The sequence below is a fragment of the Somniosus microcephalus genome, chromosome 26, assembly GCF_052327205.1.
Source record: "Somniosus microcephalus isolate GS21.2 chromosome 26, FLI_Smic_1.0, whole genome shotgun sequence".
Classification (NCBI taxonomy): Eukaryota; Metazoa; Chordata; class Chondrichthyes; order Squaliformes; family Somniosidae; genus Somniosus; species Somniosus microcephalus.
The window spans coordinates 33,100,784-33,389,141 of NC_141012.1; the positions used below are offsets into that span (position 1 = coordinate 33,100,784).

At 46.1% G+C, this 288,358-nt stretch overlaps 1 protein-coding gene across 1 annotated transcript; it reads right to left on the reverse strand.

Moving 5' to 3' along the window:
* Window positions 1-27,699: 27,699 nt before the first annotated feature.
* Window positions 27,700-191,310, reverse strand: LOC147100391 (otoancorin-like). Its single transcript, XM_085968054.1, has 25 exons — window positions 191,165-191,310; window positions 156,715-156,815; window positions 153,464-153,498; window positions 141,315-141,481; window positions 139,616-139,794; window positions 135,861-135,979; window positions 125,596-125,732; window positions 124,545-124,656; window positions 123,268-123,483; window positions 120,008-120,175; window positions 118,201-118,347; window positions 116,620-116,675; window positions 114,702-114,807; window positions 99,625-99,743; window positions 87,275-87,413; window positions 60,076-60,269; window positions 59,852-59,945; window positions 58,331-58,496; window positions 53,383-53,564; window positions 40,068-40,220; window positions 38,973-39,121; window positions 33,240-33,379; window positions 32,190-32,287; window positions 30,932-31,073; window positions 27,700-28,410 (listed from the first exon to the last, which is right to left on the reverse strand). Exons 2-25 carry the CDS (start codon window positions 156,776-156,778, stop codon window positions 28,340-28,342), a joined length of 3,153 nt encoding a protein of 1,050 aa, XP_085824180.1. The 5' UTR covers window positions 156,779-156,815; window positions 191,165-191,310; the 3' UTR covers window positions 27,700-28,339.
* Window positions 191,311-288,358: the final 97,048 nt, after the last annotated feature.

The window sequence follows — 288,358 nt, forward strand, 5'->3', positions numbered from 1 at the left end:
CTGAGTAGTAATCTGTTGTTTCAGTTGCAGTTTGAACCATGTTGAGTAAACACCTGTTGTACCGTTCTCTGCAGTCCTTTTCTTATTATTACACGGATGTAACATTGGCGACGAGCAAGTTTGAACCTACCTGCAACTCTGCATCACCTCCCAGGGATTGGCTCCTGGAGAACAGTGGAAGAAGGTCGAGTCCAGAAGCACGGGCGTCGACCACGGGCAACCGCCCAGTCATCCAGCGGAGATTTGAGCATCGCAGGGGAGGCTGTCGAGAGCCAGGCTTGGCTTTCCAGTCACGGTGGTCCAGCGAAACGGGCTGGCAACAGGTACTGCGCAGACCCTTCCCGGACAGCGACGGGCTAGAGCCCGACTGAGCGGCACGGAAAAAGGCCGAGCAGCGTCGACGGGGGAGAGAGAGAGGGCAGAGCGCACAGGGCGCAGCCGGTGTTCAGGACCGAGCGGCGTCAACGGGGGAGAGAGGCGAGACAGAGCAGAGCGCAGCCGGTGGTCAAGGGCCGAGCAGCGTCAATGGGGGAGAGAGGCGCGCAGGAAAACGCGAGGCGCTGCCATTGCCACGAGGACCGCAGAGAGCGGCATTGGCAGCAGTGCAGGAGCAGCGCACGAAACCCACAGGGTGTCGTCATTTGCCACGAGTACCGCCGAGAGCGGCGTTGGCAGCAGCGCGGGAGACGCCATTTTAAGCCGCAGCGGGGAAGAAAGGAAAGCGCGGGAGACGCCATTTTAAGCCAGTCTAACCATACCCAAAAATGCCGAAGAGTGGCATGAAATAAAGAATAGATTTGCCTTCCAAAGCTAGGCTTTATTAACTTTAAAATCTGCAGCACATCTTTCCACATCCAGTCCCAACCAAAGCTGGAAAAGAACTGAATTTAAGGTGGCCACCACACATCATGTGACATCAACTACCAATGAGATTACAACATATATCCCAAGGCAGTTAACAAACAACCAATCACAATACTTTTACTAAACAAGGAATAATCACCACATGGCAGTATTACAGCGTTCGACAATGAAGTCGAAGATTGGACAATATATGTCGAACGCATAGAAGTATACTGCAAGGCAAATGAAGTGCCAGATGACAAGAAAGCGCTGGTATTGTTGAATTCAACGGGTGCAAAAACGTATAGCTTACTACGAAACCTAGTAACCCCAGAGAAGCCAGTAGAAAAGGATTTTGAAAACATAGTGTCAATCCTACAGGACCACTTAAACCCCACACCGCTGCTGATAGCAGAAAGATTTAAGTTTCACAAAAGGAACCAGCATAAAGATGAAAGTAATGCTGAGTATTTAACGGAACTGCGCAAGCTATCGAAACACTGCCAGTTTGGAACGGGACTAGCAGATACTTTAAGGGACAAGTTTGTGTGTGGGCTTCAAAGTGAAGGAACCCAGAAACGGCTTCTATCAGAAAAGGATCTTACGCTGGACAAGGCTTTCAGCATTGCAGTATCACACGAAGCAGCAGCACGGGGCGCTGCAGAGATACAACGGAGACCGCAAGAATATGGCAGAAATGAAATGTCATACGGAACAGTGAAGTGCTATCGCTGCGGCAGAACAACACACGACCATAATGATTGCTGGTTCTGTAAGGATTTCGGGGGCTTCGTTTAAACTGGTTTAAGGTAATCTACCTGGCCAGCAGTCTTTTTGCTGCTGCACTCTAAACCAATTTACAAACAGCGGTTTCGAATCGCTACCCCTCCTTTAGTTCTGAGCGGAGGAACTTATAATTAATGATATTAAAACGGAACACGTGGTTTGGATGAGAGAAAATTATCAAGCTTTATTAACTAAAAGAAACTACAATCACAATATCAAACTATCCCACACGAACACAGTAAAATTGTAAAACTATATATCAAGGGGGTACACACGGCAAAAACGAGGGGTACAATGGCTACAATGTTATTTAAACAATCTTAGCAATTCCCTTAAATCACCATCCCCCCTTAACTCCTGCTAGGTTGCCTTGTTGAGAGTCAGAAAATCTCTGCTCACATGGTCCAGCGAAGAGAGAGAGAGAGAGCTCACCTTATCGTCCCAGGAAGTCAAGAGAAAGAGCTGGCTTCAGCATCTATCTTTATACCTGGTGAGCCCCCCTGCCATTCTGCCTTGCAAGGGCTGTGTGCAAAATTAACCCCAAAGCTGTGATAGGCTAACTCAAAGTGGTTAGATTGAGTTAATGTGATTTTCAGAGCTCCCTTTGCTGAAACAAAAGGGAGATCCATCTGCTCCATTGTCCAGTACTGGGTGTCTTAAAAATCCTTTCAAATGTTAACGCTTCCCATTTAAGATACAAAAAGTCACTTCTGCAGTTTAGATGTCCTTTGGATCCACTCAACATACAAACAAATGCTAATAGCATTCAATTGCTTTGTAAACAAAGCATTGTCCTTTGTCTTCATTGAACCTTACTTCCAGACACAGAAAGCTGCATTCCAAACCTCTTTTGTCCTTCAGCCATGTGGTGTGACAGCCATTTTATCTTTGGAAACTTAAAAGCACCTCACTCAGGGATCCTTTAATCAAAAAAATGAATCTTCAGAACTGTAGATTATTGCGAATTCTTACAGTCCGCCCTTGGATACTTCCAGCTTGCTTGTAGTATCCTCTTGAAAAAATGAGCAATGATTTCTGACCCCCCACAAACAACCATCCCCTGTATTTACCTAATAGCTATCTGCCACTGATCCCCGTCCCGTCTATTCCCCTTAAATTCAAGAAAAAAACCATGGTACGGTAGGCATCTTACAGATACTTCAGTTTTCACTAAGGGGTCTCATACCCCTACACGCTTGTAAAATTATACAGTGTAAACCAAATTTACAATCACCTTTTTTTTTTACATCATAAGTTATTACAAAATGTTGCAATCTTAGTTACACAATGGACTCAAAAATTATCGCAAGCATGGAGAGGGTCCTACGCCTCTGCTCAACTTGGAGTTGTCACAAACTGGTCCCAAGCACGGAGAGGACCTCACGCCTCTGCTCAACTTGGGGCTGCAACACAAAATACAAAAAATCATTAAACAACATGCTTAAATGAACCCCGATCATGACGTGCCGATGATGGGTCGCGAAATTCAAGTGGGTATTGTTCATCCCACTCGGGCAGTAAAAGTACCTTCCACCCCGCTATGATCAGCTTAAACTTTAAAACAGGCAGAATGGATTTACCGACCAGCCTGTTCCGCCAGCCCCGAGCCGTTCCCTTGTCCTTTTGTGGAGGCGGGGTACCCCTCACGTTTAAAATTACCTTCCACAGACCGAGACCAGGGAGTATGGGATCTCATGACTCCCAGTCCCTCCCCCTCCCGTCTTCCCTCGACTGGCTGCAGAAAATGATGGGTGCCTGTGTGGCGGCACTCCCTGGCCCCACACCGATCCGGCCACCCACTCATCCTTCCCAGCCACAACTTATCTTCTTTGCCCGTGGGCCCCCGGGTGAGTTCCTCCCTCCCCCGACCGCACCCACGCGACTCTTGGGTCTCCCCCTCCTCTATACAATCATTCCCGGGCCATCACCACCCACCCCCGGGGAATACGTCCCTATGACCAGGCGCCCGCGCTTCCCCACCGTGACTCCTCAACAGCGAGGTCTCCCGCACGTGAACTTCGGTCAGGATAGTGCTGGGTTGGGGGCCATACCCCACCCAGCTGGGGCCATCTCCTCCCCGTAGGAGGAGTAGGCAAGTTCCTCCGGACTCTGTCCGGTTTTTCCCGAAGATCGCTGCGGGGTCTCCTGGATTCGTCCAGTGGCGAGGTGATCCCCAACATTCCGTATCTTCATTCAATGTCCAGCTCGGGCTGGGCGAACATGGCTGCTTCATTTTCCCATCTCCTGCAAAAACTTAAAAGGGACATGCAGCCAGGTCTCACTGACCTGCTGCCTTAGGTGGAGACATGGTCGGGTCCCTCGACCTCGGACCAAAACACAAACATTTTGCACACATGTAAACTTAAACTCTTTAAACATACCTAATAAACTAGTTAAATCAACAAAACTTAAAATACCTTAAAAGCACGCTATATACACTCACATAGCTATAATACAAATGCCGCCCGTCTCCGGACGGCCAGTCTAATCTCTGGCACTGTCGCAGATTGCTGCTGGCTGCAGCGAAGCTGGACTGCCTCCTGTCTCTGGTCCCTCGCAGCTTATGGCTGTTGAGTGGGGACCCCTGTTCTCTGGCTTTTCCCTGGCTCGGGAAACCACCCTACTCCACTGTAAAGTGGGTGACCATGCTTTCTTAGGCTGGGGCACCCGCTGAGACCTTCTGAGGGGTGTCTCTATGGGGGAAATTTTGGCTGGCGGACCCTGAGCTTGGGTCACAGCCCCAGCTGGCTGGGAACCTTCTCCCCCATGTCCAAATAGCCCGCACTGTATAATGTACCTGGCAGCCTGCCGGTGCAAATCTCTCTCTGGGTTTGTCTGCTCTTCCCTGCCCACTCCTGTGCTGGGGGCAGGTATACTCTCACCACCCGCAGCTGGTGGCTGGAAATTTTCCTCCCCATGTTTAAAACCTGGTGTCAGCTCCCTCCCTATGTCTCCTGCAAGAGGGATTGCTATCCCTGCCCCCGCAGGGTCCCACATCATGGGGGGGACCCCTCTAGAAGCGGGCTGGGAAGCTGGCTCCTTTAAATAGGCCACAGTGCCTGTCTTTACAGGCGGTGAACTTGAACTTGCCTTGTACAATTTTTCTGAATTTCTCTGTGCCCCATCCCTGCCTGTAATCACTGCCACTGGCCCGGACCCATATGGGTCCCAGAAAGTGCCTGCACGTGCACTCTCTTTGACCAGCATACCGGCCAGTCATTGTGGGGAGGCAGAGGTGGGCGAGGGGGTTGCAGCACCATTGATGGCTGCTACCTTTCCCTGGTTGGTCAGGAGAGACCGCATTGCTTCCAGTAGCGACTCGACTGAGGCGGGGGAGATTCCTGTCTCTACTCTTTGGGCTGGGGCTGGGGGATTCTTTCCCTTGCTATTCTTCCAGGAATTCTTACAGTCTTTTCTCCAGTGACCGTCTTTCCCACACCCATAGCAATTTAACCGAGCCTGGGAGGGACTGTTCCCCTCCTGGTGCCACTCTTTCTTATACTGAGCCCCAGGTTCAACCTCGTGGACTTTACCCTTCTGCTGGGGGCTCTCACCATTCCTCCCATTCCTAAATGTCACCATGAGCTGCCGGATTACAGTCTCTTCGGTTACTAGGGGGTCTCGGGGGTCAAACCATGCGTTGGCCTTTGCTCTTATCTGGGGCAGGCAATTGTACACCAGGCAACGAAGCCATTGGGTCTGCTGCTGCTGGTTCAGCTGTGCCCTATCTTGTCCCCCTGTACATGCACGGTTGTAGACTGGCCACAGCCTGTCTGCAAATGCCTGTGGAGTCTCCCCTTCCTGCTGCAGGGTTCTCCCTACGCGATCGAACGGATTGCCGTCGTTCGCACCCATGGCTTCCAGTATTTCCTCCTTCAGGTCCTCAAAACCCTTCTCTCCTCTCTTGGCCTCAGCCGAAAGGGTCTGATAGAGCTTACTATCCACAGAGAAAAGCAACATTCTGGCTTTCTCTTCATCATCACAGCCGTTAACACCGGCTGCCTGGTCTACTTGTTGGAAGTGCAGTGAGGGGTCTCCCTTTTCAGAGAGCATGGGAATATGTTTCACCATAACCCTGAGCTGTGGGGTATCATAAGGGACCAGATAGGTATTCTGAACAGCCCCTGGGTCATTATTATTCACGGGCTGACCGTACCTCCGTTGTCTAAGGGGGTACACTGGTCCTGGTCCCCGCCTGCCTAGCGGGACCTGCTGGCGTTCTCCTACCACCCCATTGTCCACCCCTCCTTGCTGCCAGAGCTCCTCAAAACCCGGAGCTGTGGGCTGCTGACTTGGGATCTCTAATTCCCTAGCCAGCCTTTCCCTGGGTGTTGCCTGTGGGGCGGTTTGATTTGGGCTGCCAGTAAAATCCAGCTGACCTGCCTTCGGGCTGATCATGCAAATCATTCCCCTTGCTGCCTTTAAAGCCACGTTAAGACTTTCTATCTCTGCCCTACAGGGGCCATGATCTGCTTCACCAAACCTGGCATTCTCTTCCCGCAGTCTCATCTCACTGTCCCTCGCCTCTGTGACTTCCTGCACAAGGCGCTCTATAAATGCCTGGCATTTCGTGACCTCTAGTGTGAGGCGTGCATTCTCTTCCCGCACCCTCATACCACTAGCTCTGGCCTCTTTAAACTCCTCCTGCTCTCCCATCACACCCTTCCTAACCCAGCCACCTATACCCCGATAGGTGAGCCTACACGCTGCTGCTAACATTCGCAGGGCTACCCACATACTGAAAACGAGAGAAACAAGAGCTGATGCTTTCACCAGATCCAGACCACTTATTAAATCAAAAACTGCCTCCACTCCTACCTGGCTCGCCATTGTAAGGATTTCGGGGGCTTCATTTAAACTGGTTTAAGGTAATCTACCTGGCCAGCAGTCTTTTTGCTGCTGCACTCTAAACCAATTTACAAACAGCGGTTTCAAATCGCTACCCCTCCTTTAGTTCTGAGTGGAGGAGCTTATAATTAATGATATTAAAACGGAACACGTGGTTTGGATGAGAGAAAATTATCAAGCTTTATTAACTAAAAGAAACTACAATCACAATATCAAACTATCCCACACGAACACAGTAAAATTGTAAAACTATATATCAAGGGGGTACACACGGCAAAAATGAGGGGTACAATGGCTACAATGTTATTTAAACAATCTTAGCAATTCCCTTAAATCACCATCCCCCCTTAACTCCTGCTAGGTTGCCTTGTTGAGAGTCAGAAAATCTCTGCTCACATGGTCCAGTGAAGAGAGAGAGAGAGAGAGAGAGAGAGAGAGAGAGAGAGAGAGAGAGAGCTCACCTTATCGTCCCAGGAAGTCAAGAGAAAGAGCTGGCTTCAGCATCTATCTTTATACCTGGTGAGCCCCCCTGCCGTTCTGCCTTGCAAGGGCTGTGTGCAAAATTAACCCCAAAGCTGTGATAGGCTAACTCAAAGTGGTTAGATTGAGTTAATGTGATTTTCAGAGCTCCCTTTGCTGAAACAAAAGGGAGATACATCTGCTCCATTGTCCAGTACTGGGTGTCTTAAAAATCCTTTCAAATGTTAACGCTTCCCATTTAAGATACAAAAAGTCACTTCTGCAGTTTAGATGTCCTTTGGATCCACTCAACATACAAACAAATGCTAATAGCATTCAATTACTTTGTAAACAAAGCATTGTCCTTTGTCTTCATTGAACCTTACTTCCAGACACAGAAAGCTGCATTCCAAACCTCTTTTGTCCTTCAGCCATGTGGTGTGACAGCCATTTTATCTTTGGAAACTTAAAAGCACCTCGCTCAGGGATCCTTTAATCAAAAAAATGAATCTTCAGAACTGTAGATTATTGCGAATTCTTACAGTTCAAGGACAAAGTGTGCAGACAGTGTGGAAAACTAGGACACATAGCAAGAGTCTGCAGGTCGGGAAAGAAAACAAGCAGCAAGAAATCTCCACAGGAGAAGTACAAGAAGGTACATAAGGTGACGGAGAGTAGTTCAGACGAACAGAAGAGTGATACAGACTCCGGAAGCAAGGAGCTGGGTTGTCTGAAACTACATAATGTGATCAAAACGGAGGATCACCAAACTATCTGGGTCATGCTCAAGATAGCAGGAGTCCAAGTGAAACTGGAATTGGACACATGATCAGCCCTAACAGTCATAAACCGAAGGGACTACAAGCCGCTATTCTCAAACATACCCTTGAGGGATACAAAGATTGTCTTGAAGACGTACACGGGGCAAAAAGGCTACCCCAAAGGAAAAATAAGGGTGAACGTTATATATAACGGCAAGGAAATACCAAAAATGGACCTATATGTATTGCCAGATGGAGGACCACCACTACTAGGATGTGAATGGATCCGGAAGATACAGCTAGATTGGCATTCCATACAAGCACTGACTGTAGATGCCAAAAAGGATGACGACGTCACACCTGGACGACTGTCAAAAATGCTAACTGACGCACAAGAAGTGTTCCAGCAGGGGCTCGGAACACTAAAAGGCATAACAGCGACAATCAAAATAGAGGAGAATGCAAGCCCAAAGTTTTTTAAGGCCAGACCGGTACCTTATGCGGTCCGTCCAGCCGTCGAAGCAGAGCTGGAAGGTTTGGAATGTTCAGGAGTACTGTCCAAAGTGGACTGGAGCGAGTGGGCCACACCCATCGTTCCTGTAATGAAGAGGTCGTTGAGTAATACGCCTGGGGAATCAAAGAAGGTTCGCACCTGTGGGGACTTTAAGGTGACAGTGAACCCACTGCTTCACACTGTAGAATATCCGCTTCCGCGGATTGAAGATATTTTCGCCTCGCTATCTGGAGGGAAACGCTTCACTAAGATTGATCTGGCCCAGGCGTACCTGCAAATGGAGGTAGAAGAAGCCTCGAAACAGTACCTCATGATCAACACTCATAAAGGTCTCTACCAATACAACCGGCTGGTGTTCGGGGTAGCATCAGCTCCGGCTATTTGGCAAAGGGCAATGGAACAAGTCCTGCAAGGGATTCCAGGGACCCAGTGTTATTTGGACGACATCCTGGTCACGGGCGAAAATGACAGTGATCACCTCGCCAACCTGGAGCAGGTGCTCACTAGATTGAAGGAATATGGGCTCCAAGCTAATCGCCACAAATGCGAGTTTTTCCAGAAGCAGATTTCGCATTGTGGCCACGTTATTGATAAAGAGGGGTCACATAAGTCCCCTGAAAAGATTGAGGCAGTAGTCAAGGCTCCAGCACCGGAAAATGTGTCACAACTGAGGTCGTTCCTCAGGCTGGTGAACTACTACCATAAGTTCTTGCCGAATTTGTCTACCATACTACACCCACTGAACACCCTACTGCAAACGGGGGTACCATGGAAGTGGAGTGACGAATGTAAACGAGCTTTCCAGAAGAGCAAAGCATTGATCACATCAAAAGAGGTGTTGGCTCATTTCAACCCAGCACTACCAATTCGGTTGGCGTGTGATGCATCACCCTATGGCATTGGAGCGGTGCTGTCGCACAAATTCCCGGACGGCTCGGAGAGGCCAGTAGCCTTTGCATCTCGGTCACTAACCTCAGCCGAGCGTAACTACGCCCAGATTGACAGGGAGGCCCTCAGCCTAGTGTGGGGAGTGAAAAAGTTCAATCACTATCTGCACGGGCAGAAGTTCACCTTGCTGACTGACCACCAACCACTTGTCTCCATCTTTAATCCAAAGAAGGGCATTCCGTTGATGACTGCGCAATGGCTACAAAGATGGTCCCTTTTTCTAGGGGCGCATCAATATGAAATCGAGTATAAGGGCACGAAACAGCATGGAAACGCTGATGGGCTATCACGCCTGCCACTGCCTACTGCGGAGGAAGCACCAGCAGTGGACCCTGTCGAAATATTTCATTCGACTATAATTGAATGCTTGCCAGTAACTAACGCTGGTATAGAGAAGGAGACCCGAAATGACCCGACACTGTCTCGCGTATATGATTTGACGGTGAAGGGATGGCCAGCACATGGCGACTCACTGTTGCCAGCATTCTCATCCAGAAGAGAACAGCTGTCAGTATGCCAGGGGACCTTGATGTGTGGATCCCGAGTGGTAATTCCACCCAAGTTAAGGGAGAGCGTGCTCAATGAGCTTCACGAAGGTCATCTGGGAGGGATGAAAATGAAAAGCCTTGCTAGGGCTTATGTGTGGTGGCCGGGGATCGATCAGCAAATCGAGGACCTGACAATGAGCTGCTCAGGATGGCAGAAGGTCCAAAATGCACCACCACATGCCCCTCTACACCCATGGGAGTGGCCCTCATCTCCATGGCAATGGGTGCATATTGATTTTGCTGGCCCATTCATGGACTCAATGTTTTTAATAGCCGTGGATGCGCACTCGAAATGGCCTGAGGTGATCAAAATGTCCTCCACCACCACGGAGAAAACTATTGCAGTCCTATGGACCATTTTTGCCAGGAACGGCTTGCCAGAGCAGATTTGCTCTGATAACGGACCACAGTTTGTGTCCGAAGAGTTTCGAAGATTTATGAAAAGGAATGGGGTAAGGCATTACACATCCGCCCCGTATCATCCAGCCACAAATGGATTGGCTGAGAGGTTCGTACAAACCTTTGAAAAAGCAGTAAAGGCCATGTGCGATGACGACATTCCACTGCAGCATAAGGTGGACAATTTCCTGTTAGCCTACAGAAATGCGACACATGCAGTCACCAACCAGGCCCCAGCCATGATGTTCTTTAAGCGAAGGTTGAGATCTCGTCTGGATTTGCTCAGGGAAATGTACGAAGAGATGTTGAGAGTAAGCAATTCCAGCACATCAATGAGAAGCCAACAAGGAGCTTCAATGTAGGGCAACCAGTCTTGGCCCGTGACTACCGAACAGAGAAATGGCAACCAGGAACGATATGCACATGGCAGGGGCCACTAATGTACACAGTGGACGTTGGGGAGAGCATCGTGAGACGCCATGCTGACCAGATCCTAGAGTCACAGGAACGAGTCAACCCCATGCCTCGCCCATACGTACCTGATGATGATCCCGACGTACAGGTAGCATCTATCCCAGAAACAGTAGCATCGGAAGCTGATGAACCAACCGACGACAGGGAGCCAGAATCGCCTCCGCACCAAAAGCAAGACACTCGGGAAAGGCGCTATCCAGAAAGGATCAGGAAGCCTCCCCAAAGACTGAATTTATAAATGGACTATTTTCAGCTAATGTTGCATGTTAAAAGTGTTAATTGTAATTAGTTTGATATTTAATTGTTAAATGAGTGTTATGGTACTGTTAATCTAAAAGGGGAGGAATTGTAATGTATGTACCTTTAAGGGGGGGACTACTTTCTACAGCTCATGTATACTGTAGTACCGGCAGTGACCACACCTGTATATAACGCTGAGTAGTAATCTGTTGTTTCAGTTGCAGTTTGAACCACGTTGAATAAACACCTATTGTGCCGTTCTCTGCAGTCCTTTTCTTATTGTTACACGGACGTAACAGAAACGGCCACCCAGAGGATCCTTAAGGCTATGATTGACAATTAAATTGCCTGCTAGCGCTCATTAAAGAGGCTGCACACCATTTTGGTGGCTAGCACTTCAATTAACGGCCTCTCCTAACAGCAACCAGCTGAACAGGAGTAAAGAAGTCGTAGCTGAGGATTTCGAGCGCTACTTAAAATCATGCTCAGCTTATACTGTTCACTTGCTGCTGGAGGTTTGAAGAGGACTTTTGAGACAATGCGAGACTTTCTGCGACACTTTGTCAAGACTTCACCAACTCTATCCACATTTTTCCCAAAAATTCTCTGAGGACTTCATCTAAAGAGAGTGGGTGCTGTGCTACTCCACCTGATTGGACACCTTATAGAAGTCACCAGGAGAAAGGGAGTGCTTGGTCATGGGCATCTTGCTAGGGGTCCCCCTTGGACTGGAGGAGGAATGGGAGGAGGACATGAGGCCAGGCAGAGCAGCACCAGCTGCTGCAGGACAGAGTGACAGGAGGGCGAGGTGGATTCCTTCCCCCCTCCCCTCCCCGCTCCCCCCTACCCACAGTACAGGACATCCCTCCCCTCTGGATCTCCTCCACCAGGACCTCCAGTGCGCCCTCTGCCTCGGTCCCTGAGCCATCCTGAAATGTTCCGTTGTGTGTCAGCGGGTGCACTCCACACTTTCAGTAGAAGTGTGTGCGTGGAGCCCACATACACCGCTGCACAAAAATTGCTTCTAATCAGCGTTTGAGTGCTAAACCTGCAGCTGTCCGTTTGAGCGCCTCCAGGTAAGTTGAAATTATGGCAATCAGCAATTAGCCCCAAAATTGCGGGCTAAAACCAAACTTTCAAAAAGGTGTAATAACAACAGAAAATGCTGGAAACACTCAGCAGGTCAGGCAGCATCGAGGAGAGAGAAACAGAGTTAACGTTTTGGGTCGAGGACCCTTCATCAGAACTGGAAAAGGTTAGAGAAGAGCTATTTCTAAGCAGGGGCAGGGAGGAGGGGAGGAAAGAACAAAGGGAAGGTCTGTGACTGGATGGAAGGCAGGAGAGATTGACTGACAAAAGGGATGATGGTGCAAGGCAAAAAGAGAGGTAATGGGACAAATTAAGAAACAAAAGATGACTCTAGATGATGTATGAACAGCGATGGCAGAATCATCAGCAGCTACCATGTGAAAAAACAAGGGGAAATTAAAAAAAAAATTTTAGGGGGCAGAGTTTATAGTCTGAACTCGATGTTAAGTCCAGAAGGTTGTAAAGCGCCTAATCAAAAGATGAGGTGTTGTTCCTCGAGCTTACATTGAGCTTCGTTGGAACAGTGTAAGAGGCCGAGGATGGAGAGATCAGAGTCTGAGTGGAGCGGAGAATTAAAGTGACAGGCGACCGGAAGCTCGGGGTCACGCTTGTGGACTGAACGAAGGGGTTCCGCAAAGCGGTCACCCAATCTGCGTTTGTTTTTGCTATTGTTTCAAAAAGGTGTGTCTTCTTAGCACAGCGCCCACTTAGCGCCTGTTTTCACCCTTTCACCAGGACAACCCTGTTTGCTTATGAAACCCTTTTATCTATTAAAAGAAATAAATGTAGTTATTTGATGCAAGATGCAAATGTTTTCTTTATTACATTCAGCATATCCCACAGGTGGGCTCTTTGTAGCTCATTGGCTTTTTATTGTGGAACCTGAAGGAAGGTCCTTTGTAATTGTGTTTCTTCTGTGCATCAACTTTCTTTGGGCAGTTTCTATCCATTTCCCACCCTGGCTCCTTCCTGCATACAGTATCTAATTATGAAAATGCACAGTAGACCGCTTTTATCTTTCTTTACCAGGCCGAGTAAAGTAAACAAACCTAAAATTATACAGTTTGAAATGTAAAACATGCTATTATAGTATCATCATCACCGAGTAGGCCAGTGCATTCTGTCTGCAACACAGTTAGCGGTGGGGGGTGGAATCCACGCTTTTAATCTTTGGAATTGGCCTGTAGTCGTTCCACAGACTGCCTCTGCAGACGAACGCAATGACTCATCCCTAATTAGACTAAGTGAGTGAAGGACAGGATCTGCAGGCAGCAAAAATATGAAAAGCAATCACACAGCTTTGAACATGCTACAGCAGAAGGTTGATGCAGGAAAAGTGTTCCTGTGTGTTCCAATTGGAAAGACATTTAGAGGCACTCAAAGACATGTTTGTGCGAGCGTTAAAGCTCAGAAAATGTTCCTGAAGGTTTGAAGGGGGGAGGAGGGTGTAATTTATTTCCTTTCCTAATTGGAGGTGGGTTTAAACTCTGTTTTATATTTGCAACAGGGATAAACCCTGTGGCCTACAAAACTTGCACATGTGACCAGAGTCCATTCTCCTCTGTAACCATAGACGTTAACTAAGCTCATTAAAAAAGAAATTGGTGACAAAGATATGTATTTTTACAGGTTTCTGTACTGTCTGCGCTGTCAGTTTGACTGTTGGATTTTAAGACCACGGAGGAGGTTCATCAAGTTTACAGTCACAAGAGATTTAAAAAGTGTAAGAGAGACAGTGAGAAACAGTAGCAGGTAGGTGCAAAAATTGTGAATCTGTCAACTACTGCATAATTATTAATTTGTGTGAGATTAAACCGGGAAATCTCCTTTTGCTTGCTTATAATGAAACCCTGTTATGACAATTCAAGAGTCAGTTCTGTTACATTATATTTGCATTATATACAAAACATAGAGCAAATATTATCTTTCACAGAGATTATACCTATACCATCAGATGTCTCAAACAGTATCATCAAGCGCACAGAGACAGGCATTCTTATCTTACATACCCCATAAGCAATGTTATTGATGCTGGTCAAGTATCATTCATTATACAATTTAGCAGCATACACAGTATTGGAGCTTATAATGGCCCTGAAATTAGGATCGGGAGCTTGCCGCGCGTGCAAGCCCCCGATGTGCACTTACCCGGCGCGCTGACATTTCAATCCTGGCCCGCATTGCATTTCCTCTCACTGGCCCACTTGAGGTCCTGCCGCGCTGTGCGTGCGTGACCCAGCGGCATACTTAGTGCGATGAGCCAGCTGGGATCACGTGAGCACAGGGCAACCAATGGGAGGTTGCAAAAGTTCATTCATGAGTTTGATAGTGAGAGCTGTCAAACTCATGAAAACTCCTGGCCCCACAACACTACTTAAACTTGAAAGAAAATTAAAAAAAACATTGCACTACTTAAATGAACCATAAAGAACTGTAAAAAACTATTTCAAACAATAATTTTAAAATTTGAAAAAAATTATTATATAAAAAATCAGGGCTAAAACTAAACTTACCTTACTGTAAATTCTTTAAAAATAATAAACCTGTGGAAAAAATTTTATAAATTGTATTAATAGACCACTTACCTGTAAAACTAAGTACTTACGTGTGGTTTTTCAATGCGTAAAAACCGGAGGCCTTTACACATGCGCAACTCTCTAAAAATAAAGGAAATCCAAGTCACACGCGCTGCCTGTGTAGTCGCACGCGTTCAGCCTCTTAACCCCTTGGGTCAGAGGAGAGGAAATGCCGGTTTTCCCCGCATGCGCTGTGCATGCTGAAAACCGGCAATTCCTCCAGGCACACGCGTGAGTACCCCGTCCGTACTCACACGTTGGGAGAGGAATTACTGGGCCGATATCTATCAGAATATAAATTAGTCATTTAGAGGTATGTGTATGTGAGCAGCATATCCCAAATTTTGACCACATAAACCTCCTATTAAACAGACAAAACTAATGATATCAGTGGTCTAACCACTGACGTATCTTATATCCACACTCCTCCATGTCCTTTCCGTATTGATATTCCATTCCTGATCACTGCGAGAAGTGTGCATGTGCGGACATTGACTGAGGACACAATCCGACTCAGCAGTGATGCCTCTTCACAGTTGAATAGCCTGCTGACAGTCACTATCAAGGCATGTACGTGAATAATGACCAGTCGGGCGAGGTTCTGGAAGGTGACCAGTGCATGTAGAACTGTACTAGCAAAGTGTAAACGCCTTCAGGAGAAGAGGGGCAGGCGGAGAAAATTAATGAAGCAAATGGGTGAGGAAAAAAGACACCATTTTGCAATTAGGGTTGTTCTTACAACCAGAGATACTGACTATGTTGTCTGGACACTGAGTTAAAGGATTCTTAGCAGATGCTACATCAATAACGAATACAGGATGAAACCTGCCATTGTACTGACACTCTTTTATCAAGGAGTATGCGGCCACATGAGAGAGGTAGCCAATGCTTGATGAAACCTGACACCACAGTGTTATTATTGCTGATAAACAGAAATACACAGCTGCCAGGAAACCTGAAGAATTGAAACAGAGGATCAGTACTGATAGTGCCTCTGCAAACCTTGCTCACCTCCACGCTTGTATCACCATCACTGCTAAAGAAACCCTCTTCCATGCCTTTGTCAGTTCTATTTTCAGCTTCTCTTATGTTCTTCAGCTGCCCTGAGCTCCATTCTAAGTAAACTACAACTCATCCACTCTGGTATTACCACCATCAACTTCCATTGAACCCCCATCCCACAATTAATGGAATTGAAGATCCATGTCCTCATTTACAAAACCCTCCCTGGGCGTGTCCCTCTTACCTCGAGCCCTGTATGCCAATGGTGCCCTTTGCTCTTTTAACTCTGGCATCTGCCCACCGCACCCCCCACAATTCTGCTCCATCTTCAGTGACTTCAGGCACCCAATGTCTTGCTACCTCTCTCTCTTCCTTCAAAAGGATCCTCAAAACCGACCTCTTTAACCATGGATTTGGTCAGCTTCCCTAATTATTCCTCCATACACATAATTATTTCACACCTATTTTCACCTCTAGGAAATGCTTTGGAGGTTTAACTGTATAAAAATGTGCTACATAATTCTTGTTGATGTGAGTTGCTGAGTTTATTTCACAAATGTGACCATATCAGTCGCAAATGCCGGGACGGAAAAAAAACCCGAGAGGCTATCACTGCTGGTAAAATATATTATGGACAGAATATTTTCATGACTTATGTGAATTTCGTGCTCATCAAGGGAAGGGATGTTAATGCTGGAGAATACAATGTCTTGCATTTTGGAAACATCAAGCACTCCCAGGTCAGGTAATAGAGAGAAAGTGAAGTATCCTCAAATCTGCAATATGCATCAACCTCAACCTTAGTAGAACACCCCTGCTGCACCAATATGACTTATTTTCCATTCTCCATAGCAGCCAGCTTGTGACCTGTCTGAAAAAGACTAACAATTTAGCGATAATCAGTGCCCAATTGCAAAAATATTTTTCCTAAACATTAAATTTTATTGAATTTTTAATTGCAAAGAAAACATTTTTAAATGATCAGTGACACTCCCACTAGCCACAAGCTGACTGGCAAGAGCAGGACTCCAAGGGACAAGGGCTGATTGAGTAGGGTGATACGCAGCCACTATTGCTATTGGCTGATAAAACTGGAATTCTAATATTATATTGAAGAGTCTTCTTAGGCAGTCCCTCGGAACCGAGGATGACTTGCTTCCACACTAAAAATGAGTTCTCAGGTGACTGATGAGTCCAATGCGGGACCTACAGTCTCTGTCACAGGTGGGGCAGACGGTGGTTGAAGGGGTGGATGGGTGGGATGCTTGGGTTGACGTGCGCTCCTTGTACTTGGCTTCCGCTTGCTCCTGGCGAAGAGACTCGAGCTGTTTGACGCCTTCCCGGATGCTTCTCCTCCACTTTGTGTGGTCTTGGGCCAGGGATTCCCAGGTGTTGGTGGGGATGTTGCACTTTTTCAAGGAGGCTTTGAGGGTGTCCTTGAAGTGTTTCCTCTGCCCACCTGGGGCTCTCTTGCCGTGTCAGAGCTCTGAGTAGAGCGCTTGTTTTGGGAGTCTGGTATCGGGCATGCGGACGATGTGACCTGTTCATTGGAGCTGATCGAGCGTGGTCAAAGCTTCGATGCTGGGCGAGAACACTGACGTTGGTGTGCCTATCCTGCCAATGGATTTGCAGGATCTTGTGGAGGCAGCGTTGGTGGTACCTCTCCAGTGCTTTGAGGTGCCTGCTGTACATGGTCCAAGTCTCTGAGGCTTACAGGAGGGCGGGTATCACTACTGCTCTGTAGACCATGAGCTTGGTGCTGGGTTTGAGGTCCTGGTCTTCAAACACTTTCTTCCTCAGGCGACCGAAGGCTGCACTGGCACACTGAAGGCGGTGTTGGACTTCATCAGTGACGTCTGCCCTTGTTGACAGTAGGCTCCCGAGGTATGGAAAGTGGTCCACGTTGTCCAAGTCCTTGTCATGGATTTTGATAATCGGGGGGCAGTACTGTGTGGCGGTGGCAGGTTGGTAGAGGACCATTGTCTTACAGATGTTTAGTGTAAGGCCCATGCTCTCGCACGCTTTGGTGAGTTGTTGACGATGGTTTGGAGTTCGACCTCCGAGTGCAAGCATCGTCTGCATACTGTAATTCAACGACAGAGGATAGGACGACCTTGGATCTGCAGTAACATTTACTCAATTTTAGATTACTTAAAGATAAAGGAACCAGACAATAATGTGAAATCCCAAGGCACTTTAAAATTCTTTAATGGGAAAGTATCAGTAGATAAGGATGCCAAATATTATTATCTAACACTACTCGCAAGCACTAACACTTGATGCTGGAATATTCTTTACATCACTAAAGGGCTTCATAATGAAATGAGCTGCTTAATTCCATAGTGTGTTGAAAACCCAATCCAAGCTGGGAACCAGAAAATCCCATGTAGGGAACCACAAGTTCATATTGTAGTTTATGTTTATCAGATTATTTTAGGCTACTGTACTTACCCACATGGGGCCTTTGACCTCCCATTTAATCCATCCGACCCTTGCGTATAGAACCATTCAGATACACACACAGTCCTACATCTCTTGCTATGCATATTAAGCATAGACTGAGAAAAAAATTAACCCAATAACTGAGCAAAAAGTCTTACAAAAGATCTTCTTCTTCTTCTTAGGCAGTCCCTCGGAACCGAGGATGACTTGCTTCCACACTAAAAATAAGTTCTCAGGTGACCTGGCGATCGAAAAAGGTAGACACAGACAGACCCGGCTACCAAGAGAGGACAGGATATGCTCTCACTGCAGTCAGGGAGTGGTGGAGACAGAGATGCACTTCCTCACAGCTTGTAGAAAATATCAGGGCAAAATATGCCCGGAATTCAGAAATTTGAATGACGACCAAAAACTCCCATACCTACTAGGGGAAGAGAGAAATTGCATAACACTAGCGGCACACTATGTTACAGCTTGCCATAAACAGAGGGACAACCAGTAAATATAAGAAAAGAGTATATATAAATTATATGAAAGTATATATTTATACACTCAGGGATATATCTGTTTATACACTGTATGGATAGATCTGTATTTTTGTGAACAAACATGAATGTTTTCTGATGCTTTGGCAACATAAGATGTAACTTGTCATGCCAATAAAGCGATTTGAATTGAATTGAATTGAATTGACTGATGAGTCCAATGCGGGACCTACAGTCTCTGTCACAGGTGGGGTAGACGGTGGTTGAAGGGGCAGGTGGGTGGGGTGCTTGGGTTGACGTGTGCTCCTTGCGCTGCCTGCGCTTGGCTTCCACTTGCTCCTGGCGAAGAGACTCGAGGTGTTCGGCGCCTTCCCGGATGCTTCTCCTCCGCTTTGTGCGGTCTTGGGCCAGGGATTCCCAGGTTTCAGTGGGGATGTTGCACTTTTTCAAGCAGGCTTTGAGGGTGTCCTTGAAACGTTTCCTCTGCCCACCTGGGGCTCTCTTGCCATGCCGGAGCTCCGAGTAGAGCGCTTGTTTTGGGAGTCTCGTATCGGGCATGCGGACAATGTGACCCGTCCATCGGAGCTGATCGAGCGTGGTCAAAGCTTTGATGCTGGGGATGTTGGCCTGAGCAAGAACACTTACAAAAGATACAGAAGTTGTTGTTGTCACTCTTCACTGACACACGGGGCAGTTTTCAACTGTCGACTGCCCGTTTTTCACCTGCAAATGATTAACTTTGTGATGGTATTGGTTGTCTCTTCATATATGTTTTTAATTAAAGTAATTTTAGTTAATGCATCTTTGTGTTCAACTTCCTCAGTGATGACTGGCTAGAAGGAGTATTGCACTAAACGTATTGTGTTCCAGTTCTGATTGGTTTGACTTGCGTTAATATCATTTGGATTGGGTTATGTAAAATGACTAAAAGACAATCTAAATTTGACCTCTTGCAAACCTGAGATATGAATGGTAAATCTCAAGTTCAATTCTCTGATGAGTAAAATACTTTTAGTTGTTGATCAAGTGAATTTATCGAACACAATTTTCTTTTTATTGGTAGATTTTCAATATTCTGAAATTGTGACCTGTTGCACTAGAATTTATACATTGTGAAGACTGGGTATGAGGCTAATGTTTTGTACATGGGGACATGATTTAACTAATACCTTTCAGTTAATATTATTTATATATTTTATGGATTTACCAGTCACGACAATCTTACGAATTTCCTCGTTCCCCACTACAACACATTCCAATGAATGCTGTTTCGCTTTCTTTGAATTAGTGGTAAACTTAAGCATTCTTTAGTGTTTATAAAATTATCATGTAACTAAAGGTGTAAGCACATGGAAAACAATATATCAAGTGAGTTTGTTGTGCAACAGCAGGAAATTGTTACCTAATGGCAAGATTTATCAAAGATTTTCACGTTAAAGGCCACAGATGATGCTGTAAGATTTGCAAAATTTCTGCATCTCCCCGAAGGTTATTATCAATAAAAGGGACCCTGCATGGACATTTTAAAATTAAAAAGGGTACCCAAGATGGTGTCCGTGCCTCGTGGCAGAAAGCCTGTGGGATTCCAAAATGGATTCTGCAGTGCAGACAGCTTGGGAGAAATCGAAACTAAGGCTGCAGGTTTTCTGTGAAGAGAAACTTTGTGTTTTGGAACGAGACAGGACTCTGAATTATGCATTAGACTGAATTGGAGACAAATCTAATTGCAGTTTAGGCCGATAGTTAAGGCCATCAAACAGTCTGCATATATTATCGGAAACAGATTAACACAGCCATCGAGGCTGGACAAGCCCATCAAAGAACTTTCAGGACAATACAAGTCAATTATCAGGCCGGTAGATGCGATTACCGGCCATCTAAAAACCCAGTTAGTATGAATTGCTACCATTTTAAACTAGCCCGCCAAAATTAAAACAAAGAACTAACCTGATTTGGCGCGAAGATAAGGGTTTTCGATGAAGGTATAATTGAAGGCTCCGGGTAGCATTGAGTAGGTTTGTGAGGTCAGTTAGTTCGTTCGTTCGGAGGAGGTTCGTAGAGTTCGTTGGTTGGTGTGCTGGTGCTGCTCCTCGGGCCCCTCGCCCTTGTAGCTACCGCTCTTTCCCCGCCCCGCGCTTACCCCCTGGCCTTTGCCCGTGCCCTTTTTCCACTCTATCTGGAACTGCCCCGGCACTGGGTCGGGCAGACACGGACAGATTCAGGCCAGGCGAGGCGGGACGCGACGAGGGGAGAAGGGAAAACCACCGAGGGGCAGACCGGCTGGAGGAGACCAAACGAGGTTAGCACTGTTGCCTCACAGCACCAGGGACCCGGGTTCAAATCCGGCCTCGGGTGACTGTCTGTGTGGAGTTTGCACATTCTCCCCGTGTTTGCATGGGTTTTCTCCGGGTGCTCCGGTTTCCTCCCACAGTCCAAAGATGTGCGGGTTAGGTTGATTGGCCATGATTTAAAAATTGGCCCTTAGTGTTAGGGGGGATTAAATATGTGGGGTTACGGGGATAGGGCTTGGGTGGGATGGCTGTCAGTGTAGGGACCGGGTGCTAGGGTTTGGGTGATCAGCCATGATCTCGTTGAATGGTGGAGCAGGCTCGAAGGGCCGAATGGCCTACTCCTGCTCCTACCTTCTATGAGGGGAGGCTTTGAATCATCGGGCCTTCAGCCTCGGCCGACCTTCGAATATCTGCACATTAACTCAAACTGGCAGCTGTCGACGAAGAATCATCCCTGCAAGGTAAAGTACCCAAACAGAGACTTTGACTTTGGGGTACTCGAACCTGGACAACGCCCTTGCAGCACCCGGAGACCACGTGATGACGGCAGGCTCCAGAGAGCACCAAGAGCGAACCCTGAACCCCACCGCTGTTTTGAATTGAGCAAACCCCGTTTTTGATTGGTGAGCATAGATTCTGACCCCTCATAACTTAATCTAGTTAGGTATAGAGGGTGGGATAAGGAAAAGGGGATTGTTAAGATAGTTGTTTTCCCTCGATGTGCCGTGTGTTCCCCAATCCCTGTATAAGTGCATTTGCCTGTAATGTTATAGTGGTAACTTCTTTTAAGACTGTATTAATTTTTCCTGTTCAATAAAATCTTGGTTTTTGCTTGCATCCAAACCACCTGTCCACCTGAGTTTTCTGTATCGCTGCCTGTACCTAAGTCCGGGGTCTAGAACGCAGGGGCGTGGGAGCGATTTGAACCGCTCACAAACAGTCAGGGGCATAACTGACTGGGTGCACGCGCCACACCCGACACTAACTTGGCAGGGGGATGGGATACAGAGGGGAGCTGAAATAGGGGGTGATGTGCTGCCAATTATAGAGAAAAAAACAAGTCAGCTTGGTAGACAGGGCAAACATATAAGGGCAAGGCTGGATGGCATCTATTTTAATGCAAGGAGTCTTGCAAATAAGGTGGATGAACTGAAGGTGTTGATAAACACATGGGAGTATGATATTGTTGCTATCACGGAGACATGGTTGAGGGAGGGGCAAGACTGGCAGCTCAATATTCCGGGGTATAGAATCTTCAGGCGAGACAGAGGGGGAGGTATAAGAGGAGGGGGTGTCGCAATATTAATTAAGGAGTCAATTACTGCAGTAAGGAGGGATGACATATTAGCAGGTTCCTCTAATGAGGCCATATGGGTGGAGCTTAAAAACAAAAAGGGGGCAAGCACTTTGCTGGGAGTGTACTATAGGCCTCCAAACAGTCAGGGGGAGATAGAGGAACAGATATGTAGGCAAATCTCAGAGAAATGTGCAAATAATAGGGTAATAATAATGGGGGATTTCAACTTCCCCAATATTAACTGGGATAGTCAGAGTGTGAAAGGCTCAGAGGGTGTAGAATTCTTAAAGTGCATCCAGGAGAGCTTTTTGAGCCAGCATGTAGAAAGTCCTACAAGAGAGGGGGCGGTACTGGACCTAATTCTAGGGAATGTGGCTGGCCAAGTGGAAAAAGTGCTAGTAGGTGAGCACTTTGGTGATAGTGACCATAATATGGTAAGATTTAAGGTGGTCATGGAAAAGGACATGAATGGGCCGGAAATAAAGGTTCTAAATTGGGGGAAGGCCGATTTTAATAGGATAAGGCAGGATCTGGCCAAAATGGACTGGGATCAGCTACTTGTAGGAAAATCCGCATCGGAGCAATGGGAGGCTTTCAGAAGGGAGATTGAGATCATACAATGGCAACATGTTCCCGTAAAGGTCAAGGGTGGTTCCAAAAACCACAGGGAACCTTGGATGTCAGGGGGTATGCGAGAATGGATTAGGAAAAAAAGGAGGGCTTTTGGCAGATACAAAAGGCTAAAGACAGAGGAAGCCCTAGAGGAGTACAAAAAGTGCAGGGGGATACTTAAAAAAGAAATTAGGAGATCAAGGAGGGGCCATGAAATAACACTGGCGAGCAAAATAAAGGAAAATCCTAAGATGTTTTATAAGTATATTAAGGATAAGAGGATAACTAGGGAAAAAATAGGGCCCATTAGGGACAAAAGTGGCAATCTGTGTGTGGAGCCGGAAGATGTAGGAGGGGTTCTAAATGAATTTTTTGCATCTGTTTTCACTATGGAGAAGGACGATATAGACATAGAAATAGGGCGGGGGGACTGTGATATGCTCGAACATATTAACATCGAGAGGGAGGAGGTATTGGCGGTTTTAGCTGGACTAAAAATGGATAAATCCCCAGGCCCGGATGAAATGTATCCCAGGCTGCTGTGTGAGGCAAAGGAAGAGATTGCGGGGGCTCTAACACATATATTCAGGACCTCTCTGGCCACAGGGGATGTGCCAGAGGACTGGAGAACCGCTAATGTAGTACCATTATTCAAGAAGGGAAGTAGGGAGAAACCGGGGAACTACAGGCCAGTGAGCCTAACATCAGTGGTAGGAAAATTATTGGAAAAAATTCTGAGGGACAAAATTTGTCTCCACTTGGAGAGGCAAGGATTAATCAGGGATAGTCAACATGGCTTTGTCAAGGGAAGATCATGTCTGACTAATTTGATTGAATTTTTTGAGGGGGTGACTAGGTGTGTGGATGAGGGTAATGCAGTGGATGTGGTATACATGGATTTCAGTAAGGCCTTCGATAAAGTCCCGCACAGGAGACTGGTCAAGAAGGTAAGAGCCCATGGAATCCAGGGTGCCTTGGCACATTGGATACAAAACTGGCTTAGTGGCAGAAGGCAGAGGGTGATGGTCGAAGGTTGTTTTTGTGACTGGAAGCCTGTGGCCAGTGGGGTACCACAGGGATCGGTGCTGGGTCCCTTGCTGTTTGTGGTCTACATTAATGACTTGGATATGAATGTAAAAGGTATGATCAGTAAGTTCGCGGATGATACAAAAATTGGTAGGGTGGTAAATAGCGAGGAGGGTAGCCTCAGTCTGCAGGACGATATAGATGGGTTGGTCAGATGGGCGGAACAGTGGCAAATGGAATTTAACCCGGAAAAGTGCGAGGTGATGCACTTTGGGGGGACTAACAAGGCAAGGGAATACACAATGAATGGTAAGACCCTAGGCAAGACGGAGGGTCAGAGGGATCTGGGTGTGCAAGTACACAGATCCCTGAAGGCGGCGGAACAGGTGGATAAGGTGGTAAAAAAGGCATATGGGATACTTGCCTTCATTAGTCGAGGCATTGAATATAAGAGCAAGAAGGTTATGACGGAGCTGTATAAAACACTGGTTAGGCCACATGATTGAGGTGTACAAAATTATGAGGGGCATAGATAGGATGGATGCTGAGGAGCTTTTTCCCTTAGTAGAGGGGTCAATAACTAGGGGGCATAGATTCAAGGTAAAGGGCGGGAGGTTTAGAGGGGATTTGAGAAAGAACTTTTTCACCCAGAGGGTGGTTGGAGTCTGGAACTCACTGCCTGAAAGGGTTGTGGAGGCAGGAACCCTCACAACATTTAAGAAGCATTTGGATGAGCACTTGAAATGCCACAGCATACAAGGCTACGGACCAAATGCTGGAATATGGGATTAGATTAGACAGGGCTTGATGGCCGGCGCGGACACGATGGGCCGAAGGGCCTCTATCCATGCTGTATAACTCTATGACTCTATGACTCTATGACCCCCTACAACGCTTGTAGTCCTAGTGACTGCAATCTCTCTTTTGTCCCTTTGTCATGATGTAGCAGTTCCTCATGCACTTTAAGTTATTCCATTTATCCTCTCTCGAACTCTAAATGTAATTTAAGCTAACCCCTGAGTAACCTGTTTTAAATTTCAGGCGGAGAGCACACCACCCCCGCAATTCATATCCGTGATTTATTTTTAATAACATTTGCTAATCTCTGTCCCACTGTCACAACGGTATATGTGAGAGTTAAAAAGAAAAAAAGGGGGGTTACTGTTTCAAAGTCAAGAATCCCACTCAAAATATAAACCTATTCAGAGCTCCTTCCAAAATGTTAACCTCTCTCTCGCTCTTTTAGCTTCTGATTAACCAACTGTGCATTTCCAGCTTATTCTGGTTTTATTATGCTGGCAAAGTTATTAGGATGCAACTTGCAGCTCACAGAAAATATCAAGAGTGAAATCTGAAAGTACGCGTATAATCAAAGAAAGGTCATTAATCAGACTTAAATAAATCCCTGAGATTGGACGACAATTAGAAAACCTGTAAATAATGAGCAAACAGCACAGCAACAAGGTTAAGAGGAACTAATTCATCAACTACCACTTCAGTATTGATTTAGCAAGCAAATTGAATAACGGTTACACCATTAATAATTACAGCCGAGAGCATTATTATACTGCTCGTGTCCAATTCTTTATTTTTTTAAAAGACAGAAACATATTTGTGATCACAGTGAATAAAATCATTAAGCAATGTCCATGGCCATTCACGTTAACAGTCCAACTTTTCTTTTGCAACATTATGTCTGCTGTACATTCATCATTTGAAAACAACACAAAAACTTTTTTTCAACAACATTATGGCAGCATGAGTGGCATGAATACAATAAAGAGCTTCTGCTTGAGTTAAATGTATAAAATAATGCATTGTCATCCTGCAATACTTTACGCAAAGTTACCTGATCTGACACAGGCAGCTGGATTATTTTTTTGTATTTAACCGATTATTTATTGTATATACATACCACTCAACATTTAATATACATAAGTAAGCATATCCATCCTATTCTCTGCGCTCTGAGAAAAACAGTTTAATCAGGCTGAAATGCTAAATCTGAACCTTCATGTGTTAGGACACAGTTATTTTCGAGTGTCGATGACTGACAATAGCAGCCAATAGTCTTCAGTGGCCAGTGTTGACAGACCTTAGCACAGAGACTATTACCGGACATCAGTAAAGATATGGCCTGCATAAATCAGATACAGTATTTTCCTGGCTTTTGAACTTAATTTTCTCTAAGGGCACTTAGCAACTTAAAAAAAAAACTAACATGATTATTTACCTTAGCCGTTAAGTGGAGTCAATGTATTTATGAGAATGCAATAATGTACAAACACCACACTTCTGGTCACTTCCATGAAAAAAATGCTTAACAAAATAAAAGTTTGATTATAAGTTAACTGCGAGAAAGCTTTTCTGTTGTCTTTTTAGGCATAGAACTCATGTTGCAGTCAATATAAGCCCACTGAAAATGAATATGCTCATTTATTTAGCCCTTACAAAGAAACCCCAGCTTGTGCAGTGTGCTGCTTTCCATTGTAACCTATGTGGGAAGCAATATTGATATTGCTTTAAAAGATGAGATTATTTTAGTGTAATGTGCTCTTATTGATGTGAGGACTGTCCATATGTTATATTATAATGAACACAATTTAAAATCCTTTTTCAGAACATTTCTGGGACAAGAGATAGAGGGAGTGAAACTTGCCTTGGCTCGGAGCGCAAAGCGGCAACAGCCAATCGGCAGCCCGTTTTACACTCCGCCCGGTTTTATTTTTTATTTTTCATCGACTTTATATTACCTTTGTCCGCTATTTTAATAGAGGTCTATTTTAAATGAGCTAATGGCCCAGATATTCCGATCCCTACGCGCTGTGTACACACCCGTAGGGACATTGGAAATGCTGGTTTCAGGCATGCACAGCGCATGCGCTGAAAACCGGCATTTCCAATCTGTCAAGAATGCTCTTGACAGACCCTCCGGCTGCCCTGGAGAAGATCCTCTGCGGGCGGTCAGTTCCGTTTTTTGGAGAGCCTCCGCCTGCAGAAAACCCTTACAATTCTTACACCTGGTAAAAGCCAGGATAAGAGTTGAAAAAAGTATTAAAAAAACATTTTTTTCACTGATATATCATTTTAAAAAAACAGTAAAAAAGGTAAGTTTATTTTTAGCCCCGTAAATTATTAAGTTTTTGTTTAAAATATTTAATTTATTGTAATTTCAAGTCATTTTGAAAATTTGATTAAAAAAAAAATTTATTTAAAGTTTTACTATGTTTTTGGGTTGATCCCCATTCATATATTTGACAGGTCTTCCTGTCAAGTGTATGAAGGGCGATTTCCTTCTGTGATTGGCTCCCCATGGCCCACGTGATCCCAGGGACGCTGTGAACCGCCTGCGCTTCTGGGATACATGGTCCCTGCGCACTTGGAGCTTGGAGAGGCCCAGGATCGGAAGCGCGTGCGTCCCGGGAGCCCTCAGGTAAGGGCGTAGAATTTTCCAGATTTCAGGCTTTCACACGCGGGAAGCCTGCGATCGGAAAATACGGGCCAATGGGTGTCAAAATATCAAATAGAGGACCATTATATGACTATATTAAGTATTCACTAACATGGGCAACAGAACATTCTAGCTTGCACAAGGACAGCTGATCATCTATGTTCTTGTGCTGACTCGGCACCAGGCCTCAAAGTGGGACAAATGAAACCTGGTGGTATGGCCAACATTTAGTCTGGCCACGTTGTAAAGAATGTAACGTGAAAAAGTAAATTTAATTGAACAAACTGCGGTTTTTCTGTCAGCCTTTAAAGGAACAGCGCCCCATTCCCTATCGCCTTACCCATACCACCCAAGCTTCAATAAAGGTCAGATTTTTTTTTTGAGTTAATGGAGGAAGCCTATCTTCAAAATGTGTGTTCCCAAATGGGCCAACCCCACCAACAACATTTTAATAGTTTTGAATTGCTGCTGAGATAGAAAAAAACGATGAAAGTGATGAGCAAAAACGAGCAGCTGGTCCAGCAAGCCTGCCCCACACTCCTGATGCCTGCAGCACATGACTACACACTAACGCCCCCCCCCCACAACCCCTTCCCTCCCCACCCACCACAGCTATGTAATCTCCTGGAAGAAGCACATAAACAGAGAAAAATCCAGGCCCAACAAGGGAAAAAGTACACTGCAAAATTCCTCTCCAACCCCCTCAGTCCAAGAGATCAGATCGACCAAGTGTCGTCTATAAAGCCACTTACCTTCGCTATGATGCGATCTCTGACCCCAATCAAAAGGTTAACGGAAGAGCAAACCAGCAGTGACCACATACATTAGCTCCTTCTATTCCCTATCACATGTTGGCCGTAACACCAGCGGGTTACTATTTACTAGCAATAAAACTCCCTGCACTACACGTCTTAAATGCTATAAACCAAAATGCACGGGTTTCTTTCAGAAATGGCTATCACCATCTTTCTCATTTTACCTAACGCAAGATTTGAGCTGACTGGCATTTAAAATTAAGTAGAAGTTACTAACAGGATGTACTATTTCGTATTTTCAGTTTTAGCAGATTTAGAGAGAAAATCCATCTCCTTATCTGCAGCATTTTATGTGGGGACCCAATTATCTCCGTAATGCTAATAGGCAGGAATTTACAGTGGTTTATAATTGTATTATTTTTAACCTGAAACTTCAATGGATAATTGTATTTGGGCTTTGCTTGACGTAGCTCCCGATTCTTGAGTTCACGTTTTAATGAAGTGCCGCAGTCAAGCTGAGAGCCAGAAGGGTCAACATCATCGCAGGGTTCCAGTAGATAGAGCCTGATCAGAAAAAAGAATCAGAGCAATAAGTTCGAATGAAAAGCCAAACATTGTCTATGTAATAACATTTTAATACTCAATATTTGCTGAATAAACCAGATTAATCAATTTTCATTTTGCTGCAAATGGGGTGACTGGCTTTATTAACCCTTCCTGACGTCACCACAATCTGCTTCCATTCAGCTAACTGGGTTTTTTAATGGAAAAAGTAGACAAGGGAAGGTAAATGGTTTTATACAAGCAACATCATTATGAAGGACAGGTTAATCTCGTGGACATGCATTGCTGCAAGAGAGCGACTAATTTATGTTTGCTATTTGGAGAATTTGTGGTATAACCACTTGTCAGAAGTAGATTCACTGTTCGATGTGGCGATAGCTAATGAGATTTATACAGTGAAAGTGGCCGGTAACTGGACTGACATTGTCAATGTAATACAACACCACACAGATAATTAAAGATGCAAAAACAATGACACATGCAGGGCCACATCACTATATTATGTTGAGTTTCACTCATCTTGGCAGAAGACAGTCGGCTGAATTTTCTGGGGTGGTAGCGGGCACGCTCGGTGGTGGGTCAGGTGGGAAAGTTGTTATATTTGACAGCGGGTCAGGAACTCACTGTCATCTTGCTCCCATGCACCTTTCCCACAGGCGCATCTATCATCATGGAGCCGACCCGACCTGCAGCGGCGGGGGACCCAATTGAAATCATTATGAGGTACTTTAGAAGCACTTAAGAATCTTGTCCCCACTACTTTTGGGATTCACACAGCTCGGGAAACACGCCTGTCAACCTGAGGCATGAGTTCTCTAGCCATTGCTCCAGCTGATTACTTGAGAGCATGGAAAACAAACCAAAATAAAAAGATGTTGATTACATCAGCTAACAGATTGATGGAGATTCTCTTCTACTTGAGAAGCTACTGGTAAATGTTAATTCGGGAATTCCTGAAGGGATGTAAGTGCTACCCTGGATGGTGAGGGAAATACATTTTTCATTGGCCATTCTTGGCTGTTGCCTTCCAACTCAACAGTAATTGCAGTGAATTGATCTGCACTATAAAAAATGACATATACCATTTAAATACATTTGTGTGTTGTTTCTGGTCAGGTTTTTCTCACAGTATACTGTGATTGTCCAGTTACACATTAAATCAAGTCATCAACCGTAACAATTTCAGTCTCGTCACTCATTCCACTAGTTCAATTTTCTTTCAGTCCCTGAATATAACTAATTTAATTTTTCAGTCTCAGACTTTAAGGTGAATGTCTGCAGAGGTTCTCTCACTTGTCCATTGTTAACTTCAACAGAAGAGCTGCAGAAATCTCAGAAACACATTGTAAGCACCACTTACACTGTTTCTCAGGGATTCCACAGCTCTTCCATTGAACTTGCATAAGATTGTAAATCCACTCCTTTACAATTACATTTAAAATCTGCTTAATTTTCTGTATTACCGATACACGCACATCTTTTATTTGTACCAGTTACTGCTAAAAAAGTCTATAGATTTGTGACTAAAGCACAAATAACTTCCCAATTAATGTACTTTTTAAATTATGTTCTTGATCATATTTGTAGATGGCATCATATTACTTAATGATAATATTATTTAAATATTTCTTTGTCAGTCATATATAATTCTATCCTCCCAAATGCTTCCCCTCCATTGGACATTAGGCCCACACATGCTAGTCTCCTATATAAATTGGCAAGTTGTTGATGGCTCATGGTAGAACCATACAAATGTAGGGTGTGATATAATTTAGCCTCAGATTGTATATTAACGAGCTCTGAATGTAACCAAATACTGCACACAAAGGGATAGGACAATCTAGGCATATTTGTTGCTCAAAATGCTCCACCAACATCTATAAAGAATATATAAAGCTATAAAAATATCCCTTCACATTTAAAACAGTGAATTGTCATAACTCGGCAAAGACTTGAAATTTCCAGTCAGTTCATTTTAACTGGAGAGTAAAACCAGGAAGGGATATTTTTATAGCTTTATTTTGCTTTCTGTATGCTGATTAAAAAGTGAATTTATAATCCTTGTTTTTTACATCCTGCTTTGCTATCTGTGAGAATTCTTCAATCTGATTGGCTGATCAGCCTGCCTGATGACTTCACTGTTGCTGGACGCTACAGCTCCCCTATAGATGGCATCAGATTCAAACTCACGTCAGAATAGAGGAAATTGGCACTCTAGAGCCCGCTAAATCTTTGTTGGTAGCTTTTTTCAAGGTCAGCGGGGAGCGCTGTCCCTTCTCTGCTGACTGAAAAATCCAGGCCATTAGGTTTAACTCCATTTTATCAACAAGGCAATTGTTCAAGTACTCAATCAATGGGTTAGCCCAAAGTTTGAGTACTGTACTGTTCATAACAGCCCTACTTAGGCAGGTTCAGGGGTGCTCATGATCTGTATTCATGTAGCACCAACTCTGCTCCTTAGGTATATAAGAGCATCTTACAAACTTTATCACTGAGACTCGATTAAAAAGCCACTGCTCACCTGCACCACCAATGACTCTTGCATATCCCGCATTTTCATTCAAGGCTTCAAGCTGTTCTTTTGACATTGCTTTTTTCTGTGCTTCAGTTACAGCGCCATAATTTTGTGGTCCCAAATTTCTCAGTTGCTCAATCTTCATAGCCTAATGTAATGGGAAATGAGAAATTTCTGTCAGCTTTATAAGAACAATTGCATCTGAATTCCATTCAGATGCTCCCCACAGGCGATTTAACCAAAACATTTCACCGAAGTGACCCATTTTGAACAGAAGTCTAGCAAAGGATTACAAAAAGCAAAATGCAAGCATCAACAAATTGACACACCTGCTACACACCTTATTACACCTTATTAGGGAACTTTCAGTCACTGCCAATTCCTGGAAGAGCCAGGGATAGCCAGCTGTGAAAAATCCTATGGTAGATCCGCCATCTTGATGACCAAAGGCAAACAAGCTGCAGCAGACTCAGTGGGACAGATTTCCCTGTTCCTATACCTGGGTGTATTAGATTGACTTGGTTATTACTACAACCGAACCTTGATTGTTCATCAAGGGGATGGGGACTGGGGGTGTCTCCTATATTATGGTGATATTTAAGGTTCCAATGAATTGTATGGTGGAAGGCACAAGAGTGAGGCAATAATATCACTGGGCACCTCTCTAATTATAAATAAGATAAAGGGGGTGAAATTTCATTTCGGCAAGGGTTCAACATGGGCAGTAGCGGATCAGCGGCCCATTAAACACCTCCGCCGATTTTCATTTCTATTGATTTCAGTTATTCGGTCCTATGAAGTAAATAGGACCCCGACTGTTATTTTAGGTTGGATCTGGTTGGTATCTGCGTCGTGCAGGCTCCGACCAGCGATGGAGCCAAAGAGCCCCACCAATGGTAAGTGTTGAACCCCGATGTTCCGCAATCATGACCTCTTTCCCCTTACGACTTCCCTCGTTGGCGACGCCCGTTTGTTGCTCCACAGCTCGCCTGCCAGATTTAAATCACTGGGGGGCCTCAAAATCACTGGGGGGGGGCCTCTTCACTGTTGGAATGGCCGGCCGACCAGCGCGCTCCGCCAGTCGGCTGCCGAAAAGTGAAAATAGACCGCAAGATGTTTCAGAGTGTGTTAAAAGCCAATAATAACCCTCAACTGTGTTAAAGCAATGTCACATGTTCCCTAGCACATGTTTTTTTTCTATTTTGGTTCCTTCCAATAATCCAGTTTCCCATATAATATATTACAGAGTTACTACGACACTTACCGAAAAAACTTTGGGAGGGAATTGGGAAACAGCTGCTGGTGTCAGGAATGAAACTGCGGATTTATTCAGTTTGGACACTTCTTCTGCGCTGAGCCCAGCTACAAAACAAAAAGGTGCAAGATTGTTCATAATTGGATAGATCAGGACATTATAAAGCATGTTCAGCACTTCCAACAGTTGCTGTACAACGAGCAGCTTACTCCACCTTGTGCTGTACACACGATGGCTGCTCCAGAGGCAGCAAGGCAGAAACCTGAGCGAGTGGAAGGGAATCTGTCTATTATTGACCGACTCTCCAGCAAAATCTTTGTTGAGGAATGGGAAACTTAGTCATTCCTGCCAGTTCTCTTAAATTCCTCCCCTGATCAATCATGATGCTCCGTACTGTCTTTTTTTTTTACCTCTTATGCCCAATTTCCATTACAGTGCTCCAACAAGATTTGGCCTATTGTTTCCAATAGTTCAGGGGTCAAGAATAAGAGGTATGAAGATGTGGAATTCACTCCCAGGGCTACTGGTAGAGGCAGAGGGCAGGATTTTCATTGGGCCGTGGAGGCGGGATTGGAGGCGTGTTGGGGGTTAAAATCCTGAAATCGGGGGGCATGAACTCATCCCGCCCCAACCCGCCTCCACGCCAGTTTCATCTGATATTTCATCTGTCAAAAGATCTTGACAGATAAAATGTCAATCTGTGACGTCACCTGTTGCCGGGTGGCCCTTAATTGGCCTGCTGAGCCCGCTGGGCGGGCTCAACAAGGTCAATCAAGTGAAAATCGCGTGTGTTGGCTAGAACTCGCTGGAGGCGGGACTACAACCCCAAAAGTTGTAGTCCCGCCTCCTACCCACCTCCTCAATGAAAATCCAGCCCAGAAAGTGCCAACATTCAAGATTAAATTGGATAGGTGGAAGATGGAAAAAGGGTTGAAGGGATATGAGGATAGGGTCAATAAATGTGTTTGCAATTATTTGCTCATTTGGAGGGTAAACAACAACAGGAACTGATTGGTCAAAAGGCCTATTTCCGTTTTGTAACTTCTATGTATTCCTTACCTGCTACTACTCCTATCTCTTGTAACTGTGCTCCAGTCCACGTTCTAACATTGGGAAATGCCTCGACTGCTTTTTCCTTCAAAGCAGTTAGAGTCTCTGTCTTAGGACACATCTTATTCCCAATATCCCTGGCAGCAGAGCTGTGGGATATAATACAAAGCAATGTGTGAGAGTTTGTTATTGTCAGCAATGCTTAGTACAGATGATTTGCTTCAAATTTAGCGTGATGCAGTGAAGCAAAATCTGATCCTCACAAGCCAGTAAAAAATACAAACACTGACACACAAGTACATTGGTAGGCAACTGCAGGGAATGTGCAAGTGAGATCAATGAATGCCATCAATTTCAGTTCAACTTGAATGAATTACATGAACCTTCTCCATTTATTTAACCCTGTGGAAGATATTTAATATAATGCACCCTCCAGTGTGTCAATGCACCATACAGACCAATAAGATAGCTGGTCTCAGCCAGGATGGAGGTAAGCATGTTGCAGTGAACCATATGCCCCAGTGGTAGGAAGGTGAGAAAGAAAATCCACCGTGATTCCCACTCCAATTGCTATCCAGCGACCTCTACTGGAAGTGCACGTGTGTGGACATTCAGAACGTACTCAACTATGATGTGCTCCACATTGACTAGCTCACAATGGAGCATGGCTGCTTGGGTGAGGTATTGGAAAGCTAAGGTTGTGGAACTGTATACTATTCAGAGTCAGCACTGCAAGAGACGAGGGAGGAAAAGGAAAGAAAATTGTAAAAACAAAACACTTAGGCCTAGAATTTCAGTATAGCCAGTTTTGGGGCGCTAACGTTAGCGCCCGCCCGATGTTAGCGCCCGCCCCAAAGTTGCGCCCCCTTGCCGGAAATTCAGTGGCTTCGCCCTAAGAGGTTGCTGGAGCGCTAAAAGAGGCGTTCCACTACTATCTTTAGGCGCTAAGCCGGCGGTGCAGAGGGATAGCGCCGAGGCGGGGCGCAGCGCGGGTGCGGTCATTTTTTGATTGACAGCAGGCCCCGTGGCGCCGACCAGCTCTTAAAGGGGGAGGGGACGATTTGGTCTGCTGCCACGCCCTGCACACTGCAGCTTTGCAAATAGGCCTCAACACTGCTGCTCAGCCCCAGGGAGTCATGGCAACGCCAGAGAAGGCCCGTGAGCGTGCCCTGCGCTTCTCAGAGCGTGATCTGGCAATAATGGTGACAGCTCTGGAGAAGAGGCGCAGGATCTTGTTCCCAGAGACTGGGAGGAATCCTAACCACCAAGAATACACCAGAGCCTGGAAGCAGATCGCCAACAGGGTGACGTTCACCGGCGATGCCCCCAGGACCCACAAACAATGTCGGAAAAAATACAACGACCTGACCAGGATTGTCAGGGTGAGTACCCTTTCCAGTCTCCTCCTCATTCTTGCATGTACACCTGACATGATGGGCAAAGGGAGCTGAAAGGCCCAATGGTCAGCCCTCAGCCAGCAGCTTTGGGACAGTCATGAGCATCAATTGCCCATTCTGCACTCTACACTCTGGCCAAGCTATTCCACCATGGGAGGCAGTGCACAGTACATGAGGGCTACACTCTGGCCAAGCTATTCCACCATGGGAGGCAGTGCACAGTATATCAGGGCTACACTCTGGCCAAGCTATTCCACCATGGGAGGCAGTGCACACTACATCAGGGCTACACTCCGTACTTACAGCCCGTCCTTTCTCTTGCAGGCTAAAGTTGCCTATAATCGCCAGGCCCGTGCCAGGACCAGGGGAGGCCGCGCCAAGCTGCGGAAGCTCACTCCCCTGGAGGAGCGCGTGAGTGGGCTCATGGGAGCCCGGCTGATCGTGCCCACAGCGTGCGGAGTAGCCGACCCTCCACTGCCCGGCAATGGTAAGGACCTCGCCTTTTGGCCCTCTCGCGTCGCACTTGCGCATCCGAGCTACCTCCTTTGCCACTGTTCCACCAATGCGCTGAATGCCACCAGTCCTGACTCCCTCGCTGATGCCGTCTCCTCACTCTGAAGCTACTCTTGTGCATTCCTGCTTTCAGCTGGTGACGACCAGGTCCCTGAAGCTGCCAGTGACAGCCCCTCCGAGCAGGAGGAGGAGGAGGAGGAGGAGGAGGAGGAGGAGCAAAAGCAAGCCGGACCATCAGGGGAACACTCAGGTCCCGCAGGAGAGGACGAAATGATTGACACGTCCTCACTGGACGAGTGCCTGGACCAACTGTCGCAGGGGATTGCAGCTGCTGGGACCAGTGGCGTCCAGCCACCCAGGAGCCCTGCGCGTGGGCCGCGGCCTTCCCCCCAAAGGGGGGAAGGATCAGAGGGGAGTGCAGTTGATCGGGACACTCGCCGCCACCAACGTGGCAAGGTTCCCCTAGTTCGGTCCCCTGCTCCCCAGCGGGAGAGTTCCGACTCCAGTCCGGACACCTTCACCTCGGAGGAGGCGCGGAAGCTGGACAAGATGGCCGAGGATTCGGATCGGCGCCACATGGAGCTCATGCGCGTGGTGGGGCGCATGCCTGAGGCCATCGAGTCGCTGGCGACCAGTGTACGCGAGTTCGGGGCATCAACTGCCGCGAGTGGCCGCATGCTCACTGATGCCGTCAAGTTCCTGGCGGGTGTGATGCGGGCGCACACCAGGACAACAGGGGCACTCACTGCTGCCACACGCGCTGTCTCAGGCAGGCATCGCCAGGGCACCCGCCGTGCTGCAGCATCCCAGTGAGACGCCCCTCGGCTGATTGGTGCGGATCCTGCAGTGCGGGCCCGGCCGAGTGCCAGCGCGCCACAGCACCAGCCAGCGCATCCCAGATGCCAGCTTGCCCACATTGCGCCATCCGTCGCCGCCACTCCCCCACTGGGGCGTCAAGGGCAAGCGGCTGGAGCTGATGTTGGCCAGGCTCAGGTGCGCCACTCAGCAGCCGGCCCCTCGAGGCCCAAAGGCCATGTAGGCCGCCCCCCAAGGGCATCTGGCGGAAGGACATCTGAGCCTCAGGCGCCTTTCCCCAGCCTCGCAGCAGCCACTGGGCAGAGCTTGCAAAGGAGCAGCAGGCCGGGCAGGGGAGGCAAAAGGCTGGACAAGGTCTCGCCCTCGCGGGCCACTCAGTAGAGGGTGTGGCCAGCTTTCGTTTTATATGGCGGTGGCCATCTTTCTTTTGCCCATGGTTGTTTGGTTCATGGGCTTATTTTTTGCGTTAAGGCCGAGGTTGAGGCCAGGTTTGTACAAATGTGGAGTTACTCCTCCCCAGTTTGTGGGAATGAGTCGTTTGTTGGGCTTTTTGTGGGGCCCGTTGAGTGTTTTTGGGGATTCATGTGGGAAGGGGTTTTCATTTTTGTGTAATAAATAATTATCTTTATTCATAGAGTCTCCATGGTTGTTCTTGTTAGTGTTTGTTGGCTTCGCCGGCTGAGGGCTTGCGGAGCGGCTGCATTCATCTTCCCTCATGGCCACAAGGCATTCCCTGACAGGGGGCTTAGAAGTACCGTGTAATAAGGTGGCGTCGCGCGGCCCTTGGCCCTGGTCGCTCCCTCCTGGGAACGTACTCCTCCTCCTCCTCCTCCTCCTCCTCCTGCTCCTCCTGCTCCTCCTCCTGAGGTGCTGCTCCAACGTCAGGTGGCAGTGCCCGAGTCCTGCGGATAGCCAGGTTGTGTAGCATGCAGCAAACTACCACAAATTGGGAGACCCGGTCCGGCGAATACTGCAGAGCTCCTCCAGAGCGATCAAGGCAGCGGAACCGCTGCTTGAGGACCCCAATAGTTTGCTCGATGATGTTGCGGGTGGTTTGATGGCTCTCGTTGTAGGCCTCTTCAGCAGCGGTCCTGGGCGCGCGGAGCGGGGTCATGAGCCAGGTACACAAAGGATAGCCTTTGTCCCCGAGTAGCCATCCTCTTGGGGGAGGCTGTGCCTCGAACATGTCATGCACAGTACTCTGCCGCAGGATAAACGCATCGTGGCTGCTGCCTGGGAAGCTGGCATTGACAGCCATGATGCGCTGCTTGTGGTCACACACCAGCTGCACATTCAGAGAATGGTAGCCCTTCCTGTTGCGAAACTGCTCGCCATGCTCCAGAGGTGCCCGCAAAGCCACATGCGTACAGTCAATGGCGCCCTGCACCAAGGGGAAGTCCCCGAGTCTTGCAAATCCCAATGTGCGCTGATGCTGGCTCTCCAGGGCCATGGGGAAGGAGATGAATTGGCTTCTCCTTCTGAACAGTGCTTCAGTCACCTGGCGGATGCAGCGATGCGCGCCGTACTGGGAGATGTTAGCTATGTCCCCAGCAGCGGATTGGAAGGAGCCGGTGGCATAGAAGTTCAATGCCACCGTCACCTTCACTTCCACCGACAGAGACGTCCTGCACCTGAGCTTTGGACGCAGATCTCTGCGAAGCAGGTGGCAGATCTCTGCAATCACCTCCTTTCGGAATCGGAGCCTTCTAACACATCGCGCGTCAGTCATGTTGAGGTAGGAGCGCTGCTGGCGGTATAGCCTGACTGGGTAAGGCCTACGTGGCCGACGCCTGTAGCCCCCTCTGCCTCTAGCCCGGGCTGCCCCTCTCACAATGCGTCTGCGAGCCCTACGGACATGGCGCTGCAGCTCCGCGTTGGCACCCCATGCAGCCCCCATCAAATCCTGGCAAACAGTCAAATTCCCAAAAGGCCACTTGCAGCGCTCTGGCCTGAGTCCAAAAATACCTGAGCTGTTCCTGCTTGAAACCAGTTAGCTATCCTCCATGTTGTGTGTCCAGAAATGCGTTGCACAAGAGTGTTTGCTGCAAAATGGCTGGCCTTTATACTGGAGGGTACGTCCCCTTTAATTTGCGCCCCCCGGGGCCCGCGCTGGTTGTGTTGTGTTCCTTTTTTCAAACGCTCCGGCCGCCAGCCGCACAATGGGGTGGTCCGACTGAAGTTTGGAATCGGGGCGGCCAAAGGGCGTTGCACGAGGATGTGACGTCATTTTCTGCGCGCGCATCCGGGCGGGCGCTAAACGTTGCGCCGGCGCTAACGGCCAACTTAATTTGGGGCGAGACGCAAACTGCGCTGCGCCCGGCCGCAACACGCATAGCGCCCGACATTCACTTTTCTTTAGGCGCTAACTGCTGGCGCAACCAACTGAATTTCTAGGCCTTAATGTGTGCACATTGGTGAATGAGGTTGGTTTGATCTCAGGATAGGATCAGGCTTGGCTGTTATGCCACTGTGGTTGAATAGCCAAATGGCATTCACTGTCAAGGCGGACACATGAAGAACGATCACTAAGACGACGTACTGGAGAGCAACTGGCATTTATGGAACCACTTTGAAGGAAGGAATGGAGGAGTGGGCAGAAAACTGGATGGGTTAAATTGGTTGGAAAAAGGAACAAGGAAAAATGGACCAAGAAAAGGGTATCAAAAATATTCTTTCCACAGACCATAGACAATCTACCCTATCATCAACTTTACTCCATCTTTTTTAACTAATGGAACTCCACCAGTTCTGCCCTGGCTCCCACAGATGAGATCAGTTCACTCTCCGCAATGCCAAAAACCATCAAATTTCATAGTGTGATTGAGCATAGAGTCTGTACTTCTCCCGAGAGCCTTCAAACCCATCCCCACCCAAATGCAGCTCTTTTTTGAAGTACGTTGCCCAACACCACATCAACTGCTTTCCTGGGGGTTTCCACGCATGCATTACTTGGACAGTTTTGTGGATAATATTCATGAAAAGACCAAAAGAACAATGACTGTTGAGTTGCTTTTACCTGTAGGCTGTCGCATTAATGTTCTTGATCTGATCTGACTTACGGGTACAGAGGAAGTAGCCCATACCAACCAGATCTGTGCTACTGAGGGTACTGTCATCTCGACCATCCAAGAAGTTCTGCACGATAGTCTTGGCTCGTGAGGAATACTTCAAAATAAAGAAAACCTCCGTAAATCATCACTTCTTGCATGCAAAAATGTAATTGTACTGCTGAAAATTCATCACAGCAAATTTGTATATGTTTATCTTTGAGAATCCATCGTGGGAAGGTATGAAACGTGAACAGAATAATTAGTATCATGAAGGGGCATATTTGTACCTAGAGGTATGGCAAGACCATATGTTGCACTCAACACCATTTGTTCCTCTGACTGTAGATCACTGCTTCATTCCCTTTGCTTGAACATTGGAGGTTGATTTGTTTTAGTCACTACACCTGTGATCTCTGGAATTCTCCCCTAAACCAATTCCACCTGGTTACCTCCCTTCAAAAGCTTCCAAAACTTTAAGGGGTATATTTTTTGTTTTCAACCCCTCTGGCCGATCCTTTGTAAAGCCCACCATTGTTTCCTCTAATATTTTTTGACCCACGCTGCCCCTTTAATGGGCTGCACGGGCCATTGGAAATCCCACGCATGCACGGTTTTTCTATCGAAAAGCCGGCTCACTGCTGCGCGGGACCTGAAGAGCGCTGCACAGCCACGCGGTCATGCAGCTTAAAGGGAGCATTGAAGCCCACCAAATTCTTCATTCTATCAGTGAAATGAATGGAATAAAAGTCAGGCATGTTCTATAATGGGTGGGCAATCTGCTCCGCCATCTTACTGCCCAAGCGGTGAAACAAAAATCTACCCCAATCTTGTCAACAGTGTCTTTGGTGAGTTGTTCTTCTTGAACAATAAATAAAACTACTTGTTCTAATTACTCTCATATCCTTCCTAATGGTAACTCTTTGAAAGTCAGGATGCAATTCAGGGCTATTTGAAAACATTTCCAGCTACGGACTTTTGCCTGAGATAAAGCACTTAAAAATAAATGACTACAAAATGGCTGTACATGTGATATAAATGTTAAATCAGCAGCCCATCCTCACCTCATCACTGGACCATTCCTTGTAATCGGAGATTGCACCAATGGTATCAATATCAGGTTTAGTGAAATACGTCTTGACATCTTCACCGGTGAACCCAAATGTGATCTTCTTCAGAGACGCAAGCTGGTCATTTGTGAAATTCTTGCCAAAAGCCTGAAGAGACAAGAATCAGATATGTATATAACAACAACTCCTCAGACAATGAAGCAGTCCATGCCCGCATGCAGCAAGATCTGGACGATATTCAGGCTTGGGCTGATAAGTGGTAGGTAAAATTCATGCCACACAAGTGCTAGGCAATGACTATCTCCAACAACAATCTTCAATGTTTGAAACTCCTCCATCACCATCCCTGGGCATGTCCTATCCCACCAGCATGGCAGACCCACCAGGGGTGGTAGCACAGTGGTATACAGTCGAGAAGGAGTGGCCCTGGGAGTCCTCAAAATTGACTCTGGACTCCATGAAGTCTCATGGCTTCAGGTCAAGCATGGGCAAGGAAACCTCCTGCTGATTACCATCTACTGCCCTCCCTCAGCTGATGGATCAGTACACTGCCATGTTGAACACCACTTGAAAGAAGCACTGAGAGTAGCAAAGGCACAGAATGTACTCTGGGTGGGGGACTTCAATGGCTTGGTACTACTGACCGAGCTGGCCGAGTCCTGAAGGACATAGATGCCAGTCTGGGCCTGCCACAGAGAACCAACACGAGGGAAAAACCTACTTGACCTGGTCCTCACCAATCTACCTGTCGCAGATGCATCTGTCCATGACAGTATTGGTAGCAGTGACCGCCGCACAGTCATTGTGGAGACGAAGTCCCATCTTCACACTGAGGACACCCTCCATCGTGTTGTGTGGCACTGCCACCGTGCTAAGTGGGATAGATTCAGAACAGATCTAGCAGCTCAAAACTGGGTATCCATGAGGCACTGTGGGCCATCAGTAGCAGCAGAATTATATTCCACCTAATCTGTAACCTCATGGCCCGGCATATCCCTCACTCTACCATTACCATCAAGCCAGGGGACCAACCCTGGTTCAATAAGGAGTGTAGAAGAGCATGCTAGGAGCAGCACCATGTGTACCTAATAATGAGGTGCAAACCTGGGGAAGCTGCAATACAGAACTACATAAATGCTAAAAAGCAGAAGCAGCATGCTATAGACAGGAGTGATCCCACAATCAACGGATCAGATCAAAGCTCTGCAGTCCTGCCACATCCAGTCGTGAATGGTGGTGGACCATTAAACAACTAACGGGAGAAGGAGGATCCATGAATATCCCCATCCTCAATGATGGTGGAGCCTAGCACGTGAGTGCAAAAGACAAGGCCGAAGTGTTTGCAACCATCTTCAGCCAGAAGTGCCGAGTGGATGATCCATATCGGCCTACTCCTGAGGTCCCCACCATCACAGAAGCCAGTCTTCAGCCAATTCGATTCACTCCACGTGATATCACAAAATGGCTGAGCGCACTGGATACAGCAAAGGCTATGGGCCCCAACAACATCCCGGCTATCGTGCTGAAGACTTGTGCTCCAGAACTAGCCGCGCCTCTAGCCAAGCTGTTCCAGTACAGCTGCAACACTGACATCTATCTGACAATGTGTAAAACTGCCCAGGTATGTACTGTCCACAAACAATAGGACAAATCCAACCTGGCCAATTACCGCCCCATCAGTCTACTCTCAATCATCAGCAAAGTAGTGTAAGGTGCCATCGAAAGTGCAATCAAGCGGCACTTGCTCTTCAATAACCTGCTCACTGATGCCCAGTTTGGGTTCCGCCAAGACCACTCGGCTACCAACCTCATTACAGCCTTGGTCCAAACATGGACAAAGGAGCTGAATTCCAGAGGTGAGGTGAGAGTAACTGCCCTTGACATCAAGGCAGCTTTTGACTGAGTGTGGCATCAAGGAGCCCTAGTAAAATTGAAGTCAATGGGAATCAGGGGGAAAACACTCCACCGGCTGGAGTCATACCTAGCACAAAGGATGGTGCTTGTGGTGGTTGAAGGTCAATCATCACAGTCTCAGGAATCACTGCAGGAGTTCCTCAGGGCAGTGTCCTAGGTCCAGCCATCTTCAGCTGCTTCATCAATGAAGTTCCCTCCAACATAAGGTCAGAAATGGGGATATTCGCTGATGACTGCACAGTGTTCAGCGCCATTCACAACTCATCAGATAATGAAGCAGTCCATGCCCACATGCAACAAGACCTGGAGAACGTTCAGGCTTGGTTTGATAAGTGGCAGGTAACAATCGCATCACAGAAGTGCCAGGCAATGACTATCTCCAACAGGCGAGAGTCTAACCACCTCCCCTTGACATTCAACGGCATTACCATCGCCGAATCCCCCACCATTAACATCCTGGGGGTCACCATTGACCAGAAACTTAACTGGACCAGCCACATAAATACTGTGGCAACAAGAGCATGTCAGAGGTTAGGTATTCTGCAGTGAGTGTCTCACCTCCTGACTCCCTGAAGCCTTTCCACCATCTACAAGCACAAGTAAGGAGTGTGATGGAATACTCTCCACTTGCCTAGATGAGTGCAGCTCAAACAACACTCAAGAAGCTCAACACCATCCAGGACAAAGCAGCCCGCTTGATTGGCACCCCATCCACCACCTTAAACATTCACTTCCTCCACCACCAGCGTACCGTGGCTGCAGTGTGTACCATCTACAAGATGCACTGCAACAACTCGCCAAGGCTTCTTCGGCAGCACCTCCCAAACCCGTGACATCCTCCACCTAGAAGGATAAGGGCAGCAGGCGCATGGGAACACCACCACCTCCAAGTTCCCCTCCAAGTCTCACACCATCCTGGCTTGGAAGTATTTCACCGTTCCCTCATCGTCGCTGGGTCAAAATCCTGGAACTCCCTCCCTAACAGCACTATGGGAGTACCTTCACCACAAGGACTGCAGCCGTTCAAGAAGGCGGCTCACCACCACCTTCTCAAGGGCAACTAGGAATGGGCAATAAATGCTGGCCTTGCCAGCGATGCCCACATCCCTTAAATGAATTTTTAAAAACTTGCATTTATATAGTTCCTTTAACATAGTAAAACATCCCAAGACGCTTCTTAGAACCATAATTAGACAAAAATTGACACTGAGGCAAAGAAGGAGATATTAGGACAGGTGACTAACAGCTTGGTGAAAGAGGTAAGTTTTAAGGAGCACCCTAAAGGAGGAGTAAGGTAAGAGAGGCAGAGAGGTTTAGGCAGGGAATTCCAGAGTTTAGGGCCCAGACAGCTGAAACCACAACAGCCAATGGTGGTGCGAAGATAATTAGGGATGGGCAAGTTGCCAGAATTGGTGGAGTGCAGAGATCTCAGAGGATTGTAGGGCTAGAGGGGATTACTGAGATTGGCGAGGGGCGAGGCAATGGAGGCATTTTAAAACAAGGATGAGAATATTAAAATCAAGGTGTTGCTGGACCGGGAGCCAATGTAGGTCAGCATAGAATTTGTAATTTATGCTCAGTTCTGAATCTAACACAAAGTTATATTGAAAGAGTACTAACCATGTTAACCCAAGATTTAAACATTTTCTTTGGTACACTAACAGTGATGGACACTGTATGGGAGATCAGTTTATATTGGTGCTCTGATGAAAGTGAAATGAGCAAATATATTTAAAATTAATTCTGTTTTACTCGATTAATTCAGCAAGTTCCACAGAGCTCCATTATACAGCCCCCATAGGGTCTGAGTGGCACAGGCATTACAGCTCAAGCAAAAAGTTCATCGAATCATACTGCACAGAAGGAGGCCATTCATCGCACCGTGCCTGTGCTGGCATTTTGAAAGAACTATTCAATTCGTTCCATTCCCCTGCTCTTTCCCCATAGCCCTGCAAATCTTTCTTTTTCAAGTATATATCAAATTCTCTTTTGAAAGTTTCTACTGAATCTGCTTCCACCACACTTTCAGGCCATGGATTTCAGCTGAGCTAAGAAACTTTGCCCGGTTGAGGTAATTAGTTAATTTTGGAGATTTATGCTATTGCTACATGATTGGGCAGGTTTATATTGAGGTCTCTGATACTAGAGGCAGAGAGGTTTAGGCAGGGAATTCCAGAGTTTAGGACTTTAAGATGGTTTAACATTGAGCCAGATTTTGCTGTCAAAGTAACGGTGAGGCTAATGACGCTCGCCGTTATTTATGCGTAAATGGTACAGCAACTTCAGGCGAGGAGCAGATGCGCGGTTAACCGTGAATATCCAAAAGTTGGTGTCCGAGTTGCGCTGCTCCTCTGTTAGCTTCGCAAAAACGTCATCTTGCTGTCCGCCTCAACATTGAAATGCATTGAATGGCATGAAGTTGCTGTATTTATTCAGTGGACACAATCTAAACTTGTCACAGAAAGTTAAGTCATGTCATTTCAAGCGTAGGTACCGTTTAAACATCATGTTAATTGTTAATTGCTGCCAATCAACTCTCTGGCAGTGAAAATTAACTATTACAGTTGTGGACTCAATGCTTCATCTGTTAATTGTTGGAGATTTTTAAAACCTCAAATTTACAACATTTTATTTTTTCCTTTGTCTCTTTTCTCTCTCTCTCTAATCCAATCTCTTTCCCCCGCTTTAATTCTCTTTCTGTACCTGATTTGACATTGTATTGACTCACTCTGAAGTCGTTATAAAAGAAAATCAGGCACAGTGTAAAACAGGCTGCCGATTCATTATCTCCTTTTCTTCGCTACTGCCCAAGATGAATTTCACGAACTTCCTCCCTATATTGTTTTACAAAAACAGCACCATTACACTGTATAATGCATTTTTCTACTGCTAAAGTGCACCTGTCTATAACTTAAGACCACAAGGTGTAATGGCTCTACCTTCCTGTGCAAATTAGAGGCTGATTGTTCAAAGGCAGATTTCCAAGTTAGTTACAGGTCTCGCTGACTTTCTTATATTAATACTTTATTTACGTAAGACCCCACCTGAAGTATTGCATTTAGTTCTGAGCACCGTACCTCAGGAAGGATATATTGGCCTTAGAAAGAGTACAGCACAGATTTACCAAAATTAAACTGCGGCTAAAAGGATTAAATTATGAAGACAGGTTGCGTAAACTTGGGTTATATTCCTTTGAGTTTAAAAAGATGAGGGGGTGATCAAAAATTTGAAATGATAAAAGGACTCAATAGACTAGATACAGGGAATTTATTTGCTCTGATGGAGGAATGCCTGAAGAAGAGGGCACACTCTCAAAATTAGCACTAGGCCATTCTGCAGTGAGAACAGGAAGCACTTTTTCACCCAAATGATTGTGGAAATGTGAAACTCTGGCCCCAAAAGGCTGTGGATGCTGGGTTAAATAAAATTTTCAAGGCTGAGATCGACAGGTTTTTACTAGGTAAGGGTATCAAGGGATATGGATCAAAGGGGGATAAATGGAGTTAAGGTACAGCTCGGCCGTCATCTAATTAAATGGCGGAACAGGCTTGAGGGGCTGAATGGCCTACTGCTGTTCTTCTGTTCCTATCCTTCCTGGGATTTTCAGTCCATTGAAATCAACTGACTTAATATGAAATAAATGGGAAATGATTCTCCCTAAACCGCTCATTAATGGCTATAATGAATAATGCAGCAGGAATTTGAATTAAACACTCAACTCTTGCCTCATGTTTTAATTAACCCTTTATCCTGTATTTCACCGTAACAGATACTGGATCATTCACTGTGGCCTCGCCACTAAAAGTATGATTAGCAACGCGGTATTAAAAATCGGTCTAATCTCATAACAATCTATTTAGTAAAAATTATTTGTTCCGCCTCCAGTGAAAGGGACAGTTCTAGCTTCCTTTGTGATTTTCATAAAACTACCCCTTTCGTTCTAGGCTGCTTCATCGTAGCAGCCACTGTATGCCATAATAATTAGACTTACAAACTTAATAGTCAACCTAAATCACATTCTCAATTAGCCTACAAGTTAATGCCCAGGGCTGACAGTTAATTTTTCAGTCCCTTCTCTGACCCTCTCTCCTCTAAAACGCCATTTACACCTCATTATTCATGTCGAGCCTCTCTTGTCGTTCTGAATTGCTTTTCCTGGTTATGTAATATTTCTGTAACCTTCATCAACATGTTATCTCAAAGGCCCAGAACTCAGTCAATTTTTCTTTCATTTTCTTCAGGAATATTCAGTAAACAAGCAGCTTTTGCCTAGAGTAGAGTTGAACATATAAAACCTGATTGATAGCTCCAGCCTCGCTCAAATACAAGAAAGATAGTTGTTATATTTGTCGCATAAATAAGTGAGTTGATTGAGGAGATAAAAGTGTTTATATTGACGGAGCTTTAGAATCTACATAAGCATCTGGAATCCTCAATCAGTTCTCTTACTCATCTAGTCCACATACTGGGCCTTTCTTTTGTACAGCGAGAGCAGTCAAAATTGACTAGCTCCCAAATCAGTGTTTTTCATTAACTTTGTGTTGAAGGTCTATTGTTCAAAGGCAACTCTCAGTGATGCTCCAACATGCTAATGAGTAATGGGACATGGGTCTGTGCATGTGATCTTTCACATACTGAGCTCCTGAGTTCAAACTGAGCAGTCTGCTGAGTGAAAGCTGGGGCTGTGGACTGCAGAACTGACTCATCCATAAAAACTGTGGCCTGGAAATTCTTGAGTCCCCGATGCAGCGGCCGAGTTGTGGTGAGACAGGACTTGTATCCGCTGAGATTGGAGGAAGCTGACTCCACCAGAAATCCTGAGCTCGGCTAATGTAAATACTGCTAGCAGAACAAGGGCAAAAGTCCCACCAGCAGAGGGTCTAGATATATTGGGGAAGGGGGAAGGAGGTGGACCATGTACACAACATCTGCATTAACATCTCAGAGGATGATGTGGAAGAGTTGCTGGCCCAAAGTAGAGAATGGAGGGATGTAATTGTTGGAACACCAGGGTAGAAACCATCACATGCAGCAGCATGGGCCATGTGGAAGGAGGCGGCTGTGGCTGTGAATAGGGCATCCATAACCCCAAGAACACCCTTGCAGTGGCAAAAGAAGCTTAATGACATTACTGGGTCAGCAAAGGTAAGAGTGTTTTCAGATGAATAACAGTGCAGTTAAATAAATCACAGACAATTTAATGGACGTTCCCTAGTACAATAATCAAGCATTTCTCTTTGGGGTATCAAATGGCACCATGTTCCTTGACCTACAAGCTAACTCACTTGGTAGCACTCATGTTAAGTATCTCACATCCTGTAAGGCATGCGAGCACATTGAAATTTCACACCCTAGGCCCATGTTCCCTTACATCTACTATTGCTCCAGAACTAGCCGTGCCTCTAGCCAAGCTGTTCCAGTACAGCTACAACACTGGCATCTATCCGACAAAGTGGAAAACTGCCCAGGTATATCCTGTCCACAAAAAGCAGGACAAATCAAACCCGGCCAATTACCACCCCATCAGCCTACTCTCAATCATCAGCAAAGTGATGGAAGGCGTCATCGACAGTGCTATCAAGCGGCACTTAGTCACCAATAACCTGCTCGCAGATGCCCAGTTTGGGTTCTGCCAAAACCACTTGGCTCCCAACCTCATTACAGCTTTGGTCCAAACATGGACAAAGGAGCTGAATTCCAGAGGTGAGGTGAGAATGACTGCCCTTGACATCAAGGTAGCACTTGACCGAGTGTGACATCAAGGAGCCCTAGTAAAACTGAAGTCAAAGCGAATCGGAGGGAAAATGCTCCACTGGCTGGAGTCATACCTAGTACAAAGGAAGATGGTTGTGGTGGTTGAAGGTCAATCATCGCAGCTCCAGGACATCGCTTCAGGAGTTCCTCAAGGCAGTGTCCTAAGTCCAACCATCTTCAGCTGCTTCATCAATGACGTTCCCTCCAACATAATGTCAGAAATGGGGGTGTTTGCTGATGACTGCACAGTGTTCAGCGCCATTCATAAGTCCTCAGATATTGAAGCCGTCCATGCCTGCATGCAATAAGACCTGGATGACATTCAGGCTTGGGCTGATAAGCGGCAGGTAACATTTGCGCCACAGAAGTGCCAGGCAATGACTGTCTCCAACAAGCGAGAGTCTAACCACCTCCCCTTGACATTCAACGGTACTACCATTGCCAGATCCCCCACCATCAACATCCTGGGGGTCACCATTGACCAGAAACTTAACTGGACTAGCCACATAAATACTGTGGCAACAAGAGCAGGTCAGAGGCTAGGTATTCTGCGGCGAGTGTCTCACCTCCTGACTCCCCAAAGCCTTTCCACCATCTACAAGGCACAAGTGAGGAGTGTGATGGAATACTCTCCACTTGCCTGGATGAGTACAGCTCTAACAACACTCAAGAAGCTCAACACCATCCAGGACACAGCAGCCCGCTTGATTGGCACCCCATCCACCACCTTAAACATTCATTCCCTCCACCACTGGCATACCGTGGCTGCAGTGTGTACCATCTACAAGATGCACTGCAGCAACTTGCCAAGGCTTCTTCAGCAGCACCTACCAAACCGGCGACCTCTTCCACCTAGAAGGACAAGGGCAGTAGCCGCATGGGAACACCACCACCTCCAAGTTCCCCTCCAAGTCACACACCATCCTGACTTAGAAGTATATCGCCGATCCTTTATCGTCGCTGGGTCAAAATCTTGGAACTCCCTCCCTACCAGCACTGTGGGAGTACCTTCACCACACGGACTGCAGCGGTTCAAGAAGGCGGCTCACCACCACCTTCTCAAGTGTAACTAAGGATGGGCAATAAATGCTGGCCTTGCCAGCGACTCCCACATTCCATAACAAATAACAAAACTATCATACATTCAATGAATCCTGACTGGTTGTGACTGAAGGATTTGGAGACTGCAGCAACCAATTAATACTATACTGAAGAAGAAGACAGCACACAATGCCAGGCAATGGAGGTGGAAGTGCCAATATCCAGCTTTTAATGCCACATGAAGAAGAAGCAATGGCAATAATTGGCTTCAACTCTGGCCTGGAAGTTTGGGATGGCGATGTGGGAGTTTTTAGGGGGAATTTTCCCAGCCCTGAGGAGGCAGGTTTGGAGGCGGGACTGCCAGGAAAGTGGCAGAAACTGGGAGCAGGTACCGACCCCGTTCCCAACCCGCCTCCGTGCCATCTTCCCGGGAGGCGGGTCCCCGACTCGCGCAGGGACCCGTTTCCTCGTGGCGGGAAGATGATTAGAGCCAATTAACTGCCTGTTAACAGGTAGTTAACAGGCAGTTTTGATGCTTTTCCCCATTTTACCCTCACAAGTGCGGGCTTCCCAATGGCTGCAAACCTCGCCAGGGTCAGCGAGGCGAGCAGTGGGTCTGCGGGGCTGAGAGGGGTCGACATGTCAGATGTCGAGGTGAGTGATGGGTGCAAGTGTGGGCAGGTATGTACAAGAGGTGGGTGTAAAGTTTTTAAAAAAGTTTCCTTACCTTTGCTTCTTTCTGCAGGCTTCAACTGTTGAGGATTCGCAGGTTCCTCATCTCAGCGGCAGAGATGACAGAATGACTGCTGCATTCTCAGATTCAGCAGCCATCTGCTTTCTACTGAGGAGAGAGGTTTTGGTGAGCCTTTGTGTAAGGGCTCACTTTAGAACAGAGATTGTCAGTGTTTGACAGCTTCTCAAAACTGTCAAACGCTGACAATTGATCTGTCAAAATTTTTTCGACAGATGAAGCGTCATACGCTGACGTCATCTGTCACCGGCTTTCCCTTAATTGGCCGGTAAGCCCGCAGGACGGGGCTTAACAAGGCCAATCAAGGGAAAATAGCGTGGGTTCGTCATACATCGCTGGGGGCGGGACTAGAACCCGGAAGGCAGCAGTCCCGCCCCCAACTCGTCTCGGCTGGCAAAATCCAGCCCTTTGTGTCTTCAGTGGATTTGTGAGATAATACACTGTTTCATATTTAATGTTCTGATGTATTCTTCAATCTCTTCGCCAGTTACCATTTTCCTCATAAGAGATCCACAGAGTAGCTGATTGAGATAGAATGTTACTCAGACACACCAAAAGTTACCAGGGCTGCATTTTTCCTCCAGAGGCTGCAAGCCAGGGTTCAGCTGAGAAGATTGCTGAAGAGCAAGGCCTTGCAGTCCCCGCTACCTCTGGCAACACTTGCAACCACTCACTTTCCCCTATATTGACCCTCCCTTGCACCCAACAGCCCAGAGACAGCCACTGAAGGGGCTACAGATAAATGTAGCTGAGGAATAATCACATGGTGAGACACAGAGCACAAGGGAAGCCAAAGGATACAAATGTGAAAGTGGAGCCTGATGAAGTTAAGCAGAGGTGTAAGATGTGTTCACCCCCGACTGCAGAGCAAGGGGATGATGATCTCAGGGTTCTGCCATGAAAAGAAAGATGCTAGCAGAGCATCAGAAACATAGAAACATAGAAGATAGGAGCAGGAGTAGGCCATTCGGCCCCTCGAGCCTGTTCCGCCATTTAATGAGATCATGGCTGATCATCCAAATTCAGTACCCTGTCCCTGGTTTCTCCCCGTATCCCTTGATCCCTTTAGCCTTAAGAAATATATCTAACTCCTTCTTGAATATATTTAATAAGTTGGCCTCAACTGCCTTCTGTGGTAGAGAATTCCACAGGTTCACCACTCTCTGGGTGAAGAAATTCCTCATCTCAGTCCTAAATGGCTTACCCCTTATCCTTAGACTGTGACCCCTGGTTCTGGACTCCCCCAACATCGGGAACATCCTTCCTGCATCTAGTCTGTCTAGTCCTGTTAGAATTTTATAAGTTTCAATGAGATCCCCTCTCATTCTTCTAAACTCTAGCAAATATAAGCCTAATTGACTCAATCTCTCTTCATACGTCATTCCTGCCATCCCAGGTATCAGTCTGGTGAATCTTCGCTGCACTCCCTCCATGGCAAGAACATCCTTACCTCAGATAAGGCGACCAAAACTACAGACAACATTCAAGGTGTGCTCTCACCCAGGCCCTGTACAACTGCAGCAAGACATCCTTGTTCCTGTACTCAAATCCTCTTGCTATGAAGGCCAACATACCATTTGCCTTCTTAACCGCCTGTTGCACCTGCATGCTTACCTTCAGCGACTGGTGCACAAGGACACCCAGGTCTCGTTGCACTTCCCCTTTTTCAATCTATTGCTGTTCAGATAATAATCTGTCTTCCTGTTTTTGCCACCAAAGTGCACAACCTCGCATTTATCCACATTATACTGGATCTGCCATGCATCTGCTCAATCACCCAACCTGTCCAAATCATACTGGAGTTTCTCTGCATCCTCCTCACAGCACACACGCCCACCCAGCTTTGTGTCGTCTGCAAACTTGGAGATATTACATCTAGTTCCCTCGTCTAGATCATTAATATATATTGTGAATAGCTGGGGTCCTAGCACCAATCCCTGTGGTACCCCACTAGTCACTGCCTGGCACTCAGAAAAAGACCCGTTTTTTCCAACTCTTTGCTTCCTGTCTGCCAACCAGTTCTCTATCCAAGACAGTACCTTACCCCCAATCCCATTTGCTTTACCTTTGCACGCCAATCTCTTATGCGGGACCTTATCGAAAGCCTTCTGAAAGTCCAAATACACCACATCCACTGGTTCTCCCTTATCTATTCTACCAGTTACATCCTCAAAAAATTCCAGTAGATTAGTCAAGCATGATTTACCTTTTGTAAATCCATGTTGACTTTGTCCGATCCTGTCACTGCTTTCCAAGTGCTCTGCTATTACATCTTTTATCATAGACTCTAGCATTTTCCCCACTACCGATGTCAGGCTTACCGGTCTATAAGTCCCCGTTTTCTCTCTGCCACCTTTTTTAAATAGTGGAGTTACATTAGCTACCCTCCAATCCATGGGAACTATTCCAGAGTCTGTAGAATTTTGGAAGATGACCAGCAATGCATCTACTATTTCTAGGGCCACTTCCTTAAGTACCCTCGGATGTAAATTATCAGGCCCTGGGGATTTATCGGCCTTCAATCCCGTCAATTTCCCTAACACCATTTCCCTACAAATACTGATTTCATTCAATTCCTTCAGGCACATGTGAAGGTTCTGCTTGGCTTTCCTGAGATCTGCGGCTAATGGCTGTGTTAATGGTGGAGCCCACTGTCCTGTTGTGTGGCAACTTCTAAGAACATTTCAACTCATTGCAGAGCAGCCTGGAGAAAATGGTTCTCCACTGGTTTTAATCTAATCACCCAGTTGGTATCATTAGTTTAGCTAGAAAATTGGATACTATAAATTTGCTTGAATAACAACGGTCACCGTGCTTCATTGCGTGAAGTGCTTTGAGAAGTTGCGACGAGTTAATGGGGCCCTTTAAATGCAAGACGTGATTTTTCATTTAAGAAGGCTTTGCTGCAACAACAGTTACAAGTTAAAGACAATTGGATTGATAATGATACGACAGAATGTGAAAGCTCACCACTGTCTGAGAGAGTTCCCTTCACCCTTCCTCCACAAACTGTGCAACACTGCGGTATGAACTGCTGTGTGTATCCTCATTATAAACACAATGGGGGTGATCTTCATCTGCTGACTGTTCTATTCATGCAGAAAAATAGGGCAGTAAGCAGGCACAACTTTTAAAAAATCCCCTACTGCCTGCTGGCTGCCCTAGGTCCACCCAACTCAATTATTGCGCTCCCACCCAAAACAGCCTTATTAGAAATATTTATATCGGAGTCCAATGCCATTTATAGGGCGAACACGTGGTCATAGAAACATAGAAGATAGGAGCAGGAGTAGGCCATTCGGCCCCTTGAGCCTGCTCCGCCATTCAATGAGATCATGGCTGATCATCCAAATTCAGTACCCTGTTCCTGCCTTCTCTCCCTATCCCTTAAAGGGACCACCTCAGGGTGCTCCGAAAACAGCCTGAAAAAAGTGGTGCCGCTGATTTTTTTGGAGGACCGGAAGAAGGACCATGAAGGCTCCTCCGGGTCTCACGTAAACCCTCCCACCCGCTCCTGGCTGCTCATTGTTCCTCCCTCACACCCCCCCCCTCCCCCGCCCAGGTTTGCTCACTCCCCCTTAAGGCAATACTTCAGTCACGATGCCAGAATTCCCATCCCATCCGATTGGCAAGCTGCCTGTCAGCACCTCGCAACTAAATTATGCAGAAGACCACCAACCATGAAAATGGTTCAGGCCTCTCTCTCGCTGGTGCCATCAGGTAGGTTGTGCGATTGCGCTGCCAGCTGCCCACCTTTGGCGCCCCCCCAATGGTTTTGAATGTATTCACAATTGTTGCTACGGACACAACCAGAGCATTTCTTCTCCCATCATTATTTCAACTCCTCACCTGCAAGGCCTTCATTGTTAAAGCTTTCAGCTGATCACTATTGAAACCTGTGACCTCAGTCAGTGTGTCCAGAGAATCCACGAAGTCTTCGACTGAAATGCATTCCAACTGATCAGCAGTCCACAAGTTGTTTGCTTCACCAAGAGCTTCAATTTCCTCTGAGGTGGGACATTTTTTCTGCCCTGGAAGTTAAAAAATAAAACAAAGGATAAGAAGAAAGATATTTACCTACTCTGATGTTTAGTTCTGGTGGTGTCACATTAAAATCACAATTCTTGAAAATGGAATGCAGGATCTATGCCATATCGACCCAGGATCTTTGCAACAGTTTGACTGGCAATTCAGTTCAAAGCAAGTCCTCTGGTCAACTTTAGCAAAGTAATGGAGTTAAGATTATTATTTATGCTCTTGGACTGATTTCTCAAATTCAATCATCATTGGTAATGGACAGGGTCTCACAGGATAGGCACAGGTGATGATGCCAATTCAGTCCATCCATCCAGAAAGAGCCTACAGACTCCCAGCACACCTTCCAACTGTTTGCTCAATTATTTCAGGATTTTGCTTCTACTACCTTACCCAGAGGTCAATCCCATGTGGTGAACATTCTTTGTCTGAAGAACCTACCTGACATTTGCCCTAAATTTGCCTTTCAGTCATTTGAACTTTGCCCCTTTATCTTACTGCTGTAGGAGTGCTTGAACTCCTAACGAAAGTACTGAGACTGAAACTAGCAGTTAACCAAACGTGGTTTAATGCACTAGTAAAAGTTACAAACAAAAACACAGGAGAAACTCTATACAGGTCTGTACACCAGCTGGTTCCACGAGGACTGAGGGGGAACGCCTCTCCCCTCTGACCTCATGGCGTCATCACGTTTCCCGCCGTTGGGAACGTCGCGTGACCCGCGTGATGACATCATCGCGCTGGATTGCCATTTTACCGAACCCGCGCTGTTTATACAGAACAAACACTTAAAGGTAACAAGCTCCTGTTAAAGGCAATTATATACATTACTGCAAGAGTCTCTTGGTGGCTTTGCCACACTGTCATGTTTTAACTTGAAGTAATGTTCCTGATTTACTTTGTCTATAATATGTACTATCTTCTATACCTAACAGATCCCCCCTCTTCTCAGTGCCTCCTTTCAAGGTTGAAAAGCTCAAACCTTCCCAATATTTCCTCATAGCACAGTCATTGAATGCATTCTCTGCTCTGCACTACCTCCAGGGCTTGATTGTCTCCATTGTATCTCGATGACTAGGAGGCAACTGAGAAGGGGTCCTTAAAGAAGTACATAAGAGAGTAAATGATATGGAAAAGGTAAATCCATCCATTCATTCATTCATTTAAAAAGGAAAACATAGGCGCCCATCACCCCTGAGGTAAAACCATTTTACAAACAGCTTGCACAATGCAGAAAAGGGTTCTTTTTTAAACTTCCTCTCATTTCAGTTTTGCAAGCACAAATTAGAATGCTTGCATTATGGACTGGCAGTGCAGCCTGACAAAAACATTGCACAGGATTTCCTCCTTGTACTCTCGTTGTTTTGGGCATATAGCTCAGCATTCTATCTGCTTTTTGATTGCTGTTTCATTGTGATTGCACATGTTAAGTGCCAAATAACCAGTCATTGCAGAATTGACACTATCAAGGGTTCAATAGAGCAGAGGATTTGCCTTACCTAAGATGTAATTTCAATGCAATTGATGTGAAGGGCAGCTAGATTGAGCTTGGAGTGAAAAAAGTAATGGTTGTAACAAACAATTTCAGCACCATGGTTAGTGGGAGTAACTATGGTTGGAAACAAGTTTAAGAAAGAAACTGGGACAATACTAAAGCTGCAAAACTAGGCAGAATAAATTAATCTTTGAGACTTCATTAGAGCCCTCCATGCTATATTTATGAAGATTATGGTTTCACCGTTCCCTTACTACTTGCAACGGGTCAATATAAACTGTGCTGGCAGTATTTCATAAAGCAAATTCAAACCTTTCCTGATTAGAGAGGTTTCTTTTCTCAATCACTTTTTTAATAAGCAAGTACGAAATTTTAAAATTTCAACAGACAGGAGTGCTGGACGCAGGGAACAGGCTCATGCTGGCTGTGTAATGTTGGGATTATAAAATTCTTAGAAGCAATGCACAAATGCTGCTGCGACCCTTTTTGGAGTTAACATGCCGTGATTTCGTCGACCGAGGCGGACCAGGGGCGGCCGGGGTCGGTGTCGCAGTCCCAGCCTGTTGCTTACTGCAGCCCGCATTCTCCAAGTGATTTTTCGTTGATTGGGCTTGTTAAACCCGCCCTGCGGGGTTCTTGGCCAATTAATAGTAAGTGGGTCTGATTACATCATTTGATGACACATCATCAGTTGGTTTCCTTCAAGGGGCCATTTCCAAATTGATTTTGACAGTTGTGCTGTCAGTGTTCTACAGCATTGAGGTGCTGCAAACACTGACGAGCACTGCACAGAGGTGCACGGCTGCACCCAGACTCTCCCATGACTCCCTCCGTATGCTTATGGAGGGAGTCACAGCATGCAGGGAGGTTCTCTTCCCTTCCCATGGGCGGAAGAAACCTGCCCCAGGACACCAATGCAGCCTGGTTGCACATTGCACAGGAGGGCAAAAGCAGGGATGTGGTCAGGAGTCCCTGGCTGCAGTGGTGCAAACCTTTCAATGATCTCAGTAGATCATGAAATGTTACTGCAAAGCCACACTCAAACTCACCCTGCTGTGCCACTCATCATATGCCCATTACGCTGCCTTCCCTACCCTACTCCTGCACATCCTTACTCACACCAACATCCCTTGCACCTCCACCCATCCCTGTCTATCTATATTATCACTTCCCCACCTCACTAGCCACCCCTCACACTCACCTTCATCCTACTCTAATCATACCAACTAACAACACACAAGGGTAGCCACTTGGGTGTTTAATGCAATGTTCATGTAAAGTTTCTATTAATGTGGTGTCAAACATTGAAACCTTAATTTTGAACTTTGCATTCTTGGACAGATTTGTGTGCACCTTTGGAAGTGGCTTAGTGAGTTGCAGTGAATGATGATGGTAGCCCCCTGCAATGGTGATGAGTGTGAAAGGAATGGCTTGGGCATTGTAGGGATACTTTATGGTTGGTTTTGGGGCTGATCGTGGAGGGATTCAGAGGACCAAGATGAGATTTTTTTCAAGGGCACCGATGTTGCTGGACTAGATGGCAGCTGAAGTTGAGATGGCAGAAGCGATCTGTCAATGGTGAGAGAGCTTGCTCCAAGGAGGTGACGGTACATATAGAGTTAACACCACACACTTACAGCCTCCAGACAGATCAAATGTGTCAGCCAAATCCTGAAATCAGACACCTCTGACATTTGCAAGTGAACAGATGTGAAAAATAGCAACAGGTCTAGGAGAAGGAGTCCGTCTACATGCTTGTGTAACAAGACCTTAAATTTGTCCTTTATAAATGGGTTTATGGTTTCGATACACAAAGTGCATTGAGGAATCATCTTCCTTTCCCCACCCCAATATTATGAGATTCCGAGTTCCGATCAGCAACATTCACATCATTCACATATAATTAATTAACGTGCTTGCACTACATTTCTATGTGCTTTATTTTTACAGAGGTAAATTGGATTAAAAACTGGTTTAGAAAAGAGGAAATTGGAAAATTGGGGCTATTTTCATTAGAACAGAAGAGATAATGGGGTGATTTGCTAGACGTGTTTAAAATTATGAAAGATTGGGACAGCGTCAATAGAAACAGGCTGGTGTAGATTTTCAGCTTGCCACCCAGGAATAAAACTGCCAAAGTGGATCGGCTGCCTGTTATAGACTGCCTGATTTTAATTTCCATTGTTTCCAGTAGTCGAGGGATGTAGCATGAGGGGACATAACAGTAAATGCAAGAGATTTAAGACAGAAAGCAAGTTAGAAATTAGGGATACCTAAAAAAATATATGGTTACGCAAATTAAATTGTGACGCAAATAATACTGTATTTAAATGCTTGTATTAGAGCTCGGGACAAGTAAAGGGTTAATGTATAAGTTGTATTTTACTGGAACTGTTTAAGTTTTGTTTTCCTGGAAACTTGTATTAGAGCTTGAGATGAAGTGTCTTCAGATTATTATTAGATTTAGATGGATAGTTGCTTAAAATTTGCTCATGTTTTCAGTTCCCTGTGGATGTGATAACATTCTGCACCAAGGCAGTCATATATGACCTTGCCGCCCAGGCTAGCTGTCAGCTATTTGTAAGTTAGGATTTTTGACTTTGCTTAATGTATCTTCAATTTGGCCAACAAAGGCCCAATTTATGTTGTTTCCATTATTGCTAATAACCATATTATAATGCTAAGTTAGGACTGGAGTTCGTTTAACAGAATTGCTTGCAAAGATTTGCAGAAGTTAATTAGTACAAGGACATAGAATAGAAGGAATTTATGGGAGTTAATGTATCATCTCAAGATGTAATAAGCACTCCTAAAAGAAAGCAAATAGTTTTAACCTCAACTTTGGTGTCACCTAGTTAGTATTTATAATTATATTATATTCTACAGGCCTTGGTATTTCATCCAGGTTTATCAATGAAAAATATAATTTCCCCTAATCTAGTTACATTTTTATCATGACCGCCTGAGCATTAAGCTTCTCATTAGCAGAGAGCAGAGGGGGAAATCAGATGGGGAGTATCCCATGTTGGTTATAGACCTTCCCCGATTTTTCTCTCATTACCTGAAATGGAAGGACAATCAGGTGGGCGCTGTTACTGACATGCAATCCTCTCAAATTTTCCACTCTGCGCTCTGCCCAGCAGATGCTTAATTCCCAGGTGGCAAAGACAAAAAAACTCCTCCATACTGTGACCAAAGTGCTGATTCCCCCTTGTTGTCCTTCATGATGTTTCTGGTCCTAAGGTCAGCAACCTCTGTGATACATACCTGTTGCCCGTCTTCTCCTGCTGGTATCTGACTTATTGTTCAGAATATCGAAGAGTTTCCAATAAAGTGAAGAGAAGTTGGGGGAGTTGTCAAAATCAGGAGGGATGAAATTCTCAGCAGACTTGCGAGAGGAGAGGATTTCCTTGAGGGCTGCTTTGATGTCATCCTAAAGAAAAAGCCAATGTTACAAAATGAAGTCCACGATAAACACATTTTATAATAAAGGATAATTGGTGTCATAAATCGCAACTTCTACAAGAAGTAACTCAGGAAGTACTACTGGACGTCCAGTTGAGGGCGCCGTCCGAGGAGTATAAATACTCGGGCGTGGGCCCAACTTGGCCAGAGACAATCTGGAAACAGGAAGCTAGTGACTACTAACTAGACCTCCATGTTTTGTTACAAGTCGATTAAAGCCTTGCTTTATGTTCAACCAAGTGCATAGTGAGTCTTTATTACGTCAATTGGCATTTGACTAAACCCAAAAAATACATGGTCCATAGGCATACAATGATTAGACATGAATTAGCAAAGGGAGAGTTAGAAAAAGCCCTGAAAGTAATAATGGACAATGTCCAGATAAAAAGTCATAACAGTTAGAAAGGTTATTAGAATGCTTGGATGTATAGGCAGAAAAGTAGAATACAAATTTATAGACGTCACATTGAGGCTTTACAATGCATTGGCTAGATCACTTTGTAAATATTATGCTCACTTTTAGCAAGCAAGCCACAAAAAGAAATACAAATGATGGAAAGGCTACAGAGAAGAGCAACAATAATGATCCCAAGTATAAAGGAAATGGGGGAAAAACTGGACTACACTATCTGATGCATCCAGCCATGGCACCACTGTGATACTCTCCTCACACCCCTTTAAGGCAAGGCATGGTTAGGACAGTAGAACTGCTATTGTCACAAAACAAATTTAAATACCACAGCTGTCTTTTGTTCAATGATATGACAAGGGTCAGGGCTTTATTATATGATGTCCTATTCTCATAAATGTATAGTGCCTCTTTGACCAAGCTTTTGGTTACCTTTGCTACACTCTTCTTTGACTTGGCATCTATTTATCTTATGCTGCTGTGAAGTACTTTGGGATATCTTTCTACATTAAAGGCATTATAAAAATGAAATTTGCTGTATTTAGATCACAGGTTTGAGGGTAAATTAAATTTTTTTCTCATACGTTTACATATTTGGTCATTACACGTCAATTCCTTCTCCCTGGAGATGAGGGTAAATTTACTGATCCCGCATTCCCAGCAGGGAGCCAAGCTCAACGGGAGTACGGGTTGGAGAGTCAGTGATATAGTCTTGTAGCCCCATTCCCATTTGCTCGCCCGGTGAGCATGGTTCCTTTCTGGGAGCATGAGGAGTCGGTGACTGTGGCTGATAAATTTCAGCAACTAACACGTGACATATAATCCAAGCCTGATCTTTGTTACTCAGCACATGTCAGTGCAGGTATCCAATGTAAAATACCTATGGTGAGGCCCAGTCATGGTAGTCTACTTACATTGTTGGGGATCAATTTAAAATCATCAAGCTGTAGAACGGCCAGCAAACCATGTAACTGAATCAGTTCATCAACAGTCCAGTTTGCGAGAGGCCTGGGTTTAAAAAAAGGAATATATTTTATACAGACAGAAGTTCACTCACATTTATCATATGCATTAGTTATGCAAACCCTGAAAACCTTTTGTCTAACTAAAACTGTAGTTAACTCTGCTTTGTACTTACGGATAGGCTGACAGGATCTTCGCTCTAAGAATATTTTTCTTCTCTTTATCAAATCGTCCACATTCACGGAGTTGATCAACAATCGCAGGGAACACAGTTGTGTTTAAGTTTTTAATTTCTTCAGCACTGAATGCACAGACCAGGGAGCCCAAGCTGTTGCCTTGGTCCTCTGTCATTGAGGAAGCAGTCAAATTCTGTCAATGAACAATGGAACAAAACCAGTGAGTAGCTCAAATAGAAAATCACTACATCAGCTTTTTTGGGGGCATAAAATTCAGACATCGCGAATTACCTCAGTTGTATAAGGGCAGCATAGAAATACATAGAAGTTGCAAAATAAAACGGGCTATTAGGCCTAACTAGTCGCTGTCAGCGATTAGTGCCCCCTCCCCCTGCACCATGTGAGCAACCCATTCTATTCATATTTACCTGTCCAATTTCCATATCCCTTCAAACACTTTTCTTTCATCCACTTATCCATTCTAATCTTAAATGTTGACATAGTTTCCGCCTCAACCATTAACCCTAGAAGTGAATTCCACAGCCTCATAACTTCCAATGTAAAGAAGTTTCTCCTGACCTCTCTCCTAAATCTCTTACATTAAACCTTGTTTCTCTGGCCCATTGTTCTTGACCCCTCAACTACTGGAAACAGTCTGATTCTATCTACCCTGTTCCGTCCTTTCATAATTTTAAACACTTCTATCATATCTGTGTTGTTATAAGGGAAAAAGATTCAGTTTTTCCAAGTCTTTCTCAGTACAGGAAACTTTTTTTTATCCGGCACCGACGGGACCGACGTGGTGCCGGTTCGTCAAAAATTCCGGATAACCGAAAGCTATAGTAAAAGATACGGAGAGCTGAGAGCTCCGTATAAAGCAACAAACCCTGTTGCTTAGCAACAGGTTCAGAACAATGGCCACAAGTTCCAAGCGTCTCTGTAGCTTAGCAACAGCTGCAGCCACACCCTTGCACAGCAACAGATCGAGGAAGGCAAGTAGAATATGAAGTAAAACTTACCTGAACCTACTCCTGAATTTTGCCGGTTAACCGAGATTTCCGGTTATTTAGGTGCCAGTAAATCAAAAGTTTCCTGTACTTGTGTTTTCTCATACCAGGCAGCATCCTAATGAATCTACATTGTGCTCTCTCTAAAGCCTCAATATCCTTCCTATGGTGTTGAGCCCATACTTCAGAGTACCCTAACTGAGGTCTTATTAAGGTTTTAAATAGGCTCATCATTAGCTCTTAGTCTTTATATTCTATAGAACTTGTGATAAAACCTAGAATTCTATTAGCTTTTTTCACACCCTTATCAATCTGATATTTATATTTAATGTTCTATAAACCTTACCCTCAAATCCCTCCACTCTTCCACAGCACCAAACTTAGTCCCATTCAGAGTATAATTACTGCTGTTATTTTTGTTCCCAAATAACATCACCTCACCCATATCAACATTGGAATTCCATCGACCACTTTTTAGCCCATTCGCCCATCTTATCAATATCCCTTTGCAGCTTCCTTTGGTCTTCTAAAGAATTAACTATACCTTTTATTTTGGTAGCATCAGAAAATTTCAGCACCAGCTTCTGTCAGCCGATATCCAAATCATTGATAAATACAGTGCACGTAAATGGCACCAGAACTCAACCATTAACCACTTCCAACCACTCTGAATACTGCCATTAACCTCCTACTCTGTGTTCTCTCTGCTAACCAATTTTTAATCTAATTTACAATCTCCCATGTGGTACCTTGTAAGAAGTCACACAACACCAGGTTATAGTCCAACAGCTTTATTTGAAATCACAAGCTTTCGGAGCGCTGCTCCTTCTTCAGGTGAAGTGGAGAAATGCATAAAGACACAGCTTATATAGTCAGAGAATCATGTCAGATGTTTACAGGTAACCTTTCCAACTGCCATTTATCACACCTCGGCAGGGAGATAATCACAGCAGTCAAAGGCGTGAATGGTGTCCAAACAGGTCAGTCAGGGAAACATTACATCAAAGAACAATGAGGTGGGGTCACAAGGGGTCAAATATTGCAGATGCTGGGGTCTGTATGAAAAACAAAAAAAACAGACAAAAAACATTTTTTTTGGCTGGAAATCACAGCAGGTCCGGCCGCATCTGTGTAGAGAGAACAAGCCAATGTCGACTCGAGTCTGGATGACCCTGCATCAGGTGGGGTTACATGTAGCGTAACATGAACCCAAGATCTCGGTTGAGGCCATCCTCATGTGTGCGGAACTTGGCTATCAGTTTCTGCTCGACGATTTTGCGTTGTCGTGTGTCTCGAAGGCCACCTTGGAGAATGCTTACCCGAAGATCGGAGGCTGAATGTCCTTGACTGCTGAAGTGTTCCCCGACTGGGAGGGAACACTCCTGCCTGGTGATTGTTGCGCGGTGTCCGTTCATCCGTTGTCGCAGTGTCTGCATGGTCTCGCCGATGTACCATGCTCCGGGGCATCCTTTCCTGCAACGTATGAGGTAGACAACGTTGGCCGAGTCACATGAGTATGTACCATGTACCTGGTGGGTGGTGTCCTCACGTGTGATGATGGTATCTGTGTTGATGATCTGGCATGTCTTGCAGAGGTTGCTGTGGCAGGGTTGTGTGGTGTCGTGGTCGCTGTTCTCCTGAAAGCTGGGTAATTTGCTGCGAACGATGGTCTGTTTGAGGTTCGGCGGCTGTTTGAAAGCGAGTAGTGGAGGCGTGGGGATGGCCTTAGCGAGGTGTTCGTCGTCATCGATGACATGTTGAAGGCTGCGAAGAACATGGCGTAGTTTCTCCGCTCCGGGGAAGTACTGGACGACGAAGGGTACTCTGTTGGTTGTGTCCCGTGTTTGTCTTCTGAGGAGGTCTATGCGATTTTTCGCTGTGGCCCGTCGGAACTGTCGATCGACGAGTCGAGCGTCATATCCCGTTCTTACAAGGGCGTCTTTCAGTGTCTGTAGGTGTCCATCGCGTTCCTCCTCGTCTGAGCAGATCCTGTGTATTCGCAGGGCTTGTCCATAGGGGATGGCTTCTTTAACGTGGTTAGGGTGGAAGCTGGAGAAGTGAAGCATCGTGAGGTTGTCCGTGGGCTTGCGGTAGAGTGAAGTGCTGAGGTGTCCGTCTTTGATGGAGATTCGTGTGTCCAGGAATGAGACTGATTCTGAGGAGTAGCCCATGGTGAGTTTGATGGTGGGATGGAACTTGTTGATGTTATCGTGTAGTCTTTTCAGTGATTCTTCGCCGTGGGTCCATAGGAAGAAAATGTCGTCGATGTATCTGGTGTATAGCGTTGGTTGGAGATCCTGTGCAGCGAAGAAGTCTTGCTCGAACTTGTGCATGAAGATGTTTGCGTATTGGGGTGCGAATTTGGTCCCCATGGCTGTTCCGTTTGTTTGGGTAAAGAACTGGTTGTCGAAGGTGAAGACATTGTGGTCAAGGATGAAGCGGATGAGTTGTAGGATGGCGTCTGGAGATTGGCTGTTGTTGGTGTTGAGTACTGAGGCTGTCGCAGCGATGCCGTCATCGTGGCGGATACTGGTGTAGAGTGCCGAGACGTCCATCGTGGCGAGGAGTGTTCCTGGTTCAACTGGTCCGTGGGTGCTGAGCTTCTGTAAGAAGTCTGTAGTGTCGCGACAGAAGCTGGGGGTTCCCTGTACGATGGGTTTCAGGATGCCCTCAACATATCCAGAGAGGTTCTCACACAGGGTTCCGTTGCCTGATGCGATAGGACGTCCAGGTGTGTTGGCTTTGTGTATCTTTGGGAGGCAGTAGAAGTCTCCCACGCGGGGAGTACGTGGGATGAGAGCATGTAGGATGCTTTGAAGGTCTGGATCGAAGGTTTTGATCAGTCTGTTGAGTTGGCGGGTGTGTTCTTTGGTCGGATCTGCGGGTAACTGTCTGTAGTATTCCTGGTTGTCCAGTTGTCGGTATACTTCTTTGCAATAGTCCGTTCTGTTCTGTATGACGATGGCACCTCCTTTGTCTGCTGGTTTGATGACGATGTTGCGGTTGGTCTTGAGAGCGTGGATGGCGTTGCGTTGTGCTCGGGTGACATTCTGGACTGTCTTGTGAATGCGGCTGATGAATCTGGCGTTGATGCATCTCCTGACAGCTTGAGCATACATGTCAAGCTTAGGGCAGCGACCCTCCGGAGGGGTCCAATTTGACTCTTTCTTCTTCGGTCGCTGCACTGCGGATCCCTCTGTCTGCTGTTCCGGATCATTGATTGTCTCATTGGGTTCGCTGCTGACATCTTGGGATTTGTGGAAGAATTCCCGGAGCCTCATTCTCCTGATGAATTCCTCTGTGTCTGCCGCGAGACCGATGGGGTCCATTTTGGTGGTGGGGCAGAAATTGAGCCCTCGGCTGAGAACTTCAATTTCGTCTGGTTGAAGGGTGTGGTCGGACAGGTTGACGATGGATTTCCCTGTGGTTTCAACCGTGGTACCGGGGGAGGCTTGGTTGCTGCTGCTGGTGATGCCAAGTTTCTCAAGCTTCCTGTTCTTGGTGTGCATGTAGGTAGCGTAGTTCCGTTGCCTTGTTTGTTTGGCGGTGTCTCGTAGCTGGTCTGCTGTGTCCTGAGCACAGGCTGAGAACATGGACTCCATCTCGGTTTCGAGGTTGCGGCGTCTGCTGTAGAGCTGGTGTACGAGATGGTTGAGGAGTGTGCGAGAGGTACGACGGCAGAGTCTCTCAGCGTAGTCTGTGTTGTAGGTCGACTTGAGTGGGTTAGTGATCTGTAGTCCTTTCGGGATCTTGTCTGCTTTCTTGCATCTCTGTAGAAACTTGATGTCTGTGTCGATATGCGCGATCTTCTTGGAGATCCTCTCCACTTTGAGCCGGCAGTTTGTGGTGTCGATAGTAGCCATGGTGTGGAGATGCCGGAGTTGGACTGGGGTGGACAAATGTAAGAAGTCACACAACACCAGGTTATAGTCCAACAGCTTTATTTGAAATCACAAGCTTTCGGAGCGCTGCTCCTTCTTCAGGTGAAGTGGAGAAATGCATAAAGACACAGCTTATATAGTCAGAGAATCATGTCAGATGTTTACAGGTAACCTTTCCAACTGCCATTTATCACACCTCGGCAGGGAGATAATCACAGCAGTCAAAGGCGTGAATGGTGTCCAAACAGGTCAGTCAGGGAAACATTACATCAAAGAACAATGAGGTGGGGTCACAAGGGGTCAAATATTGCAGATGCTGGGGTCTGTATGAAAAACAAAAAAAACAGACAAAAAACATTTTTTTTGGCTGGAAATCACAGCAGGTCCGGCCGCATCTGTGTAGAGAGAACAAGCCAATGTCGACTCGAGTCTGGATGACCCTGCATCAGGTGGGGTTACATGTAGCGTGACATGAACCCAAGATCTCGGTTGAGGCCATCCTCATGTGTGCGGAACTTAGCTATCAGTTTCTGCTCGACGATTTTGCGTTGTCGTGTGTCTCGAAGGCCACCTTGGAGAATGCTTACCCGAAGATCGGAGGCTGAATGTCCTTGACTGCTGAAGTGTTCCCCGACTGGGAGGGAACACTCCTGCCTGGTGATTGTTGCGCGGTGTCCGTTCATCCGTTGTCGCAGTGTCTGCATGGTCTCGCCGATGTACCATGCTCCGGGGCATCCTTTCCTGCAACGTATGAGGTAGACAACGTTGGCCGAGTCACATGAGTATGTACCATGTACCTGGTGGGTGGGGTCCTCACGTGTGATGATGGTATCTGTGTTGATGATCTGGCATGTCTTGCAGAGGTTGCTGTGGCAGGGTTGTGTGGTGTCGTGGTCGCTGTTCTCCTGAAAGCTGGGTAATTTGCTGCGAACGATGGTCTGTTTGAGGTTAGGCGGCTGTTTGAAAGCGAGTAGTGGAGGCGTGGGGATGGCCTTTGCGAGGTGTTCGTCATCATCGATGACATGTTGAAGGCTGCGAAGAACATGGCGTAGTTTCTCCGCTCCGGGGAAGTACTGGACGACGAAGGGTACTCTGTTGGTTGTGTCCCGTGTTTGTCTTCTGAGGAGGTCTATGCGATTTTTCGCTGTGGCCCGTCGGAACTGTCGATCGACGAGTCGAGCGTCATATCCCGTTCTTACAAGGGCGTCTTTCAGTGTCTGTAGGTGTCCATCGCGTTCCTCCTCGTCTGAGCAGATCCTGTGTATTCGCAGGGCTTGTCCATAGGGGATGGCTTCTTTAACGTGGTTAGGGTGGAAGCTGGAGAAGTGAAGCATCGTGAGGTTGTCCGTGGGCTTGCGGTAGAGTGAAGTGCTGAGGTGTCCGTCTTTGATGGAGATTCGTGTGTCCAGGAATGAGACTGATTCTGAGGAGTAGTCCATGGTGAGTTTGATGGTGGGATGGAACTTGTTGATGTTATCGTGTAGTCTTTTCAGTGATTCTTCGCCGTGGGTCCATAGGAAGAAAATGTCGTCGATGTATCTGGTGTATAGCGTTGGTTGGAGATCCTGTGCAGCGAAGAAGTCTTGCTCGAACTTGTGCATGAAGATGTTTGCGTATTGGGGTGCGAATTTGGTCCCCATGGCTGTTCCGTTTGTTTGGGTAAAGAACTGGTTGTCGAAGGTGAAGACATCCTACAACTCATCCGCTGCATCCTTGACCACAATGTCTTCACCTTCGACAACCAGTTCTTTACCCAAACACACGGAACAGCCATGGGGACCAAATTCGCACCCCAATACGCAAACATCTTCATGCACAAGTTCGAGCAAGACTTCTTCGCTGCACAGGATCTCCAACCAACGCTATACACCAGATACATCGACGACATTTTCTTCCTATGGACCCACGGCGAAGAATCACTGAAAAGACTACACGATAACATCAACAAGTTCCATCCCACCATCAAACTCACCATGGACTATTCCTCAGAATCAGTCTCATTCCTGGACACACGAATCTCCATCAAAGACGGACACCTCAGCACTTCACTCTACCGCAAGCCCACGGACAACCTCACGATGCTTCACTTCTCCAGCTTCCACCCTAACCACGTTAAAGAAGCCATCCCCTATGGACAAGCCCTGCGAATACACAGGATCTGCTCAGACGAGGAGGAACGCGATGGACACCTACAGACACTGAAAGACGCCCTTGTAAGAATGGGATATGACGCTCGACTCGTCGATCGACAGTTCCGACGGGCCACAGCGAAAAATCGCATAGACCTCCTCAGAAGACAAACACGGGACACAACCAACAGAGTACCCTTCGTCGTCCAGTACTTCCCCGGAGCGGAGAAACTATGCCATGTTCTTCGCAGCCTTCAACATGTCATCGATGACGACGAACACCTCGCAAAGGCCATCCCCACGCCTCCACTACTCGCTTTCAAACAGCCGCCTAACCTCAAACAGACCATCATTCGCAGCAAATTACCCAGCTTTCAGGAGAACAGCGACCACGACACCACACAACCCTGCCACAGCAACCTCTGCAAGACATGCCAGATCATCAACACAGATACCATCATCACACGTGAGGACCCCACCCACCAGGTACATGGTACATACTCATGTGACTCGGCCAACGTTGTCTACCTCATACGTTGCAGGAAAGGATGCCCCGGAGCATGGTACATCGGCGAGACCATGCAGACACTGCGACAACGGATGAACGGACACCGCGCAACAATCACCAGGCAGGAGTGTTCCCTCCCAGTCGGGGAACACTTCAGCAGTCAAGGACATTCAGCCTCCGATCTTCGGGTAAGCATTCTCCAAGGTGGCCTTCGAGACACACGACAACGCAAAATCGTCGAGCAGAAACTGATAGCCAAGTTCCGCACACATGAGGACGGCCTCAACCGAGATCTTGGGTTCATGTCACGCTACATGTAACCCCACCTGATGCAGGGTCATCCAGACTCGAGTCGACATTGGCTTGTTCTCTCTACACAGATGCGGCCGGACCTGCTGTGATTTCCAGCCAAAAAAAATGTTTTTTGTCTGTTTTTTTTGTTTTTCATACAGACCCCAGCATCTGCAATATTTGACCCCTTGTGACCCCACCTCATTGTTCTTTGATGTAATGTTTCCCTGACTAACCTGTTTGGACACCATTCACGCCTTTGACTGCTGTGATTATCTCCCTGCCGAGGTGTGATAAATGGCAGTTGGAAAGGTTACCTGTAAACATCTGACATGATTCTCTGACTATATAAGTTGTGTCTTTATGCATTTCTCCACTTCACCTGAAGAAGGAGCAGCGCTCCGAAAGCTTGTGATTTCAAATAAAGCTGTTGGACTATAACCTGGTGTTGTGTGACTTCTTACATTTGTCCACCCCAGTCCAACTCCGGCATCTCCACACCATGTGGTACCTTGTCAGAGAATTTCCTAACATCCATGTACACTACGGGTTGGATTTTCATTGAGGAGGCGGGTAGGAGGCGGGACTACAACTTTCGGGGTTGTAGTCCCGCCGCCATCGAGTTCGAGCCAACCCACGCGATTTAGACTTGATTGACCTTGTTGAGCCCGCCCAGCGGGTCAGCAGGCCAATTAAGGACCATCACAGGTGAAATCACAGATCGAAATTTCATCTGTCAAGACCTTTTGACAGATGAAATATCAGCTTTTCACAGCTCTTTGAAGCTGTCAAACACTGACAATCTGTACTCTAGGTTAATTCCTTCCTCTCAGGATGATTTAGAGATCTCCCCGGAACAGAAAGCAGAGGCTGCAGATTTTGACAGCTCGCGGCCATTCTGCTTTCTGTGCCGGTGAGACGAGGGACTCCCGAGACCTAAAGGAAGGAAGGCTGTAAAGGTAAGTAAAGGTTAGTAGAACTTCTTTAAACACTTTACACAGACCAAACACACTTACCTCTCCGCTCATGCACCCATCACTCACCTGAACACCGGACATTTCGACCTCTCCAAGTCCTTCATCCCGACGGCCCGCCTTTAGCTAACTTGGCATGGTTTGGAGCCGTCGGGAATCCCACATTTCAACAATGAAAATAGGGATTAGGCTAAAAACTGCCTGTTAACTACCTGTTAGCAGGCAGTTAATTGGCACTAATCCCCTTCCCGCCTCGGGGAGGCGGGTCCCAGTGTGGGGCGGGTACCCGCCTCCATTGAAACTGCCATGGAGGCGGGTTGGGGGCAGGATGGGGTCGGGACCCCCGATTTCGGGATTTTAAACCCCCACACGCCTCCAATCCCGACTCCACGGCCCAATGAAAATCCAGCCCTACATCCGCTGCATTTCCCCATCTACTATGTCTGTTATCTTCTCAAAAAATCAATGAAACTTGTCAGGCACGGTTGTTGCTTTTTAGCACTGATGGAACAGTATTGTAGCTGTTAGGCCACCATACGTTTTGAACTTAAACCTTGCCCAAACTAATGAGCTGCGAGTCTCATCTCTCTCTGCTGGAGAGATTGCCCATGAAATGAATTGAGTCACTCTCACACTAGTTCTTAATGAGCCAGGGCTCACAACATTATAACTGTTTACAATTTGGCAGTAAGTAGGCAATATAATTTAAACAGGCCTTCCGGATGGTGGCGGTGGGAGATGTGAAAATGTACAGAAACTCGGAGCTTTTCTGAGCTCAACTGAGATTAACTGGACCTTTACGCTGCAACAGATCGGGCTGTCCCCGATGTTCTTGATACTGGTGCTGGGTGATCTGAGTGAAAAAGCACCGATGACCATAAGCATTCACCTAAATAAAGGATTTCATTTATTGTGAGTTTTAGTCACTGCACTAAAGCCTCCTGAAGTAGTCAGCCACATTTGCTATACTTTTACTCCTGTTTTCAGATATTTTCCCAAAATTGGAAGAAAACAACAACAAAAAACAGTTCTTGGCTGACCACGACAGGCTTGGTTAAACCAAAACATTCTTATAACCTCTTTCCCCACTGGCTATGGATAGTGGTACTAATAAGTCTTCAAAAAAACTTACACTATCATTCTCTTTCTATTCTTTCACTCTTGTCCCCCTCTCTCACTTCTTCACTTCTACTTCCTTCTTTCCTCTTTCACTTTCTCTTTTGTCACTTGTCTCTTTCTCTCTCCCGCACACTTCATTGCTGTTTCACTCCATTTCCTCCACCACTTCTCTCGATTCCTTTACTGCACTCTCTTCTCTTTGCTTCTCTCTCTCCCCTCTTTCACTGCTAGCTTTCTCATTCTCTTCTTTTACTTCTGTGCCTCTCTTATTTAAATTACAATGGTAGGTTTAGTCCAAAATGGTTTCAGTTTGCATCGGTGTTTTAGTCATAGTGCAAATGCAGCGTAAATCCATAGTCAGGACTCAGGATCCAACCTGTCACCAAAGCAAAGCAGACGGAGACTCTCTGGAGCAAGAAGTCTCACTCACTTGGTTTTGAGTTTGGGCCTTTAGCATCAGGGCAAATTCAAAACTGCTTGACACCAATGCAAAACTTGGTGGGGAAAATTCGGTTGCTTTGCATCTCCCGTTAGTGCCCAATGGGGCGCAAAGCAACTAGCGCCTGGGCGCGATGCCACCAACGCTTCCCGCGAAATTCAGCGGGAGGTTAGAGGTGGTGCTAACCGTTAGCGCCCTGCGTGCTGCACTGCCGGTGATGACATCATTGCCTTGTGCAGCGCCCCCCTCGCACCCCGGCTGCGATCTTCGGTAGCGCCCCCTGACTTACCGCCAGATGCTATGTCCAACGGGGTCAGGGCGGCCTACCTGCGGCCGGGGCAGCGCTATTTAAAGGCAATGTGCCGGGCGGCCATTTTTTGTTTGTGGCCGCCTGCCAGCACCTGCCTCCGCTCCCATCCCCGGCCTCCTGACCGCCCCCCCCACCCCGCGTAGTGCCGGCTGTGCTCCATGAGCCCAGCATTTCTTTTAAGTGCCAGGCTCTTTTGCCGGCACTCTGATCCCTGGTGGCCCAGCTGGGCCCCGGGTCTCGCTGCGCAAGGCCCCTTCCCTTTAAGAATGGGAGGAAGGCCTGCAATATGGCAGCACGATGTGCCGCAGCGAGTGACGCTGTGGCACGTTGCGCCGCAATAGTCCCTCGCAGTGCCCCAAGAGGGAGGCGGGGTGCTTCCAGTAGCACCCCGCTTCCCTCTTGGGGCGCTACCACTCAATTTCCGCCATGGGGGCGCTAATTTTTCCAGTGCTAAAAGTAGCGCCCAGGCGAAGTTAGCACCCCAAAGGGGGCACGACTCAATTTCTCCCCCTAGGAGTGTAAATGCATCCTTACTCTCCTCCTTCACCTATGTCCCTCTCCTCCTTCACTTCTGTTTCTCTTTTTCCTCTCTTACTCTTTTTACCTCTGGTTCATGATTGTAACACTTTTTTCTCGATTTTCTTTAGCAGTCGTCCAATCGAGTGGGGAGATTGAGAGTTGAAGCAGGGGAGGCAGTGAAACGGGTACCAGCGGAATGTGCATTAGGATCAGGAGAGACAGGTTACACAGATTAGGAGTTGAGTGAGATGTGATAGCACACCAGGAGTTAGACCGCACAGTTTGAGAACCATTGATGTAGAGAGCCCAATTATAACTTCCCAACCATTCATTTTCAGCTCTAGTTTTGACTGTGCAGCAAATAAAGTCAAATCAGAAAATCGATTTCATTTCCAACTTTGAAATCAATATTTTTCATCCCTGTAACTTCCTCTTGAACAGGTTTTGACTATCCTGAGGGATCCGTCACACTGTGATTGTTGCCAAGCTTTGTGAGGAACTGGAATGAGGGTAATTCAGTATGTTATCTGGCTCCCAACTGGGAACAACACAAAGGTTACTCGAAATTCCACATAGAAGTGAGCTAAAAATAGAATTGAGTGCACTGCATCACAGGGGCAATTTGTGACAGAAATGAGTCGCAAATGGCCTTTCAACATTGCATCTGTTTGAAGATTGGCCTTTGTGCTTTAGGCTATGGATGGTCATGGATGATTATGAGCAATACAGTTTCATTATGAAGTAAAAGTAATAAGAAGATTATAATCAGTCTTAATAATCTGACCTTGTTCAATAAAAATGACAGTTATCCGATGAAGGTAGGCATTTGTCAAGTAAACCAAACAGGCAGTCACTGCACCGCAATATTATTTCAGTAAATAGTTCCTTCCATGTTAGGTTCAGAATAAATTCAACAAGCCCAAGAATCAATACAGCTGTGTTTGTGGTATATAGTTAATTATATTCTCTATAAATTAACAGAGGTCTTGAGCATCATGGACATTATCAGTTATCTGTTTTGTTTTCCAAAAACCAGCAGGGTATATTAATGGATTTTGCAATTGTGGCATGCAAAACGCACATTGATAATGTACTGCAATTATACATCATTTTAAATTTAAATCAGATTCAGAGTGATGAAACCATCAACAGTGCCCACAGAGTTAATTAAGGTGCGAGAACAAAGGTGATACAATATTCATTACAAAGTCACAAGTGAATCACATAAGCCAACCTCATAAGTGAAATAAATATGGTATTGTTTCAGCTTCCATCCAAAAATTGATTTTTAAATTATTTTGATTTTAACGTGAAGGGAAACTGTCACAAATTGTAACATTTGTGCTGGGTTAATCTTAAACTGTTAAATGAAAGATCAGCAGCAGACTGGCTGATTGTGCGTGGAAGAGGCCCAAACACCACATCCTGAATTAGCATAATTAGTTGACTTTTTTTTTGAAGGGAATAAATTATCCTCAGCAGTGTGAAATTCTGCGTCCTGTTACAGCTAACAAATTTGTGTTTCTAGAGTTTCGTTGGTAGGTTATTTCTCTATGGATTGATGTCAGATATGAAGAGCTGGAATTTTTGAAATTTATTTCTGCACGCCGCAGACTGTGATTTTCCGCTCATTAAAATGCAGATATGTCTGCGTTGTCCTATGGATCAATAATGTCTGGAGAATATATACATAAAAGCAGCCAGGTAATAGGTTCCAGATGATGGTGCGGCAGCACGAAATGGCTGATAGCGAATCAGCAGCCCGTTTTACACTCCGCCCAATTTTCTTTTCTATAGATCATAGCCTCGGCCCCTATTATGCTTTATATTTTTTATCCACACTTTTGGTTTGTGGCTTTTCCTTTTTTTTCTCTCTCTCCCACATGTCAGCTGTCCATCACTCTGCCGGCGCATTTCACACTTCATTTAGAGCCATTGTCTGTCTCTTTACCTGTTCTATTACTATCGCGTCTCCCCTTGAATATCTCTTAATGTCTCTTCTTTCATCCCCTCCCCCATTTCCCAGCCCCCAAACTGTCTTTTGATTCATTTCCTGCCTTTTCTCTCAGTTCTGTAGAAGGGATTCGACCCGAAACATTGACTCTATTTCTCTCTCCACGGATGTTGCCTGGCCTGCTGAGCTTTTCCAGCATTTTCTGTTGTTATTTCTTTTCTATTGAAGTTTTGCGCTGCGGCCCGACGCGAATTTCTACTTCAATATGTGTTAGTCTTCTCAGTCACATTCCGTGGTGTCATCTTCTAATATTGTGTTGTTAATACGACAGGAAGCTGCGCTGTTTTTCCTTTGATTGTCATCGAATCTAAGAATGATACAGCACAGAAGGAGGCCGTTCGGCCCTTCATGCCTGCGCTGGATGTGCCAGAGCCATCAGCAAAATTATAAAAGAAGAGAATCTTTCTGTGCATCAAGGCTGACATCCATATTGATCCATAGAACATCACAAGCATTTTCACATCTGGCAACTTTATCTCAGGACTGTATTCTCTTCACTAAGGAACAAAAGGTGGTTCATTTGTTTCAGACTAATAAATTGTTCCATTTCAAGAAACTGCAGCAATAGCTGAAATAGGTTTTGCTGCACTAATAGAAAAGGGTAAAGTAAATCCCTGTGGACTCTCCCTAGATCATTTGGTGTGCTGTATAGGATTTCTTATACCTACATTTGCTTATATCTAAATTATTCATTTGTAAAGAAATGGAACTGGTTGGTTTAAGCTCCATGAAATGTGTCTAGTACCTTCCACCCTGTGATATATACTAAATACAATTTTAGTGTGCAGTATTACTACTTAACAGGGTAATTACTGATTCTGTACAATGTAACATAGTGCATACCCTATTTAATGTCGAGGGGTAGTCTTCTCATTGGTAGCCTGGGTACAGCCTTTGAGACAGAAATGGAAGGGGGAGTAATTTTCATCTAAGTTTTGCCCTTTGTGCGCCAGTTTATCTGGGCATAACGATGATGAATATTTGGTAGAGACCTGATCTTCATGATCTCCACGAAGTTTGTTCTGTACGTGCATTTCCAGGTTTCAGAAAACCAAGAGAAAGGAGCACCCAGTTAAAATAGGCAGGAGCTTCATTCTCATCGAATTAGGGGAGGGTGAGCTCATTTGTTCCGATGTCAGTGTGCAGAATTGCGCCAGTACTTACAATCTACCCCATGCTGTTTTAAAAGCCTGAGATGTAACTATTTCTGATTACAGAATTGATTGTTCAAATATTTTGATTGGAGAAGGGAGAGTAATCTTAAAGTAAAATTCATTACTGACACTTATTTACTCCTTTTATTTTCTCTCCCTTCCCCCCACCCTCTCTCCTGAAACCACTGACTTTTGTTGGGGCAGAGTCTTACAGGCCCTCTGTAATGCCAGCCAAGTGGTCATTCCTAATATGTGAGCCGAATCAGAGTGTTATCAGGCTATTTGACCAGGAAGGGTGTTGCAGCCAAGCCTGATCCTGCTCTCACCCGAAACCCCCACATGCTCTTTTTGGTCGGATTTCAGTCCTAGTTTTCAACAGCAGGAACCTTGGCTGAATCTTCTTTTCTCTATGCGAGGGCACTAAGATGATTCCAGTACCTAACCATCACCCTGGATTTCAGCTAGCAGAGCATAGACCAAAGGTTAAATATGTGACTGTCTTGGTTCATATAGCTCAGGACCAGTCCAACCCCAAACATTGCATTTACCCATTAAGCCACCAGGGGAGCTCACTGTATTAAAGTTTGACAATTAGATTTACTATGATACAGAATCTGTTTAAAAACAATTTAAGATACAAGGATTAACCATAGAAGCAAATCATTTTTCCCAGTTAAGACAACTTCAGGATTTAGGGTTCTGCTGATTTCTGCGGTAACCTATAAACCTACTCCAGGAAGTAACTGTGCACCTTGTCAATAGTGCTTTATTGAGTAACTTAGTAAGAGAGGGGACTTAAAGTAATGTCTCCACAGGAGGCAAAGTCAGTAATAGAATCAGTAACACCTCTCACACTATTTCAATGTTTTCATGTACATATACTGAAGCAACAACAGAAAATGCTGGAAAAACTCAGCAGGTCAGGCAACATCCGTGGAGAGAAATTTGAGTTGACGTTTCGGTTCGAACCCTTCTTCAAAACTGGAATGAAAAGAAACTGGATTGAAGGCAGGGCTGCGATCAGACAAAAGAATAAAAGAAACAAAAGAAGTCAAAGAGATTAGAAGCTTGCAGAATTCCCGTTCTACCTGGACCCCTCCCCCTGGCCTCTTACCCTCTCTAGATCTTTTCATCGCTAACTGCCGCCGTGACATCGGCCGTCTCCATTTCTCTGCTCCCCTCACTCACTCCAACCTACCTCCCTCTGAACTTGCAGCACCCCATTCTCTTAGATCCAACCCTGACATTGTCATTAAACCCGCTGACAAGGGTGGTGCTGTTGTTGTAAGGAATGACCCAGACTCTGCCTCGCCTCACCACCAGAGGGCTCCATGAACTCTCTTAATTGTGTCTTTCTTTATTCATTATTGTATTCACCTGTGCATTGTTAGATGCCTACTATTTAAGTGGTGTTCACTTTATGTTCTTTGCTCAGTCTTGAGTTGCACTGCCTGGAGATACCGCTTTCTGGTCTGCTTGCCTGTATTCTGTACTGTTGTTATTTTGTTTATGTCAAGTAAAGTCTACCTTTATTTTGCAACCTTACCTCTGCCTCAGTTTGCCTTACTGCAGTTGGGTCCACCGAGTTCCGGTCCTTACAGCAAGACTGAGCCAAAACATGGACCCAGCAGAGAAGGACCAATGGCCAAGACAAGTTTCTGAACAGCTACAACTTATTTTGAACGAACTGCAGTGTCTCGCCACGGCAGTCTCCCGAAACCAGAATCTGCTGGAGGGCCTCGTCATCACTTTCCATCAGAGCCAGAAACAGAGTCAGGTGATCCAAGCCGCTCCTGCACCGTTACCCGCTCCTACGGTTTCGCCTTCTCCTCTGAGAGAACCCCGATTACCTGCACCCGAGCGCTACGACGGTAACCCAGGAGGATGTCGAGGTTTCCTAATCCAATGTTCCCTGGTTTTCCAACTGCAGGGTTCATTATTTCCCAGTGACTGTTCCCGAGTGGCCTACATCATTTCGCTACTTACCGGCAAGGCGCTTACCTGGGCTACAGCCGTCTGGGAACAGCAAACGCCGGTATGTTCAAACTACCAACTTTTCTCGGAAGAAATGAGAAGGGTCTTTGATCACCCTGTCAGTGGGCGAGAGGCATCTAACAGACTACTTCGGCTTCGCCAGGGGGTTCGTAGCGTTGCGGACTACGCTATTGAGTTTCGCACTCTCGCTGCTGAAAGCCAATGGAATTCGGAGGCGCTCATCGCCACCTTTCGCCACGGTCTCACGGATGAGATCAAGGACGAACTGGCTTCCAGGGATCCGGTGAGTGATTTGGAGTCTCTTTTTGATATCTCCGTTCGTGTGGATAATCGTCTCCGTGAGAGGCGAAGAGAACGCCACTCCTTTTTCACTCCGTTTCCAGAGACCAGAGCTTTTCCTGCTTCAAAGCCATCTGAGAACCTCCGAGCCATCCCGAGTCCATCTTTGACCGATCCAGAGGAGCCCATGCAGGTGGGAGTAACCCGCCTCTCGCAGCCCAAACATGATCGCCGAATGAGAGAGGGATCTTGTCTCTGTTGTGGGAAAGCTGGCCACTTCCGCTCTTCCTGTCCAGATTTGGTGGGAAAAGCCAGGGCTCATCCAGGACGGAGGGACCTGAGATGAGCATAACCATCCCTTCCGACCCCACTGTTTCTAGGGTTTTGCTGGCATCCTCCCTTTTCTGGGACAATCAACAATATGATCTTAAGGCCATGGTGGATTCAGGGTCTGATGGTAACTTCATAGATCTGGGGTTAGCTAAACAGCTCAAGATTCCCCTGACCCATCCTGATCACCCCCTCACTGTTGTTGCCCTGGATGGAAGACCCCTGGGCTCTGGAACCGTTCACCATCATACTGCCCCTCTGTGTTTGGGCGTGGAAGGACAACATTTTGAGACCATCCAATTCTCCCTTATCCACTCTTCCCAGTTTCCATTAATTCTGGGTTACCCTTGGTTGGCCTGCCATAATCCTCGCTTAGATTGGGCCACCGGCTGGCTTACGGAATGGGGCTCCGCCTGCCATACTACCTGTCTTCGCGCCAAGTCTCCTTCCCAGCCCCAGGAGTTCCCATCACGCTCTGAATTGTCCCGAGTGCCACCCGAGTATGAGGATCTAAAAGAGGTCTTCAGTAAGGTTCGAGCCACATCACTTCCCCCTCATAGGCCATATGGCTGTGCCGTTGACCTCCTGCCTGGGACATGCCCACCTAGGGGTAGGATCTTTCCCTTTCTGCTCCTGAGACCGCCGCCATGGAGGAGTACATCCGTGACGCCCTCGCCGCTGGCTTCATCCGTCCGTCCACCTCTCCTGCTGGTGCCGGTTTTTTCTTCGTGAGTAAGAAAGATGGAGGTCTCCGTCCCTGCATCGACTACCGTGGCCTTAACCGGATTACTATAAAGAACCGTTATCCTCTTCCACTCATGTCGACGGCCTTCGAGCTACTTCAGGGAGCCACGGTCTTCACAAAATTGGACCTCCGCAACGCCTACAACCTCATCCGCGTCCGCGAAGGGGACGAGTGGAAGACGGCATTCAACACACCCACTGGGCACTATGAGTACCTGGTTATGCCCTTTGGATTGACCAACGCCCCTGCTGTGTTCCAGGCGCTCATCAACGACGTTCTCCGAGACATGCTGAATCGCTTTGTTTTTGTCTACCTGGATGACATTCTCATTTTCTCCAAAACTCTTCACGATCATGTCCAGCATGTAAGACAAGTCCTGCAACTTTTGTTTAACAACCTCTTGTTTGTCAAGGCGGAGAAGTGTGAATTTCACGTTTCCACAGTTTCATTTCTGGGCTTCATCATCTCCAGCGGCAACATCCAAATGGACCCTGGCAAGACCCAAGCTGTCCGAGATTGGCCACCACCCACCTCTCTCAAACAGGTGCAACGTTTCTTGGGGTTTGCTAACTTCTATCGGAGATTCATCAGAAACTTCGGCACCATTGCTGCCCCTCTTAACGCCCTCACCAGGATCGCCTCTACCCGGTTCAGTTGGTCCGCTGAGGCTGCGCAGGCTTTCGAGGATCTCAAGCGGCGCTTCACGTCTGCTCCTGTCCTCGTTATTCCGGATCCCTCACTCCCCTTCATTGTCGAGGTGGATGCCTCGGATATAGGAGTGGGCGCCGTTTTATCCCAACGGTCTAACGACAACAAACTGCACCCTTGCGCCTTTTTCTCTCGCCGACTCACTCCCGCTGAACGAAACTACGATATTGGGAACAGGGAATTACTGGCAGTTAAGTTGGCACTGGAGGAGTGGAGACATTGGTTAGAGGGTTCTAAACACCCGTTCATTGTCTGGACTGACCATAAGAATCTGGCCTATATCCAGGAGGCCAAACGACTTAACTCTCGTCAAGCTCGCTGGGCACTGTTATTTAATCGTTTTGACTTTGTCCTGTCATATCGTCCAGGTTCCAAGAATCTCAAGCCTGATGCTCTCTCCAGGCAATTTGATCCACCCGAGCGGGAGAGACAACCAGAACCTATTATTTCTACTTCCCGAATTGTAGCACCGGTTTGCTGGGGAATCGCGACGCTGGTCAGAAAGGCGCAACAGAGGGAGGCAGACCCTGGCAACGGCCCACCTGGTCGCCTTTTTGTCCCCAACACGACTCGCTCACAAGTCCTGCAGTGGGGGCATTCGTCGCGACTCACCGGTCATCCAGGCGCATCCAGGACGCTGGAGTTTCTTCGCAGAAGGTTCTGGTGGCCCACCATGGAGAAGGACGTAAAGGCGTTCGTGGCAGCTTGTGCCATTTGTGCACGAAACAAGAACCCTCGATCTCGCCCCCAGGGTTTGCTGCATCCTCTCCCCATTCCCACTTGCCCCTGGTCACACCTCTCGGTGGATTTCATCACAGGCCTTCCACCATCTCAAGGCAACACTGTCATTCTGGTCATCGTAGATCGCTTCTCCAAAGCCTGTCGTTTTCTGCCCTTGCCCAAGCTTCCCTCAGCCCAAGAGACAGCCGAGCTCATGGTCCAGCATGTTTTCAGGTTATTCGGTTTGCCCCTTGACATCGTTTCTGACCGTGGTCCACAATTCGCCTCCCGGTTTTGGAAAGCCTTCTACAAGCTCATTGGAGCTACTGTCAGTCTTTCCTCAGGTTTCCACCCTCAGTCGAACGGTCAAACAGAACGGATCAACCAAGACCTGGAGACGACCCTGAGGTGTCTCGTGTCCGCTAACCCTGCGACCTGGAGTCGTCACATCGTCTGGGCTGAGTACGCGCACAACACGTTGCGCTGCTCCCCCACAGGACTGTCGCCGTTCGAGTGCCAGTTCGGTTTTCAACCTCCACTGTTCCAAGAGCAGGAGCTCGAGGTGGGGGTCCCGTCCGCGGAGAAGTTTGTCCAGCGTTGTCGGCGGACCTGGAGGAGAGCGCGGCTGGCCTTGCAACGAGCTTCTCGACAACGGCAGATCCAGGCCAACAAGCGGCGCAGACCGGCTCCTTCATTCCGTCCTGGTCAGAGGGTTTGGCTTTCTACGCAGGATCTCCCGCTGCGAGTGGAGTCCCGCAAGCTGGCGCCCCGTTTCATCGGCCCCTTCATGGTGTTGAGAAAGGTCAACCCGGTGTCCTACCGTCTCCAGCTACCCTGCTCCATGCGGATTCATCCTACCTTCCATGTCTCCCGGCTTCGGCCAGTGGCCAGCAGTTCCCTGGCGCCCGCCACGAGGCCTCCTCCTGCTCCCCGCATCATCGACGGCCAGCCTGCTTACACGGTCCGTCGCCTGATGGACTCTCGCCGGGTTCGCGGGGGCCTCCAGTTCCTGGTGGACTGGGAGGGATATGGTCCGGAGGAACGCTCTTGGGTCCCGGACCGGGACATCCTGGATCGCGATTTAGTACGGAATTTTTTTCGTCGTCACCATGGACCTTCTGGGGGAACGTCAGGGGCCGTTCCTAGGGGGGGGGCTCCTGTAAGGAATGACCCAGACTCTGCCTCGCCTCGCCACCAGAGGGCTCCATGAACTCTCTTAATTGTGTCCTTCTTTATTCATTATTGTATTCACCTGTGCATTGTTAGATGCCTACTATTTAAGTGGTGTTCACTTTATGTTCTTTGCTCAGTCTTGAGTTGCACTGCCTGGAGATACCGCTTGCTGGTCTGCTTGCCTGTATTCTGTACTGTTGTTATTTTGTTTATGTCAAGTAAAGTCTACCTTTATTTTGCAACCTTACCTCTGCCTCAGTTTGCCTTACTGCAGTTGGGTCCACCGAGTTCCGGTCCTTACAGTTGTTGTTTGGCGTACTGACCTCTACCTAGCGGAAGCTGAACGCCAACTCCCCGACACCTCCTCCTACCTCCACCTGGACCATGACCCCACTACCGAACATCAAACCACCGTTTCCAAGACTGTCACTGACCTCATCTCCTCTGGAGATCTTCCCCCCGCTGCCACCAACCTCATAGTTCCCAACCCCGCACAGCCCGCTTCTACCTCCTTCCCAAGATCCACAAACAGGACTGCCCTGGTAGACCCATCGTTTCAGCCTGTTCTTGCCCCACGGAACTTATCTCTTCCTATCTTGACACTATCTTTTCTCCCCTTGTCCAGTCTCTTCCCACCTACATCCGCGACTCTTCGGACGCCCTCTGCCACTTTAACAGTTTCCAGTTTCCTGGCCCCAACCGCTTCCTTTTCACCATGGACGTACAATCCCTCTACACCTCCATCCCCCACCCGGATGGCCTGAGGGCGCTCCGCTTCTTCCTTGAACAGAGGCCCGACCAGTCCCCACCCACCACTACCCTCCTCCGCCTGGCTGAACTTGTTCTCACATTGAACAACTTCTCCTTTAACTCCACTCATTTCCTCCAAATCAAAGGTGTTGCCATGGGTACCCGCATGGGTCCTAGCTATGCCTGCCTTTTCGTGGGCTATGTGGAACAATCTTTGTTCCAGTCCTACTCGGGCCCCCTCCCTCACCTCTTTTTCCGATACATTGATGACTGTATCGGTGCCGTTTCCTGCTCTCGCCCCGAACTCGACAATTTCATTCACTTTGCCTCCAATTTCCACCCTTCCCTCACCTTCACATGGTCCATCTCTGACTCTTCCCTTCCCTTCCTCGACTTCTCCATCTCTGGGGATAGGTTATCGACCAATATTCACTACAAGCCCACTGACTCCCACAGCTACCTGGACTACACTTCCTCCCACCCCGCTTCCTGTAAGGACTCTATTCCATTCTCCCAGTTTCTCCGTCTCCGCCGTATCTGCTCCGACGATGCCACCTTCCACACCAGTGCTTCAGACATGTCTTCCTTTTTCCGCAACCGAGGATTCCCCTCTACCGTGGTTGACACTGCCCTCGACCGTGTCAGTTCTATCTCCCGCACTTCTGCCCTCACCCCTGCCCCTCCCTCCCGGAACCACGATAGGGTTCCCCTTGTCCTCACCTTTCACCCCACCAGCCTCCACATTCAACGGATCATCCTCCGGCATTTCCGCTACCTCCAAAGTGATCCCACCACCAAACGTATCTTCCCCTCCCCTCCCCTTTCAGCATTCCGCAGGGACCGCTCCCTCCGAGACACCCTAGTCCACTCCTCTATCACCCCAAACAGCCCTTCCCCTTCACCTGGCACCTTCCCGTGCAAGCGGAGGAGGTGTAACACCTGCCCCTATACCTCCCCCCTTCCCACTGTCCAGGGCCCCAAACACCCCTTCCAGGTGAAACAGCGATTTACTTGTACTTCTCGCAATCTAGTATACTGTAGTCGCTGCTCACGATGCGGTCTCCTCTACATTGGGGAGACCAAACGCAGATTGGGTGACCGCTTTGCGGAACACCTCCATTCAGTCCGTAAGGGTGACCCCGAGCTTCCGGTCGCCTGTCATTTTTATTCACCGCTCCATTCCCACTCGGACCTCACCGTCCTTGGCCTCTTGTATTGTTCCACGGAAGCTCAACGTAAACTCGAGGAACAGCACCTCATCTTCCGATTAGGCACTCTGCAGCCTTCCGGACTCAATATCGAGTTCAACAATTTCAGATCATAAGCTCGGCCCCCATTTCATTTTTTCTTGTAAATTTTCCACTCCTTTCCCCCCCCCCCCTTTCCTTTTGTTTCTCTCCCACACCTGGCAGCTATCTTTTGCCCTGCCAGTACACTTTACACCTAATCTCAGCCTATTACCATCTCGTCTAGCTTCTAATCTCTTTTACTTCTTTTGTTTCTTTTATTCTTTTGTCCGATCACAGCCCTGCCTTCGATCCAGTTTCTTTTCATTCCAGTTTTGAAGAAGGGTTCGACCCGAAACGTCAACTCAAATTTCTCTCCACGGATGTTGCCTGACCTGCTGAGTTTTTCCAGCATTTTCTGTTGTTGTTTTGGATTTCCAACATCTGCAGTATTTTGCTATCGTACATATACTGAAGTATTGATTCTGTAAGTCTTCTCCCCACCCCGCCATACTTTTCTCCTTTGTTTGTTTCTTTGAATTTCTTTTTACTTAAGTCATCTTGTTGAGATGCCAGTGACGAATATAAAATGAAACCATTTTGTGTTTTTGGGTGTGCAATCCAATTTGAGTATAACCACCTTGTCCTTGGATCTATTTTAGGCAATTAGAATAAAACCACTCTTAATAATGTTGCCCTGAGCGAAAGCGAATACGGCCAGGAGGTAGGCACAGAAATGTCTGTAATCCACATTCCTTCATGCCAATGAAGCACCATGCCAAGTCAAAGTGTTACACGTCGGTCAAACTGTGCAAAGAACAATGAAGAGGAGCGAGCAGGTGGACTACATGTAAACTCGGTCTTCTCGGATTTTTGACTTTATCGCCTGGGCATTAAACATTTCCTGGGTGAACCAAGGAGAAGAAAATCGTGCGGGAAGGTTCACAGACCACTAACGATACCTGCCTGATTTTCACTCTATTTTAATCAGTGGAAGGAAAATTGGACATTTTCAGAAATGTCCTCATTTTCAGCATGCAATCCTCCCCGCCAGATTTTCCTCTCTGCGGTCTGTCCAGGAGATACTTAATGCCCAGGCAGGTGGTAAAGACGAATATCTCCCCCATAGTCTGTCATGCACTCCACTGACCTTAATCTGGCTGAACATTGATTGACTGCCACCTTATGGTTGCAAGTCAGATCATGCCAGAGTGGACGATAATGAAATGCAAAAACTGACAGACTTTTTAATAGAATGTTTACTGCAGAGGATAATTTGTACAATCCAGAAGTCAGTGAATCCTAAATTGGAAACTGAAGCATCTCCAGATGGACACTTACTTACTCATTCAGTTGGCAGATGTTATTTACCAGACAAACTATGCATCTGTCATTGGCAATTCAGAATTGAAGCTTTGGGCTACACTTTAAACATGGCACTAAATTATAGTTCTAACATGCAATGACATTACTGAAATCAAAAACTAGTAAGACACTTCAGCTAATAAAACTTTTTAAAAGCTTTCGGTTTGGTTGTAAGATCTTGCTGCATTCAAGCAGAAGTACCATGACTGCAATTTTTAAACCGCTTCAGACCTCAACAACTGTCTCGAGGAGATGCACAAAACCAGGGAGACTGAGAGAAAAAGAACCATGGTCCTTCTATGGGACTGATGCTGTCTAAATGACAGCTCTGATGAGATGGCACATTTTGATTTCTCAAACCTCCTGACTAGAGGCTTATCTCTGTGCAGTGCAGTGGTGCATGTGTGTGGAGGTCATGACCATGATTTGGACTAAAATCAGAAGCTAGCGGCCCAGTACGCCATTCCAGTTCTTGCCTCATATAGGCCTTATAGTACTGCCTCTTCAAATCCGGTTATTTCTCTGGCTACGGTGCTCTCCCAAGATTAACAATAGACTAAAGAATGCCTTCAGAACATGGTTCAGTCCTTTGCCTACCTACTTCTCATCGTGTTTCCCTATCTGACAGCTAGGGCATGTTTTTTTTCTGAGGTCGACTGGAGTGGAGGGATTAGAACTGGATGACTTATGGGCTATCAAGCACAAGGCAAAAGTGTACTTGATGGAGCTACCATCATACCAAGAAGCAATACTTGAAGCAGTAATTTTTCTACAGACTCTGGCAGTGGTCCCTGATGTGCTTCACTCCATTGTGTGCCATTTTCTTATTCAAACATAGAAACATAGAAGATAGGAGCAGAAGTAGGCGATTCGGCCCCTCGAGCCTGTTCCACCATTTAATGAGATCATGGCTGATCATCCAAATTCAGTACCCTGTCCCTGCTTTCTCCCCATATCCCTTGATCCCTTTAGCCTTAAGAAATATATCTAACTCCTTCTTGAATGTATTTAATAAGTTGGCCTCAACTGCCTTCTGTGGTAGAGAATTCCACAGGTTCACCACTCTCTGGGTGAAGAAATTCCTCCTCATCTCAGTCCTAAATGGCTTACCCCTTATCCTTAGACTGTGACCCCTGGTTCTGGACTCCCCCGCCATCGGGAACATCCTTCCTGCATCTAGTCTGTCTAGTCCTGTTAGAATTGTATAAGTTTCAATGAGATCCCCTCTCATTCTTCTAAACTCAAGTGAATATAAGCCTAATCGACCCAATCTCTCTTTATACGTCATTCCTGCCATCCCAGGTATCAGTCTGGTGAATCTTCGCTGCACTCCCTCCATGGCAAGGACATCCTTCCTCAGATAAGGCGACCAAAACTGCACACAACATTCAAGGTGTGGCCTCACCAAGGCCCTGTACAACTGCAGCAAGATATCCTTGCTCCTATACTCGAATCTTCTCGCTATGAAGGCCAACAAACCATTTGCCTTCTTAACCGCCTGCTACACCTGCATGCTTACCTTCAGCAACTGGTGCACAAGGACACCCAGGTCTCGTTGCACTTCCCCTTTTCCAATCTATTGCCATTCAGATAATAATCTGTCTTCCTGTTTTTGCCACCAAAGTGGATAACCTCGCATTTATCCACATTATACTGCATCTGCCATGCATCTGCCCAATCACCCAACCTGTCCAAATCATACTGGAGTTTCTCTGCATCCTCCTCACAGCACACACGCACACACGCACACATGCACACCCAGCTCTGTGTCATCTGCAAACTTGGAGATATTACATCTAGTTCCCTCGTCTAGATCATTAATATATATTGTGAATATCTGGGGTCCTAGCGCGGATCCCTGCGGTACCCCACTAGTCACTGCCTGCCACTCGGAAAAAGACTCGTTTATTCCAACTCTTTGCTTCCTGTCTGCCAACCAGTTCTCTATCCAAGTCAGTACTTTACCTCCAATCCCATGTGCTTTAACTTTGCACGCCAATTTCTTATGCGGGACCTTATCGAAAGCCTTCTGAGAGTCCAAATACACCACATCCACTGGTTCTCCCTTATCTATTCTACCAGTTACATCCTCAAAAAATTCCAGTAGATTAGTCAACCACGATTTACCTTTTGTAAATCCATGTTGACTTTGTCCGATCCTGTCACTGTTTTCCAAGTGCTCTGCTATTACATCTTTAATAATGGACTCTAGCATTTTCCCCACTACCGATGTCAGGCTTACCAGTCTATAATTCCCTGTTTTCACTCTACCACCTATTTTAAATAGTGGGGTTACATTAGGTACCCTCCAATCCATGGGAACTATTCCAGAGCCTATAGAATTTTGGAAGATGACCAGCAATGCATCTACTATTTCTAGGGCCACTTTCTTAAGTACCCTAGGATGTAGATTATCAGGCCCTGGGGATTTATCAGCCTTCAATGCCATCAATTTCCCTAACACCATTTCCCTATAAATACTGATTTCATTCAATTCCTCCCTCTCATTAGACCCTATGTTCCCCAACATCTCTGGAAGGTTATTTGTGTCCTCCTTTGTGAAGACAGAACCAAAGTATGTATTTAATTGGTCTGCCATTTCTTTGTTGTCCATTATAAATTCCCCTGATTCTGACTGCAAGGGACCTACGCTTGACTTCACCAATCTTTTTCTCTTCACATATCTATAGAAGCTTTTACAGTCAGTTTTTATGTTCCCAGCAAGCTTACTCTCATATTCTATTTTCCCCCTCTTAATTAATCCCTTTGTCCTCCTTTGCTGAATCCTAAACTGCTCCCAATCCTCAGGTTTGCTGCTAAACACTATTAGAATCTACTTTTCCGTAACTACTTGCTCCATTCATTTATTTTACATCTATTGAATAAAACTTCTTCCATAAACCTGTAGATACCATACTCTTTACGTTTTGTTAGTGGCCATAATTTATACCCTGGAACTGTGGAGAATAGTGGGAGAGGTTGGGGTTGGCAGTTTCTGCAAGGAGAGGTTGGAAGCTGGGATGGGAGGCATTCAATCTGGGGTCCAGCTGAGAGGGGCAGGAGTGGATGCCAGAGAAGGATGGACGGATGCTAGGGCTGAGAAATTTTAAAGCATATATATTCTTGAAAAAATAACGTATTGAAGCAACTGCAAAAAATGTATTGCACTTAATAAGTTACACTTTTTATGTGAATTTGACCAAGTACTTAAAAATCCAAAAGGTTGGGGTGATGGTGGGGTGGGGTTGCGGTGGGAGGTTGCTGGTGTCAAGGATTGTAGAGAGAGGTTAAAGGTTGTGAGCAGATTCAACTGCTGCATTTGCGGGGCCAAAGGTACACAAAAGAGATGGAGTGAGTACCCTTCTCAACAAATGTTACTTGATCCACTAACTAAAATTAAAACTGAGAGTGACGCATGTGATGTAGATTCCTAGGCAACACTCGGATGGAATCCCAAGATTGCTGCTTGGGAGAGCACCACACCAATTACGTGACTTACTATTATTTTAATAGTATTTGCAGCACACTAAAATTTGGATCTCATAACTTCTACAAAACTTACCAGGCAATCTGTGGCATAATCGAGGAGTTGTTTACGTCTGGGTGAACTTCGGGGCAGCATAGTAATATTGACCTGGCTTATTAGCTCAACCATGTTGGAGCACAAAGATCTTGGAATAAGCTTCAATTCCTTAATACTCCTGAAACATACAAGTCATAAATGTGACAACAACAATCACGAGTATTTATATAGTGCCATTAAAGCAGGAAAAAGATGCGTAAGGAAATAACGGACACCAAGTCAAAGAAGGAGATATTAGGTCTAAAAAGCTTGGTCAAAGAGGTGGCTCTGAAAGAAGGAGAGGGAGGTAGAGAGGTGGAAGGGTTTAGTGACAGAATTCTAGAGCATGGGGCCTAGGTGGCTGAAGGCACGGCCGGCAATGGTGGGGCGAAGGCAAGGGGGAGATGTACAAGTGGCCAGAGTCAGAGGAATGGAGAGTTCTTGGAGGGGGGCAGGGGGCCCTTTTTGTAGGGTTGGTGGAGTTTACAAACATAAGGATATCTATACACAAAGACAGTAGTCAGACACAACTGACAAGTCACAAGTTTAAATCTAAATAATCATTTTTCAAGGCCAGAGAGGTTGTTCAGCAGTAATTATGACTTACTGCGCTGTTAAAAACTCAGATACACCTCATTGAACATGGCTTAACATTTTCAATGGTTTTTACAGCAAGAATAGTGCATAAAAGGTTGAAGTTCACGTCAAATCACTGATTCGGTCTTGATTGCAACTGTGAAGACTGCAACAGCGCACCCTGTGGAGGAGTAGAGTACTACTGCCAGCAACTTCCGGATTTCCGCGTTTAACTGCGCATGGGTGGACACCAGAAGTTGCTGTCAGTCTTACAAAGTAATGAGGCGGGCGCTGACAGTTTCGCCGTCATTACAACTGCAAATTCCGGGCGAATAAGTTTTTAAAAAATCAGAAGTATCTGCTAACAGGAAAAAATCTTTTTGTACTCTCTGAAACAGAAACTGGGAAGAGCTGGCTGTCTCAGTGACATCATCACCTTGCAAAAAAAAGTTACATTCTGACTCCAGAATCACTATAGTAAATATAATGCTGTTTAGTGAGTACCAATTAATTTGAGAAGACATGTTGATACAGTTATTGGAGCTACCTATTAAGCCATATTTATTCAATCTTGAATATTTGCATTAATAAATGGGAAGGAAACCACGATACACCCGCATGTTTACTGGAGAGTTCCATCCAGACAAAAGATAAGACTGGAAAATGACAAATTTCAATTAAGTGAGTAAAATTTGAAGAAGTAATGATAGCAGAGGTATTATCACACATTGAAAGACCTTTGGGGGCTGACAGAGATGATTGACAGAGAGCAGGATGCAGGCACTGTAAGATGCCAGCAGTAGAAATCAATCCGAAAAGTGTTATCCATCAGTTTCGGTGTCTAATGAGAAAGTGCCTGAAATTCTGCCTCTGGTAAATGTGATTATTATGAATTTGTGGCAGAGAAGGTAGAAAACAGCCTGAATACAACATATATTAACAAAAAAAAGTAGGATTGGGAGAAAATCTGGGGATGAATGATATTGGCAGGACACACTTCACAAAGGAGCTATTAGTTACAAAGTGCAATTCTGCTTATCTTTCAAGCTATAATTTAGAATGAAGTGAGAGGTTCCCAAACCTCAAAATTAAACATTATGAGCGAGAAGTTCGGGAGTGGGATTGGAGAGAGATTGGGGGCCAAGGAGCCTGGAGGTCGGGGGTCAGTAGGAGCACTCCATCTGCAGGGCTGGTTCCCTGGCGTGCAGCCTGCAATGGCGCTGGCTGAATCAGGGCAAACCAATCTTGCAGCGGGGACCTCAAGCATGTGTTTGGCCACTTATTTCCATATGCAGCGGGCCTAATGTCTGCTTCAGGTGTGGGTAAAGGACACCTCTTGTTTGTCCTTACCCAATATAGCAGGTGGTACACTTCGGGTTGGAGGTGCGCACGTGCTTCCTGCCCACCATTTTGGAGACATAGGAGGCCACCGAGCATCTGAAAAACGGGTGCTACGCAGCTCAATTTCTCTGCCTATTTGTTTATTCTTTCAATTACATTTTTTTTTCATTTTCAGCATCCACTATCAACATCATATAAGCATGGATCATATGCACAGTGAAGTCCTACCTATATTGTCCCAACAATGAAGCTTAACACCAGAAGAGCACCCCATATTTAGCACTACATATACTCACAAGCACCATCCTGTGGTCTTTCTGTATAAGATTGCCAATTAATATAAAATGGTAACTAACTTTGCATTTTGGACTTGCATTTACACTTGACATTTCCCAATTTTAAGTAACATCCTATAGCCAGTAGATGGAGGGAATTTTCATTTCATCAGCCTAAGCTTCGATCCCAGGTTTTGGACGTGAAAGGCAAGTGTTCTGTCCCACTGCACCAGTTCGTCCATGAACCCCTTACAATATCCCACATAGTGCAGTTATACTGCATTTTGCATCGTTATGGAGTGATTACTGCAGTACAACTGCAACCAAACTGGCATAACATAGGCATTTTGCATCAAGTGTGAGACCATATTGAGGGGGTCGCCTCACATTGCTTCAGCTTTATTCTCTGTCCGCCCCCAAAGGTCTTTCAATGTGTGATAATACCTCTGCTATCATTACTTCTTCAAATTTTACTCACTTAATTGAAATTTGTCATTTTCCAGTCTTATCTTTTGTCTGGTTGGAACTCTTCAGTAAACATGCTGGTGTATCTTGGTTTCCTTCACATTTATTAATCAACAACCAGTGCACAGCTAGCTTTTTATAATGTAATTTTAAAACAAGCTCAAAGACTTACTCTTTTCCAAGATTATAATTTCAACAGGTGTTGAATGGCAGTCATGAGAGGACTACATGTACATGGGCACCAAGCTCTGCCTCCTTCTGACTAGTGCATGGGGCAGTGTAACTCAGTGCTTCCCACTCGCACTGCTCAAAAGCAGATACCAACAGTACACCGGTAACATTCATTTTCATCTTATAGAATTCAACAATAGAACTGGACAAAGAGTTATTGCTAGTGATATGTGATAAGGAATGGAGGCTATTTGAAAAGTGGTAAACAACACTCAGTACTTGAAAACGTCAAACCTCTCCTGCCAAAAATCTGAAATGTCTTATGCATAAGACATCTGCACATTATAGAGCCACTGTTTCTGACAGCGTTTTTGGCTCATGTCTCATAGGAAATTTGCCTTAGGACCTCTGAAATGAATCAGTATTTGCCTTGAGAATTAGAATACATCAATCTAATGTAATATACCACTGAAGCATGGTATAGTGTATTGTTCAATTATTGTTGAACTGAAGCATCTCCATCATTCAAAACTTTGTTCAATAGCAATAAAGATGTTTCAATTTTAACCTTGAATTTGTACTTGTGCTAGGATGCGCGGCATGTCATTAATTTTTTTTTCTGTAGCAATAATCTTCAACCAACAAGAAAAACTGGAATCAGTTAATAAAAGAATGCAATAGCATATCATTCAATAGTGCCTGCTCATCACTCAGTAACAGATAACAGTACAGAATTTCAATGATGTTGGTGTAAAAGAATGCAGGTAGCAGGCTGCTCCATGTAAAATCCAGCAAGTAAAGTTTGCGTAGGTCTTTTCCCATTCCTTTTTCCAAAAGCACGGGACCATTTCAAAGACATGTTGGCTGCACTCTGAGGCCTTGAAATGAGGCTATGGGATAATGGCATTGGAAAACTTACCTTGTCCTGGCCAATATTTATCCCTCAACCAACATAACAAAACCAGATTATCTGGTCAGAATCACATTGCTGTTTGTGGGAGCTTGCTGTGCGCAAATTGGCTGCCACGTTTCCCACATTACAACAGTGACTACACTTCAAAAATACTTCATTGGGTGTAAAGTGTTTTGAGACATCTGGTGGTCATGAAAATGCTATATAAATGCAAGTCTTTCTTTCTCTCTTTCTTTCTCTCTTTCTTTCTTTCTTTCTTTCTTTGTTTTGTGTGAGAAAAGTAAAGTTTTCATCCAACAGCAAATAGAGAAAGTTTCTTAATTTTATGTTGTGCTCTTTTGTGTTAAACTTGAAAGTAGAAACAGGAGTCAAGCTATGTACAGGAAACTGGATCTTATTGATTGTGTGAGCCCCGGCCGATATGGAGGTGAAATTTTCTAGGGCGGTGGCGCAACGCGGACGATAGAAAATCGGCAGCTCGTTGCCATAACAGAAAATAAAATTGGGTTAATGCCTTGGCTAAAATAGCAGAGAGAGAGGGATTTCAGAAGAAAGCAGTAAATGTTCCAACATTTTTATTCCACTGTGTCAATTCAAAGAATATATGAGAACAACCATATGGTTATGATATAAAATTCAACTGAAAAGAGCTGAAACAGAGATTGGGGATCCGAGGTTCTGTCCTTGATTTGTGCTCTGTTAACTGATCTCAGCCTTAACACCCTTGTTTTGATGTGGGAAAAGTTTGGCAAAATTCCTATTTCTGACTACTAATAGTGACCCCTGCTGGAAGTCCACATGTTTACAAGCTCAGGTTTTTATGAATAATAGGAAAATAGGAACAGGAGTAGGCCATTTAGTCACTCAAGCCTGTTAGTCATAGAGTCATAGAGTTATACAGCACGGATAGAGGCCCTTCGGCCCATCGTGTCCGCGCCGGCCATCAAGCCCTGTCTAATCTAATCCCATATTCCAGCATTTGGTCCGTAGCCTTGTATGCTATGGCATTTCAAGTGCTCATCCAAATGCTTCTTGAATGTTGTGAGGGTTCCAGCCTCCACAACCCTTTCAGGCAGTGAGTTCCACCCTCTGGGTGAAAAAGTTCTTTCTCAAATCCCCTCTAAACCTCCCGCCCTTTACCTTGAATCTATGCCCCCTAGTTATTGACCCTTCTACGAAGGGAAAAAGCTCCTTAGTATCCATCCTATCTATGCCCCTCATAATTTTGTACACCTCAATCATGTCCCCCCTCAGCCTCCTCTGCTCCAAGGAAAACAAACCCAATCTGCCCAGTCTCTCTTCATAGCTGAAGCGCTCCAGCCCTGGTAACATCCTGGTGAATCTCCTCTGCACCCTCTCCAAAGCTATCACATCCTTCCTGTAGTGTGGCGACCAGAACTGCACACAGTATTCCAGCTGTGGCCTAACCAGTGTTTTATACAGCTCCATCATAACCTCCTTGCTCTTATATTCTATGCCTCGGTTAATGAAGGCAAGTATCCCATATGCCTTTTTTACCACCTTATCCAGCTGTTCCGCCGCCTTCAGGGATCTGTGTACTTGCACACCCAGATCCCTCTGACCCTCCGTCTTGCCTAGGGTCTTACCATTCATTGTGTATTCCCTTGCCTTGTTAGTCCCCGCAAAGTGCATCACCTCGCACTTTTCCGGGTTAAATTCCATTTGCCACTGTTCCGCCCATCTGACCAACCCATCTATATCGTCCTGCAGACTGAGACTACCCTCCTCGCTATTTACCACCCTACCAATTTTTGTATCATCTGCGAACTTACTGATCATACCTTTTACATTCATATCCAAGTCATTAATGTAGACCACAAACAGCAAGGGACCCAGCACCGATCCCTGTGGTACCCCACTGGCCACAGGCTTCCAGTCACAAAAACAACCTTCGACCATCACCCTCTGCCTTCTGCCACTAAGCCAGTTTTGTATCCAATGTGCCAAGGCACCCTGGATTCCATGGGCTCTTACCTTCTTGACCAGTCTCCTGTGCGGAACTTTATCGAAGGCCTTACTGAAATCCATGTATACCACACCCACTACGTTACCCTCATCCACACACCTAGTCACCCCCTCAAAAAATTCAATCAAATTTGTCAGACATGATCTTCCCTTGACAAAGCCATGTTGACTATCCCTGATTAATCCTTGCCTCTCCAAGTGGAGGCTAATTTTGTCCCTCAGAATTTTTTCCAATAATTTTCCTACCACTGATGTTAGGCTCACTGGCCTGTAGTTCCTTGGTTTTTCCCTACTCCCCTTCTTGAATAATGGTACTACATTAGCGGTTCTCCAGTCCTCTGGCACATCCCCTGTGGCCAGAGAGCTTCTGAATATATGTGTTAGAGCCCCCGCAATCTCTTCCTTTGCCTCACACAGCAGCCTGGGATACATTTCGTCCGGGCCTGGGGATTTATCCATTTTTAGGCCTGCTAAAACCGCCAATACCTCCTCCCTCTCGATGTTAATATGTTCGAAAATATCACAGTGCCCCCGCCCTATTTCCATGTCTACATCATCCCTCTCCATAGTGAAAACAGATGCAAAAAATTCATTTAGAACCCCTCCTACATCTTCCGGCTCCACACACAGATTGCCACTTTTGTCCCTAATGGGCCCTATTTTTTCCCTAGTTATCCTCTTACCCTTAATATACTTATAAAACATCTTAGGATTTTCCTTTATTTTGCTCGCCAGTGTTATTTCATGGCCCCTCCTTGATCTCCTAATTTCTTTTTTAAGTATCCCCCTGCACTTTTTGTACTCCTCTAGGGCTTCCTCCGTCTTTAGCCTTTTGTATCTGCCAAAAGCCCTCCTTTTTTTTCTAATCCATTCTCGTATATCCCCTGACATCCAAGGTTCCCTGTGGTTTTTGGAACCACCCTTGACCTTTACGGGAACATATTGCCATTGTATGATCTCAATCTCCCTTCTGAAAGCCTCCCATTGCTCCGATGCGGATTTTCCTACAAGTAGCTGATCCCAGTCCATTTTGGCCAGATCCTGCCTTATCCTATTAAAATCGGCCTTCCCCCAATTTAGAACCTTTATTTCCGGCCCATCCCTGTCCTTTTCCATGACCACCTTAAATCTCACCATATTATGGTCACTGTCACCAAAGTGCTCACCTACTAGCACTTCTTCCACTTGGCCGGCCACATTCCCTAGAATTAGGTCCAGTACTGCCCCCTCTCTTGTAGGACCTTCTACATGCTGGCTCAAAAAGCTCTCCTGGATGCACTTTAAGAATTCTACACCGTCTGTGCCTTTCACACTCTGACTATCCCAGTTAATATTGGGGAAGTTGAAATCCCCCATTATTATTACCCTATTATTTGCACATTTCTCTGAGATTTGCCTACATATCTGTTCCTCTATCTCCCCCTGACTGTTTGGAGGCCTATAGTACACTCCCAGCAAAGTGCTTGCCCCCTTTTTGTTTTTAAGCTCCACCCATATGGCCTCATTAGAGGAACCTGCTAATATGTCATCCCTCCTTACTGCAGTAATTGACTCCTTAATTAATATTGCGACACCCCCTCCTCTTATACCTCCCCCTCTGTCTCGCCTGAAGATTCTGTACCCCGGAATATTGAGCTGCCAGTCTTGCCCCTCCCTCAACCATGTCTCCGTGATAGCAACAATATCATACTCCCATGTGTTTATCAACACCTTCAGTTCATCCACCTTATTTGCAAGACTCCTTGCATTAAAATAGATGCCATCCAGCCTTGCCCTTGTATATTTGCCCTGTCTACCAAGCTGACTTGCTTTTTTCTCTATAATTGGCAGCACATCACCCCCTATTTCAGCTCCCCTCTGTATCCCATCCCCCTGCCAAGTTAGTTTAAAGCCCCCCCAACAGTGCAAGCAAACCTCCCCGCAAGGATATTTGTCCCGCTCTGGTTCAGGTGCAACCCGTCCGACTTGTACAAGTCCCACCTTTCCCAGAAGCAGGCCCAGTGATCCAGGAAACTAAAACCCTCCCTCCTGCACCAACTCTTTAGCCACGCATTCATCTGTTCTATCCTCCTATTCCTATACTCACTAGCACGTGGCACTGGGAGTAATCCAGAGATTACAACCTTTGAGGTCCTGTTTTTTAATCTGCTACCTAGCTCCCTAAATTCTTGATGCAGGACCTCATCCCCCTTCCTACCTATGTCGTTGGTCCCAATGTGGACCACGACCTCTGCCTGCTCCCCCTCCCCCTTAAGAATGCCCTGTAGCCGCTCAGTGACATCCATGACCCTGGCCCAAGGGAGGCAACAAACCATCCTGGAGTCACGTTTGCGGCCACAGAAACGCCTATCTGTTCCCCTTATGATAGAATCCCCTACCACTATTGCTCTCCCACTCTTTTTCCTCCCTTTCTGAGCAGCAGAAGCGTCCCTGGTGCCAGGAAGCTGGCTGCTGCTGCCTTCCCCTGGTGAGTCATCCCCCTCAACAGTATCCAACTTGGTATACCTGTTTGAAAGGGGGATGTCCGCAGGGGGCCCCTGCACTTCCTGCCTGCCTCTGTTGCTCCGCCTGATGGTCACCCAAGTTCTTTCTGCCTGTGCAGCCCTACCCTGCGGCGTGAACAACTCGCTAAACGTGCTATCCACGACCCTCTCAGCATCACGCATGCTCCAAAACTCATCCACCCGCAGCTCGAGCGCCGCAATGCGGTCTACAAGTAGCTGCAGCTGGATGCATTTACCGCACACACGGTCGCCAGGGACACTGGCAGCGTCCCTGACTTCCCACATGGAGCAAGAGGAGCAGAACACGGGGCTGAGCTCTCCTGCCATGACTTACTCCTTTAATTAATTAAAAAATTTATTCAATACCCCAGTTACAGGTATACTCTAGGGCGCTTTATTTACCAACTGTCCCCACTACAACACAGAGACCCTAGAAATTTAACACCACAGAATTCAAGCTTGTATTGAAAAGAGAGAAATACTCACCAACCAATCACTTACCGCCATTCAATGAGATCATGGCTGATCTGCGGCCTAACTCCATATACCCGCCTTTGCCCCATATCCCTTAATACCGTTGGTTAACAGAAATCTATCAATATCAGATTTAAAATTAACAATTAACAATTGACCCAGCATCAAATGTCATTTGCGGAAGAGAGTTCCAAACTTCTACCACCCTCTGCGCATCGAAGTGTTTCCTAACTTCACTCCTGAAAGGTCTGGCTCTAATTTTTCAGTTATATCCCCTAGTCCTAGATTCCCCAACCAGCAGAAATAGTCTCTCTCTATCTACCCTATCAGTCCCCCTTAATATCTTGAAAACTATGATCAGATCAACCCTTAAACTTCTAAATTCCAGGGGATACAACCCTAGTTTGTTTAATCTCTCCTCACAATTTAACCCTTCAGTTTGTTTAAACTCTCCTCATAATTTAACCCTTCAGGTCTCATTCTAGTAAATCTACGCTGCACCCCCTCCAAGGCCAATATATCCTTCCTAAGGTGTGGTGCCCAGAACTGCTCACAGTACTCCAGGTGTGGTCTAACCAGGGCTTTGTATAGCTGTAGCATGGCTTCTACCTCTTGTATTCTAGTCCTCTAGATATAAAGGCCAGCATTCCATTAGCTTTTCTCCATTTAGAAAGTACTTTTTAGGTCCAAAGTGGTTGACCTCACATTTGCCTACATTGAGATCCATTTGCAACAGTTTTGCCCATTCACTCAATCTATTCATATCTCTTTGTAATTCTATGCATCCATCTACACTGCCTACAATGCCGCACATCTTTGTGTCATTGGCAAGCTTGGATATGCGGCTCACTATCCCGTTATCTAAGTCGTTAATAAATACAGTAAATAATTGAGGCCCCAACACAGATCCCTGTGAGATGCCACTAATCACAACCTGCCAATTAGAGTACCTGCCCATTATCCCTACTCTCTGTCTCCTGCTGCTCAGCCAATCTCCTAACCAGGTCATTTAATTTTCTCTCCATTCCATGAGATTCAACTTTAGCTAACAGTCTCTTATGAGGGAATTTATCAAATGCCTTCTGGATGTCTACATAAATAACATCCATAGACATTCCCCTCTCCACAACTTTGGTCACCTCTTCAAAAAATTCAATCATGTTCGTCAAGCATGACCTACCCTTTACAAATCCACGCTGGCTCCCTCTGATCAGCTGAAAATTTTAAAGGTGTTCGGTCACTCCATCCTTAATTATAGACTCTAGTAATTTCCCGACAACAGATTTGAGGCTAACTGGTCTACAATTGCTTGGTTCCCCTCTCTCATCTTTCTTAAATAGCGGAGTGACGTGCAATTTTCCAATCTAAAGGAACGGTTCTTGAATCAAGGGAACTTTGGAAGATCATAGTTAGAGCATCTGCAATGTTCTCACCTACTTCCTTTAAAACCCTGGGATGAAAACAATCTGGTCCTGGGAATTTGTCACACTTCAGTGGCATTATTTTCTTCATTAGTGTTAATTTGCTTACATTAATTTTGGTGAGTCCCCGTCCCTGATTCAATATTAGTTTCCTTGGGATGTTCGGCACACTATCCTCTTCCTCTATTGTAAATACTGACGCAAAGTAATTATTTAACATGTCCGCCATTTTCATACTTTCATTCAAAATTTCCCCATTATCAGTTTTTATGGAGCCCACGTTGCTTAATCACCCTCTTATTCCTAATATAATTGTAAAAGATTTTTGTGTTTATTTTGAATCCCTTGCAAGTTTCTTTTTGTACTTCCTTTTAGTAGCTCTTACTATGGGGGCGATTTTGTCAATGGGTGGGCATTGGAGGCGGGATTGCTGCTTGTTGGGTTTTAGTCCCGCCTCCATCGACTTGTGGCCAACCCACGCTATTTTTCCTTGGTTGACCTTGGGCTTAGCAGACCAATTAAGGGGAAGCTGGTTACAGAGAACATCAGCGTATGACGTTTCATCGGTCAAAGATTTTTGACAGATGAATTGTCATCGTTTGACAGCTCTCTGTGTGAAGATGTCAGACACTGACATTCTCTGTTGTTTGATGAGATTTTGTATTCAAGACTCATTAAACCTCTTTCCTGAGCAGAAATTAGATGGTTGTTGCATCGGAGAATGCAGCAGCCATTCTGTCATCTCTACCGGTGAGATGCGAGAGTCTCCGCATCCCCAACTGTTGAAGCCTGCAGGAAGAAACAAAGTTAAGTAAACATTTTCTATCACTTTTCACTCATTTCACACACTTATATCTCCACACTTGCACCCATCACTTACCTCCACAGTGCAGTTTTGGACCCCTCCAACCCCCACAGACCCACTGCTCGCCTCGGTGACCCTGGCGGGGTTTCCCGACGTCGGGAATCCCACGCCTCTGCTGGAAAAATGGGGATAATCCTCTTAACTGCCTGTTAGCTACCTGTTAACAGGCAGTTAAGTGGCTGTAATCTCCTTCCCACCTCCAGGAGACGGGACCCGGCGCGGGTCGGGTACCCGCCTCCTGGGGAGATGGTACTGATGGGTAACCACCCCCAGATTCTGCCATTTTCCCGGCAGTCCCGCCTCCAAACCCGCCTCCCCAGGGCTGGCAAGATCGCGCCCTCTCTGTTTTGTCACCCTTTGCTGTTCTTTGTACCTCTCCCATTCACCAGGACCTGTGCTTTTTTTTTGCATTCTTGTATGCTTTTTCTTTTAATTTTAAGTGGCCACTTGCTGGGGAATGCTTGGAATCATACCCCACTGTCGCATTGCAGGATTTTTGATCAGTGTTTCATTCACAGAAATGATTCGGGAATGAATTATGTGGAGGTTAAAGACAAAGTGAACTGGCACAGGTTTAAAAAAACTCAAAGGCTGCATGCATTGAAGATGTGAGTTAAAGCTAGACAAACCAGTTTGTGGAATGCTGGGCTCACTCTTCTTATTGCACTGGTGGAGGGCAATCGCCATCACCAATTCAGAGGTAGGCTTGAGCCCCCTTCTTAGAGGGCACAACCAATGAAAACTGTAACTTAACCAAAATTAAAAGGAAACTTAACAAGTTAAATCAAAATTCTATTCCCCGGGGTGTTGATGCACTCCAGTCCCTCTGGTGCCCACTGGTCGCGGACGGCCTCAAGTGTGTCGGTGGACACCGTGTGCTCCATCTCCAGGGACACACGGGTGCGGAATGTTGAGCTCATAGCCTCCTTCAAATGGAGACAATGAGCGTCAATTGACTCATTTCAAAATCATTTAGGCACGAGGGACCCTATTCAGGTTGAGAATAGCAGGAGATGGTTTCTCGAGCCCCACATAGGGGAGCAATGTAGCTGGTTTTATTGACAGGCCTACTGGTGGATCACTAAATAGGGAAGAATTCAAAGGAACAGGTCTCCCACTTGATGGGAGTACAGAAAGGGGAAAAAAAACACCCGAGCCAGTCAGTTTTGAAAGAGGAGTCTACAAGCTTCAGGCCTTAGATGCAGGAGGTCAGCTTTTGCAGTTAAAAGTTTTCTAGAAAGGAAAGTAATGCCTAAAACAAGTTAGTCAGTTCACAAAATGGCTGGTCAAGTGGTTTACTATTTTTTTCTAATTTTTTGAAGAATTTGAGGTTGAGCGAAGAAAGTGACAATGACTTACGGCTGAAAAATCATGTATGAGACCAGGAACTCATTAATGTCATCTAGTGTCAAGTTGCTGAAGTAATTTGGTCTTCTGGCAATCTGGTTTTCAAAGAACTTGCTAGAAAAACAGCGAATCTGTGAATGACATAAGCAGTGTCAATATGTTGATGAAATATGCAAGGGAGACATTGCTAACATAGTTAATACTCAACAGATCTGTAACATTGCTGATTATGGAGCTTTGCCCACACAAAGTTTTTGAAAATATAGCAATCTCTTCGACTGTCTATAGTATATCTTAAGCTTCAGGATGTTGAGATAAGCAATGTTTTCTCATTCAAAAGAATAATACTGGCAGTGTTATACATATATTTTTTTATTCATTGATGGGATGTGGGCGTCGCTGGCTGGCTAGGACTGCATTTAGTGCCCATCCCTAATTGCCCTTGAGAAGATGGTGGTGAGCCGCCGCCTTGAACCGCTGCAGTCCATATGGTGTAGGTACACCCACAATGCTGTTAGGAAGGGAGTTCCAGGATTTTGGCCCAGCGACAGTGAAGGAACGGCGATACAGATCCAAGTCAGGATGGTGTGTGGCTTGGAGGGGAACTTGTAGGTGGTGATGTTCCCATGCGTCTGCTGCCCTTCTCCTTCTAAGTGGTAGAGTTCGCGGGTTTGGAAGGTGCTGTTGAAGGAGCTTTGGCGAGTTGCTGCAGTGCATCTTGTAGATGGTACACACTGCAGCCACAGTGCGCCGGTGCTGGAGGGAGTGAATGTTGAAGGTGGATGAAGTGCCAATCAAGTGGGCTGCTTTATCCTGAATGGTGTCGAGCTTCTTGAGTGTTGTTGGAGCTGCACTCATCCAGGCAAGTGGAGAGTATTCCATCACACTCCTGACTTGTACCTTGTAGATGGTGGAAAGGCTTTGGGGAGTCAGGAGGTGAGACACTCGCCACAAAATTCCCAGCCTCTGGCCGGCTCTTGCAGCCACAGTATTTATATGGCTGGTCCAGTTCAGTTTCTGATCAATGGTAACCCCCCAGGATGTTGATAGTGGGGGATTCAGCGATGGTAATGCCATTGAATGTCAAGGGGAGATGGTTAGAGTCTCGCTTGTTGGAGGTGGTCATTGCCTGGCACTTGTGTGGTGCGAATGTTACTTGCCACTTGTCAGCCCAAGTCTGAATGTTGTCCAGGTCTTGCTGCATATGGACACGGACTGCATCAGTATCTGACGAGTCTCGATTGGTGCTGAACAGTGTGCAATCATCAGCGAACATCCCCACTTCTGACCTTATGATGGAGGGAAGGTCCTTGATGAAACAGCTGAAGATGGTTGGGCCTAGGACACTGCCCTGAGGAACTCCTGCAGTGATGTCATGTGATTGAGATGAATGACCTCCAACAACCACAGCCAACTTCCTTTGTGCTCGGTATGATTCCAACCAATGGAGAGTTTTCCCCTTGATTCCCATTGACTTCAGTTTTGCTAGGGCTCCTTGATGCCACACTTGATCAAATGCTGCCTTGATGTCAAGGGCAGTCACTCTCACCTCACCTCTTGAGTTCAGCTCTTTTGTCCATGTTTGGACCAAGGCTGTAATGAGGTCAGGAGCTGAGTGGCCCTGGCAGAACCCAAACTGGGCGTCAGTTAGCAGGTTATTGCTGAGTAAGTGCCGCTTGACAGCACTGTCGATGACACCTTCCATCACTTTGCTGATGATTGAGAATAGACTGATGGGACGATAATTGGCCGGGTCGGATTTGTCCTGCTTTTTGTAGACAGGACATACTTGGGCAATTTTCCACATTGCCGGGTAGATGCCAGTGTTGTAGCTGTACTGGAACAGCTTGGCTAGGGGCGCAGCTAGTTCTGGAGCACAAGTCTTCAATACTATTGCCGGAATGTTGTCAGGGCCCATAGCCTTTGCAGTATCCAGTGTGTTCAGCCGTTTCTTGACATCACGTGGAGTGAATTGAATGGGCTGAAGACTGGCATCTGTGATGCTGGGGACCTCAGGAGGAGGCCAAGATGGATCATCCACTCGGCACTTCTGGCTGAAGATAGTTGCAAATGCTTCAGCCTTGTCTTTTGCACTCACGTGCTGGGCTCCACCATCATTGAGGATGGGGATATTTTTGGAGCCTCCTCCTCCTGTTAACTGTTTAATTGTCCACCACCACTCACGACTGGATGTGGCAAGACTGCAGAGTTTTGATTTGATCCGATGGTTGTGAGATCGCTTAGCTCTGTCTATCGCATGTTGCTTCCGTTGTTTGGCATGCAAGTAGTCCTGTGTTGTCGCCTCACCAGGTTGACACCTCATTTTTCAGTATGCCTGGTGCTGTTCCCAGCATGCTCTCCTGCACTCTTTGTTAAACCAGGGTTGTTCTGGGCATTATGTGACATTCTGGACATTTTTACATGCAGTAGCACACTCTGGTGGTGGTTATTGTGTTAGCAGTGTGTTTGTATGAAGCAGAGGTCATTTGACCTTTGTTCCTTTCTTCCTGTGTGAGGTCATTTGACCTTTGTTCCTTTCTTCCTGTGAGAGGTCATTTGACCTTCGTACCTTTCTTCCTGTGTAATACAGGAAGTAGAATTCCAGGAAGAACCTGGCAGTAATGGAGGATTCCATAAGGGTTTCACAATCCAATGTAATCTGATTTCATATGTTAGGCCAAGCGCAATATCTGTGAGTATCTTTGTTTCTTAGCATAATAGCAACGTTGTCAGAGTAGTATTTTGATAACACTATGTTTATAAAAGGTTAATATTTGATAGTTATAGAAGTTAGTCCAAATGTTAGTTAGTTATACAATTAGTCTATTCTACTGTTGTAAATATGTTTATATCTTATGTAATATCAAATGTATAGTACTCAGTTTATGTACAAAACATACTTTATCTTTGTTTACAGTTTCACAAAATCTGTTCAAGTAAAGGCTTCAAACAGCAAATGGCTTCACGAAGAATTATTTGTTTAACTTGCTGGATAACCAGGTAGGAGCATGTCTAGCACGGCCAGTACAAGGGTTGATCTCCCGGCTTGATGGTAATGGTAGAGTGAGGGATATGCTGGGCCATGAGGAAACATTTCATAGTAAACATGTTTATTGGGGAAATAGTTCACCACAATAATACATATGCTCTGAGAAGTGTTCCACAAATATAAAAATTGGGCGATCTTTAAATTCTCATGTGATAGACATCTCTTACTGCAATAAAGATCTCACCCAGTGATCAACATTCAGTTCTCTTTCAGCACTACATAACCTCACAGAAACTTGTCACAGGGTGACTGTGAAGAGAGTATGCTGGGTGACACTGGGGAGAAGCTTTTGGTGACTGGGAGGGGAAGTTGGTGGCACTGGGGAGGGGCAGTTGGTGACTCCAGGAGGGACAGTTGGTGACTCTGTGGGATACTGTGTGGAGAAGAAGCTGGATGATCTGTCAGGGAGGAGAGCTGTGTAACGTTGTGGAGAGGAAGCTGGATGACTATCTATTTAGCTTAAAGAACAGCTATCACTGTGGTCATTTCTTCATCAGAGTAATATTCCATGAATAAACCTTTAGGTTGTGACCCAAGTTCATCTATTAGAAATGGGTGAAGAGGGAAATGTGGACATTGGCAGGATTTTCATTGGGCCATGGAGGTGGGATTGGAGGCATGTGGGGGGTTGAAATCGTGAAATCGGGGGGCACAAACCCATCCCGCCCTAACCCACTTCCATGCCACTTTCAAAGGAGGCGGATATCCGACCTGAGCTGGGAGCCGCCTCCCAGAGGTGGGAAGGGGATTAGTGCCAATTAACTGCCTGTTAACAGGTAGTTAACATGCAGTTTTTAGCCTAATCCCTATTTTTATTCCTGAAGTGTGGGATTCCCGATGGCTCCAAACCACACCAAGTTAGCGAGGCGGACCATCGGGCTGAAGGGCTTGGAGGGTTCGAGATGTCCGGTGTTCAGGTGAGTGATGGGTGCATGAGTGCAGAGGTAATTGTGTTTGGTGTGTGTAAAGTGTTTAAAGAAGTTTTATTACCTTTACAGCCTTCCTTCCTTCAGGTCTCGGGAGTCCCTCATCTCACCGGCACAGAAAGCAGAATGGCAGCGAGCTGTCAAAAGTTGCAGCTTTCAGCTTTCTGTTCTGGAGAGATCTCTAAATCAGCCTGAGAGGAAGGAATTAACTTGGAGTACAGATTGTCAGTGTTTGACAGCTTCAAAGAGCTGTCAAACGCTGATATTTCATCTGTCAAAAGCTCTTGACAGATGAAATGTCAATCTGTGACGTCACCTGTTGCCAGGTGGCCCTGAATTGGCCTGCTGAGCCCGCTGGGTGGGCTCAACAAGGTCAATCAAGTGAAAATCAAGTGGGTTGGCCACAACTCGATGGAGGCAGGACTACAACCCCAAAAGTTGTAGTCCCGCCTCCTACATGTCTCCAGTATCAAAATCCAGCCCATTGTTTTAAAAATAAACACAGAAACATTCCACTGAGGAACAAAAACTCCACGGGAAAAGTGATCCAACCATGGCTAACTAAAGAAGTCAAGGATAGCATTAGATTGAAAGAAGAAGCTTATAATGTTGCAAAGAATAATAGTAAGCCTGAGGATTGGGAGAGTTTCAGAAACCAACAAAGGTTGACCAAAAAATTGATATAAAGGGAAAAAATAGAATATGAGAGAAAACTAGCAAGAAATATAAAAGCAGATTGTAAGGGAGCGATCTACCCAGCCCTGGGGAGGCGGGTATGGAGGCGGGACTTACGGGACCGCGCCGGGTCCCATCTCCTCGAGGCGGGAAGGGGATTAGTTGGCAGGCTGTAACAGGTTGTTAATAGGCAGTTTTTTGGCTTATCCCTATTTTGAGCCCTAAAGTGTGGGCTTCCCGACGGCTCCGAACCTTGCCAGGGTCAGCGAGGCGAGCCGTGGGTCTGCGGGGGTCGAAGGGGCCGAAAAGTGCACTGTGGAGGTGATTGATGAGTGCAAGTGTGGAGAGGTAAGTGTGTGAGGTGACTCTAACGTGTTTTAATAAGATTACTTACCTTTGCTTCTTCCTCCAGGCTTCATCCCTTTAAGCTGCGGAGCTGCCACATCTCCACGGCAGAGAAAGCAGAATGGCTGCTGCATTCTCTGATGCAACAGCCTTCTGCTTTCTGCTCAGGTAAGCTTTTTAAGTGAGTCTTTAATAAAGGACTCAACTTAGAAGACAGATTGTCGGTGTTTGACAGCTTTACAGAGCTGTCAAACGATAACAGCTCATCTGTCAAAAAATCTTGACAGATGAAACGTCATACGCTGATGTTCTCTGTCACCGGCTTTCCCTTAATTGGCCTGCTAAGCCCGCTGGGCAGGCTTAACAAGGTCAATCAAGGGAAAATAGCGTGGGTTGGCCGGACATCAATGGAGGCGGGACTAAAACCCGACAAGCAACAGTCCCGCCTCCATCACGCCCCCATTGATAAAATCACCCCCGAAGAGTTTCTACAAGTATGTAAAAAGGAAAAGAGTAGCAAAAGTAAACGTTGGTCCCCTTCGAGGCTGAGACAGGAGAAATTATTATGGGGAATAAGGAAATGTCAGAAACGTTAAACAAATATTTTGTATCTGTCTTCACAGAAGAAGACACAAAAAGCATACCAAAAATGGTGGGGAACCAAGGGTCTAATGAGGGTGAGGAACTTAATGTAATTAATATAAGTAGAGAAAAAGTACTAGAGAAACTAATGGGTCTAAAAGCCAACAAATCCCCTGGACCTGACGGCCCACGTCCTAAGGTTCTAAAAGAGGTGGCTGAAGAGATAGTAGATGCATTGGTTTTGATCTTCCAAAATTCCCTAGATTCTGGAATCGTCCCAGTGGATTGGAAGGTCACAAATGTAACACCGCTATTCAAGAAAGGAGGGAGAGAAAAAGCAGGGAACTACAGGCCAGTTAGCCTCACATCAGTCATCGGGTAAATGCTGGAATCCATTGTTGAGGAAGTGGTATCAAGTCACTTAGAAAATCATAACATGATTAGGCAGAGTCAACATGGTTTTATGAAAGGGAAATCATGTTTGACAAATTTATTAGAGTGTTTTGAGGATGTAACTAGCAGGATAGATAAAAGGGAACCAGTGGATGTAGTATATTTGAATTTCCAAAAGGCATTCGATAAGGTGCCACATAAAAGATTATAACAAGATCATGGGGTTGGGGGTAATACAGTCGCATGGATAGAGGATTGGTTAACAGACAGAAAACAGAGAGTAGGGATAAATGGATCTTTTTCAGGTTGGCAGGCTGTAACTAGTAGGGTGCCGCAAGGATCAGTGTTGGGGCCTCAGCTATTTACAATCTATATTAATGACCTAGATGAAGGGACCGAGTGTAATGTATCCAAGTTTGCTGATGATACAAAGCTAGGTGGGACAGCAAGCGGTGAGGAGAACACAAAGAGTCTGCAAAGGGATATAGATAGACTCAGTGAGTGGGCAGTAAGATGGCAGATGGAGTATAATGTAGGGAAATATGAGGTTATTCACTTTGGTAGGAAGAATAGAAAAACAGAATATTTTTTAAATGGTGAGAAACTTTCAAATGTTGGTGTTCAGAGAGATTTGGGTGTCCTCGTGCAAGAAACACAGAAAGCTAGCATGCAGGTACAGCAAGCAATAAGGAAGGCAAATGGCATGTTGGCCTTTATTGCAAGTGGGTTGGAGTATAAGAGTAAGGAAGTCTTGCTACAATTGTACAGGGCCTTGGTGAGACCACACCTGGAGTACTGTGCACAGTTTTGGTCTCCTTATCTAAGGAAGGATATACTTGCCTTGGAGGCGGTGCAACGAAGGTTCACTAGATTGATTCCTGGGATGAGAGGGCTGTCCTATGATGAGAGATTGTGTAGAATGGGCCGATACTCTCTGGAGTTTAGAAGAATGAGAGGTGATCTCATTGAAACATACAAGATTCTGAAGGGGATTGACAGGTTAGATGCTGAGAGGTTGTTTCCCCTGGCTGGAGTGTCTGGAACTAGGGGGCATAGTCTCAGGATAAGGGGTAAGTCATTTAAGATTGAGATGAGGAAGAATTTCTTCACTCAGAGGGCTGTGAATCTTTGAAATTCTCTGCCCCAGAGGGCTGTGAATACTGAGGGGGCGATTTTCCCACTGGAAGCGAGATGGAGGCGGATTTCAGTTTGGGTGGGTTTGAAACTTGCCTCCACTGATAGGTTTCAAAAATGTGCGATTTTCCCATGATTGGCCACTTGATTTCAGAGGTGTGGGATGCCCTCGCTCAATTAGTGTTTTGGAACTGAAACTCGCCTCTGTTGACAGCACTTTTCCAGTCTGATTTTATGGCTTCTTGCTCCCTTGGCTCATTCCACAGCATTTCTATGTCTCCTGCACCACCTCCAACATCTTTTGAGAACCCACTATGTCCAATTCCATGTCAAGAGCCTACCCGAGGCTCTCGGATGAGGCGCTGCAAATGTTGTTGGAGGGGGTGACAACTAGCATGGAAGTGCCCTTCCACTCATCTTGGAGGAAGACGCCTGCCAAAGAAACCAAGGCTGTGTGGGTACAGCTGGCAAGGGATATAACCTCCAGATCTGTGTGCAGATTGGGAGACTGTTTCTGTGTATTGATGAAATGCCATCCCTGTTGGAAAGCATTAAAATGATTTGAAGCCAAAATGTTGGCCTTATGCCATCTGTTCTTTCGCCTTAGGCAGCTCCACATTGTGGGCACCGCCACACTTGCGTTGTCAGGTTGGTGGCCTAAGTGAAAGGAGGCCAGAGAGTCCATTGTCAATGATGTCACAGGATGGAACCAAGGACATGTGCCAACTTAGGCAACCTATGCAAATCTGGCCATGATAAGTTCATCCCTTGCATCCCGGGCAGCCATGTGCTCGCGTGCTGCTGCTGCTGCTGGTCGGTACACCAGCGCTCTGACCTCCTCCTCCTCCTCCTCCTCCAGATCCTCCTCCTCCTCCTCCTCCTCATTTGAGGTCCATGCAGAAAGAAAACAAATGCTTCACATGCTGCTTGTAGATACCTCCTTTGGGGAAGTGCTCATTGCAAGCGGGGAGAGGGTCTTCCAAGGAGGTTCCTACAGTTGATGGAGTCAAGCTGCAGCACCTCCGACTTTGGAAAGCCTTCTAAAAGTGCTCAGAGACCTTTTAAAGCCAAGGCCCGGCACCTGCAAGTAATCCTTGCAATAAACGATGTCTTGTTAGACCTGCAGCAGTGAGGAGGCCACCCACGAGTCAACCCGCCAGGTTTACCTGGCGTGGTTTAGGAGGTGCGTGGATCACGCCGAAAAGCTGGAAAAATCACGAGGGCCTCTCAAAATAGGCTTAGAGAGGCCCTTAACGAGCATTTAAGGATCTTTAATAGCGTAATGGCCAGCTGGAGGCGGGAGCGTTTCCCGACCTCCAAAACCGGCAGCGGAGGGGGGATGGATGCGGGTTCCGAACATGACCTCTTCGATCCTGATTTTCCCGCCTTTCCTGCCTCCAAACCCGCCTCCTCCGATGTCAGAAAATCACCCCCTGAGTCTTTGAATATTTTCAAGGCTGAGATAGATAGATTTTTGGACTCTAGGGGAATCAAGGGATATGGAGATCAGGCGGGAAAGTAGGGTTGAGTTCGATGATCAGCCATGATCTTATTGAATGGCGGAGCAGGCTCGAGGGGCCTACTCCTGCTCTTACTTCTTATGTGCTTATGTTCTTAATAACATTGTTTATATTGTACCGATGCAATGGAGGGCACTGTTCTGCCAAGTGTAAGCTGTTCTCCTTGATTGAGGATGTAATGTAATGTGTACAGAATTACCGTGACCAAATGGCAGCCTTATGACAAATGTTTAGACTTCAGCTCAGGTGGTGGTTGTAAAGTCTGTGGGTTGTGCAGTTAATTACGACACAGACTTCAGGAGTAACATACAACAGGACTTTACTATTCGAAGGTCAGGGCGAATCTGCCCTATAAATCATGCCACAGCACTTATATACCGGTGTGGTCACCGTCGGTATTACCGTATACAGAAGCCAAACAAGTAGTGCCCCACCTAAAATAGTTCTCTTAAAGGTGAACGGTTACATACAATAGTCTCTTAAAGGTAGACGGTTACATACACTACAATCCTCCCTTTTTAGCTTACAACATACGTATTCCCCATTAACATAACATATATTCAACTTCATGTAAAACAATTTACAGATATAGTCTCTGCGGAAAACAGTTCACAGGTTCAGTCTCTGTGGGAACAGTTCACAGATTCAGTCTCTGGTCTTGACTCGGTCCGAACAACATCTCTGTGGTGTAGCCGGTTCACATTGCTAGAGTGACTTGTCCAATAGTCTTTCCCTTGACGTAACAGCTTGAACTTCCGTCCTGCTGAACCAGCAGTGCTGGCTTTTACAAACAGCTGGACTGCCTTAGTAATTTTTCCCTACTTTCCCATTAGAAGTGATAATGATTTAGATGGTTATCATCTTCGGCTTCGTCTTTTCCTTTTTTGCTTCTTGGAGACTCTCGGGGCTCCCTTCTCAGCTGCCAGCTGTAGCGTCACCATCTCCCTATGTTCCTTAGACTTTAAGTGCTTCATCCTGATTTCTGCACTTTGGGAGTTTTCATCACAAGCTGGGCAGACCAAGTCCTCGTAATATTCCGTGTCACTCAACAGGTCATGGTAATATTCGGTGTCATCCTGAGCTAGTCTAGCGAGAGGGCCTGCTACTTCTTCCTTACCCAACTGGACGTTAGCCGACTGTTGTTCCCTCCCTAGACATCTTTCCTGAAGGGACTTCTTCATGCGTTCATAGTCATCCCGCTCTTCCTGGGTTTCCTGCAAATCCTTCACTAAGGACCTCATTTGTGATTTCAATACTTCCCCTTCCATCGGGGATTGATTGATTGGGCTATTCAATCCTTCTACTGGAGCAGCTGTTTCAACATTCTGTTGTTCACATAGACGTGATTCAGCGTACTTTTGGCATCCCAGTAAAATCTGTGTTGCAACCTCAGCTATTTCCATAACTTTTGAGAGCTCCGAACTCCTTCCCTTTGAAGATTGAAGCTCGTGTTCAGATTGTTCCCATTGCAGTCTTGTCCCTCAGCATATGAAGGAGTTGGCTGACCGTTAACTCTTCCACGGGAACCCTGTGGATCAGAGTCTTCTCCATTTCATCCACCTTTTCCTCCAATGCTTTCACCTTCTTTTCCTCTTGTACTTTGGCTTTCAGCGCTCGGAGAAGTTGCGCCTTGATGCTCTCTAGCTCATGTTCAGGGGCCATTCTTACAGTCTCTGTGTTTCTTACAGTTTCCTTTTCTTCCACTGAAAGGATTCCCAGTTGAATCTGTTCTTCAAGTTGTTGAACCTCGGTCATTGCCGCCTCATATTTGTCTTGGGTTTCCTTCAATATTTTTATGAGTTCTTGGACATCTTGTCTTTCATGTTCTGCCATGTCTTTCACCTCTAATTTCTCATCTATGGATGGAACTTCTACCGATGAGTCTGTCTTGGCCTTGAGCTCATCAAGAATTTCCTGCAGCCTTTGGACTTCTTGCTCATGTTCAACCTTTAGTTGCTCATATGCTTCTACTGAAACTAGCTTTTCGGAGGTTGCCGAGTTAACCCCCTCCAGAATTATAGCCTGGGCCTGTTCATACTGTTCTTTCAACTTCTCACACTCTGCTTGTAAGGAGTCGTAGAGAAGAACTGGAATAAAATCCTGGCTTCCTGAAGATTCCCCTTCATTTGCTTCGGCTGCTATGCTACCTGCCTCTCGAAGTCTCACTGCCATCAAATCTTCTTTATTCTTGCAGTCTATCTCAGCCATTTTCCCTTTACTTTCATTTAACTGAGTGAGTAGTCCCTTATTCTGGGCTGAGAGATATTGCACCTTCTCCTGTAGACCATTGCACTCCTTCTCTGCTCGACATAGCTGGTTGCTGCTGATTTGGTTCTGTGTTTCAAGTTCCAACATCCTTTGCTTAGCTTCTTTCAGTTTCGCCCCTATAAGCTCCTCTTGCAACATGGCCACATTATTCTCATCAGGTAAAGAAGCGTTTCTCTTTTCTATGTCCAAGATTTTTTTCTGCATCTCTTTAAGTGCACATTGCGATTCAGCTTCTCTTAACCTTGCCTGCACTAGCTCCATCTCCAATTACAGGACAAAATCCTCAGTGTAGCGTGGTTTGCCTTTATGCTGTATCTCTAGATCATGCAAATATTCTAACTCCTGAACATCATAAGGGAGATGTGATCGGTAATTGGTCACGATGGCTCTATGGTCGCTCTCTGCTTGGGCCAGCAGGTTCTGTTGTCTTTCCAGACTCTCCCATTCGGTGTCATAGAACTTTTTCATTGTTTTCATCTCTTGTACGAGACGGTAACTCAATTGTTCTAATTGTTGTCGTACTTTGAGATAACGTTGAGTTCGAGCCCGGTGTTCCTCCGTAATGCATATGTCTGTAACTTGAACAGACTCAGAATTCTCTGTCTTTATACACGCCATCGTTTTTCCAACCTTAGTCAGTGAGTTCATGTTAACCTTGTTTTTCCTACTTGGGCTGGACTTATCGTCTTCCGGCTCAGAGTCTGAGCTGCTTGTCTGCACCGAGTCCTCACTCGTCATTGCTTGTAGGTAGTGCCATTCCATGTCTATTTTCTTGATCCACTCCCGTCCTAGAAGTGGTGGTCCTCCCTCAGGTAGTACGTATAAGTTCATTCTTGGGTGTTCTTTACCCCTATCTCTCACCTTGACTCTTATCTTTCCCATGGGGTATACTTTATGCCCCGTGTATGTCTGCAATACGAACTTGGTATCTCTTAAGGGTATATGTGAGAATAGCCTGTGGTAATCCCTTCGATTTATGACTGATACAGCTGATCCAGTGTCCAACTCCATTTTCACTTGGACTCCAGCTATTTTTAGCATGACCCAGATAGTTTGTAGGTCAGCTTCCTTACTCACATTATGAATTCTCAGACTACCCAGCTCCTGGCCGTTTGGGTCTGAGTCCGAATTCTGTTCGTCTGAACTCTTCTCAGCCACCTTGTGTACCTTGTTGTACTTTTCCTGTGATGGCTTCCTTTGGTTGTTGGTCTTCTTCCCTGACCGGCATACCTTAGTGATGTGACCCAGTTTGCCACATTTCCTACATTCCTGGTTCTTAAACCAGCATTGGTTCTGATCGTGTGTTGTCTTCCCACAGCAATAGCATTTTGTTATACTCGAGGTAATTTGGTCCACACCGAGTGCCGCTGCCTTTAGCTGCATTTCCGCAGTTCCTTTCGCTGCGGCTTCGTGCGATGCTGCTATAAGGACAGCCCTGTCAAGTGTAAGGTCGTTCTCTTCGAGTAGTCGCTTTTGCGTCCTTTCCTTGGACAGTCCGCATACGAACTTGTCTCGCAATGCCTCTGTCAGATTCCCTTCAAACTGGCAGTATTTCGCTAGTCTACGCAGTTCGACCAAGTATTCCGCGTTGCTTTCATCTTTCCGTTGCGTTCTCGCATAGAATTTGAATCGTTCAGCCAACATCAACGGTGTGGGGTTCAAGTGATCCTTCAGAACAGCCACTATCTCATCGAAAGTCTGATCCGCCGGTTTAGCTGGTGATAGTAGATGCTTCAAGAGCCCGTATGTCTTTGCGCCCATCGAGTTTAGCAAGGTTATAGCTTTGTCGTCTTCTTCTATTTTGTTGGCCTCACAATAGATCTCAATGCGTTCCACGTACGTGGCCCAGTCTTCTATCTCCGAATTAAAATCGTTGATGTTACCACGCTTAGGCATCTTCCTCTCTTTGGGAACAACACAAGTATATCTTTAAATTATTATTTCTTTTTTTTTTCTCTAAGATGGCGGTTTTCCCGTGAAAATGGCGGTTTCCCGCTCTTATCTTCTCTCCCCGCCCACTTCAATGGCGGTTTCCCGCTTCTGTCTTCTTCCCCGCCTAATGGCGGCTTCCCGCGTTTCTTCCCTGGCGGGAGGGGTACACTTTCCCCCACGGGCAACGGCCGCTGGCTTTCAGGTTCACAGCCTGCGCGTCGGCTTCAAGGCTTTCCCTTTTTTTTTTTATGGCAGGGCGACCGGCTCTGGGTACCCCGTTGACGGCGAACAGGTTCAGCCGCTGGGCTGGCTCTCGCACAGTTCCCCTTGCTCGGCTCTGTCTCTCCCCCGCTCGCTCGGCTCTACCGGCGCTGGGTACACCCCGTTGACGGAGGACAGTTCAGCCGCTGGACTGGCTCCCGCACAGTTCCCCTTGCTCGGCTCTGCCTCTCTCCCGCTCGCTCGGCTCTACCGGCGCTGGTTACACCCCATTGACGGAGGACAGTTCAGCCGCTGGACTGGCTCTCGCGCAGTCTCTCTTGGTCGGCTCTGCCTCTCCCGCTCGCTCGGACCCCAATCGCGCCTCCCAGCCCTCTCGCAGTCCGGTGCTTCTCTCCCCGGCTGCGGCTGAGTTTCTCTCTTCCCGCACCTACGCTCCCGGTCGCAGCGCTTCGTGGCTTCGGTCACCGCCCGGCTTTTCCCGCCGGTCGCGGTCTCTCACGACACCGTTGGACCCGACTTTTTTTTTTTTCCGGCTCCTTTTCCCCCTCGACCGTGGTCGAGTGCCCAGCCCTTATCCTCCGGCTATTCTTTTCACTTTCCCTTACTCACAGTCACCGTGGCAGAAGGGACAGTCAGTGCCTGTTGCTGATGGAAGTTTTTGTCGCTAAAGTCTTCCTCCTTTCTATTGCTGCAGCCTTGAGTTTTCTCCCAGCCGAATGACGAGGGCAGTTGCCTCTTTTCGACGCTCTTTCGTTGCTTGAAAATATTGTTGCCGCAGGGTACGATCGGACTCGTCGCCACTGTAAAGTCTGTGGGTTGTGCAGTTAATTACGACACAGACTTCAGGAGTAACATACAACAGGACTTTACTATTCGAAGGTCAGGGCGAATCTGCCCTATAAATCATGCCACAGCACTTATATACCGGTGTGGTCACCGTCGGTATTACCGTATACAGAAGCCAAACAAGTAGTGCCCCACCTAAAATAGTTCTCTTAAAGGTGAACGGTTACATACAATAGTCTCTTAAAGGTAGACGGTTACATACACTACAGTGGTAGGGGCACTTTAATTGTCATAAGTGCTCTTGAATAGAAAGGGAAAAAATCAGTTAGGATTCTGACTCCTGACTATTATCCAATGACTCATGCTGGATAGTGTGTACCTGTGGTCTGGTGTAAGGTTAAGATCAGCTTATGATGCTACATTCTAATATCTTGCTGACACACTGGCTACACTCAGTGTTACAAATCTGGCACTACCATAGATACCTTTCTGGGTATAACAGTATCCTTATATTCCTTAAATGGTCTGAGCATCTTTATTTTATGGAAATTAACTCCCAGTGCCCTATATCTACTTGTGCAGCAGAGAGACCCAGGAGCGTAATAACGAAACTCCCTTGTGATCTGGGCTGGATTTCCATGTTTACGCATGTGTAACTCCTTCTATTCACAACTCAGCATGGGGCTATCTTGGGAAGCTAAACCCTTGTGGGAAAGCTTCTGCTAAAGAAAAAATACATCTTAACATAGCTCACGTCCAGATCCTATCTCTGACAACATGGCCAAAGACTCCCAAACCGTGACATTCACGCTTGAAGAATGAGCCATCTGGGCAAAGTACTGGAGTGTGCCAAGCTAGCATCGTACTGTACCGCAGCATGACTCAATGCCTTCAGGAAAGGAGAGGGAAAAATTGGGCAGGGTGGAAAAAATTCAAACGTTAATCTGGAAGGATCGAATGGTGAAGAGAGCAGGCTGACATCTGTCAACATACATGGGGGGGGTGGAGAAAACCCAGAAATGTCTAAGTGCTTCCAGGATATCTAACTGTGCAGGCACAGAGCAGCTGGCTTATCTGGAAAATTGAAGTAAAATGGGGTTAGATGAAGTAGAGTAGGAGGCGGCATGTGTGGAGCATAAACACTGGCATACACCAGTTGGTCCGAGTAACCTGTTTCTGTGCTGTAAATTCTATATAATCTGATCATGTGAACTTGGCTAGTATGTTCATAAGAATTTATAGGCATAATAATGTTACCTGATTACTAGAAACAAGGGGATTGTTTGCTAGTGCCTTCACCACATCAGGTTTCAGCGAGTTAATGAGGCTGCATGGAATTCCTTTGACAACAGCCTTCAGTTTACTTCAACAAGAAACAGAAAAATATATTTAATAAGAACAGAAATGAGGACTGACAGCTCATACTTCTAACTTCATGCTGAGAAATCAATTTATATTTTGATGCAATAAGCATTATGCATTTTAAAGGTTTAATAACATTTGCCACAAAATCGTTTTCAAATACTAATTTCAAATGTATTGGAATCGCAAGAATTTTAAACAAGAGAAACACACTTTAAATATATCCAATGAGTATTGATGCTTTGAATCTTCAGTAAGGTATCTAGTAATGTACCTTTTACTATATATACATTTAGCTTGACCTGATGTATTTCAAAGGAGCTTATCAATATATCATAGAATTTTAGGCAACACAGTGCCAAATATGGATGGCAAATACTTACAAAATTGACATAATTTTTCTCTGAGTTATCAAGAACCCAAGCAATAAGTAGTACAGTGAAATGTTCTCATCTGTAAGCTTGGTTCAGTCGGTAGCTCTCTCACCTCTGGCGATGAAGGTTGTGGGTTTAAGCGGTAGACCTGATGTTTGAACTCATAATCTAAGTTGATACTCCAGTGTAACGCTGAGGGAGTGCTGCACTGTTGGAGGTGCTGTGCTTCAGATAAGATTTTAAATATTGCCTTGTCTCCCTGCTCATGTGGTTGCAATGAACGCTAAAGATTCCTTTGGTACTATTTGAGAGAAAGGAGTTCTCCTGGCTTCTTTAAGCTGCAGTACCCCCAAAACAGTTTAACTGGTCAGTCGTATTATTGCTGTCTGTGGAACCTTGCTATGCACACAATGGCAGCCAACACAGTAACAGTCAATACACTCCAAAGTAATTTACTGTATATAAAATGCTTCAATGGCCCGTAATTTCCGATCCCTATGGGTGGGTACGCGCTGTGTAGGGACCTCGCAAGTACCAGTTTCAGGTATGCAAAGCGCATGCGCTAAAAACCGGCACTTCCGATCTGTCAAGAATTCTCTTGACATTTCGCATGCCTGCCCTGGAGAAGGGCGTCTGCGGGGGGAGAGTTCCGCTTTCTGCAGAACCTCCGTCCGCTGAAAACCCTTAGAAATCTTACACCTGGTAAAAGCAATGTAAGGCCTGCTTTTACCGGCATAAGAGTTTTAAAAAGTTTTAAAACATTTTTTTTCACTCATTTATAATTTAAAAATACTTTTAAAAAAGGTAAGTTTATTTTTAGCCCCGTAAAAAACTTTAATTATTTTTTCAAAAAATTACATTTTTGTTTAAAATATTTAATTTAATGTCATTTTAACTCATTTTAAAAATGTGATTTAAAAACATTTATTTAATGTTTTGATATCTTTTTTCAGTGATCCCCATTCATACTTTTGACAGGTCTACCTGTCAAAAGTATGAAAGGGGATTTCCTTCTCCCATTGGCTTGCCTGGCCCATGTGATCCCAGGAACGCTTGCGAACCACCTGCGCCCCTGGGATACCTGGGCCTCTGCGCATGCGCACCAGGAGATACCCAGGAGCGGAAATGGCCGGACCTACGGAGCCCTCAGGTAAGGGCGTAGATTTTTTTCTCGATAGGAGGCCTCCGCACGCAGGAAGCCTCCGATTGGAAATTACGGGTCAATATGTTTCTGACAAGGCAGTGTGTGCAAATATTTCAAGTCTTTCTTCCTCTTTAAGCTTGGATGAATTTTGCCTTATTTAAAGCATATATACTCAATCAACTGTGAAACAAAATTAAATAACCAAATGCTCTAAGCCCTAACAACTAGTGATTGCTTGAACAAGTCCTTCAAAATAATAAAACTCAAAGTCAAGCTAGAAAATTCTTTGGCTCACCTGATATTTTTAGCATCGTTGAGTTGGTCTTTAATATGATTAATTAGCGTGACAGACTGGGAAATCAGAAAGAAAGTTAGCTAGCTTCAGGAAAGGGAGAATCGCACAGAAATATTTTCAGCTCAGAATAAAAATTTGCTGACACCCTCCCCCTCAAACTAACTGTATGGAACACATCAGAGGGAGAATTCCTCTGGGCACCGTCCAGAGCAATGGCATAACCATGTAATAATTTCAGAATAGAACATTTGAAAGTTTTCTAGAAATAGCAAGCAGAAAAAACCTACACAAACTCATTGATAAGGCCTAGAGGAATTGCCCCAATGCCCTAGCAGCATTTTAAACAGATAATTAGAGCATCCCGAATGTAAACATTATGTACTTTCCCAACTGACTACTTTGTCACTTAAAGTTTCATAGAAAGGCCTAGTATATTGGGTAAACCAAGGTGTGGAGATGCCGGTGTTGGACTGGGGTGGACAAATGTAAGAAGTCGCACAACACCAGGTTATAGTCCAACAGTTTTATTTGAAATCACAAGCTTTCGGAGCGCTGCTCCTTCATCAGGTGAAGTGGAGAGATGCATAAAGACACAGCTTATATAGTCAGAGAATAATGCCAGATGATTACAGGTAATCTTTCTAACTGCCATTTATCACACCTCGGCAGAGAGATAATCACAGCGATCAAAGGTGTGAATGGTGTCCAAACAGGTTGGTCAGGAAAACATTACATCAAAGAACAATGAGGTGGGGTTACAAGGGGTCAAATGTTGCAGATGCTGGGGTCTGTATGAAAAACAAAAAACAGACAAAAAAACATTTTTTTTGCTGGAAATCACAGCAGGTCCGGCCGCATCTGTGTAGAGAGAACAAGCCAATGACAACTCGAGTCTGGATGACCCTATGTCAGGTGGGGTTACATGTAGCGTGACATGAACCCAAGATCCTGGTTGAGGCCGTCCTCATGAGTGCGGAACTTGGCTATCAGTTTCTGCTCTATGATTATTATGGTATGGGAACTGCATCGCCATAGACCGCAAGGCTCTACAGATGGTGGTGAAAGCTGCACAACATACTATAGGAATTAAACTACCTGCTGTGCAGGATATCTACCCCGAGAGGTGCCGGGGGAAGGCCCTGAGAATCATCAAAGACGCGAGCTACCCCAGCCACAACCTCTTCGCCCTGCTCCCGTCCGGTAAGAGATACCGAAGTATACAGTCTCGTACCAGCAGGTTTTGAAACAGCTTCTACCCCCAGGCCATAAGACTCATGAATGAATAGTTTATTATTATTTATTACTGTTGTTTTATTTATTATTACTGTATTTCTATTATTAGTATTTTTATTATTGCTATGCCATATTTATTCCAATGTTGGGAGGACTCGTAAAAATCAACATTTCATTGTGTAGTACACATGTCTGCTGCATATATGACAAATAAAATTGAATTGAATTGAATTGAAAACTGAGTTTCAAGCAATTTAGCAGCTCTTTGAAGTCTAGCATGTTTGTTGTGTGTAGAGTTCGGGCTGTTGCCTCCTTTCCATTGCTGCATTCCCCCTATCAATCCCTTACCTGACCCATGTTCCAAGGTTTGTTCTTGCTCAAGAAGTCTAAGTTGATGATATTGTCCGCATTTTTCAGTTTGTCTACTGGAATTTGTGAGACCAGTGATTCTGGAAGTGATTCCAGAACTGAATCAATTTTCACTGACTGCAAGATCTGTACAATTAAAACAAATCCTATTAGTTCATGTTTCTGTGATTAGGGATCGTGTTTATATTGTAGAGCTATTCAACTGTATATTTAAGTATGTAATCACCTTGAAAGGAACAGCTCGACGGGACCTCCACCCTCAGCCTTGTTTCTAGTGGCTATTAGTCCACAACAAAAATGGACTCACGTGTTTCCAACATGCTGGTCGTGTCCTGATGATGCAAGAGGACCAAGTTTGTGTGGTCGTCTTGCTCATCAGTTTCAGCACAGTGACTTGTGGTTGCCGCTGCGCTTGCACCCGAATTTGGATGCACACCAATTTCTCGGCCAGTGTCTCACAAAATGCTTGTTAGAAAATTTCAGGCGGATGGTATAAGAGGAGATTTAGCTTCAAGCGTAGAATGTTGGTTAAAGGACAGGAAACAAAACATTAGGGTAAATGTGTGTTGCTCAGACTGGACGGCGGTTGGGAGTGGTGTTCCCCAGGGGTCAGTGCTGGGTCCAGTTTTGTTCATGGTATATATAAATGCATTGCACTTAGGCATATGGAACAGAGTCTCGAAAATTGCCGATGACATAAAAGAGCAAGGAGGACTGTAAAAGATTTTGGAAAGACACAGACAGTTTAGCGAAATGGGCAAACAAGTGGCAGATGCAAACCATAAGGTAATATATCGTTGGAAAAAACAACAAACATTTAATGGAAAGCTGCTGAAAGCTGTGGATGAATCGAGAGACTTAAGAGTTCAAATACATAATTCCCTGAAAGCGCGAGTGTCAGTAAATAAAGCCATAAAAAGGACAACAGAATTTGAGGGCTTAGAGTACAAGAGTAACGAAGTAGTGATAAACTTGTACAAAACATTGGTTAGGTCACAGTTAAAGTATTGTGAGCAGCTTTGGAAGCCCAATTATAGAAAAGACATTAAAACCATAGAAAGCACACGTGTTGCTTCATCAGGATGATGGCCAGGGATTGAAAACTATATTGATGAGAAGTGACTTGAGATACTGGGACTATTTTCTATTTTCACTGGAACAGAAAAGGAGATTTAATCGAGGCTTTTAAAATTATGATGGGTTTTCATAGGGTTAATAGAGACTGACTATTTCCTCTTGGTAGGGGGGTCTAATCACTTTAAAATTGTCACTGAAATTGAGGAGGGCAGTTAGGAGAAATTTCTTTACACAAAGGGTTGTTGGAGAATGGAACGTTTAGCCCCACAGCGCAACAGAGGCAGAGACTATTTGATCTTTTAAGAGAAAATTGGATAACTATTGGAGCAGTGGGATTAGTTTTAGCAATAAGCTGGCTGAGATATAATGGACCAAATTATGTCCTGCTGTGCTGTTGATTTCAATAGTTCTATATGGAAAAAGAGAGGTTGAAGGCTAAGAGAGGATTCCTTATCTGATGATAAATATACTGATTATCTTTTCAAATTTGTAGCAAGCTGATAATGAAAGAAGATTTCTTTGAAGAAAATAATTTTCTTATGGTTTTTCATGAAGACAGGCAAGATCAGGTTCATTTGCTTATTGTAACTCGTTTGCTGTATGTTAACAGTTTGGATGATCAGTCTTAACAAGTACAATCTCCACGTTATGGATTGAACTACCTGGAGAAATTCATTCTCTCAATAATAAAATCAATACAAAGACTTGCCGCTTTCATGATAGACTTCTTCTGCACTGGCAACATGGCGTTTGGGGACTCTGCCACGTCCTTTTGAGAAAAGGCGTCTAGGAGCTCTTGGCCTTTGAACTTGTCAAATGTCTTTGCACCAAGACCAGAGACCAGAACACCAAGATTTTTCAATTTGCCAGCTGTGACCTGCAGACAAATAAATATAATTTCAAATATAATAACCTAGTAAAAATAACATTTTAAAATACTGGAACAGAGCACATTTGCTTGCAATAGGATGAATTATTCAGTTAGAGTCTAGGATGAAACTATTTAAGTAACAGATTTCCATCATTGCAATGTTTTTCAGGCACCTCCTTCTATCATGTATTGGTTTCTTCATATGGAATTATATTAAAGGCCATGTCATCTCATGAAAAATTTGGTTCAATATTTTGTGTTTCTGTTAGAATATCTAGGAGCATCTTCTGATCTCTGTCCATCTGCTCAGATGAAATGTTTTGGGATACCTTGAGGGTTTGAAGGGTATCATATAAATGCCAGTTTCTTTATTTTCTGTGACTCAGTGCCAATCTTGCAAGTTTCATTTGGCTGTTTGAAAGGCTTGAGGGAGGAGCCAAGCTGCTTTGAAACAAACATAGTCCGTGTGATCTGTTCAGTTAAATATATGACAGCTGGTTATTTTCAAATATAGTTGATAACTGAAGAGAGAAAGAAAGACTTGCATTTATATGACCTCAGGATGTCCCAAAGCGCTTTACAGCCAATGAACTATTTTTGAAGTGTAGTCACCGTTGTAATGTAAGCAATGCAGCAGCCAAATATGCTCACAGCAAGCTCCCACAAACAGCAATGTGATAATGACCAGATAATCTATTTGCGTGTTGATTGAGGGGTAAATATTTGCCAGGACACCGGGAAAACTCCCCTGCTCTTCTTTGATTAGTGCCATGGAAGCTTTAACGCCCACCTGAGAGGGCAGAAGAGGCCTCGGTTTAACATGTCATCCAAAAGATGGCAACTCCGACAGTACAACAGTCCCTCAGTACTGCACTGGAGTGTCCGCCTCGATTTTGTGCTCAAGTCTCTGGAATGGGGCTTTGAACCCACAACCTTCTGAATCAGAGGCGAGAGTGTTGTTCAAAATATAGTAAGTCCCAGTAACTATTTTCAGGGATATTTAAGGTTCTGCAACTGTTTGGATCTTGAAGTTTTTTTGGAGTCTTAAAAGAATATTCTTAATCACAATTTACTCCCACAGTGGTAATAAATAAAATAGGAAAGAAACAAAATATTCTATAAAAAACAGCTGAGCATTTGATTGTGATACATTTTATTGTACAGGTAGACTATCCTTTATCCGAAAACCTCGGGACCAGCCGTGTTTCGGTTTTAGGAAAATTTCGGATTTCGGAAGGTGCGCGAAAACACTTCGGTTTTCAGAGTAATTCGGTTTGCGGGAGTGCGGATAAAGGATGCACTATCCCTTATCCGAAAGGGTGGGGGGTCGGCGGGGGGTTGTGGTCGGGGGGGGGGTCGGGGGGGGGGATCGGCAAGGGTGGGGGTCGGCGGGGGGGTCGGGGGTCAGCGGGGGTCGGGTTCGGCCGGGGGGTCGGGGGTGGGGGTCGGCAGGGGTCGGGGTCGTGCGCACGACTTACGCTGAGCGATTTCGGTTTTCAGAAGTCATGCTTTGCGCCACTTTCGGCTTTCAGAGGTTTTCTGGTTTCGGATGTGCGGATAAAGGCTGGTACACTTACGCTGAGCGATTTCGGTTTTCAGAAGTGCGGAAAAATGCTACACTATCCCTTATCCGGCTAGGCCTGTAAGTCGTGCGCCACTCTGGTCATGTCGTGCGCACGACTTACGCTGACCGAAAAAACCTTCGGTTTTTAGAGGGTTTCGGTTTTCGGAAGTCCGGATAAAGGGTAGTCTACCTGTATTCCCATTGAGAAGGTAGATAGAAGGATTTCTACTCTAAAAATGTGTATGTAATAGATCAGTGTTAATTATCCCCATGTTCTCTTTTGTAAAATACATTTGTTTAATCATTTAAACTTAAGATGAATTCTGAAGTTGTGATCCTCTATAGCTTGTTGAAACTGAAAGAGATTCTATAAAGGCATAGGATAATTCCAGTTGCTAAAAATAATGAATGGAAAAAGTTTCTGTTTGTTATCCTGGACATTAAAGCCAATAATCTTGAATGCGCAGGAATTGGGACTCACCTTTGAGAACAATCTAAAATACAAAGGTAAGAGAAAAATGGTAGAAAAGATCCCAAAATATTACAATCATTATCAACCTACACACAGGAAATTCTCAAAATGTGCGACAGGCCAATCAGTATCAGAAAGAAAGGTAGGCTATGATTTTTATGTGTGCCTTTTACTCAAATTCTGATTAAGGCTGACACCCAAACTACAAATCAATCTTTGAAATGTTGATCAGCATGCTGCGTGTTTTCAAAATGTTCTGCTTTTTTATAATGGGCCTTATTTTCCGATCGGAGGCTTCCCGCGTGCGGATGCCTCCGATCTGGAAAAAATCTACGCACTTACCTGAGGGCTCCCGAGGTGTGTATAGTTCCGATGCTGGGCCTCTCCAACTCCAAGTGTGCAGGGCCCACGTATCCCAGAGGCGCAGGTGGTTCGCAAGCGTCCCTGGGATCACGTGGGCCATGGGGAGCCAATCAAAGAAGGGAATCTCCCTTCATACACTTGACAGATAGACCTGTCAAATATATGAATGGAGATCACCCCAAAAACACTGCAAAACATCAAATAAATTTTTTAAAAACATCACATTTTTAAAATCAGTTGAAATTACAATAAATTAAATACTTTAAACAAAAAAATAATTTTTGAAAAAGATAATTAAAGTTTTCTACAGGGCTAAAAATAAACTTACCTTTTTTTATAAGTATTTTTAAATGATAAATGACTTTTTTGCTTTTTTTTTCAACCCTTATCCTGGCGTAAGATTTTTAAGTGATTTCAGCGGGCGGAGATTCTGCAGAAACTCTCCCCCCGCAGAGGCCCTTCTCCAGGGCAGGCGTCCGATCTTGACAGATCGAAAATGACGGTTTTCAGCGCATGCACTTGGCATGGCTGAAACCGGTATTTCCGATCTCCCTACAGGTGTGTACACAGCGCGCACCCACCCGTAGGGATCGGAATATCCGGGCCATTATCTTGACAAGGAAAGTTCGTCACACCCCAGATTAATGTAGTGATGTAATATGCACAGTAAGAATATGCATTTTAATGATTGCTACTCACGTTTTCAACTTTCTGGTACTTTTTGACAAGGGCCTTGATTTGACCTTTGGACCACCCTTTGACTTTCTTCAGTTCTTCAAGAGCACCCGCAACAGTCTCATCCGAGAGATTGGACACTTGACTGACTTTAAGTCCGATCACAGAAGCTCCCAGATCTTTTAGCTCTTTAGCAGTCAAATTGTTGATATTAATATTCTCCACCAGCATCTGGTAGATCTGCAGAAACATGTCTGTGTTAAATAACTGAGCAGAAAATACTTCATGAGTTCCCTTGGCAGGGATTTGAAAACTGCATTGGCTTTCAAATGAAGCATGGCATACACATAGGTTGGACACAGGGGGCTGAATTTTAATAGGAAAGGTGTTTTGGCAGCTGGGGTCTCCGAAGTGGCCGGGAAACCCGGGAGAATTTAACGGCAGGGCCTGATTTGGATGGGAAGCCGTTGTTTACCACCTGCAGCTAGCCAGATTGAAAGGCTGGCTGGCTCCAGGCGGGTAGGCCTGCGGCACTAGGCCACAGAGAGGAGGGCAGAGAGGAAGGAGGGAAGGATCGTGTGGGGGCGGGGTGGCTGGCTGGAGGAATACAGGGGTGGAGGGTCTGAAGAGGATCGGGAGCTGGCCGGAGGAGAACCAGAGTGGGTCTGAAGGGATCAGGGGCCAGGAGCAGCACGGGGATGGCGGGGGGTGGGGGTGGTGTCGGGTGAGGATCGGGGGCCAGGAGCAGCTCGGGGAGGATCGGAGGGGTAGGGGGAAGGGAGTTGTCAGCGAAGATTGGCAGCTGGAGGAGCAGGGGGGATCGGAGGCCTGGGGGGTGGCGGGGGGTGCGGGTGTAGAAATTGGAGGCCTGTGTGGGGGAGTTGGTGGTCCGGGGGAGGGGTGTCTCCGATCTGGGGGGGTGGGTTAGGTAGGGACACTGGATCCAGCAGTCCTCCCCCTTGCATTAGCTGGTGGGTTTCACGAGGCCTGCAAAACCTGACCAGCTAAAGTTAAATTCAAAATGGAGTTTAAAGCAGAGGCTTTGAGCCTCATTATAATATTTAAATAGACGACCTGCCTCCTAGCAGCAGATTGGCTGCCCGCCCCTGTTAAAACCGGAAGTGGGTGGGTTGGAGGCGGGTTCAGGTTGCGATTCAGATTTTTAACACTTTAACTTCCCACCCGACCCCAACCTACCCATTTGTTTAGGTTAAAATTCCCCCCAGTGAGTCTAAAGAAACTATTGAAGTAATATACCACTGGTTATCAGGCACTCGAAGTATCTCACATCATATACTCACCTCCCTTAAATTCCTTGAGCATTTGAGCAGCTTGCCCTGTAAAGCCTTTTTTGCTGTCATACCAAGTGATTTCAGTTGTTTGACAGGGTAGAAACACGTTAGCTGACCAAGGCTGCATATAAGGGAGGGAGAAAAAAGTCTGAATTACACCTGGAATGTGATTTGGATTTTGTGACAAAAAAAATTATCCTTTTTGTAGGTAATCCATCTGTAAAATTAATTAGAAAGCAGATCAGCAACAGATTGTAAAATGGGTTACTTTCATGAGCAGTTTTCCTTATGACCCCAAACCCGTTTCTTTTCATATCAATGGAACATCATTCAAGAATAATGTTTATGATAAATTTGACAAATTTTCACAGTGCAGGTTACTGGATTTTGAATCGTTTGAAATTGTTCAGTTATACAGCACTTGACACACACTGCGGCTATTCTCTAAAATTCAGCGGCCCCAAACTTTCTGTTGTGCAGCAGCAGGAAGGTATAATAATCTGGGCAGGGAGGCATGAATTAGGGCAAACGTAAGTTATGTCAGGTCCCGGCACATGACTGTGCCCATCACGATTTCAACTGGGGCTGGGGGCAGGTGTGTGATACCTGGGCGTGTTACAAGAGGCAAATGATGGAAATATGACATCATTCTCATTGTTCGCACGGTAGCTGTTTAACATACAAACGCAAATTCATTTGCTGATATTCTAGGTTTGACAGCGGTGCCTGGCTCTGATATCTAGGCGATTTGCAACAACCTCAAATGAACTGTTTGCACTGCTGCGCGGGGCAGTGCCTGCATGTAAAAGTGGTTGTTTTTGAGAAGGGGGGAAGATCTGCAAGAGCCATGGGTCACTCCTGTCATGGTCAAATCATGTGTAAGCGAGGTGCTGATTATCTTGCACTATCTCGATGTGTGCTTGTAAATAGAAGTGGAAAAAAACATTGTGTCAAACACTTTTTCATGAAGTCAGGGTCCCTTTAAATGCCCAGGTCTGGGAAAAGTTATTCGATTGTTGTTTGTTAAAGCTGTAAACTGAAAAATTACCAATATCCTTACTTCGCAATTGCTGTTTCACTCATGATGTCAAAATTGACACATTTCTGAAGTCCTTCGAAGAATATGCGAGCTTGCACAGGTGTGAGATCATGCAGCTTATCCAAAAGGTCAGAGGTGGTATTGAAAAGCTGACATATCTGTAAATAGTCACATTTGACATATATTAGGCAAAATTGATACTCTAAAGGGTCAAACAGAATGCAAAATTGCATTTGCAGTTGTGTTTTAGAGCAAAGTGGCCAAATGTTGATTTGCTTCAGTTATTCATTCCCTAGATGGAAATCCCAAGTTCACTGAAGAACTACTAATGGTGGCTCATGGGACTTGTCTAACCATCACCAAATTTGCCGGAGTGGGCCTTTGGCGTAGCGGTAGCATCCCCGCCGCTGGGCCAGAAGGTGTAGGGTTTCGAACCCTGCTCCAGACAGTCCCGGCAAGTGGAGTCGGAGCTCCGGCTCTAAATTCTGGGTTGACATCCAGCAGAATACTTGCGTCCATGGGTGTGGGTGCCCCCCCCCCCTCGTATGGGTTGTGGGAGCCCGTAAAACCCTCCCGCCATAGGACTAACCACCCTAATGGCTGGTATGTAGATGGTTACGGTCACGGAAGGAGCATTAACGTGGCCAGAAATCCTTCCACCACTTCATACAGTTCCCCAAAGGGAACAGTGTGAAGACACATACGACGATGACCAAATTTGCCCAAATAAGACTCCAAGGACAAAGGCAAGAGCAGGGGGCCACATGCACAGTACAAAGTAAGGCAGAGGTTGAATTCTTTATAATAGAGGTACAGGCAGATAAATCATTTAATGTAGTAAACAAGGAAAGGAAAACCGGGAAGGGAAATGTTAAAAGACTAAATGCAATTCCTATTCATTAGGATAGGAGCTGGGGCAATTTAATGGCATAGACATGACAAACAGCAATTGTTGGTATACCATAGATGTTAAAATGAAAAACAGTATGTTCGGAAATCATAATTGGGTGACAATGCACTTTAAATATTAACTGTTTCATCTCCCATGGCATTACACATGGCAAGAGAGTGAGACCACACCTGGAGTACTGGGCACAGTTTTGGTCTCCTTATCTAAGGAAGGATATACTTGCCTTGGAGACAGTGCAATGAAGGTTCATTAGATTGATTCCTGGGATGAGAGGCTTATCCTATGATGAGAGATTGTGGAGAATGGGCCTATACTCTCTGGAGTTTAGAAGAATGAGAAGAGTTCTAATTGAAACATCCAAGATTCTGAAGGGGATTGACAGGGTAGATGCTGAGAGGTTGTTTCCCCTGGCTGGAGTGTCTAGAACTAGGGGGCATAGTCTCAGGATAAGGGTTCGGCCATTTAAGACTGAGATGTGGAGGAATTTCTTCACTCAGAGGGTTGTGAATCTTTGGAATTCTCTGCCACAGAGGGCTGTGAATGCTGAGTCTTTGAGTGTATTCAAGGCTGAGATAGATAGATTTTTGGACTCTAGGGGAATCAAGGGATATAGAGATCGGGCGGGAAAGTGGAGTTGAGGTCGATGATCAGCCATGATCTTATTGAATGGCGGAGCAGGCTCGAGGGGCCGATTGGCCTACTCCTGCTCTTATTTCTTATGTTCTAAGTCAAAAGCAACTCGTCTTTAGGCGAAGTGGAATTAGATGATAGTGGATAATTGGACCAGGTGAGCACATGTAATGCAGTTCCCATTTTAAAGTTATGCATTCTGTCCTCATTTCCATTATAAATTCCTATATGTACATTTATATAAACTGCCGATATACACTTGTCACATTGTAATTAAATCCTCCTGCCAGCGGTGGCAGTGCAGCACCTCCACTGGAGGTAGGGTGTAATTACAACATAACAAGCTTTACGTAGGTAGTTTAATTAACAATGTGGATATAGGAATTTATAATAGAGAACATTGACAGGAAGTGAATGCAGACGGAAGATTTTTAATATATTACTAGTTGCTCTTCTGTCACATTGCATACGGGAAGTCAAGATCAAATGTGGTCTTCACTGCCCACCCCGCCCCCCCACCACTGCTAATCATTCTCATTCCCCATTTAAACATCACTTGCTCCCTTTCCCACTGGGTGGCATTTCAGGCAAACCCCACTGTGCAAAATTTCCTCAGTTCAACTGAGCAGCTTTTAAAGTAGCTTAATCCCTCACCACTGAGCAGTATTGTCACCCCCTTCCCTCGTGCACCCTACCCTCGCCACACGCCCACCCCCCGCCCCCACCGCCCCCACCGCCCCCTCTCCCCCCCACTCCCCCAGAGCATTGGTGCAAACTGAGGTAAACTTCAGCCATATTTCCCCCAATCGTTCATTGAGCAGCTCTATGAACCACTGCTTCGGCAAATGTTACTTTCTCTACCACCACCTGTTTTCTACTCCCATTGATAATCATCTCAGCCTCTTGCCATTGAGCAGCACATTGGCCCAGTTTTTGGCCTTGCGCCCTCATCGCTTTACAGGACAATGAGTCGATCCAGACCGCACCTGTTCCCCACCACCAACCCCTCCCCCCCATCACCCCCCCCACCCACTTTGCAGGACAATGAGTCAATCCAGACCATGTCCTGTCCCCCCACTCATTTTAGAGGACAATTGTAGTGTATGTAACTGTTCTACCTTTAAGAGAACTATTGTATGTAACCGTCCACCTTTAAGAGAACTATTTTAGGTGTGGCACTACTTTATCCTGGCTGCTGTATACTGTAATACCGACGGTGACCACACCGGTATATAAGTGCTGTGGCAGAATTTATTGGGCAGATTCGCCCTGACCTTCGAATAGTAAAGTCCTGTTTAAGTTACTCTTGTAGTCTGTGTATTACTTCGCTATACAACCCACAGACTTTACAACAATGAGCTAATCCAGGCCCCGTATTAGTAGAAAAATTGTTGCTGGCCCACCGCCTCCCTCTCTCATAGAGCATCAAAAAGGGCAGTGGGAAATTGTTCCCCCACCATTTATCATCTAAAAATCCTCCATCATCTCTTCCCCTGTTCTTCTCCTCCTCCAGCCCTCCACCTTCCCCTGTCCATCTCCCTCATTGAACCCCTCTCCTCCTCCCACTCTCTCCCCTTCTCTCCTCTGCTCTTCCTCACCCCCCTCCCATCCTCCCCACTGCCTTTCTTCATTCCTTCTCTCCCTCTCCTAATATGTATTGCAGACATAGATGCTTTTTAATACAGATCAATAGAAAACTTTAACATGTACACTGTTTACAAATCATAACAATTGTATGTTAATTTACTGCAGCTTTGAGAAATCTGAGAAGCAGACATGTTAAAACTGATAAAACTGCTAGAGCACTTAAACAGAGTTTGGGAATTTGGAAAGTGTTGGAATTCAGAGAAGAGGGAAGGAGTTGCTGCTTTTTGCCTACACTACTTGTAGTGTTTTGTGTTACAGGTAGATATTTAATTTCATCACCCTTAACTTAATATAGATCAATTAATACAAATTTAATTACATTTAATTAAATAGAACAAGTTCATATAGGGCTGGCAGTGCAGGTGGTGTGCTGCAACTGTACCTTATGGGAGTTTGTGGAGGGCATTGGGATCCCGGACAACCAGGTTTGCAGTAAGTGCCTGCATCTTGAGGAACTTCAGCTCAGAGTTGTTGAGTTGGAGTCTGAGGGAGGAGGAGAGTTATCTGGACACTTTGATCCAGGAGGCAGTCACACCCCTTAGGTTAGGTAGTGGTACAGGTCTGGTTAGTGATCAGGGACAGGAGGGTGCGGCTGCAACTCAGGCAGGTCAGGGGAGCCCAGATGAAGTGCTGGAGGAGCCTCAGCATTTGTCCTTATCCAACAGGTATGAGGTTCTTGCTGCCTGTGTGGATGAGGGAAAAGCCTGCAGGATGGATGAGCAAGCTGACCATGGCACCATGGTGCAAGAGGCCATTCAAGTGAGGGGAGTGAAAGGAAATGTAGTTGTTGAAGGGGACAGTATAGTCAGAGGGATAGATACTGTTCTCTGCAGCCGTGACTGGGAGTTCTGAAGGTTGTGTTGCCTGCCTGGTGCCAGGGTTAAAGACATCTCCTTGCGGCTGGAGAAGAATTTGGAGTGGGAAGGGGCGGATCCAGTTGTTGTGGTCCACGTAGGAACTAACAAAATAGGTAGAACTAGGAACGAGGTTCTGCTGAGAGAGTTTGAGGAGTTGGGGTCCAAATTAAAAAGGAGAACCTCAAAGTTAATAAGCTCTGGATTGTTACCTGAGCCACGCGCCAATTGGCATAGGGATAAGCAGATTAGAAGGTTAAATGCGTGGCTCAAAGAGTGGTGTGGGAGGCAGGGGTTTGCTTCATGGGCCACTGGCACCAGTACTGGGGAAAGAGGGAGCTGTTCCGTCGGGATGGGTTCCACTTAAACCGGACTGGAACCAGTGTCCTGGCGAATTGAATAACTAGGGCAGTAGACAGGGCTTTAAACTAATGAAGTGGGGGTGGGAGGATGCAGGAAAGATTACATTAAAAAGCAGCAAGAGAAATGTCAAGGCTCTAGAGCAGAGCAGGATTTTGGGTAAAAATAAGTAGAGTGGGTCAGGAAGGGACAGAAAGAGTAACAAAGGTAATCGGGCATCTGTGACTAAGGTGACATCAGGGAAAAATAGAAATAAGCTAAAGGCACTGTGTCTGAATGCGCGAAACATTCACACCAAAATAGATGAATTAATAGTGCAGATAGAAAGTAATAGGCTTGATCTAATAGCCATTACGGAGTCGTGGTTGCAAAGTGACCAAGGTTGGGAACTAAATATTCCAGGATACTTAACTTTTAGAAGAGATAGGCAAAATGGAAAAGGAGGAGGGGTAGCCCTGATAATGTTTCCCACAATACAACAGTGACTGTACTCCAAAAGTACTTCATTGGCTGTAAAGCACTTTGAGATGTCCGGCGGTTGTGAAAGGCGCTATATAAATGTAAGTCTTTCTTTTCTTTTTAATAAAGCATGGGCTAAAGACAGTAGACAGAAAGGATCTTAGCTCTGAAAATAAGAAGTAGAATTAATTTGGGTGGAGCTCAGAAAGAGCAAGGGGCAGAAAACATTGGTGGGAGTTGTTTATAGGCCCCCAAACAATAGTTGTAATGTAGGGCAAAGTATAAATCAGGAAATTAGAGGCACATGTAACAAGGGTAATACAGTAATCATGGGGGACTTTAATCTACATATAGACTGGGCAAACCAAATTTGCAGTAATAGTGTGGAGGACGAATTCATGGAATGTATACAAGATAGTTTTCTAGATCAGTATGTTGAGAAACCAACGAGGGAACAGGCTATTTTAGATCTAGTATTGTGCAATGAGAAAGGGTTAATTAATAATCTTGTAGTAAAGGGGCCCTTAGGGAAGAGTGACCATAATATGATAGAATTTTATATTAATTTTGAAAGTGATTTAGTTAAATCCGAAACTAGGGTCTTAAATCTAAACAAAGCAAACTACGTACGTATGTGGGGCGAGTTGGCTAAGGTAGATTGGGAAACATTAAAAGGTGTGATGGTAGACAAGCAATGGCTAGCATTTAAAGAATTCATACATAATTTACAACAAATATACATTCCTTTAAGGCACAAAAACCCCACAGGAAAAGTGGTCCAACCGTGGCTAACAAGAGAAGTTAAAGATAGTATTAGATCAAAGGAAGAGGCTTATAATGTTGCCAAAAAGAGCAGTAAGCCTGAGGATTGGGAGGATTTTAGAATTCAGCAAAGGAGGACCAAGAAATTGATAAAGAAAGGGAAAATAGAATGTAAGAGTAAACTAGCGAGAGACATAAAAACAGACTGTAAAAGCTTCTATGGGTATGTAAAAAGGGAAAGATTAGAGAAAGTAAATGTAGGTCCCTCACAGGCTGAGACAGGAGAAATTATAATGGGGAATAAGGAAATGGCAGCGAAATTAAACAAATACTTTGCGCTGGATTTTGCCAGCACTCAGAGATCGGGTTTGGAGGTGGATCCACTGTCAAAATAGCAAAGATTGACAGCGGGTAGGAAATCCACCCGCCTCCTCGCAAGTCTCCCAGGTGTCGGGCCTGTCTGCGCAGAACTGACCCACCACCAAGCGAAGGGGGAGACAATTTAGATCATTAAATGACTTGTTAACAGCCAATTTGATGCTATTTTGAGACTACCTTGTAATTTTACGTGCTCCCCCACGGGTTACCCACTGTTCGGGGAACACGCCGGCTCACCCTGTCGTGAGTTGAGTCTGCTTTGATTTATCTGATAACCTGACTGCTGCAGAAGTGGTATAAAGGATAGCATGTTGTAGCTGTTCAGTTTCAGAGCTCAGAAACTGTTGGTTAATGTATTTGTAAGACATATGGCTTGCAAGTGTTTAGAGCCAACTGTATATCCAGAGCCACCTCATTGGAACAACCTCTCTCACCAATGACAGATCGCTTCTGTCATCTCAACTTCAGCTGCCATTTATTCCAGCAACATTGGTGCCCTTGAAACTATCTCACCTTGGCCCTCTGAATCCTTCCACGATCAGCCCCAACACCAACATCACAAGGTGCACCAACATCACCAACAACAATACCAACCTTCTCCGCAATCAACTGATGCTGCACAGGACACAGGGCATCAACACCCGAGCACATTGCTGCCCAGGAAGCCAACGATGGCATCACCATGTCCAAATTTACTTCACTTGACAATGTACAACCTGGCTACCACATGATGCGCCAGGTTGGCACCACCCCACACCAATAACATAAAGCATCCCTACAATGCCCAAGCCATTCCTTTCACACTCATCATCATTGAGCGGGAGTGGGGGGGGGGGGTGGTACCATTATGTCTCACCATTCACTGCAACTCACTAAGCCAGTTACAAAGGTGCACACAAATCTGTCCAAGAAAGCAAAGTGTTGAAAATAAAGGTTTCAATGTTTGACAAAACATTAACAGAAAATTTACATGAACATTGCATAAAACACACATGTGCCTACCCTTATGTGTTGTTAGTTGGTATGATTGGACAAGGATGAGGATGAGTGTGAGGGGTGGCTAGTGAGATGGGGAAGTGAAAACGTAGATAGAGAGGGATGGGTGGAGGTGCAAGGTAAGTTGGTGTGAGTAAGGATGTGCAGGAGTAGGGTAGGGAAGGTAGAGTGATGGGGATGTGATGAGTGGCACAGCAGGGTGAGTTTGAGTGTGGCTTTGCAGTAACATTTCGTGATCTACTGAGATCATTGAAAGGTTGGCGCCACTGCAGCCTGGTCCTCCTGACGGCATCCCTGCTTGTGTCCTCCTGTGCAATGTGCAACCAGACAGTGTTGATCTCCTGGGGAGGTCTCTTCCGCCCATGGGAAGGGAAGAGAATCTCCCTGTGTGCATGAGCCTGGGTGCAGACGCCACCTCTGTGCAGTGCTTGTCAGTGTTTGCAGCACCTCAATGCTGCAGAACACTGACAGCACAAATGTCAAACTCAATGTGGCCGTGGTCTCTTTAAGGAAATCCGCTGATGACATGTCATCAAATGACATCATCAGACCCGCCTCCTGTTAATTGGCCAGGAACCCTGCAGGGTGGGCTAAACAAGGCCAATCTACGGAAAATCTTTTTCAGCGAGCAGCTGCAGATGGGAGCGGGACCGGAGCCCACCATCCAGCTCTCCCGCCGCCATCCCGCCTCCGCAGGGAAAATCCAGCCCTTTGTATCTGTCTTCAAGGAAGAAGACATAATAAACCTTCCGGAAATAGTGGAGAACCAAGGATCGAGCGAGAATGAGGAACTGAAAGAAATTAGTATTAGTAAAAAAATAGTACTGGAGAAATTAATAACACTGAAAGCCGATAAATCCCCTGGACCTGATGGCCTACATCCTAGGGTTTTGAAAGAGGTGGCTATAGAGATAGTGGATGCAGTGGTTGTCATCTTCCAAAATTCCATTGATTCTCGAACGGTTCCCGTGGATTGGAAGGTAACAAATGTAACCCCACTATTTAAGAAAGGAAGGAAAGAGAAAAGTTAGCCTGACATCAGTCGTAGAGAAAATGTTAGAATCTATTATTAAGGACGTGGTAACAGAGCGCTTAGAAAATAATAATAGGATTGGGCAGAGCCAACACGGATTTATGAAAGGGAAATAGTGTTTGACGAGCGTGTTAGAGTTTTTTGAGGTTGTAACTGGCAGAATAGATAAGGGGGAACCAGTGGGTGTGGGGTATTTGGATTTTCAGAAGGCATTTGATAAGGTGCCACATAAGAGGTTAGTAAATAAAATTAGGGCTCATGGAATTGGGGGTAATATACTAGCATGGATTGAGGATTGGTTAACAGACAGAAAACAGAGAGTAGGAATAAACGGGTCATTTTTGGGTTGGCAGGCTGTAACTAGTGGGGTACCGCAAGGATCAATGCTTGGGCCTCAGCTATTCACAGCCTATATCAAGGATTTGGATGAGGGGACCAAATGTATTATATCCATGTTTGCTGATAATACAAAGCTGGGTGGGAATGTAAGTTGTGAGGAGGATGCAAAGAGGCTTCAATGGGATATAGGCAGGCTATGTGAGTGGGCAAGAACATGGCAATTCGAATATAATGTGGAGAAATGTGAAGTTATCCACTTTGGTAGGAAAAATAGAAAAGCAGAGTATTTTTTAAATGGCAAGAGATTGGGAAATGTTGGTGTTCAGAGGGACCTGGGTGTCCTTGTACACGAATCACTGAAAGTTAACATGCAGGGTACAGCAAGCAATTAGGAAAGCAAATGGTATGTTGGCCTTTATTACAAGAGGATTTGCGTATAAGAGTAAAAGGCCTAGAAATTGGGTTTTGGCTTAGCCAGGGCTTTAGCGCCGGAAGTTAGTGCCGGCGCTAAGTCCCCCTGCGCGCGCCAAAAATTCAGTAGCGCCGCGCCCAAACGGCTGCCGGCGCTACTGAATGGTCTTAGCGCCTGGAAAAGGGCGCTAACTGCCGTTTAGCGCCGCAATTCCGGCGCTGCGGCACCCGATGCGGTGCGGCAGGCTGGGGAAGTGCAGGCCTCCTCCTTCCGTTAAGGAGGAGCTGCCTGCACCCGGCCGCGGCCCGCGCAAATCTGTTTAAAAATGAGCCCGGCACCTCGGACAAGTGCCGGGCTTGCATCTGTTCCGGGGGGGGGGAGGAGAAGTCCGGGGAGGGAGCTGCGGGCAGGCGGTCGGCGGGAAAGGGGCCGGCCGCCGCGGGGCCTTTAATGCGCCGGCGCAAACACATGTTGGACTCTGTTGCCAGAGTCTTAGTTGCGGCTGCCACGGGCGAGGCGGCCGCAACTGAATTTCGGCGCTGGGGCCCGTCGGCATGGCAACCGGGACGCTGCGCACACCGATGACGTCATCGGTGCCGGCGCAGCGCTACCGGTGCAACGCCGCTTTAGGGCCCCAGGGAATTTTTCAACTGGCCATAACTCTGGCGCTAGTCCCTCTAGCGCCTCAAAAGCGGCGCTAAGGCTAGTGAATTTCTAGGCCTGTCTTACTGCAATTATATAGGGCCTTGGTGAGACCACACCTGGAGTATTGTGTACAGTTCTGGTTTCCTTACCTAAGGAAGGATATACTTACCGTGGAGGGAGTGCAACGAAGGTTCACCAGACTGATTCTTGGGATGGGGGAATTGTCCTATGAGGAGAGATTGAGTAGACTAGGCCTATATTCTCTAGAGTTTAGAAGAATGAGAGGTGATCTCATTGAAACATACAAAATTCTTACGGGGCTTGACAGGGTAGATGCAGGGAGGATGTTTTCCTTGGCTGGGGAGTCTAGAACCAGGGGTCACAGTCTCAGAATAAGGGCTCGGCCATTTAGGACTGAGATGAGAAGAAATTTCTTCACTCAGAGGGAGGTGAATCTTTGGAATTCTCTACCCCAGAGGACTATGGAGGCTCAATCGTTGAGTATATTCAAGACAGAAATTGATAGATGTTTGGATATTAAGGGAATCAAGGGAAATGGGGATAGTGCAGGAAATTGGAGTTGAGGTAGAAGATCAGCCATGATCTTATTGAATGGCGGAGCAGGCTCGAGGGGCCAAATGGCCTATTCCTGCTCCTATTTCTTATGTTCATTTAGAGGTTGGATAGGATTGGGGCATTCACGGGAAGGTCAATAAACAATCTGAAATTATCAAGCAAACCAAACCAATACTATTTATATTGAAAATAACAGAGGCAAAATCCAGCCTCTGACTGGTACAGAAACGTTTTAAATCTTGAATCTAACAATTCTGAAAAATAGTCCTATCAGTGAATTCTTACCGGACTATTTTTATCGCCTGCAATGCTCTTGAGAGTGGAGGTAGGCGCTTGAACAATGAAACGGCCAAGTATGTTCAGAACATCAAGGGTGATCCAACGACCTTTGCCCTTACCTTTACCTGAGGAGAAGAACATGCAGACACTGGTAATGATTCTGATTAATGCAACAGGTTTAAAATCGATAGAAGGGAGGTTGGCTTATCAATACATGAATAACGCTGTGTATTTTTTTTTGTCAGGCAGGTAGGAGAAGGAATTTAAATGTCCCTAGAGTAAGGGATTAACAGGTGATGTTAGAGAGAACAACAAGATAGAATATCAAACAAGCGCCTTGGATGAAGCAGGCTTCATTGGCCAAAAGATCTCAATCTGGATTTCATAATGTTCCAAACAAGGAACTTCAAATTATTTTGTGTCAAACTTGATGTGGTAGTCTCATATAAAGAGGATTTACCAGCGAACGCCCACTCCAGCAGTCATTAGCAGTTCTTTCAAACTGTTACAGCATATGTTAAGAACATTGGAAAAATCTAGAATGCCTTCCAAGTAACAAGGAGTGGAAGCAAATGAGATCATACGTGTGTGTTCAAGATTACCTTTGGAGAAGCAGTTATTACTGTTGTAGATAAGTAGTATTCCTTTCTCCTCTTTAGATCTTTTGGTGACAATACAGACTCTGTTCCTGATTCCTTTCTATATCCTCCAGCCATCATCTGCGATTCAAAAATAATGCACCACCCACTGGCCAGGAGTCCCAGCCTGATCCCTCCTCCAACCACCATCTGTACCTTCCACTGACAACAGAGAGAGAGAGGGAAGGCAAAAGAAGAAACATAGAAACATAGAATCATAGAAGTTAGGAGCAGGAGTAGGCCTTCAATGAGATCATGGCTGATCATCCAAATTCAGTACCTTGTCCCTGCCTTCTCCCCATATCCCTTGATCCCTTTAGCCTCAAGAAATATATCCAACTCTTTCTTGAATATATTTAATGAACTGGCCTCCACCGCCCTCTGTGGTAGAGAATTCCACAGGTTCACCACTCTCTGGGTGAAGAAATTCCTCCTCATTTCAGTCCTAAATGGCTTACCCCTTATCCTTAGACTATGACCCCTGGTTCTGGACTACCCGGCCATCAGAAACATCCTTCCTGCATCTAGTCTGTCCAGGCCTGACAGAATTTTATAGGTTTCGATGAGATCCCCTCTCAATCTTCTAAACTCCAGTGAGTATAAGCCCAATCGACACAATCTCTCCTCATACGTCATTCCTGCCATCCCAGGTATCAGCCTGGTGAATCTTCGCTGCACTCCCTCCATGGCAAGAACATCCTTCCTCAGGTAAGGCGACCAAAACTGCACACAATACTCAAGGTGCAGCCTCAACAAGGCCCTGTACAACTGTAGCAAGACATCCTTGTTCCTGTACTCAAACCCTCTTGCTACGAAGGCCAACATACCATTTGCCTTCTTAACCGCCTGCTGCACCTGCATGCTTACCTTCAGCGACTGGTGCACAATAACACCCAGGTCTCTTTGCACTTCCTCTTCTCCCAATCTATTGCCATTCAAATAATAATCTGCCTTCCTGTTTTTGCCACCAAAGTGGATAACCTCACATTTATCCACCCAACCTGTCCAAATCGTACTGGAGTTTCACGACATCCTCCTCACAGCTTACCCTCCCACCCAGCTTTGTGTCGTCTGAAAATTTGGAGATATTACATCCAATTCCCTCGTCCAGATCATTAATATATGTTGTGAACAGCTGGGGTCCTAGGACCGATCCTTGCGGTACCCCACTAGTCACTGCCTGCCACTTGGAAAACGACCCGTTTATTCCAACTCTTTGCTTTCTGTCCGCCAACCAGTTCTCTATCCAAGTCAATACCTTGCCCCCAATCCCATGTGCCTTAATTTTGCACGCTAATCTCTTATGTGGGACCTTATTGAAAGCCTTCTGAAAGTCCAAATACGCCACATCCACTGGTTCTCCCTTATCTATTTTACCAGTTACATCCTCAAAAAATTCCAGTAGATTAGTCAAGCATGATTTACCTTTTGTAAATCCATGTTGACTTTGTCTGATCCTGTCACTGCTTTCCAAGTGCTCTGCTATTACATCTTTTATAATAGACTCTAGCATTTTCCCCACTACCGATGTCAGGCTTACCGGTCTATAATTCCCCGCTTTTTCTCTACCACCTTTTTTGAATAGTGGGGTAACATTAGCTACCCTCCAATCCATGGGTACTAGAGAGAAAAGAAGACAGAGAAAGACCCATGAAAGAGAAAGAGATAGGTATTACAATGAGACAAGTTTACATAGGTAGTTTTCATTATAAATATTGACAAAAGGATTTATAAAGTAATATAAAAATAAGGACAACATCTAAGACTGTGTAATGCTGACTGAATAACATCTGTAGACCCTGGACCATTTATCCCCTGCCCTCTAACCCTGCTTCATCTTAGGACTCGACTTGTCTTGACTCCACTTCTGCAAATCCCTGTGAGATTGACCACTATAATATTTATCTAGTATAATGTTGCTTTTATGGACATGATATGAGCTGACCAGGAAGGAGTCCCCCCCACCCCTCAGTTTTCTTCCCCACCTGAGGCATAAGGCAACCGTCTATTGGGGTAACAGAAAATAAAGAACTTGCTTTTTTGTTGCACATCCTCAGCACTTCTCAAATCACATCACAACCAACCTATTACTTTAAAAGTGCAGTCACCATTTAAGCAGCCAACATTGGCAGTCTTTTTGTGCGTAGCAAGTTTCCACGAACAGCAAATAAGATGAATAACCAGTTAATTTTTTTTGGTAGTTTTGGTTGAAGGAGAAATATTGGCCAGAAGAACTTTCTACTCTTCTTTAAATAGTGTCAGGGAAACTTTTGTGTTCACCTTGAGTGGCAGACAATTCCTGGTCTAACAATTCATCTGAAAGATGGTACCTCTAACAACGCAGCACTCCCTCAGCATTGCACTGAAGTGTTAGTATGCTCAGGTCTTTGGTGTAGGCAAAAGTGCTACCAACTAAGCCAAGCTGACACTTAAGGGTCACATAGACTGTATGGGCCACATGCAGAGGTAATTGGTGGAAGCATGGGTGAAATTTCAAATTCTCCAGTCATTTGCACAAGTGAACAAATAATTCAAGAATGACTGTGTATGGAAATAACCAAATAACCAAATCTGCAAGAATTATTATTCACAGGATTTTATATACAGATTATAATTACTGTTTTATTACAATTATGATGATATATGAAGGTTTCATGAGAGAGATATATTTCATCAGACAAAGATATATATTAGACTATCTTATCTCCAATTGCTCATTGTGGTCTGGAGCACTTCTGTGATGTTTAGTTGGTAAAATGAAAGTGGCCTGTCCATTTAAAGCCAAATTTCCAGTGGTCTGAATTAGCACATCCTGAGGTCAATTAGAAGCTATTTGTTGAGGGAAATTTCAATGGATTAGCAACTGCTTGTAAATCCACAGATTCTGCCTTCGTGGACAGGCCAGATTACCAAGATGAATAAAGACAGCAGAAAATAATTGCCATTTTTCTCTTTTCTATTTGCTCAGTTGAAGTGGGATATTTTAAGTGTGCCATCCAGAATGTGAGACCTGGAGGTATTGCTGAAGCATGACCGATGTGAATTATACACAAGACCTTTATACATGGATGTTTAGTCCAGCTTTGGTTCCACTGATCCAGTCCATAATTTCAGTTATGTTACCTTTATTTTGGCCATTATTACTGTTTGGCATGTGTGTAAGTTTTTCATTAGGTTTGGGATTCCAGGTGCTCATTCCATAAGGTCCTGATGCTTTTGTGTAAATAGCTTCAACCCATTTATAAATCTGCTCCCTGGCACCAGGTTTAAGGTTATTATATTCCATGTTTAAGAACGCCATCCTGCAATGAAAAGTATCAAAGGAAAACAGAAGGATCAGTCTGCGAGATAATGACACAGTAACATGAAAAATACTTTGCCAAATTATACAGTGGCTCGGAAAAGATGATTGTGTGTGTATTTGGTGACAATAAAAGTGAGGAAAATAGTGTTCCCTATCCAGTGGATTTAACCAGTCATAACAACAGAAAACGCTGGAAAAACTCAGCAGGCCAGGCAACATCCGTGGAGAGAGAAATAAAGTCGACGTTTCAGGTCGAAGACTTTTCGTCAGGACTGAGAAAAAAGCTATCGGATTTAACCAGTCAATCGCTAAACACAAATCAGGAAGTTGCTCGGGGGGGGGGAGGGGGGGCAGGAGAAAGGAAGTGGGTGGTAATCTTCAGTTTGGGCACGGATAAAAAACTGGTGGTTGCGGATTGGCCACCCGTTATACACCCTGCTTGATTTCCCATTCCATTGAAGCCAGTTTTCCGCCCTCACACAAACTGAAAATTGCCACCTGGGTTTGAGTGCTGGCTTGTGCTGAGTTAGCTCGCCTCAGCCAGAAAGGCAGTAGTGCCGCTGTAAAATGGTTTTAGACAGTCTCGACCGTATTTCCAATTAGCAATCTCACTTAGAGAAGCCACCACAGCTAATGCGAAAAATGATTTCTGGATTTTGCTGTTGGCATATTTTCCACTTCTTTTGTATTTTGAGGGCAGGAACTTTAGCTTTAGTCATTAAAATGAAATGTGACTCACAACATCTGTTCTCTATCTTGTTCAAATTATGGAATCATGAACGTGCATGCAAGATTCACGCCGCACAAGACAAGGTACGCTTCTTTAGGCACTGGACACATGCTAGCATGCGTTACAAACAAATGGTCAGTCTCTGCTGGTATATATGCCCTTGTGAAGTGGCGCATAGTACAGAGCAAGTGCTTCCCCATAGGGTATAGATTTCAAACTGGAGTCCACAGATGCTAGGAGATCGAGGAGGGGAATTATGGAGATCGCACGGTGATCTGATTTCTGTCCGCGTCGATCGTCCACAAGCACAGTGACTTGAGAATTAATGCAATTTTATTTTCTTTATTGGATGATTTCCTAGTACCTTATTTCTGTTGTATATTAATACAAAATATTTGCTGCAAAGATAACATTGTTCTTTTTTGGGTAGCTGGCACCATCTTTTGGTAAATAGGAAAGGATTGGACTTGAGAGTGTGTCGATATTTGCTTAGGGTCACCCACACAGTAGAGTTTAAAACCACTAATGCGGGGAGAGGGGACAAAAGATGAGGGAAATCTTCACAGGCCTTCTCACATGTCTCCTCATGTTTGGCTATATATCAGCATTGTTAAGGCCTCTCCTGTCCTCTTTGTTAGGGAAGCTGCATGGCTTTGGGGAACTTCAGGATAGAAAAAAGGGAAAGATAATAATAGCATACTAAAACACACATTTTTTTTCTAACTCTATGTATGGATACTGTCATGCATTAAAAGTTGTTTCAATACATAGAAACCTACTATACTTACAGCATCATCAGAGTGGAATGACTAACATTAAGACTGAATGACTGGACACAGCCTGGACTCAGATTGGGGATAAACTCGTGAAGGTCTTTAAGATAATCCGTGATACTTCCTGGAGCGCTGAGGTTGTTCCTTAGATCGTTTTCCCATCCGTGACATCTGCCTGCCCTCTACAATTCAAAATGTGCAAACCATTCAATAGACCTGCTAAAAAAAATTCTTTAGAAATTTGTAGCAAGTGAAAGGCTGTATAAGAATGTGGTTTATCAAATATTCAATGTAACCCTGAATTCAAGTGATTACAATAGGCATCTATACCACTGTATTGCACTGTGTGACCTTATACAGTTTGAGTTGTAACTTCAATGAGCTGTCAGAAACAAGGCCGTTGTAATGTATGTACCTTTTGTTAAGTATGTGTATTGTATTGAACAATTAACACAAAGACTTAAACGTATAACTCAAACAGGTCTTTACTGGTTGGAGGTAGGGACTATACATAGGTCTTTACTTCATGCCCACAGGCGGGAACTGAGGGGAGATCAGTACCCACAGTACTATTTATACCCCTATGGCCAGGAGTGGTACTGCGTATCACTACGCCCAACAAGTAGTGCAGTCCTGTCCATAGGTTCAAAGTAGCACACATATTACATACACAACATTCCTCCCTTCCTAGCTTTACAGTCATCTCCCCATTTAACATAACGTAATAACATATATACATATATAACTTCAGGTTTACATAACAGAATAACATAGATACATAGATAACTTCATGTCAAAACAGATCACAGATTCAGTCTCTGCGGAAAACAGTTCACAGATTCAATCTCTGTGGTGGAGTCGGTTCACGTTGCTGGAGTGACTCATTCAATAGTCCTTCCATGGATTTAACAGTTTGAACTTCCGAACTGAATTGGCTCCGTTCGGAGGGACCACGTGTGTGATCTGGTAGAGGTAATAATGGTTCAGATGGGTCATCTTCTGTTTCGACTTTTCCTTTTCTGCTTCTTGGAGACTCTCTGGGCTCCACTGTCAGCTGCCAGCTGCATGCGCAGTTCCTCCTTCTCTCCCTCCTTTTTCCGTAGTAGAGCCACCTTCTCCCGATGTTCCGTAGACTTTCGGTGCTCCTCCATGATTTCTGTATGGTGGGAGTCGAAGTTACAAGTTGGGCAGGACAGGACATAGTAATATTCGGTGTCGTCCTGATCTAGGCCAGCGAGAGGGTCTTCTATTTCCTCCATACCCAGCTGGGCGTTAGCCAGCTTTTGTTCCAAGTCCAGACATCTTTCCTGAAGAGACTTCTTCATGCGTACCTCTTCATCCAGCTTTTTCTGGGCTTTCAGCAAGTCGTTTACTAATGACCTCATTTGAGATTTTACTACTTCAACTTCTTTTGGAGATTGATTGATCGGACTATTCAATCCCTCTACCGGAGCAGCTGTTTCAGCGGTCTGTTGTTCTACGTTGACGTGAGTCAGCGTACTTTTGGCATCCAAGGGCTGCTCTGTTGCAGTCATCTCAGTCTGTGTTGCCACCTCAGCTCTTCCAATAACCTTTGAGAGCTCCGAACCCCTTTCGTTTGAATATTGAAGTTCGTGTTCAAGTTTTTCCCATTTCAGAGTCCTGTCCTTCAGCATATGCAGGAGTTGGCTGACCGTTAACTCCTCTGACATCAGACGTTTTGTGTGCTCCTGCTCCATTTTCTCCATCAGCTGCTTCTGTTGTCTTTCCAGATTCTCCAACTCTATATCAAAGAACTCTTTCGTTGCATTCAACTCTTGCTCACAACGGCGAAGCATTTGTTCTAATTGCTGTTGTAGTTTGAAATGGAGTTGAGTTCGAGCCCGGTGTCCCTCAGAAATGGGCACATCAGTAGACTTGCCAGACTCAGAATCCACAGTTAAACTATGTTGTTGTTGCTCAGTGGAATTCTGTGCTGAAACTTTGTCTTTTGCACCTGAGTTGGGCTTACCATCATCCGTTCCAGAGTCTGGGCCGACTATCTTCACCGAGTTCTCACTCGTTATTGTTTGTAGGAAATGCCAGTCCATATTCATTTTCCTAATCCACTCCCGTCCTAGTAGTGGAGAACCTCCTTCAGATATCACATATAAGTCCATTATTTGACTGTCTTCGCCCTTGTGGACCACTGCAACCTCTATTTTCCCGATGGGGTACACTCTTTGCCCCGTGTATGTTTTCAATATAATCCCCGTATCCTGTAGGGGAATATGTTGGAATAACTTTCCGTAATTTTTCTTATTTATGACCGTCAATGCCGATCCAGTGTCCAATTCCAGTTTTACTTGGACTCCTTCTATCTGAAGAGTGACCCAAATTGTCTGGAGGTCTGCACCCTTACCAGCGTTGAGTACTCTTAAGCTAGTCAGTTCATTACAGCTTAAGCTAGCCAGTTCATTACTGCTAGCGTCTGAATCAGACTCCTGTTCGGTCACCTTGTGTACCTTTGCGTATTTTCCTTGCGGTGACTTCTTGTTGCTGGTCTTCTTCCCTGACCTGCATACTCTAGCTATATGTCCAAGCCTACCACAAGTTCTACATTCTTGGTTTTTAAACCAACACTGGTTCTGATCATGCGTTGTCTTTCCACAACGATAACATTTGCCAGAACTCACACCCAATTTGTGTGCACTGAGCTCCGGTGACCGTAGCTGCATTACTGCCGTGCCTCTCGCTGCGGCTTCGTGTGCTGCTGCCATAGTGACCGCCTTCTCAAGCGTCAGCTCATTCTCCTCGAGCAGTCGCTTTTGTGTATCCTGTTTAAATAAACCACACACAAATTTGTCTCGAAGTGCCTCTGTCAGTCCCGTTCCAAACTGGCAATATTTCGCTAATTTACGCAATTCCAGCAAATAATCAGCATTGCTTTCATGCTGTAGCTGCCTTCTGTCGTAAAATTTAAATCGTTCCGCTAGCATCAGCGGCGTGGGGTTTAGATGATCTTTCAGGACAGTAACAATCTCATCGAACGTCTTATCCGCCAGTTCATCTGGTGATAACAGGTGTTTCAATTGCCCGTATGTCTTCGCACCCATTAAATTTAATAATGTTAAAGCTTTATCTTGGTCATGAATTTTATTGGCCTTACAATAATTTTTTACTCTTTCAACATATATGGCCCAATCTTCGAGGTCACTATCAAAGGTGCTAATATTCCCGTGTTTAGGCATTGTAGATTTGCAATTTCTCAGATTTTATTTTGTTTACTTGTTATCAAAGATGGCGGCTTCCCGCTCTTGCCGTCGTCCTCCGCCCACAAAATGGCGGTTTTCCCGCGCTTGGCGGTCTTCACCCGTCCCCCGACGCCGTCTCCCTTCAGCCCCCGAGTGCGGCCCTTATCTTTGGTTCCGATCGCTGGCCCGCGCTGTGCCTCGCACTTGAAGCGGCTCCCGGCCTCTGGCTCACCCGCTCGCGCGGCTCTTGCTTGCTCGCTCCCTCCCGGGCTCTGGCTTACCCGCTCGCGCGTTTCACCGCGGCTCTTATCAGGGATTGCGATCGCCCTTATCTTCTCCAACTTCCCCAGCCCTGTCTTTGCAGCCAACACTGCACGGCTTACCCCACCACCTAGGTTGAACAAGGAAACTGCAGAAAGACTTCTGTCAGTCGCTGGAAGCTGTCAGGATGTTTGCTGCACTCCAGTGCTCAGTCGCTGATGGAGGCTTCAGAGTCCGAAAGCCTGTCGCTTCTAGTGGGGTGGTGATGTTTGAAACCTCTCTTCAACTGCAGCAGGGTAAGAACCTGACTCGTCGCCAGTGTTAAGTATGTGTATTGTATTGAACAATTAACACAAAGACTTAAACGTATAACTCAAACAGGTCTTTACTGGTTGGAGGTAGGGACTATACATAGGTCTTTACTTCATGCCCACAGACGGGAACTGAGGGGAGATCAGTACCCACAGTACTATTTATACCCCTATGGCCAGGAGTGGTACTGCGTATCACTACGCCCAACAAGTAGTGCAGTCCTGTCCATAGGTTCAAAGTAGCACACATATTACATACACAACACCTTTAAGGGGGAGAACTACTTTTTACAGATCATGTATACTGTAGTACCGGCAGTGACCACACCTGTATATAACGTTGAGTAGTAATCTGTACAGTTCAGTTGCAGTCTGAGCCACGTTGAGTAAACACCGTTTGTACCATTCTCCGCAGTCTGTGTCTGATTATACATGGACATAACAGTGGCGACGAGGCAGATTCGAACCTACCTGCAACTCTGCATCACCTCCCAGGGATTCGCTCCTGGAGAACAGTGGAAGAAGGTCGAGTCCAGAGGCACGGGCGTCGACCACGGGCAACCGCCCAGTCATCCAGCGGAGATTTGAGCATCGCAGGGGAGGCTGTCAAGAGCCAGGCTTGGCTTTCCAGTCACGGTGGTCCAGCGAAACGGGCTGGCAACGGGTACTGCGCAGACCCTTCCCGAACAGCGGCGGGCTACAGCCCGACTGAGCGGCAAAGAAAAAGGCCGAGCAGCGTCGACGGGGGAGAGAGAGAGGGCAGAGCGCACAGGGCACAGCCGGTGTTCAGGACCAAGCGGCATCAACGGGGGAGAGAGACGAGAGAGGGCAGAGCGCACAGGGCGCAGCCGGTGTTCAGGACCGAGCAGCGTCAACGGGGGAGAGAGGCGCGCAGGAAAACGCGAGACACTGCCATTGCCAGGAGGACCGCAGAGAGCGGCGTTGGCAGCAGCGCAGGAGCAGTGCGCGAAACCCACAGGGCATCGCCATTTGCCACGAGGACCGCCGAGAGCGGCGTTGGCAGCAGTGCGGGAGACGCCATTTTAAGCCGCAGCGGGGAAGAAAGGAAAGCGCGGGAGACGCCATTTTAAGCCAGTCTAACCACACCCAAAAATGCCGAAGAGTGGCAGTATCACAGCGTTCGACAATGAAGTCGAAGATTGGACGACATATGTCGAACGCATAGAAGTATACTGCAAGGCAAATGAAGTGCCAGATGACAAGAAAGTGCTGGTATTGTTGAATTCAATGGGTGCAAAAACGTATGGCTTACTACGAAACCTAGTAACCCCAGAGAAGCCAGTAGAAAAGGATTTTGAAAACATAGTGTCAATCCTACAGGACCACTTAAACCCCACACCGCTGCTGATAGCAGAAAGATTTAAGTTTCACAAAAGGAACCAGCATAAAGATGAAAGTAATGCTGAGTAGTTAATGGAACTGCGCAAGCTATCGAAACACTGCCAGTTTGGAACGGGACTAGCAGATACTTTAAGGGACAAATTTGTGTGTGGGCTTCAAAGTGAAGGAACCCAGAAATGGCTTTTATCTGAAAAGGACCTTACACTGGAAAAGGCTTTCAGCATTGCGGTATCATATGAAGCAGCAGCACTGGGCACTGCAGAGATACAACAGAGACCGCAAGAATAGGGCACAAACGAAATGTCATATGGAACAGAGAAGTGCTATCGCTGCGGCAGAACAACACATGACCAGAATGATTGCTGGTTCAAAGACAAAGTGTGCAGACAGTGTGGAAAAGTAGGGCACATAGCACGAGTCTGCAGGTCGGGAAAGAAAACCAGCAATAAGAAAACGACCAAAGGAAAGTACAAGAAGGTACATAAGATAATGGAGAATAGTTCAGACGAACAAAAGAGTGATAACGACTCCGAAAGCAGGGAACTGAGTTGTCTGAAACTACATAATGTGATCACAACAGAGGATCACCGAACCATTTGGGTCACTCTCAAGATAGCAGGAGTCCAGGTAAAGATGGAATTGGACACAGGATCAGCCCTAACAGTCATAAACCGATGGGACTACGAGCGGCTATTCTCACACATACCCTTGAGAGACACAAAAATTATTTTGAAGACGTACACGGGGCAAAAAGTCTACCCCAAAGGAAAAATAAGGGTGGCCGTTATATATAACGGTAAGGAAACACCAAAACTAGACCTGTATGTATTGCAAGATGGAGGACCACCATTACTGGGACATGAATGGATCTGGAAAATACAACTGGATTGGCATTCCATACAGGCACTGACTGTGGCTGACAAAAAGGATGACGACGTCACACCTGGGCGACTGTCAAAGATCCTAACTGACGCGAAAGAAGTGTTCCAGCAAGGGCTCGGAACACTAAAAGGCATGACAGCGATGATTAAAATTGAAGAAAACGCAAGTCCAAAATTTTTTAAGGCCAGACCGGTACCTTATGCGATCCACCCAGCCATCGAAGCAGAGCTGGAGAGTCTGGAACGTTCAGGTGTACTGTCCAAGGTAGACTGGAGCGAGTGGGCTACACCCATCATCCCTGTGATGAAAAAGTCATTGAGCAGCACGCCTGGGGAACCAAGGAAGGTTTGCATCTGTGGGAACTTTAAGGTAACAGTGAACCCGATCCTTCACACCGTACCATATCCACTTCCGCGGATTGAAGATATTTTCGCCTCACTATCTGGAGGGAAATGCTTCACTAAGATTGATCTGGCCCAGGCGTATCTGCAAATGGAGGTAGAAGAAGCATCAAAAAAATACCTCACAATCAACACCCATAAAGGTCTCTACCAATACAACCAGCTGGTATTCGGGGTAGCATCAGCTCTGGCTACTTGGCAGAGGGCAATGGAACAAGTCCTGCAAGGGATCCCAGGGACCCAGTGTTATTTGGACGACATCCTGGTCACGGGCAAAAATGACAGTGATCACCTTGCCAACCTGGAGCAGGTGCTCACAAGATTGCAGGAATATGGGCTCCGAGCTAACCGCCCCAAATGCGAGTTTTTTAGAAAACAGATCTCGTATTGTGGCCACGTTATCGATAAAGAGGGGTTACATAAGTCCCCAGAGAAGATTGAGGCTGTAGTCAAGGCTCCAGCACCGGAAAATGTGTCACAACTGCGGTCGTTCCTCGGGCTGGTAAACTACTACCATAAGTTCTTGCCAAATTTGTCTACAATACTACATTGAACACCCTACTGCAAACTGGGGTGCCATGGAAGTGGAGTGACGGATGTAGACGAGCTTTCCAGAAGAGCAAAACACTAATCACATCGAAAGAGGTATTGGCCCATTACAACCCAGCATTACCAATTCGGTTGGCATGTGATGCGTCACCCTACGGCATTGGAGCGGTGCTGTCGCACAAATTCTCAGACGGCTCAGAGAGGCCAATAGCCTTTGCGTCACGATCACTAACCTCAGCCGAGCATAACTACGCCCAGATTGACAGGGAGGCCCTCAACCTAGTGTGGGGAGTGAAAAAGTTCAATCACTATCTGCACGGACAGAAATTCACCTTGCTGACTGATCACCAGCCTCTTGTCTCCATTTTTAATCCAAAGAAGGGCATTCCGGTGATGACTGCGCAACGACTACAAAGATGGTCACTTTTTCTAGGGGCGCACCACTATGAGATTGAATATAAGGGCATGAAACAGCATGGAAATGCTGATGGGCTGTCACGCCTGCCACTGCCTGCTGCGGAGGAAGCACCAGCAGTGGATCCTGTCGAAATATTTTATTCGACTATAGTTGAATACCTACCGGTAACTAACGCTTGTATCGAAAAGGAAACCCGAAATGACCCGATGCTGTCTCGGGTATATGATTTGACGGTGAAGGGATGGCCAGCACATGGCGACTCACTGTTGCCAGCATTCTCGACAAGGAGAGAACAGCTGTCAGTGTGCTGAGGGACCTTGATGTGTGGATCCCGAGTGGTAATTCCACCCAAGTTAAGGGATAGAGTGCTCAGTGAGCTTCATGAGGGTCATCTGGGAGGGGTAAAAATGAAAAGCCTAGCCAGGGCTTATGTGTGGTGGCCGGGAATCGATAAACAAATCGAGGACCTGAGCAAGAGCTGCTCAGGATGCCAGAAAGTCCAAAATGCCCCACCACAGGCCCCTCTACACCCATGGGAGTGGCCCTCATCTCCATGGCAACGGGTGCATATTGATTTTGCTGGTCCATTCATGGACTCAATGTTTTTAATAGCCGTGGATGTGCACTCGAAATGGCCTGAGGTGATCAAAATGTCCTCCACCACCACGGAGAAAACTATTGCAGTCCTACGGACCATTTTTGCCAGGAATGGCTTGCCAGAACAGATTTGCTCCGACAACGGACCACAGTTTGTTTCCGAAGAGTTCCGGAGGTTCTTGAAAAAGAATGGGGTAAGGCATTACACATCCGCCCCGTAACATCCAGCCACAAATGGATTGGCTGAGAGGTTCATACAAACCTTTAAGAAGGCAATAAAGGCTATGTACAATGAAAACATTCCGCTGCAGCACAAGGTGGACAATTTCCTGTTCGCCTACTGGAATGCGATACATGCAGTCACCAACCAGGCCCTAGCCATGATGTTCTTTAACCGAAGGTTAAGATCTCGCCTGGATTTGCTCAGACCAAACGTATGAAGAGATGTTGAGAGTAAGCAATTCCAGCACATCCATGAGAAGCCAACAAAGAGCTTCAATGTAGGGTAACCAGCCTTGGCCCGCGACTACCGAACAGAAAAATGGCAGCCAGGAACGATATGTACACGGCAGGGCCCACTAATGTACACAGTGGACATTGGGGAGAGCATCGTGAGACGCCATGCTGACCAGATCCTAGAGTCACAGGAACAAGTCAACCCCATGCCTCGCCCATACGTACCTGGTGATGAACCCGAATTACAGGTAGCATCTACCCCAGAAACAGTAGCATCGGAAGCTGATGAACCAACTGATGACAGGGGGCCAGAATCGCCTCCGCACCAAGAGCAAGACACTCGGGAAAGGCGCTATCCAGAAAGGATCAGGAAACCTCCCCAAAGACTGAATTTATAAATAGACTATTTTCAGCTAATGTTGCATGTTAAAAGTGTTAATTGTAATTAGTTTGCTATTTAATTGTTAAATGAGTGTTATGGTACTGTTAATCTAAAAGGGGAGGAATTGTAATGTATGTACCTTTAAGGGGGAGAACTACTTTTTACAGCTCATGTATACTATAGTACCGGCAGTGACCACACCTGTATATAAACCCGGAGTAGTAATCTGTACAGTTCAGTTGCAGTCTGAGCCACGTTGAGTAAACACCGTTTGTACCATTCTCCGCAGTCTGTGTCTGATTATACATGGACATAACAGCCATTTATGTTGTTTTCTCATGTCTTCTGACGAACCTAACACAGATGAGCAGGAGACCCTAGCAAAAATTCATTCCAAAGAGTACTGTGCTTTTTTAATTAACATCATTGCTTCAACAATTGGAGGACTCATGAACATCACATCGCCGCTCCTTTTCACTCTTAAAGGTGCCGGCTCTTGCTAGAGTACGATTCCAGGCATGCTGGCAGTCCTCTGCTACCCCAGACAAACAGCCATTTCTCATGTGTGAGACATTGAATGGCAGCGGGCTATTCAAGCATTACATCCAAGCCTAATCTTTTCCTATTATCACTGGAGACCCACCAGAAAGGGAACTCTGGCTGATTATCCATTCCCTAACCCAGCAAACCTAGCGCAGACTAGGAATTGAACTGGGGACCTTCTTGAGAGGAGCGTTTCCTCAGAGCACTAGCTATAGTGAAATCAGAAACGCATTTACAATGAACGTGTTTATGATTTTTTCTGCAGTTAGTGGAAAAGGAAATCTTTCCCCTGGCTTGTACTCAGTAAAGGTAGTGCACTTACCAACTCAGTCACCAGGGGAACTGGCTTTTGAACATTTAATTACATCCTTCTAAGTAAAACATGACGAGCATTCACTTTGTTGGAGAAACAAATCGCTGAAGTACAACACTGTAAACCTGAATTTGTTGATAAAAATCTAGCCTGAAGTCTACAGCTTTCAAATGATTATTTCTGAATTTCTTAAAAAATAAGTGATTGCTATCAGTTACTTATAGAGCTATATATTGTTTATACTAAAAGCTCCAACTCATATTCATAAATCTATTGATGATTTGAATTGTAAGCTATTATTATCTTATTAAGCATGCTGGCAGTTTTCCTGGCATTATAAACACTGTAATTACCAAGCAAGCATTCACTGTTACAACATTGTAATCATACATTATGATCAACACAGACGGGCAAAGTGCAAGACTGCTAATAAAACACACTCAGTTCCAGATGTCATTAATAATTAACCCTTAAAGTGCTAGCCACATCATTCCTTTGCTGTGTTAACTGTGCGTAGTGCCTTTTATTTCACAGGTTAACAGCCAATTAAACCTTTAAAGGGGATAATAATTAAGGGAAACAATTTCAATCTGAAATATCCCGCAGAAAGACAGCTGATCATTGGGAAGACCAAAGGCATTGTCTTTGCCCCCTGCTACAAACTCTGTCCCTTTACCCCTGTCCTCCCTGTCCTACATTGACTCAGGGTCCCCCAAAGCCGCTTGTTGCTGATTCCATACTTCCCCACCTACCCCCCACACCCCCTCCCCACCTCAGCCACTGTCTCAGGTTGAACCAGATTGTTCACAAACTTAGCATTCTGTCCATCTCGAAGGTGACCTTCTGATCCCATAGCCTCTCCATCACAAAGGCTGTCTACTTCCACCTCCGTAACATCACCCATCTCCATCCCCACCTGAGTCCATCTGCTGCTGAAACCCTCATCCATGTCTTTGTTACCACCAGACTCGACAATTCCAATGGTCTTCCAGCCCACCTTCCATCCTCCACTCACCATAAACATTAGTGAGAAGTCACACAATACCAGGTTATAGTCCAACAGCTTTATTTGAAATCACAAGCTTTCGGAGCGCTGCTCCTTCGTCAGGTGAAGTCTCCTCCGAAAGCTTGTGATTTCAAATAAAGCTGTTGGACTATAACCTGGTGTTGTGTGACTTCTCACATTTGTCCACCCCAGTCCAACACCGGCATCTTCACATCATAAACATTAGCGCACCCAAATTTCACATCCCATATTCTAGCCCACTCGGGCATTACCCCTGCCCTCGCAGTACTACATTGACTCATGGTGCCCCAAAGCCTCAAACATAAAATTCTCATCCTTCTGTTTAAATCCCAGCATGGTCTCCCCGTCTCTATGTCTGTGAACTCCTCTTGCCCTACAACCTCCTCCCCAAATTACTCTGACCTCTTGTACATATCCCTGCCCTTCGCCTTATCATTGCCTCCACCCACCTCAGCCCCACACTCTGGAATTCCCTAAATCCCTCCACTTCTCCATCTCCCTCTTTTCCTTTAAGAACCTCCTTAAGCTTCACTTCTTTGACCTAGCCTTTGGTCACCTCATCTAATATCTCCTTCTTTGGTTCAGTGTCCATTTTCTAAATTACGCCTCTGTGAAGCGCTGTGGGATATTTTTCTATGTTAAAGTTGCTATATAAATGCAAATTGAAGTTAAAAGTAAGTGATTGATTGAGGTCCTCTGATGGATCAATGGATGAAGGGACTGTTAAATATATTACTAAGACATAAAGATGAAGTAGGCCCCAGGAATGATCTCTAATCCATGTGGGATGCTTCAGCTGTTTACTGGGACCCTGGGATAGGACAAGGAAATATCAGTCAGAGTCCCTACTCCTGTGTCGCTACCCAGCCACACAAGCTGTAAATTGCTTGTGCGTGGATGTCTGGTGAGGACAGAATTGAGCTCAGCCTCAAGAATGAATAGTCCACGAATTCCGCTCAAGTTTCCATATGAAGAATGACCACTTGGTGAGGTCCTGAGAGATTGCACGAACATGTGCAGTCAGCATCTTCAGGAGGAGTGGAGTGAAGGGAGATAATTGGGTGGGTGGGGGGATGATGTCATGGGATTGTCTCCTTCCGGGAACAGTTGGCCTTCTATTGGAAAAGACCTGCTCACACGATGTATTTAATGGGTTCATCTCTGGCCAGCTGTCACTGAGCTGGATTGCAACTGGAATCATTCTCAGCTCTGGATGCTGATCAAACCTGACTGAAAAGTTCAGTGTTGATAACAATCAAATGAATCATTTTTATTGAGAGACTTAAAATGGCAGAACTCCATGAGGCTACTTTTGTACAAGTAAAATGGAAGATATTTCCTCTCCAGGGAGATGGCAATTTGGGCTGCAATAGATCAAAAGTCTTTCCCTCTGTACTGTTCCCCTTCGAACATCCTCTTCACAGTATAAATTTATAGCGTATTGTTTTACCTCTTCTGGGCCTTTATGATTTCCTCCATGACTCCCTTTGAATGTCAAACAAAAAGCAAATGTTAATAAATCTGTGAATAATGTTATTGCTATTCATGTGCTGTTATTCATTGATTTATTACTAATACATAATAAACAGGATGAAAAATGCCTACTGAGTTTCACGTTGAAAAGATTCTGAGATTCTTTAATCTCCTAACCTGCAGATTAAGTAACAAGGTAAGTATTCTTTAAATCCTGTGGCAGTTTGATAAATGATGATAACATACAATTTTGAGAAGTGGGCAGACGTATATATCTTATTCTAGTTAGCTGTATTTTAGCTCCAGAATCTAGATGTCACTAATAACATCTGCCATTACCAAAACAGATATCCTCTGAACACAGTAAAGAAAAGGAAAATAGCCCAGAGCTCTCAGCTCTGTAAAATTGGTGCAAAATTTATTTCAGCATCCACAAACAAACATTTCCTATATGCTGTTGATTTAATTTAAACCTCAGACTGCCATCAGGCCCAAGGTAATTTCAGCTTCCTTTGGCCAGCCATTTTTTAAAAACCATTTCAGCTTATGCGCTGCAGTAAAGTTACTCTAATGCACTGTCATGTTACCACATACTGCTGAAATAAAGACTAAAAATACAATTTTAAATAACATTTCAAAAATTAGACACTTTAGCTGAGAATGTTCTCATGGACTTCTCTCGATTAGCTGCCATTAATTTATGGAAGATCAGCGGAAACCCCCAATAGAGATTCCGCTAAAGCTATTGTGGACAATGGGAGAACCCCCAAGAAAATTCCCCGGTATTTGCATTTGTTCGTCCCTTCTTCTCTTTACACCATTCTCTTGCCTATTAACTTTACTTTTATTTAATTTCAATACATCCTTCCTTCTCATCTGTTAAAACTTGAAAACACGTTTTCAACGTGGTTTTCTGTACATCCCATGTCTCACTGCCTATGTAGGACATGGGAACCACATTTGAAGAATTGCCTTCTGTTAGTCAGAGAACTGGTACTTAAAGGCTATCCTTTCACCCAGTTGAGTGTTAGGACTCATAGACATGACCTGGTCAATCTGTGATACAATTTTTGCAGATCAAAATAGGAAAGCTTGCCAGCATCCACCTCATACACAGGCCTAATAAAGTGAACACATCTGGAGCATTAAGTTTTTTTGATAGTTTACATTTTTATTTCCATCTGGCTCAAGATATTTCTGGATTCATTTAAAATATCACTTTGCCAGCATTTTTTTTAATGGATGGATTCCAAATCTAACTTTGTCATTCCAGGTGTGATTGCATCCTGGTCAGTTTATTGAAAGCTGTTTTCATACATTTATTATTTTCCCTGCTTTTTCTGCAAATTTGCATCCCTTCCCTCTCTCTTAAAGGTGTTGAGTCCTCACTGGGGTCTGATTCTATGGGCACCAGTTGCCTTCCCAAAGTTTGCCCAAGTTTGAGCCTAGACATTAAGTATGACCTTATTGTAAGACTGCAGGAGGCATAACAGCCAAGTTTGATCTTATTCTCATGGAAGGTCCACACTAGCACACTTACAGCAGAGGTTGCTGGATAGTGATCAGGTGCAGGAATCCAGGATGATTTTCCCTTCCTGAACCCAGAACTCTTGGCTGAGGTCAACTGAACGAGCACAGACCCAGCATTGAACTGGATCCATTTCTGTTCTACGTGGCTAAGGTGGTCTCCGAATAAACTTGCTGAGCTGCCAGAGAGCCTGAAATGGAATCATTTTCAGGCGCTTTCAATAAAGTAAAACCTTTTCTCTATGTGAAAGATCTTGAGCTGAACAGAAACAAGTACACAGAGGGGTAGAGTTTCCGTTGGGTTGCGCTGGTTTTCAGTTCGACCAATGTCGGCCCAGCCAATGCAAAAGATCAAAGAATTTCAAACTCTTCCATGAACCAGCGCAATCATTTTAGAGCATAATTGTTTTTTGTTCTTGCATTAAAAAATATTCCTTGACATATTTAAGAGTGGTAACCTGGTGCAGTTTTATTAATACAGCTGAAAATGGGTTTATCACAAAAAATAAGCATTTTTAAGAGTGTCCAGCCTACCACCTGTGAGTAACCCAATTTTAAATAACTGACATGACTTTAAAAACTATACAGAACCATTTTGTGGTCTCATTTGGTGTGCAGCAGTCAGTTTCTTAGTAAATTAAATATTTTTATTATTTAAAAGGTACCAAAAAAAGTATCTGTTGAAACTGGATCTGAGGTGAGAGGATACATGTGATGAGATACATCGGGCAGGATTTTCATTCAGGAGTCGGGTTGGAGGCAGGACTCCAACTTTCGGGGTTGTAGTCCCGCCTCCATCGAGATGTGGCCAATCCACGCAATTTTTACTTGATTGACCTTGTTTAGCCCGCCCAGCGGGCTCAGCAGGCCAATTAAGGGCCACCCGGCAACAGGTGACGTCACAGACTGAAATTTCATCTGTCAAGAGGTTTTGACAGATGAAATATCAGTGTTTGAAAGCTGTTTGAAGCTGTCAAACACTGACAGTCTTACTTCTAACCTGAGTCCTTCTCCACAGACTGAGTTAGAAATCTCTCCTGCACAGTAAACTGAAGGCTGTCACTTTTGACAGTTAGCAGCCATTCTGCTTTCTGTGCCGGTGAGATGAGGGACTCCCGGGACCTAAAGGAAGGAAGGAAGGCTGAAAAGGTAAGAAAAGGTCATTTAAACTCCTTTAATCACTTTAGACACACCAAACACACTTACCTTTGCACTCATGCACACATCACTCACCTGAACACCGACATCTTGACTCCTCCAAGTCCTTCAACCCGACGGCCCGCCTCCTCTAACTTGCCGTGGTTTGGAGCCATTGGGAATCCCACACTTCAACCTTCAAAATAGGGATTAGGCTAAAAACTGCCTGTTAACTACCTGTTAACAGGTAGTTAATTGGCACTAATCCCTTCCCGCCTCGGGTAGGCGGGTCCCAGTGCAGGGCGGGTACCCGCCTCCTTTGAAACTGGCATGGAGGCGGGTTTGGGTGCGGGATGGTGTCGGGACCCCTGATTTCGGGTTTTTAACCCCCCCACACGCCTCCAATCCTGACTCCACGGCCCAATGAAAATCCTGCCCATCATGTATGAGATTGGAAAGGTTAGCTGCACAAATGATCAAAAACACTACAATTCTGCCAGCACTTAAATACTGAACAAATCCTCACGACTCCTGGAGCAGATTATTTGCCTGTCATGAGTTTACCTTCTGACTGACCAATCAGGCACAAGCAGGAAATGAAGACGATGACAGGGCACTCCAGTCCCATTTTTACAGGCTCTCCAAACTTTCTTTGCTATCGAAACCTTTAATAAATGGAAAGAAAACAAAGAAAGTTAATGGTAAATACGTGTAGAAGCTTATTGTTTATTAAAGTGTGCAAAAACTTGATAAGTATTTGTAAATAGTGAGTAAATTTATTAAGACCAGAAAGTCACAGAACATTTAAGTTGAACTTAATTTCAATTAACATTCTTTAAATTTAGAAGCTTGATAATAATAGGATTAATTATGTTGTATATGTCTATCCGAGCTACCTGTCTACAAAACCTTAATTCCTGTTGCCGCATTTTTGTTATATTTTTGTGTTGATTTTGCTCTATTATAAATTCTTATAGCCACATTTATAATGGAGGCTATCATCAAATTAAAGGCAAAGTACAGCAGATGCTTGTTACATGAATATATAAGCTTGGTACTCTGTGATTACACCCTCTTGCCAGTGGTGGCGCTGTAGCACCTCAGGTTTGTATTTTTCAACTCGTCAGCCTGTACGACAGAGAAACACGTATGTTCCCAAATTGCCATAGGTTTTGCTAATTTGTTGGAAGCAATAATTCAGCTGAGCCGGGGGGGAGTGGGGGGGCGGGGGGGGAGCAAGTGCCAGAGGAGCAGCTTAAAATCAGGATTGGCAGAAAGTTGGCAGGAAATCGTCAGGCCTAGGGTATTTTAACTGCCCATCTGTCAGGCGGGTCGGGTTGAAATCACCATAATATAAAAATAAGCACAGAATGTATGAGTTTAAAATAGGAACTGAACCCCATTTAATTGTATGTCCTGGTCCAATTGTGACTTGCCCTCTAACCCGATTTCACCTGAAGACATATGTCCCAGTGAAGCCCCTCCCGCTAGTTGAGAGAATTGCCCGGCAATGTTTGGAAAGGAGCCCTGCTTTCCAGATGTCAAGGAGCTGTCCAAACATTTACCAACTAAGAGTGTGGAACTTAACTCCGAATTTATAGGTTTGAATAATATATTGGTGCATTTTCACATTGCAGCATTCAGAAATTAAGAAATTAAGAGATTAATATACATTGTTAAGGATAATGCATTTTACAATTTGTTCGGTGATTGAAACACAGAACGAATTGTTATCTTTGCATAATGTTGGCCAGTATCAAATCAATCCAAGTGTCTCCCAAATGCTCACAACTCAAGTTGGGCATTCCTAGAGGAGAAGTGGCAGTGAATTAGGAATGCCCACCTTGAAGAAGTTCTGCTCTTCTGTCCGGTGGGATTTCCATTTGTCTCTTTTACCTTGTTCATCTTCATTGCTTTCTGTTTCCCTTCTTGTGTTTATCAGGTATCTCCACCCCATCACAGACCTTCCCTTTTATTCTCTCCTCCCCTCCCCCCTTTCCCTGTCCCTGCACTTGCTTAAAAATCTGTTACATCTCTAACTTTTTCCAGTTCTGACAAAGGGTCACCGACCTGAAACGTTAACTCTGTTTCTCTCTCCACAGATGCTGCCTGGCCTGCTGAGTATTTCCAGCGTTTTCTGTTTTTAGCTCACAATTCTAACCTGATTAATCAGTAAATACGCTGAAACCCAAAGTAATTTTCATTTTGAAAGCATTTAATCTCCTGAGGTACATTTTGCCGACTCAACCTAAGGTTATCCAGCAAAAATGCCAGAGTATTCTTTCATCGTTACGTTTCCCACAATTTCACTTTGTCCTGCGGCCATGGACAGCATTTGCCTTGGCTGTTTATAACTGCAAGATCCCATGCTATGTGATTAATGATAAGATTAAATTGCCATGCTGGAGAAACCCTGGATATTAGGGCTTACCATTTTATCAATGTTCTGTTTTATGACTGCTGCAAAAATGCTTGGGGATAAAATGTTTACCACGGTGAAACCAATAGTAAGTTACAGGTAAACAGAGTGACATTAAGGAAAATAATGACAGAAACATAGGTACATGAAAGATTGCAAATATGAGTCAGCTTTGGCTCAGTGCTAGCACATTCAGCTCTGAGTCAAAGGTTACATGTTCAAACCCAACTCCAGCACATAACCTAAGCTGACACATCAGTACAGCACTGTCGGAGGCGCTGCTTTTTGGGTGAGACATTAAACCAAAGCCCAATCTGTCATGTCAGGTGGACATAAAAGATCCCATGGCACTATTAAAAGAAGAACAGGCGAGCTCTTCCGGTGTCCAGGCCAACATTCCTCCCTTAACCAACATCTAAAACAGATTATCTGGTCGTTTGTTTCATGGCTGTTTGTGGGAGCTTGCTGTGCACAAATTGGCTGTCGCGTTTCCTACATTACAACCGTGACTACACTTCAAAAGTATTTCATTGTCTGTAAAGCGCTGTGGGACGTCCTGCGGTCATGAAAGGTGCTGTAGAAATCTAAGTTCTTTCTTTATTAGCAGTTGCAGCTGGATCTGAGACAAAATAAAAGGAATAAATAATAATCAGCACTTAACGAACCATCAAGTATTTGGGTGAAGAAACTACTTTTATACCCAAATCCTGCCAGCTATTTAACACTAATACAAAAAGAAAATACTGCAGATGCTGGAAATCTGAAATAAAAACAGAAAATGCTGGAGATACTCAGCAGGTCAGGCAGCATCTGTGAAGAGAGAAACAGAGTTAACAGAGTCTGACGAAAGGTCATCGACCTGAAACGTTAACTCTGTTTCTCTCTTCACAGATGTTGCCTGACCTGCTGAGTATCTCCAGCATTTTCTGTTTTTATTCCTGCCAGCTAATGTTTTGAAGCACTAAAATAAATTTAGCCTCTCCATTTTGTCAATGACTGATCAAAGAGTCAAATAATTAAAGTTTAATTAAAAAGAGAAACAAGAACCTCCACTACGCACAATAGTTCTAAAGCTGTTAGAATAAAAATGATCTTTGAGTGTGTGGCCTATGTTCTGATTTAGTGTCAATGGGTTGCAATCACATAGTGCAATGTTAGTAACAAATGTGGCAATGCATTTGTACAAAATTCCTCTGTCAGTTTTATTTTTAACAAAGGCATTAAAGCACGCTGTTAAAATGGTGGAGATAGGAACCTCATACAGTAAAAATTCAACCTTTTCTAATTGGTTATTTCCTAGTGTGGTTATTCACCAATTATACGACAGTTTCTCCTCAATTTTAATTTTCTCCTCTGTCACATTCCATTTGACACAAAAGCATTCTTCCCAGTTAGAAAACTCAGTTTCCTCCAACTCACCTTTGGAAAGGCCACAGGACATCCTGTGGCGGATCGCCACCTAAACGGGCGCAATCCACTTTTCTGTCCGTGGACAATAAATCGGGCACCTTGCCTTTAAGAAGCATGCTGCCTTTAAGGCATGACAAAGGAGCGGGCGTCGCCCTCAGTGTGTACACAAAAGTGCGGGCGTCGCCCTCATTGAGTTTTTCGGGTTTAGCAGAGAGAAGAGCTGGGGCAGCCATCTCTCAAGAGAATGTAATAAAAAGCCATGTGTTCCTCAGATCGGTTCGGCCTCCATTCGTGTTCCGCGGCAGCCTCAACATTGGTGACCCCAACGCTCAGAACGTATTCCGAGCACTGCAATGGCGGACACGAACGCAGTTTCCGTGAAACTGCCAGAGTTTTGGGAAAACCAGCCCGAAGCCTGGTTCCTCCAAGCTGAGTCCCGATTCCGGCTGTGACACATCACCACAGATGAGACGAAGTATGACTACCTCATCGCATCACTCGGTAGCTCCAGTCACGAAGGTCTGGATAGCGCTGCAGAACTCACCAGAGGAGGGCAAGTATGCACATCTTAAGGCCGCGCTCCTTAAAAAATTTACGACCTCGACATACCAGCGAAACTGCCGCCTCCTCGACCTTCCAGGCCTCGGTGACGCCTCACCATCAGACCTCCTCTCCCACATGCTCTCACTCACCGACGAGAGCCCACCCGGGTCCCTCTTCCGCACGCTGTTCATCCGCCAGCTACCTCCCAGCATCCGCCCAGCGATCGTGGTGTCCGGCCTCACGGACCTAGAAGCCCTGGCCGACGAGGCCGACAAGCTGCTGTCCGCTCACTCCAGCCGCGACGTCGCTCCAGACCTGGCAGCCACAGCCTGGGCGCGCCCCTCACCGGCCACCATGCAGCCACAAGGCCCAGCCACGGGGCCCACGGGGCCTTCGCGCCCCACAAACCCGGGCTACTGTTACTACCACGCATGGTTCGACGCCAGGGCACAATGGTGCACACCTCCCTGCTCCTTCAAGTCCGCCCCTGTACCAGCCCCCACGATGGCCGTGGGCCACACGGGCTCCCTGCTGTACGTCACAGATGACAAAACCGGCCGCCGGTTCCTGTGCGACACTGGAGCTCAGCACAGCATCATCCCGGCCTCCGCCCTCGACATCCAAAAGGGCAAACGAGGACAGGCGCTGGCTGCCGCTAACGGCTCAGACATCCGGACGTACGGCACCCGCACAGTCACCCTCGACCTCGCTGGTCGCCGCTACCGATGGGAGTTCATCACTGCCAAGGTACTCTCCCCTCTCATCGGCGCAGATTTCCTGTGCACCCACGGCCTACTGGTAGACATCCCTCGACACCGCCTCGTGGACATGAACACCATGTCCCCCATCCTGGGCGCCATGGCCCCCCGTCAACCCGCCGACATGGCGTCACAGTGCCACGCCCGGGTCACGGATGACTACTCGGCACTCCTGGCCGAATTCCCGGCCCTCACCAACCCGACCTTCTCCGCGGAGGTTGCCAAACACGGGGTGGAACACTTCATCCCCACCACAGGCCCCCCAGTGTACGCCCACGCCCGCAGGCTGGACCCAGCCAAACTGGAGATCGCGCGGACCGAGTTTGCCACTATGGAACAGCTCGGCATCATCCGCCGCTCCAACAGTCCCTGGGCCTCCCCACTCCACATCGCCCCCAAACCAGGTGGGGGTTGGCGCCCCTGCGGGGATTACCGCCGCCTCAACGACGCCACCACCCCTGACCGGTACCCCGTGCTGCACATTCAGGACTTCTCGGCTAGACTGGCCGGCCGCTCAGTCTTTTCCAAAGTCGACCTGGTGCGCGGCTACCACCAAGTCCCCGTCCACCCCGCGGACATCCCCAAGATGGCCGTAATCACCCCCTTCGGGCTTTTCGAGTTCCTGCAGATGCCCTTCGGCCTCAAAAACGCGGCCCAGGCATTCCAACGGCTCATGGACTCGGTCCTACGGGACCTGAAGTTCCTGTTCCGTCTACCTGGATGACATCCTGGTAGCCAGTTCCTCCAAGCAGGAACACCTCGAACACCTTCGCATCCTGTTCGGGCGCCTCAGCGACCACAGGCTCATCCTCAGCCCAGCCAAGTGCCAGTTCGGCCTGGACAAGATCGACTTCCTCGGCCACCACATCACCCATGCTGGGGCCATTCCCCTGCCCACCAAGGTGCAGGCCGTCCAGCAATTTCCCCGCCCCACCACCATCAAAGGACTCCAGGAGTTCCTCGGGATGGTGAATTTCTACAACCGCTTCATCCCCAAACGGCGTCCCTCATGAGGCCCCTGTATGAAGCCCTCCGGGGCAGGAGCGGCAAGATGGCGGTCGAATGGACGGCAGACGTATCAGCCGCCTTCAACTCCACCAAGACCGCGCTCGCAGACGCCACCCTGCTCGCACACCCACGGCCCAATGCCAGAGTAGCGCTCACCACGGATGCCTCCGACCACGCGGTCGGCGCCATGTACGAGCAGTGGGTCGACGGCGCCTGGCAACCACTTGCCTTCTTCAGCCGCCAACTACGCCCCCCGGAGGTCAAGTACAGCACCTTCGACCACGGGCTCCTCGCGCTGTACCTGGCGGTCCGCCATTTTCAGTTTTTGCTGGAGGGCCACCCCTTCACTGCGTTTGTCGACCACAAACCCCTGACATTCGCAATGGCAAAGACAACCGACCCCTGGTCCGCCAGGCAGCAGCGCCAGCTTGCGGCAGTGTCCGAGTTCACCACGGACATCCAACATGTCTCCGGCTGAGACAACATGGTAGCCGACTGCCTCTCCCGCCCCGCCATCCACGCCGCACACCTGGCAGTCGACTACGCTCAACTCGCAGCAGACCAGCTCACGGACCCTGATCTGCTCTCCGCACCTACCAACCTACCAGGGCTACGCCTGGCCGACGTCGCCTGCGGCCTGACCGCAGTCACGGTCAAGTGCGACATATCCCTATCTCAACCTCGGCCCGTCGTCCCAGCGTCCTGGCGCCACCGGGTATTCGAGATTCTCCACAACCTCTCCCACCCCGGCGCCCGCGCATCCATCAAATTGGTAGCCAACCGCTTTGTCTGGCGCGGCCTTCGCAAGGATGTGCTTACTTGGGCCAACTCCTGCCTAGCCTGCCAACGGGCCAAGGTGCAGCAACACACGAAAGCACCCCTCGAGGAGTTCACTGTCCCTTCACGTAGATTCGACCACATCCACGTGGACATTGTCGGGCCCCTGCCGCCGTCGCAAGGCCACACGCACTTGCTGACGATCGTCGACCGCACCACACGCTGGCCCGAGGCAATTCCACTGACCTCTACCACCACCGCCGACATCGCCAGAGCCTTCGTTAGCACCTGGGTCGCACGGTTCGGCGTCCCCTCCGACATGACGTCGGACAGAGGTCCGCAATTTACCTCTGAACTCTGGACCGCCATCGCACGCAATCTCGCGGTGACCATTCACCGCACCACAGCGTACCACCCCCAAGCCAATGGACTGTGTGAGCAGTTCCACAGATCCTTGAAGGCATCTCTTCGAGCCAGCCTCCAGGATGGCACCTGGATCGACCGACTCCCGTGGGTCCTCCTCGGCCTGCGCTCCGCGGTTAAGGAAGACCTCCACGCATCGGCAGCAGAGCTCGTGTACGGCCAGCCGCTGCGCGTACCCGGCGAGTTCCTGCCCACCGCCACGACACCCTGGTCAGCCGACCAGCAACGCCACGACTTCGCCTCACCGGCGCTACAGTTCGCCCCGGTGCCCATTGCCCGGCACGGCGAATCCACCTCACACGTCCCGCTAAGCCTGCACCAGGCACGGTTCGTTTTCGTCCGGCACGACGCCCACCGCGGACCCCTTCAACCCCCGTATGACGGGCCCTACAAAGTGCTACAGGCTGGGGACAAATTTTTCGTCCTACAAGTGGGCAACAGGACTGAAAAAGTGTCGGTTGACCGACTCAAGCCAGCACACTCAGAGCCCGGTGAGCAGGTCCCAGTAGCTCGTCCACCGCCACGCGACCGACCTGCCCTCAAGCCAGTACATCCGGCTGCTCCACGCCCGGCCGTTCCACGTCCACCGGCGTCCTACAAGAGCCGCTCCGGCCGGCCCATCAGACCGCCGCACCGTCTCGTCCACACCTCCTAAGCGGATTCTGGGGGGAGCTGTGTGGCGGATCACCACCTAAACGGGCGCAATCCACTTTTCCGTCCGTGGACAATAAATCGGGCACCTTGCCTTTAAGAAGCATGCTGCCTTTAAGGCATTACAAAGGAGCGGGCATCGCCCTCAGTGTGTACACAAAAGCGCGGGCGTCGCCCTCATTGAGTTTTTCGGGTTTAGCAGAGAGAAGAGCTGGGGCAGCCATCTCTCAAGAGAATGTAATAAAAAGCCATGTGTTCCTCAGATCGGTTCGGCCTCCATTCGTGTTCCGCGGCAGCCTCGACAATCCACAGTTATTTTTTTTTTAAAGTTATTCAACGCTTGTGCCATGTTGACTATTAAGTTGTGGATCTTCATGTGCATCTGCTTGTTAAGTAGTTACAAATATTCCCAAGAACTTTCTGCATAGTTTACAAAGATATGTATCGCTCGGTACAACAACAACAACTTTAACATAGTAAAACGTCCCAAGGCTCTGCACTGGAATATTTTAAGACAAAAATTTTGACACCGAGCCACATAAGGATAAATTAGGGCAGGTGACCAAAAGCTTGGTCAAAGAGGTAGGTTTTAAGGAGCGTCTTAAAGGAGGAAAGAGAGGTAGCGAGGTGGACAGGTTTAGGCAGGGAATTCCAGAGCTTAGGGCCTAGGCAACAGAAGGCACGGCTGCCAATGGTGGAGCGTTTACAATCAGGGATACTCAAGAGGGCAGAATTAGAGGAGTGCAGATATCTCGGGGTGTTGTGGGGCTGAAGGAAATTACAGAGATAGGAAGGGGCGAGGCCATGGAGGGATTTGAAAACAAGGATGAGAATTTTGAAATTGAGGCGCTATTGACACATAATCCCATCATGAGCAAAAAAAAAACAACTTACTGTACAGTAAAGTCTTCATGCAGTGATGTGCACAGGATTTATAAAAGGCCTCATACCATTAAAGGGGAATCTGAGCTTTGTCTCATTCATAGACACAAGCTATACAATGGAAGAGAAACAGACCAGTGAAGACTGTTAATAAGGCAAGTGATTTGGTGCAGTGTGACATTCTACATCATATCTTACAAATTTATACTGTTACCTTGTGAGACACAGTTTGCTGCCCAGATAACACATTTTCGCAGTAGGAGGCGAGAGTGCTACCACTGAGCCAAGGACACCTGAAATGAACAACACACCCTCCCGCAGCATCGAGGCAGAATTCAAGACTTCAAAGTAAATGAGATTTAAGTCTTAGACAAGCTGAAAGGACTTAAAACAAATAAATCCGCAGGGTTAGATGGTATTTATCCAAAGGTCTTGAGAGAGACTTGCGAGGAGATTTGCAAGACACTGACAATCATTATGAGAGAGTCAATGGACGATGGTGAACTACCAGTAGATTGGAAACAGGCCAATGTGATGCCCATATTCAAAAATAGTGACAATACAGATGACTAGCAGTCCATTATTCTTACTTCAGTTACAAGCAAAATAATGGAATTAATCATCAGGAGTAAACTTGAGAATTAGTAGTACAACAACAACCTAGTACCTGTAAATAGCAGTCAAGATACATACAGAAGGGGAACATCCTATCTGACCAATCTCCTCGATTTCTTTGAGGAAGTGACAATTGGACTGTAGTAAACCTTACAATGCTGTGTACTTTGACTTCCAAAAGGCACTTTAAAGGTCACTAATTAAGCTCAAAGCAGAGGCAATTCAGAGCACAACTTGGATATGGATAAGTAACTAGTGGAAGGATAGAAAATAACAGGTACTAGTTAGGGGGATAATGCCAATGTGCTGAGTGGGGTGCCCCAGAGAGCAGTGTTGGGATCACTACTACTTTACATCAATTTTCTAAGTTACATCGACGACTTGTCTACTGGAATTCAATGCAAATCGGTTAACTTTGCAAATGTAAACTAGGAGGGGCAGAGGAGTCAAAGAAAACTACAGAAAAAGCTAAACAGCAGATGCGAGTGGACCAAACAACGGTAGTTGAAATTTAATGCCAATAAGTGTAAAGTATTGCACATAGGAATGAAAAATGGCTAAGGATGAAGTTGAAAGAGATCTAATAGTCTTAGTAGACTTAATGTTCAACATATCCAGCTAGCCTAGAACAGCGATCAACAGAATGTTTAAGGACATAGCCGAAATAGTAGAATATAAGTCAGAGGAAGTCATGGTCAAACTGTACAATGCTTTGATCAGGCCCCCACCTTGAATGAGTATTGTGTCCTGTTCTGGCCGCTGAGAAACAAGGGCGACATTCAAGTGCTGTAGGCAGTGCAGAGAAGAACCACATGACTGATCCTTAGTGTTAGGAGTCTAAATTATGAGGAAAGACTGGAGAGACTTTTCAACAACAACACCAACTTATATTTATATAGTGCCTTCAACTTAATAAAACGTCCCAAGGCGCTTCACAGGAGTGTTATCAAAAAAAAAATTGACACCGAGCCATATGTTAGGCCAGGTGACCAAAGAGATAGGTTTTAAGGAGCATCTTAAAGGAGGAAAGAGAAATGGAGAGGCGGAGAGATTTAGGGAGGAAATTCCAGAGCTTAGGACCTAGGCAGCTGAAGACACGACCGCCAATGGTGGAGCAATTAAAATCAGGAATGTTCAAAAGGCCAGAATAGATTGAGTGCAGAGATCTAAGGGGATTAGGGTTAAGGAGATTACAGAGATAAGGAAAGGCGAGGCCGTCGAGGGATGTGAAAACAAGGTTGAAAATATTAAAATCGAGGCGTTGCTTAACTGGGAGCCAATGTTGGTCAGTGAGCACAGGGGAGATGGGTGAGCAGGACTTGGTGCGAGTTAGGACATGGGCAGCAGAGTTTTGGATGATCTCAAGTTAATGGAGGGTAGAGCTAAGGAGGCCGGCCAGGAGTTCAAATAGTCAAGTCTAGAGATAATAAAGGCATGGATGAGGGTTTCGGCAGCAGATAAGTTGAGGCAAGTGTAGAGACGGGCGATGTTACGAAGGTGGAAGTGGGCGGTCTTGGTGATGGAATGGTAGGAAGCTCAATTCGTGATCAAATAGAGTACATGTGAAGCATACATGTGAAAACTCACACCGTGTCGCCGGATGATGTCAGTGAGAGGCAGCATAAATAGAAGGGGGCCAAGGATATATCCTTGGGGACTCCAGAGGTAACGGAAAGGCGGCACCTCAGAGGTAATCTTACAATGGTAAATAAATTGGTAAATGGTGTGGAAAAGATTAAACTGAAATATTACTTTAAATTAACCAGTAGAATTAGGACAAGGTGACACAGGTTTAAACTAGTAAGAAGGTAACTTTAGGACTGATATCAGGATGTTCTTTTTCACACAGAGAATGATCAACACTTGAAATGGGCAGAGTGATGGAAGCAAAAATTCTAGAATCATTTAGATGCGGCAAATAGGAGAGTGTAGGGTTATCCGGAGGGATGTATTGAGATGGGCTGGATAGCCTTCCTCATCCATAAGTATCACATTCCCTGCTCTTCAAAATCACTCACAACTTAGGGGGTGAAACTTGTATTGCTTGAAGGGAAGAACATCAGTGTTAAGAAATGGAGCACGTTCCATTTTTTATAGCTAGTAAAAAAAGTACATCACATAGTTCCATGACAGGGATAGTACAGATAAGAAGCAGAGTAAAGCTTCCTCTACAGTAGGCTAACAAAGGGGTAAGAGATCCTCTGGTTTCTCTGCAAAGGAACATCATAAATGCTTATGTAAAGATGTCCTCTGTTTGATATTTCTAGAGATACCGTGAATGTGTCCGTTTAGAAAGTGTTTACGATTTCTGTGGTGTATGTGCCTTTAAGAGCAATTGTGGTGTATGTGCCTTTAAGAGCCCCAGGTGTGCGTAATGCCGGTAATTGCCACTTGGGCTATATAAGCCTGTGTATTGTATATATCCTTCAGAAACCCCCCCCCAGACTTGCTTAGTAAATACCTATGAACCAACTCCTGTCTTCAGTGTCTTTATCTACACACGGACACTACAGTGGCGACAAAGTGGAAACGGACTTACCTGCAATTCGGCAGCACCTCAAGGACATCGATTCCTCCAGCGTCCAGAAGACTCAAGGAAGTAAGAGAAACTGTGGTTTCACCAGCTGGCCAAGCTGGTGACAGGTACTGCGCTAATCCTTCCTGGGTGTCAGGCTGGAGCTCCAGCGGCGGGCTCTACAGCTGAGACAGGCAGCAAAATCGGAGGCAAGCAATAACGGACTGGAAGGGTGCACTCGAGAGACGGCCGGCGCGGCAAGCAGGTCAGCTTTTAGACCTCCGTCGGGAACGAGTCTCCAACAGTGAATAAACAGAAACCACAGTAAAACAGCGTTGTTATCGGTAGCAGCGGCGGGAAAGCGCGGGAAGCGCCATATCGTTGCTACAGAGAGAGAGAGAGAAAAAAAAGTGCGGGAAGCGCCATATCTTTTCTGAAATGCCTAAATCTGGTAATATTGAGGCTTTTGATGGCGAAATAGAAGATTGGACCACATACGTGGAAAGAGTAAAGGTTTATTGCACTACAAATGGAATAACAGATGAAAAAAAAGCTTCAGTACTTCTGAACTTAATGGGCGCGAAGACATACGGGCTGTTACGAAATTTAATCACTCCAGCCAAACCAAAGGACAAGACTTTTAAAGAAATTGTTGATACCCTGCAGGAGCATTTAAACCCAACACCGCTGCTGATAGCGGAACGATTCAAGTTCTTCAAGAGAAATCAACACAAGAGTGAAAGTAAAGCTGATTACCCAACCGAATTAAGAAAGCTATCAAAGTACTGCCAATTCGGAGCAGGACTATCAGATTATCTTCGAGACAAATTTGTTTGCAGTCTCTTAAGTGAAGGAACACAAAAAAGACTGCTTTCTGAAAAAGATTTAACATTGGACAAAGCTTTCAGTATGGCTGTATCATACGAAGCAGCAGCAAAAGGAGCTGCAGAGATACAACAAGAGACACAGGACTTCGGCACCCATAAAATGACACAGGAGTTCAGAAGATGTTATCGCTGCGGCAGATCCACCCATAACCAGAGGGACTGCTGGTTCAAGGGCAAAGCATGCAGGCAATGTGGTAAGATTGGACACATTGCACGGGTATGCCAATCTGGACAAAATAAATCCACTGACAGAAAACAAAAAATCAATAAAGAAAAGTACAGGAAGGTACAAATGATGGCGGACAGTAGCTCCGAAGACCAGAATAGCGATAGCGACTCCGGAAACAAGAGACTAAGCTGTCTCAAATTACATAATGTACTTGCCAAAGAGGATTACCAAACCATTTGGGTTACCCTCACAATAGCAGGGTCCCCAGTTAAAATGGAGCTAGATACAGGATCAGCTCGAACCGTAATAAATCGACGAGATTACGAGAGGCTATTTTCGCATATACCTCTAAAAGACACATCCATTATCTTAAAAACATATACGGGGCAGAAAGTCTACCCCAAAGGAAAAATAAGGGTGCCTGTGATATACAACGGCAAAGAAATACAAAAGTTGTATTTATACATTCTACAAGATGGTGGTCCACCGTTGTTGGGACGTGAATGGATAAGGAAGATACTTTTAGACTGGCACTCCATTCAGGCACTGACGGTGACCAGTAAGGAAAAAAACAGTGATGACATCATACCTGAACGATTAAAAGACATCTTGGCCAACGCCAAAGAAGTGTTTCAAGAGAAACTAGGAACCTTGAAAGGCATCACCGCCTCAATAAAAGTGGAAGATACAGCAATTCCAAAATTTTTTAAGGCAAGACCGGTGCCATACGCAATACGTCCGGCAGTCGAGGCAGAGCTGAAGAATTTGGAAAAGGCAGGCGTATTATCCAAAATAGATTGGAGCGAATGGGCAACACCCATTGTTCCAGTCATGAAAAAAACATTGAAAAATAACTCTGAGGAACAGAAAAAAATTTGCATCTGTGGGGACTTTAAGGTGACTGTAAACCCGGTCCTTCACACGGTACAGTATCCTCTTCCGAGGATAGAAGATATTTTCGCCTCACTATCCGGAGGGAAATGTTTCACAAAAATTGACTTGGCACAGGCATATCTACAGATGGAGGTTGAGGAGACCTCTAAAAAGTATCTCACAATAAACACACACAAAGGCCTGTACCAGTACAATCGACTGGTTTTTGGAATAGCATCAGCTCCAGCTATCTGGCAAAGAGCTATGGAGCAAGTCCTGCAAGGGATTCCGGGGACTCAATGCTACCTAGACGACATCCTTATAACAGGAGAAAACGCCAACGAGCACCTTGCCAATTTGGAGCAGGTGCTCACTAGGCTGAAAGAACGGGGCCTACGAGCAAATCGCCCCAAGTGCGAATTTTTCCAAAATCAGATATCATATTGTGGCCACATAATTAATAAGGAAGGGTTGCATAAGTCACCTGAAAAAATTGAAGCAGTTATAAAAGCCCCAGCACCTGAAAATGTTTCACAATTAAGGTCATTCCTGGGATTAATAAATTACTATCATAAATTATTACCGAACTTATCAACTATTCTACACCCTCTTAATGATCTTCTACAGACAGGAGTGATTTGGAAATGGAACGAAGACTGTAAACGTGCCTTCCATAAATGTAAAGACTTAATCACATCTGAGAAAATTTTGGCTCATTACAACCCATCACTACCAATCAGACTGGCGTGCGATGCATCCCCTTACGGCATAGGAGCGGTATTGTCCCATAGATTCCCTGATGGCTCGGAACGGCCGATAGCTTTTGCGTCACGCTCATTGAACTCAGCTGAGCGTAACTATGCCCAGATAGACAGGGAAGCACTCAGCCTGGTATGGGGAGTGAAGAAATTCAACCATTACCTACACAGACAAAAATTTACCTTGCTGACTGACCATCAACCCCTCATCTCCATATTCAACCCTAAAAAAGGTGTCCCCATTATGACGGCACAAAGACTACAGAGGTGGTCCCTTTTTCTAGGGGCACACCAATACAACATTGAATACAAAGGGTCAAAACAGCATGGGAATGCTGACGGTTTATCACGCCTACCGTTGCCAACGATAGAAGAGGCACCTACAGTAGACCCAGTAGAGATATTCCACTCTACCATAGTGGAATGTCTACCGGTGACAAATTCTGCCATTGAAAGGGAGACAAGAAATGACCCTACTCTCTCACGGGTCTACGATTTAACAGTGAAGGGATGGCCAGCACATGGCGAACCACTGTTGCCAGCATTCTCGCAAAGAAGAGAACAGCTGTCAGTGTGCCGAGGAACGGTGATGTGTGGATCCAGAGTGGTGATTCCACCCAAACTCCAGGATAAAGTGCTAAAGGAGCTTCACGAGGGGCATCTGGGTGGAGTGAAAATGAAGAACCTAGCTAGGGCGTTTGTATGGTGGCCAGGTATCGATGGAGACATCGAAGACATGACCAAGAGCTGCCTAGGATGCCAGAAGGCCCGAAATGCTCCGCCACAGGCCCCTCTACATCCATGGGAGTGGCCCTCATCTCCCTGGCAAAGGGTGCACATCGACTTTGCTGGTCCATTTATGGACTCAATGTTCTTAATCGCAGTTGATGCACACTCCAAGTGGCCGGAGGTAATAAAGATGTCCTCCACCACCACGGAAAAAACCATCACAGTATTAAGGACCATATTTGCCAGGAATGGGCTGCCGGAGCAGATATGTTCTGATAATGGACCGCAATTTGTGTCCGAAGAATTCAGAAAGTTCTTAAAGAACAATGGGGTAAAGCACTACACGTCCGCCCCATACCATCCCGCCACCAATGGATTGGCTGAAAGGTTTGTCCAGACCTTCAAGAAGGCCATCAAGGCCATGGGTAATGAAGACATAAAACTTCAGCACAAGGTGGATAACTTCTTATTTGCATATAGGAATGCAACGCATATGGTTACTAACCAAACTCCCGCCATGATGTTCTACAATAGAAACCTAAGATGCCGGCTGGATTTGGTCAAGCCCAACATCCGAAGGGACGTGGAGAACCGGCAGTTTCAGGGCATGAATGAAAGGCCAACTAGGGCCTTCCAGATAGGCCAACCGGTTTTGGCCCGGGACTACCGTACCGAGAAATGGCAGCCTGGAACTATCTGCACACGATTAGGACCACTGATGTATACCGTGGACATCGGAAACAGCATAATAAGGCGCCATGCTGACCAAATCATCAAGTCATCCGAAAAGGGACAACCTACACCACCACTCTATACATCTAACGATGAAGTAGAGATACCCATATCTACCTCCGATCCGGTGATACTGGAGCCCGATGAACCCGACACTGGCCTTCAAGCCGAATCAGCCTTGCCAGAAGAACCTACTACACCACCAGAAACTACTACACCCCCGAGGCGTTATCCGGACCGAGTCAGGAAGCCTCCTGAGAGACTAACTTATAATTAATTAATACAGCAATGTATATTATTTTGCATATAACATGTAATTAATAATTACTTAAAATATGATGTACTAGTTAGCTAGAAGGGGAGGAATTGTGGTGTATGTGCCTTTAAGAGCAATTATGGTGTATGTGCCTTTAAGAGCCCCAGGTGTGCGTAATGCCGGTAATTGCCACTTGGGCTATATAAGCCTGTGTATTGTGTATATCCTTTAGAACCCCCCCCCCAGACTTGCTTAGTAAATACCTATGAACCAACTCCTGTCTTCAGTGTCTTTATCTACACACGGACACTACAATTTCAGCAAAAATATGGAACAGAAAAAACTTAAACACATTTGTGATGTCACTACACATTAAACAGAGGAATTTTTACTCCCCAGTGTCTTAACCACAACCTCAGAAGACCATCCTCATGAATTATCGTGACCTTTCCTTTAGAAAAACATAAGAACATAAGAAATAGGAGCAGGAGTAGGCCCCTTGAGCCTGCTCCGCCATTCAATAAGATCATGGCTGATCTGCAACCATATCAACTATCGTTATTGGCTTTCTAAGGTAGCCCATTTGTGACCAATTGTGTGTCATTGTACGCAATGGGTTCAGGTCCACTGGGTCAAATTGTCCAATTAGCCTGGGAGGTCACTAAGAACTTGACCACTCTCAAGATCACAGAGGACCCAGCTTAGTGATTCCTGGGCATGCCGCTGGAGAGAAAAGGCAACCTCCCGTCCGTGCCCCCCACCCGCCCCCTGCCCCCGCTGGGCGGGCTCAACAAGGTCAAACAAGTTAAAATCGCGTGGATTGGCCGCATCTCGATGGAGGCGGGACTACCACCACAAAAGTTGTAGTCCCGCCTCCTTCCCGACTTCTGAATGAAAATCACCCCCCAAGTGTGTGAATGATAGCTTTGCCAAAAGTAACAGATTTTCAATCTGTTTTGTTCTGTTTTCAAATTTGCTCCATTCCATTCACCCATCATTGTGTCGGTCACCACAGGTACCATTCCCAGCAACATCACCGTACAACAGATTCATTGTTTCAAATAAGGAAGAGGACTGACATAGTAGACTAGCAATGCAGAACAAAAAGGTCCTAATCTTCAAATTAGAAACAAACAGTTGAAATGTGATTTGAGGAAGCATTTACTCACATTAAAGGATTGTTGGATTATTGAAAATATTGTCCCAGAAGGCTATCGTTGAAAGCTAAATGAGGTATTTAAAAGGGAGTAAGATACGTACTTTGGAGATAAAGGGATTACAGATTACAAATTAAAAAGATAAAGAGCTGCCATAGCTAACCAAATGGAAGAACAGGTTGGATGGGCCAACAGTCCTACTCTTGTTCCTATGTCTAAAGATTTCCACTGTTCTGCTCTCTACTTTTGTTGTCTCGCCAGAGTCTTATAGTGGTTAGCACTGTTGCCTCACAGCACCAGGGACCCGGGTTCAAATCCGGCCTCGGGCGACTGTCTGTGTGGAGTTTGCACATTCTCCCTGTGTCTGCGTGGGTTTCCTCCGGGTGCTCCGGTTTCCTCCCACAGTCCAAAGATGTGCGGGTTAGGTTGATTTGGCTATGATAAATTGACCCTTAGTGTTAGGGGATTAAATACGTGGGGTTACGGGGATAGGGTGGGATATGTGTCGGTGCAGGCTCGATGGGCCAAAATGGCCTCTATCTGCACTGTGGTGATTCTGTGATTCTGTGATATGACCCTTGGGTATATTGGGCCTCCCCTTAAGGCCCTTCCAAATAGATTTGAAATGAACTAATGGAAGAACCCCAGCCACGCCTGTGGTTAAGTGATTCATTGCACTTCATCTTAAGAACTCGAGCCAAAAGCTAGGAAATAGATTCTGATTCAAGAAGATGTTGAAGTAAAATCAAAATTAATCAAAAACAAAGTACTATGTTGAATCAGGGATTAGTGATCAAGGAGAATGTCGTACTTTACCATATAACATGAGCACGGAGACTCTATTTAAAACCGGTCCCACCTTTTTATCTTATATATTTTTACGAGACCTCATTTCAGTTACTTCCTTTCGAGACTGAAAGTTTTTCTGATCTTTCTTCCTATTGCAGTTCTCTGACTCTAGGGATCAATCTTGTTGCTCTTCAGGAATTTAAACATTCCTTGTGTCTCAGTGACCAAAACTCTACACAGTACTCAACATGTTCTGGCCAAACTACTGGACAGCTTTAATGTGACTTCTTCTGACTTACTGATTTGGCCATACAGTTCAGCATTCGATTTGGTTTGTGGATTGTTGCTGTTCAGTGTTAATGCCAAATTTACGAACTTGTCATTTTTTCTTCCTATAAATAACACTTTACCCTTATATCACAACAACATTAAAATTTATCCACAACTCCTCTAAGGCGTTAAACATTTCTTCCAAAGGCTCTGCTGCTGCAGAAATAAACATCTACCTGACTTAATTTTCACCAGCAAAACATCACAGTATTTGTCAGGATCAATAAGAGAGCCGTGCCTGAAAGCATAGCTATTAACTCCTTTTGTGGGTTCAGTGTTGATGAAATCAAACAAGTCTCAACAGATACTCATTAGAAGTTGAGTCTGAGAAAACAAAGAAAACCGGTGATTCACATCAAAGGATGTTCCCAGTTAACGTAATTCACAATATCTGTGGGTGGGCTCCTTACAGTCACAAAAACGCATTAGGACCACAGATATTTATTTGCATATTCGCACCAGGGGATGGCACTCAATCCAACTGACCCGTGGCAAATGTCAGTTTATTTTAATATTCTGTACTACTGACACTGGCCTCCCACTGTGATGGGTCACAGCACTGAAGGGACCATGTCAAAATGACAATGTTCTTTCAGGTACATAGGCCTAGAAATTCAGTATAGCCACTTTTGGGGCGGTAAAGTCGGGCGGCCGCTAAAGTTTGCGCCCGCCGGAAAGTGGAGGCCACTTCGCCGATATTCAGTAGCTTTGGCCAAGGAGTTCGCTCGAGCGCTAAAACTGGCGTTGCACGGCTATCTTTAGGCGCTAAGCCGGCGGTGCAGACTGATACCGCCGAGGCCGGGCGCAGCGCATGTGCGGTCATGTTTTGATTGACAGCAGACACCCTGGCGCCGGCCAGCTCTTAAAGGGGGAAGGGTCGACTTGGTCTGCTGCCACGCCCTGGATGCTGCAGCCCTCCAGCTAGGCCTAAACACTGCTGCTGGAGAGAAATAGCGCCAGGAAGGATGCAGAGGGCCCGTGAGCGAGCGCAGCGCTTCTCTGCCCATGATTTAAAGGTGCTGGTTAGGGCTTTGGAGAAGAGAAGCCATATCTTGTTCCCGGACAGTGGCAAGAAGCCTCCCAAGAGGGTGTACAGGAGAGCCTGGAGGGAAATCGCCCAGAGGGTCACAGCCAACAGCGATGTCCCCAGGACTGGTGTCCAATGCCGGAAAAAGTTTAACGACCTCACTCGGATTGTCAGGGTGAGTACCCTTTCCAGTGTCCTCCTCATCCTTGCATGTGCACCTCACATTATGGGCAAAGGGACCTCAAAGCCCTAATGGCCAGCCCTCATCCAGCAGCTATGGCACTGGCATGAACATCAATTGCACTTTCTGCACTTGACACACTGGCCAAGCTATTCGACCATGGGAGGCAGTGCATACAGCAACAGGGCACCACACTGGCCAAGCTATTCGACCATGGGAGGCAGTGCATACAGCAACAGGGCACCACACTGGCCAAGCTATTCGACCATGGGAGGCAGTGCACACAACAACAGGGCACCACACTGTACTTAGAGGCCGTCCTTTCTCTTGCAGGCCAAGCTGGCCCAGAACCTGAAGAGCCGGACTGTCACCGGGGGAGGCCGTGCCCAGTTCCAGCAGCTCAGTGACCTGGAGGAGCGCGTGGGTCGAGTCATGGGTGCCCGGGTGATTGGCCCCGTTGCAATTGGAGATGCCGACCCTGTGCTGGGCCCCAATGGTAAGGACATGACCGTTTGGACCTCTCTCGTTCCCCTTGCGCTTCAGATCTACATCCTTTGCCACTGTCCGACCAATGCGCAGAATGCCACCACTCATGCCTCCCTCGCTGACGCCCTGTCCTCACTCTAAAGCTACTCTTGTGCCTTCCTGCTTTCAGCTGGTGAGGAGGAGGTCCCTGAAGCTGCGAGTGTCAGTCCCTCAGAAGAGGAGGACGAGGAGGAGCAAGAGGAAGGCGGCACATCGGGGGAACCCTCATCCGCGCCAGGGGATGGCAATGGAGGGGACACGTGTTCCCTGGAGGAGAGCCAGGGGGAAGTGTTGCAGGGGAGTGTAGCTCCTGTGCCCAGTGGCGTCCAGCCAAGCGGGAAGGGTCGGCCAGCTCGGCTGCCTTCTCCCCAGAGGGGGGAAGTGTTGCAGGGGAGTGTAGCTCCTGTGCCCAGTGGCGTCCAGCCAAGCGGGAAGGGTCGGCCAGCTCGGCTGCCTTCTCCCCAGAGGGGGGAAGTGTTGCAGGGGAGTGTAGCTCCTGTGCCCAGTGGCGTCCAGCCGCGCGGGAAGGGTCGGCCAGCTCGGCGGCCTTCTCCCCAGAGGGAGAGTCCGGCCTCCAGTCCGGAGACGGTCCTCGCCCAGGAGGTACGCCTCCTTGATCAAATGTCCGCGGACTCGGATCGGCGGCACACCGAGTTCATGGGGGTTGTGGCATGGTTGCCTGAGGCCATTGAGTCCCTGGCTCATAGTGTGTCCGATTTTGGGGCCTCACAGGCTAGGGGTTTCGAACAACTCGCGGCAGCACAGGCCAGGGGTCTCGAACAATTCGGGGCATCACAGGACGCGAGTCGGGCACAATTCGGGGCATCACAGGACGCGAGTCGGGCCGAATTCGGGGCATCACAGGACGCGAGTCGGGCCGAATTCGGGGCATCACAGGACGCGAGTCGGGCCGAATTCAGGGCAGCACAGGACGCGAGTCGGGACGACTTCAGGGCAGCACAGGCAGCGAGTGGACAGTTGATCAGTGGTGCCGTGCAGTCACTGGCTGGTCTGATGCGGGCACAGACCAGGGCAGTACGGGCACTCACTGCTGCCACACTCGCTGTGTCACGCATGCATCGCCAGGGCTCCCGCCGCGCTGCTGCAGCACAGCGGTCTGGCCTTCACCAGATTGCTGCGCTTGCTGCAGTGCCAGCCCGGCCGAGTGCCAGTGTCTCTGGCGACCAGCGAGCGCCTGCCATCAGCCAGCTTGCCCCCATTGCTGCAGCCGCCACTGCCACTCCCCCAGCAAAGCTGCGACGAGCTGCTGGAGAGACTGATGCTGCCCAGCCACAGCTGCAGCAGTCAGCAGCCGGCCCCTCGAGGGCCAGAGCTCGTCTAGGCCGACCCCCAAGGGCATCTGCCATCACGCAGTGTGCCCCTCAGGAGCCTTCCCCCAGCCTTGCAGCACCCACAGGGCCCAGGTTGAGGCGGAGCAGCAGGTCGTCCAGGGGCCGGAAAAGGCTGGACAAGGACTCGCCCTGTCGGCACACAAAGTAGAGTGTGTTGGCAAATGTTTTTTTATATGGGGGTGGTTGTGCTGTCTATGGGGGGGGTTCTTTTGGTAAGGCCGAGGATGAAGGCAAATGTTTTTTTATATGGGGGTGCTTATGCTGTCTATGGGGGGGGTTCTTTTGGTAAGGCCGAGGATGAAGGCCATTTGGATGGACAAGTTTTGTTATTCCTCCCCAGGTTGTGGGAATGAGACATGTTTTTGACTGTTTTTTGGGGGTGTTGTGTGTTTTTGGGTTTCATGTGGGAAGAGCCCTGAGTTTGTTCAATAAAGCTTTTTCTTTATTCAGCTTGTCCATGTGTGATGTTTCAAGTGGTTGTTGCGTTAACCGGCTGAGGGCTTGCGGAGCGGCTGCATTCATGTGCCTTCATTGCCACAAGCCATTCCCTGATAGGGGGCCTAGAAGTGTCGTTCAATAAGCCGCCGACGGACGGCCCTTGGACCTTGTGGCTCCCTCCTGGGCTGGTACTCCTCCTCCTCCTCCTCCTCCTCCTCATGGTCCTCCTGCTCCTCCTCCTGAGGTGGTGGTCCAACGTGAGGTGGCAGTGCCTGAGTCCTGCGGATAGCCAGGTTGTGCAGCATGCAGCAAACGACGACGAACTGGGAGACTCTATCCGGCGAATACTGCAGAGATCCGCCGGAGCGATCCAGGCAGCGGAACCGTTGCTTGAGGACGCCAATCGTTAGCTCTATGATGTTCCTTGTGGCTTGATGGCTTTCGTTGTATGCCTCCTCAGCAGGGGTCCTGGGCGCGCGGAGCGGGGTCATGAGCCATGTACACAAAGGATAGCCTTTGTCCCCGATAAGCCATCCTCTTGGGGGAGGCTGTGCCTGGAGCATGTCAGCCACAGTAGTCTGGCGCAGGATAAATGCATCGTGGCTGCTGCCTGGAAAGCGGGCATTGACAGCTAGGATGCGCTGCCTGTGGTCACACACCAGCTGTACATTGAGGGAATGGTAGCCCTTCCGGTTGCGGTAATCCTCGGCATTGTCGATAGGTGCCCGCAAAGCCACATGCGTGCAGTCAATGGCGCCCTGCACCATGGGGAAGTCGGCGATCCTCGCAAATCCGACTGCACGCTGCTCCTGCCTCTCTAGGGTCATGGGGAAGGAGATGAATTGGTGTCTCCTTGTGAAAAGGGCATCGGTGACCTGCCGGATGCAGCGATGCACGGCGAACTGGGAGATGTTAGCTATGTCCCCAGCAGCGGCTTGGAAGGAGCCGCTTGCATAAAAGTTCAGAGCCACCATGACCTTCACTTCCACCGACAGAGACGTCCTGCACATCAGCTGTGGATGCAGATCTCTGTGAAGCAGCTGGCAGATCTCTGCAACCACCTCCCTTCTGAAGCACAGCCTCTTAACACAATGCGCGGCAGTCATGGTGAGATAGGACACCTGCTGGCGGTATTCCCTGAGTGGGTAAGGCTTACGTTGCCAACGCCTGATGGCCCCTCTGCGTCTAGGCATGGCTGCCCCTCTCACACAGCGTCTGCGAGCCCTTCGCACATAATGCTGGAACTGAGTGTTGGAACCCCATGCAGCCCCCATAATATACTTGCAAACAGTGAAATCACAATGAGTCAAATTTCCAAGCTCTGGCCAGAAGCCAAAAATACCTCGCCTATGTTGGCCCAAATCAGTAAGGTCTCTTCCTTGGTCTCTGTCCAGAAATCCGTTGCACTAAAGTCATTGCAGCAAAATGGCTGCCCTTTATAGTTCAGTCTAAGTGCCCTTTAATTAGCGCTCCCCGAGGCCCGCAGGGCCTCTGCTGCATTCCACTTCACAGTTCTTAACAGCGCCACACCCACATTGGGCGGGCGCCACTGAAGTTCCGGTTTGGGGTGCACAAACGGCGTTGCACGACGAAATGACGTCATAAGTTGCGCGCGCAGCTGAGCGCGCGCAAACACTTTGCGCCGGCGCTAAATGTCTACTGAAGTTGGGCGTAGGCGCAGATCGTTCTGCGCCCGGCCGCTAAGTGCCTAGCGCTCGAGATCTACTCCTCTTATGGCGCTAATGGCTGGCGAACGCAACTGAATTTCTAGGCCATAGAATCATAGAAATTTACAGCATGGAAGGAGGCCATTTTGGCCCTTCGTGTCCGCGCCGGCCGACAAAGAGCTATCCAGCCTAATCCCACTTTCCAGCTCTTGGTCCGTAGCCCTGTAGGTTACAGCACTTCAAGTGTACATCCAAGTACTTTTTAAATGTGAAGAGAGTTTCTGCCTCTACCACCCTTTCAGGCAGTGAGTTCCAGACCCCCACCACCATCTGGGTGAAGACATTTCCCCTCAAATCTCCTCTAAACCTCCTACCAATTACTTTAAATCTATGCCCCCTGGTTGTTGACCTCTCTGCTAAGGGAAATAGGTCCTTCCTATCCACTCTATCTAGGCCCCTCATAATTTTATACACCTCAATAAGGTCTCCCCTCAGCCTCCTCTGTTCCAAAGAAAACAATCCCAGCCTATCCAATCATTCCTCATAGCTAAAATTCTCCAGTCCCGGCAACATCCTTGTAAATCTCCTCTGTACCCTCTCTAGTGCAATCACATCTTTCCTGTAATGTGGTGACCAGAACTGCACACAGTACTCTAGCTACGGCCTAACTAGTGTTTGATACAGTTTAAGCATAACCTCCCTGCTCTTATATTCTATGCCTCGGCTAATAAAGGCAAGTATTCTGTATGCCTTCTTAACCACCTTATCTACCTGTCCTGCTACCTTCAAGGATCTGTGGACATGCACTCCAAGGTCCCTTTGTTCCTCTACACTCCTCAGTGTCCTACCATTTAACATGTATTCCCTTGCCTTGTTAGCCCTCCCCAAATGCATTACCTCACACTTGAATTCCATTTGCCACTGTTCTGCCCACCTGACATTGATATCTTCCTGCAGTCTATAGCTTTCTTCTTCATTATCAACCACACAGCCGATTTTAGTATCATCTGCAAACTTCTTTATCAGATCCCCTACATTCAAGTCTAAATCATTGATATATACCACAAAAAGCAAGGGACCCAGTACTGAGCCCTGCGGAACCCCACTGGAAACAGCCTTTCAGTCACAAAAACACCCATCAACCATTACCCTCTGCTTCCTGCCTCTGAGCCAATTTTGGACTCAACCTGTCACTTTGCCCTGGATCCCATGGGCTTTTACTTTTGTGACCAGTCTGCCATGTGGGACCTTATCAAAAGCTTTGCTAAAATCCATATACACTACAGCAAACGCACTACCCTCATCGACCCTCCTTGTTACCTCCTCAAAAAATTCAATTAAGTTAGTCAGACGCGACCTCCCCTTAACAAATCCATGCTGACTGTCCTTGATTAATCCGTGTCTTTCTAAATGAAGATTTATCCTGTCCCTCATAATTTTTTCCAATAATTTTCTCAGTTAGGCTGACTGGTCTGTAATTACTCGGTCTATCCCTTTCTCCCCTTTTAAACAAAGGTACAATGTTAGCAGTCCTCCGGTACCACACCTGCAGCCAGAGAGGATTGGGAAATGATGATCAGAGCCTCTGCTATTTCCTCTTTTGCTTCTCATAACAGCCTGTATGTCCCTTGACATCCAGGGGGCTCTAGATTTGTTAGTCCCACCCTTTTTCTTTAAAGGAACACACTTGTTCTCAACCCTCAGGATCTCCTCCTTGAATGCCTCCCACTGTTCCGACACTGATTTACCTTCAAGTAGCCGTTTCCAGTCCAATTTGGCTAAATCCCATCTCAACTTAGCAAAATTGGCGTTTCCCCAATTGAGAACTTTTATTCCTGGTCTATCTTTGTCCTTTTCCATAACTACACTAATTCTAACTGAATTATGATCACGAGCACCAAAAGGCTCTCCCACTGATACCCCTTCCACCTGCCCAGCTTCATTTCCTAAAACTAAGTCCAGAACCGCCCCCTCCCTTGTTACATACTGGCTAAAAAAAGTTCTCCTGAATGCATTTTAGGAATTCCGCACCCTCTATAGCATTCACACTAATTTTATCCCAGTCAATATGAGGGTACAATTACTGCCCTATAGTTTTTGCAGTTCTCAGAAATTTGCCTACATATTTGCTCTTCTTTCTCCCTCTGGCTGTTTGGGGGTCTATAGTACACTCCCAGCAATGTGATCGCCCATTGTTTGTTCTTCAACTCAACTCATATGGCCTCATTTGATGATTCTTCTAACATATCATCCCTCCTCACAACTATAATTGTTTCTTTAATCAATACTGCAACCTCCCCTCCTTTTTTACCCCACTCTCTATCCCATCTAAAAACCCTGTAACCAGGAATGTTGAGCTGCCATACCTGCCCTTCTTTCAGCCATGTCTCAGTAATAGCTATACTATCATACTCCCACTTGTCCATCTGTGCTCTCAGCTCATCTGCCTTATTCCCTATACTACTTGCATTGAAGTATATGCCATTTAGCACAGCCAAATTGCCTTGTTTTCTATTTTCTAGCCCTTGTATCCTCTGTCTTCCAAATTAACTTTCTACATTTTTGCTTTCCAATTTCAGCTTTGCTTCGCTCCCATTTGAATCTATTCTAAGGTTCCCATTGTAGTGTATGTACCTTTAAGAGAGAACCACTTTTACAGCTCCTGTATACTGTAGTACCGGCAGTGACCACACCTGTATATAAGCCTTGAGCAGGCATCTGTACTGTCAGTCTTTCGACAACCCTCCTCCAGTAAACACCTGTTGATTGTTAATTTACAGCCTCCGTCTAGTTATTGGAAAACACCATACTTTAAGATTCACAGATTCAACAGTGGCGACGAGGTCGATTCGAATCTACCTGCAACTCTGCATTTCCTTTCAAGGATTCGCTTCGGGAGGACGGTGGAAGAAAGTCGAGGCCAGAAGCACAGGCGTTGACCACGAGCAACCGCCCAATCATCCGGCAGAGAGTGAACATCGCAGGGGAGGCTGTTGAGAGCTGGGCTTGGTTCTCCAGCCACGACGATCCAGCAACAGACTGGCAACAGGTACAGCGCAGACCCTTCCCGGACAGCGGCGGCTGGAGCCGACCGACGGCACAGAAAAGGCCGAGCAGCGTCAACGGGGTAAGAGAGAGGGTAAAGCGCACAGGGCGCAGCCGGGGGTTGAAGACCGAGCGGCGTCGAAGGAAAACAAAAAGAGAGAGAGGGTAAAGCACAGCCGGGGTTCAGGACCGAGCGGCGGCAACGAGAGAGGCGCACAGGAGAATGCGCAGAGCGCAGCCAGGGCTCAAGAGCTGAGCAGCGTCCGCGGGGAAGGAAAGGAAGCGCGGGAGATGCCATTTTAGAAGCCGCAGCAGAGAAGAAGGGCGAGCGCGGGAAGAAAGGAAAGCGCGGGAGACGCCATTGTGAGCCAGCGGAGAAGAAGGGAGAGCGCAGGAGATGCCATTTTAGACAGTTTAACCACACCCAGGGATGCTGAAGAGTGGCAGTGTCACTGCGTTCGACAATGAAGTCGAAGATTGGGCGACATATGTGGAACGCATTGAGGTGTACTGCAAGGCGAATGAAGTGCCAGATGCTAGGAAAGCACTGGTTTTGTTGAATTCCATGGGTGCAAAAACTTATGGGTTATTGCGAAACCTAATAACCCCAGAGAAGCCAGTGGATAAGGATTTTGAAAGCATAGTGGAAATCCTACAGGACCACTTAAACCCCACACCGCTGCTGATAGCAGAAAGATTTAAGTTCCACAAAAGGAACCAGCATAAAGACGAAAGTAATGCTGAGTATTTAACGGAACTGCGCAAGCTATCGAAACACTGCCAGTTTGGAATGGGACTAGCAGATACGTTAAGGGACAAGTTTGTGTGTGGGCTTCAAAGTGAAGGAACCCAGAAACGGCTTCTATCAGAAAAGGATCTTACGCTGGACAAGGCTTTAAGCATGGCAGTATCACACGAAGCAGCTGCACGGGGCGCTGCAGAGATACAACGGAGACCGCAAGAATATGGCACCAATGAAATGTCATATGGAGCAGGGAAGTGTTATCGCTGCGGCAGAACAACACATGACCAGAAGGATTGTTGATTCAAGGACCAAGTGTGCAGACAGTGTGGAAAAGCAGGACACATAGCAAGAGTCTGCAGGTCAGGGAAGAAAACCAGCAGCAAGAAATCTCCACAGGAGAAGTACAAAAAGGTACATAAGGTGATGGACAGTAGGTCAGACGAACAGAAAAGTGATACAGACTCTGGAAGCAAGGAGCTGGGTTGTCTGAAACTACGTAAGGTAATCAAAATGGAGGATCACCAGACTATCTGGGTCACGCTCAAGATAGACGGAGTCCAAGTGAAAATGGAATTGGACACAGGATCAGCCCTAACAGTCATAAACCAAAGGGACTACAAGCAGCTATTCTCACATATACCCTTGAAAGCTACAGAGATTGTCTTGAAGACGTACACGGGGCAAAAAGTCTACCCCAAAGGAAAAATAAGGGTGAACGTGATATACAAAGGCCAGGAAATACCCAAAATGGACCTATATGTATTGCCAGATGGAGGACCACCACTACTAGGACATGAATGGATCCGGAAGATACAGCTAGATTGGCATTCCATACAGGCACTGAAGGTTGAGGCCAAAAAGGATGACGACGCACAAGTGTTCTAGGAGGGACTCGGAACACTAAAAGGCATAACAGCGATGATTAAAATAGAGGAAAATGCAAGCCCAAAGTTTTTTAAGGCCAGACCGGTGCCTTATGCGATCCGCCCAGCCGTCGAAGCAGAGCTGGAAGGTTTGGAACGTTCAGGAGTACTGTCCAAAGTGGACTGGTGCGAGTGGGCTACACCCATCGTTCCTGTAATGAAGAGGTCATTGAGTAATGCGCCTGGGGAACCAAAGAAGGTCCGCATCTGTGGGGATTTTAAGGTGACAGTGAACCCAGTCCTTCACACGGTACAATATCCGCTTCCACGGATTGAGGATATTTTCGCCTCGCTATCTGGATGTAGACGCTTCACTAAGATTAATCTGGCCCAGGCGTACCTGCAAATGGAGGTAGAAGAAGCCTCGAAACAATACCTCACGATCAACACTCATAAAGGTCTCTACCAATACAACCGGCTGGTGTTCGGGGTAGCATCTGCTCCGGCTATTTGGCAAAGGGCAATGGATCAAGTCCTGCAAGGAATTCCAGGGACCCAGTGTTATTTGGACGACATCCTGGTCACGGGCGAAAATGACAGTGATCACCTCACCAACCTGGAGAAGGTGCTCACTAGATTAAAGGAATTTATAATGATTTTAGTTATTTTAGTATTGAACAGTGTTGCTCGGCACATTTAAATGTGAGGCGAACCCCTCACATGATTAGTTTCTAATCCCAGCTGGAGCAGAAACGAGGAAGCACAATTGCTGGGGCTGAGTATCTCCTCATCGAGAGAAGGATGTTGCCCCATCCTGATTACTCAATCTGCAAACTCCTAACGCCAATTAAAGAGTGGCAGCTCACTGACCTCTTGGTGGAAGAATATTGGCCAGTGGGAGGGTCAATACAAGAAACTGAGAAAAGTAAATATGACTGAAATGTTTTAATATTCTCTTATAAAGGAATATGGGCTACGAGGTAATCGCCACAAGTGCGAGTTTTTCCAGAAGCAGATCTCGTATTGTGGCCACGTTATTGATGAAGAGGGGTTACATAAGTCCCCTGAAAAGATTGAGGCAGTAGTCAAGGCTCCAGCACCGGAAAATGTGTCACAACTGAGGTCGTTCCTCGGGCTGGTGAACTACTACCATAAGTTCTTACCAAATTTGTCTACAGTATTACACCCACTGAACACCCTACTGCAAACGGGGGTACCATGGAAGTGGAATGATGAATGTAAACGAGCTTTCCAGAAGTGCAAAGAATTGATCCCATCAAAAGAGATGCTGGCCCATTTCAACCCAGCACTACCAATTCGGTTGGCGTGTGATGCATCACCCTGTGGTATTGGAGCGGTGTTGTCGCACAAATTCCCAGACGGGTTGGAGAGGCCAGTAGCCTTTGCGTCTCGGTCACTAACCTCAGCCGAGTGCAACTACGCCCAGATTGACAGGGAGGCCCTCAGCCTAATATGGGGAGTAAAAAAATTCAACCACTATCTGCATGGGCAGAAGTTCACCTTGCTGACTGACCACCAATCACTTGTCTCCATCTTTAATCCAAAGAAGGGCATTCCGGTGATGACTGCACAACGGCTACAAAGATGGTCCCTTTTTCTAGGGACGAACCAATATGAAATAGAGTATAAGGGCACGAAACAGCATGGAAACGCTGATGGGCTATCACGCCTGCCACTGCCTACTTTGGAGGAAGCACCAGCAGTGGACCCTATCGAAATATTTTATTCGTCGATAATTGAACGCTTGCCAGTAACTAACGCGGATATAGAGAAGGAGACCCGAAATGATCTGACACTGTCTCGGGTATATGATTTGACGGTGAAGGGATGGCCAACACATGGCGACTCACAAGTTAAGGGAGAGACTGCTCAATGAGCTTCACGAAGATCATCTGGGAGGGAGAAAATGAAAAGCCTTGCCAGGGCTTATGTGTGGTGGCCGGGGATCGATCAACAAATCGAGGACCTAACAAAGAGCTGCTCAGGATGCCAGAAGGTCCAAAATGCACCACCACATGCCCCTCTACACCCATGGGAGTGGCCCTCCTCTCCATGGCAATGGGTGCATATTGATTTTGCTGGTCCATTCATGGACTCAATGTTCTTAATAGCAGTGGATGCGCACTCGAAATGGCCTGAGGTGATCAAAATGTCCTCCACCACTACGGAGAAAACGATTGCAGTCCTATGGACCATATTTGCCAGGAACAGCTTGCCAGAGCAGATTTGCTCTGATAACGGACCACAGTTTGTGTCCGAAGAGTTTCGGAAATTTATGAGAAGGAATGGGGTAAGGCATTACACATCCGCCCCGTATCATCCAGCCACAAATGGATTGGCTGAGAGGTTCGTACAAACCTTTAAAAAGGCAATAAGGGCCATGTGCGATGATGACATTCCACTACAGCATAAGGTGGACAATTTCCTGTTAGCCTACAAAAATGCGACACATGTAGTTACCAACCAGACCCCGGCCATGATGTTCTTTAACCGAAGGTTGAGATCTCGTCTGGATTTGCTCAGGCCAAATGTGCGAAGAAATGTTGAGGATAAGCAATTCCAGCACATCAATGAGAAGCCGACAAGGAGCTTCAATGTAAGACAACCAGTCTTGGCCCGCAACTACCGAACAGAGAAATGGCAACCCGGAATGATATGCACATGGCAGGGGCCACTAATGTACACAGTGGATGTCGGGGAGAACATTGTGAGATGCCACGTCGACCAGATCCTAGCATCATAGGAACGAGTCAACCCCATGTCTCGCGTACCTGGGGATGAACCCGACATACCGGTAGCATCTACCCCAGAAACAGTAGCAGCGGAAACTGATGAACTAACCGACGAAAGGGGGCCAGAATCGCCTCCGCACCAAGAACAAGACACTCAGGAAAGGCGCTATCCAGAAAGGATCAGGAAGCCGCCCCAAAGACTGAATCTATAAATGGACTATTTCAGTTAAATGTGCATGTTAAAGTGTTAACTGTTATTTGAATGTTATGGGTACTGTTAATCTAAAAGGGGAGGAATTGTAGTTTATGTACCTTTAAGAGAGAACTACTTTTACAGCTCCTGTATACTGTAGTACCGGTAGTGACCACACCTGTATATAAGCCTTGAGCAGGCATCTGTACTGTCAGTCTTTAGACTACCCTCCTCCAGTAAGCACCTGTTGATTGTTAATTTACAGCCTCCGTCTAGTTATTGGAAAACACCACACTTTAAGATTCACGGATTCAACACCCATCCCCTGCCAAGCTAGTTTAACCACCCCCCCCCCCCCATCCCAACAGCACTAGCAAACCCCCCCACGAGGATATTGGTCCCGGCTCTGTTGAGGTGCAACTCGTCCGGCTTGTACAGGTCCCACCTCCCCCAGAAATGGTCCCAATGCCTCAGGAATCTAAAGCCCTCCCACCTGCACCATCTCTCCAGCCACGCATTCATCTGCTCTATCCTATTTCTGTACTCACTAGCACGTGGCACTGGGAGTAATCTTGTGTTCCACCTGCTTGTTGAGCTGTCTCAGGAATGGGAACCCTGGCTATTTATCTTTTCTCTAACCCGAGGGAGCGGTGATCAATTGTAGGGCCCTTATAGTTGTCCCAGCTGAGATCAGTTAACTCACCACATATTAAAGACTCAATCGGGGTAGGGGGGGGTGGTTTCCTGGTTATTGTTTGCTAGAGACGGGGACATTACCTCTGAGTCAAAGAGAAAGTCGTGCTCTTTTATCCCATTCTCTGAGGCTGCTTTGCTGTTTCCTCTCCCAGTGACAAAGGGAAGCATGGAAACTAACTGGTGAAAAAGTGCAGTCACAATTCCATCTACTACAATCATGGTGCAACATGTCAGCGCCACAGTCAGCACTACCCTCGGGCTGCACTAACTACTAAATTATCAACATACAAATACAAAATACAGGCACGATGAAGCTTTTCTCTTAAAGCTGTTTAACCAAGCAACAAAATTAGAATATTGTTTTGGTGTCTTAGTAAAAATATATTCAAATAAAAATCTTATATCATACAATCATAGAATGACACAGCACGGGAGGAGGCCATTCGCCCATCGTGTCGGTGCCAGCTCTTTGAAAGAGCTATCCAGTTAGTCCCACTCCCCTGCTCTTTCCCCAATTGTACGGCTAACATTGAAAAAAAGAAGTTTGCTAATGGTAGGTAACAGTACTTCCAGGACTAACAGGAAAGTAGGAATCATTTTCTCGACTTTGTTTGAACAGGGAAAGGATTGGGATATTCAAGAATTAAACATGTCATGCTTTTGCCAAACACAAACATGCGAAGGATCGAACCCTAGCAAGCCTGAGCTTGCCTGTCTGAGCGTTTGAATACCTTAGGCTTCTCATGTTAGAAAACACAGTCTACATAATCAAGTGCCTCTCTCAGGTGCAGTCCCTGTACTTAAAAGGGGCTGCTCCCCTCTTCAATGGGATGAACATGTAACACTCTGTAAATATTACAAACAGGGCTGCATGGGACCCTGTACATTGTCAATTGCTTGCCTTGTAAAGGACATTGGCATCTTATGTAAATTTAAGTTGCTGTCGTGAGAAAAGGGATCTTTCTGTTGATTTTTTGTCTATGATTAATGAATCACCAATAATACTGCAACATCTGTATTAACAAGGATGAAGTATTGGGCAATGCTTCAGAAAGAACTAAATGTATCACAAACATTTGACATCTCACATTAACACGTGCTTGTTCCACCTTCACCCCTCCCCTTGCAGTAACGTGCTGATGTCACACCCAGCTACGAATAGGGAGGGGCAGAGTCCTTTTATTTTTCTGTAGCCATGTCAAAATACAAAATAAATCAAAAAGACGACACAATGAAGCTTTTCTCTTAAAGCTGTTTAACCAAGCAACAAAATTAGAATATTGTTTTGGTGTCTTAGTAAAAATATATTCCAATAAAAATCTTATATCATAGAAGATAGGAGCAGGAGTAGGCCATTCGGCCCCTCGAGCCTGTTCTGCCATTCAATGAGATCATGGCTGATCATCCAAATTCAGTACCCTGTCCCTGCTTTCTCCCCATATCCCTTGATCCCTTTAGCCTTAAGAAATATATCCAACTCCTTCTTGAATATATTTAATTCATGAATTGGCCTCAACTGCCTTTTGTGGTAGAGAATTCCACAGGTTCAACACTCTCTGGGTGAAGAAATTCCTCCTCATCTCTGTCCTAAATTGCTTACCCCTTATCCTTAGACTGTGACCCCTGGTTCTAGAATCATAGAAAAACACAGCACGGAAGGAGGCCATTCGGCACATCGTGCCTGTGCCGGCTCTTTGAAAGAGCGATTCAGTTAGTCCCACTCCCCTGCTCTTTCCCCATAGCCCTGCAAATGTTTCCTTTTTAAGTATTTATCCAATTCCCTTTTGAAAGTTACTATTGAATTTGCTTCCTCCACCCTTTCAGGCAGATGATAATGCATTGTGTAAGAAAGTTTTTCCTCATGTCGCTTCTGGCTCCTTTGTCAATTATCTTAAATCTGTGCCCTTTGGTTACCAACTCTTCCGCCGCTGGAATGAGCTTCTCCTTATTTATTCTATCAAAACACTTCAAGATCTTGAACAGCTCTATCTGCTCTTAGAAGAACAACCCCAATTTCTCTAGTCTCTCTACGTAACTGAAGTCCCACATCCCTGGCACCATTCTAGTAAATCTCCTCTGCACCCTCTCCAAGGCCTTGAGATCCTTCCTAAAGTGTGGTGCCCAAAATTGTCCACATTATTCCAGCTGAGGTCTCATCGGTGTTTTATAAATGCTTAGCATAACTTCCTTGCTTTTGCACTCTCTGCCTCTATTTATAAAGTTAAGGACCCCGTATGCCTTTTTAACAGCCTTCTCAACTTGTCCTACCACCTTCACAGATTTGTGTACGTACCCCCGCAGGCCTCTCTGTTCCTGCCCCCACCTTACCTATAATTAGGAATCATTATATGGAAGAAAAGTATGTCTTAAAAACATTTAATTTTTTTAAAGTAAAACTCCAAGCCTGTTAAAACCTGAAAACAAAATGTATTCTGCTTAAAATTTACAACTCACACTAGGATAGTCTTATATTTCTGATAACACAAATATTGTTTAAACCCCTTAAATTCCCCAAACTACTGGACAGTTTTAGTTTATTTCCCTTTGAAAGCAACTTTTAGAATGAACAACAACAGGCTTTTGCTGGGAACAACAGAAACGACTTCAGGGATCACATATTAAACTGATCCACCAGTAAAATAAAGACTGCATTCATTAGACTAAGGCAATGCATTATGGAATTCATTATCCTGTTTTGCAGTGGAACCTGTGTCAGATACTTCTATCCTCTAAACTGCATTTTCCACTTTAGTGAATTTGCTGATTCAAGATATATTTTAACCCGAATATTCGAAGAGGAAGAAGCTATTTCTTTTTAAACTAAACAATGATGCAGTGCCTATCTTACCTCTTCTTATGGCTGCTGGTAGAGTCAATGTTCGGAGCTAGTTCAATCCTCTCTGTTCAGCGCTAACTGTTGATAAATCTATGTTCACTTGCAGCTACCTGTCAGGATTTAGGGTGGGGTGATTAGAGCAGTGCTTTGTAATCTCTCGCAATTTCTACCGAAACTCTGGGACACACACACACACGCCTTTTGTCAAACTGTTACCAAATCCTCACCATAGGTTACCTCCCATTTTTGCAACTTTAAAATATTAAGTTGACCTTCAGTATAAAAGATAGCTTTTAGTTTGAGCAATGCTGTAATGGATATCCGTTTTTGGAGATCCTTTCCTTTGCTGAGGTGTGGTCAGAGGAGTTTATAAAGGAAAATAACAACAGAGGATGCTGGCGAGTTTTTCCAGCATTCTCTGTTGTTATTTTGGATTTCCAGCATCTGCAGTATTTTGCTATCGTAGGAGTTTATAAAGGTTCCCATCTGTTCAGTTTTATAACAGATTCGACTAGTTTTTCAGTGCACTCCTCAGCAGTTTCTAAAATAAAAATTAACCTCGAGACCTAGGCTTTCCACCTCCACTGCACTGCGGCGCATGCCTGGCAGGGCGGGACTTCTGTCTGTCCCCTAGATGTCCCTCAGACTCTAGCTGTATTTCTGGCCCCAAGATCATTAATCCTTGGGAGATTGGGTCCCTGGCTCCGCCAGCGAGTTGCGTCAATATGGAGGTGGAGAATTACTGTGACAGGCTTTGGGGGCCAACCACAGCAGGAGAAAGAGATGGTGAGTGGGCTACCTGAAAAAAAATTCTTTCCTGAAAATGTTAAAGTTAGATAAAATGATATGATACAAAACATAGTTCAGTAATTAGCGTCATTATTTTTCTTCTATCTCTGATTTTCTCCCTTCCTTTGGTGAGGATCTTATTGGGGGATCTGTTCCTGGCCATCAGTTACTGATGTAAGCCCCCAAAGTGTGGACTGAGTGACATACAAAGTCGACAACACTGGCTTGTTGTAAGAAAGACAGACCCAATAATTGAAGTAAAAACGGTTTATTCAGGCCTGGGGAGCTATGGCTCTTGCGTCCCAACACAAGGCTCCAACTCCACCGAATCTCTTGAGGTTTACACAGTTATACACATATTCCGAGACCTCCTACTCCAGAGGTCCAATCGATTTAAAAGTCTATACATTAATCACTAACTAGGTGTGTCTAACTTCTACAAGGTAACAATAACATAAGTTTCACTTTTCACTGCAGGGGCCTGTGGCCCCTCTGATTTCTTGGAAATGAGTCATCAGGTCATGTGATTTCTGAGAAACGAGACCCTCTCTCTCTTGACCACTACTAAGTTTCATTTTTCCAGAAAAGGGTTATGTCATTGTCTCTTTTTGTAAGTTTCATCTCTCTAAACTGGTATGGTCATTTCTGCAATTAAACATACGAATAATTAGTACATTTCATCTTTAAACATTTTGCTGCGCAATTGCGTTCTACTAAACGTGCCCTGTTACGCTCATTTTTAAATCTTACTTCAGTCACCATGTAGGTCTTTAGACAATGAGGTCTAGATTTCTGATTGGCATTACTTTAACATCTGCTTTAACCCAGTTAAAAGACTGCTGGCTGGAAATTGAAGGCGTGAGTGTTGGCAGGCCGGGCCTGCCTGAACATGTGCATTTTACAGGAGAGTAACAACTAAGAATGGGAACTATGACTAATTTCTTTCTGGCCTGAATCTATCTCACGGTCACTGAAACCAACTGTAGTACCCATATTGTTGCCTCAGCTGAGATCACTTGTTCAGCACAGACCGAGGATCAACCCCTGCTTGCGGGTATGGCTCGGTTCCAAAACGGGCAATGCATTTTTCAGGATGAGCCACCGAGGGGATTTCTGGAGCAGTATATTTTTTTCCTTCTGTCTTTTCATTCTGTCAAATGTATACACAGGAAAAGAAATGGGTGCCCACCTGCAGCTTTTCCTCTCCACTCCCTGATGACCCAACCACCAGGAGGAACAGGTGTTTGTTGAGGGATAAATATTGGCCAGGATACTGGGACAACTCCCATGCTCTTCTTCGAATATTGCCATGGGATCTCATAAGCAGAATAAGCAGAGGGGACCTCAGTTTAATATCTCATCTGAAGAAAGATGAAATCTGGTTGACTCACAAGGGCAAGAGGGTTTCTGAGGCTTTGCTCATGGTGGTAAGGATTCACAGTTTGGGAGAGCAGGTCGCAGAATTGGCACAGAAGTTGGCGCACATTTCATGGTGAAGAATTTTTAAATACTTTTAGAAGCCATTTTGTTGACCAGTACAAATCTCATTTCACCTCCGATTCCCGTGAAAACTCCTGCCTTGCTGGATTTTACATGTTTTTGCAGTGCACCATTCCCCATTGTGCATTTTCCCATATTAAATGGGTACATAACTGTTTGGCTGCCCTGACCTTTAAGTATTGACTTCTTAAAGGTTTGTTTGAGTTTTCAATATTGGTTGGAAAGTGTGATTAGTTTTAGCTTATCATAGAGTTTCATCTGTGTTTTCATTGTTGCATTGCTTCCTGTTGTTGTATATGCCTGGCTTTGTGCACTGCAAGACTTTAATTTGTCACTTTTTCCTACAAATTGCGATGACGCTCCAGGATTTGGATGAGGAAAGTCATCTCATGAAGAGACATGAAAGGCAGGTGTGACCATAGCTGAGATACGTATGCACCTATGCTATTTTCTGGAGGACGACCCCCAGACTACTTCTGCCACAGGGACAACTTTCTGTACAGGTATTAAAGTCACTACTGCATTAAACTTTTATACCACCAGATTCTCCCAAACTACCAATGATGATATATCAGCTAATCACCTGTCCGCAGATCCATCAAGCAAGTGGCAAAGCCTTTATTTGCAAGAGACAACATATTCATCATTTTCCTTGTGGAAAAGTGACAGGGCACAGAACTTTTCCCAGATGGACAGGCAGTGTCCCTAAGAGGGCAGTGCTTCCCGCATGGTACCCATGTGACAGCAAGTTCCTGCTTGTCCTCTGCCATCCTCGCATGCCTGTCTTCAGCTGTGCCCTCTCTCAATTGATGCCACTTCTTTAAGCTCCATAATGCAGCGAGGACGGACGCAGGATGGTGCTTTGCTTTGGGTCACTGGCAATGCTGACAGGCTGCTCTTCCAGGTCTACACTAATGGAAAAGGGACACATATTAGGATGCTATCTCCAGAACACACTTTCAGACAGAGGTTCCACTGAAAGATACTGTTGGCAGTGAGTGAGAAAAGGAAACAAAAGGTAAGAGCAGAATGATACAATGTCTGAGCTTGGGAGATGACTGCGGCTTCACCTTTCCCTATTCCCTCCACGTTCTGATATGCCAGGATGTCCTGGGAGGCATCCTCAAAGAGAGTCCAGGGCACGTGATTTGATTGCCTTTCTCCAGCTGGGACCTGTTCCCTTGTATGGGACCAGCAGCACCTGCACCATGCTAGGTACATATCAGCACATAACTGCCCCATGTGGCCAGAAACTCCCCATGGGGAGTTTCATCCCTTTACAAAGCCGACAGTGATGCAGTTTTGCCCATTCACTTAATCTATCAATATCCCTTTGTAATTTTATGCTTCCATCTACACTGCCTACAATGCCTCCTATCTTTGTGTCATCAGCAAATTTTGATATATGACTTTCTATGCCATCATCTAAATCGTTAATAAATATTGTGAATAGTTGAGGCCCCAACACAGATCCCTACAGGAGACCACTAATCACATTCTGCCAATTTGAGTACCTGCCCATTATCCCTACTCCCTGTCTCCTGCCACTCAGCCAATTTCCTAACCAGGTCAATAATTTTCCCTCAATTCCACGGGCTTCCACGTTAGTTAACAGTCTCTTATGTGGGACTTTATCAAATGCCTTCTGGAAGTCCATATAAATAACATCCATAGACATCCCCCTGTCCACTACTTTAGTCAACTCCTCATAAAATTCAAGCAGGTTTATCAGGCATGACCTACCTTTCACAAATCCATGCTGGCTCTCTCTGATCAACTGAAAATGTTTCGACGTGTTCAATCCCTATCCTTAATTATACCCTCTAGCAATTTCCCGACAACAGATGTTAGGCTAACTGGTCTATAATTCCCTGGTTTCCCTCTCTCACCATTCTTAAATAGCGGCGTGACATGCGCAATTTTCCAACCTAAAAGAATGGTTCCTGAATCGAGAGAACTTTGGAAAATTATAGTTAGGGCATCTGCAATGTGTTCACCTACTTCCTTTAAAACCTTGGGATGGAAACCATCTGATCCTGGGGATTTGTCACTCTTTAGTGCCATTATTTTCTTCATTACTGTTATTTAACTTACGTTAATTTTATTGAGTCCCTGTCCCTGATTCAATATTAGCTTCCTTGGGATTTCTGACATGCTATTCTCTTCTACTGTAAATACTGACACAAAGTTATTCAACAAGTCCGCCATTTCCTTATTATCATTGACAATATCACCGCTTTCAGTTTTTAAGGGGCCAACATTGCTCCTGACTACCCTCCTTTTCCTAATAGAATCGTAAAAATTCTTTGTGTTGATTTTGATATCCCTTTTCTTTTCATGCTCCCTTTTTGTAGCTCTCACTATCTGTTTTGTGATTCTTTGCTGTTTTTTGTATCTTTCCCATTCACCAGGATCTGTGCTATTTTTTGCAGTTTTGTATGCTTTTGTTTTTAGTTCTATGCTGTCCCTTACCTCCTTCATCATCCATGGCGCTTTTTTTTTTGCCAAGAAGAGCTCTTGCCCCTCAGGGGTATAAACTGGTTCTGTATCACGTTAAATTATTTTTAAAACATCTCCCACTGATCTTCTGTCATTTTACCCATTAACAGATTTGCCCAGTTTACTGTGGACAGTCCCTGTCTCATCCTGTTGAAGTTGGCCTTACCTAAATCTAAAATCTTTGCAGCTGTTTCGCGTTTCTCCCTTTCAAACGTTACGTTGAACTCGATCATGTTATGATCGCTATTGGATAAATGCTCACGCACAGTTAGGCTGTTAACTAAATCTGGCTCATTATTCATGGACTGTCCAAGGAGGTAAATATGGTGCAAAAATTTAAGGAAGAATTGGATAGTTGTTTGAAGGAGTGGGTGATTGTGAGACATTAGTTTTTGGGGCTGATCAGATGCACTGTAGACTTTCCTGGGTCTACGTTTTTATGTACTTTCCTATATTTCTATTCATTCTGTATCAAACATGAGAGTGCCTGATACTGACACAAGATGCCCGAAATGTGGAGTGTGAAGCTCCTGAGCCCCAACGTTCCTCTCATAGAGGAGCACTGAATGCAAGAATTGCAGTAGCCAGAATTCAGTGCAGACTTTGTGAAGTGTGAGGCTTGCTGTGCTCATTACAACCTTGCAGAGTTGAAAATTTATTTGTGCACTTAGTCTTCTGAGCTGAGAAGACAGCATGTCAAAGGATGACGTCTGATTATAGCTCCTTCCTCACACTTCAGTGTAAGGAGCTCTTTGTTAAAACCACCTGTGTTGAAGAGCATAGCGACAGCAGTAAACACTGATGGCAAATTATAGATTTTCAAAGGGGTTACTGTCTGTCACAGCGAACAAAGGTTAATGATATCGTTCTTTTCATCTGTTCAACACTTTTTGCCTCTCAAACAATGTGATATTACCAGTAGGGTAATACTTCAGCTGGGACTCATTCTCAGATAGATTATTCACGCAGATATTTCATCAGACAACTGACTCGTCCCCGTTCCGTAATGCAAAGCAGGAAGTCCCTCTCAAAAACTGTGCTGCTTAAAATATCTCCATTGTAACCAGACTTGAAATCAAATACAATGATAGTGTAGAAAGAAGTATGAAGATGTTTGGTTTGTGCCTTTTCCCTTTTTCTCTCTCCCACATGGCAGCTGTCTCTCACTCTGCCAGCGCATTTCACACTTCATCTAGAGCCATCCTTTGTCTCTTTACCTGTCCTATTACCATCTCGTCTCGCCTTGAATATCTCTTAATGTCTCTTCACCCATCCCAGACCTTCCCCTTTGTTCTTTCATCCCCTCCCCCATTTCCCAGCCCCCAAACTTGGTTTTTAATCTGTTTCATTTCCTGCTTTTTTCTCAGTTCTGACGAAGGGTCTTCGACCTGAAACGTTAACTCTGTTTCTCTCTCTACGGATGTTGCCTGGCCTGCTGAGTTTTTCCAGCATTTTCTGTTGTTATGAAGATATACTACCTGGTGTGGGAAAATAAATCACTCAGAATACGGCTGATGAGGAGTAACAGCCCACAGGTAAATATTATACAAAAACAGAAGCAACAAAAGAGGTTTGTTCCTTTCATAAACACACAACCCCACCCAAAAGGAAAACAAAGAATATGGTAAATGATGTTTTACAAAAATCACAGAAATAGAAATATATTTCAAATGTCACCATAGCCCAGGGAACTGTGTTGCTGGAAGGAAGGAAAGATTTTCACTCCTGACCCGCCTCCAAACCCACCCTCTAAGCGCCGGCAAAATCGCAGCTGTTAACTCTGTTTCTCTCTCCACAGATGTTGCCTGACCTGCTGAGTATTTCCAGCATTTTCTGTTTTTATTTGAGTAATGGAACTCCATGGTTTTGAGGTTGTGGGAACCAATGAGTTAGAATAAGAGCTTTTATTTTGCGGATGAAAAATCAGGATGAAAGGCCAAAGCCTTTATTGGAGGACAATAACAACAATAACATCGGAAAATAGCCCGAGGTGCTGCATAGAAGTGTAATCAGACATAAAATTGATATAGAGCCAAAGAAGGAGATATTAGGTTGGATGATTAAATGCTTGGTCAAAAGAGGTCATTGCACCCTCTCCAATGCAATCACATCCCTCCTATAGTGTGGCGACCAGAACTGCACACAGTATTCCATTGACTACTCCTCCTCCCTCTCAATACTCATTGAAACTTATAAAATTCTGACAGGACTGGACAGACTAGATGCAGGAAGGATGTTCCCGATGGCCGGGGAGTCCAGAACCAGGGGTCACAGTGTAAGGATAAGGGGTAAGCCATTTGGGACAGAAATGAGGAGGAATTTCTTCACCCAGAGAGTGGTGAACCTGTGGAATTCTCTACCACAGAAGGCAATAGAGGCCAATTCATTAAATATATTCAAGAAGGAGTTGGATATATTTCTTAAGGCTAAAGGGGTCAAGGGGTATGGGGAGAGAGCAGGAACAGGGTACTGAATTTGGATGATCAGCCATGATCGCATTGAATGGCGGAGCAGGCTCGAGTGGCCGAATGGCCTACTCCTGCTCCTATCTTCTATGTTTCTATGTTTCTATGTTTTGAGGAGGGTCTGAACAGAGGAAAGAGTGCTGGTGAAGCAGACAGGCTCAGGGAGGTAATTCCAGAGGTTATGGTGGTTGAAATCACAGCCGGCAATGGTAAGAGGTAAGAGGCCAGAGCTGGAGGAACACAAGATAGCCATCGAAAAGCAGGGTTCCTTCATTTAAGGTAAGAAAACTATATTAACATTTGACTTTGTGGGCTTATAATATGACCACATGCTGCAACTGCTTCGACACCTTTGGCGGGTGTCCTCTGGGTTTGGGAGCCTGGGAGGGCTCGGCAACAGTCTGCTCCTCTTGCGGCTGTGCAGGGGCTGAGACAGCCATCTCAGTTGGGTGAGGAATCTGGGGCTCTGACCGAGGGCTCCGCAGTAGCATGGGAGTGTGAGCGCTTGGAAAGGAGCCCACACTTCCTTGTTGTCGACCACCAACATCCCTCTCATGGGTCGCCCGCACTTCACTGCTAGCAAGTAGCTGGAGAGCACCGTGCTGCACATCAGTTGGGCCATGAGGGCCCGTCTCTGTACTGACAATCCTCATAACAGGGATATCCATGTACCTCTAGTTCCTCTCCTCAATAGATGCCTATCTATCCCCCATAGCAGACCATCTATTTAGAAGAGTCGCCATGTTCATTTGAGTCTGGCGATTTATGTCCTCCATGGAGTTTGCCATCCTTTCCATGGCGGCGTCTACATTCGCCATTGAGTGCACCACGGCATTGCTCATGTTTGACATGGACTCCTCCATTCTCTGCACACTCACTGTTACAGTGGTTGCAAATCCTGTCAGAGACTCCTGCACTTGTTCCTGAAGTTCCAGCACCACTCTCTTTCTGGATGGCCCCAGAGGCACATGCAGCTGAGCAGAGCTAGGAGCGCCCTGCAGCTCCCGACGAGGACTCTCCACTGCTGTCCCTGTCTCCACCATCTGCTGATGCTCACTTGTGAACTGTAATACACCAGGTGACAACACTACTCTATCTCGCGAATGACCCACCGAATAACTCAACTCTGCTGACACTACACCCTCAGAGGTTGCAGCTTCCTCTGAGGAGTCTTCCGGCTCTTCCTCCTGGACAGTGGGGAGGGGGGCTCTTGATGGTCCTGTGGAGGAGTAAAGGCATGAGTTGGACATGTGATATTAACGTAGCAGACACATCCAATGATCAGAACTCAATCTGTATGAACATCAGATGCCATATCAGTCACTCATGCAATCTAAATGAGAGGGTTGCAAATCTATTCTGTCACCAGCTTGCTCTACCACACCCGTCTCTCCGTTCCCCACATACAGCTCCTCAGCACCTCCGATGATGTCGATAGCAGCCTCCTCAGCGGTGGTCAAGTGTGCCATGGAAGGTGGCCCTCCTCCTGTCCTCCTCTTCTCTCTCTTATTGTGGGCTCTCTTTTCCTGCAATGAGGGACACAAGTGGAGTTTGAGTGAGAATGTTGGAGTGAGTGTAGAGAATCCATAACATAGATGCTTAGAGGGAGACAAAGACGGAATGAGGTGCCAATACCAAGGTGCCTCCCTGTGCGTTGTTAGTTGTTGTCATTGCATAACAGTGATAGCGAGTGTGAGGGGTGCATAGTAGAATGGTGAAGTGATTCTGTACATAGAGAAAGAGGGATGGTTAAGGGTGCAAGGGATGTAAGGGTAAGTTGGGGTGTGCAGGAGTAGTTTGACAATGCAGAGTGCTGGTGATGAGAAGAGATGGGGAGCAGATTGAAGGTAAGTGTGATGTTATACTCACTTTTGCTGAGCGTAGCAGATCATTGAACCTTTTCCTGCACTGAACCCAGGTGCTTGAACACAAAGACCTGGCGCTCACCTCCGGAGCAATTTACAGCTAGGCTGCCTTGGTTTGCTGAGGAGTCTTCCTCCGCCTATTTGAGGGAAACAGAACCTCTTTGCGCCCTCTCACTCCCTCCACAATAGCATGGAGGGAGCCATCATTGAATCTTGGTCTTTGCTCTTGAAGCAGCCATCTCGCTATCTGCCACACTGAGAAGCATCAGACTATGAATGAAAAACCACAAAGCTGCCTGGGCCCCTTAAATGCAGTTGAATGGAAGACGTCAGCAGAGGCGAGCAGCAGACCCGAACCCACTGATTGGGCCGGGTAACGCGCACGACGGGCTTAATAAGCCCAGTTAAGGGAAAATAGTTAATTCAGAGCAGCTGAAACCGGCAGCAGGACCGGAACCCGCCGATCAGCCAACCCGACCCCAACCCGCCGCCGATGGTAAAATCATGACCAACGTTTCAGGTCGATGACCCTTCGTCAGAACTAGAAAAAGTTTGAGCTGTAACAGGTTTTTAAGCTTTCTGACAAAGGGTCATCGAACTGAAACGTTAACTCTGTTTCTCTCTCCACAGATGCTGCCTGACCTGCTGAGTATTTCCAGCATTTTCTGTTTTTATTTCAGATTTCCAGCATCTGCAGTATTTTGCTTTTGTATTCGAGTTCCTTTACTCCCTCAGTCTTCCCTTCCTCATATAGTTACAAGTTTATAAAATCCAACTTTAGCAAGGCCTAATCAGCATTCTTTGCTTTACCTTGTCTATCTTAATGTACTTGATAGTTTAATGCACCCTGCTCTTTGGGCTTTTAAAGTACTTGAATTTTTTTTAAAGTTCTTCTAACTAATATTAAAAGGAATTTATAAGAGAATATTAAAACATTTCAGTCATATTTACTTTTCTCAGTTTCTTGTATTGACCCTCCCACTGGCCAATATTCTTCCACCAAGAGGTCAGTGAGTTGCCACTCTTTAGTTGGCGTTAGGAGTTTGCAGATTGAGTAGTCAGGATGGGGCAACGTCCTTCTCTCGATGAGGAGATACTCAGCCCCAGCAATTGTGCTTCCTCGTTTCTGCTCCAGCTGGGATTAGAAACTAATCATGTGAGGGGTTCGCCTCACATTTAAATGTGCCGAGCAACACTGTTCAATACTAAAATAACTAAAATCATTAAAAAAAAATCTCCATGCTATTTAACTGTCTTGCACTGTAGTAAAATCTGTATGCGTGCTGGGAGCTGAAGTCTAATTATTAGTCTGAAATTTAAGACTTCTAATCAGGCTAGAACATCCGTAACAAAGCCTTTGGCAAATCAGACAAGAGAGTGAGGTAGTCTAAAAGTATTCTTAATGCTGCCACAAACTATTTATTAACCTCCAGATTTTTGATGTTATCTAATTAGCGTTGCAGCAGTGACGTTTACTCTGCGCTGCCACTGAAACCTAGGGATGGATTTAATTCTTGAAGTCTATGATTAGATCATTCCTAGCATGTGCATCAAGACGTGAAACCAATTAAGGAATAAGGGAAGATCTTTTGAATAACTTCTGCTATTGTAAGTTTTGCCAGGCGACTAAGTGTAATGCACAGAACCCGAATTATAATGAGTAAAAATGTACTGTAATTTAATAATTTATGTATGAATATAATTTGAAAATGTGAGGTTACTGAAATGTTATGATAATTAATATTCATCAGAAGTAAACCTTGAGATGATCTGATCAAATAAATTACCTGATAAAAATATACTGTATTCTGTATGCCCATTATTAAAATGGATCTGAATGTCGGGTAATTAGAGCTTTATATTTTAGTACAAGCGAGGATCAGGACAATTTGAATCCCAACCAATCTGTTGAACTGAGTGCATAATTTGCTCCTTAGAGTAACGCAGATTGTTTGCCAGGCCAGCATGCGCAGCGGTTTATTGCGAGCTGCACGATAGTATTTTTTGACACTTCCATTTTTTGTGTGTATCTCACACATTTCTGCTGTAGCTGGCACGTGCTCCCAGGAAGTCACAGCACACAGTAGAATTCAATTTTTACTTTGGCAGAGTGAGCGAGTATCTATAACTGAAACATCAACAGCTGGAAGCTCTTGTTAAAGTCAATGCAAGGCTGACTCAGACAGGGCATGGGTGGATTAAGAATCATTTGCATAATTTGCAGCAGTCTTTTACCCGTTGTAAACACTGAAAGATTTGATTGAGAGACAACCACATGCAACTCTGAAGCAAATCTTATTCCACTCTCTCACAGATGATAATAGTTATTTTAATAATGTTTTCTCACTGTATTGTTTATAAATAGCATTCTTACAAATAATATGTTACAAACTAATAGATTGCAATCGGACCTCCATTACAAATATCGGAGTGAAACACTTCGCTGAATGTTCCCATAACAAGTGGAAATGGGGTATCTCCCAGTGGGAAAGCCAGAAGGGAAATTAACAGAGTCTCACTTCAGCATCCACTAAGGTCTACAGACACTGCAACAATCTTGTTTTCATTCTCTTCTTAGGCAGTCCCTTGGAACTGAGGATGACTTGCTTCCACATTAAAAATGAGTTCTCAGGTGACTGATGAGTCCAGTGCGGGACCTACAGTCTCTGTCACAGGTGGGGCAGACGGCGGTTGAAGGGGCGCGTGTGTGGGGTACTTGGGTTGACGTGCGCTCCTTGCGCTGCTTGCACTTGGCTTCCGCTTGCTCCCAGCGAAGAGACTCGAGGTGTTCGGCGCCTTCCCGGATGCTTCTCCACCACTTTGTGCGGTCTTGGGCCAGGGATTCCCAGGTGTCAGTGGGGATGTTGTACTTTTTCAAGGAGGCTTTGAGGGTGTCCCTGAAGCGTTTCCTCTGCCCACCTGGGGCTCTCTTGTCGTGTTGGAGCTCCGAGTAGAGCACTTGTTTTGGGAATCTCGTATCGGGCATGCGGACGATGTGACCCGTCCATCGGAGCTGATCGAGTGTGATCAAAGCTTCGATGCTGGGGATGTTGGCCTGAGCAAGAACACTGATGTTGGTACACCTATCCTGGCAAAGGATTTGCAGGATCTTGCGGAGGCAGCATTGGTGGTACCTCTCCAGTGCTTTGAGGTGCCTGCTGTACATGGTCCATGTCTCTGAAGTATACAGCAGGGCGGGTATCACTGCTGCTCTGTAGACCATGAGCTTAGTGCTGGGTTTGAGGTCCTGGTCTTCAAACAATACCATGGTTGTCACTGCTGTTTCATTTTGGCCAACGTTTAGAGCAGGTGACCCAGAAGATCATAAATGGGAGAAAATGAACACAAATAAAGTTTTTTTTTAAACTAATTGCCATAACAAAGGATACAATTGCTTCAACAACCTGCAACCAATGCTTGAGCTGATCCAGTTTCGATCACATCATGAGGAAGCCAGGAGATGGGCCACGCCCCTCGAGACTTTTGTGGTACAAGTGACATCAGAGTGCAGCCATCTACATGGTGCAACCCATTCCTGCCACAGAGTTAGATCACTGTTCACTATTCCCCATGCCAGGAATTACATTTTACCTCCAAGACTTATCAAGACAAAAACTATGGGAGCATACGAACGCTACACCATTTTTCACAGTTATTACCGTCAAAATAAATATTTTAAAATGTATTTCAGTTGACAGATATTAATAAAGAATAAATAATACCTTACTTTGTTGAATATATATATATACCAGCTGGGGGTGCCCGGCGGTGCCGAGGCTTTTTTGAGGGCATGTTGTTGTTGGAAGAGAGAGAGAGTGACTGGGGGGAAGAGAGAGAGCGACTGGGGGGAAGAGAGAGAGCGACTGGGGGGAAGAGAGAGAGCGACTGGGGGAAAGAGAGAGAGCGACTGGGGGGAAGAGAGAGAGAAAGAGAGGGAAGGAGAGAGAGAGGGAAGGAGAGAGAGAGAGAGAGGGAAGGAGAGAGAGAGAGAGAGGGAAGGAGAGAGAGAGAGAGAGAGGGAAGGAGAGAGAGAGAGAGGGAAGGAGAGAGAGAGAGGGAAGGAGAGAGAGAGAGAGAGGGAAGGAGAGAGAGAGAGAGAGGGAAGGAGAGAGAGAGAGGGGGAAGGAGAGAGAGAGAGAGAGGGAAAGAGAGAGAGGGAAGGAGAGCGAGACGGGGGAGAGAGAGAGAGACTGGGGGAGAGAGAGAGAGAGACTGGGGGGAGGAGAGAGAGACTGGGGGGAGAAGAGAAAGAGAGAGAGATTGGGGAAGAGAGAGAGACTGGGAGTGTGTGAGAGAGAGAGAGACTGGAAGTGTGAGAGAGAGAGAGAGATTGGGAGTGAGAGAGAGAGAGAGAGATTGGGAGTGAGAGAGAGAGAGAGAGATTGGGAGTGAGAGAGAGATTGGGAGTGAGAGAGAGAGAGAGATTGGGAGTGAGAGAGAGAGAGAGAGACTGGGAATGTGTGAGAGAGAGAGAGAGAGACTGGGAGTGTGAGAGAGAGAGACTGGGAGTGTGTGAGAGAGAGAGAGACTGGGTGTGAGAGAGAGAGAGAGAGAGAGACTGGGAGTGAGAGAGAGAGAGAGAGACTGGGAGGGTGAGAGAGAGAGAGAAACTGGGAGTGTGAGAGAGAGAGAGACGGGAGTGAGAGAGAGAGAGACTGGGAGTGTGTGAGAGAGAGAGACTGGGAGTGAGAGAGAGAGAGAGACTGGGAGGGTGAGAGAGAGAGACTGGGAGTGAGAGAGAGAGACTGGGAGTGTGTGTGAGAGAGAGAGACTGGGAGTGTGAGAGAGAGAGAGAGAGAGTGGGAGTGTGTGCGAGAGAGAGAGAGTGGGAGTGTGTGTGAGAGAGAGAGAGAGAGAGACTGGGAGAGAGAGAGACTGGGAGTGTGTGAGAGAGAGAGAGAGACTGGGAGTGTGAGAGAGAGAGAGAGTGGGAGTGTGTGAGAGAGAGTGGGAGTGTGTGAGAGAGAGTGGGAGTGTGTGAGAGAGAGAGAGACTGGGAGTGTGAGAGAGAGAGACTGGGAGTGTGAGAGAGACTGGGAGTGTGAGAGAGAGAGAGAGACTGGGAGTGTGAGAGAGAGAGAGAGTGGGAGTGTGTGCGAGAGAGAGAGAGAGTGGGAGTGTGTGTGAGAGAGAGAGAGACTGGGAGTGAGAGAGAGAGAGAGAGACTGGGAGTGTGTGTGAGAGAGAGAGAGACTGGGAGTGTGTGAGAGAGAGACTGGGAGTGTGTGAGAGAGAGAGAGACTGGGAGTGTGAGAGAGAGAGAGAGTGGGAGTGTGTGAGAGAGAGAGAGTGGGAGTGTGTGAGAGAGAGAGAGAGACTGGGAGTGTGAGAGAGAGACTGGGAGTGTGAGAGAGAGAGAGAGAGACTGGGAGTGTGAGAGAGAGAGACTGGGAGTGTGAGAGAGAGAGATTGGGAGTGTGAGAGAGAGACTGGGCCGCCGCAGCCACTCACCTGGTGGCTTTGGGTCAGGCTCTGGGGCAGGGCTGTTGACGCCGCGGGGAAGTTTTGTGCGCGGCGGCTCCCGGCACGGACCGCCGCGGCCGGTCACCTGGTGGCTTTGGGTCCGGCACTCGGGCGGCGCGGTTGATGCCGCGGGGAGCCCCGGGACCGGGCCGAAGGGGTGAAAGCCCGAATGAGTCCCCGGGCCGCAGCCGCAAACTGAGCTGAGCCCTGATGCCGTTGGCCGAGGCGAAGACGGTGACCTGATCGCGGAAATGAACGGCCTTCAGCAGGTTCCGGGCATTGTCTAAACTGGCGACTAAAACAAATCGATCAGCGTCCGCCTCGGGCCCAGGGAGCAGCAGCATCGCGCCGGGAATCCGCTCAACTCAAGGCCCAGGCTTCCCGGGCTGCTAGGCCGCGCCCGGCGCCGGCACAGCCGCTCGAAATGGCCGTCAAAGTAGGCGAGCCTCCGGACGAAGGGCAGGGGATCACTTCATTTCTAACTGTTCCTAAATACAATTTAAAACTGAAATAAATTGTACTTTTCCTTTGTTCCCTAACACACAGAAAGTGGCAAAAATAAATAAAGTTAGGAATCAAGATGGCGGCCACTCACCTCTGGTCAGAAGGATTAGGCCCGCCCACACACGCAATGTGACGCATCGATTGGTCAACCATCAGGTCACTGAACTGTAGGATTGGTCAATCATCACATCACTCAACTGTAGGATGGCCCGCCCGCACACGCAATGAACCCGCCCCCGTGACGCAGCGATTGGTCGACCGCCAGATCGCTCGACTGTACGTTTGGTCAACCTTCATGCCACTCAATGCTAATGAGGGGATAATGAGCGGAATTTTGAACGTTTTTTGGATATCGTTGGCACAATTTTTGTCTCACCGAAAAGTAAATACACTTATGACCGTTCCGGAATCGTAAGCTTTCTTTTGATGTAACACGTGTGTAGGTACGCTCTATAACTTTTGAGTCTATAGAGTATAGACAGACAGACAGACAGACAGACGAGCAATTATATATGTATGGAATATATTCTGAATAAAAAATCAAATATAGATGAAAATAATTTCTAACCTTTTTCCTCAGGTTTTCCCTCAATTGCTGACTTTTATTTCAATGCAGGTATTATTGAGGCGATTATTATCTGGCATGCAGAAGGGGCTTAAACATTCATTAAAAGCAGCTCAACGTTCGCTGTTGTCTAAGGTCACAACAGATGCTTACTGTGATATCCATAAAATCCTCTGTGTGCACTACGAGGTAACGATTAAAGGGGATCGTTATCTCAGGGGGGGGGGGCGGAGAAAAAGTCACACAGGAGACAATAGTATCCTTTCACTCAGCTGAGTAAAGCTGGTGTTATGCACCCACTCCTGCCAGTGCAGGCACAGCCCCTACTCTGCCACATGATTCTCTGTCACAGAATCACAGAAACCCCACAGTGCAGATAGAGGCCATTTCGGCCCATCGAGCCTGCACCGACACATATCCCACCCGATCCCTGTAACCCCTACACCAACACATATCCCACCTTATCCCCGTAACCCCACGTATTTAACCCCCCTAACACTAAGGGTCAATTTATCATAGCCAATCAACCTAACCCGCACATCTTTGGACTGTGGGAGGAAACCGGAGCACCCGGAGGAAACCCACGCAAACACGGGGAGAATGTGCAAACTCCACACAGACAGTCACCCGAGGCCGGATTCGAACCCGGGTCCCTGGCGCTGTGAGGCAACAGTGCTAACCACTATGCCACCGTGCTGCTATCAAAATCAAGCAGTGAAGGTACAGAGAAGTCATCCATTTTTAGAGAGAGCTCTACACCATCGTCCACGAGATCCAACATCACCTGGGACCTTTTAGGTCAACTCTTATCCACAATTATGCTCCTGCCTGTCTTTGGCTCTGCCTTTAGTCAGCATTATTTAATTCCTTGTCCACTGCCAACAGTGCAGTGCTCCCATTACCGCTGACAGCTGCCTCTTTATCTCTTATGGGTTTTTACCACCTCATCATTGATACTGACCAATTCTGTCCCTTCAGGGCTATGTACAGTTGACAGCACCCTCTAATCAGGATTAGGAAGAAGTTTCCCCCTCAAGCTAACACCCCAATCAACTCTATCCTTAACCCTTCCCATATCAACAGGCTCCTCAAAGCCCTGAACAGGAAAGGTAAAGATGGTAACACCATCTCAAATTATTTGCACAGTTTGCCCAGTTGACTGACTGGCTGCTATGGACCTGAAGGACACACATTTTCACATTGTATTCTGACCTCGTCATCACAAATATCTTTGGCTTAGCTCCAGGACTGCATCAACCAGTACAAGGTGTTCCCTTGTATTAGCTTCCAGGGTCTTCACAAAGTACTTCTATACTATAGTGGTTCATCTCAGAATGCAATGTGTTCATATCAATCTTCACTTGCAGCATTGAGTACCTTTGATCTGCCCTGACAGGAGCCCAGCAGGTTCTCAACACACTCCAAGAGCTCAGCTTCATCATCAATCACAAAAAGTTCCACCTGCATCCAACTCAGGATTTGACATTTCTAGACTTGTTTATTCTGGAGCCTCCTAGGAAAGCTCTTTCTGCCCCAGCGTTCAGAAGTTTATATCCCCTTCATGTGAGATCCAGGATTTGTGTGGAAGAGTACCTCAGGGTCCTTGATCTGATGTTGACAATAAACTATTATTGTCCCTGCAGTTTATCTCAGCTTATTCAGGTTGATGATACTTCAGGCTGGAATCTCAGATGGAGGTCACAATGGAAACATACTCAGGGGAGCGCCCTGGAGTTCAAAGTGGAGAAATGTGAGGTCATCCTAAGAAAGATAGACCAGAGTACAGGAAACTTTGGTTTATCCCAAGGTTTAAAGTCCGGAAAGCTCTATCTACCAGCAAAATTCAGGAGCCGTTTCCTATAAGCATTTTTACTTCTCGTTGCTTTTTTTTTCCCCAGTCAGGCTCTGCAAGGTCTGTAGCTAAGCAACAGCTTCAGTTAGAGACACTTTTAAGCTGCAGCCGACTGTTTTGAAGCTGTTGCTAAGCAACAGGGTTTGTTGATTCACACGGAACTGAAAATCTCCGTATGTTTCAACATGTCCGGCAGTTTTGATCTAACGGCAACAGCTCGGTCCCGTCGGTGCCGGATATCACAAAGTTTCCTGTATTTGCTAAATGACGAGAAGCTGGAGGAGCAGAGAGATTTAGGGGCCCATGTACAGAAATCACTAAAAGCTAGAGGACAGGTACAAAAATAATTAAAAAGACTAATGGAATGTTGGCCTTTATCTCAAGGGCTGGAATGCAAAAGGGTGGAAACATTGTGTTACAGTTATATAAAGCTCTGGTTAGACCCAATTTTGAGTATTGCATTCAGGAAGGATATATTAGCCTTGGAAGGGGTGCAGCACAGATTCACCAAAATGATATTGGGACTAAAAGAGTTAAATGATGAGGACAGGTTGCATGGACCAGGCTTGTATTCTCCTTGAATATAGATGATTAAGAGGTGATCAAATTGAGGTGTTTAAGACGATTGAAGAAGTTAATAGGGTAAGCAGAGAGAAACTATTCCCTCTGGTGGGAGAGTCCAGAACAAGAGGGCATAACCTTAAAATTAGGCCATTCAGGGGTGATATCAGAAAGCACATCAACAAACAAAGGGTAGTGGAAATCTAGAACTCTCTCCCCCAAAAAGCTAGTGAGGCTGGAGATCAATTGAAAATGTCAAAACTGAGATTGATAGATTTTTACAAAAGCAATCTACAGGAAACTCTCGTTTAAACGGCACCTAAATATCCGGAATTCTCTATTAACCGGCAAAATTCTCACTCCGAAAACAACACCTCGATAACCGGCAATGTTGCCGAGTCCGAGTCTCCCGCAGTGGCCGAGTTAGTCAGTGGGGGTAGTTCTCCAAACTGCCGCTACTCGGCTTCTTGGCGCTGTCGGAAGTCGGAACACCTCGATAACAGGAGTCTGACTCTCCCGCGCTGCCGGGAGTCGCTTCTGATCCGCCATTTTACAGGGGTACTGTGTGTCTCCCAAGCTGCTGGTAGTCATTGCATTGCATTACCCTCAACTGGCAGTACTGTACTTAATCAAGCATCTTCCACCATCCATTTAACACAACATTCTGTAGGTGAGTACCCAATTACTGTATACTGCATATTTCTTGATTTTTTATTTTTCTTTGTTAAAAATAGCCTCGGTAGATAACCCTCTCCGTCATCCGGAATTTTTGATCAATCGGCAACATGCCGGTCCCGTCGGTGCCGGATACCAAAGAGTTTCCTTACTGTGGAGGCTGGAAATCTGAACTAAAAACAGAAAATGCTGGAAATACTCAGCAGGTCAGACAGCATCTGTGGAGAGAGAAACAGAGTTAACGTTTCAGGTCGATGACCTTTCATCAGAACTTGATAGATTTTTGTTAGGCAAGGGTATTAAGGGTTATGTAACCAAGACGGGTAAATGGAGTTACAATACAGGTCAGCCATGATCTAGCTGAATGGCAGAACAGGCTCAAGGGGTGGAATGGCCTACTTTTGTACCTATGTTTCTATGTTCTATGTTCCTTGCAATCAGATCCTCCTCAGCAGATGATTGTCAAATATGCTTCCCTCTTGGGTTGAGGGTCCATCTCAAAGCAAATGGACTTTGTTGGAAGCCAACTTCACATCAATGGCCTGGAATTACAAGCATTATGGTTGGCTTTACAACACTTTCAAGTTTTAATGTGGGACAGCTACAGTGTGTAAACAGATAAGGCAGTATCTATCCTTGGTTACAATGTCCACCAAGCTTGAAAACAATTCATCTTAAAACAGGCAGCAGTGACTAGGTGGCAACAAACTTGGGGTTTTAAAGCCTGGGATTTTTAGGATAAAGGAAAAACTGAGAGAAGTAAGGAATTCCACATTTTTGAATCATAGAAATTTACAGCACAGAAGGAGGCCATTCGGGCTATCGTGTCTGTGCCGGCTGAAAAAGAGCTAATCAGCCGAATCCCACTTCCCAGCTTGTGGTCCGCAGCCTTGTAGGTTACAGCACTTCAAGTGCATATCCAAATACTTTTTAAATGAAATGAGGGTTTCTGCCACTACCACCCTTTCGGACAATGAGTTCCAGACCTCCACCACCCTCTGGGTGAAAAATGTTCTCCTCAACTTCCCTTTAATCCTTTTACCAATTACTTTAAGTCTATGCCCCCCCCCTAGTTATTGACCTCCCTGCTAAGAGAGCAGTGTGATAAATTATTTATAGTAGGACGTATTGCACTAAGTGATGATTTCCACACAGCGGGGATACAGTGAGGAGGAAGATTGTGTGCGAAGGTATATTTGGACTTTAAGAGGAACAAGAGAGAAAAGTTCAAAAAGTCAATGACTATAATGGCACTGATACAAAATGAGAGACAATAAAGTTGCAATGGAGAGAGGATGGAGACTGGTGGTGAGACCAGAAACGTTATATAATAAAACTTTTTCTTGTTCCAGGCAAGCAAGAGATTGTGAGAGAGAGAGTACCTCGGTACTGTTGTATTTCCACTCATCACTGCTCTCAGTGATACAATTTTATATTAATTAGAATTTATTTAGAAAAGTGTCTATTCTTCTCCCTATCAATTATATGTCTGTGCCTTTCAAACTGAAGACCAGTGGAGTCTCGTTAATATGGAAATGAGTTCCATTCAAGAGATATTGAAGAGATAATTGTTTTTCATCCATCATATAATTAGGGCAAAACAAATAGTACCAAGAATAATAACTCATTATTTCAAGCAATTAAATCATCATAAAAGGTGTTGTAGTTCAACAATATGCAAATAAGTTTCTCTAACTGGGTTGGAAAGCACCCATTGAAACAGCAGATTTGTTTTTTTTATCTCTTACTGTAATAGAGTCCTGAAGTGTGTGCTCTTTAACTTGCCTCTCACCATAAAAGTCTTTTGTCTGCTCACTCCTGCCCCACCCACCCCAAAGAATCTGACAGAAAGGAGGTGCTGTATTGAATAGCAAAGCTAATTGTCAGTTGTTGAATACTGGGATCACGTGTGATGCTGGAATAACCATAGATTCCAATGCATAAATCACACTGCACATAGGTTGTTCTGCCTTGTGAACCTGGAAATCAAGGTGCTGTCAAGGGACTTGCTAGCTCTGAAGTGGGGCTGACCCATGAGAGGGATGTTAGTGGCAGAGAACAAGGCAGTGGGGGCTCCTCTCCAAGCGCTCACACGACCATGCCACAGCAAAGCCCTCGGTCAGAGCCCCACCAGAGTCCTCACCCAACTGAGATGGGCGTCTCAGCCCCTGCACAGCCGCAGGAGCAGGAGACAGTTGGTGAGCCCGCAACGGTTCGCCGCCCCAGAGGACGCCCGCCAAAGGCATCGAGACAGGAGCAGCAAGAGAGTGAGCAAGGGGCCTGCACATCTGCTGAAGCCACAGGGGAAGCACCACGTAGGAGCACGCGTAAGAGGAAGATAAAGCACAAGTAATCACAAGGGTAGCCACTTGCGTGCTGTGTTGTTTTGTTTTTTGACCAGCCATCATTGTGATTGTATTATAAAGTGTTTTGATGGCAAACTGTTGAGGTTGTGGCCTGTGTCATTTTGCAAATGGGACTTTCACATTGAGGGCTTAGGGCGCCTTGCGATTATCAGAATGTTGATCATAGTGATAGGATTCCGCAGGTTCTTGTCCATTGTTGATGCTCTGGTAAGAAGGAGCGAGGCTAAAGTGTTTGATTGTGCAGGCTAAGCAAATCTGGCCAGGATGAGTGCATCCCTTGCATCCCGGGCAGCAATGTTGTTGCACGCCAGCGCCTTCTGGCCTGTGCATCTTCAGGTGGGTGAGCAGCAGCTTGGCGCTCCTGTTGATGCTCCTGCTGTTGGTGCTGCTGTTGCTCATGGTTCTGCTGCTGCCGCTGCTGCTTTGCATCCGAATCTGATGTCCAGGAATAAAGGAATTATATGGTCGCCATGCTTCTGGTATATGCCTCAGTTGAGGAAGCGCTTAGTCAAGGTGGGGAGAGGGGTTTCCCAGGGGGGTTACACTGGAGATGGGTGTCAGGCTCCAAACTTCCACAACACTGAGTATGCCTGCTAAAAGTTCCCCCAGACCTGAAACAACAAAGTTCTGCCATCTGCAAATGATCATTGGTGAAAACTCCTTTGTAATGGTGGAGCTGCAGCAGTGAGTAAGCAATCCACTAGTGAGGCCACCAGGATTACCTGGCGTGTTCCAGAGGAGGCGTATAGGATGGGGGGAATGTCTAAAAATCAGAAAGGCCTCTCAAAATGGGATTACAGAGACAATTATGTGGTTGTTAAGGGCCTTAAGGGCCTATCCCACATCTTGGAGGCAGGATGGAAAGGGTGTCAGAAAACACACATTTGGGAAAATTGCTCAGAGGTGGGATGGAGGCGGGATCGGGCCCGCCCGCCATTTTTGGCGATTTTAACAACTCACACGCCTCCAATCCCGCCTCCTCGGGCCTGGCAAAATCGAGCTCATAGAGTACAAAATCCGGGAAGTTATGCTAAACCTATATAAAACTCTAATTCGGCCCCAGCTGGAGTATTGTGGCCAATTCTGGGCACCACACTTTAGGAAGGACATGAAGGCTTTGGAGAGGGTGCAGAAGAGATTTACTAGATTGGTTCCAGGGATGAGAGATTACAGTTACGTGGATAGACTGGAGAAGCTGGGGTTGCTCTCCTTAGATCAGAGAAGGCTAAGAAGAGATTTGATAGAGGAGTTGAAAGTTATGATGGGTTTAGATAGAGTAAATAAAGAGAAACTGTTTCCAATGGCTTGATAACGAGAGGTCTCAGATTTAAGGCGATTGGCAAAAGAACCAGAGGTGACATGAGGAAAAACTTTTTTACGCAACGAGTGTTTAGGATTTGGAATGCACTGCCTGATAGGGTGGTGGATACAGATTCAACAGTAGCCTTCAAAAGGGAATTGTATGAACACTTGAAGGAAAAAAATCTGCAGGGATACGGGAGAAAGAGCGGTGAGTGGGACTAACTGGATTGGTCTTTGAAAGAACTAGCGCAGACTTGATGGGCCGAATGGCCTCCTTCTGTGCTGTATTATTCTATCATTCTAAGTAATGGGAAAAAAAACACTTATCTCTTAGGTAATCCAACTCTGTTGATCATGCCACCTTTGATGGCATTATTTACCTTTCCCACATTACAACAGTGACTCCACTTCAAAAGTACTTCATTGGCTGTAAAGCGCTTTGAGATGTCCGGTGGTCATGAAAGGCACTATATAAATGCAAGTCTTTCTTTTCCCTATGTCCCTTGCATAGGTACACAAGTTGAATTCCCAGGTTCACAAGCCATAAGAAGCTGTGGCTGTATTTAGATTTCCAAAAGGCATTTGACATAAAAGATTATTGCTCAAGATAAAAAATCACGGGATTGGGGGTAATATTCTGGCGTGGGTGGAGGATTGGCTCTCTAATAGAAAGCAGAGAGTTGGGATAAATGGTTCATTCTCAGACTGGCAATCAGTAACTAGTGGTGTTCCGCAGGGGTCGGTGCTGGGTCCCCAACTCTTTACAATCTATATTAACGATTTGGAGGAAGGGACCGAGTGTAACATATCAAAGTTTGCAGATGATACAAAGATGGGAGGGAAAGTAGTGAGTGAGGAGGACATAAAAAACCTGCAAAGGGACATAGACAGGCTAAGTAAGTGGGCAGAGATTTGGCAGATGGAATATAATACTGGAAAGTGTGAGGTTATGCACTTTGGCAGGAAAAATCATAGAGCAAGTTATTATCTTAATGGCAAGAAACTGGAAAGTACTACAGTACAAAGGGATCTGGGGGTCCTGGTGCACGAAACACAAAAAGTTAGTATGCAGGTGCAACAGGTGATCAAGAAGGCCAATGGAATGTTGGCTTTTATTGCTAGGGGGATGGAATATAAAAACAGGGAGGTATTGCTGCAGTTGTACAAGGTATTGGTGAGACCACACCTAGAATACTGCATACAGTTTTGGTGTCCATACTTAAGAAAAGACATACTTGCTCTCGAGGCAGTACAAAGAAGGTTCACTCGGTTAATCCCGGGGATGAGGGGGTTGACATATGAGGAGAGGTTGAGTAGATTGGGACTCTACTCATTGGAGTTCAGAAGAATGAGAGGCGATCTTATTGAAACATATAAGATTGTGAAGGGGCTTGATCGGGTGAATGCAGTGAGGATGTTCCCAATGATGGGTGAAACTAGAACTAGGGGGCATAATCTTAGAATAAAGGGCTGCTCTTTCAAAACTGAGATGAGGAGAAACTTCTTCACTCAGAGGGTAGTAGGTCTGTGGAATTTGCTGCCCCAGAGAGCTGTGAAAGCTACATCATTAAATAAATTTAAAACAGAAATAGACAGTTTCCTAGAAGTAAGGGGAATTAGGGGTTACAGGGAGCAGGTAGGAAATCGGACATGAGGCTAGGTTCGGATCGGTCATGGCCCTGTGGGTGGCAGAGCGGGCCCAGGGGCCGTGTAGCCTGGTCCTGCTCCTACTTCTTGTGTTCTAATTCTGTGTTAGATTTCAGGAGATGGTTCTATTCACAGGGATTAGTGGAGACCTCGGGAACAGGCTGCCAGCTAGGAGTCCTTCAAGAGTAAATTGGGCCTGTTCCTGGCTGGGGTGGAGATCACCTCTTACAGAAGGTAAGTACTGCAGGAAATACAGGGACAGAGTGATCTCCTGGACGAGTTTCAATCGCCTAGATGGGTCGGAGAGGAATTTCCCAGATTTTTTCTCCCAAATTGGCCATTGGGTTTTTTATCTGGTTTTTCGCCTCTCCCGGGAGATCACATGGGTTCGGGTGGGATGGAGAGTGAAAGTAGATTTGAGGTTAGGATCGGATCAGCCATGACCTTATTGAAAGGCGGAGCAGGCTCGAGGGGCCGATTGGCCTACTCCTGCTCCTGTTCCTTATGTTCTTATGTTCAATGTGACTTAGGCATTGTACATGATGCATTACAAGATTTCAGCAGAACTGAAACAGATGAAAACAGATAGGACATGGAAACGAAACTCTTCCAAATAAACTTTGATGGAACCTGAGGAAGCCACAAGGTAGCTAAGTGCACCTACATGGTCACATGGTGTTTGGCAAGTAAAGGTAAAATTGGATCACTCTAGCAAAGAACCAGTACAGACACAATGGACAAATGGCCACCTATTGTGCTGTCAGCTTGTAAACTAGCAATTTGGTATCATTTAATGTGCTGTCCACATATGTATTAAATAGGTGACTAATGTATCGATCAGCATGGTCAGCACTTCCATCATTATTCCCCATTGAAGAACAACAGGAGCATGACATGACAGTCCGATTCCACTGCACTGTTGCATTTCAGAAAGTACAGCGGATCATTGAAGGTCGCCAAGTGGCCATCGGATGCCAGCAGGTACCAATCATCCTCTGTCACCCTCATAAGCTCCTGTTCACCTGTGCACTCCACCTCAAGTGGTGCCACCTCCTCAAGCTCAGCAACTACATCCCAGAGAGTTGTGTAACCACGTGTGGTGAGATGGATGCAGGTTGCTTGGTGGTGCTGTCTTGTTCTGGGTCACTGGTACTGCTCTTCCAGGTCTAGAATGACAGAAAATGATCAAACGTCAGAATGTTGCATCCAAGCGTTACCTACAAGTAGAGTTTGCATTGCAAAAAGATTGCTACAACCATCATATTTATTTATTAAAATGAACAATTTTCATGTTAAATATGAAAACTTCCTGTGTGACATAAACAAACACTGTAAATAACAGGGGAAAAACATTTGCCACTCAGGTAATCAAACTCTGTTGCTCAATGGTTGGCCTTTGAAACATAGAAACATAGAAGATAGGAGCAGGAGTAGGCCATTCGGCCCTTCGCGCCTGCTCTGCCATTCAATGGATATCATGGCTGATATCATTACTTACCTTCCCATGATCCCTCGCATAGGTACAGAAGTCATAAGAGCCTGTGGGCAATGTGATGTATGCATTGTACATTATGCATTAGAAGATTTCAGCAGAACAGCACCAGATTAAAACAGAGGGGACGTGAAAAAGTAACTTTTCCGATATAAGAGTTTGGGCTTGCATTGCAAGATACTGCATGTGATGCTTTTACTACTGTGTATTGTATGTCCATGGTGGACTGAGTGAGAAGGGAACAAGGCACAGGAGCAGAATGGTACTCACCCTAAGCTTGGGGTTAACCTGCCTCTTCAGTGTCTCCACTTCCTTCTTCCAGTTATAGGCAAGGATATTCAGGATGGCCTCTTCTAAGAGACCCAAAGACTTGTGAAGTAGGCTTAAGATGCAAGTTGGAGGAGCAAGACAAATGCCCAACCTGCAACCCATCCTGGGCATTGTTAAGTTATTGCATATCATGCTGCTAGAATATGTTGCAAAAATGCGATACGTGGAGCCCATAGAAGATATACATGTTCCAACGCTTTGAATTGTAAGTTGCTGTTTGAGTATGTACTCTGCTATTGTATGCATATGCATGAGATGTAAATGAAAAAGATGTAAGTGTGTGTCAGGACTCAACATAGGTGAGCAGTTAATGTGGTATACGTTAACAGACAACACTTTTTGGCACTTACTCTTTGGCCATAAAACTCCTTCATGGTACTGTTGAGTATTTTTACCTTACCAGATCCCTTAATGTGTGCTGTCGTCTCTAATGTGTTATCAGGTCCAGCAGGTACTCTACATCATTGACCCTGGCTACCACATCTGCCAAGCACGATTCACTGCCATCCACTTGGGAGAGTATCCTGGAGTTCTAAAGAGGCCAAACCTTCACTGCGGCCAAACCTTCACTGCACCCAACTCCTGCAGCAATACATCTATACCTTACTCCTTGGCCTCGATTTTCGGCTTGTGTGGGAAATGGTCGGGTTTCCCCCAATGTGGGGTTTCTGACACACATAAAAAAGTATCAGCCAGCTCCACGCAATTTTCCCTCAAGTGGCCAATTAATTCCCAGCATGTGGGAAGCCTTGCTAATTGTCCAATTCGAGTCAGAAATCCCCACAGTATGATGTCATCATTCGTGGTGCTTTCAAGGTCCATAGCAAGCACTGCATCCTCTGAAGGCTTCCAAACGAATCATACAGGATGGCAGAGGAGCCTGCAGTAGCTGTGGCCAGTGCCAGACCCCGAGCTGCCTCCAAATTTGACGAGGCTTCACTGCAGGCATTATTGGATGGGGTTAGGGCCCACAGGGAGGCCCTCTTCCCTAGGTCAGGCAGGAAGAGGCCTCCCACTGAAACCAATGCTGCATGGATGCAGGTGTCAGCAGATGCCAACTCACTGGGAGTCACCAGAAGAACCTTGGCATTACATCTCTAACTCCTTCCTTTACTCCCCCACAGTACCATCCAGAGCCCCCGTCCTCACTGTGGAGGAGGAAGAGGCTGTGCAGCCAGACTCCTCAGAGGAAGCTCCAGCCTCTGAGGGCACAGCATCAGCAGAAGTAAGCGCACCCAGCACCAGCGCAGACACTCACACCTCGGGGGGACCTTCGGGACATAGAGTAGTGTTGTCACCTGGTGTTTCACAGCTCACAAGTGAGCCTCAGCAGATTCTGGCGACAGGGACAGCAGTGGAGAGTCCTCGTCGGAGGGCGCAGGACTCTGCCAGCTCAGCTCAGCTGTGCTGCATGTCGACCCTCTGCCTCTGGGTCCATCCGCAAGAGAAGAGGTGATGGATCTCCATGCACAGATGCAGGAGTCTCTGGCAGGTTTTGTCTCCAGGGTCGCTGCGAGTGTGGAGTGAATGGAGGTGTCCATAGCGACCATGAGCAGAACCTTTGTGGAGTCATTGGCGCATGAACGCATCACCATGGAAAAGTTGGCAACCTCCATGGAGGAGATAACTCGCCAGGGTACGGAAAACATGGTGAGTGCTCATAAGAGAATGACATCTCTTGAGGAGCATTGGCCATCTGTTGAACAAAGAACATCAGAACATAAGAAGTAGGAGCAGGAGTAGGCCATACGGCCTCTCGGGCCTGCTCCGCCATTCAATAGGATCATGGCTGATCCGAATCTAGACTCACGTCCACTTCCCTGCCCTCTCCCCGTAACCCCTAATTCCCTTATCTGCTAGGAAACTGTCTATCTCCGTTTTAAATGTATTTAATGTTGCAGCTTCCACAGCTCTCTGGGGTAGCAAATTCCATAGATTTACTACCCTCTGAGTGAAGAGGTTTCTCCTCATCTCAGTTTTGAAAGGGCAGCCCCTTATTCTAAGATTATGCCCCCTAGTTCTAGTCTCACCCATCAGTGGAAACATCCTCACCGCATCCACCCGATCAAGCCCCCTCACAATCTTATGTGTTTCGATAAGATCGCCTCTCATTCTTCTGAACTCCAATGAGTAGAGTCCCAACCTACTCAACCTTCCCTCATACGTCAACCCCCTCATCTCCGGAATCAACCGAGTGAACCTTCTCTGAACCGCCTCGAGAGCAAGTATATCTTTTCTTAAATATGGAAACCAAAACTGCACGCAGTATTCCAGGTGTGGCCTCACCAATACCCTGTATAACTGCAGCAAGTCTTCCCTGTTTTTATACTCCATCCCCCTTGCAATAAAAGCCAAGATTCCATTGGCCTTCCTGATCACCTGCTGCACCTGCATACTAACTTTTTGTGTTTCATGCACCAGGACCCCCAGATCCCTTTGTACTGTAGCACTTTGCAGTTTCTCTCCATTTAGATATTGGGGCAGTAATTCCTCCCCAAACACGTGAGTACGGAAGGCGTACTCACGCGTCTGGCCGGAGGAAATGCCGGTTTTCAGCATGCACAGCGCATGCGCTGAAAACCGGCATTTCCTCTCCTCTAACCCAAGAGGTGAAGAGGCTAGCACGTGCGCTGTAGGGGGCAGTGCGTGCGTCTTGGATTTCCTCTGTTTTGGGGGATTTGCGCATGTCTAAAGGCCTCCGGTCTTTACGCTTGTAAAAAGCACACGCAAGTATTTATTTTTACAGGTAAGTGGTGTTTTAGTGTAATTTAGAATTTTTTTTCCCCACAGGTTTATTATTTTAAAGAATCTACAATAAGGTAAGTTTAGTTTTAGACACTTTTTATTAAAAATTTATTTTTTCAAAAAAGAAATTATTGTTTAAATTATTTTTTTAAACTTATTTATACTTAATTTAATGATTGGGATGTTTTTTAAATTTTTATTTAAAGTTTAAATAGTGTTTTGGGCCCCCGTAGTTTTCATGAGTTTGACAGTTCTTACTCTCAAACTCATGAATGAACCTTCCCCTCCCCTGATTGGTTGTACAGTGCTCACCTGATCCCAGCCGGCACATCGCACTAACTACGCCGCTGGATCAGGTAAGCACTGCGCGCTGACATCTGAACCGGGCCTGTGACAGGAAATGCAAGCAGGCCCGGGCTTCAGATGTCGGCGCGCAGGATGAGTGCAGATCGGGGGCTTGCACGCGCGGCAAGCCCCCGACACCAAGTTCTGGGTCAATAACTTGCTCTTTGATTTTTTCTGCCAAAGTGCATAACCTCACACTTTCCAATATTATATTCCATCTGCCAAATCTCTGCCCATTCACTTACCCTGTCTATGTCCTTTTGCAGGTTTTTTATGTCCTCCTCACTCACTGCTTTCCCTCCCATCTTTGTATCGTCGGCAAACTTGGATATGTTGCACTCGGTCCCTTCCTCCAAATCGTTAATATAGATTGTAAAGAGTTGGGATCCCAGCACTGACCCCTGCGGAACACCACTAGTTACTGATTGCCAGCCCGAGAATGAATCATTTAACCCAACCCTTTGTTTTCTGTTAGATAGCCAATCTTCCACCCATGCCAGTATATTACCCCCAATCCCGTGATTTTTTATCTTGATCAGTAATCTTTTGTGTTGAACCTTGTCAAATGCCTTTTGGAAGTCCAAATACACTACATCCACTGGTTCCCATTTATCCACCCTGTATGTTACATCCTCAAAGAATTCGAGCAAATTTGTCAAACATGACTTCCCCTTCATAAAACCATGCTGACTCTGTCCTATTAAATTATGTTTATCCAAATGCTCTGTTACTGTTTCCTTAATAATGGACTCCAACATTTTGCCAACCACAGATGTTAGGCTAACTGGTTTATAGTTTCCAGCTTTTTGTCTACTTCCCTTCTTAAATAAGGGTGTTACATTAGCAGTTTTCCAATCTGCCAGGACCTTTCCTAAGTCCAGGGAGTTTTGGAAAATAATCAGCAATGCATCCACAATCCCTACCGCCACTTCTCTCAAGAACCTAGGATGTAGGCCATCAGGTCCGGGGGATTTATCTGCCTTAAGTCCCATTATTTTACCGAGTACCATCTCCTTAGTGATTTTAATCGTGTTTAGCTCCTCCCGCCCCCCCCCCCCACCATTGCCCTCTGTTTGTCCAGTGTTGGGATATTTTTAGTGTCCTCTACTGTAAAGACTGATACAAAATATTTGTTCAACGTCTTTACCATCTCCATGTTCCCCACCATTAGTTTCCCGGTCTCATCCTCTAAGGGACCAACGTTCACTTTAGCCACCCTTTTTCTTTTTATATAGCTGTAGAAACTCTTGCTATCTGTTTTTATATTTTTTGCTAGTTTACTTTCATAATCTATCTTCCCTTTCTTAATTAATCTTTTAGTTATTGTTTGCTGGCTTTTAAATGCTTCCCAATCTTCTATCCTCCCACTAGATTTGGCAACTTTATATGCCCTTGTTTTCAGTCAGATACTATCCTTTATTGCTTTACTAAGCCACTGATGGCTGTCTTTTCTTTTACTCCCCTTTTTCCTCAGTGAAATATATTTATCTTGAAAGATGTGAAATATCTCCTTGAATGTAGACCACTGCTCTTGTACCGTCTTATACTTTAATCTGTTTTCCCAGTCCACTTTAGTCAATTCTACTCTCATACCTTCATAGTCTCTTTTATTTAAGCTCAGTACACTGGTTTGAGATCCAACTCTCTCACCCTCAAACTGAATTTGGAATTCAACCATATTATGGTCACTCATTCCAAGGGGATCCTTTACTAGGACATTTTTTATTAATCCTGTCTCATTACACAGGACCAGATCTAAGATTGCCTGCCCCCTGGTTGGTTCAGTTACATACTGCTCAAGGAACCCGTCCCTAACACACTCTATGAACTCTTCCTCAAGGCTGCCATGCCCAATTTGATTAGTCCAGTCAATATGAAAGTTAAAATCCCTCATGATTATAGCTGTTCCCTTATTACAAGCCCCAACTATTTCCTGATTTATACTCCAACCAACAGAGTTGCAACTGTTAGGAGGCCTATAGACTACGCCCACTAGTGACTTTTTCCCCTTATTATTCCTTATCTCCACCCAAACTGTTTCACTATCCTGATCCTTTGACCCAATATCATTTCTGACTATTGCAGTGATTCCATCCTTGATTAACATAGCAACCCCACCTCCCTTTCCTTCCTGTCTGTCCTTCCTAATTGTCAAATACCCTTGTATGTTTAGTTCCCAGTCATGATCATCTTGCAGCCATGTTTCCGTCATGGCCACCAGATCATACCCATGTGTAGTTATTTGTACCGTCAACTCATCTATTTTGTTACAAATGCTGCGTGCATTCAGATAAAGAACTTTCAAATATGTTTTCTGACAATTTATTCCTGCCTTTACCCCTTTTACTACTTTACCTTTATCATTATACATTCTGTCCCTTCCTGACACGCTCTGGTTTTTAATTCCCCCACTGCTACCTTGCTCTATTGCCTTCTCCGTTGTCATTTTTATTTTTCGCTCTCTTAAAACCTCCCCCCCACTAATTAGTTTAAAGCCCTCTCTACAGCCCTAGTTATTCGATTCACCAGGATTCTAGTCCCAGCACTGGCCAAGTGAAGTCCATCCCAATGGAACAGCTCTCTCCTGTCCCAGTACTGATGCCAGTGTCCCAGGAAGCAAAACCCATTTCTCCCACACCAGTCTTTGATCCACGCATTTAACTCTCTAATTTTATTTACCCTAGCCAAATTTGCACGTGGCTCAGGTAGTAATCCAGAGATTATTACCCTTGTGGTTCTGCTTTTTAATTTGGCCCCTAGCTGCTCAAACTCCCTCAGCAGAACCTCTTTCCTTGTCCTATCTATGTCGTTGGTACCAACATGGACCACGACAACTGGATTCTCTCCCTCCCACTCCAAGTTTCTCTCCAGCCCAGAGGAGATGTCCTTAACCCTGGCAGGCAGGCAACACAGCCTTCGGGACTCTCGCTCTCAGCTGCAAAGAACCCTATCTATCCCCCTAATGATACTATCCCCTACCACTACAACATTTCTTTTAACTCCCCCCACTTGAATGGCCCCCCGCTCCACGGTGCTGTGGCCAGGTTGCTCATCCTCCCCGCAGTCCCCATTCCCATCCTCACAGGGAGTAAGAGCCTCAAACCTGTTGGACAAGAGCAAGGGCTGCGGCTCCTCCAACACTACCTCCTGGATCCCCGTACCTGCCTCACTTCTAGTCACACCATCCTGTCCCTGGCCATGGACAACATCTGAATTAATTAATCTAATTGGTGTGACTACCTCCTGAAACACAGAGTCCAGGTAACTCTCCCCCTCCCTGATGTGTCTCAGTGTTTGAAGCTCGGACTCCAGCTCTTCAACACGGAGCCAGTATTCCTCGAGCAGCCAGCACTTACTGCAAATGTGATCACCGTGAGCATCAATGCTGTCCACCAGCACCCACATATTGCAGCAGCAACACATCACCTGCTCTCCCATTCTATATAATTAATTAAATTTATTAATATTATTTTTAAATACCCTCTGCCCCGATTCTAGATGATGAATATCACACCTTAGAAACTATAAACCACAGAGTTTAAGTTTAAAAAAAGAGAAATACTCACCAACCAATCACTTACCTGCTTTCTGGTGACATCACACTTCAATTATTTTTTACCTCTCTCCTTCCCTCTGAGTTCTGAGTTCGGAGACTGGTAAACCTTACCTGGTCTCTGGAGCCTTTTATAGCCCCGCTGCTGCCGCTGAATTCCCGCCGACGCTCTGAGGCCTTACCTGGTCTCTGGAGCCTTTTATAGCCCCGCTGCTGCCGCTGAATTCCCGCCGACGCTCTGAAGCCTTACGTGGTCTCTGGAGCCTTTTATAGCCCCGCTGCTGCCGCTGAAATTCCCGCCGACGCTCTGAAGCCTTACGTGGTCTCTGGAGCCTTTTATAGCCCCGCTGCTGCCGCTGAAATTCCCGCCGACGCTCTGAGGCCTTACCTGGTCTCTGGAGCCTTTTATAGCCCCGCTGCTGCCGCTGAATTCCCGCCGACGCTCTGAGGCCTTACCTGGTCTCTGGAGCCTTTTATAGCCCCGCTGCTGCCGCTGAAATTCCCGCCAACGCTCTGAGGCCTTACCTGGTCTCTGGGAAACCAGATCTTCATGGAAGTCCCTCTGAGTAGGACTGCCAGTGCAGAAACAGGTCCCCATGGCCCCCTAATGTGCAGCAAGGTGCTCTCAAGCCACTTCCAAGCGCTGGCCCCTTCTGGCCTGTGCAGCTTCAGGTGAGTGAGCAACAGCTTGGTGCTCCTGTTGCTGATCCTGCTGTTCCTGGTTCTGCTGCTGCCGCCTCTGCTGCTGGAGATCCTCTAATAGCAAGAAGGGAAGGAAAAAAAGGCTGAGGAAGCGCTGAGTGAGGGTGGCAAGAAGGGCTTCCCAGGAGATCGCATTGGAGAAGTGTGTGAGGCTCCAACCTTCCACAGCTGTGCCTATGCCTTGAAGAAGTAGCCCCAAACCTGCAACAACAAGGTCCTTCAACATACAAGTGCTGTCCCTTTAAATCGCAGCTTCTCCGATTTACCTGCAGCTGACAGCAAGCAAGCCGGCAAGCTTCACGCCAGGTCTCATCAGCGGGGTTCCCCGCAGGCGTGTTTGATGTGGGAAAAGCCCCAAAGTCGCAACGGCCCCAGAAAATCTACTTCAACAAGGTAATTATTGGTCATTAGTGTGCCGACGACCAGTCCCGCCAGCGGTGGCCGGGACTGAAGCGGGTCGGAGAGAAACGGCGGTCCGAAAGTCGGACGGGGCGGCGAATCAGGTGGGGGGGGTCCCGACCCACTTTTTCGCCGATTTTCGCCCCCCAGCCGCATGAAAAGCCGCCCGACGGCTGCCAGAAAATTGACCCCCTTATGTCTGACATTGCCAACATGGCCACTCTATAAAATGACCATAATTGACAAAGGAAATATAAAATCTCCTCTAGACACTAAGGTAAGGGGTATAGAAACATAGAAACATAGAAGATAGGAGCAGGAGTAGGCCATTCAGCCCCTCGAGCCTGCTCTGCCATTTAATGCGATCATGGCTGATCATCCAAATTCAGTACCCTGTCCCTGCTTTCTCCCCATATCCCTTGATCCCTTTAGCCTTAAGAAATATATCTAACTCCTTCTTGAATATATTTAATGAATTGGCCTCAACTGCCTTTTGTGGTAGAGAATTCCACAGGTTCACCACTCTCTGGGTGAAGAAATTCCTCCTCATCTCTGTCCTAAATGGCTTACCCCTTATCTTTAGACTGTGACCCCTGGTTCTGGACTCCCCGGCCATCAGGAACATCCTTCCTGCATCTAGTCTGTCTAGTCCTGTTAGAATTTTATAAGTTTCAATGAGATCCCCTCTCATTCTTCTAAACTCCAGCGAATATAAGCTCAATCGACCCAATCTCTCTTCATACGTCATTCCTGCCATCCCAGGTATCAGCCTGGTGAATCTTCGCTGCACTTCCTCCATGGCAAGAACATCCCTCCTCAGATAAGGCGACCAAAACTGCACACAATACTCAAGGTGTGGTCTCACCAAGACCCTGTACAACTGCAGCAAGACATCCTTGCTCCTGTACTCGAATCCTCTCGCTATGAAGGCCAACATACCATTTGCCTTCTAAACCGCCTGCTGCACCTGCATGCTTACCTTCAGCGACCCAACAAAACAGGTCTCTGCCTCCTTTTTCTCACCTTTACATCCAGGGTTTGGTAACCCAGAGCCACAGATTGTTGGAGCTCAAGTACATCTCCATACCCTCTTTTCAACTGCACTAGTTGAGTGGTGTAGGAATACTTCTGAAGGGAAAAAGCAGAGAAAGTCAATGTAAATCTAAAAACATGCACACCCAAAAGGATTAGTAAACCCGGTCTGAGGAGGATCCCAGTGAAAGCCTCCACTACCAGCTTGGTGGGTACCCAGTGTCTGAGCGTCTCTGGGTCCTACACAGAAATTGACCCGGGAGAGCCTGGAATGCCCTTTCAGTTCTCATTAACGAGGGTTCGTTGTACCGACAATGTTTGTATACGTAGGTCCTGCTCCCCCACTTGGGGGCAACTATAGGCATTCTAGGCAACGTCATGGTGGTGAAGACCCAACAAAACAGGTCTCTGCCCCCTTTTTCTCACCTGTACACCCAGGGTTTGGTTGTTCCTTGGGGACATAGGTCAGACCAATTGGCCCCTATATATCCTGTGCATGTGATTTCTCCCCCCCAAAAGTTGTAACAACAACAACAACAACTTGTATTTATATAGCACCTTTAATGTAGTAAAACGTCCCAAGGGGTTTCACAGGAGTATTACAAGACAAAAAATTTGACCCCAAGCCACATAAGGAGAAATTAGGGCAGGTGACCAGAAGCTTGGTCAAAGAGGTAGGTTTTAAGGAGCGTCTTAAAGGAGGAAAGAGAGGTAGCGAGGCAGAGAGGTTTAGGCAGGGAAATCTGTAAGAATAAAAATGTATGTTTTATATGTGTGATGGACTCGAGACTAGTAATAATGTATGATTATTAATATGGTAACATGGACATGGACCATGTACAGCAGGCACCTCAAAGCACTGGAGAGGTACCACCAACGCTGCCTCCGCAAGATCCTGCAAATCCATTGGCAGGATAGGCGCACCAACGTCGGTTCTTGCTCAGGCCAACATCCCCAGCATTGAGCGTGGTCATAGCTTCGATCAGCTCTGATGGACGGATCACATTGTCCGCATGCCCGATACGAGACTCCCAAAACAAGTGCTCTACTCTGAGCTCCGGCACAGCATGAGAGCCCCAGGTGGGCAGAGGAAACGCTTCAAGGACACTCTCAAATCCTCCTTGAAAAAGTGTAACATCCCCACCAAAGTGGAGGAGAAGCATCCGGGAAGGCGCCGAACACCTCAAGTCTCTTCGCCGGGAGCAAGCGGAAGCCAAGCGCAGGCAGTGCAAGGAGCGCACGTCAACCCAAGCACCCCACCTGCCCCTTCAACCACTGTCTGCCCCACCTGTGATAGAGTCTGTAGGTCCCGCATTGGACTCATCAGTCACCTGCAAACTCATTTTTAATGTGGAAGCAAGTCATCCTCGGTTCCAAGGGACTGCCTAAGAGATTAATAATGTATGTAATAATAAAGATAAATTTGATGTGTATGGGTCTCCCCTGGGTGAGCAGAGCTCAAGGCAATGGTGCGAAACTTAACAAAGGAAACCTGCATAACAGGATAACCTCCACAGAGACACCATCGAAACTCAAGAGCCATTAAAAGGTGTCAACAAACAATTAACTTAAGCAAGAAATGGCACCAGCCACTGCAGACAGACACATGTTCAAAGGAAAGCCAAGCAAGAACTGTCACGAAACTAAGACGATAGCAAAATACTGCAGATGCTGGAAATCCGAAATAACAACAGAAAACGCTGGAAAAACTCAGCAGGCCAGGCAACATCCGTGGAGAGAGAAACAGAGTTAACGTTTCAGGTAGAAACCTAGATGTTTCAGGCTGAAACTAAGACCCAATCCTGGGGTCTTAGCAACTTAGACTTAAAAAGATATAAAACAAGGAACCCAAAGGCTCTCTCTCTCTCTCTCTGGATAACCACATGGAAAAGCAAGAAGCCCTCCCTCTACAGACCAGACCAAGAAGCAAGGAAAAAGGCCACGTTGCATTGCTTGACTCAGGGAAGTACGAGTCTGTGTAAATCTAAACCATTACCTTACCTGTTGTAATCGAGTAGAGTCCATAAATACCAGTAGGCTATTGTTTTGATGTGCATGATTGTGTGTGTTTAATAAACTTATTCCAAATTGTTTCAAAAGAATCGGTCTTGCTGTCAATTTAATGCCAGTCAAAATAAAAAGCTTACAATTCCAAAGCTTAGGGCCTAGGCAACAGAAGGCATGGCTACCAATGGTTGAGCGATTATAATCAGGGATGCTCAAGAGGTCAGAATTAGAGGAGCGCAGATATCTCGGGGGGGGGGGGGGGGTTGTGGGGCTGAAGGAGATTACAGAGATAGGGAGGGGGCGAGGGCCATGGAGGGATTTGAAGACAAGGATGAGAATTTTGAAATCGAGGCATTGCTTAACCGGGAGCCAATGTAGGTCAGCGAGCACAGAGGTGATTGGTGAACGGGACTTGGTGCGAGTTAGGACACGGGCAGCCGAGTTTTGGATGACCTCAAGTTTATGTAGGGTAGAATGTGGGAGGCCAGCCAGGAGTGTGTTGGAATAGTCAAGTCTAGATGTACTTCTCCGGGTACCCGCAGGAAGAGGCCCACGTATCCCAGGGGCATAGGCGGATCACAAGCGCCCCTGGGATCACGTGGGCCGGCCCAACGAATGAAAGAAGGGGATCCCCATTCATGCTTATGGGGATTCCTTCCATATGCACAGAAACCCCATAAGTATGAATGGAAATACCCCAAAAAATACATCTACATTTCAAGTAAGTAAAATAAAACATTACTATTAATTAAAATGGCATTTAATTAAATATTTAAAACAAAAATTTAATTTTGAAAACTAAATTTAAATATTTTAAACAGGGTAAAAATAAACTGACCTTATTGTACCGGTTTTTTAATGTATAAATTATTGATAATTTTATTTTTCTGTTTTTTAAAACTCTTATGCTGGTAAAAGCAGGCCTTACTCCTGCTTTTACCAGGCGTTAAGAATTTCACGGGCATTCGCTGGGCAGAAGTTGGGCAAATAGCCCAACTCTCCGCCCGCAGATGCCCTTTTACCAGGGATGCGTTGGACCTGTCAAGAAGATTCTTGACAGATCGCAAGTTCCGTATTTTCGCGCGCACACTTCGCATGCCTAAACCCGGAAATTGCATGGCCTTTAGGGGCCCGTACACACCTCGGCCTAGAAATTGAGTGCCCTTAGCGCCGACTTTGCGGCGCTAGAGGGCCTAGCGCTGCATTTGGCGCCGGCGCCGAAATTGCCTGGGGCCCTTACGCCGCGGTAGACCGGTAGCGCTGCGCCGGCACCGATGACGTCATCGGTGTGCGCAGCGTCCCGGTTGCCATGCCGACGGGCCCCAGCGCCGAAATTCAGTTGCGGCCGCCTCGCCCGTGACAGCCGCAACTAAGACTCTGGCAACAGAGTCTTACGAGTCTTTGCGCCGGCGCATTAAAGGCCCCGCGGCGGCCGGCCGCTTTCCCGCCGGCCGCCTGGCCGCAGCTCCCTCCCCGGACTTCCCCCCCCCCCCCCCCCACGGAACAGAAGCAAGCCCGGCACTTGTCCGAGGTGCCGGGCTCATTTTTTAAAAGATTTTCGCGGGCCGCGATCGGGTGCAGGCAGCTCCTCCTTAAGGGAAGGAGGAGGCCTGCACTTCCCGAGCCTGCCGCACCGCATCGGGTGCCGCAGCGCCGGAATTGCGGCGCGAAACGGCAGTTAGCGCCGATTTACCGCCGCAAAGACCCTTCAGTAGCGCCGGCAGCCGTTTGGGCGCGGCCCTGCTGAATTTTTGGCGCGCGCAGGGGGACTTAGCGCCGGCACTAACTTCCGGCGCTAAAGCCCTGGCTAAGCCAAAACTCAATTTCTAGGCCCTCGTACGTACCCGCCGGGGCCGCAAATTACGGCCCAATATCTGCCACACGGCAGGCAATGATACTAATGAGGAAATACCCTGATGTGTTCTTGCAAATTCAACATAAACGTGGGGAAAATAAGCACCCTACAGACCATGTTCTGACAAAACATACATTCTGCACATTTACTTTTGTACCACGCCCCCACTAACTCAAATGCTCCAGGTTGAACCATCAGAAAATTTTTATTACTTTCTAATGAGGATTAGTGGCTAGATTGTTGCAATCAAGGCGACATTAATGATGATAAAAGGTTGCATCCTCAGAGCTCAGCTGATCGGAAATGATACTGCAAGAATTCTAAAACTGTTGGATTGTGCATAGATCTGTGCTACCTGCTAATGATTATAATGAACGTGTATTAGTGCTTTTTAGTCTGGAATGAGGATCCTAAGTGCATTGAAGTATGAACTGTAACTCTCAGTCCTTGTTTTCTAGCCTTAGGCACGATGGCGCTGTCAGCTATCCACTTGTAATGTGATCGCTCGCCTGGAACTTCCATAACCGGGGGTAATCTGTCACTGTCAATTCCTCGGCGTTTGAAGTGCACTCATTTCCACTTCGGGTTCTGTTGAGAAATCTAGTGTATAATCTCATTTGTGGGTCATGGTATGTTTTATAGCGAAAGGTATAATGGAAGGGTTTCAGCCTTCATTTTTTTTTAACTCTGTTACACTTCATATTAATGCCCAGTTTTTTTGTTTGAAGTGACTGAGACAAATCGGAAGCCACTTGTTAAATGACCTGATACGAAGGAGCTTATTAAAGTATTCCTTTAAATTAATATTCCAAGATAACAGAGGGACACATAGTTTATGACTGCCCAAAATCACAAAGGCAGTTACAGTCAAAGGAGGCCATTCAGCCCATCTAGCTCATTCTTCAATAGAAACTTTCAGTCTCCCCATCGCAGCATCTAACTGTATTCGCTGCTCACGATGCGGTCTCCTCTACATTGGGGAGACCAAACGCAGATTGGGTGACCGCTTTGCGGAACACCTCCGTTCAGTCCGTAAGGGTGACCCCGAGCTTCCGGTCGCATGTCATTTTAATTCACCGCTCCATTCCCACTCGGACCTCACCGTCCTTGGCCTCTTGTATTGTTCCACAGAAGCTCAACGTAAACTCGAGGAACAGCACCTCATCTTCCGATTAGGCAGTCTGCAGCCTTCCGGACTCAATATCGAGTTCAACAATTTCAGATCATAAGCTCGGCCCCCATTTCATTTTCTCTTGTAATTGTTCCACTCCTTTTCCCCCCCCCTTTCCTTTTGTTTCTCTCTCACACCTGGCAGCTATCTTTTGCCCTGCCAGTACACTTTACACCTAATCCCAGCCTATTACCATCTCGTCTAGCTTCTAATCTCTTTTACTTCTTTTGTTTCTTTTATTCTTTTGTCCGATCGCAGCCCTGCCTCCGATCTAGTTTCTTTTCTTTCCAGTTTTGAAGAAGGGTCCAACCTGAAACGTCAACTCAAATTTCTCTCCACGGATGTTGCCTGACCTGCTGAGTTTTTCCAGCATTTTCTGTTGTTATTCCAGAGTTTGGCCACTTCCTTACCCAAAAGACCATTCTAGGTATTGACCACTTTTTCTGTGAAGAAGTGCTTCTTGACATCAGTCCTGAACTTAACTTTTACCAGTTTGTATCTATGTCCTTTTGTCATGCGATCATCTTTTAACCTTTGAGTGCACTTAGTTTCTTATATTTCCTCCGTTAGGTCCCCTCTTATTCATCTCCTTTTAACGCTGAGGGATCCAAGTCACTCTAACGTCTCCTCATAACTCGGTCCTTAGACACCAGTCATCAGCCTCGTGGCCATATCCTGCACCACTTCCAAGGCTAGATGTTTCCTTTGTGCCTGGGTGGCCAGAACTAATAGTACTGTAGTAGGTGGGGTCTAACCAGACCAGATCTTCAGCATGATGGCCTCAGACCTATAGGAGCTGATTTTCCTCCACTTTGCGCCCAGGGTATGCTTAATTCCTGCTGAAAAGCAGAGGAAAAAAGGCAGTGGCCCATGATGCCAGATCTTCCATCTCCTTTGTGCCTCACACTCAGTTCTGAGTGTTTCCCAAGAGGGGGCAGAGAACTTACCTGTGCAGCAGGTGGAAGCTTGTACATATGATTCTGAAGAGGTGGGAGTAATGTCATTATGCCTCCGGCATTACTTTCCCAACAGGGCCCATCGTAGGTGGGCCTTAGTGCCTGTGCCCATCCCCCTAAGATCAAAGAACACCCGAAGGCACCAAAAAGGCAAGTCAATGTTCTTTACAGAACCAGCAGGATGAGGACTGGGTCTGAAATTATTTTTGGACAGCAGTCAGAAATCTCCAAGCTGGTGGCCACTACTTCTGCTGCAGCAGTGGTAGAGTTTTCTCCCTCACTTTAGCATGTAACTCCTTCCAAGGGACATTCCTGCGCTGGGGGAGTGTTGAAGCCATGAAAATAACCTGACTCTGAAAATAAGGGCCGGTCCAGGTTCTGTCGGGTGGAGTGGACTTCAAATGCACTTCACCTGACTCGCACTCAGGTGTGGAGAGAGGATGAAAATCACCCCTCTAATACTAATTTGGTAACATAGCTCAGCATTCTGCTAAACGAATCCCCATAGCTTGAAAAGCAATTGCAACATATATCAAGGAGCAGTTCTGCTTTAAGAAATCCCTTTCCCACAGGCAAGAACATGACTTGTCTTCAGCACCCATGTTAAAATGTGCGAGCTGACAGGACTGCATGTGCGCTGCGTAAACTCCAGAACTCACTGGTTGTCCTATTTTGCAGCAATGTCTGGGTTCTGCAATTAACCCCAAAAAGACAAGGACTGAGCAATGAGAAAAGCAAATCTATGAACGGGCTGTGGGGACTTTAGCAAAGAACACATGGGACCCGCACTGAATGGGAACTTGAGCGAAACAGGCAGCGAGTTTTGGAACTTGCTACCTTCCGACCCCCTGCCAGTGAAAGTACATTCGCCAGCCAGAGTATTCAACTTTATAGTGAGAAAATCATTCTGCTGAATGTGTCACCTTCCTTGTATAAAAGTATAGTAAAGTGTCTTGTAGCCTACTTCACACTGCTGACACTGCATTTAAATTAAACTAAATACCACAGATCACATTGTCGTTAGCAATTTTTCCTTTGTTTTAAACCTAAAAGAAATACATAGTAATTCCTGCTCATTACCAATCTGTTTATTCTCTAGCAGTGGTCGTAGCACTGGGAATTGCCTGATGGCTTATTTTTCAAGCTGAAATGACAATGCAAGACTTTCTCTCTCGAGTATTGAAAACCCTGAGCAGTGTGCTAAATACGCAAATGTTTGATATAAAGCATCTGCAAAATGATTTCTTGAACATTTCTAACACTGAATATCATTAAGCAGAATCAGGAACAAACAACAGACCCCAGAACATGTTCAATTCCTTGAATTGACTAACAATTTATTTTAGGAGAACAGTAATTATGAACTAACGTGGTACTCTGGTTCTCGAGGTATAGTTATTTTATAGTACTTAACCTGGGAGTCTCGTCTGCCTTCAACCCAGTTCAGGCTGGTGCTGTTCCTCCACTCCTCACAGTTCAGGTTGGCACTGCCCTTCTTCCCTCTGCCCACCGTGTTGCCACCCAGATACTGCCCCTTTCCCTCTCTACTTCCTTGCCCCTTCCCTCCCCTGTTCAAACAACATTTTCTCTTATGACGTACTGAGGTCAGAAGCACTGCCATTAACGTTAGGAATGGTATTGAGAGGTCACGCATCCGGTCCAGTCGGTTAGCAGCCGGACTCAGGCAGGAGTGGGATTGAAGAGAGATGGCCCTTGTCTGCACTGACTTACTTCAGCAAACCCTAACTCCCAGGCTGGGCCCCAAAGAGCGGACTGTCAGTGTGAAATAATGGTGGTTGGAACGCATGAAGCCACAGGGTTGTGGATTCAAGTCCATTGCCAGAGCACACGAACTAGGCCAATACTTCTGTCCAGCAGTTGGGGAGTGCTGCATTATCAGAGGTGCTGTCCTTCAGATGAGATGATTAACCAAGGCCTAAACTACACACTCCTGTGTTTCATGTGGACACTAAAGACTCCAGGCAACATTTGGAGAAGAGGAAGGGTTCTCTCAGTATCCTTGATAATATTCCTCTATTAACACCATCAAAAATAGATGAAGTGGTCATTCATCTGAATGTTGTTGTGGGATTGCACTGTGTATAAAATGGCTACGATGGTTGATATATCATAAAACACTGCAATTCAACATAACTCATTGTACGTGAAGCACTTTCATGCATTTCTGAGCAGTTTGATAAGGAGATGTATAAACTTAATTCTTTCAAGGAGAGATAGAACTCAAAATCTGCACAAAAAAAACCTAATTTTAGGGGAAATTTTGTCATCGGTGGAAGAAAAGGTAACACTTGGGCTGTGATTTCCCTTACCTCAGCTGGTCCAGTGCGGCCAGGGTCGGTGGCGGGTTGCAGCCCAGCTGCTGGCTCCAGCCCGCTGTCCAAAGTGATCTCACATTGACTGGGCTTGGTAAGCCCAGCCAGCATGTTTGCCGGCCAATTGAAGGAAGCGGATTTGGTGACGTCGCTTGATGATGCGTCATTAGCCAGTTTCCTTAAAGGGACTATGCGCAAATTGATTTTGACAGTTGTGCTGTCAGAATTCTACAGCATTGAGGTGCTGCTAACACTGACAAGCACTGCACAGAGGTGCACGCCTGCAACCAGGCTCTCCCATGACTACCTCCATATGCTTATGGAGGGAGTCACAGCACGCAGGGAGGTCCTCTTCCATTCCAATGGGCAGAAGAGACCTCCAGAGGACACCAACACAGCCTGGGTTGCACATTGCACAGGAGGACACAAGCTGGGATGTTGTCTGGAGGACCAGACTGCAGTGGCGCAAATCTTTCAATGATCACAGTAGATCACGAAATGTTACTGCAAAGCCACACTCAACCTCATCCTGCTGTGCCACTCATCCCTACCCTACTCCTGCACATCCTTACTCACACTAACTTACCTTGCCACCCATCCCACTCTATCTACGTTATCACTTCCCCATCTCACTAGCCACCCCTCACACTTACCCTCATCCTGGTCCAGTCATACCAAGTAACAACACACAAGGGTAGGCACTTGCGTGCTTTAGCCAATGTTCATGTGAAGATTCTGATAATGTGCTGTAAAACATTGAAATCTTTATTTTCAACACTTTGCGTTCTTGGACAGATTTGTATGCGTCTTTGGAAGTGGCTTAGTGAGTTGCAGTGAATGGTGAGACATAATGGTACTCCCCGCAATGGTGATGAGTGTGAAAGGAATGGCTTGGGCATTGTAGGAATGCTTTTTGGTTTTGGCGAGGGGTGGTGCCAACCTGGCACATCATGTGGCAGCCAGGGTGTACAGCGTCAAGTGAGGCCAACCCTGGCTTCCCGGCCAGCAATGTGCTCGTGTGTTGATGCCCTGTCTACTGTGCAGCATCAGTTGATTGTGGAGAAGGTTGGTGTTGTTGTTGGTGCTGCTGGTGTGCCTGGTGCTGCTGGTGTTGGAGCTGATTGTGGTGGGATTATGAGGACCAAGGTGAGTTAGTTTAAAGGGCACCGATGCTGATGTAATAGATGGCAGGTGAAGTTGAGATGACAGAAGCAATCTCTCAATGGTGAAAGAGGTTTTTCCAATGAGGTGACACTGGATTCAGAGTTTACTCCAAACACTTGCAACCTACATAAAGCTCAATCTGTCTTCCAAATGCAGTAAGCAACAGCTTCTGACCATGGAAAGTAAACAGCTGTGAGATGGGAGCTTTTATAACACATTTGCAGCTGTCAAGTAAAGAGATGATTTCATGGTAACACAACTCCCGACTGTAGTGTATGTGCCTTTAAGAGCCCCCTGTGTACTGTAATGCCGGTAATGGCCACCCGGGCTATATAAGCCTGTATATTGTGTTGTATCAGTTAATTCACCTCCAGACTTTGTTCAGTAAACACCTGTGAAACCAACTCCTGCCTTCAGTGTCTCTATTAACACACGGACACAACAGTGGCGACGAATTGGAAACGGACTTACCTGCAATTCGGCAGCACCTCAAGGACATTGATTCCTCAGATGTCCAAAGTCGAAGGAAAGCAAGAAAAAAAAAAAAAGCTGTGGTTTCACCAGCTAGCCGAGCTGGTGGCAGGTACTGCAATAATCCTTCCTGGGCAGCGGGCTGGGGCTCCATCGGCTGGCTCTGCAGCGAGGCCAAGCAGCGAAGGTGGAGGCAAGCAGTAACAGACAGGGGGGGGAGCACTCGGGAGACGGCCGGCGCTGCAAGCAGGTCGGCGTTCGGACCTAGCAGAGAGAGTCCGGCGGGAACGAGTCTCCACCTGTAAATAAAAATAAAATTAAAAAAACGCGGAAAACAGTGTTGTCATCGGCAGCAGCGGCGGGAAAGCGCGGAAGCGCCATTTTTTTCTGCAGGAAAGAAAGAAAAGCGCGGGAAGCGCCATTTTTTTTCCAGGATGCCTAAGGCTGGCAATATTGATGCTTTTGATAATGATATAGAGGATTGGACCACATATGTGGAAAGAGTGGAGGTATATTGCACCGCAAATGGAATAGAAAATGATAAAAAGGCGTCAGTACTTCTAAATCTAATGGGCGCAAAGACATACGGGCTGTTACGAAACTTAATCACTCCAGCCAAACCAAAGGACAAGAATTTTAAGGAAATTGTTGATACCCTACAGGAGCACTTAAACCCAACACTGCTGCTGATAGTGGAACGATTCAAATTCTTCAAGAGGAATCAACACAAGAATGAAAGTAACGCTGATTACCTCACCGAATTAAGAAAGCTATCAAAGCACTGCCAATTCGGGGCAGGACTGGCAGATTATCTTCGAGACAAATTCGTCTGCGGTCTCCTAAGTGAAGGAACACAGAAAAGGCTGCTTTCTGAGAAAGATTTGACACTGGACAAGGCTTTCAGTATGGCTGTATCATACGAAGCAGCCGCAAGAGGAGCTGCAGAGATACAGCAAAAGACACAGGACTTCGGCACCCATAAAATGACACAGGGTTTCGAGAGATGTTATCGCTGCGGCAGATCCACCCATGACCAGAGGGACTGCTGGTTCAAGGACAAAGCATGCAGGCAATGCGGAAAGATTGGACACATTGCACGGGTATGCCGATCTGGACAAAAAAAATCCACGGACAGGAAAAAAAAAATCAATAAAGAAAAGTACAGAAAGGTACAAATGATGACGGACAGTAGCTCCGAAGACCAGAAGAGCGATAGCGACTCCGGAAACAAGAGACTAAGCTGTCTCAAATTACATAATGTAATTGCCAAAGAAGATTACCAGACCATTTGGGTTACCCTCACGATAGCAGGGTCCCCAGTTAAAATGGAGCTAGATACAGGATCAGCTTTGACCATCATAAATCGACGGGATTACGAGCGGCTATTTCCGCATATACCTTTAAAAGACACATCCATTATCTTGAAAACATATACGGGGCAGAAAGTATACCCCAAAGGAAAAATAAGGGTGCCTGTTGCATACAACGGCAAGGAAATACAGAAGTTGTATTTATACGTTCTACAAGATGGTGGTCCACCGCTGTTGGGACGTGAATGGATCAGGAAGATACGTTTAGACTGGCACTCCATTCAGGCACTGACGGTGACCAGTAAGGAAAAAAATGATGATGACATCATACCTGAACGATTAAAAGACATCTTGGCCAACGCCAAGGAAGTGTTTCAAGAGAAACTAGGAACCTTGAAAGGCATCACCGCCTCAATAAAAGTGGAAGATGCAGCAATTCCCAAGTTTTTTAAGGCAAGGCCGGTGCCATACGCAATTCGTCCAGCAGTCGAGGCAGAGCTGGAGAATTTGGAAAAGGCAGGCGTATTATCTAAGATAGATTGGAGTGAGTGGGCAACACCCATCATCCCGGTCATGAAGAAAATGTTGAATAATGATAAATCTGAAGAACAGAGAAAAATTCGCATCTGTGGAGACTTCAAGGTGACTGTAAACCCGGTCCTTCACATGGTACAGTATCCTCTTCCGAGGATAGAAGATATTTTCGCCTCACTATCCGGAGGGAAACGTTTCACCAAAATTGACTTGGCACAGGCATATCTACAGATGGAGGTTGAAGAGGCCTCTAAAAAGTATCTCACGATAAATACACACAAAGGCCTGTACCAGTACAATCGACTGGTTTTCGGAGTAGCATCAGCTCCAGCTATCTGGCAAAGAGCTATGGAGCAAGTCCTCCAAGGGATTCCGGGGACTCAATGCTACCTAGACGACATCCTTGTAACAGGAGAAAACGACAACGAGCACCTTGCCAATTTAGAGCAGGTGCTCACTAGGCTGAGAGAACGGGGCCTACGAGCAAATCGCCCCAAGTGCGAATTTTTCCAGAATCAAATATCATATTGTGGCCACATAATTAATAAGGAAGGGTTGCATAAATCACCTGAAAAAATTGAAGCGGTCATAAAAGCCCCAGCACCTGAAAATGTTTCACAATTAAGGTCGTTCCTGGGATTAATAAATTACTATCATAAATTTTTACCGAACTTATCAACTCTTCTGCACCCTCTTAATGAACTGCTGCAAACAGGAGTAATTTGGATATGGAGCGAAGACTGTGAACGTGCCTTCCATAAATGCAAAGACTTAATCACGTCCAAGGAAGTTTTGGCTCATTACAACCCATCACTGCCCATCAGACTAGCGTGCGATGCATCCCCTTACGGCGTAGGAGCGGTATTATCGCATAGATTCCCTGATGGCTCGGAACGGCCGATGGCTTTTGCGTCACGCTCATTGAACTCAGCTGAGCGTAACTATGCCCAAATCGACAGGGAAGCACTCAGCCTGGTATGGGGAGTGAAGAAATTCAACCATTACCTACATGGACAAAAATTTACCTTGTTGACTGACCATCAACCCCTCATCTCCATATTCAACCCTAAAAAGGGTGTTCCCATTATGACAGCGCAAAGGCTACAGAGGTGGTCCCTTTTTCTAGGGGCACACCAATATAACATAGAATACAAAGGATCAAAACAGCATGGGAATGCTGACGGTTTATCGCGCCTACCGTTGCCAACGGTAGAAGAGGCACCTACCGTAAACCCAGTGGAGATGCTCCACTCTACCACAGTCGAATGTCTACCAGTAACAAATTCTGCCATTGAAAGGGAAACGAGAAATGACCCGACTCTCTCACGAGTCTACGATTTAACAGTGAAGGGATGGCCAGCACATGGCGAACCACTGTTGCCAGCATTCTCGCAAAGAAGAGAACAGCTGTCAGTGTGCCGAGGAACCTTGATGTGTGGATCCAGAGTGGTGATTCCACCCAAACTCCAGGATAAAGTGCTAAAGGAGCTTCACGAGGGGCATCTGGGTGGAGTGAAAATGAAGAACCTAGCCAGGGCGTTTGTATGGTGGCCAGGTATCGATGGAGACATCGAAGAAATGACCAAGAGCTGCCTAGGATGCCAGAAGGTCCAAAACGCTCCACCACAAGCCCCTCTACATTCATGGGAGTGGCCCTCATCTCCATGGCAAAGGGTATACATCGACTTTGCTGGTCCATTTATGGACTCAATGTTCTTAATCGCGGTTGATGCACACTCCAAGTGGCCGGAGGTAATAAAGATGTCCTCCACCACCACGGAAAAAACCATCACAGTATTAAGGACCATATTTGCCAGGAATGGGCTGCCTGAACAGATCTGTTCTGATAATGGACCGCAATTTGTGTCCGAAGAATTCAGGAAGTTCTTAAAAAACAATGTGGTTAAGCACTACACGTCGGCCCCATACCATCCCGCCACCAATGGATTGGCTGAAAGGTTTGTCCAGACCTTCAAGAAGGCCATAAAGGCCATGGGTAATGAAGACATAAAACTTCAGCATAAGGTGGATAACTTCTTGTTTGCATACAGGAATGCAACACATATGGTTACAAACCAAACTCCCACCATGATGTTCTTCAATAGAAGCCTAAGATGCCGGCTGGATTTGATCAAGCCAAACATCAGAAGGGACGTGGAGAACCGGCAATTTCAAGGCATGAATGAAAGGCCAACTAGAACCTTCCAGATAGGTCAACAAGTTTTGGCCCGGGACTACCGTACCGAGAAATGGCAGCCTGGAACTATCTGCACACGACTAGGACCGCTGATGTATACCCTGGACATTGGAGAAAGCATAATAAGGCGCCATGCTGACCAGATCATAGAGTCATCCGAAAAGGGACAACCTACACCACAACTCTATACGCCTACTGATGAAGTAGAGATACCCATAGTATCTACCTCCGATCCGGTGATACTGGAACCAGATGAACCCGACACTGGCATTCAAGCCGAATCAGCCTTGCCAAAAGAACCTACTACACCACCAGAAACTACTACACCACCGAGGCGTTATCCGGACCGAGTCAGGAAGCCTCCAGAGAGACTGACTTATAATTGATTAACTGCAGCAATGTGTAGATTATTGTTCTTGTAACATGTAATTAATGATTACTTAAAATATTATGTACTGGTTGGCTAAAAGGGGAGGAATTGTAGTGTATGTGCCTTTAAGAGCCCCCTGTGTACTGTAATGCCGGTAATGGCCACTCGGGCTATATAAGCCTGTATATTGTGTTGTATCAGTTAGTTCACCTCCAGACTTTGTTCAGTAAACACCTGTGAAACCAACTCCTGCCTTCAGTGTCTCTATTAACACATGGACACAACACCGACCTGCTTACTTGATGTGATCCCTGAGCAGCGTGGAACCTGTGGACGACCTTGTAAAATTTAAAGGTGAGCTCAAAATAGTTTATAAGTGCCTGTTAACAAGCTCTTAATCACCTAAATTACCACCCCTGCCATGACTTGGTGTCGGGTCTGTTCAGCGCTGACAAACCCAACATTTGGGAAACTAGCATGGCGGTGGGTTGACAGCGGATTCCCTCCCCGCTGCCAAAAAATCTTCTTTCCCACCCGACCCGCCACCAAACGCGTCCACTGACCCCCCCCAAAAAATCCCCCCATGATATTTCTGTTCTGATCCAATTTATACCGTGTAGATGCTTCCGGTAATTGACTGCCTTTTGACAGTAGGTAGCATTTCTGCAGATTTCACAGTAATCATTCACCCTTTTAACAATGTTAGTCCAAGCCTTAACACTGTTATATACTGTGAGTTAGGCAGCTCTGCTAAAAAATCTTTTGCCATCTTTCGGATGAGACATTAAACCAAGGCCCCGTCTGCCCTCTCAGGTGGACGTAAAAGATCCCATGGCACTATTTCGAAGAAGAGCAGGGAGTTATCCCTGGTGTCCTGGCCAATATTTATCCCTCAACAAACATCACAAAAACAGATCATTAGCAGATTGCTGTTTGTGGGAGCTTGTTGTGTGCAAATTGGCTGCTGCATTTCCTACATTACAACAGTGACGACACTTCAAAAAGTATTTAATTGGCTGTAAGGTGCTTTGGGATATCCAGTGGTTGTGAAAGGCGCTATAGAAATGCAAGTCTTTCTTTTTCTTTTTCTTTCTCCACACCTTCAAGGACCATGGGAGCAATTTGAACTTAACCCACCTGGTGTAACCCACTCGGGTGTAACGCTGGTTTACACTCCACGCGATTTTACTCTCCATTGAAGTCAGCAGAGAGTAATATCAGGCGGGGTGTAAAACTGGCATTCCAATTAAAGGCGCTATACAGTTAAATTAAAATTACTTCCCTTATCAAAACTTTAACTCTTTCACAGCAGTTTCGGTCATCTCCCCTAACTCCTCCCCTGCTTTCTAGCTGGAGTCACTGCATTTTCTAAAAGGTGCCTTGAGATATGTTGTTATGTGAAGGATGGTATATAAACATGTACAGTTGCTGCTGGAGTTACAACAACAACAACTTGAATTTATATAGCACTGTTAACGTAATGTAATGGTCCCAAGGCATTATATAACAGGGTTTGACACCGAGCCACATAAGGAGATATTAGGGAGATGGTTAAGGAGATAGGTTTTAGGGAGCATCATGATGGAGGAAAGAGAGGTAGAGAGGCGGAGAGGTTTGGGGAAGGAATTCTGGAGCTTAGGCCCTTGGCAGCTGAGGACACGGCCGCCAATGGAGTGACGATAGGGATCGTGAATGCTCAAGAGGCCAGAATTGGAGGAGTGCAGATGTCTCGGAGGGTTTTGGGGCTGGAGGAGATTACAGAGATAATCAAATCTGGCCAAAACCTTTTGAAATTTGCTAGGTTCTATAAAGTGACTGAAAATTGACTAGTGTATTTTGGAAAAGGATATTTGGAGGAGTAGATTGGAGTTTTACTTGTTTAAATGATTAATAGACCAACAAAAGGGAACGGTAATTAATGTGATTGTAGCAGAGTCTTGGAACCTTATCTGGAGCAGAAGGCTGAAACTGAGGAGTGGAGTTTACAGTATATGGTGTAATTGTAACTTGATATTGTTCACAGTCAATAGACAGATAGGGCTCGATTTTCCCAGCCCCGAGGAGACAGGTTTAGAGGCGTGCGAGTTGTTAAAATCACCAAAACTGGCGGACGGGCCCATTTCCGCCTCCATCCCGCCTCCGAGCAATTTTCCCAAGTGCGTGTTTTCTGACCCGCTTTTCATCCCGCCTCCAAGAGGCGGGATAGGCCCTTAACAACCACTTAATTGCCTCTAAAATCCCATTTTGAGAGTCCTTTCCGATTTTAACACATTTCCCCCATCCTACACGCCTCCTCTGGAACACGCCAGGTAATCCTGGCGGCCTCACTGGTGGATTGCTTGCGAACAGCTGCAGCTGCAGAATTTTTCACCAATGGTCATTTGCAGGTGGCAGAACTTTGTTGTTTCAGGTCTGGGGGAACTTTTAGCAGGCATACTCAGTGTTGTGGAAGTTTGGAGCCTGACACCCATCTCTAGTGTGATCTCCTTGGAAACCCCTCTCCCCACCTTGACTAAGCGCTTCCTCAACTGAGGCATATACCAGAAGCATGGTGACCATTTAATTCCTTTCCTCCTGAACATCAGATTCGGTTGAAGACCAGCCGAGGCAGCAGCAGAACCATGAGCAACAGCAGCACCAACAGCAGGAACATCAGCAGGAGCGCCAAGCTGCTAGTCACCCACCTGAAGATGCACAGGCCAGAAGGCGCCAGAGCGCCACCATATTGCTGCCCGGGATTCAAGGGACGCACTCATCCTGGCCAGATTTGCTTAGCCTGCACAATCAAACACTTTAGTCTCGCTCCTTCTTACCAGATCATCGACAATGGAGAAGAACCTACGGAATCCTATCACTCTGACCACCATTCTGATAATCGCAAGGCGCCCTAAGCCTTCAATGTGAAAGTCCCATTTGTGAAATGTCACGGGCCACAACTTCAACAGTTTGCCATCAAAACACTTTATAATACAATCACAATGATGGCTGGTCCAAAAACTAAACAACACAGCACCCAAATGACTACCCTTGTGACTACTTGTGCTTTATCTTCCTCTTTTGCGTGCTCCTACGTGTTGCTTTCCCTGTGGCTTCAGCAGATGTGAAGACCCCTTGCTCGCTGTCTTGCTGCTCCTGTCTCAACGCCCTTGGCGGGCATCCTCTGGGGTGGTGAACCTGTGCGGGCTCGCCAACAGTCTGCTGCTCCTACGGCTGTGCAGGGGCTGAGGTGCCCATCTCATTTGGGTGAGGACTCTGGTGGGGCTCTGCACTTGGAGAGGAGCCCCCACTTCCTTGTTGTCTGCCACCAACATCCCTCTCATGGGTCAGCCCCACTTCAGAGGTAGCAAGTGGCTTGACAGCACCTTGCTGCACTGCAGGGGGGCCATGAGGACCCATTTCTGCACTGGAAGTCCTACTCCAGAGGACTTGCATGAAGATCTGCTTTGTTTGCCCAATAGCTGACCATCACTCCTCAAGAGATGTCATTCTATTCTGAACAAAGACCATGTTTTCAATACCCTTGCGACTAAGCTCCTCCATGGACCATGGAAGGAGTGAGTGTAGTGAATGCATAGCATAGATGCTTAGAAGGATACAAAGGACCCTCCCTGTGTATTGTAAGTAGTTGTTGTCATGGCATCACAGTGATAGGAAGTGTGAGGGTTGCATGGTCGAATAGTTAAGTGAATGTGACCATTGAGAGAGAGGGAATGGGTAAGGTTGCAGGGATGTAAGTGTCAAGTGGGATATGGAGGAAGATGTTGGCAAAGTAGAGTGCTGGTGAGGAGAGGCGATGGGGATCAGATTGAGGGTGATGGGAAAATCATACTCACTTTTCCTGTGCGGAGAAGGTCATGAAACCTCTTCCTGTATTGCAGCCAGGTTCTGCGGCTCATTGAAATGGAGTTGACAACCTGGGCCACTTGTAGCCACACAGCTTTTGTCTGCTGGGGTGGCTTTTTTCTCCCTGAGGAAGGGAACAGCACCTCCTTATTACAGCTGGCTCCGTACACCAGAGCTTGGAGGGAGAGCTCATCAAATTGAGGAGCACACTTTTGCTTGGTCATTGACATTTTCCACAATTCAACGCCTTCATATAAATTGCAGAGCCTTTGCAGTTTCCAGAAGAATCAAGGCTGCTTGCAGGCCTTAAATCCAACAGCATTGATGACATCATCGGAGGCGACTTTCTGTATGGAAAGACTAATTGGGCCAGTGGTTCCCACACGCAGGAAATCAATTGGCCAATTAGGGGAAAATCGCACTTTTTCAGCACTTCACTTCGGAGTCGGGGTCCTGACACGATTTCCACCTGACACGCCCCCGCCCGCCCACACTGACAAAATCCAGCCCATAATGTTTTAGAGGAGCCTGCTAGTCTGCATTGTGTCTGTTCTACTGTGACAGCTAGAGCCAACAGAGCATCCCAGAAACCATTGTATGTCACAGTAGCACAACAAAGATGCCTGATGTACCAGCTTATGTCTAACTGTCTTCCCCTTCCCAAGATTTATAATTATGTATAAGTGGATTTGACTTATCTGTGGCCCGGTAAAATGGGTTTCAATCATCTGAGTGTACACTGTGCAGGAAACTGGAGAGCTACCGTTTGCAGTCAGTTTAAGCTGACGAGTGCTGCACTCATATCAACCCTGTCATCTCAACCCAAGGGATGTCCTGTACTGCATCATTCTGGGCTTCATAAATAGGGGCATAGAGTACAAAAGCAAGGAAGTTATGATGAACCTCTATAAAACACTGGTTTGGCCTCAACTGGAGAATGGTGTCCCATTCTGGGCACCGCACTTTAGGAAGGATATGATGGCCTTAGAGAGGGTGCAGAAAAGATTTACGAGAGTGATTCCAGGGATGAGGGACTTCAGTTACGTTGATAGACTGGAGAAGCTGGGGTTGTTCTTCTTAGAACAGAAAAGATTGAGAGGAGACTTGCTAGAGGTGTTCAAAATCATGAGGGGTCTAGACAGAGGAGATAGAGGGAAACTGTTCCCATTGGCAGAAAGGTCGAGAACCAAAGGACACAGATTGAAGGTGATTGGCAAAAGAACCAAAGGTGACATGAGGAAAAACTTTTTTACTCAGCTGGATCTGGAATGCACTGCCTGAGAGGGTGGTGGAGGCAGACTCAATCTTGGCTTTCAAAACGGATAAGTACCTGAAGGAAAAAAATTTGCAGGGCTACAGGGAAAGGGTGAGGGAGTGGGTCTAGCTGAAGTGCTCTTGCAGAGAGCCGGCACGGGCTCGACGGGCTGAATGGCCTCCTTCTATGATTCTATGATTTGCTCAATAACCATCCAGATTTGATGTGGAGAATTATCACTTCAGATCTAATGTCCTTGTTCACAGGTGAGAATCAATGCAGACTGAAATTTCCCTGTAATAATCATGCACATTGTGGAAGGAGAAGGTCAATAATCTATGGAAGGAGGGAGGGATCAATAATACTGTCTGTGTACTTATTTCCTTACTGAATTAGACCTAACTGAATTAATGATGCAAGACTTGTTCCTGTAAAAGGTGAGGCATGGAAGAGTTCATTGGTGCCATGTTCACAGTAGATGAATACAATGGCCCAGAAATTCGGGTCCCCACAGGTGAGTACGCACGGGGTACTCACCCGTAGGCCCAACGGAAGTGCCGGTTTCGTGCATGCACTGCGCATGCGCGGGAAACCGGAACTTCGTTCCCTTAAAGGACGGGGTTCAGAGGTGGAACGCGTGCACCGGAGAGGCAGCGCGTGCGCCTGGAACTTAGGTTTTTTTTGCAGGTTTCTCCGGGAGGGTAAGTCTCCAGGAGTTACACATGTAAAAAGCAGGCGGAAGGCCTGCTTTTAACAAGGTAAGTGGTGAATTAATTAAAATTAAATCATTTTTTCCACAGGTTTATTATTTTTAAATACTTTAAAGAAAGGTAAGTTTATTTTTAGCCCCATTAGAAAATGTAATTAATTTTTTCAAAAATGTTAATTATTGCTTAAAATAGTTATTTTATGCAATTTATAGTAATTTTAAAAATGTGATTAAAAAAAAATGTATTTGAAGTTTTAATGATGTTTTGGGGCTTATAGTATTTATAGTTTTGACAGCTCTTCCTGTCAATTTTATGAATGGGCTTTTCCCTGCTACCATTGGCTCTCCATGGCCCACGTGATCCCAGGGGGTGCATCGAACTAACTGCGTCCCGGGATACGCAAACACTGCGCGCCGGCAGTTGGAGCAGGCCCAGGATCGGAATCCCACGCGGGCCCACAGCTCAACGGCCAGCGCGCTAGGTAAGTGCAGGTCGGGGGCTTACACCCGCGGGAAGCCTCCGACCCAAATTTCTGGGCCAATATCTGAATTTACAATCTTACTTTTAGTAATTGTTGGTTTGGCTCAGTTGGTAGCACTCTTGTCTCTGAGTCAGAAGTTTATAGGCTCCAAGCCCCATTCCAGGACTTCAGCATATAGTCTAGGCTGACACTTCAGTTTAGTACTGATGTACATTATCAGAAGTGCCATCTTTTGGATTAAATATTAAATTGGTCATATGGGTGTAAAAATCCCATGACAAAATTTTGAAGAGAAGGACATTTTCTAGGTTTCCTGGCCAATATTTCTCCTCAACCGTGTAGGTAATGGTTGAATTTCTTCACTCCCCATACCAGGCTGAGTGCTTCCCTGTCGATCTGGGCATAGTACGCTCAGCTGAGTTTAATGAGCTATGGAGCAAGTCCTGCAAGGGATTCCGGGGACTCAATGCTGCCTAGACGACATCCTTGTAACAGGAGAAAACGACAACGAGCACCTTGCCAATTTGGAGCAGGTGCTCACTAGGCTGAGAGAACGGGGCCTACGAGCAAATCGCCCCAAGTGCGAATTTTTCCAGAAACAAATATCATATTGTGGCCATATAATTAACGAAGAAGGGTTGCATAAGTCACCTGAAAAAATTGAAGCGGTCATAAAAGCCCCAGCACCTGAAAATGTCTCACAATTAAGGTCGTTCCTGGGATTGATAAATTACTATCATAAATTTTTACCGAACTTGTCAACTGTTCTGCACCCTCTTAACGCACTGCTACAAACGGGAGTAATTTGGAAATGGAGCGAAGACTGTAAACGTGCCTTCCATAAATGCAAAGGCTTGATCACGTTCAAGGAAGTGTTGGCTCATTACAACCCATCACTGCCAATCAGACTGGCATGCGATGCATCCCCTTACGGCGTAGGAGCGGTATTATCGCATAGATTCCCTGATGGCTCGGAGCGGCCGATAGCTTTTGCGTCACGCTCATTAAACTCAGCTGAGCGTAACTGTGCCCAGATCGACAGGGAAGCACTCAGCCTGGTATGGGGAGTGAAGAAATTCAACCATTACCTACACGGACAAAAATTTACCTTGTTGACTGACCATCAACCCCTCGTCTCCATATTCAACCCTAAAAAGGGCGTTCCCATTATGACAGCGCAAAGGCTACAGAGGTGGTCCCTTTTCCTAGGGGCACACCAATATGACATAGAATACAAAAGATCAAAACAGCATGGGAATGCTGACGGTTTATCGCGCCTACCGTTGCCAACAGTAGAAGAGGCACCTACAGTGGACCCAGTGGAGATGTTCCACTCGACCATAGTGGAATGTCTACCGGTGACAAATTCTACCATTGAAAAGGAAACGAGAAATGACCCGACTCTCTCACGCGTCTATGATTTAACGGTGAAGGGATGGCCAGCACATGGCGAACCACTGTTGCCAGCATTCTCGCAAAGAAGAGAACAGCTGTCAGTGTGCCGAGGAACCTTGATGTGTGGATCCAGAGTGGTGATTCCACCCAAACTCCAGGATAAAGTGCTAAAGGAGCTTCACGAGGGGCATCTGGGTGGAGTGAAAATGAAGAATCTAGCCAGAGCGTTTGTGTGGTGGCCAGGTAGCGATGGAGACATCGAAGAAATGGCCAAGAGCTGTCTAGGATGCCAGAATGTCCAAAACGCCCCACCACAAGCCCCTCTACATCCATGGGAGTGGCCCTCATCTCCATGGCAAAGGGTACACATCGACTTTGCTGGTCCATTTATGGACTCAATGTTCTTAATCGCGGTTGATGCACACTCCAAGTGGCCGGAGGTAATAAAGATGTCCTCCACCACCACGGAAAAAACCATCACAGTATTAAGGACCATATTTGCCAGAAATGGGCTGCCTGAACAGATCTGTTCTGATAATGGACCGCAATTTGTGTCCGAAGAATTCAGGAAGTTCTTAAAAAACAATGGGGTTAAGCACTACACGTCCGCCCCATACCATCCTGCCACCAATGGATTAGCTGAAAGGTTTGTCCAGACCTTCAAGAAGGCCATAAAGGCCATGGGTAATGAAGACATAAATCTACAACATAAGGTAGATAACTTCTTGTTTGCATACAGGAATGCAACACATGTGGTTACAAACCAAACTCTCGCCATGATGTTTTTCAATAGAAGACTAAGATGCCGGCTGGATTTGATCAAGCCAAACATCAGAAGGGACGTAGAGAACCGGCAATTTCAAGGCATGAATGAAAGGCCAACTAGAACCTTCCAGATAGGTCAACAAGTTTTGGCCCGGGACTACCGTACCGAGAAATGGCAGCCTGGAACTATTTGCACACGACTAGGACCGCTGATGTATACCGTGGACATTGGAGAAAGCATAATAAGGCGCCATGCTGACCAGATCATAGAGTCATCCGAAAAGGGACAACCTACACCACAACTCTATACGCCTAATGATGAAGTAGAGATACCCATAGTATCTACCTCCAATTCGGTGATACTGGAACCAGATGAACCCGACACTGGCATTCAAGCTGAATCAGCCTTGCCAAAAGAACCTACTACACCACCGAGGCGTTATCTGGACCAAGTCAGGAAGCCTCCAGAGAGACTGACTTATAATTGATTAACTGCAGCAAATGTTATTGTTCTTGTAAACAAGTTAATTAATGATTACTTAAAATGTTATGTACTGGTTGTCTAAAAGGGGAGGAATTGTGGTGTATGTACCTTTAAGAGCCCCTGTGTACTGTAATGCCGGTAGTGGCCACTCGGGCTATATAAGCCTGTATAGTGTCTTGTATCTTTTAGTTCACCTCCAGACTTTGTTCAGTAAACACCTGTAAACCAACTCCTGCATTCCGTGTCTCCATTCACACATGGATACAACACTACCAGTTTCTAGTATCCCTGCCTGGCACTCCCAAATTGCCACATCTTGCATCCTCCTCCCAGTTCTCCCAGACTCTTGCACCAACATCCCCATGCTGCTGCACTACATGACCCTCACTCCCAGAATGCAGGACGTGATCAGCTGTGAAACCCCTAACTCTCCACCACTACTATACGTAGTTCTTACAAGGTACGCCCTGCCTACCCGTAACATGCTCCAGGTGCAGAATTGGATAGGCGCAGGGTTCACACTAGAGGGTAGATTTTGACTTTTGGATGGACGACTGACTGGCGGTGAAGAGGCCGCCGTGATTTTGAGACCCCCCATCTCATTTTGAATTTGGCAGGCGAGCTGCAGAAGCCAAACAGGTGTCCTGATGTAACTTGCCGCTCTTGGACCTCAGGAATGCTTTGCCTCCGACGTGAAGGGAGGGGAGGTGGGGTGGCTATGTTAATAAAGGAAGGAATCACTATAATACAGAGAAATGATATTGGGTCAAAGGAGCAGGATAGTGAAACAGTTTGGGTAGAGATAAGGAATAATAAGGGGAATAAAACACTGGTGGGCGTAGTCTATAGGCCTCCGAACAGTTGCAACTCTGTTGGACGGAGTATTAATCAGGAAACAGTTGAGGCTTGTAATAAGGGAACAGCTATAATTATGGGGGATTTTAACTATCACATTAACTGGACAAATCAAATTGGGCAGAGCAGCCTTGAGGATGAGTTCATTGAGTGTATTAGGGATGGGTTTCTTGAGCAGTATGTAACTGAACCGACCAGGGGGCAAGCAACCTTAGATTTGGTCCTGTGCAATGAGATAGGATTAATTAAAAATGTCCTAGTAAAGGATGCCCTTGGAATGAGTGACCATAACATGGTTGAATTCCATATTCAAGTAGAGGGTGAGAAGGTTGGATCTCAAACAAGCGTGCTGAGCTTGAATAAAGGAGACTATGAAGGTATGAGAGCGGAATTGATTAGAGTGGACTGGGAAAATAGATTAAAGGGTAAGACGGTACATGATCAGTGGTGTACATTTAAGGAATTATTTTACAACTTCCAAAAAATATATATTCCACTGAGGGAAAAAGGGTGTAAAAGAAAAGATAGTCATCCGTGGCTAAGTAAAGTAATTAAGGATAGTATCCGACTAAAAACAAGGGCATATAAGGTAGCCAAATCTAGTGGGAGGATAGAAGATTGGGAAGTCTTTAAAAGACAGCAAAAAATAACTGAAAGATTGATTAAGAAAGGGAAGATAGATTATGAAAGTAAATTAGCAAAAAATATAAAAACAGATAGCAAAAGTTTCTGTAGATATATAAAAAGAAAAAGGGTGGCTAAAGTAAATGTTGGTCCCTTAGAGGATGAGACCGGGAAATTAATGGTGGGAAACATGGAGATGGCAAAAACGCTGAACAAATATTTTGTATCAGTCTTTACGGTAGAGGACACTAAGAATATCCCAATACTGGACAAACAGGGGGCTCTAGGGGGAGAGGAGCTAAATACGATTAAAAATCACTAAGGAAGTGGTACTTGGTAAAATAATGGGACTTAAGCCGGATAAATCCCCTAGACCTGATGGCTTACATCCTAGGGTCTTGAGGGAAGTGGCGGTAGGGATTGTGGATGCATTGGTAATAATTTTCCAAAACTCCCTGGACTCAGCAAAGGTCCCGGCAGATTGGAAAACTGCTAATGTAACACCCTTATTTAAAAAGGGTAGTAGGCAGAAGGCTGGAAACTATAGACCTGTTAGCCTAACATCTGTGGTTGGTAAAATGTTAGAGTCCATTATTAAGGAGATAGTAACGGGACATTTGGATAAACATAATTTAATAGGACAAACTCAGCATGGTTTCATGAAGGGGAAATCATGTTTGACAAATTTGCTTGAGTTCTTTGAGGAAGTAACATACAGGGTGGATAAAGGAGAGCCAGTGGACGTAGTGTATTTAGACTTCCAAAAGGCATTTGACAAGGTGCCACACAAAAGATTATTGCTCAAGATAAAAAATCACGGGATTGGGGGTAATATTCTGGTGTGGGTGGAGGATTGGCTCTCTAACAGAAAGCAGAGAGTTGGGATAAATGGTTCATTCTCAGACTGGCAATCAGTAACTAGTGGTGTTCCGCAGGGGTCAGTGCTGGGTCCCCAACTCTTTACAATCTATATTAACGATTTGGAGGAGGGGACCGAGTGTAACATATCAAAGTTTGCAGATGATACAAAGATGGGAGGGAAAGTAGTGAGTGAGGAGGACATAAAAAACCTGCAAAGTGACATAGACAGGCTAAGTAAGTGGGCAGAGATTTGGCAGATGGAATACAATACTAGAAAGTGTGAGGTTATGCACTTTGGCAGGAAAAATCATAGAGCAAGTTATTATCTTAATGGCAAGGAACTGGAAAGTACTGTAGTACAAAGGGATCTGGGGGTCCTGGTGCACGAAACTCAAAAAGTTAGTATGCAGGTGCAGCAAGTGATCAAGAAGGCCAATGGAATGTTGGCTTTTATTGCTAGGGGGATAGAATATAAAAACAGGGAGGTATTGCTGCAGTTATACAAGGTATTGGTGAGACCGCACCTGGAATACTGCATACAGTTTTGGTGTCCATACTTAAGAAAAGACATACTTGCTCTCGAGTCAGTACAAAGAAGGTTCACTCAGTTAATCCCGGGGATGAGGTGGTGGTCATATGAGGAGAGGTTGAGTAGATTGGGACTCTACTCATTGGAGTTCAGAAGAATGAGAGGCGATCTTATTGAAACATATAAGATTGTGAAGGGGCTTGATTGGGTGGATGCAGTGAGGATGTTCCCAATGATGGGTGAAACTAGAACTAGGGGGCATAATCTTAAAATAATGGGCTGCTCTTTCAAAACTGAGATGAGGAGAAACTTCTTCACTCAGAGGGTGGTAGGTTTGTGGAATTTGCTGCCCCAGAAAGCTGTGGAAGCTACATCATTAAATAAATTTAAAACAGAAATAGATAGTTTCCTAGAAGTAAAGGGAATTAAGGGTTATGGGGAGTGGGCAGGAAATTGGACATGTGTCTAAGTTCGGAATGGTCATAGCCCTGTGGGTAGTGGAGTGGGCCCAGGGGCTGTGTAGCCTGGTTCTGCTCCTACTTCTTGTGTTCTAATTCTGTGTTAGATTTCAGGAGATGGTTTTATTCCTGTTCCTGGCTGGGGTGGAGATCGCCTTTACAGAAGGTAGGTACTGTAGAAAATATAGGGACAGAGTGATCTCCTGGAAGAGTTTCGATCGCCTAGATGGGTCGGAGAGGAATTTCCCAGATTTTTTCTCCCAAATTGGCCATTGGGTTTTTTATCTGGTTTTTCGCCTCTCCCGGGAGATCACATGGGTTCGGGTGGATGGAGAGTGATAGAAGATTTGAGGTTAGGATCAGATCAGCCATGATCTTATTGAATGGTGGAGCAGGCTCGAGGGGCCAATTGGCCTACTCCTGCTCCTATTTCTTATGTTCTTATGTTCTGAAATTAGCACCAGCAAAAATTTAACTTTTACCCACTTGGTGAACTATTGCATTTTGCAATGTTATACCTCTCATATCACAGCGACTTAAGCCTGTCGGGTTTAAATATAAGCCTGAGTACTGGTGGGGCATGAGCTTTAAAACAGATACAAGTGTTGAATAAACTGTTTCAATCGGATCCAACTCTGCTAATTAGCTCAATTGTTGCTCTTAGTTCATTGGTTGTAAATGTTCAGCACTGCGTTAAACTCATTTACATAAAGAGAAATAATGCAAAACATGTTCTAAGATATTATTTCCTGTTTGCAATGAGTAACCAGTGATTCAAATTTATGTAGCATGTGTGTGGGACTTGGGAAAGTGCCTCCAGCGTTCAGAATATGTGAACGGGATCAAATGTGCCATCAAAAATAACTATCGGTTAAAAAGATACCATTTTCACAATCTTTAACGTAAGTGATCATTGCTGTGTAAGGGAAATTCCATTTCCTATAAAACAACCACCTCAAAAGGAAACAATCAAGTTTGTGAAAAAAAATCAAAGTACTTAGAGCAGCGATGTTGCTGTTCCACACAACAATAACTTGTATTTATATAGAGCCTTTAACATAATAAAACGTCCCAAGGCACTTCACAGGAGCATTAGCAAACAAAATTTGACACTGAACCACGTAAGGAGACATTATGACAGACTTGGTCAAAGAGGTAGGTTTTAAGGAGCGTCTTAAAGGAGGAGAGAGAGATAGAGAGGCAGAGAAGTTTAGGGAGGAAATTCCAGAGCTTAGGGCCTTGGCAGCTGAAGACACACCCGCCAATGGTGGAGCGATGAAAATTGGGGATGCACAAGGGGGCAGAATTGAGGGAGCGCAGCGATCTCGGATGGTTGCAGGGCTGGGGAGGTTACAGAGGCAGGGAGGGACGAGGCCATGGAAGCAATCCCACCTCACTAAAACATAATAGAGACAAAAAATTTCAACATATCTGAAAACAAAACCACAAATAATGAACACTTTTAACTTCTAATCACTCCCACAAATTTTCCTCAAACAAGCCTCACTTCCTCAGGTGCCTCTCCTGTAACTTCTGCCCCATTTCTGGGCCTTACAGCTTCATTTTAAAAAAAATTTCAGGGCCTTCCAGGTCCCAATTACCTCTGTCTTGAGTGCAGTTAGGGCTTAGGCCCTCTTTTTTTGACATAGACAAATTAAGTGAGTTGGCAAATCTATGGCAAATGGAGTTCAATATGGGCAAGTGTGAGGTCATCCACTTTGAACCCAAGAAAGATAAATCGGAGTATGGTGGGAAACTAGGGCCTCTAGAGGAGCAAAGAGCTCTGGGAGACCAAGTAGACAAATCGTTAAAAGCTAGTAGACAGGCACAACAAGCAATCAAAAAGGCTAATGAAATGTTGGCCTTTATCTCAAGAGGGCTAGAATATAAACAGGAGGAAGATATGCTTCAATTGTACAGAACCTTGGTCAGGCACTATCTGGAGCGCTGCGTTCAGTTCTGGGCACCGCATCTCAGGAAGGACATCTTGGCCTTGGAGCGGGTGCAACGCAGGTTCACTAGAATGACACTGGGACTTAGAGGGTTAAGTTATGAGGACAAGTTGCATAAACTTGCTTTGAGTATCGAAGATTGATAAGTGGTATGATCGAGGTGTTTAAAATGTTAGAAGGATTTGATAGGGTAGATACAGAGAAACTATTTCCTTTGGTAGGCGAATCAAGAACAAGGAGACATGGGGGGAAAATTCGGTTGGTTTGCGCCTCCCGTTAGCGCCTTAAGAGGGTGCTAATGTGGCGCAAAGCAACTAGCACCCGGGCACGGCGATGTTTGCGCCGCTCATGAAATTGATGAGACATTTTGCGGCGGCGCTAAACACTACCACCACGATCTCCTGCGCTGGCAGATCGTGACGTCAGTCAAGTGCGCAATGCCCCGGTAGCGCCCCAGAGTGGCGCCCCCTGTCTTACTGCCTGCCGCTAGCAACGACAGGTTGAGGGGAGCGTTTTGCAGTCGGGAAGGGACTGGGGTAACGCTATTTAAAGGCGAGTCTCTCCAGGCCTAGATTCAAGGCTGCAAATAAGCAGCGTGTGGATGGAGAGCAAGATCGGCCCAATCTCCTTTCAGAACTGGCCGGCGACAGTGTGTCTGTGTTCCATCGCTGACTGACACCACATGAGCTTCGCCAGCGCTCTGAGGTAGCGCCTCGCTCCTCAGCCTTTGCGCCTTAAGACAGGTGTGCAGCGCCTGATTTAACGCTCCAATCACCTCCAGGGGCGATAAAAGCCAAGTTTGCAGTCGGAGGCGATAATTAGCACCAGGCGCTAAACTTTGTGCCCGGCCGATAATTGCGCCCCAAACGGGGCGATACTGAATTTCTCCCCCATAATCTTAAAATTAAACCTAGGACATTCAGGAGCAAAATCAAGAAGCACTTTTTCACAGTAAGAGTAGTAGAAATCTGGAACTCTCTCCCCCAAAAGGCTGTGAATGCTGGGACAATTGATGCGTTCAAGACTGAGAGCAGGCTGTTCCTATGTTCCGATGTTCTTTTCTGCAGGTCCAAGGCCATCCTTCAAATGCTACAAGAGTTTAACACCCAAGTGCTGCTAGATCCCATCTCAGCCCAGGTATCAGCGCAGCCCAGCATCCTTAAACATCGCCCCAAACCCAGTGCTCCCTCATGTGCTCAGACTCCATTCCCAAGTGCTGCCAGACTCCAAACTGCTGACAATTGCTTCCAGGTTCCAGCCTCCACTCCAAGCTGTCCATTCCCTCCCAGCATCCTGCTGCTGTGTCAAATTTATTCCATGTGCCAATACCACCTCTTTTCCAACCTCAGCACCAGACTCTCAGGGCTGAATTTTCATTGAGGAGGCGTGTAGGAGGCGGGACTACAACTTTTGGGGTTGTAGTCCCGCCTCCATCGAGTTGTGGCCAACCCACGCGATTTTCACTTGATTGACCTTGTTGAGCCCGCCCAGCGGGCTCATCAGGCCAATTAAGGGCCACCCGGCAACAGGTGACATCACAGATTGACATTTCATCTGTCAAAAGCTTTTGACAGATGAAATATCAACGTTTGACAGCTCTTTGAAGCTGTCAAACACTGACAATCTGTACTACAAGTTAATTCCTTCCTCTCAGGCTGATTTAGAGATCTCTCCAGAACAGAAAGCTGAATGCTGCAACTTTTGACAGCTCGCGGCCATTCTGCTTTCTGTGCTGGTGAGATGAGGGACTCCTGAGACCTGAAGGAAGGAAGGCTGTAAAGGTAAGTAAAGTTTAGTAGAACTTCTTTCAACACTTTACACAAACCAAACACACTTACCTCTGCACTCATGCACCCATCACTCACCTGAACACCGGACATCTGGAACTCTCCAAGCCCTTCAGCCCGACGGCCCACCTCACTAACTTGGCGTGGTTTGGAGCCGTCGGGAATCCCACACTTCAACAACAAAGATAGGGATTAGGCTAAAACCTGTCTGTTAACTACCTGTTAACAGGCAGTTAATTGGCACTAATCCCCTTCCCGCCTCGGGGAGGTGGGTCCCAGTGCGGGTCGGGTATCCGCCTCCTTTGAAACTGGCATGGAGGCGGGTTGGGGGCGGGATGGGTTCGTGCCCCCTGATTTCGAGATTTTAACCCCCCACGCTCCTCCAATCCTGCCTCCACGGCCCAATGAAAATCCTGCCCTCAGTTTTTCTCTCTCACATACTGTACCAGCTCCTGGACATTCTAACCCAATCCAATTTCAGTAACCACTTCCATCGCTGTACAAAAAAAATACTGAAATACTGAAGATGCTGGAAATTTGTAGGAAATAGCAGAAAATACTTGAAGCACTCAGTGAGTCAGGCGCAGCATCTGTGGAGAAAAGTGACAAGTGAATGTTTCAGGCACTTCCCTTCATCAGAACCATGGGTGGTGTTATCTTGTCACTTCTCTCCACAGGTGCTGTGCCTGAGCTGATGAGTGTTTCCAGCATTTTCAATTTTGCCCTGTAGATCTTGGCTGCCATCTTGTTGTGTACCCATAGGTAAGAGAAAGAGCTTGAGTGCATCAGTCAAAGAGCACATGTGAGAACCATACCGAGACAATGGAAGACATCCAGAAGACAATGGAGTTAAAAGGGTGAAGAAAATTATGCAATGAGGGAGAGAAAGAAAGAGTTGCCTGTAATGTTATCTTAATAACGTAATTACGAGTCTCACAAGCAGTTGTTGAGGAGAGCCATTTATTCAGTCCTGACTCTGTGTCTGCTAGTACAGTATGTGAAGCATGGCCAAGATGGCGTCGGATCCCGCCCCCGGATATGACATCAGCCGTCATCCAGCTGTCAATCAAACCCCGCTGTCTTTACGACAGCTATGGTTATCCGTACATTGCCAGCTCCTATTCGGCCCTCCCCGATCGTTTCCCCCTCCCTCCTAATCACATCCCTCCTTCGTCCAATCACCCCTGCCCTGCTGATCACTTTCCCCACTTGCCTGATCTCCTCCCCCTTCCCGAGGCAGCCTGAAATCCAATGCCGATTCGCCGGTGAGCTGCCTGGCCAGGCTTAGCAGGCAGTCTCATTTCAATGTGTCCTGAAGTCCAATATTGGGTGTGCCTTGGGTCTACCCCTTCCGGCTCAGGGATCGTTCCCTGAACCCAGGCGCGCAAAGCAATTTCTTGGGCTAAATATCTTTGTCTACTTTACCTGGCAAATTACTCCAAACGTTTAACATCCATTGAGCAAAGGCATTTTTTTTTTGATACCTGTTTTAAATTTACTTTTTGCTCATTTAAATTTATGTCCTCTGGGCTCACTGACCTGACTTACCTTGAAATAAAATCTGGTACTTGTGATCAGTCAGTGCTTGATAACAGTCGGTGCTTTGGTCAGGCAAAAATCTGAGTGAGTAATTTGAGACACGCTGAATTTGACTGGTTTGCCAATGCAGCTTAAACATAGCCCAATATATTTTGGGTTTAGATAGATTCAGATTTTTTTTAAACTCGCTGACATTGCATTCTTGCAGCTTGAAGCTTGCTGTTCACATCAAGCCCAGTGAAATGTGCTACGGTGATTGATCACAGGGACCCTGAACACAAATCACATGGATTCAGTTTGCAGAACATTAAATCCCAGGAGATCTCGCCAGTTACAACTGAACCTTGGTGGAGAGAAAGACATTGTAATACTGCCAGCACTGGTTACAGTGATAATTGGAGACATTTATGAACAAAGTTTAACGTGTTTTAATGACATGGTTTAAAAAAAAGAGTGGCAAGGAGCGAGCCATGGGTGGTGTTATCTTGTCACTTCTCTCCACAGATGCTCTTTCTCAGAACTGGCACAGGCATGATGGGCCGAATGACCTCCTTCTGTGCTGTATGATTCTGTGACTCATTATTTGAGGCAAGAGAGCTGCACATCATTTTCATCATCAGGCTGAAAGCACAGATGAGAGATATGAAGATGCTCTTCAACATGATTTATATCTTCATGTTGTACATTGCAGGCAAATGAAAAAGGTTTCTGAAGACTTTTGGATCATGATGGTTCACCTTTTAGACTGTTGTTCAGTTTCCTGTCATACAAGTTAACTGTTTCCTTCACCCAGTTACATCCCCTGGACCACATCCCATTCCTCAATCAATGGGGTGTTGAGAAACATGGGATGGAAGCACTGTTAAGTTATGGCGTTACAGTGTCTTTATTTGTGTGTGCGTGTACCTGTGTGAAACTGCAAGTCACAGAATCACAGAATCACAGAATCTACAGTGCAGATAGAGGCCATTTCGGCCCATCGAGCCTGCACCGACACATATCCCACCCTATCCCCGTAACCCCACGTATTTAATCCCCTAACACTAAGGGTCAATTTATCATAGCCAAATCAACCTAACCTGCACATCTTTGGACTGTGGGAGGAAACCGGAGCACCCGGAGGAAACCCACGCAAACACGGGGAGAATGTGCAAACTCCACACAGACAGTCGCCCGAGGCCAGATTTGAACCCGGGTCCCTGGCGCTGTGAGGCAACAGTGCTAACCACTATGCCACCGTGCCCCCCTGAGTGTAAGGAGACAAATAAGTATTGGCCCTGAAATTAGGATCGGGAGCTTGCCGCGCGTGCAAGCCCCCGATCTGCACTCACCCTGCGCGCCGACATCTGAAGCCCGGGCCTGCTTGCATTTCCTGTCACTGGCCCGGTTCAGATGTCGGCGCAATGTGCTTACCTGATCCAGCGGCGTAGTTAGTGCGATGTGCCGGCTGGGATCAGGTGAGCACTGTGCAACCAATCAGGGGAGGGGAAACTCATTCATGAGTTTGACAGTAAGAGCAGTCAAACTCATGAAAACACCTGGCCCCAAAACACTACTTAAACCTGAAAGAAAATTTAAAAAAAACATTGCACTACTTAAATGAACAATAAAGAACTCTGAAAAACTATTTTAAACAATAATTTTAAAATTTGAAAAAAAAAATTATATAAAAAATCGGGGCTAAAACTAAACTTACCTTACTGTAAATTCTTTAAAAATAACAAACCTGTGGAAAAAAAATTTCTCAATTGTACTAAAAGCCCACTTACCTGAAAAACTAAGTACTTACGTGTGGTTTTTCAATGCGTAAAGACCGGAGGCCTTTACACACGCGCAACTCTGAAAAAAAAAGGAATTTCACTGCGCACGCGCTGCCTGTGCAGTCGCGCGCGTTCTGCCTCTTAACCCCTTGGGTCAGAGGACAGGAAATGCCGGTTTTCAGCGCATGCACTGTGCATGCTGAAAACCGGCAATTCCTCCGGGCACACGCGTGAGTACCCCGTCCGTACTCACGCGTTGTGCCCGGAATTACTGGGCCATTAAGTGGGTGTCAGCCTGCTCTCAGCTTCATTGCAGAATCGACTTTCAATTCCTTTTGAATTAGTCCCTAAAACAGGGTTTGAGGCTACATTTAATAGATAATCTCACAGCTGCTGGAGTTTGCAGCATAACTACAGCCTGGAGAAAAGCTACATTTCACAAGTGCTAAGGTTGTCCACTGGACCTCCTGGGGACTTTATCAACCAGTTTTTCAATCTTCTTAATGTTTAGAGAAAGCAGACACTCCTGCCTGTGGTCTCAAATCATTAAAAATTGGCTGGGCAGGGAGCAAATTGTGCATGTGTCCAAATACATATTTTAAAAAGAAAAACTTAAAAAGGGTTTGAGGAAAGGGCAGAGGAATGGGCCTAAGTGGATAGCTCTTTCAGAGAGCCAGCGATGAGCTGAACGGTGTCCTTCTATCCTGTAGAATTCTCTGATACTATAAACAAAAACCTGGAGTGGGAAATTTCAGATAGCTTCAGGACAATAATAGAATAGTGAGGATGTAACAATGAAACCAGAATCAGATCTCACAGGCTTTAACTTTAGCTTAAATAAAAAACATTTGAATTAGAAAGAGTCATAGAATCATAGAAATTTATGCCACAGGAGGAGGTCATTCGGCCCATCATGTCTGTGCCGGCCGAAAAAGAGCTATTCGGCCTAATCCCACTTTCCAGCTCTTGGTCCGTAGCCCTGTCGGTTACGGCACTTCAAGTGCATATCCAAGTACTTTTTAAATGTGATGAGGGTTTCTGCCTCTACCGCTCTCTCAGGCAGTGAGTTCCAGACCTTCACCACCCTCTGGGTGAAAAATGTTCTCCTCAACTCCCCTCTAATCCTTCTACCAATTACTTTAAATCTATGCCCCCCGGTTATTGACCACTCTGCTAAGGGAAATAGATCCTTCCTATCCACTCTATCTAGGCCCCTCATAATTTTATACACATCAATTAAATCTCCCCTCAGCCTCCTCTGTTCCAAAGAAAATAACCCCAGCCTATCCAATCTTTCCTCATAGCTAAAATTCTCCAGTCCTGGCAAAATCCTCGTAAATCTCCTCTGTACCCTCTCTAGTGCAATCACATCCTTCCTGTAATGTGGTGACCAGAACTGCATGCAGTACTCTAGCTGCGGCCTAACTAGTGTTTGATACAGTTCAAGCATAACTTCCCTGCCCTTATACTCTATGCCTATAGAGCCAGAAAAAAGGGTAAAACTAGCTCCATAACAAGCACTTACCTCAGGCAAATTTTACATTCAATTCCCCACAAAGGGATTTTCAAGATAGCGACAAGTCATCTCTGGAAAGAGTTGTGAGGCATGTTACACAACATGACAGAAGTGCTAGATGATCGTATGGGCAACTGACCGGAGTCATGCAGATGATACCCGGGAGTTAAAATCACCTGGGTTTCATGCTGTCGAGGTCTGGACAGTTTGCTGCTTGCCTCAGGCCTCTGCTCGCCGGAGTCCTGCCCTGAGTTAAACCGAGCTAAAATGTCATGGCTAGTACTGAGATATGACGGAGATTCTCATTTGTGAGTTGGCTTTGGCTCTCCCATGGGTTATCTGATCAGCCTCATGTTGCAAAGTCTTCCTTATTTCTTGTAATTGGTCACAGTACAGCTTCTACTATCACTCACCTCTTGACCTCTGGTTTAATGCCCTTCCTCAGGTAATCCCTTATTACATCAGCCATTGCTCAGTGGGTAGCACTCCTGCCTCTGAGTCAGAAGGTTGTGGGTTCAAGTCCCACTCCAAAGACTTGAGCACAAAAATCTAGGCAGACACTCCAGTGCAGTACTGAAGGAGTGCTGCACTGTCGGAGGTGGCGCCATTCAAATGAATAGTTAAAGCGAGGCCCTGTCTGCTCTCTCAGTAAAATATTCCATGGCACTATTTCGAAGAAGAGCAGGGGAGTTCTCCCCAGTGTCTTGGCTAGTATTTATCCCTCAATCAACATCACAAAAAACAGACTATCTGGTCATTATCACATTGTTGTTTGTGGGAGCTTGCTGTGCGCAAATTGGCTGCCACGTTTCCTACATTACAACAGTGACTACACTTCAAAAAGTACTTCATTGGCTGTAAAGCGCTTTGGGACGTCCTGAGGTCATGAACGGCGCTATATAAATGCAAGTCTTTTTAGCTGCTGTTTGTTTAACCAGCTGCTGCAGGCGTTGGTCCTCAGTAATAATCCCCACCGTTTGCAAGATTTGTTTTCTCAGTCTATTTTTTTAATCTATTGTTCAACTGCTGGTATACAAAGGCCCGTGACAGTGAAATAAGTGTGTCATTAGAGGGTATGACGAGGGTGACAAGTGGGAAAGAGCAGACAGACAACACCCAAACAATACAAAAATAAATGAATCCCCACTCCAGTTACTGACTGCAAATGTTTAAAATTATGAGCCATTGTACAGGCCACAGAGCAGTTCATACAGAAAAAGAGTGATCCTCATTTTAGTTGCGCACCTGAAAAGGTTGATCGATGTTTTGATCTCTTGAGCAAAGGGTAGGCCCCTTATTTTGTTTGCCAGGTGGCTCACTGGATCACCAGTTTAAAAAATAGACTATTAATCTCGCACACCATTACACTGAATAAAGCTACTCACATGCCAATCGAGGAGTGTAAAGATGAAAAAGTCTACATATAATATAATATTCAAATTCCAGTGGAGCATCATCACACCTTCATTTGCTGAAGTAACAATAGCACTGCAAAACTAAATTGCTGTGTTAAGTACTTTGAATCTTTTCAATAAAGCAAGTAAGAAATATTTGCATTTATATAGTGCCTTTCATGGCCTCAGGATGTCCCAAAGTGCTTTACAACCAATGAAATAATTTTGAAGCATTGTGATAGGAAATATGGCAGCCAATATGCACACAACAAGGTCTCACAAACTGTAAGGTGATAATAAACAGGTAATCTGTTTCTTTAAATGACGTTAATTGAGGGATAAACATTGGCCAGAATATCGGGGAGAACTCCCCTGCACTTGTTCAAAATAGTGCTATGGGATCTTTTCCGTCCACCTAAGAGAGGAGACGGGGCCTCGATTTAACATCCCATCCAAAAGACGGCACCTCCGACAGTGTAGCACTCACTCAGTACTGCATTGGAGTGTCAGCCTAGATTTGTTTTTGATGTGATGTTATAAGGTACTGCATAATACAAGTATTTCTTTACCTATATCATCAGACCATTATGGCAGTCCAAGTGGGTCCTGGACATAATTGGGAGCATTTCACAGGCTGAGATCATTGGTCCAGTTCCCACTTCATGGGCCAATCTGTGCAACATGTTGTCACTGGCCAAGAGGAGAAATTTCATGCCACGACTCTGAGCTACAATCAGAGGTCAGAGGGCAGTATTGCAAACCATTTGACCCACCAGTAAAGGAATCATAGTAGCACACAACCATATAAACCAATACAAAAAGAAAATACTGCAGATGCTGGAAACAGAGTTAACTGGACAGTTCTGACGAAAGGTCATCGACCTGAAACGTTAACTCTGTTCCTCTCTTCACAGATGCTGCCTGACCTGCTGAGTTTCTCCAGCATTTTCTGTTTTTATTTCATATAAACCAATACATTAACCAGAGACAAAATTTGGCCAAACAACAACCACATTGCTATTACACTGTGCTTTAATCAGCTTCTGGACTGCTCTTCAAGCATAGACCATTTCAGTCGTACAGCTATAGTCCCATTAATATAAAAAGTCGACGGACAAATTGATACATAGCTTACACAAAATGAATATGTGCAATAGAGTGGCATGAGTCTTCATACTTCATGTCTGTACAAGCAGAGCGTGTTGTACCTTTTTGCCCACCTCAACTTGAAGGTGTGTCTCTCATTTGCGATCACACAGATTTTTTAACTGCTAGTAACTCATTCTCGATTTATGACGAATGAGCGACGCTTGCAATAGTATGACCATAATAGTGCAGAGAGCTGCAGCAAAATAGCATGTGGGCCCATTGAAGGAGGAAGCACCTGTTTCAACAGTGTGAAGAATAATCTACGTGGATTGCAGCAAGCGGATTAGGGACTGTGTCCCTGGGCAAACAATGTCCCCAGTTTCTGGAAACTAGTCCCCATTATCGGAGGTGCGGCTGATGTTTCAACAACCTTTGGTCGTGACGTGCTGGAGGCTCCGCCCACCATGTCGTCAAACCGGAGTGATGGACGATTAGTGGCGGAACTGACCAATCAAAGCAGGGGGGAGATTGAGCTGCATCTACATCTATCTATATATATAAAAGGATCGTGGTGTCTGTCTGTCTGTCTGTCTGTCTGTCCGGGACAGCACTCAAAAGTTATAGAGCGTAACTACACATATGTTATATCAAAAGAAAGCTTATGATTAGGGGAGTCTCATAGGCATATTTACTTTTTGGCCAGACAAAAATTGTTCGGACAGTATACAAAAAACGTTCAAAAAACGGACAAAATCCGCTCATTAGCGGTTGACCAATCCTACCGCTCATTAGCGTTGAGTGACGTGATGGTTGACCAATTGGGGGGGCGTTTCATGGTGTTTGTGGGCGGGGCCTAATCCTTCAAACTGCCAAGCGGGAGCTGAGCTGAGGTGAGTGGCGGCCATTAAAGACCGGCCGGGCCTGAAGCTAAAAAAATGGTAATGGAGGTGAGGAAATTGTTGATTCATTAGTATTGATTCAGGAATTTCTCTCTCTCTCTCTCTCTTTCCACCCCTCTCTCTCTCTCTCTCTCTCTCTCCTTCCCCCCCTCTCCCTCTCCCGAAGCGGGAGCTCAGCTGAGGTGAGTCGCGGCCCGAGAGCCCGGCCGGGCCTGAAGCGTTAGGCCGCGCACGGTCACCGCGGCCTGCCTATAAGTCCTTCCCCCCCCTCTCTCCCTCTCTCTCCTTCCCCCCCTCCCTCTCTCTCTCTCTCTCCTTCCCCCCCTCTCTCTCTCTCTCTCTCCTCCCCCCCCTCTGTCTCTCTCTCTCTCCCGAAGCGGGAGCTCAGCTGAGGTAAGTCGCGGCCCGAGAGCCCGGCCGGGCCTGAAGCGCTAGGCCGCGCACGGCCACCGCGGCCGGGCTCAATTTTCCAAGCCCTTCCCCGGGTGGGAAATTAAATGGCGGCCGCCCTTCTTCACCCGCAAAATCTCCCTCCGGCTCTCACCTTTTAGCGGGGGAGAGGCTGCTTTAAATTAGATCGTTCACTCAGTCGCGTCTCTCTTCATCTCTTTTGTTTTTCTTCTCTCTGGCCGGCTGTGCGGGAAAACAGAGAACCACACGGCCCGAGAGACAGCGAGCAGGGGAGTAGCAGCAAGGGCTCCAACTCAGCGGATCGGGCGCTCATCAGGGGTCGGCCCACAACCCATCAACCGGAGGAGTGGCGGCTCTCTCTCTCCTTCCCCCCTCTCTCTCTCTCTCCTTCCCCCCCTCTCTCTCTCTCTCCTTCCCTCTCTCTCTCCTTCCCCCCTCTCTCTCTCTCTCTCTCCTTCCCTCTCTCTCTCCTTCCCCCCTCTCTCTCTCTCTCTCTCTCCTTCCCCCATCTCTCTCTCTCTCTCTCCTTCCCTCTCTCTCTCTCTCTCCTTCCCCCCTCTCTCTCTCCTTCCCCCTCTCTCTCTCTCTCTCTCCTTCCCTCTCTCTCTCGCTCTCTCTCCTTCCCTCTCTCTTCTCTCTCCCCTTCCCTCTCTCCTTCCCATTCTCTCTCTCTCCTTCCCACTTGTAAGAGCCATGAAAGCTTAAGAAAATACTTTAAAATAGTGGTTAAATGGCATAATACAGTTAATTTACCTGACCGACTTATTGTATTAAGAAACCCCCTATTTTCTTGCTCCAGTAGTATAGTCCGAGACACCCCCTTCATTCTTGCCACAATGGTACAGTCCCTAAGCCACACATGGTGTGCAGCCATTTTACAGTTTAAACTGCACGTGGCTGAAGGAGGCAGAAGTTGTGAGGTTTGGAGCAATACAGTTTTTGACCGTGTTCGTTTATACGTGTTTGCTTTGTAATTCCGTTTGTTAAGTGTTATAGTAAACAGTTTAAAAAACAAAGCTACGTTTGGGAACGTTTTATTTCGGCACGCGTCTACTCATTGTTAAAAGCCCCACAGCTCAGTGGCTGCCTGTTTGGAAACTAAGAAGCGCCACTACATTAGTCAAAAACTTGCTCCCTAAGAAGGAAAGGACGGAATCGTCGGCGAACGTATACATGAATGGTCACGGAGCCAGACGACAATATAAGAAAGCGAAGGTACAGTGACTGTTACTTGCTTTGTTCATTCTATTGAGAAGCTAAATAAGAGCTGCGGGTAAAATGGCCAAGGCCTTACGGAGCCAGGAGCTTCCCCCAGCCAGAAGGATTGCTGGCCAAAAGAGGGAAATAAAGCTCCCCACAAAGGCAATGGAAGAGAAGTTACATAGAAGCATAGGTGCAAGGAAGGCTAAATTAGCTCAGATAACTGGAAAAATGAAGATAATTGATCGTCTCATGGAAGACAATGCTAATATTAAGAAAGCTGAAGACATAATGTATTACGATTTCTCCAAGCTGCATGAAGAATTTAATGTACTCAATGAAGATGTATTAGCACTTCTGTCTGAAGAAGAGGGAAACGCTGATCAGCACAACTGGTTTGATCTTAAATCAACCAGCATTAAGGACTATATCAAGGCCACAGAACAGTGGATGTTAAAGATTCGTCAAGATGCTGATACAGCAGAGAAAGATAAAGTTGACGATGAAGTCGGACCAGACGATAGCATTTCAGAGACTTCCGCCAGACCGAGCAAAAATCGAAAAGAAGGTAGCTCTGTTTCTGGACGCAGGTCAGTCGCTTCTACCACAAGCTCGTCACGACGCATGAGAGAGGAGGTTGAACGGGCGGCGTTGATGGCGCGCGCAGCATCTTTAGCGGAGAAGCAAGCTCTTGAATGGGAAGAGGCCCAACTGCAGGTCCAAGAGGCCCAACAACAGGCCCAACAGGCCCAACTGCAGGCCCAAGTGCAGGCCCAACAGGCCCAGGTGCAGGCAAAGAAAGAACAGCTGGAGATAAAAACAGCTATCGGTGTCTCAGACGCCAGGTTGAGTGCGTATGAAGATTATGAAGGCTCACGGGACGGCGGGAGCGAATACTGCCAGTCAATGTTGTCACATAGAGTTGGATCCAGGGCACCTTCAAGAGTTACAAGAGAGTCTGAAGGCAATCCCCTGGCATTACAGCGTGGAAGAGTGGCCTCTCCACTAACAGGAGCACGTGATGCTACCCCAGACATCAGACGGTCTAGACTAGACCCTGCTGATGACCACCAGAGGCCTGAAGACACAGGGAGAAGCCTATACCGAGTGATGCAACGTCAGAACGAAATTACAGAGATGCTTGTAAAACAACAGAATCTGTTTCGACTCCCTCAAAGAGACATACCAGTGTTCCAAGGTGACCCACTCAAGTATAAGCCCTTCATCAGATCCTTTGAACAAGCCATTGACTCCAAAACAGAGAGCAGCAGTGATAAGTTGTACTACCTGGGACAGTACACCAGTGGTAAACCACAAGACCTGGTCAGAAGCTGTGAACACATGAGACCGGACCGGGGATACATAGAAGCCAGGAAGTTGCTGCAGGAGCACTATGGTAATGAGCTGAAGATAGCCACTGCATATATTGAAAAGGCTACCAAGTGGCCACAGATCAGATCGGAGGACGGAGAGGCATTGAACGCATATGTTCTTTTCCTCATAGGATGTCGCAACACCATGGAGGATGTTGAATTCATGGAAGAGATGGACAATCCTACGACTATGAGAATCATCATCTCTAAGCTTCCTTACAGGATGAGAGAACAATGGAGAAGAACAGCCTTTGAGATAATGGAGAGACGGAAAAGTAGAGCCAGGTTTGCAGACTTAGTGAATTTCATAGACAAACAGGCTAAAATTGCTAGGGACCCATTGTTTGGAAACATCCAGGACGCCAGCCCGACCACCGATGGAAGAGTGAAAGCCAAGCCTGTTGAATCAAAGACTCTCAGGAAAGGTGGTTCCAGGGGAAGCAGCTTTGCAACTATCGTCACTCAGGCCGAGGAAGAAAGGCCCCAGAACTCATCTCCCAAAAAGAGCAGCACAGTGACGCCTGCTAATGCCTTTCAGAAGCCATGCTTATTCTGCCAGAAGAATCATACATTGGATTTCTGCAGCGACATCAAAGCACAGCCACATAAGGACAGAATCGAATTCCTGAAGTACAACGGCCTATGTTTTGGATGTCTCTCTCAGGGGCACCTGAGTAGAAACTGTAAGCAAAGAACAACATGCAGAGAGTGCACTCGGAAACATCCCAGTCTGCTGCATATCCATAAAGAAGAACAAGTCTCTAAGAAGAGTGAAGAAAACAATACCGACGAGAAGGTTGTTTCAAGTGCTCTGGTGTCGCTAGAACCAGAGACTTGTGGACTCACTGGGGCCGGTGACAGTGATTGTATTCTTGCCATCGTACCAGTAAAGATCAAGTCTAAGAGGAGCGAGAAGCTTGTGGAGACTTACGCCTTCATGGATCCAGGTAGTTCAGCAACGTTCTGCACAGAATCACTCATGCGACAGCTGAACGTTAGAGGCAGAAGATCAGAAATCCTATTACGCACCATGGGTCATGAGAAGTCAATGCAAAGTTATATCCCGTCAGACTTAGAAGTGTGTGGACTTGAAGAGAAGGACTTCATAGACCTGCCTAATGTTTTCACACAGAGGGAGATTCCTGTTAGAATAGGGAACTTAGCCCTGCAGAAGGATGTGGATAGATGGCCTTACCGAGAAAAGGTGCGTCTCCCATACATTGAAGCAGAAATTGGCCTATTAATTGGAACCAATGCCTACAAAACTATGGAGCCATGGCAGGTGATAAACAGCAAGGATGACGGACCCTACGCCGTCAGGACAGCCCTTGGATGGGTAGTCAATGGACCAGTAAGGAGAGATGATGGCAACAAGTCGAACAAGGAGGAACGACAAAATGTCACAGTTAATCGCATCTCTATCGCAAGCATTGAAGAGCTGTTGATACAGCAGTTAAACGCAGACTTTTCAGAACGCAGCTGTGAGGAAAAGACAGAGATGTCACAAGAAGACCATCAGTTCATGGATTTGATGACAAGGTCTACACAGTTCATTGATGGCCACTATCACATTGGTTTGCCACTGAGAAGACAGACCGCGAAGATGCCGAACAATCGCTGCATAGCAGAGCAACGCGCCATCAGTCTAAAGAGAAAGCTGAACAAGAACCCCGACTTTCACGAAGACTACAAAGGCTTCATGAGAAACATCATAGCGAAAGGCTATGCTGTAAAAGTGCCCGAGGAACAGTTGAACAGAGCCGATGGAAGGGTCTGGTACATTCCTCATCACGGTGTGTATCACCCAAAGAAGAAAAAGATCCGTGTAGTGTTTGACTGCGCCGCCTCATTCAGAGGAACTTCACTGAATGACCAGCTGCTTCAAGGTCCTGATCTTACTAATACCCTCACTGGCGTCTTGACTAGGTTTAGACAAGAGCTCGTTGCCATGATGGCAGACATAGAATCAATGTTCTACCAAGTCAGAATCCCTGATGAAGATGCTGATCTTCTGCGTTTCCTTTGGTGGCCAGATGGCGACGTTAGTCAAGCAATGGTGGAATGTAGAATGGCCGTACACTTGTTCGGAGCCACATCATCTCCCAGCTGTGCAAGCTACGCTCTCAGAAAAACTGCAGAAGATGGCAAAGGCAAAGCACCATCAGAGGCTGTGGAGACAATCTTCAGAAACTTTTATGTCGATGACTGTCTGAAGTCCGTGTCAACAGAAGACGATGCCATCGCACTGTCAAGAGACCTTAGAACTCTGTGTTCGAATGGAGGATTCCATCTGACTAAGTGGATAAGCAACAGCAGAGCAGTTCTAGCTTCTATCCCAGAAAAGGAAAGAGCCACTGAAGTCAAAGATCTGGACCTGAGCCACGATGTCCTTCCTATCGAGAGAGCTCTTGGTGTACAATGGTGCATTGAGTCAGACACGTTCAACTTCAGGATAATGGTGAACGAAAGACCATCCACAAGACGAGGGATTCTCTCCGTGGTCAGTTCCATCTACGACCCTCTTGGATTCCTGGCACCACTCATTCTGCCGGTGAAGCTGATGCTACGAGAGCTGTGTAGAGACAAGAGAGGATGGGATGAAGATATCCCAGAAGGTCAAGCTCAGAGATGGCACAGATGGTTGACAGATTTGCAACAACTTTCTAGCTTCAACGTCAGTAGATGCATCAAGCCCGTGAGTTTTGGAGTTACAAAGACGGCTCAACTACATCATTTCTCGGACGCCAGTGAGGACGGCTATGGCACGGCTACTTACCTCTTGCTGACAAATCAACAGGGCCAGAAACATTGTGCCTTCCTCATGGGGAAATCCAGGGTGGCTCCGCTGAAGCAGGTCACCATCCCGAGACTGGAGTTGATGGCAGCGGTTGTTGCAGTTAAAGTCGACCAGGCGATGCGGAAAGAGTTACAGCTCCCACTAGAAGAATCTGTCTTCTGGACGGATAGCACGACGGTGCTGAAGTATATAGAGAATGAGAAGATACGCTTCAAGACCTTCGTAGCAAACAGAATCTCATCCATTAGAGAAGCTACACAACCATCTCAATGGAGGTATGTAAACACCTCATTAAACCTCACGGGGATTGAAGGCTGAAAGCTTCATGAGGAGTGAAGCTTGGATACAAGGCCCAAGTTATCTGCTGGAAACAGAGAGATCATGGCCAGAAAGACCAGATATGCCAAGTCAGATTGCTGAAGATGACGTCGAAGTCAAGAGATCAGTCACAGTAAATCTCATAACTACGAAAGAGAACTTTGACACAGTGAACAAGCTTGTTAACCATTTCTCAGGATGGCACCAGTTGAGGAAAGCAGTTGCATGGTTTCTAAGGTTGAAAGAGTTGCTGCTACACCTGAGCGGTAAGAGAAAAGAGTACCGAGCCACTATCAGTCAGTCTGAAAGTAACCCCGATAAGCAGAGAATGCTTCTACAGCAGTATATGCATCAGCACAAGACCACATTGGGTAAGAATTCATTGACCGTGGAGGATTTGGCCAAGGCTGAGATGGAGATAGTTTGCTTCAGTCAAAGACAAAGATACCCAGAAGAAATCGAAGCTTTACAGCGAAATACTCCAATCAAGAAAGGTAGTCATATCTACAAGCTGGACCCTACACTGCAAGATGGAGTGCTGAGGGTGGGAGGGAGACTAAACAAATCTGCTATGCCAGAGGAGGCCAAGCATCCTGCTATCCTTTCTAAGGACCTCCGGGTTGCTACTCTCATTCTTCAGCATATACACCAGAGTATTGGACACAGTGGGAGGAATCACGTGCTTGCGAAGCTAAGACAAAGATACTGGATTCCAGGAGCTAATTTTGTAATAAGAAAAATACTCTCTGAATGCATTGTTTGCAGACGGTTACACGCTAGAGCTGGGGAGCAGAAAATGGCAGACCTGCCTGAAGACCGTTTGTTACCAGACAAGCCCCCATTTACAAACGTAGGGGTGGACTATTTCGGGCCTTTCGAGGTAAAGCGAGGACGGAGCCTTGTCAAGAGATATGGTGTGCTTTTCACTTGTTTGACCATCAGAGCAGTTCATATTGAGGTGGCACACACGCTTGACACTGATTCCTGTATTAACGCCTTGCGGCGCTTTGTCTGTCGAAGAGGTCAGGTGTCCATTATGCGTTCTGATAATGGCACTAATTTCGTCGGAGTGGAGAGAGAACTACGGGAAGCTATTGAAGGTTGGAATCAGCTTAAAATACAGGAAGCCATGATGCAAACAGGAATTAAGTGGATCTTCAATCCTCCGGCTGCATCCCACCACGGAGGTGTCTGGGAAAGACAGATACGCACCGTAAGAAAACTACTCAGTTCTGTACTGAAGCAGCAAGCGCTTGACGACGAGGGACTCCAAACCGTTCTGTGCGAGGTCGAAGCCATCATTAATGACCGACCGATAACTAAGACATCAGGTGATCCCAATGACCTCGAAGCCCTGACTCCGAACCACCTGTTGTTGTTGAAAACACAGCCAGCCATGCCCCCGGGAGTCTTCAAAAAGGAAGATCTGTATGCCCGTCGGAAGTGGAGGCAAGTTCAGTATATGTCAGACCTTTTCTGGACCAGATGGACAAGAGAATACTTACCTCTGCTACAGGAGCGTCAAAAATGGTCCAAAATAAAGAGGAACTTCATTGTCGGAGACATTGTCTTAATCATGGACGATTCAGCCCCTAGAAATTCTTGGTTGATGGGAAAAATAATTAAGACCATGCCAGACTCCAGAGGCGTCGTTCGTCGCGTTCGTTTGCAAACCAAGACCAGTACCCTGGAAAGACCGATCACAAAGCTCTGCCTGCTACAAGAAGCAGCGTGAAAGGTTCCTGAACGAAAAAAGTGGACACTTATATTGTAAATATGTTGAACTCATTAGTTTATGGCTCTTAATGTTTGAGTAATTGATATGCTTCATGTGCCTAGTCAATTAGGGGCCGGAATGTAAGAGCCATGAAAGCTTAAGAAAATACTTTAAAATAGTGGTTAAATGGCATAATACAGTTAATTTACCTGACCGACTTATTGTATTAAGAAACCCCCTATTTTCTTGCTCCAGTAGTATAGTCCGAGACACCCCCTTCATTCTTGCCACAATGGTACAGTCCCTAAGCCACACATGGTGTGCAGCCATTTTACAGTTTAAACTGCACGTGGCTGAAGGAGGCAGAAGTTGTGAGGTTTGGAGCAATACAGTTTTTGACCGTGTTCGTTTATACGTGTTTGCTTTGTAATTCCGTTTGTTAAGTGTTATAGTAAACAGTTTAAAAGACAAAGCTACGTTTGGGAACGTTTTATTTCGACACGCGTCTACTCATTGTTAAAAGCCCCACAGCTCAGTGGCTGCCTGTTTGGAAACTAAGAAGCGCCACTACACCACTCTCTCTCTCTCCTTCCCACTCTCTCTTCTTCCCTCGCTCTCTCTCTCTCCTTCCCCATCTCTCTCTCTCTCCTTCCCCCTCTCTCTCTCTCCTTCCCCCCTCTCTCTTTTTTCTCTCTCTCCTTTTCTCTCTCTCCTTCCCTCTCTCTCTCTCTCTCCTTCCCTCTCTCTCTCTCTCCTTCCCCCTCTCTCTCTCCTTCCCTCTCTCCTTCCCTCTCCCTCTCTCTTTCCCTCTCTCTCTCTTTCCCTCTCTCTCTCTTTCCCTCTCTCTCTCTCCTTCCCCCCTCTCTCTCTCTCTCCTTCCCCCTCTCTCTCCTTCCCACTCTCTCTCTCTCCTTCCCCCCTCTCTCTCTCTCTCCTTCCCCCTCCTCTCTCTCTCCTTCCCCCTCTCTCTCTCTCTCTCTCTCCTTCCCCCTCTCTCTCTGCTTCCCACTCTTTCTCTCTCCTTCCCCCAGACAGACAGACGGACAGACTCATTGATATATATAGATAAAAATTATTTCTACTTTTTTCATAACAACATGCCCTCAAAAAACCCTCGGCACCGCCGGGCACTCCAGCTAGTCATAAGTAAATTAGACGAATAAAGTGCGGGCGGAAGCAGAATATAGCAAAAATACCACGCCAAATTTAAGAAAGCAAGTTTATTTAACTAGTATCCTTTACGTACTTTCAAGTATCTTTTTAAGCATTCGCAAATGGACAGAATCCGAGCGTCATGCACAAGTTGCATTTGCTCCGACTATTATGATCATAATATTGCAAGCGTCGCTCATTCGTCATAAATCAAGAATGAGTTACTAGCAGTTAAAGAATCTGTGTGATCGCAAATGAGAGACACACTTTCAAGTCGAGGTGAGCAAAAAGGTACAACATGCTCTGCTTGTACAGACATGAAGTATGAAGACTCATGCCACTATATTGCACATATTCACATATTGCACCTGGCAGGAGTTCGCCAAATGATGCCAGTAAGATAAGGACCAACTATTACTGCCTGGCTGTATATCCTGCCCGCGGTCTCTCGGCTCCGAGGTCTACAGCAGCCTGGACTCGGCCGACTCGTTACATCGCACTTCACGTTTCGTTCTTAGTTTTGTTCCCTCCCCGGATTCCTGACCGCCTCACCCCACGTCACAGGCTTCCATTCCCCAGCTATAAACCAGGCATGGGAGCGGCCTCTCACCCCAGGCCCGGCAGCTGTATCTCTCTTCCTTCCCATACCTGGACTCACTATCACCACAATCCCCTAAAGATCAGCTGATCCAGGTCCAGCTAGGGTGTGGGGGCGGGGAGAGAGGGAGAGCGTGATTGAATTTCAAACCATTTCATTTCTTAGTACAGGAAACTTTGTGCTATCCGGCACCGACGGGACCGAGCTGTTGCCGTTCGCTCAAAAACTGCCGGACACTCCAGCGCTAATGTTGAAAGATACGGAAGCTTCTGAGCTCCGTATCTGTCAACAAACCCTGTTGCTTAGCAACAGCTTCTAAACAGTCCAAGAGTCTCTGTAGCATCTCTGTAGCTTAGCAACAGCTTCAGCAGACCTTGCAGAGCTTGACTCTTGAGGAAAAAAGCAACGAGAAAAAAAAACCTAATGAAAACGACACCTGATTTTTGCCAGTGGCTCGAGCATTCCGGACAGTTAGCCTTCGGATAACACAAAGTTTCCTGTATTGGTATGGCTGGTGCGCATAACTACTTAACATCTAGCTGCCTCACCTGGCTAGAGTGAAGGTTTGGGTGAGACAACCAGTTACTAATCACTATTATGACTAGAGCTTCCTCAGACGTGTTTTCTCAGGTCCAACACAAACTGCCAAAGGCAAGATCTTATTAGCTGAAGTGAGGCCTGCACTGGAAACCGGAACTTCCGTTCCCTTGAAGGAAGGGGTTCACAGGTCAACCGTGTGTGCCGGAGAGGCAGCGCGTATGCCTGGAACTTCCGATTTTTTTACAGGTTTCTCCGTGCGGGTAAGCCCCTAGCAGCTGCGCGTGAAAAAAGCAGTCGCAAGGCCTGCTTTTAACAAGGTAAGAGATTAATTAAGTAAAATTACAACATTTTTTCCACAGGTTTATCATTTTAAAATACATTAAAGAAACGTAAGTTTATTTTAGCCCTGTTAAAAACTTTAATTCATTTTTTCAAAAATTTAAATTTTTGTTTAAAATAGTTAATTTATGTAATTTATAGTTATTTTAAAAATGTGATTTAAAAAAAAAATGTATTTGAAGTTTTCGTTAGGTTTTGGGGCCGATCTCTATTCATAGATTTGACAGGTCTGCGGAGTCAGGAGGTGAGACACTCGCTGCAGAATACCCAGCCTCTGACCTGCTCTTGTTGCCACTGTATTTATGTGGCTGGTCCAGTTAAGTTTCTGGTCAATGGTGACCCCCAGGATATTGATGGTGGGGGATTTGACGATGGTAATGCCGTTGAATGTCAAGGGGAGGTAGTTAGACTCTAGCTTGTTGGAGATAGTCATTGCCTGGCACTTCTGTGGCGCGAGTGTTACCTGTCTCTTATCAGCCCAGGCCTGAACATCATCCAGGTCTTGTTGCATGTGGGCATCGACTGCTTCATTATCTGAGGAGTTGTGAATGACACTGAACACTGCAGTCATCAGCGAACATCCCCATTTCTGACTTTATGTTGAAGGGAAGGTCATTGATGAAGCAGCTGAAGATGGTTGGGCATAGGACACTGCCCTGAGGAACTCCTGCAGCGATGTCCTGGGGCTGTGATGGGGCTTGGGAGAGGTTTGGCTTGGTGGACATGTGGATTGGGAGGTGTGGAAGAGGCAGATGAACAGATGGTCTTAATCTTCATGACAAATAAGTCTGTGAGCTCCTTCCACGTGTTGTTGGCGAGAACATTGGAATTTCCATCATACATACACTGGAGAAAATTCTGAAAGCTGAAAACCCTCAGCTATAGGAGGGAAGGTGGGCTGAAGCAGGAGCAGCGATGGGCAATGTTACAGAGGTGGAAGTGGGTGGTCTTTGTGATGGAGAGGATTATGGCGTTGGAAGCTCAGTTCAACTGGGGTGGCAAACCATTTGGTTTAACCTGAGATAGTGGCCAGGGAACAGAGAAGGAACCGGTGGTCAAGGAATGGAGTTTGTGGTGGGGCTGAAAACAATGGCTGAGGTATTCCCAGTGTTTAACTGGAGGAATTTTTGGCTCATCCAGAATTGGATGACAACACAAAGGCCATGGAAGTGTTGAGAGAGGCGGTGCAGAGGTCTAGGTGGGTGTCAGTCAGTGTACAGAAAGCTTGGAACTAACGGGTGGGTGCTGTTTGGTTGTACTTTATGGTTAGTGTACAAACTAACGACGGGAACATGGGCAAACTGTCAGAGACTAGTGATGGTCAATGGAGGTTAATCTCTACACGTATTCCACTAGCAGAAGCAACAAAGTCGTCATGATGGTTTTTTTTAAACCTGGAGATAGCACGGCAATCATTAATAAATCGGTGAAAAATAAATGACATGGGCAGTGATACGAAGAAAGGTTTTCTGACTAGGCCGTATAGACAGTGGGTACAAAAAACTGACGATCCTGAACAGTGTTATTGTATTATTTATAAACGATGTCTGAATGTGCTTCAATAATGTGATGTCACATCTGTGGTAATCATATGCGCATCTGTTTTGCATTTGTAGTGTATTTGTAAAACTGCTAAAATAAAGGCTGCTAAAAAAATTTGCCTCTGCTAAATAATTACGCTGGGCAGCCTACATTTTCCATCCTGGCTACTTTGCTGTGCTCCCGCTCTGTGTGTCCCCAGATTCGGTGTAGAAAATGTGGTCACTCTAACTTCTGGTGCTGCTTAATTACTTACAATGATGTAAGGGGAATGAATCACAGAAACATACCCACAATGAGCATCTCTAGACAACGTATTCATCATGCTGCAGCTCAATTTATAATATCTGTTTCTTCCCTAAAGTTACGTTTCATAAAATAAACATAAACGATGAAAATCCTGCATTTGCTACTTTGCTATGTCTATGTCTCAATTTACCGGAAGTAAACTTGAAGGGGGTGATTTTCACTCAGAAGTCGGGAAGGAGGCGGGACTACAACTTTCGGGGTTGTAGTCCCGCCTCCATCGAGATGCGGCCAGCCCACGCGATTTTAACTTGATTGACCTTGTTGAGCCCGCCCAGCGGGCTCAGCAGGCCAATTAAGGGCCACCCGACAACAGTTGACGTCACAGACTGAAATTTCCTCTGTCAAGACGTTTTGACAGATGAAATATCAGTGTTTCACAGCTGTTTGAAGCTGTCAAACACTGACAGTCTTACTTCTAACCTGAGTCCTTCTACATAGACTCAGTTAGAAATCTCTCCTGCACAGAAAGCTGCAGGCTGTCACTTTTGACAGTTCGCAGCCATTCTGCTTTCTGTGCCGGTTAGATGATGGACTCCCGAAACCTAGAGGAAGGAAGGCTGAAAAGGTAAGTACAGGTAATTTAAACTTCTTTACACACTTTAGACACACCAAACACACTTACCTTTGCACTCATGCACCCATCACTCACCTGAACACCGACATCTCAACCCCTTCAAGTCCTTCAACCCGACGGCCCGACTCCTCTAACTTGGCGTGGTTTGGAGCCGTCAGGAATCCCACAGTTCAACCTTAAAAATAGGGATTAGGCTAAAAACTGCCTGTTAACTACCTGTTAACAGGCAGTTAATTGGCACTAATCCCTTCCCGACTCGGGGAGGCGGGTCCCAGTGCGGCGCCTCCTTTGAAACTTACATGGAGGCGGGCTGGGGGCGGGATGGTGTTGGGACTCCTGAATTCTGGACTTTAACCCCCCCGCTCGCCTCCAATCCCGACTCCATGGGTCAGTTAAAATCGAGGCCGAAGACTTTTGAATTAAAAGCCCCGATTTTAACTCGGGACGGGAATCGGGCATCTGGAGCTTGTGCCGTGTGGCAAACGCCCGATATCACCAGTGTGAGGCCTGGGCAGATTTAATGACTGGGCTTCTCGTGCACGACAGCAGCTGTCCGATGGGCGGGAGCCACCGGGGAATGAAGGAACGGTCCCCAGAACCCAAGTAAGTCATGGGGGAGAGGGGGGCTCGCAATCTGGGCGAGGGAGACCTAAACTTTTATTTGTCAGGCACAGAGGACACGGTTGCGATCATCGGAGCCCAATCGGCGTAATTAAAGAAAGGCCCCCCACCCATCAGTTTCCAGTGGGTGTCCGTCGCGCCCACTCAGGTTAAACTGGTAGCCTACGGGAAGAGAGTGAGTGGTCGGCGGGCGAGCCCCACGGGCGATTTTAACGCCCTGCCAGGTTTCCGTTGGGCGGGTAGGGTTAAAGTCGTCCCTAAAATGTTCACGACAGTAGAGGCCACAAAACTCTGGCTAAACCAATCTCAGATTCGAGAGAGATTAGAAGCATATGCTTTGGAGCTGGAGCACTGCCAGCACTAAGGGTGGTGGTTCTGCTCTGGGCTACTTACCAGATAAATACCAGCCTCAGATTTATCACCCATTGATTCTTAAAGGGAAGGTCAAGGACAATAACCTGTAATCCTGCAGCATCCTGAGTGGGATGTTTTAAGTACAAATCTGATACTTTTTTCATGCAGGGAACATCCATTTTCTGAGTAATTATACTTTGCTTTTTAGCTTTTTTTTATGATAAGCTTTACAGGAATAAACAATACAAAACAGAGATGTCAAAAAGCCAGTCATTGCAAACAAATACAAATAGGAACAAAAATCAAACAGTTAACAATTAGAAGTCAAGATGCAAGCATTTTATTGTCAATTACCAAGGTATTTCTTGATCAACCTGGAGCACTTTAGGAACATAGAGAATACTGCAGAGCACAGCAACAACAACAACTTACATTTCTATAGAGCCATCAAAGTAGAAAAACAAAGTAACAACAGAAAATGCTGGAAAAACTCAGCAGGCCAGGCAACATCCGTGGAGAGAAATTAGAATCGACGTTTCGGGTCTAACCCTTTTCAAAACTGGAAAGGAAATGAAATACATCGAAAGGCAGGGCTGGGAGACAACAAAAGAAGTGAAGAGACATTAAGAGGTATTCAAAATGAGACGAGATGGTGATAGGACTAGTGGAGACAAAAGATGGCTCTAGATTAGGTGTGAAATGTTCTGGCAGAATGAGAGACAGCTGCCATGTGGGAGAGAGAAAAAAGGAAAGGGGGGGTGAAGGGAAAAACCAAAACAAAGGGGTGGATAAAAAATATAAGTAAAAATGTAATAGGGGCCGAGGTTATGATCTGAAATTGTTGAACTCTATGTTGAGTCCAGAAGGCTGTAAAGTGCCTAATCGGAAGATGAGGTGCTGTTCCACGAGTTTACGTTGAGCTTCCATGGAACAATGCAAGAGGCCAAGGATGGTGAGGTCTGAGTGGGAATGGAACAGTGAATTAAAATGACAGGCGACCGGAAGCTCGGGGTCACCCTTACTGACTGAACGGAGGTGTTCCGCAAAGCGGTCACCCAATCTGCGTTTGGTCTCCCCAATGTAGAGGAGACCGCATCGTGAGCAGCGAATACAGTATACTAGATTGCAAGAAGTACAAGTAAATCGCTGTTTCACCTGGAAGGGGTGTTTGGGGCCCTGGACAGTGGGAAGGGGGGAGGTATAGGGGCAGGTGTTACATCTCCTAGTAGAAAAACATCCCCATATGCTTCAGAGAGGCACAATCAGACAAAAATGGCCGCTTAATCAAATAAGGAGATATTGGGCGGGGCAGGCCAAAAACTTCATCAAAAAAGTGGATTTGAAGGATGGTCTTAAAGGAGAAGAGGGAGGTGGAGCGGCGAAGGGATTTAGGGAGGGAATTCTAGAGGGTGAAGCCTAGGTGGCTGAAGGCATGGCCACTAATGGTGGGATAAAGGGAGAAGGGATCCACAAGAGGTCACAGTGGGGGAAACAGAGAGTTCTGGGGAGCTGCATGGCTGGAGGAGGTTACAGGGATAGGGAGGGGCAAGGCCATGAAGGGATTTAAACACAAAGATGAGAATTTTAAATTGGGCGATCAGGAGTTAATGTAGGTCAGCAAGGACATGAGTGATAGATGAGCGGGACTTGGCGTGGGGTAGGATATGGGCAGCAAAGTTTTAGATGAGCTGAAGTTTTCGGAGCAGGAGCTAATTGCTGAAACCATGGACTCAGGGTTAAAAAATGTAGTTAATCCTAGAGTAAGACATATACAGGTTACAATAAAATACAAACTCCAATGAGGTTGGATTATATTTATGCTACACATGCAATATCCTTATTAGCTTGCTGCAAGACATCAACCATTTGCAGAGGGGATAAACCAATATCCACCACCTTGTCTACACTCGCACTGAGAAAACAGAAATCCCCGCCCAATATTGTGGTTGGGCAAAGAAAAGGAGCAAAAGGGAGAAACAAATGTGAAACAAGGGAGGGTCAATTAGGATTAGGGGCATAGTCACCAAGATCTGAAGGTCAAGACATAGAACAAACCCAACAAGACAAATTCTCAAAACCTAAAGGTATACAAAGCATCAAACCAGCATAGGATAAACAGCGACCTTGACTGCAAAATTGACAGATCAAATTAAACAGCAAAAACAGCCCCCTCCTCCCCAGACAACATCCCAGCAAATAAAAAGGGGCAGAAAAGCAAAGCCAGACAACCAGGGTCTACTCTGCTTGTCCTGCAACAGAAACTATGGATAAGTCAACAGCCAGCATTGCCGAGAAAGCTTACGTTGAACTTTCATCATAAGGATCAGATGAATAGAGACATGAAAAAGGGAAGGAAAAATACATTAGATTAAAAAACAAATAAACAAAATAATTGGAAAAAACTCCTTTCACAAATTTAAATTCTGTCCCCCAATAAATCTCTTCAATATAACAACAGAAAATGCTGGAAAAACTCAGCAGGTCAGGCAACATCCGTGGACAGAAATTTGAGTTGACGTTTCGGGTCGAACCCTTCTTCAAAACTGGAAAGTTTTGAAGAAGGGTTCGACCCGAAACGTCAACTCAAATTTCTGTCCACGGATGTTGCCTGACCTGCTGAGTTTTTCCAGCATTTTCTGTTGTTATTTCGGATTTCCAACATCCGCAGTATTTTGCTATCAAATCTCTTCAACACCTACTCTTACCAAATCAGGCTAGTGAACAAGATTTGCAATAAAACAACATAATATATAACGAGGGAAAGCCAACTAAAACCCATCAGAGCCAACCCACCCGCATTCCCACCACGCTCATCTCATAGCAACAGCAAAGCCAATCAGGATAATTTCCTCTTCAGTGAGATAATACACAGCCCAATAATAATCAGAAAAATAACATGCCCAAAATAGAACACAAGCAAATGCTATGCAAAAAAGAAACTCAGGGCTAGATTTTCCTCTTTGATGAAAAGCACAAGAAATTGTTGTTTTTCACCGAACTTAAGATAGATACTTAGCAGTTTGCAGTTCTTGAGAACACATTTTTTTTTACAGTACTGAAAAATAGCAGTCAATCGTGACATATCTACAATAATGATCCTTTAGCACTCCTCAAGCAACTAATGAGTCCCTTACTAATATAAATGTCAAAATGTTTGCTAGCCTAGTTATGGAATACACCATTTTGGAGAATGAACAGCAAGTTAGAAAAAGCAGATTTACCAACCAGGCCTCAGAGATGCGGGAATACCTGGAGGCGGTCTGAATAGTGTAGGGTTGGGGCAGGCTTCAAGACATTTAGAGAATGGTTGCAGTCAATCATGAGGGTGGGCTCTGGTTGGCACTCATGTCAGAGACAGTCCTGTAGCTCTGAACATGTAGTAACAGCTGCCGCATCTTAAAGCAATGGGCTACAAACTGAACCGGGGCGCAATCCCGGTGCAGCATGCGCTATAATGAGGCTGGCGGCAGGACCACGGCAAATTGGTCTGCCAGCGTCATTTGCTCATTTTGTGGGCAAGCTGTGGACCAGGCACAGCCCCAGAGGCAGCTCGCTGGCAGCAGAGGGAGAACAAATTTGTTCGCCTCAGATTCTGGCTAAGGTCTTCAGCAGAGTATCGGTGATGGGGGAAGGGGAGGGTGGTGGCGGAGGGGGGAGGTTGGTGGTGGGTGGGGGAGGGTGTGGGGTGGTGGGGAGGTGAGTGGTGGCCGGCAGCAGCTGGGAGATTTAACATGCACTCCTATTCCTCCTGGCTCTATATGATAAATAAAAATAGCAAAACTTGCCTTTCAGTGGCAGCCTTCAATGGTCATGTGCAATCGAATTTCTCAAAGGGGGCCTGAAACAGCCGATAGTCCCCAATTTGCATATGTAAAGTAGCTAACGCCAGCTACAAGTGCACACCCTGGATACCTACAAAGGATCCCTAACCAATGTGGCGGGTGATTCCCCTCCGGCACTGAATGAGCGCTCACACACTACCCACCATATTGGACCCTTAGGTGCCCGGTTTACATTTCCAAGCCAATGAATCTGTAACATCTCAGCAAAGGAGATCACAGCAATTATGCAGATACATCAGGGTCAGTCACAGATACAGGTGCTCACTCCAGCTTTCTTTTTGTTTCTGCAGCCACAACATCAAGTGCTGCCCCTTTAACAGGAGTGCACCAAATATCAAATAACAGGGCATCTGGACAACTAATGCATAAGTTTATGACGCATCTGCAAAACATATTAAATACATACATCTGCAATAGGATTTAAAAAAAAGTTGTATCTTACATAGGGTGGTTCTTTCATGGTGTAGAAAAGAAAGTATCAGTGGTCCAAAATGAATCTGCTGTGATGTCCCCTGGGAGTCCCTGGAAGGATCGTGTGGTGTTAAAGTTGAGGGCAGCAGTGACCTTTATTGCCACTGGTAGTGCAGTGCAGTTGAATGAGTGTTCCTATGTCATTGCGGACCAGGTGACATACACAAGTCGCAGTTATCCTGATGACCCTCAGCCTTAAATACTGTTCCTGAACTGCTGCCAGGCCCTTGACAATGTTGTTATAGACCTAGGACTTGAACTAGTACGATAGCAAAATACTGCGGATGCTGGAAATCCGAACTAACGACAGAAAATGCTGGAAAAACTCAGCAGGCCAGGCAACATCCGTGGAGAGAGAAATAGAGTCAACGTTTCAGGTCGAAACCTGACAAAGGGTTTCGACCTGAACCGTTGACTCTATTTCTCTCTCCACGGATGTTGCCTGGCCTGCTGAGTTTTTCCAGCATTTTCTGTTGTTATTTAGGGCTTGAACTCCCTACTCTGAGCTATCTGCCTCCCATTCACTCGGCACTCCCAGGCTGCCCTCTTCTTCGCCTACCTTACTGCAACAAAGCAGCCAATGTGGACTGCACCCATGCTCTCTGACCACTAATTCCTGTGTACTGTTGACCTATGTTACTGTGGTAGTAATACTTTCAAAACTTGCTTTACGCCATTCTGACCAGGAGTCAAATATTCACTTTTAATGTGACTATGCAACTTGGGTGAAGGAGTTGAATATTACTGACCTCAACAAGTCTTAAAAGTAAAAAGCAGCTTTTTAATCTCATTTTCCTCCAATGATCATGAATCTATTTTTAAAGTGGCAGGAATCCTTTGAGTAATGCTAAACATAGACAGGTACTTCATCAGCAATTTCTCCGGACATTGCATTCATTTTTATTCTAGTAAAATCAAAGGAAAATACAAATCCCCCAAAAATGCCTTCATACTCTTGACTTGCATTTCGCTTCAGGACCATTATGTCAGTTAATGTGACATCAGGTATTGATATAAATGAGTGCAATGTGCCTTTAAATCCTGTTTGACTTGCAACTGCAGATTATCTCAATTTCTTTGTGAAAGTGCGTCAATGCACCTCGTTTCCTATTTGCATGGAGCTGAAGAATACGATGGGTGATAATGTTGCCAGGAGACAGCCGTGCACAAGTTGCTATAATTACAGCAGCCAATAATATTCTGGTTGAAGTAGGCTACTTTAGTGGGTATCATTTCTTGACGATAAAATCACACAGGGAAGCCAAAATGTCAGAAATGTTTGTTGAAGACTTCATGTTTAAAATTATAGCACGTAGTTTTGTTCATTTTGATAAGTAATTATGACCCATATCTCCTCTTCTTCACCTCAGAATAATGTATATTTAAAGGTGTTTGCAATCAGTCTTCTTCCTTGTAATGTGCAGGCGTTGGTAACTAATGATGCCAATTTATAAAATGTCAAATGGTCAGCAATTTCTAAAACAAGATGGTAATCTGTAATAAGATCTGGGAACACATAAGGGGCTGAATCTCTACTGCTGTAACTATGGCAGGGCAGGAACCGTGCCCTGCCAATGCAATGAGTTCTGGCATGCTTTCCAGGATCAGGCAATTTGCCTTAAAAAAGGCAGGGACCCACACAAGTATCAGCACACCTTGGGTGCACACTGGTGGTGAGGGTGCAAAACGTGGTGTTTGCAAGCTGCATGTGGGCAAAGGCAGAATCATCAGCTTAAAACGTCTAATAAAGATCTAAAGGCCTAAAAATTTGGTTGCTTTGCGCCTCCCGTTAGCGCCCTAGGGCGCTAATGGGGCGCAAAGCAACTAGCGCCTAGGCGCGGCGCCGCTAACGTCTCCCTTGAAATTCAGCGGGAGGTTAGCGGCGGCGGTAACCGTTAGTGCCCCACGGCGCTGCACCGCCGGCAATTACGTCATCACTGTGCGCAGCGCCCCACTCGCGCCCCGGCCGTGATCGTCGGTAACGCCCCCGACTTACCGCCAGACGCTATGTCCGACAGGGTCAGGGGGGCCTACCTGCAGCCGGGGCGGCGCAAATTAAAGGGGAGGTGCCGGGTGGCCCTTTTTGTTGCTGGCCGCCTGCCAGTACCTGCCCCCTCTGCCGTCCCCGGCCTCCTCTGAAGCCCCCACCGCCAAGTGCTGGCTGCGCTCCGTGAGCCTGGCACTTCTCTTGAGTGCCGGGCTCTTTTGCCAGCACTCCGATCCCTGGTGGCCCAGCTGGGCCCCGGGTCGCGCTGCACTAGGCCCCTCCCCTTTAAGAAGGGGAGGAAGGCCTGCAGTACCGCGGATATACACTCGCAGTGCCCCAAGAGGGAGGCGGGGTGCTTCCAGTGACACCCTGCTTCCTTCTTGGGGCGCTACTGGTGAATTTTGACCGTGGGGGCACTAATTTTTTCGGGGCGCTAAAAGTAGCGCCCTGGCAAAGTTAGCACCCCAAAGGGGGTACGACCCAATTTTTCCCCCTTAATCCCTTTCTCAAAGGGAATATTTCCCTCAGGCATCCAATTTGTGCTGGCTTCATGGCCTGGAAGGCACCTGTGGGCCCTATTTAAACTGCTCAACACAACTGGATGTTGGCGCCCAGTATGTTCAGCACTCAGGAGGCGGGGACGACTGGAATTCCTAGGGGTTATGCCAGCCTGTTATCCCCACCTGCTTTTCATTTGTCATGCTTCGGGGGTGGGTAGGGGGCTGGTGGGGAACTACCCCCTGACGCCAGAGGAGATTTCTTTGGCATTATCAGGTGCTGTTCCTCTCCACCCCTTTTATGGCAGCACTCCACCCCAGACCCTGAAAAGATTCATGGCCATAAGCCTAGAAATCATAGTGTGTGATGTTAGTGTTGGCGTGTTAATATCACCCATTATAATACCGAGACTATCACCGTTGGGGAATTTAAACTTTCCTTAATTATGACTATTTTTCTAAAATCTCATTAATGTTGAATTAATCTATTGTACAATTATTGTAATTGTTTGACCTTAATTACTGAACTACAGTTCCTGTTCATTTAAAATTCATTTTTAACTCTGTAATTAATTTTCTCTACTTATTCTCAAAGAAGTCTGAATCGATGCTTGTCCTCATCAGTGCAATGGGAGGAGACATCACTGTATAATTCTCAAATGGACTGGCACTGTCGAAAAGAGGCAAATGTCCCAGAAGGACTACAAACTATAACTTCATCAGATGCAACTGACGCAATGTGTGGTGCAGAGTGTATTTTCACAATGCAAATTACATTACCCTAGAGGTCAAAACAAACCTGTTAAATCCGCTCTTCAGTTGTCCTGCTAGACCCTGTGTCTAAATATGTGGGTAGAAATGACTCCCTGACCAGTTTTTCATCCTTCCCCTTACCCCAACAATCTGGATAGACTGGGTAAATGACCCCGGGGACAAATTTGAAATGCTAAGAATGAAATCTTAATATATACTTGCATTGGAGGCAGTTCAGAGAAGGTTCACTAGGTTGATTCCTGGGAGGGAAGGGTTGTCTTATGAGGATAGGTTGAGCAGGTTGGGCCTATCCTCATTGGAGTTTAGAAGAATGAGAGGTGATCTTATTGAAACATGTAAGATTCTGAGGGGGCTGGACAGGGTAGATGCTGAGAGGATGTTTCCCCTCGTCAGGGAATCGAGAACGAGGGGTTATAGTCTCAGAATAAGGGGTTGCCTATTTAAGACGGAGATGAGGAGGAATTTCTTCTCTCAGAGGGTTGTGAATCTTTGGAATTCTTTACCCCAGAGAGCTGTGGAAGCTGAGTCATTGAATATATTTGAGCAACAGGGGAGTCAAGGGTTATGGGGAGCCGGCAGGAAAGTGGAGTTGAGGCCAAAATCGGATCAGCCATGATCTCATTAAATGGCGGAGCAGGCTCGAGGGGCCGAATGGCCTGCTCCTATTTCTTATGTTCTTAACTTTGGATCTTTTATATCAATTGTTCCTGTGAAGTTCCTGCCATGGTACAAGTTTTCTCCAACACCTTTTTCTTGTGCGAGCAGCTTGACAGTTTCTGTAAGCAAGCTGCATCTTGTTCAATGTGAAACTTGTGACTTTTATTCCCTGTTGCTCTGAATTAGCATAGCCCAGGCCTAACAGTTCACCTTGATTGCAGTAAATTGCTTACTGAAGATTAAGTAGGATATCCACTGCATCGTCTATCAATTTTCAATTCAATGTATTGGAGGATAGGAAGCCAGCGGAAGACAGTGAGGACCGAGCTGATATGGGTTCAGGATAGGATGCAAGAGGCAGAGTTTTGGATATAAGGCATGAGGCAGAGTTTAAGATGAGTCGCAGCTTGAAAATGGAAAGTCAGTGTGGAGAGCAATAGAAAACTCTACCCTGGAATAAAGCACAAAGGTTCAGATGAAGATTTTGATGGTGGCGTGAGGAATAAGAGTGGAGATGAGAAAGTTGTGAGTACAATGGCTTCGATCTTGCCAATGCAGATAATTTTGACTATCCATGATGATGTTGGACAAGCAATCCAACAGCACAGTGGTAGTCTTTGGAGAGGCAGAACTGGTTGTCTTCAGCGCACATCTGAAAGCTGACTCCAAGACGATAGATGATGTCATGTAGACAGGACTAGGGGTTGTCCAAAGATGGTACCTTGGGGGAATCCTGAGGAGATCATTTTTTTTGTTGGGAAAAGTAATTGCTGAAGACGTGCTGGCTGCTTGGGGACAAATAGGAATGAAACTAAATGAAGGCAGTATGATGGAGGTGTACCATGAAGGAGAGGTGGTGGAGATGGATAGAATGGTTAACTGTTCAAACACTACAGAGAATTCAACGAGGACAAGGAATGATAATGTGCCATCATGCAGTGACTCCTGATTAATAATAAAATCAAGGTCTGAAGATGTCATAACTGGTACGAATTAAGCCTCCAACCTTATCCCGTTAATATATAAATCGCAAAGCTTTTGGAAAGTAATGCTGTTTCTATCATTTATTTTTATTGGACTATTACGCGAAAGAAAGAAAGATTGATTTGCATTTATATAACGCCTTTCATGACCACTGAATGTCCCAAAGCGCTTTACAGCCACTGAAGTACTTTTTGAAGTGTAGTCACTGTTGTAATGTAAGACTTTGGTAAAATACTAGGTGGTACAGTGCATTTGTAGGAGAGATACTCATACGGCTAGAAATTCGGTATCGCCCCGGTTATAGGGTGGTAAGTTTTAAAAAGTTGGAGAATTAGCGCCAGGCGCTAATCCTTCTGCCCTCCCACTAAATTAATTGTTAGCGCTCCAAGAAAGAACTGGAGCGCTAAATCAAACGCTAATCACCTAACTTAGGGCGCTACACTTAGAGAGCAGGGCGCTCCCCGCAGAGCTATAACCAATTTCAGGTGCACGCCCTTTGGGATTTATCATTCACACTGGCTCCTTTCAGTTCTTAAAGGGGAGGTTCAATCATTCAACGCAACCTCATTCTCAACATTGCTGGCTCTGAAGGCGACCTCCAAGGAACTCAACAGCTGCACGTATTATCCTCATGGCTGATCCCAGTCCAAGGGAGAGAGCTCGCCGTTTCAGCGGCCAGGCATTGGAGGCATTGGTTGCGGCAGTCGAAAGAAGGAGGACAGTGCTGTTCTCGGCCACTGGCAGGAGGCCATTGCCCCAGGTCTTCAGGGCAATGTGGAGGGAAGTGGCCCAGGACGTCTCGGCCAGCAGTGTGGTCCTCAGGACCCTCACACAGTGTCGTAATAAATTCAACGACCTCACTCGGGTGTTCAGGGTGTGTACATGCTTCACCAAGTCCTACATACCAGCATCTGAACCTCAGTCTGTGCACACTGCA

Excerpts from the sequence above, each read along its gene's own strand:
- LOC147100391 (XM_085968054.1), bottom strand. The coding sequence starts at position 156,778 with ATGGGACTGGAGTGCCCTGTCATCGTCTTCATTTCCTGCTTGTGCCTG. Across the intron at positions 99,744-114,701 it reads CCCTTGTTTCTAGTAATCAG|ATTCGCTGTTTTTCTAGCAA; the intron begins GTAACATTATTA and ends TGTCATTCACAG. Across the intron at positions 39,122-40,067 it reads AGGAATGGTCCAGTGATGAG|TATTCCTCACGAGCCAAGAC; the intron begins GTGAGGATGGGC and ends TTTATTTTGAAG.